Source organism: Lissotriton vulgaris, chromosome 6 (assembly GCF_964263255.1).
Source record: "Lissotriton vulgaris chromosome 6, aLisVul1.2, whole genome shotgun sequence".
In the NCBI taxonomy this organism is placed as follows: Eukaryota; Metazoa; Chordata; class Amphibia; order Caudata; family Salamandridae; genus Lissotriton; species Lissotriton vulgaris.
In genome coordinates, this window is record NC_141694.1 from 1,261,523,018 (window position 1) to 1,261,811,375 (window position 288,358).

The 288,358-nt window shown below is 46.5% G+C and overlaps 1 protein-coding gene and 1 pseudogene across 3 annotated transcripts; one reads left to right on the forward strand and one right to left on the reverse strand.

Annotated features, from left to right (window-relative positions):
- The first annotated feature begins 99,113 nt into the window (after positions 1-99,113).
- On the forward strand, positions 99,114-100,322 carry LOC147708733 (cytochrome c oxidase subunit 7A2, mitochondrial pseudogene; annotated as a pseudogene). Its single transcript, XR_015296655.1, has one exon. The product of XR_015296655.1 is annotated as a cytochrome c oxidase subunit 7A2, mitochondrial pseudogene (transcript).
- A 5,112-nt stretch (positions 100,323-105,434) lies between these two features.
- Positions 105,435-220,342, reverse strand: AMD1 (adenosylmethionine decarboxylase 1). 2 transcript variants are annotated; one of them, XM_086927378.1, is made up of 9 exons: positions 219,934-220,342; positions 191,342-191,428; positions 166,073-166,199; positions 159,208-159,310; positions 145,097-145,139; positions 132,141-132,285; positions 119,103-119,195; positions 118,861-119,016; positions 105,435-107,294 (listed from the first exon to the last, which is right to left on the reverse strand). In XM_086927378.1, exons 1-9 carry the CDS (start codon positions 220,041-220,043, stop codon positions 107,160-107,162), a joined length of 999 nt encoding a protein of 332 aa, XP_086783504.1. In that variant the 5' UTR covers positions 220,044-220,342; the 3' UTR covers positions 105,435-107,159. The 2 variants fall into 2 exon arrangements, with proteins under 2 accessions (XP_086783504.1, XP_086783505.1); XM_086927379.1 differs by lacking the exons at positions 191,342-191,428; positions 219,934-220,342 and adding an exon at positions 172,282-172,390.
- Between the last annotated feature and the right edge of the window lie 68,016 nt (positions 220,343-288,358).

Sequence of the window (288,358 nt, forward strand, 5' to 3'; positions counted from 1 at the left end):
GTGGCTCTCCATTCCGGAGGCGGCGGCGCTCTTCGTCATGGCACAGGGTGGGCCCAACCACGGAGCGGCGGCGGCCGGATTCGGCGACTAGTGAGCAGGAGAGAGGGGCTGCAGTGGCTTCGGTGGCCTCCGCCACCATGACAGACTCCCAGACGAGCTCTGGAGCAGCGTGACCCCATACTTATGGAATGGCGTCGGAGGGGCTCTTGGCTTGAGGTCCCCGGGGTACAATGGTACTTTTGGAGAAGACGCCCCGGACTTTGGACCTGGGGGTCCCCAGGCGGACCCCCCCGCCCCGACCCCAGTCCAGTGGGAGACTTCTGAACCGTGACCTACTGGAACTGAAGACTGCGAGGTTCAGGTTCAGTGCCTTGAGTTGCACTTTCAGTGCCCTGTATTGCATTTTGTTCTTTCTTTTTTCTTGTTTTTGGGGGGGATGGGGGGGGAGAATGGGGGTGGGGGGGGATGTTGGGGGGAGTGCGACTTATGGGGGGCATGGGGGACCAGTGGTGGCGGCTCTGTGTGGTATGTCTGGATTGCCGCGAGGGGGGAGGGATGTGTGTTTTACTGCTTATTCTTGATTTTCTGATATTGGGGATCCGCTTTGACCTCCAGTCCACGAGGGAGAATGACCTGGTGGGAGGAAGAAGGGTGTGTGGGGAGGTTAAGCTCTTGTTGATAGTCTCACCTGTGCTTCATATGTTGCTCTGTAGACTGCAGTGTATGCAGGTACAGTACAAGGCGTGCGGCTGTCTGGATGTATGCATGGCGTGGAGTTATTACTTTCCCTTATGCCTGTCAGCGTAGGAACTTGGAATGCAAAGGGTCTTAACTCCCCGCAGAAGCGGCAGAAACTCTGGAAGTACATTGTAGATCACCACTTAGATGTGGTTGCCCTCCAGGAGACCCACCTGGCTAGAAGGGATGAGCTGAGGCTTCGTCATAGGCAGTTCCCTCTTATTTACAGGGCGTCTGCGACCACGAAGCATAGAGGGGTGGCCCTCCTTTTTCGGGCTTCCCTGCATTTTCAACCCACGGGGATGTCTGCGGATAAAGAAGGCCGGTGGCTCATGGTGAAGGGACTGTTGCATGGTCGTCTGTGTACTTTTGTTGTACTATATGCTCCTAATGCGGGTCAGAATGCCTTCCTGCAGGGTCTGCTGGACAGGATGGGGAACTTCGTGGAGGGTCACCTGCTCTTGCTGGGGGATTTCAATATGGTGTGGGACATGGGTTTGGATAGCTCTGGGGGCCACAGGGCGGGCGCTGGCGTCTTCTCAGACGAAACTCTACGTCAATTAGGTGACATGGGATTGATTGACGGTTGGCGCTTTCTTCATGCTCAGACCAGGGATTACACCTTTTTTTCCAGCGTTCACCACTCATACTCCCGCATAGACTACATCTTGACTAGCCAGGCTCTCCAGGGGGACATACAATTAGCTGACATCTTTCCACTCTCACTCTCGGACCATAGCCTCGTGGTTCTGAGTTTACATTGGGCCACTGGGGGGGACGGTTGGCGGAAGTGGTATTTCCCGGCTGCATTAGTGCGAGATGAGGTATCCTGTAAGGCTTTACGCAAGGCTATTAGCGAATTTTTTCTCCTCAATCCACCTACGGACACATCGGTGTATACCACTTGGGACGCGTGCAAGGCCTCTTTAAGGGGCACGTGCCTCGCTCTTAACGCGAACCTGAACAGACTGAGGCGAGAGGAGAGGGAGGCTCTTGAATCCGAGCTGGCCTCTCTAGAACAGGCTCACAAGGCGATCCCCTCTAGGGTGACTCTGCGCCCCCTGACGGCGGTACGTGGGAAACTGAGGGCCCATTATAATAACAGGGCGGAGTTTACTCTCCTGCGTCTTCGGCGCACCTCCTACTCCCAGGGCAATAAAATCGGGCGCCATCTTGCCCGGCAACTTCGGGACAAACTCGAGAAAGATTATATCGGAGGCATTCGCGACCATGCGGGCTCCGTTCAGCATAGAGATGCAGACAAGGCTACCATATTCGGGCGCTTCTATGCTACGCTTTATTCGAGTGATTCGCTTGATCCGGAGGCCCAATCCAGATTCCTTGAGGGCCTGCCCCTCCCGAAAGTCTCTAACGAATGGAACAAACTATTGTCCTCCCCCGTCACCCGGGAGGAGGTCTTGGATGCCATTAAAGCCCTGAAGCCGCACAAGGCCCCTGGGCCTGACGGTTACACAGCCCTCTTCTACAAAACATTCGCCTCTGACATCTGCGACCATTTAGTCTCCCTTTTCAACGCAATGGCGAGTGATGGTAGGACCACAGATTCTATGGCCGAAGCTTTAATCACTGTTATCCCCAAGCCAGGGAAGGATCCTACTTCTTGTGCCTCCTATCGCCCGATAGCACTTCTCAATTTGGACGCCAAGCTGTACTCCTCCATTCTGGCGGGAAGACTGCAGGACCTGATGCCTGCCTTGATCCATCCTGATCAATCGGGGTTTATTAAGGGCAGGCAGACTCACGATAACCTGCGTCGCGTCGTCCATCTCATTGAAAAGGCAGAACGGTTTCGTATACCTGCGGTGCTGGTTGGGCTCGATGCGGAGAAGGCTTTCGACCGCGTCGACTGGGGCTTTTTGCACCAGATGTTGGTGGCCTTCGGATTCTCGGCCTCTTTCATTAGAATGATCGAGGCCAACTATAGTGGCCCTGCCTCTCGGGTGTTAATCAACGGCCACAGATCAGCGAGTTTTCGCCATTCCCGCGGAACGCGCAAGGGATGTCCCCTTTCACCCCTGCTTTTTGCCCTTAGTATAGAGCCATTAGCGTTGGCAGTGCGGGAGGACGAGCGGATTCTTGGACTTCCCTTTACAGGCGAGCAGCATAAGATCTCGCTTTTTGCTGACGACGTCCTGCTGTCCATCAAGGACCCGGCGCTATCATTGCCCCATGTCCACTCGGTGCTCTCTACCTACGAGGAGGTGGCGGGCTTCAAAGTTAATTTCGACAAATCCTACATCCTAAATTTAACCCTATCGGCAGGGGAGGTGCAGCGAACCCGGCTGCTTACTCCACTCGCTTGGGCGTCGACGTCCTTGCTTTATCTGGGCATACGGTTGACCGCCACAGTGGGTGCTCTGTTCCACGCTAACTTCCCCTCGATGTTAACCTCCATTAAAACGGAACTGGAACGTTGGAAACCTAAATTCATCTCGTGGCTAGGCAGGATACACGCCCTTAAAATGGTGCTCCTTCCTAAATTGTTGTACTTGTTTCAGGCCCTGCCTATTCCGATAGGGCTAGACTACTTCCGCCGATTGAAGACCGTGATGTTGCGATATGTCGGGTAGGGTGGCCGGGCACGGCTTCCGTTTTCGGTTCTGCGACGTCCACGGCTAGAGGGGGGAGTTGGCTTTCCGGACATGCATTTGTACTACAAGGCCGCCCAACTGAGGGTCATCGTGGAGTGGTCTCAGCAGATGTCGGAGAAACATTGGCTCCATATGGATCGGAGCGTAGCAGGCCGCTCCATCTGGGATCTGGCCTGGTTACCTAAAACAGATCGACCCAGAAATGCATACATCAGCACTCCCACGAGCACAGGGTTAAAGGTCTGGGATACGGTGAGCAGCGACGACCGCCGGACCACGTTCCCGTCCCCGTTTACCCCGATTCACTACAACCCGGCCTTTCCCCCGGCTCTGAAGGAAGGTCCCTTTAGGGCCTGGAAGGAAGGCGGCTGCAGAGCCCTTACCCACTTGTTCCATGGCGCCGAACCCCTTACTTTCCACAACTGTATGAGGGATTATGGCGTTCTCCCGACGGAACGCTTCAGACATCTTCAACTCCTACATTGGGCGACGTCACCGGCGGTGGTGGACGCTGCTACTAGACCCTTATCGAAATTTGAATCTTTCCTTCTTCACACCTCTGCCATGAAGGGAGCAATCTCGTTCCTATACAAATTGCTGTTGGACTCTACTGTGGCGCCGCAGCCACGATATCAAGATCATTGGGAGTCCACCCTGGGGAGGGACATCTCTACTGGTGAGTGGCTGGGCTTATGGAGGGACGTGACGGCGCATAATCACTCTACTGACCTCAGGGAGGCACATATGAAACTCGTCTTTGATTGGTACCTATATCCCTCTAAATTACACCACATATTCCCCACTACTTCAGATAGGTGTTGGAGGGGCTGTGGGCTGTTGGGAAACTTTAGCCATATATGGTGGGAATGCCCTACCATTCATCCATTCTGGAATGAGATCTTATCCCACATTAAGGACATTTTGGGTTACCCGATCCCGGACACCATGGCTTTTGTCTTATTAGGGCTTAGGGACCCGCTGCTTGAGCACCAGACTAGGGCAGATAAGCGTATTATGTGGTTATGCCTAGGGGCGGCTAAGATGACACTTGCAGCCGCTTGGAAGTCCCCGTCTGCTCCCGCTATTTCCTTGTGGCATGCCCGACTGTGGCGTCTGTTGAGCTTGGAATTTTATGTACAACTGGGGCCCGCTTGTGAGGTTCCTGTCCCGAGGCCTGCCTTCGGCAGTTTGTCCATCGGCGGTGCGGTCCCTACATCTCTTCCAGATTTGAATTCCTGAAGGCCTAATTTGCTTTGTGTGCTTGCTGGTCGCCACCACTGGGGGGGAGGGAGATGTTGGGGAGGGACGAGGGGGGGGGGTTAGTTGGGATTATTTCCTTCTATTTCTTCTCCTGTTGCGACTAGCTCTGCCTAGGGATGACCTGTGGACTCTGGATGTTCTTTTTTAAAAAAAAAAAAATGCATACATAAATAAAACAGTCTCAAATACTCAACTGCTGCTTCTAAAATACGCCTACCCTTAATGTACCTAACCTAGGTCTAGTATCAGGAAGAAGAAAGCATAAGTTTTGTTCTGCCAAGAATTGCCAAAAGTTTCTCTAGGTTCTAATCAGCTCCATACCTTTGGAATGAAAGAGGTTGGTATCTCTGTCTGAAGGACCGGGTTTTAGAACCCAGCGGCGTCAGGGAATATGCCCGATGCCTTCGAGTTCCCCTGCCTTGGCAAACAGAGACACGGGATACTTCTTGATGACGTCAAAGACCAAAGTTTATTGGCTGCAACCAGGAACAGAGGTCTACGAAGCACACACGGGTGGTTCGCTAGAGACTGCACAAATTCAATGAGCGGAGCATGGTCTTTTATGCCAAAAATCAAGCCTCAGGCAATATTCCAAATTAGCATTGGGTTCATATAAACTGACCAATGACAATGTGACAATTTAAAAGTAGCGTATGACGACAATCCCACTTTCTGTTGTCCAGCCCACCAGAAATGACCAAGCACATTCCAATATTCTTGTTCGCTCAGGCCGGAAAAACCCATCATAAAACCCTCAACCCAAATCAGTGATTATGTTGTAAAGGAAGAAACAGATTGGAAGCAAGATAGAAAGGTGGGAGCAGTGTACCATAAACTTTGGCATGTCCTACCCTTTGATCTTTATCTGACCAGCTGCTTAACAAGGAACTGGCTCAGCGAGGTCAGCCTCGAGCAAGGAGTCAGTTCGGCCAGGTCACCCAGAAGTCAGCTAAGGTGTACGTGTCCCAAAGACTCGCTCGGCCGCAGTCATCGGCCTATGTGAGGGCAACCACACAATGGCTACCGTACACAAAATGGAACCCAAAGGTTCAAACGAAATCCTTGAACACATAGTGTTCTCATTGATCGATTCATGCGAAAACACTCGTACACACTACACTCGTGATTTGCGGTCTGCTGACACCAAAATCGTCTATTTCCGACGACCTTTATTGAACGGGTTCGGAACCACCGACCCAGACCCACAAACTTACGGAACTACAGACCCTCCTTTTGCCCTTACATAGGCAACAGACCCAAACCCATGTCAATCTGAATCTGGATCTATATTCATCAGATTATCGATATGTTGCTGTAGCATCATCCTATTACTTAGTACCTCTCTCTGGACAGGTCTCCTTGCACACGAAGTAGCACAGAGGCCACAAATAGCAGGAGCACACTGTACACAGAGACAGAACAGGAAAAGGATTGCTAAGACCATCCCAATGACCATCAAAATCTTCCAACCCCAAGTGGATATCAATCCCCGTAGCCATCCCATCAACGACCAATCTCCTTTGTCCAAATGGACAGAATTGGAGATCTTATGTAGCTTGGAAATGGCCTGGAAAACTGACGGAACGTTGTCTGGAATGAAAACGCAGCAGCTTGATTGAATCAGTTTACATACTCCACCTCGATCTGCTAGTATGACATCAAGGGCAACTCTATTTTGAAGTGTCATAAGTCTATCCGACTGGAGCTTAGCAGTCAAGTTACTAAGGGCACCGGCAGTTTCGACTATGGTGGACTCAACCACTCTCATCAACTGGCGAATATTCCTGCTGTTAGCCATCGGTCCCCAGAATGGCAGAAAACCCTTAAAGAAATCTCCCAACTCTTGCCCTGCAGTGTCTTCTTGACTAAAGACACCTCTAGCAACTCTCGTCTTATGGTAATCTGCCGCAGCTGTAAAAGTGGGAGGCAACAGGAAAGAAACAAAACATGTGCCTGAAAAATCAGGGGGCAACCATGTATACGCTTTGTCATAGCAAACAAAGTAGGTACCCTTAGCAGCTAAAAATGCTGGGGAAGACTGGGACGTGAATACGTAAGTATCAGTACAAACGTTCTTCCCTAACTGAGCTCTCGGATTCTTGCCATTACCCTGCAGACAGTAGCGACCCTGATGGGGCACTATCCAAATCGATGGAGAACTTTTCACTCGCTGGTTAACACTCAGACTAACTCCATACCCAGTAATATCCCAACCACTATATGGTTGCTTCTCATCCATCGAATAGTTTCAACGGCATTAGTCCCTTTGACCATGTCGACTATGCCTCTAGCAACAGCACTATTCTTCGGATTGTCCTTCGGTGAACGTTGGGGATAGACACTATGGGCATAAATAAACATCGTTCTGTAAGCCCAAATCGAACCATTTAAACTAAAAGGCAAAACTAAATACGGAATACCCTTATCAGTCGTATGGGGCATTAGACCACAGATCCAACAGTTTGTCGTGTTCATCACTAACTGGTGTTGGTGCAAAAGTTGAATAAAGGAATTATTGGCAAATTCCAGTTCTCTAACTACCTCATGTTCAGGCAAAGGATGAAAAGAATGAGAAGAAATAGTAGGTGGAGGTGTAGGTTGCACAGTGGGAACAAATGTTACTTTAAAAGAGAATGTCACATACCCAATTATGAATATCATCAAACTCAATAGCAAAAATACACACGGTATTAAAAAACTCTTCTTTGAGATCAATTTGCATATTTTCTTTCTAAAAATCATTGTCCGTGCAGGTCTCTTCAACTCGAAGAAATCCATCCTAAACTAAATATGCTGCTCGCGATGGTAGGGTGTTCTATGCTAAGGAATGCCTCTGTCAACCCAGGGCAACTCCCTTAGGCCAACCAGAACCTTCAACCTAGTGTCTCAGGCTTGCACTCCAAAGACTTAGGCACCGCAACCCTACAGCTGAACCCGGATGGCGGTTCGAAAAACAAAAATGAGTAGATCCTCGGGGGAGAGTTAACCTGCAAACAGAAAAATTATAAAAACTTTATTTATTTTATTTGTCCATGACTCTCGGTCGCAAATTATAGCGGCTTCTTCCAGGCAATTCTTGATCTTTAAACAACAAATCAGGCTCAGTAGTGTTCAATCGATTCAAAGGAGGCACAGCTTCTTGTAAAAGATCGTCACTTTGTCTCTCAGAGTTCGTACCAATCAGACAAGCATCTCTGAATGGCAAAAATTGTGGAACAGTGTCTGTTTCAGAGTCTGGAAGTCCCACTGATCGTATGGTAAAGGCAATGGTGCTCGCTTACAGTGTACGCCGTGGATCCAGTTTTTCTTGCCTTGCACTCGAACTGCAGAACGTGTCGACAATAGCACTTGAAAGGGTCCTGTCCAGCGGGGCTGATCGTTCTTGCTCCGCTGAAAATTCTTAATAAACACCCAGCTTCCAGGTTCAATAGCATGGCCTGGATCCTCAGAAGCTTCTGGTAGGCTGTTATGCACCTGTTGGTGTAAAACACGCAATTTAGTCGTCAGTTCGCGCAAGTAGTCAAGCAACACAGGGTACTCAATCTCACTAAACCTGGTTGGTCTCAGCACACCCCAAATATTCGCTGGGCGGCCAAAGACCACTTCATATGGACTCTGACCCATTCTCGAATGCACAGTCATTCTTGTGGACAAAAGCACTAAAGGCAAAGCACCTGGCCATTCTAGACCAGTGCTCGCTTGGATCTTGGCTAACTTTAATTTCAAAGCGCCATTATAGCACTCGACTAAACCAGCTGATTGGGGGTGATTTGCAGCGTGGAACTTCTGCCGGATTCCTAGTCCCTCACACACTCTCTTCATGACTTGACCAACAAATTCACTCCCATTGTCACTCCAGATAATTCTCGGCATTCCAAATCTAGGGAAAAACTCTTTTGTCAAAACTTTTGCTGTGGACATGGCAGTATTGTCCTTAAGGGGATAAGCTTCTACCCATCTAGAAAAGGAGCAAACAACCACTAAAACATATTTCAGGTTGTTGCATCTCTCCATGTGGATGAAATCTAGCTGCAAAGCCTCGAACGGATACGTAGGAGGAGCAAAATGACCAGCTGGTGTTGGAGTTCCCTTACCAGGATTATACATCAAGCACACCATACAACTCCTAACCAAATTCTCTGCACATTTTGGAATTCCCGCATTTTGCCAAACCGGAGCCAACAACTTGCAAATCCCTTTCACGCTAATATGTGCCATGCCATGAGCCATTGTAACAACTGGAAGCACATACGCGTCAGGCAACAACCATCTCTGATGCTCAGACAAATCAGTCCAACAACCATTCGAATCCAACCTACCCTTACTTTCTCTCCATTCATTCAGCTCTTTCTCTGCAGCTTCAGCTTGAATGGATTTCACACTCTCAATCGTATTTTCACACATACTCTTCTCTGGAACCCATCTCGCCGGACCTGCAACATACATTCGACTCATCACATTCCTCGCAGTTTCTTTCGCAACTTCATCCGTGACTTTCTTATGGGCACTGCATTTGACAATCGCTACTTGCAACGGCAAAGTAAGAGAGTCAAGAAGTTTGTTCTCCAACTGTCCATGCTGGATCTTCGTTCCATGCGAAGTCAAAAACCCACGTTCACGCCACAAACGTCCAAAGCTATGAGCCACGCCAAAGGCATATAGGCTGTCAGTATACACATTCACTCGTTTTCCTTTCACCAACACACATGCTCTCGTTAATGCAATCAACTCTGCTGCTTGTGCTGAATTATGTGGAATACGTGCAGCTTCAACAATCGTATGCAAAGTCGTAACAGCATATGCCGCAGTCGTATCACCATTCGGCAACTTAAAACATGAACCATCAACCCACAAAGTACCATCACACTCTGGAAGAGGAGTGTCTCTAAGGTCTACTCTCCCTTTTGTTTCTTCTTCAGTTCTTAGACAACAATCATGTTGCTCTTCAATATCTGTCTCAACTGCAATTGGCAACAACGTGGCTGGATTCAACGTGTTGCCTCGTTTAATGTGCACATGACTCGCTAACAACGTCAACTCGTAACCCGACAACCGATCACTAGTTAAATGCTGTGTCTTCGTACGGTTCAACAAGGTATCCACTGCATGTGGAACCATTACCACTAACGTGTTGTCCATAACTAAACCAGCAGACTGTTGAATTGAAACAGCTGCTGCTGCCGTAGCTCTCAAGCAACTCGGCAACGCTCTAGCTACCGGATCTAAAGTCGACGAAAAGTACGCACATGGGCGTTGCTTATCGCCAAACTGCTGAGTCAAGACTGGCAATGCACATCCTCTCTCTCGTGGACATACAATGTGAAAGGCTTACTGTAGTCGGGAGTACCCAACACAGGAGCCGAACACAACGCATTGCGTAATTCTGAAAAGCTCTTTTGACATTCATCAGTCCAAGGAATAGGATTTGGAGTATCCTTAACAGTAAGAGATATCAAAGGCTTCGCTAGCAAAGAAAAATTAGGAATCCACTGTCTACAGTACGACGTAATACCCAAAAACGCACGTACTTCTCTCTGTGTCGTAGGCACACTCATTTTCGCAATAGCTTGAATTCTCTCTGGGGTCAATTTCCTTCCCTCCTTCGATAAGAGGTGACCTAAGTAGGTTACTTCTTGTCGACAATATTGCAACTTGGAGAGAGAGACTTTTTGGTGAAAATCAGACAAGTGGCGTAACAATGACAAAGGGGCTTCCCTACAAATCTCCTCAGTATCAGTGGCAACTAGCAAATTATCAACATATTGAATAAGGGCTGCACCATCAGGTAAAACCAACAGATCAAGTTGTGTCTTCAAAGCTTGACTATAGATCGATGGACTCTCGCAATAGCCTTGAGGAGCGCGCTTAAAGCGGAAACTTCGTCCTCCTAAAGAGAATCCAAAGATGTCCCTACTCTCCATGGCAATCGGGATACTGAAGAAAGCATTCTTCAAGTCGATCACCGAAAACCATGTGGCCGTAGCCGTAATCAGAGTCAACAAAGCGGTGATATCAGGCACGACAGGAAATTGTGGAACAACAATCTTGTTCACTTCGCAAAGATCGATGACAAACCTATATACAGGAGGCTGTGAAGAATAAGTTCTCTTCAGAACAGGCAAAACAGGACTATTACACACATTACCTCTCGTTTCCTCAATAACACCCTTTTCGATCAGATCGTAAATGATCGCTAAAAGTGCACGCTCACCATCACTCGAAATACGATACTGTGGAATGCGCTGTAACTTAGCATTTGCTTTCAGCGTCACAATATATGGGGGAATTTCCAGTGGGCCCACATCATTCGGACCAGTAGACCACAATGAATCTGGTAAAGAGGACAATTCAGGTGGAAGTCTGTCTTTCGACAGGTACATCGGAGAGATCACCCTCTCACCCAAGGTAAGATGTACTCCTGACGGAGAACAATACAGTGTTGCATACAATTTCTTCAATAAATCCAATCCCAACAGATTCTCATTACAACCTGTAGTCAAAAGAAGGGGTGCTTCAAACTTACGAGGACCAACAGAAAGAGACAATGGAGCAGAAATCAGATTTGTAACGGGGGCGCCAGAAAACCTACAGAAACATTATCAAAGCTAGACAAAGGTGCGCCAGGGAGTTTAGAGTGCATAATAGAACTCTTTGTAGCACCAGTATCTAGCAGCAAAGGTTCTGACACACCTGATGCAATCACTTCAACATAAGGTCCACTCTGATCTACTGGAACTGAAACAACTCCCTCTCTTTGTCCATGGCTGTCCTAACAATCATTACCATTCGCTTCATCACCTTCAACATAGTAATCATCCATATAGTACTGTGCTATCCTACCAGATGAACCTTGCTGTTGATCAAAACTATTCATCGAGTTCTGTGGAGGCAAAGGACGTACGTTCTGTCCGTGACCTCTACCTCTAGGCACTTGTTGAGCACCTCGACCTCATACACCAGAAGCACCATTCGTACGCTGCAACAAAACCGGACAACTATTCTTGCAATGACCCTCTTCTTTACAATACGCACACTGATTAGGTCCATACAGGAAACGCTGTTGAGAAGACTCGTTCCTTTGCGAGTTTCTCGAATATTGCTGAGGTTGCTGATAATCGCGCTGACTATTAGTACAGGGTGGATAAGCTTGCTGTAGAAGAACTTTAGTCTTCAATTCCTTAGTCTTCTTATCCGCTTTCTCTAACTCATCTTTGCGCCTATTTTCATAGTACTGGGCCGTAGCTATAATCTGCGCTGACGTAGAAACTGCCCAAGCACTCTCGGAATCCTTCAACTTAATACACAACTCGGGAAGCAAATTATGTACAAATTTATCAACGAACAATCTCTGGCCACCCTCGGTAGCCATATCCTGACCACTATGATATACAAAAGTCTCTTCAAACCGCGTGAAAAAGTCAGACACAGTCTCGTCTTTCTTTTGCTTACATGCAGACAACTTGTCCCAATTAACACGCACTTCGGGCATCAAAGTCTTCATGAAGTTAATAATCCTACCAGGGAGTTGAGTAATGATATCTTCAGGCTTAGCACCTCCAACTTGTCTATCATTCGCAGCAACAATATTAACCCAAGTATCACCCAATTCGTTATCATGATCCGTATGTCGAATCACATTCCAGATAGGCTGTGGAACAACATTGCCAAACAACATGTCTATGTCCGCTAAATTCATAATGCACGAACCCACAGTTTGAGTGAGCTCTTTATAATATCCCGCCGGATTTTTGCGCGGATCAGGTAAAGTCTGCTTAAGCGCTAAGACTTCAACACGTTTCCAAGGAACATTTACCCATACTCGCTGGAAGTGCGCAACAACAGGTGGCTAAGCATTAGGATCAAACAAAGCGATACAAAAGGGGATGATGGACGGAGCGTTTGAACAAATCAAACACTCACCCCCAGTCAACTAATTTGGGTTTAATCCATCACCATACTGTTCCCATGAGGGACAGGGTCAGACTGATTTGCATATAGCCATGTCTGAACTGGGGTGGCAGAGTGGTCTAAAAACGGTGATGGATTAAACCCAGATCTTTTGACTGGGTGTGAGTGTTTGATTGATTCAGATGCTCCGTCCATCACCGTATATCACCACCCCCTTTTGTACCGCTTTTGGCCGCCATAAGTGTGGCAGGGTGTGCTCAGATGTGAGTCCCTTGCTCACTTTGCCACTGGATTCAACCAAGCCGGGCTGAAGACGGCTGACATGCCAGAAACCGGTCCTCGGAAGCTTGTTTCCGGTCTAGGGAAGACATGGCTTGGCAGTTCGGGCTGGACTGTTACCATGAGGGACAGGGTCAGACTAATTTGCATATAGCCATGTCTGAACTGGGGTGGCAGAGTGGGCTAAAGAACGGTTATGGATTAAACCCAGATCTTTTGACTGGGTGTGAGTGCTTGATTGATTCAGATGCTCCGTCCATCAGCACCCCCTTTTGTACCGCTTTTGGCCGCCATAAGTGTGGCAGGGTATGCTCAGTCCCTTGCTCACTTTGCCACTGGATTCAAGCAAGCCGGGCTGAAGACGGCTGGAATGCCAAAAAACGGTCCTCGGAAGCTTGTTTCCGGTCCAGTGAAGACATGGCTTGGCAGTTCGGGCTGGACTGTTCCCATGAGGGACAGGGTCAGACTGATTTGCATATAGCCATGTCTGAACTGGGGTGGCAGAGTGGGCTAAAGAACGGTGATGGATTAAACCCAGATCTTTTGACTGGGTGTGAGTGTTTGATTAATTCAGATGCTCCGTCCATCACCACCCCCTTTTGGACCGCTTTTGGCCGCCATAAGTGTGGCAGGGTATGCTCAGACGTGAGTCCCTTGCTCACTTTGCCACCGGATTCACGCAAGCCGGGCTGAAGACGGCTGGAATGCCAGAAACCGGTCCTCGGAAGCTTGTTTCCGGTCCAGGGAAGACATGGCTTGGCAGTTCGGGCTGGACTGTTCCCATGAGGGACAGGGTCAGACTGATTTGCATATAGCCATTTCTGAACTGGGGGTGGCAGAGTGGGCTAAAGAACGGTGATGGATTAAACCCAGATCTTTTGACTGGGTGTGAGTGTTTGATTGATTCAGATGCTCCGTCCATCACCACCCCCTTTTGTACCGCTTTTGGCCGCCATAAGTGTGACAGGGTATGCTCAGACGTAAGTCCTTGCTCACTTTGCCACTGGATTCAAGCAAGCCGGGCTGAAGACGGCTGGAATGCCAGAAACCGGTCCTCGGAAGTTTGTTTCCGGTCCAGGAAAGACATGGCTTGGCAGTTCGGGCCGGACTGTTCCCATGAGGGACAGGGTCAGACCGATTTGCATATAGCCATGTCTGAACTGGGGTGGGAGAGTGGGCTAAAGAACGGTGATGGATTAAACCCAGATCTTTTGACTGGGTGTGAGTGTTTGATTGATTCAGATGCTCCGTCCATCACCACCACCACCCCCTTTTGTACCGCTTTTGGCCGCCATAAGTGTGGCAGGATATGCTCAGACGTGAGTCCCTTGCTCACTTTGCCACTGGATTCAAGCAAGCCGGGCTGAAGACGGCTGGAATGCCAGAAACCGGTCCTCAGAAGCTTGTTTCCGGTCCAGGGAAGACATGGCTTGGCAGTTCGGGCTGGACTGTTCCCAAGAGGGACAGGGTCAGACTGATTTGCATATAGCCATGTCTGAACTGGGGTGGCAGAGTGGGCTAAAGAACGGTGATGGATTAAACCCAGATCTTTTGACTGGGTGTGAGTGTTTGATTGATTCAGATGCTCCGTCCATCACCACCCCCTTTTGTACCGCTTTCGGCCACCATAAGTGTGACAGGGTATGCTCAGACAAGAGTCCCTTGCTCACTTTGCCTCTGGATTCAAGCAAGCCGGGCTGAAGACGGCTGGAATGCCAGAAACCGGTCCTCGGAAGCTTGTTTCCAGTCCAGGGAAGACATGGCTTGGCAGTTCGGGCTGGACTGTTCCCATGAGGGACAGGGTCAGACTGATTTGCATATAGACATGTCTGAACTGGGGTGGCAGAGTGGGCTAAAGAACGGTGATGGATTAAACCCAGATCTTTTGACTGGGTGTGAGTGTTTGATTGATTTAGATGCTCCGTCCATCACCATCCCCTTTTGTACCGCTTTTGGCCGCCATAGGTGTGGCAGGGTATGCTCAGACGTGAGTCCCTTCTTCACTTTGCCACTGGATTCAAGCAAGCCGGGCTGAGGACGCCTGGAATGCCAGAAACCGGTCCTCGGAAGCTTGTTTCCGGTCCAGGGAAGACATGGCTTGGCAGTTCGGGCTGGACTATTCCCATGAGGGACAGGGTGAGACTGATTTGCATATAGCCATGTCTGAACTGGGGTGGCAGAGTGGGCTAAGGAACGGTGATGAATTATACCCAGATCTTTTGACTGGGTGTGCGTGTTTGATTGATTCAGATGCTCCGTCCATCACCACCCCCTTTTGTACCGCTTTTGGCCGCCATAAGTGTGGCAGGGTATGCTCAGACGTGGGTCCCTTGCTCACTTTGCCACTGGATTCAAAGAAGCCGGGCTGAAGACGGCTGGAATGCCAGAAACCGGTCCTCGGAAGCTTGTTTCCCGTCCAGGGAAGACATGGCTTGGCAGTTCGGGCTGCACTGTTCCCATGAGGGACAGGGTCAGACTGATTTGCATATAGCCATGTCTGAACTGGGGTGGCAGAGTTGGCTAAAGAACGGTGATGGATTAAACCCAGATCTTTTGACTGGGTTTGAGGGTTTGATTGATTCAGATGCTCCGTCCATCACCACCCCCTTTTGTACCGCTTTTGGCCGCCATAAGTGTGGCAGGGTATGCTCGGACGTGAGTCCCTTGCTCACTTTGCCACTGGATTCAAGCAAGCAGGGCTGAAGACGGCTGGAATGCCAGAAACCGGTCCTCGGAAGCTTGTTTCCGGTCCAGGGAAGACATGGCTTGGCAGTTCGGGCTGGACTGTTCCCATGAGGGACAGGGTCAGACTGATTTGCATATAGCCATGTCTGAACTGGGGTGGCAGAGTGGGCTAAAGAACGGTGATGTATTAAACCCGGATCTTTTGACTGGGTGTGAGCGTTGGATTGATTCAGATGCTCCGTCCATCACCACCCCCTCTTGTACCGCTTTTGGCCGCCATAATTTTGGCAGGGTATGCTCAGATGTGAGTCCCTTGCTCACTTTGCCACTGGATTTAAGCAAGCCGGGCTGAAGACGGCTGGAATGCCAGAAACCGGTCCTCGGAAGCTTGTTTCCGGTCCAGGGAAGACATGGCTTGGCAGTTCGGGCTGGACTGTTCCCATGAGGGACAGGGTCAGACTGATTTGCATATAGCCATGTCTGAAGTGGGTGGCAGAGTAGGCTAAAGAACGGTGATGGATTAAACCCAGATCTTTTGACTGGGTGTGAGTGTTTGATTGATTTAGATGCTCCCTCCATCACCACCCCCTGTTGTACCGCTTTTGGCCGCCATAAGTGTAGCATGGTATGCTCAGACGTGAGTCCCTTGCTCACTTTGCCAGTGGATTCAAGCAAGCCGGGCTGAAGACGGCTGGAATGCCAGAAACCGGTCCTCGCAAGCTTGTTTCCGGTCCAGGGAAGACATGGCTTGGCAGTTCGGGCTGGACTGTTCCCATGAGGGACAGGGTCAGACTGATTTGCATATAGCCATGTCTGAACTGGGGTAGCAGAGTGGTCTGAAGAACGGTGATGGATTAAACCCAGATCTTTTGACTGGGTGTGAGTGTTTGATTGATTCAGATGCTCCGTCCATCACCACCCCCTTTTGTACCGCTTTTGGCCGCCATAAGTGTGGCAGGGTATGCTCAGACGTGAGTCCCTTGCTCTCTTTGCCACTGGATTCAAGCAAGCCGGGCTGAAGACGGCTGGAATGCCAGAAACCGGTCCTCGGAAGCTTGTTTCCGGTCCAGGGAAGACATGGCTTGGCAGTTCGGGATGGACTGCTCCCATGAGGGACAGGGTCAGACTGATTTGCATATAGCCATGGCTGAACTGGTGTGGCAGAGTGGGCTAAAGAACGGTGATGGATTGAACCCACATCTTTTGACTGGGTGTGAGAGTTTGATTGATTCAGATGCTCCGTCCATCACCACCCCCGATAGTACCGCTTTTGGCCGCCATAAGTGTGGCAGGGTATGCTCAGACGTGAGTCCCTTGCTCACTTTGCCACTGGATTCAAGCAAGCCAGGCTGAAGACGGCTGGAATGCCAAAAACCGGTCCTCAGAAGCTTGTTTCCGGTCCAGGGAAGACATGGCTTGGCAGTTCGGGCTGGACTGTTCCCATGTGGGAAAGGGTCAGAACAATTTGCATATTGCCATGTCTGAACTGGGGTGGCAGAGTGGGCTAAAGAACGGTGATGGATTAAACCCATATCTTTTGACTGGGTGTGAGTGTTTGATTGATTCAGATGCTCCGTCCATCACCACCCCCTTTTGTACCACTTGTGGCCGCCATAAGTGTGGCAGGGTATGCTCAGACGTGAGTCCCTTGCTCACTTTGCCACTGGATTCAAGCAAGCCGGGCTGAAGACGGCTGGAATGCCAGAAACCGGTCCTCGGAAGCTTGTTTCCGGTCCAGGGAAGACATGGCTTGGCAGTTCGGGCTGGACTGTTCCCATGAGGAACAGGGTCAGACTAATTTGCATATAGCCATGTCTGAACTGGGGTGGCAGAGTGGGCTAAAGAACGGTGATGGATTAAACCCAGATCTTTTGACTGGGTGGGAGTGTTTGATTGATTCAGATGCTCCGTCCATCACCACCCCCTTTTGTACCGCTTTTGGCCGCCATAAGTGTGGCAGGGTATGCTCAGACGTGAGTCCCTTGCTCACTTTGCCACTGGATTCAAGCAAGCCGGGCTGAAGACGGCTGGAATGCCAAAAACCAGTCCTCGGAAGCTTGTTTCCGGTCCAGGGAAGACATGGCTTGGCAGTTCGGGCTGGACTGTTCCCATGAGGGACAGGGTCAGACTGATTTGCATATAGCCATGTCTGAACTGGGGTGGCAGAGTGGGCTAAGGAACGGTGATGGATTAAACCCAGATCTTTTGACTGGGTGTGAGTGTTTGATTGATTCAGATGCTCCGTCCATCACCACCCCCTTTTGGACCGCTTTTGGCCGCCATAAGTGTGGCAGGGTATGCTCAGAGGTGAGTCCCTTGCTCACTTTGCCACTGGATTCACGCAAGCCAGGCTGAAGACGGCTGGAATGCCAGAAACCGGTCCTCGGAAGCTTGTTTCCGGTCCAGAGAAGACATGGCTTGGCAGTTCGGGCCGGACTGTTCCCATGAGGGACAGGGTCACACTGATTTGCATATAGCCATGTCTGAACTGGGGTGGCAGAGTGGGCTAAAGAACGGTGATGGATTAAACCCAGATCTTTTGACTGGGTGTGAGTGTTTGATTGATTCAGATGCTCCGTCCATCACCACCCCCTTTTGTACCGCTTTTGGCCGCCATAAGTGTGGCAGGGTATGCTCAGTCGTGAGTCCCTTGCTCACTTTGCCACTGGATTCCAGCAAGCCGGGCTGAAGACGGCTAGAATGCCAGAAACCGGTCCTCGGAAGCTTGTTTCCGGTCCAGGGAAGACATGGCATGGCAATTCGGGCCGGACTGTTCCCATGAGGGGCAGGGTCAGACTGATTTGCATATAGCCATGTCTGTACTGGGGTGGCAGAGTGGGCTAAAGAACGGTGATGGATTAAACCCAGATCTTTTGCCTGGGTGTGAGTGTTTGATTGATTCAGATGCTCCGTCCATCACCACCCCCTTTTGTACCGCTTTTGGCCACCATAAGTATGGCAGGGTATGCTCATACATGAGTCCCCTGCTCACTTTGCCACTGGATTCAAGCAAGCCGGGCTGAAGACGGCTGGAATGCAAAAAAATGGTCCTCGGAAGCTTGTTTCCGGTCCAGGGAAGACATGGCTTGGCAGTTCGGGCTGGACTGTTCCCATGAGGGACAGGGTCAGACTGATTTGCATATAGCCATGTCTGAACTGGGGTGACAGAGTAGGCTAAAGAACGGTGATGGATTAAACCCAGATCTTTTGACTGGGTGTGAGTGTTTGATTGATTCAGATGCTCCGTCCATCACCACCCCCTTTTGTACCGCTTTTGGCCGCCATAAGTGTGGCAGGGTATCCTCAGACGTGAGTCCCTTGCTCACTTTGCCACTGGATTCAAGCAAGCCGGGCTGAAGACGGCTGGAATGCCAGAAACCGGTCCTCGGAAGCTTGTTTCCGGTCCAGGGAAGACATGGCTTGGCAGGTCGAGCTGGACTGTTCCCATGAGGGACAGGGTCAGACTGATTTGCATATAGCCATGTCTGAACTGGGGTGGCAGATTGGGCTAAAGAACGGTGATGGATTAAACCCAGATCTTTTGACTGGGTGTGAGTGTTTGATTTATTCAGATGCTCCGTCCATCAGCACCCCCTTTTGTACCACTTTTGGCCGCCATAAGTGTGGCAGGGTATGCTCAGTCCCTTGCTCACTTTGCCACTGGATTCAAGCAAGCCGGGCTGAAGACGGCTGGAATGCCAAAAAACGGTCCTCGGAAGCTTGTTTCCGGTCCAGGGAAGACATGGCTTGGCAGTTCGGGCCGGACTGTTCCCATGAGGGACAGGGTCAGACTGATTTGCATATAGCCATGTCTGAACTGGGGTGGCAGAGTGGGCTAAAGAACGGTGATGGATTAAACCCAGATCTTTTGACTGGGTGTGAGTGTTTGATTGATTCAGATGCTCCGTCCCTCACCACCCCCTTTTGTACCGCTTTTGGCCGCCATAAGTGTGGCAGGGTATGCTCAGACGTGAGTCCCTTGCTCACTTTGCCACTGGATTCAAGCAAGCCGGGCTGAAGATGGCTGGAATGCCAGAAACCGGTCCTCAGAAGCTTGTTTCCGGTCCAGGGAAGACATGGCTTGGCAGTTCGGGCTGGACTGTTCCCATGAGGGACAGTGTCAGACTGATTTGCATATAGCCATGTCTGAATTGGGGTGGCAGAGTGGGCTAAAGAACGGTGATGGATTAAACCCAGATCTTTTGACTGGGTGTGAGGGTTTGATTGATTCATATGCTCCGTCCATCACCACCCCCTTTTGTACCGCTTTTGGCCGCCATAAGTGTGGCAGGGTATGCTCAGACGTGAGTCCCTTGCTCACTTTGCCACTGGATTCAAGCAAGCCAGGCTGAAGACGGCTGGAATGCCAGAAACCGATCCTCGGAAGCTTGTTTCCTGTCCAGGGAAGACAGGGCTTGGCAGTTCGGGCTGGACTGTTCCAATGAGGGACAGGGTGAGACTGATTTGCATATAGCCATGTCTGAACTGGGGTGGCAAGGTGGGCTAAAGAACGGTGATTGATTAAACCCAGATCTTTTGACTGGGTGTGAGTGTTTGATTGATTCAGATGCTCCGTCCATCACCACCCCCTTTTGTACCGCTTTTGGCCGCCATAAGTGTGGCAGGGTATGCTCAGACGTGAGTCCCTTGCTCACTTTGCCACTGGATTCAAGCAAGCCGGGCTGAAGACGTCTGGAATGTCAGAAACCGGTCCTCGGAAGCTTGTTTCCGGTCCAGGGAAGACATGGCTTGGCAGTTTGGGCTGGACTGTTCCCATGAGGGACAGGGTCAGACTGATTTGCATATAGCCATGTCTGAACTGGGGTGGCAGAGTGGGCTAAAGAACGGTGATGGATTAAACCCAGATCTTTTGCCTGGGTGTGAGTGTTTGATTGATTCAGATGCTCCGTCCAACACCACCCCCTTTTGTACCGCTTTTGGCCGCCATAAGTGTGGCAGGGTATGCTCAGTCCCTTGCTCACTTTGCCACTGGATTCAAGCAAGCCGGGCTGAAGACGGCTGGAATGCCAAAAAACGGTCCTCGGAAGCTTGTTTCCGGTCCAGGGAAGACATGGCTTGGCAGTTCGGGCCGGACTGTTCCCATGAGGGACAGGGTCAGACTGATTTGCATATAGCCATGCCTGAACTGGGGTAGCAGAGTGGGCTAAAGAACCGTGATGGATTAAACCCAGATCTTTTGACTGGGTGTGAGTGTTTGATTGATTCAGATGCTCCGTCCCTCACCACCCCCTTTTGTACCGCTTTTGGCCGCCATAAGTGTGGCAGGGTATGCTCAGACGTGAGTCCCTTGCTCACTTTGCCACTGGATTCAAGCAAGCCGGGCTGAAGATGGCTGGAATGCCAGAAACCGGTCCTCAGAAGCTTGTTTCCGGTCCAGGGAAGACATGGCTTGGCAGTTCGGGCTGGACTGTTCCCATGAGGGACAGGGTCAGACTGATTTGCATATAGCCATGTCTGAATTGGGGTGGCAGAGTGGGCTAAAGAACGGTGATGGATTAAACCCAGATCTTTTGACTGGGTGTGAGTGTTTGATTGATTCAGATGCTCCGTCCATCACCACCCCCTTTTGTACCGCTTTTGGCCGCCATAAGTGTGGCAGGGTATGCTCAGACGTGAGTCCCTTGCTCACTTTGCCACTGGATTCAAGCAAGCCGGGCTGAAGACGGCTGGAATGCCAGAAACCGGTCCTCGGAAGCTTGTTTCCGGTCCAGGGAAGACCTGGATTGGTAGTTCGGGCTGGACTGTTCCCATGAGGGACAGGGTCAGACTGATTTGCATATAGCCATGTCTGAACTGGGGTGGCAGAGTGGGCTAAAGAATGGTGATTGATTAAACCCAGATCTTTTGACTGGGTGTGAGTGTTTGATTGATTCAGATGCTCCGTCCATCACCACCCCCAATAGTACCGCTTTTGGCCGCCATAAGTGTGGCAGGGTATGCTCAGACATGAGTCCCTTGCTCACTTTGCCACTGGATTCAAGCAACCCGGGCTGAAGACGGCTGGAATGCCAGAAACCGGTCCTCGGAAGCTTGTTTCCGGTCCAGGGAAGACATGGCTTGGTAGTTCGGGCTGAAATGTTCCCATGAGGGACAGGGTCAGACTGATTTGCATATAGCCATGTCTGAACTGGGGTGGCAGAGTGGGCTAAAGAACGATGATGGATTAAACCCAGATCTTTTGACTGGGTGTGAGTGTTTGATTGATTCAGATGCTCCGTCCATCACCACCCCCTTTTGTACTGCTTTTGGCCGCCATAAGTGTGGCAGGGTATGCTTAGACATGAGTCCCTTGCTCACTTTGCCACTGGATTCAAGCAAGCTGGGCTGAAGACGGCTGGAATGCCAGAAACCGGTCCTCGGAAGCTTGTTTCCAGTCCAGGGAAGACATGGCTTGGCAGTTCGGGCTGGACTGTTCCCATGAGGGACAGGGTCAGACTGATTTGCATATAGCCATGTCTGAACTGGGGTGGCAGAGTGGGCTAAAGAACGGTGATGGATTAAACCCAGCTCTTTAGACTGGGTGTGAGTGTTTGATTGATTCAGATGCTCCGTCCATCACCACCCCCTTTTGTACCGCTATTGGCCGCCATAAGTGTGGCAGGGTATGCTCAGACATGAGTCCCTTGCTCACTTTGCCACTGGATTCAAGGAAGCCGGGCAGAAGGTGGCTGGAATGCCAGAAACCGGTCCTCGGAAGCTTGTTTCCAGTCCAGGGAAGGCATAGCTTGGCAGTTCGGGCTGGACTGTTCCCATGAGGGACAGGGTCAGACTGATTTGCATATAGCCATGTCTGAACTGGGGTTGCAGAGTGCGCTAAAGAACAGTGATGGATTAAACCCAGATCTTTTGACTGGGTGTGAGTGTTTGATTGATTTAGATGCTCCGTCCATCACCATCCCCTTTTGTACCGCTTTTGGCCGCCATAGGTGTGGCAGGGTATGCTCAGACGTGAGTCCCTTCTTCACTTTGCCACTGGATTCAAGCAAGCCGGGCTGAGGACGCCTGGAATGCCAGAAACCGGTCCTCGGAAGCTTGTTTCCGGTCCAGGGAAGACATGGCTTGGCAGTTCGGGCTGGACTATTCCCATGAGGGACAGGGTGAGACTGATTTGCATATAGCCATGTCTGAACTGGGGTGGCAGAGTGGGCTAAGGAACGGTGATGAATTATACCCAGATCTTTTGACTGGGTGTGCGTGTTTGATTGATTCAGATGCTCCGTCCATCACCACCCCCTTTTGTACCGCTTTTGGCCGCCATAAGTGTGGCAGGGTATGCTCAGACGTGAGTCCCTTGCTCACTTTGCCACTGGATTCAAAGAAGCCGGGCTGAAGATGGCTGGAATGCCAGAAACCGGTCCTCGGAAGCTTGTTTCCCGTCCAGGGAAGACATGGCTTGGCAGTTCGGGCTGCACTGTTCCCATGAGGGACAGGGTCAGACTGATTTGCATATAGCCATGTCTGAACTGGGGTAGCAGAGTTGGCTAAAGAACGGTGATGGATTAAACCCAGATCTTTTGACTGGGTTTGAGGGTTTGATTGATTCAGATGCTCCGTCCATCACCACCCCCTTTTGTACCGCTTTTGGCCGCCATAAGTGTGGCAGGGTATGCTCGGACGTGAGTCCCTTGCTCACTTTGCCACTGGATTCAAGCAAGCAGGGCTGAAGACGGCTGGAATGCCAGAAACCGGTCCTCGGAAGCTTGTTTCCGGTCCAGGGAAGACATGGCTTGGCAGTTCGGGCTGGACTGTTCCCATGAGGGACAGGGTCAGACTGATTTGCATATAGCCATGTCTGAACTGGGGTGGCAGAGTGGGCTAAAGAACGGTGATGTATTAAACCCGGATCTTTTGACTGGGTGTGAGCGTTGGATTGATTCAGATGCTCCGTCCATCACCACCCCCTCTTGTACCGCTTTTGGCCGCCATAATTTTGGCAGGGTATGCTCAGATGTGAGTCCCTTGCTCACTTTGCCACTGGATTTAAGCAAGCCGGGCTGAAGACGGCTGGAATGCCAGAAACCGGTCCTCGGAAGCTTGTTTCCGGTCCAGGGAAGACATGGCTTGGCAGTTCGGGCTGGACTGTTCCCATGAGGGACAGGGTCAGACTGATTTGCATATAGCCATGTCTGAAGTGGGTGGCAGAGTAGGCTAAAGAACGGTGATGGATTAAACCCAGATCTTTTGACTGGGTGTGAGTGTTTGATTGATTTAGATGCTCCCTCCATCACCACCCCCTGTTGTACCGCTTTTGGCCGCCATAAGTGTAGCATGGTATGCTCAGACGTGAGTCCCTTGCTCACTTTGCCAGTGGATTCAAGCAAGCCGGGCTGAAGACGGCTGGAATGCCAGAAACCGGTCCTCGCAAGCTTGTTTCCGGTCCAGGGAAGACATGGCTTGGCAGTTCGGGCTGGACTGTTCCCATGAGGGACAGGGTCAGACTGATTTGCATATAGCCATGTCTGAACTGGGGTAGCAGAGTGGTCTGAAGAACGGTGATGGATTAAACCCAGATCTTTTGACTGGGTGTGAGTGTTTGATTGATTCAGATGCTCCGTCCATCACCACCCCCTTTTGTACCGCTTTTGGCCGCCATAAGTGTGGCAGGGTATGCTCAGACGTGAGTCCCTTGCTCTCTTTGCCACTGGATTCAAGCAAGCCGGGCTGAAGACGGCTGGAATGCCAGAAACCGGTCCTCGGAAGCTTGTTTCCGGTCCAGGGAAGACATGGCTTGGCAGTTCGGGATGGACTGCTCCCATGAGGGACAGGGTCAGACTGATTTGCATATAGCCATGACTGAACTGGTGTGGCAGAGTGGGCTAAAGAACGGTGATGGATTGAACCCACATCTTTTGACTGGGTGTGAGAGTTTGATTGATTCAGATGCTCCGTCCATCACCACCCCCGATAGTACCGCTTTTGGCCGCCATAAGTGTGGCAGGGTATGCTCAGACGTGAGTCCCTTGCTCACTTTGCCACTGGATTCAAGCAAGCCAGGCTGAAGACGGCTGGAATGCCAAAAACCGGTCCTCAGAAGCTTGTTTCCGGTCCAGGGAAGACATGGCTTGGCAGTTCGGGCTGGACTGTTCCCATGTGGGAAAGGGTCAGAATAATTTGCATATTGCCATGTCTGAACTGGGGTGGCAGAGTGGGCTAAAGAACGGTGATGGATTAAACCCATATCTTTTGACTGGGTGTGAGTGTTTGATTGATTCAGATGCTCCGTCCATCACCACCCCCTTTTGTACCACTTGTGGCCGCCATAAGTGTGGCAGGGTATGCTCAGACGTGAGTCCCTTGCTCACTTTGCCACTGGATTCAAGCAAGCCGGGCTGAAGACGGCTGGAATGCCAGAAACCGGTCCTCGGAAGCTTGTTTCCGGTCCAGGGAAGACATGGCTTGGCAGTTCGGGCTGGACTGTTCCCATGAGGAACAGGGTCAGACTAATTTGCATATAGCCATGTCTGAACTGGGGTGGCAGAGTGGGCTAAAGAACGGTGATGGATTAAACCCAGATCTTTTGACTGGGTGGGAGTGTTTGATTGATTCAGATGCTCCGTCCATCACCACCCCCTTTTGTACCGCTTTTGGCCGCCATAAGTGTGGCAGGGTATGCTCAGACGTGAGTCCCTTGCTCACTTTGCCACTGGATTCAAGCAAGCCGGGCTGAAGACGGCTGGAATGCCAAAAACCAGTCCTCGGAAGCTTGTTTCCGGTCCAGGGAAGACATGGCTTGGCAGTTCGGGCTGGACTGTTCCCATGAGGGACAGGGTCAGACTGATTTGCATATAGCCATGTCTGAACTGGGGTGGCAGAGTGGGCTAAGGAACGGTGATGGATTAAACCCAGATCTTTTGACTGGGTGTGAGTGTTTGATTGATTCAGATGCTCCGTCCATCACCACCCCCTTTTGTACCGCTTTTGTCCGCCATAAGTGTGGCAGGGTATGCTCAGAGGTGAGTCCCTTGCTCACTTTGCCACTGGATTCACGCAAGCCGGGCTGAAGACGGCTGGAATGCCAGAAACCGGTCCTCGGAAGCTTGTTTCCGGTCCAGAGAAGACATGGCTTGGCAGTTCGGGCCGGACTGTTCCCATGAGGGACAGGGTCACACTGATTTGCATATAGCCATGTCTGAACTGGGGTGGCAGAGTGGGCTAAAGAACGGTGATGGATTAAACCCAGATCTTTTGACTGGGTGTGAGTGTTTGATTGATTCAGATGCTCCGTCCATCACCACCCCCTTTTGTACCGCTTTTGGCCGCCATAAGTGTGGCAGGGTATGCTCAGTCGTGAGTCCCTTGCTCACTTTGCCACTGGATTCCAGCAAGCCGGGCTGAAGACGGCTAGAATGCCAGAAACCGGTCCTCGGAAGCTTGTTTCCGGTCCAGGGAAGACATGGCATGGCAATTCGGGCCGGACTGTTCCCATGAGGGGCAGGGTCAGACTGATTTGCATATAGCCATGTCTGTACTGGGGTGGCAGAGTGGGCTAAAGAACGGTGATGGATTAAACCCAGATCTTTTGCCTGGGTGTGAGTGTTTGATTGATTCAGATGCTCCGTCCATCACCACCCCCTTTTGTACCGCTTTTGGCCACCATAAGTATGGCAGGGTATGCTCATACATGAGTCCCCTGCTCACTTTGCCACTGGATTCAAGCAAGCCGGGCTGAAGACGGCTGGAATGCAAAAAAATGGTCCTCGGAAGCTTGTTTCCGGTCCAGGGAAGACATGGCTTGGCAGTTCGGGCTGGACTGTTCCCATGAGGGACAGGGTCAGACTGATTTGCATATAGCCATGTCTGAACTGGGGTGACAGAGTAGGCTAAAGAACGGTGATGGATTAAACCCAGATCTTTTGACTGGGTGTGAGTGTTTGATTGATTCAGATGCTCCGTCCATCACCACCCCCTTTTGTACCGCTTTTGGCCGCCATAAGTGTGGCAGGGTATCCTCAGACGTGAGTCCCTTGCTCACTTTGCCACTGGATTCAAGCAAGCCGGGCTGAAGACGGCTGGAATGCCAGAAACCGGTCCTCGGAAGCTTGTTTCCGGTCCAGGGAAGACATGGCTTGGCAGGTCGAGCTGGACTGTTCCCATGAGGGACAAGGTCAGACTGATTTGCATATAGCCATGTCTGAACTGGGGTGGCAGATTGGGCTAAAGAACGGTGATGGATTAAACCCAGATCTTTTGACTGGGTGTGAGTGTTTGATTTATTCAGATGCTCCGTCCATCAGCACCCCCTTTTGTACCACTTTTGGCCGCCATAAGTGTGGCAGGGTATGCTCAGTCCCTTGCTCACTTTGCCACTGGATTCAAGCAAGCCGGGCTGAAGACGGCTGGAATGCCAAAAAACGGTCCTCGGAAGCTTGTTTCCGGTCCAGGGAAGACATGGCTTGGCAGTTCGGGCCGGACTGTTCCCATGAGGGACAGGGTCAGACTGATTTGCATATAGCCATGTCTGAACTGGGGTGGCAGAGTGGGCTAAAGAACGGTGATGGATTAAACCCAGATCTTTTGACTGGGTGTGAGTGTTTGATTGATTCAGATGCTCCGTCCCTCACCACCCCCTTTTGTACCGCTTTTGGCCGCCATAAGTGTGGCAGGGTATGCTCAGACGTGAGTCCCTTGCTCACTTTGCCACTGGATTCAAGCAAGCCGGGCTGAAGATGGCTGGAATGCCAGAAACCGGTCCTCAGAAGCTTGTTTCCGGTCCAGGGAAGACATGGCTTGGCAGTTCGGGCTGGACTGTTCCCATGAGGGACAGTGTCAGACTGATTTGCATATAGCCATGTCTGAATTGGGGTGGCAGAGTGGGCTAAAGAACGGTGATGGATTAAACCCAGATCTTTTGACTGGGTGTGAGGGTTTGATTGATTCATATGCTCCGTCCATCACCACCCCCTTTTGTACCGCTTTTGGCCGCCATAAGTGTGGCAGGGTATGCTCAGACGTGAGTCCCTTGCTCACTTTGCCACTGGATTCAAGCAAGCCAGGCTGAAGACGGCTGGAATGCCAGAAACCGATCCTCGGAAGCTTGTTTCCTGTCCAGGGAAGACAGGGCTTGGCAGTTCGGGCTGGACTGTTCCAATGAGGGACAGGGTGAGACTGATTTGCACATAGCCATGTCTGAACTGGGGTGGCAAGGTGGGCTAAAGAACGGTGATTGATTAAACCCAGATCTTTTGACTGGGTGTGAGTGTTTGATTGATTCAGATGCTCCGTCCATCACCACCCCCTTTTGTACCGCTTTTGGCCGCCATAAGTGTGGCAGGGTATGCTCAGACGTGAGTCCCTTGCTCACTTTGCCACTGGATTCAAGCAAGCCGGGCTGAAGACGTCTGGAATGCCAGAAACCGGTCCTCGGAAGCTTGTTTCCGGTCCAGGGAAGACATGGCTTGGCAGTTTGGGCTGGACTGTTCCCATGAGGGACAGGGTCAGACTGATTTGCATATAGCCATGTCTGAACTGGGGTGGCAGAGTGGGCTAAAGAACGGTGATGGATTAAACCCAGATCTTTTGCCTGGGTGTGAGTGTTTGATTGATTCAGATGCTCCGTCCAACACCACCCCCTTTTGTACCGCTTTTGGCCGCCATAAGTGTGGCAGGGTATGCTCAGTCCCTTGCTCACTTTGCCACTGGATTCAAGCAAGCCGGGCTGAAGACGGCTGGAATGCCAAAAAACGGTCCTCGGAAGCTTGTTTCCGGTCCAGGGAAGACATGGCTTGGCAGTTCGGGCCGGACTGTTCCCATGAGGGACAGGGTCAGACTGATTTGCATATAGCCATGCCTGAACTGGGGTAGCAGAGTGGGCTAAAGAACCGTGATGGATTAAACCCAGATCTTTTGACTGGGTGTGAGTGTTTGATTGATTCAGATGCTCCGTCCCTCACCACCCCCTTTTGTACCGCTTTTGGCCGCCATAAGTGTGGCAGGGTATGCTCAGACGTGAGTCCCTTGCTCACTTTGCCACTGGATTCAAGCAAGCCGGGCTGAAGATGGCTGGAATGCCAGAAACCGGTCCTCAGAAGCTTGTTTCCGGTCCAGGGAAGACATGGCTTGGCAGTTCGGGCTGGACTGTTCCCATGAGGGACAGGGTCAGACTGATTTGCATATAGCCATGTCTGAATTGGGGTGGCAGAGTGGGCTAAAGAACGGTGATGGATTAAACCCAGATCTTTTGACTGGGTGTGAGTGTTTGATTGATTCAGATGCTCCGTCCATCACCACCCCCTTTTGTACCGCTTTTGGCCGCCATAAGTGTGGCAGGGTATGCTCAGACGTGAGTCCCTTGCTCACTTTGCCACTGGATTCAAGCAAGCCGGGCTGAAGACGGCTGGAATGCCAGAAACCGGTCCTCGGAAGCTTGTTTCCGGTCCAGGGAAGACCTGGCTTGGTAGTTCGGGCTGGACTGTTCCCATGAGGGACAGGGTCAGACTGATTTGCATATAGCCATGTCTGAACTGGGGTGGCAGAGTGGGCTAAAGAATGGTGATTGATTAAACCCAGATCTTTTGACTGGGTGTGAGTGTTTGATTGATTCAGATGCTCCGTCCATCACCACCCCCAATAGTACCGCTTTTGGCCGCCATAAGTGTGGCAGGGTATGCTCAGACATGAGTCCCTTGCTCACTTTGCCACTGGATTCAAGCAACCCGGGCTGAAGACGGCTGGAATGCCAGAAACCGGTCCTCGGAAGCTTGTTTCCGGTCCAGGGAAGACATGGCTTGGTAGTTCGGGCTGAAATGTTCCCATGAGGGACAGGGTCAGACTGATTTGCATATAGCCATGTCTGAACTGGGGTGGCAGAGTGGGCTAAAGAACGATGATGGATTAAACCCAGATCTTTTGACTGGGTGTGAGTGTTTGATTGATTCAGATGCTCCGTCCATCACCACCCCCTTTTGTACTGCTTTTGGCCGCCATAAGTGTGGCAGGGTATGCTTAGACATGAGTCCCTTGCTCACTTTGCCACTGGATTCAAGCAAGCTGGGCTGAAGACGGCTGGAATGCCAGAAACCGGTCCTCGGAAGCTTGTTTCCAGTCCAGGGAAGACATGGCTTGGCAGTTCGGGCTGGACTGTTCCCATGAGGGACAGGGTCAGACTGATTTGCATATAGCCATGTCTGAACTGGGGTGGCAGAGTGGGCTAAAGAACGGTGATGGATTAAACCCAGCTCTTTAGACTGGGTTTGAGTGTTTGATTGATTCAGATGCTCCGTCCATCACCACCCCCTTTTGTACCGCTATTGGCCGCCATAAGTGTGGCAGGGTATGCTCAGACATGAGTCCCTTGCTCACTTTGCCACTGGATTCAAGGAAGCCGGGCAGAAGGTGGCTGGAATGCCAGAAACCGGTCCTCGGAAGCTTGTTTCCAGTCCAGGGAAGGCATAGCTTGGCAGTTCGGGCTGGACTGTTCCCATGAGGGACAGGGTCAGACTGATTTGCATATAGCCATGTCTGAACTGGGGTTGCAGAGTGCGCTAAAGAACAGTGATGGATTAAACCCAGATCTTTTGACTGGGTGTGAGTGTTTGATTGATTCAGATGCTCCGTCCATCACCACCCCCTTTTGTACCGCTTTTGGCCGCCATAAGTGTGGCAGGGTATGCTAAGACGTGAGTCCCTTGCTCACTTTGCCACTGGATTCAAGCAAGCCGGGCTGAAGACGGCTGGAATGGCAGAAACCGGTCCTCGGAAGCTTGTTTCCGGTCCAGGGAAGACATGGCTTGGCAGTTCGGGCTGGACTGTTCCCATGAGGGACAGGGTCAGACTGATTTGCATATAGCCATGTCTGAACTGGGGTGGCAGAGTGGGCTAAAGAACGGTGATGGATTAAACCCAGATCTTTTGACTGGGTATGAGTGTTTGATTGATTCAGATGCTCCGTCCATCACCACCCCCTTTTGTACCGCTTTTGGCCACCATAAGTGTGGCAGGGTATGCTCAGACGTGAGTCCCATGCTCACTTTGCCACTGGATTCAAGCAAGCCGGGCTGAAGATGGCTGGAATGCCAGAAACCGGTCCTCGGAAGCTTGTTTCCGGTCCAGGGAAGACATGGCTTGGCAGTTCGGGCTGGACTGTTCCCATGAGGGACAGGGTCAGACTGATTTGCATATAGCCATGTCTGAACTGGGGTGGCAGAGTGGGCTAAAGAACGGTGATTGATTAAACCCAGATCTTTTGACTGGGTGTGAGTGTTTGATTGATTCAGATGCTCCGTCCATCACCACCCCCTTTTGTACCGCTTTTGGCCGCCATAAGTGTGGCAGGGTATGCTCAGACGTGAGTCCCTTGCTCACTTTGCCACTGGATTCAAGCAAGCCGGGCTGAAGACGGCTGGAATGCCAGAAACCGGTCCTCGGAAGCTTGTTTCCGGTCCAGGGAAGACATGGCTTGGCAGTTTGGGCTGGATTGTTCCCATGAGGGACAGGGTCAGACTGATTTGCATATAGCCATGTCTGAACTGGGGTGGCAGAGTGGGCTAAAGAACGGTGATGGATTAAACCCAGATCTTTTGACTGGGTGTGAGTGTTTGATTGATTCAGATGCTCCGTCCATCACCACCCCCTTTTGTACCGCTTTTGGCCGCCATAAGTGTGGCAGGGTATGCTCCGACGTGAGTCCCTTGCTCACTTTGCCACTGGATTCAAGCAAGCCAGGCTGAAGACGGCTGGAATGCCAGAAACCGGTCCTCGGAAGCTTGTTTCCGGTCCAGGGAAGACATGGCTTGGCAGTTCGGGCTGGACTGTTCCCATGAGGGACAGGGTCAGACTGATTTGCATATAGCCATGTCTGAACTGGGGTGGCAGAGTGGGCTAAAGAACGGTGATGGATTAAACCCAGATCTTTTGACTGGGTGTGAGTGTTTGATTGATTCAGATGCTCCGTCCATCACCACCCCCTTTTGTACCGCTTTTGGGCGCTATAGGTGTGGCAGGGTATGCTCAGACGTGAGTCCCTTGCTCACTTTGCCACTGGATTCAAGCAAGCCGGGCTGAAGAGGGCTGGAATGCCAGAAACCGGTCCTCGGAAGTTTGTTTCCGGTCCAGGGAAGACATGGCTTGGCAGCTCGGGCTGGACTGTTCCCATGATGGACAGGGTCAGACTGATTTGCATATAGCCATGTCTGAACTGGGGTGGCAGAGTGGGCTAAGGAACGGTGATGGATTAAACCCAGATCTTTTGACTGGGTGTGAGTGTTTGATTGATTCAGATGCTCCGTCCATCACCACCCCCTTTTGTAAAGCATTAGGATCAGCAGGTCTCCAAACTGGAGGGACCTCATGCATCGGATATTGACGAGCTTTTCTCCTAACTGACGAATCAGGCTCAAACAATCGCTCAGAAGGAGCATTATTACGAAACGACCACAACGTCGCAATTGCTCTCTCAATGTCGAAAAGACTCACAATGGTCCCTTTCGCAAACTCGGAACGCACTCGATACAACTCTTCAGGAGCTTTATCTACTTCGTCAATCCATTGTTCATGGAGGAAGGAACACACACATCATTTCAAAGCTGTACCATTGCTTTGGTGCTTTCCATTGCCGGAAAACATCCATAATACCCTCAAGATCATACTGGGAGGTATACGTAACCCATCTACGTGCCATGTTGTCCAAAACTGTACGCTCATCTGTATCAGGCAATTGACTACGTGATTGTCTATGCTCATTCACAGGAGACATACCCAATTGTCCCAACAAAGGAGAAAAGAAACCAGAAACAGCAGCAGTAATTCGCTGTCTAGTAGAAGGAGAAGATGGAAAAATAAGGGAAGACGGAACAATAGTAGAAGAATACAAAGTCGGAACAGAAGGAGTATTATAGAAAGGCGTAGGAGTAGCAGACAAAGGGGGAGGCAAAGTTGGCGGCCCCTGAGGAGGCTGCGCCAAAGGAACAGTAGCCAACGGAAGAGAAGCTGGCTGTGGAAGAATCGCAGGTGGCACAAGAACTGGATGTTGCACAGCCACAACTGGTGGCGGTGGTTTCGTAGCACTCTGTGCATAAGGGGGTGGCGAACTCAATAGATGCGACATTGAAGGATCTTTCGCAAGATCTTTCTTCTCTTACTGCTCTTTAGGCGGCAAAACAGGGTAGCATCTATCTACCGCTAACTTCTTCACCCTAAGCATTTGCTCGCTCTCTTGCTCTTCCTCATTATCCCTATACTCAATAGCAGCTTGTACCATTGACATACCTCGTTCTCGTTTATTCTTCTTCGCTAATTTAATTTCTTTCTGTTTGGCTTCTTTGCGCCATATGCGGAAAGAGTCAAACATTGCCGGCCGGGCTTTCTTCTTGAACAATTTCACTTCGAGATTGTCTAAAATCTCAGTTTCAAAACTACCGTAACGGAGCCACTGTAGGACACCGTCTTTCCTCGTATACTTTACCCAGATCTCATTATAACTAATGGGGCCCACACCATGTTTCACGTATAATTCATATGTAGGAGTTCCAATCGGAGGAACCGGACACGAATCCTCTAACCGGGAATCCTTGGAACAACCACAACCAAATATCTTTCCAAGTCTGCTAAGACCAGGCATCTTGCTCACTAGTCTAGCTTCAAACTACATGGGAAATCTCAGAACGATAATCTCGTGAATACACGAGTCCCTTGGCTTTGGGGCCTGCAGGTACCAAATCAAAGCGATCCACTAAAGGAATACCAAAACAAACTAAGGACTAGGAGACGCTCCACTCATACTTAACTGAAATGTCGATGGTGTCACCAGAAGACCCGTCAATCGTCTCGCTCTACAAACGTCTAAGGCTCCAAGACAAGGCGACAGTCAGGGCAGCAGTCCTTCGTAGCCGTCGGAAGGCGGGGAACCTCGCAGCAAAGACTTTCGGACCACGACGACATACAGGGGTCGATGAAGTGGTTGGCCTTCCTCCAGAATTTTCACACGAAGCTCCTCACGATCTTCGGGCTTGGACCGGTACCGCTGAAGTCGCCCCGCGTTAGGCGCCAACTGAAGGACCGGGTTTTAGAACCCAGCGGCGTCAGGGAAAACGCCTCATGCCTTCGAGTTCCCCTGTCTTGGCAAACAGAGACACGGGATACTTCTTGATGACGTCAAAGACCAAAGTTTATTGGCTGCAACCAGGAACAGAGGTCTACAAAGCACACACGGGTGGTTCGCTAGAGACTGCACAAATTCAATGAGCGGAGCATGGTCTTTTATGCCAAAAATCAAGCCTCAGGCAACATTCCAAATTAGCATTGGGTTCATATAAACTGACCAATGACAATGTGACAATTCAAAAGTAGCGTATGACGACAATCCCACTTTCCGTTGTCAAGCCCACCAGAAATGACCAAGCACATTCCAATATTCTTGTTCGCTCAGGCCGGACAAACCCATCATAAAACCCTCAACCCAAATCAGTGAATATGTCGTAAAGGAAGGAACAGAAACAGATTGGAAGCAAGATAGAAAGGTGGGAGCAGTGTACCATAAACTTCGGCATGTCCTACCCTTTGATCTTTATCTGACCAGCTGCTTAACAAGGAACTGGCTCAGCGAGGTCAGCCTCGAGCAAGGAGTCAGTTCGGCCAGGCCACCCAGAAGTCAGCTAAGGTGTACGTGTCCCAAAGACTCGCTCGGCCGCAGTCATCGGCCTATGTGAGGGCAACCACACAAAATGGCTGCCGTACACAAAATGGAACCCGAAGGTTCAAACGAAATCCTTGAACACATAGTGTTCACATTGATCGATTCATGTGAAAATACTCGTACACACTACACTCGTGATTTGAGGTCTGCTGACACCAATATCGTCTATTTCCGACGACCTTTATTGAACGGGTTCGGAACCACCGAACCAGACCCACAACCTCACGGAACTACATGTCTCGGGACTCGATTTCCCAACACCCCGCAAGGGGAGTCAGAAACACAGGAGCTGGATTCTCGGCAGGAGGATGTCAGCTTCTTTGTCAGTGCATCAGCTGGAGAGTCGGCTTCCTTCGCCACTTGCTGTAGCAAGCTGCGTCTGGCAAGTAGGTTGTCGAACTGCACCAAACAACACCGTCCTTAGCCATAGCAAGTGAAGGTATATTTATAACTTGCAGGTGTTTAGGAATGCCAGCTTTGTCGTAAAGTCGGGCATTTGAACGTCATGGATGAACCCCTAAGGAATAGTTGTTCATGCATAATAATGAGTTTCTTGGAGAAATCAATATCCAGGCTAGGGGAAGTCCCTTACAGCTTAAGAGTCTGGTTTTCCAAGAAATCGTTGTGACGTAGATGAACGGATGGAAGTAGCCATGCCTGTATTTGGGTAGCATGGGCTATGCCTAAATAAGGGTTTGATTTCCATGCCTATATAAGGGCAACGCGAATTGTACCTATATAAGGGCATGAATCTGGAAAATTCATTCCGAATCTAAAACGCCATACAACAACGGTGTCCAGGAGTTCCGGTCCCACGTCACTCCTGAAGGCCGCGGGTCTCAGCTTTGCTGGAATCTCGTGTCGGCCTCTGAGAAGTCTCCAAGTCCGTGTCCTGAGTCGCAAATACTTTGGAGTCCGGCGGGAGCTTCGAAAATGCATATCAGCAAGATGCTTCTTTGGTGCCTGTTTGAACAGGAGAGTCACTCCTTGACCCCAAGGGAGATTCTTCCGTCTTCTAGTCGTGTAGAATGTCGAAGTTCCAGGATTCAGTGTCAAAGTTTCGTCCAGGTATAATCTAAAGTCCTGTTGCCAGGAGTCCCTTACTTATACTGAAGAAAGGGGTTGGACATACTCTGGGGACACACCTATGGAAGGATCTAGGGAGAGGGGTGGCTACACCCCTTTCCTTTGTCCAGTTTCATGCCAGAGCATGGGCTGAGCGCCCCTGCAACCAGTTTGAACTGGGGTATGCACAGGGACATCAATTGTGTCCCCAGCAATGTCTGAAAAGCACTCTCAGAGTGCCCCCACCCAGCCCCAATACACTAAAGCCGGTCTGGGAGGTGGTTATACCTCCCTGTGACAGGAAATCTATTATCCAGGCCTCCCCTGCCGGAGTTTCGTCCAGCAGCAGGAGGTCAGACCTGTGTCTGCAGCATCCATTTTGTGATGCTAGGGTTCTTTTAAACAATTACTGGTTAGGTCAGTGTGTACATGTCTCTCTCTCTAGAAGGGTGGAATTCTACCCCCGCCGCCAGGACTGGCGGGGGGGGGGAGAATTCCAAAGTATTTGACACCAAACACAACATGTTTTGATGCAGCCATTTCAAAGTTAGCATTAACCACAAGGTTACAATGCACTTAAGAGTATATGGTCTGGCTGCATCACAGAACAGCCTCAGAGAATAGGCTCCGAAAGTTGCAGAGGGGCCCAGCTCATGTATGGGCACTCTCTCACATAAAACCAAGCACTCTGCCTTCAGGATTGATAAGGCCTGCGATAGGAGTGACTGATAGGTTTATATGTGTCAGTGATTAAAGGTAGATATAGGTAACCTATATCTTAGTAAAGGGTGCATGCACCACCTTACCCAGGCTGCAGTAGCAGACCTGTGGTGCCATTTTGGAAGGCTTCCTAGGGGTGGCATAATACATGCTTCAGCCCCTGGTAGGCCTCTGGGGTACCTATGCCCTTAGTACCTAAAGTACCACATACTAGGGACTAACAAGGGCAACCCAGTAACCAATCTGGAGTGTACCTAATGTACATGCAATCAATTTAGAGAGGAAGCAGCTAGGCTGGAGTCCTGGTTAGCAGTGCCCCAGCCAGAATAAGTCGAGAAACAGTGAAACACCAGCAAAAAGTGGGGGTAACAGCTATCATAACCATACTGTAGGAGCAGATCCTACTGGATGGGGTACAAACTACTAACTGAAAGATTGCTCTTGAAATATTAGAACCTCACTAAGTAAGGTACTGATTGCATTTGCAAGTGCCACAATAGGTAAGTAAAAAAGAACAAGGTGCAATCAGTACATTTAGCGGTAAGGCATGCTAAATAGGTGCTAACCGCTGTGCCTAACCAATGTCCCGCTTGAGTCAAAGATTACTCCCAAGTACTTGTACTCTGTCACTGATTCCAAGGGTGAACCTTCTAGATGCAACGTTAGTGGTTGGCTTCGTCTTGTGGTGACTAACAACATTTTAGTTTTATTAAGATTCACTTGGACCCCATGCTTTGCCGCATATGTTGCTGTGGCATTAATTAGCCTTTGCAGGGTAACCTTCATGTAGCTGATCAGAACTACATGGTCGGCATACAGCATGTTGAAGCATTAAACCTGGTCATTACAGGTGCATGTGAGTTAAATTTGTTGAGAATTGTTGTCATCTCGGTCAAGTACAGGTTGAACAGGAATAGGGTAAGGACACATCCTTGCTTCACACTGTTGCTCGTGTACATTTACCTTGAGACGGTTGCCCCTGTGCCCAGTCTCACCCATGTTCATGTATTGCAGAGGTCTTCAAACTTTTGGATGCTGAGACCCCCCTGTCAACATTTTCAAGCGTAAGGACCCCCTCCTGACAAAAATTTCTAAACCTCTAGGTTATGAGGAAGGTGAGGACCAAATTATGCGACAGGCTTGACTAAATTGTGTGAGTAGAAAATGTAAATAATGTTCTGTGTTGCTGCGTATTTTGGGGTAGCATTGCTTTATTATTTAAAAAATTTTTAAACACAGAAATACTGAGGAAAGATTTCACCCCATCAGTACCAGTTTATAACCAAAATACAGCAATTAACATCAGAAAGATGTCTAGTCAACCTCTGTGAAGGGCCTCCCAATCCGCAGGAATACGCGCTGCCACATTAGAAGCTCACCTGGCCATGGCCGGGAGCAGCAAGGGTGAGTGCATGGTGATCGGTGTGAGGGCATGGTGATCGGTGTGAGTGCATGGTGATTGGTGTGAGTGCATGGTGATTGGTGTGAGTGCATGGTGATTGGTGTGAGTGCATGGTGATTGGTGTGAGTGCATGGTGATTGGTGTGAGTGCATGGTGATTGGTGTGAGTGCATGGTGATCGGTGTGAGTGCATGGTGATCGGTGTGAGTGCATGGTGATCAGTGTGAGTGCATGGTGATCAGTGTGAGTGCATGGTGATCAGTGTGAGTGCATGGTGATCAGTGTGAGTGCATGGTGATCAGTGTGAGTGCATGGTGATCAGTGTGAGTGCATGGTGATCAGTGTGAGTGCAGGGTGAGCGGGTGAATAGTGTGAGTGCAGGGTGAGCGGGTGAATAGTGTGAGTGCAGGGTGAGCGGGTGAATAGTGTGAGTGCAGGGTGAGCCGGTGAATAGTGCGAGTGCAGGGTGATTGCTGTGAGTGCATGGTGATTGCTGTGAGTGCGTGTGATTGCTGTGAGTGCATGGTGATTGCTGTGAGTGCATGGTGATTGCTGTGAGTGGCTGGTGATTGCTGTGAGTGCATGGTGATCAGTGTGAGTGCATGGTGATCAGTGTGAGTGCAGGGTGAGCGGGTGAATAGTGTGAGTGCAGGGTGAGCGGGTGAATAGTGTGAGTGCATGGTGATTGCTGTGAGTGCATGGTGATTGCTGTGAGTGCATGGTGATTGCTGTGAGTGCATGGTGATTGCTGTGAGTGCATGGTGATCAGTATGAGTGCATGGTGATCAGTATGAGTGCATGGTGATCAGTATGAGTGCATGGTGATCAGTATGAGTGCATGGTGATCAGTATGAGTGCATGGTGATCAGTATGAGTGCATGGTGATCAGTGTGAGTGCATTGTGATCAGTGTGAGTGCATTGTGATCAGCGTGAGTGCATTGTGATCAGCGTGAGTGCATTGTGATCGCTGGCAGTGCAGGGTGAACGTGAAAGTGAAGGCGAGAATGAGAAGTGAGTAGTCTGAATGGAGGGTGCATTCCCAAAAACTTGAAGTGTAGGGTTTCAGATATAAGTTAAATTATTGCTATAATGGCATTAATCAGGGTTCAAGGATGGAGGAAATAAATAATGTGCTGATCCTGCAACAAACTTCCAGTCTAATGATTAGGGTTACCAGCTCATTATTTTGATGGCCCAGAAAGAAGCAGTCACCTACAGCTGTATTTTTTGCACTTATCTGTGAATACTTAGAACAGCAAATATAAATAGAAAGCACTTTTAATTGTGTTCTAGGGATGCCTTAATGATCCATGACTAATGATTAAAGAGAATAAAGACAGAAAAATCACCTACCTAATTAATACATACTTTTTTATTTATAACTCAATTTAGTGTCAAGAGCAGGCCTCTGCAGGATCTTTAAACAACACATAGCAGGCATGTTTCTTTTGGCAACCCAACTTTATATTTCTTTACATTAAATGCATTCTCACACTACAGCAGTAAGTGTAAAAATACAAATGTGAGAAATAGGCAGGGTGGGGGCCCAGGGGGTACTGGAACCATAAAAAAACGAATCTTTGGTAATTTGTTAACAAAGGCATGTAAATATGCTAATGGTCTTTAAAGACCTGTGAAAACTCGGGCGTGTGGAGATAAGACTCCAGACACTGCCCAGCCGAGCCCCCAGCAGCGCGAGCTGCACTGCAACAGCCCGGGCTGAGACACAGGATGGGGGAGGAGGGGGGCTGAAGCCCTGGAGGCAGAAGTGACACTGTGAAGGCGCGACCCCCTTTGCATCGTTCCACGGCCCCCCTGGGGGTCGCGCCCCACAGTTTGAAGACCCCTGATGTATTGGTATATAGCAATAGGACAGCTCTGAGGAGTATTCGAGAGATATCCCAGCCCGTGAGCTTGTGCCAAAGGATGTTGTGCTGGACAGGGCTTGAGTCGGGGTACCACGCGGGTGGAAGGCGCCCCCCCCACTTATTTTACCTGTTTTTTACCGGGTGGACGCCGTCCCCCCTGCCTCACTGTTCTTTTCTGGAAGAAGAGATGGATGCCTGAGGCTCCAGAGCTCTTCCGGGACAACCCGTGAGATGGAGAGACACCAACAAATGCGACCATGCCACAGATGGTGAGATCGCGACCTGTAATTATATAAGAGTTATAAGGATGCGCGTGCTAATTGTGGTTTAAAAGCCTCAGGAATTTTGAACCCATAAGATAGAGCAGAGAGGTGCCTGTCGCTGTTGAAATGCGTGAAGCTAAGAAGTCATAAAGGGCAGCCGGGCTGGCTCAGTGTGACAGAGGGTCAAAGTGAAGGACCCTCTGTAATGAGAGAGGACTACCTTTCGTGACGTAACTTCCTGTCGTGACATCACTTCCCGTGACCACCTAACTTGGAGCGTCCCCCCACTTCTTTCTTTTGGACTTGATAATGGCCAGGGTAGTCCGTTGGGGCCAGGGGCTCCATCACGCTGCCCAGATGTGATTACTTTTATTATGTCCTCTGACAGAATGTGATTGTGTGGTTTGTGGCCATCACGTTTGTTTGAGCTCTTTCTGATGTGCCAGGGCATCAGTAGACCAAAATACAAATTCTAAAATGGGCCAACATATGTGCAGCTGTAGATGTGTGGGCATATCTGAATGCAAAGGTGAGCACAGTCATATGCATTTTCTTTAAGTACCATAGTGTAATCTGTGTAAAATACCTATGCATGTTGCATTATCCGCATAATGTGTCTGCATAATGCAAAACGCATCTTCAGAATGTGCAGTACAAAAAGCAGGTCACACGTTCAACACATTTCAGGTAGAACTTTTCAATGCTATTGTCTACTGAATTGAACTGTGCATCTGTTCACATACTCAACATATTATATAGAAAATGGTAGACTAGTATATTATTACAGTTACCAACTTAATTTAGGATGGTATTCTGGGAACTCGTGTTCTAGAGATACACCTAGAACTGTTCTCCTTCACTCAAAGGCATTTGGGTTGAGTGGCAAGAACAGTCACCTGACAAAACATTGTCACAGGGGCAGTGGCGTAGCTGGGGAAGAATGGACAGGGGGCGGACTCTTCGACTGGCAGCCTCCCCCGCTCTTACCTACCACCTGGGGGTGGTAATAGCACCCCCCCCTGCTCCTTAATGCGTTTGCTGCGGGTGGCAAACTGAGAATTCTCTTGCCAGAACACCCCCCTCTCTTCACTGCGGCCGCCCCAGGGCAGCAAACGCAGGGACCGCCATGGGCAGCCAGGGGGCTAGCTACGCCACTGAACAGAGGTGTTAAACCTGCAACCGGCAGCATAAAATACCTAGGACACAAAGAAAAACGAAAATGCAAGCCGAGAAAGCATTGGACACGGGACCACCACCAGAGGAACCCAAGTGAGACCAATATCAGCTGGCCACATTGTAGGTGAAGCCACTTGAAAAGGCATACCAATGGGTCTAAACATTCCTCAACATATTACTACAGCAGGTTGCCACAGAAGGTGTGTGCAGAAAGTTATGCACAATTAATTTAATCAGCATGTATATGTCATGGTATCACCATCTGGAATGTGTGGCATCTTAGTATTCATGCACTGTGAGTGTTTGCAGCTACACTTGCCCAAAGCTATCTGGAATGTGTGTTGGCATATGGGTCATGGGCTTGAGGCCTTCTTTAAGGCATAGCTTTGAAATATACATGGCATGTAGCAGGTCATTTGACGCAAGTTGTTGTGCAAAACATCAAGTCAAGTCAATTAGTTGTGTAAAACATGTTCAGGTAAAGTGGTGTAAATTTGTGGGAAGAGTGAGTGCCAATGACAGTGAGTGACTGAGTGTGGATTTCAGAATGGAACATTGCCAGTGGATTGGCCTTCTGAGCTTTAGTGGATTTAAGGAACACAACAATTGCGTATCTTGAATGCGAGTGTGTTTTAGGGAGTGAGGAAGCAATCCAAAGACACTAGGTGATGGTTAGAAGTGATTTAAAATATCCCTGAAATGCATTTGCTTGTGTTTTAGTACCATGTGTGATGCTCTATTGTGCTGGAGAGTCAATTCATAAACTTTTATTCGATTATAAAATTTGCATAATCATAAAAAGTACAACATTATTTAAAAACCATCAGTGTTAAGCTAGAGTTCACATGAAACGTTTTATAAAACAATGTCCTGTCGTATTTTCATTACTTTTTTTAAAAAAGTCACTGTCATTTTGGCTTCATGAGGGTTTAACGGCGACTGGAGGTAGGCAAGCGCTGGATATGTGTTTCTAAGACCGCTTGAGCGTAAGAGGGGGAGAATCCATTTTTTCCTAGCCGCACTGTAATATTTGCAGAACAATGTGACATGGACCGTTGTTTGCTTGGAGGCCCCGTCACATGGACAACAAATCAAATTCCGTGACCAGTTATTCTGTTCTGGGAATGAGACCAGGCGAAAGAAAAGGTCAAACCGGAATCTTGTCAGTAAAAACTTTTCATAGTTCGATAGAAAGAACGTGAGGTAAGGCTGTATCAATTTCCCTATTTGCAATTGGGAGATTTTTTCATTTTGCGTTTTCACTATCTCCGCCTGGTTGCGAAGTTCTCTCAGGTGGCCTAAGCATAGATCTTTCAGCCGTTTCTTGGATATGTCTTCAATTGAGGGTGGATCAAAAAAGTATTGTTCACAGTTAAGGTCTTTAAAAAATTTGAAGACATAGTTAAGCCAGGGAATTTTTCTCCAATGTGCTAGGCTCAGGCAGTCTGTGATGAGGGAGCGTGTTACGTGACTTTCAGGATTGCACCAAATGCGATGCCATAGAATGAGAGGCTGGCAGCGTATGGTGTCTGTCACGAATTCCATCCCTAGCTCTCGATGTGATGCTAAGATCGGGGAGCTTTGGGGAAGGGCCAGGACATACTTAATGAAGGCGTTCTCGGTTGCCTGTATTTGTTTGATGTTTCCGTGACCCCAGATGCCTGCTCCGTAACTCGCCACACTATGGCATTTTGCATAATATAGTGTTAGTAGTTCCGACGGAGCTGGTTTTCCTAGTTTCCTGGAGAAAGCGCAAAGCGCTGATGTTGCTCGGCGAAAGTTTAGATTTCTGGCTTCGATGGCTTTTCGCCAGGTCATTGAGTCGTCCACGAGTATACCCAGATACAGGTAAGCTGACGTTTTTTCCAACTTAGTGTTGTTTATATGTATGGATTTTGATTTTCCAGATTTGGGGCCTAAGGACATTGTGAATGTTTTCTTTGCGTTTACTTTTAATCCTAGGGAGTCCATGAACGTCACATATTTATTCAGTTGCCGTTGGAGTTGGTTGGCTGTTCGGGCCAGGATGACCGAGTCATCGGCGTAGAGTAGAATGGGTATAGGCCGCCGATCAATTTGCGGGAGGTCCTGGCTTCCTGCCAACATTGCTTTTTCAATCCCGTTGGTATATAGATTGAATAGGAAGGGAGCCAATACGCACCCTTGCCTTACTCCTCGCGTGATTTTAAAAGGACGTGACAGGTCGCCGCCAATGCCATAGCGCACTCGGCCTTCTGCGTTGGTGTATAGGCCCCTGAGAAAAGCCAGTATCGCCGGATCTACTCCAAGATTCGACATGATTTCCCACAGCTTTGCGTGCTGAACGCAGTCGAAAGCTGCGCTCAAATCAATGTAGACCAGGTGAATTATCCCATCTTTTGCGTGGACATATTTGTCGGTCAAGAGGGTCAAATTTAGGGCTTGCTCCACTGTACCGAGCCCCTTCTGGAAGCCATATTGCAGGTCTGTAAAGATGTTGTTTTCCTGGGCCCAAGATTGTAATCGGTCCAGGAGTAGTCGACCTGCAATTTTTCCCGTGGCATCCAGAAGGGAGATCGGCCGGTAGCACGCTGGGTCGTTTCGGTCCCCCTTCTTGAATATTGGCAAGAGTGTAGATGATGACCATGATGGAAGGAGACCGATCTCGACAACTGCGGACATTACCCGGGTTATTATTAGCGACCAATAGTCACTGTTGTGTAGGAACATGTCCATGGGCACCCCGTCTGGGCCGGGAGCCTTGCCAGTTTTTGATGCTGCGATTGCTTTTCTAACCTCAGTTACTGTGAAGCGTAGATTAATGGGTAAGTTGATAGGGCGAAGGTGGTTCTCCGCTTCGGCCTCATGTTCTGGTCGAGACGTGGCAGGTAGTTGGTCAAAAATTTTCGAAAAGTGGCGAACCCATTCGCACTCAGTTACTGCTACGTCGAGTGGATTCGGGTCGGTATCTTTGTCAAAAAAGGGTGATCTAATGGTCTGCCAAAAAGTTATGCTGTCCTTTTTTAGTGCGCTCTCGTGTAATTGGCACCAAAGATCTCTCTTTATCTGGGACCTGCGGTTTTTCCTGGCTTCGTTGTACGCTTTCCTCCGGGATGAGATTAGTTGGACGTCTCTTGGCTCCTGCCGGAGGGCTTCTTTTAGCAACGAGAGGGCCTTTCTGCAGTCTGAGTTAAACCATCTTTTAGTTTGGGATATTGGTTTGTTTGACCTTTGTTTAACTAGCTCATCTCTTATTGTCCCTTGAATATTATGGAAGGAAGTAATAATTAATTCAGGCGAAGCCTCTGCGGAGAGACAGTCCCTTAACCAGGGGTACGTTTTTTCGAATATTCTTTGCGAGGTCACCTCAGGATCAACTTTGGCCCATTTGATTGCGAACCCATTTCTTTTCCTCAGTGATATTGTTTGTTGGTCAAGAGGACTGATTTTTGTTATAAAAGGACCTGGTTTCTCCAAAATAATCTCCACACTTAGGGGATAGTGATCACTGATCGGGCAAGACCCTACTTTATAGTTAATTAGCGAGTTCTTACTGGTGATGGAGGCTAGGATAAAGTCAATAGTGGATGTGCTACCTCGCCCATGGAAAGTGGGTCGGAATTCCTGGGCTGGGTGCACTAGCTCGTTTACAAAGTCAAGGTCCAGACTGAATACTATTTCGTTCAGCTTATTTCCACTTTGGGTATGAGCGAAATGGGGAATCGGGTTGCCAGTTTCGGATTGTAGGCCACAGGTCCCGTTTTTGTGATTTGGACATATATGATGGTTAAAGTCACCACCCCAAATATATTTTATTGACTCGCTCAAATTCGAGTTTTGGAGTGTTGATATGTGGGCTGCCATTTCGTCCAAGTTTGTACAACAATCCTGTGTGCCTATGTTGTTGTAATAATTTATGAGGATGTAAACGTTCTTTGATGCGGTGTTATGGTGCGTGATCTGAATGACTTGAAAGGTTGGTGTTTCTTTCGTGGTTTTTACCTTAACTGCTAAGGTGTTGGAAATATAAATCAAGAGGCCGCCTTTTGGTCTCCCCATTGTGCTTGGCGTTGCTTGGGTAAAGAAGGTTTTGTATCCCGCTAGATGGAGGGGGGATAGGAGCCAAGTCTCTTGTAAGCACAAGATTTGGTGGCTTCGTGCGATTTCCAACCATTGAGGGCATGTTATTTTTCCGGTCAGGCCTGCAACGTTCCAGAAAACTATGCCTATGGTCGTGGCCTTATTGACTGTCGAGGTTACACGTGCTGTTTTACTGTTGTTCGAGATTTCAGTGGTTGGGGTTTGTACTGTGAGTGATCCTTTGTTCGCGGCCAGATTCATTGGAGCCGGAAGGATAGGCAGATTGTTATGTTGGATCATTCGGGTCTCTGATACTTCAGGCTGTTTGAAAGGAGTTATCTGGTGTGTGTCAGGAACTAACGATTGTAAGACGTCGGCTGGATGTGAGGAGGCAGCTTTGGGTTGTTTAAGGTTGATGGTGGATGGTCAATCGACCATGTCGAGACACTCGTAACGGTTTTGGGTCGGAAAACCCTGCCACCCCTCATATGTTGGGTAAGATCTGTCCTGCCAGTATGGAATTTGGCTATCGACATACCTTTCTCTTGACCCCCCCCTATCAAGGTATTCGGGTGGGAAATCCCTCCGGGTCCATGGTGTTTGGCGCCATGGGTCCTGGTTCCGTGGGCCTTTGTGATGATGATGCCATTCCCATGGTGGGGGGTTGTGTTGATGTTTCATTGGGGGATAAAAGAAGGAGAGGTGACGAGTGTCTATTCCCCCTTTTTTCTCGAGTTGTGGCCAGGCACATATATAGTCAACCGTTGCGGGATCTTTGCAAGTTACTATAATGCAGTCACCGCGTGTTGTTTTCCTGGTTTTGCCTATCCAGGCTACCCTACGTGCTGACGTAATTCCTCCTGATAGATGGGATTCAAGAGGTCTATTTATGCTAAGCCACTGCATGGCCTTGTTTTTAAGTGACCAAGCAGTTTCTGGGGTGTCATCTACTAACTCGGGTACTCCTGTTAGAACTATTGTATATGGAGTAGCTTCGGGGGGCAAATGGGCAGGGCGTCTCACTGCTGGGTATTTTTTTTGGGCTGTTTCCGTTACGTTCTTGAGTGTTTTTTGAGGGGGTGGGGAGTTCATGGGCTGGGAATCAGGATTCTCCTGGGGGACCCTACTAGGGTCTGAGGCTTGTGCTGGACATGGGGTTCGTACCGTGGCCTTCCCTTTATTATCTGCCTGCTGCACTTTTTGTGTTGTCTTCTGTTGCGGTGGTTTGTCTTGCTGGGGGTGAGATGTATATTCTGTTGGTTTGGGTATAACAGACAGTGAGTTGGGGTTCTTTTGTATTATAGCTGTTGCATTTGTAGGATTTGCTGCTTTCTGAGTATGTTTTTGGGTTTGCTTTTTTGGTGGGTGTATGGTATTTCGCTGGCCCTTTACGTCTATCCTGGTGTTTGTATCTAAAAGAGTAGCTGATATTATTGTTAGTTGGGCCTCGAGGTTTCTTACGCTCAACTGGATAGGTTTAAGGTATTGGTAAAGTAAGTCTTTTGTAGTGGTTAGCACTTGTGACGTAATTTTGCAGGTCTTGCATTGCTCGGCTGCGTTGCTGTTGCTGGATATTGGCTTGTGCGGGAGGGTGCAGTCGGGAATGTGCAATATGCTGTTGGAGCATGGAGAATTTGGATTGGTCGTTGGTGCACTTTGTGTTTCACCTCTGAATGAAAGTCGGGTTTCCGATGTTTCCTTTTCTTTCTCACCATATTGGGATAGAGTGTTGGAAATTTGGGTGCCTTCTTGCGTGTGACAACCAACTAGCTCTGGGGTTGCTTCCAAGTCATCTGATGACAATGAGGGATCCGACTCAGAGTGCGTAACTGACAGATCTACTACTGATGGTACGGTGTTAAGTTCAGTGGTTGGAAGGAGCACTAGAAGTGAACTGTTTTGGGAGGTTGGATTAATTGGGGATGCAGCGTTCGCTATGGCGCCGAGAGATGAGCGCTTGGCTTTTGCGCTCATGAGGTCCATAGAGACTCTCTTTTCCATCAAGGCTATGCTTTGGTCTATTGTTTCATGTACCCGCGATATGAATAGGTCGATGGGGCCTGTTACCTGAGCTACCTCCTGCGCGTGTTTGGATTTCGGTTTGGGTTTGGAGGTGCTTCTGGTTTTTGGCGGCATGTTGTTTATTGCCGGTTCGTTGATGTAAGACAGATGGCCCGGTCCGGTCTCTATCGGGCACTAACGGGCAACAACGGGCCCGCCCTTGGCCCGGGCTTCGCCCCGGGCTGCGTCCCGCGCAGCGGGTGCCGCGAGAAGTTATTGCGCTTCGCTGGGGGCGGGGCACTGGAAGGGGGCGCGGCTCTCACAGGAAGAGGACCAGCTGGAGATGGTGAATGCTGGTCCTCGCAGTCCTGGGGCCGGCGCCTCGTCCTCCTCTGCGGCCCCCTTCTCCCAGTCGCGCTGCGGGCTTCTGAAGGTGTGAAACGCTACTCCTGTAGCAGGAAACGGGAGCTGGATCAAACAGTAAGTCCTCAGACAGTCGGGCTGATTCCACGAGTGGCACCCGCGCAGCGGGTGCCGCGAGAAGTTATTGCGCTTCGCTGGGGGCGGGGCACTGGAAGGGGGCGCGGCTCTCACAGGAAGAGGACCAGCTGGAGATGGTGAATGCTGGTCCTCGCAGTCCTGGGGCCGGCGCCTCGTCCTCCTCTGCGGCCCCCTTCTCCCAGTCGCGCTGCGGGCTTCTGAAGGTGTGAAACGCTACTCCTGTAGCAGGAAACGGGAGCTGGATCAAACAGTAAGTCCTCAGACAGTCGGGCTGATTCCACGAGTGGCACCCGCGCAGCGGGTGCCGCGAGAAGTTATTGCGCTTCGCTGGGGGCGGGGCACTGGAAGGGGGCGCGGCTCTCACAGGAAGAGGACCAGCTGGAGATGGTGAATGCTGGTCCTCGCAGTCCTGGGGCCGGCGCCTCGTCCTCCTCTGCGGCCCCCTTCTCCCAGTCGCGCTGCGGGCTTCTGAAGGTGTGAAACGCTACTCCTGTAGCAGGAAACGGGAGCTGGATCAAACAGTAAGTCCTCAGACAGTCGGGCTGATTCCACGAGTGGCACCCGCGCAGCGGGTGCCGCGAGAAGTTATTGCGCTTCGCTGGGGGCGGGGCACTGGAAGGGGGCGCGGCTCTCACAGGAAGAGGACCAGCTGGAGATGGTGAATGCTGGTCCTCGCAGTCCTGGGGCCGGCGCCTCGTCCTCCTCTGCGGCCCCCTTCTCCCAGTCGCGCTGCGGGCTTCTGAAGGTGTGAAACGCTACTCCTGTAGCAGGAAACGGGAGCTGGATCAAACAGTAAGTCCTCAGACAGTCGGGCTGATTCCACGAGTGGCGAGCTGGAGAGTCAAAAAACACCCTCCTTATGGCGTTTTTTCTTGAGATGTATGTATTATAATTCAAATGTGTTTGATTAATTCTCACCAGGTTGGATATGACACGGATCTCGTTACATTACAGGGATTCAAAATATGGCAGCACTTTAGGTTGTCAATTTTAATCTATTACTGCTTCACCCTACCCCACTTCTCACTAGCGCTTCCTATCCCCAAATCTCCCTTACTTTGTGTCTCAGACTCCTCGTGGCCACTCCTCCTTGTCTTTCAGGAACGTAGGGCTATAGTTTTGAGAGTTCCCCAGGTCACAATGGGCATGCCGCATGCGCACCGCCAGGGTCAAATACACTCATGCACAGAGACGTTTTAAGGCATGGGCAAGTGACCTCTGGCCCAGGGCCTAAGCCTTTCAGGACCAGCTCTGTTCTGCAGAGAGCCTTGCCCTGATGACCTTGAAAAATGTGTAAACATATTGTTTTAAATACCATTTACCTTTATTTCTTTTTAATGTGGGTTATGTGACAGTCTATTATAGACATTTTGCAGAGAAATGCTGTTTTTTTTCTTGCAAAATCCATAAAAAAAAGTTTATTTTATATAAAAAAAAGAACCTCACATATGAGAAGTGAGAGGGCGTCACAGAGACTATTTGCTGTAATATTAGTGAGCTGCTACTGTGTTACAATATTTAAAACACACATCTCTATCCCTGAATATTAGATGTAAATACATTTAGAATTTTAACGAGTGCGCCTGTGCACTGTCAGTGACCTGGCCAAAGGGGGCACGAAAGAGCTGAAACTGGATCATAAATTCAAAGCTGTTCCGAACAGGAACCCCCAACATTCGCTTGCACAGGCCCCCTAAAATCATAAGACGTCCCTCCTTGTGGAGTGGATGGTGCTGGTGCACATTTTGCTCCAGTGTGGTCCCTCCCCTATTTAACCCGGTATGTTTGGATTCGGCGCTGCTTAACTGATGGTGCCGGTGCTATTCTTGGATGCCTCCTGATAATTGCTGTAGCATTCTGATGAGCGGATGTTTTTTAACCTTTTAGGCTGCATGACTACGATGTGGCACTGAACATTATTAAAGCTGCTAAACTGCCATCTTTTTAAATCGGGCTTACTGTGATTTCCACTGTTAGTTTTTAAATACTTTAACTGTGCCTTATACCTTCTTGCCAGCGCCCCGTTCCACCGCGGGATCTCCCGTTTGTTGTGGAGGGCGCCGGCGAATAGCTTGTCTCCTGCCTGATTGGCTGCTAGGGTCACGAGGGCTTCGCCTTTCAGTCCCTCCCCTATTTAACCCGGTATGTCTCCCTCCGCGATCAGCGGACGCGATCAGCCTGCGCGCACCGAAGTCGCGCCTAAGTCCAGCCCGTCTGCGCCCGTCCGCGACAGGATGGGACCAGGGGCCATGGGCCCGACATCTATGCCTAACACTCCTGCAAGGACCCCTCACATCAGGTATACGGCACAAACACTGTTACACCTCAGACCAACCCCTCTCACAGGATGCTCCAGAGACTCCTGGCCGTGCCCCGAGAGCCCTTTCTCTTGCATTTACTACAAGTTTCAAGCCTCACACACCAACCCCTGTACTGAGATGTCCCATAAAAGGAAACAAACTTCACCCAAATGGACAAAAGAGACAAAGTGCCTCCTCTTAAATGTCCGCTCCCTACCTAAACACCAACTAGAAGTATGGGACCTAGCACATACAATGCAACCCGACTATTGCTTCCTAACGAAAACTTGGTTGAAACCTCATACGGTCCCTGCTATAGCCGTGGGGGTTCCTCTAGGCTATAAGTTTGTCCATTTTGACCGTCCAGAGAAAACAGGTGGTGGCCTAGCCATCATGTATAAAGAACACCTGAAGATTACAATACTAGAACAAAAGTACTGCCCGCTCTTTGATATAATAATTTTTAAAATGCATTATGCCACAAACAGATTCTGGAAAGGAGCCTTAGTCTATCGCCCCCCGGGACCCACTACAGGCTTCTCCCTTGCACTACTGGAACTCCTGGTCCCACATTTTAAAGCAAAGGAAGACTTTCTCCTTCTCGGCGACTTTAATATTCACGCTGATAATTCTGCACATCCGGAAACAATTTCTCTGGTTTCTGATTTATCTTCCCTCGGTCTGAATCTGCAAAACCACAAACCCACCCATATAGGAGGTCACCTCCTAGATCTGCTATTTACTAATTTCCTCCAAAGTATAATGTCTTCCCCCTGCTCAAATAATCTGGTCCGACCACTTCAACGTGGAATTTTCAATATCCAAGGCGGATAAGCCCTCTCATAAAAACTCCCTCCCACCTCTCTGGCGTCGACAGTGGCACAAAGTCACTGTAGAGGAATTGCAAAAGGAATGGAAGCAGCCCATCCCCACAGAGACTGATAGTGTAGAGATCGCACTGACCAAATTTAACAACTCTCTTACAGAAGCAATTGACAAAATAGCACCTCTAAAGCTACACAAACAATACCCTGCTACCAAACAGGAAATATGGTACACTGAGGAGCTTAGAACAGAGAAACAAAAATGGAGGAGGATAGAAAAGAAATGGAGAAAAACACGAACTGAAGAAAACAAGAAAGCACATCATGAGGCCCAGACTAAATATTATAAAAATATCAAACTTGCTCGGAGGAATAGCCTCTCTCAACAACTTGCAGAAGCGGGTAACTGATCTAAGGAATTATTTAAAATTCTTCAGGAGTTTGTAAAACCTACCGCATGCAAAAGCCCTGATGACTTCTCCCAAAAATTATGCGACAAAATCTCTTTGTTCTTCGAAAATAAAAGCAACTTGATTTATGAAAAAATCTTACAGGCCTCCAATCAAAAAAGTAACAACTCTCTCTCTCTCCTCCTACTCTGCCCACAAGGAGAATAACCACACTTACGAAATTTCCAGCAGTCAATGACTCAGATCTCACCTCCCTCATGAGCAACATAAAATCTGGATCTCCAGATGACTTTCTATCAGCCAAAATAACTGCCTCCCTGCAAAATCTGCTTGGGCCCCATATCTAAACACTGATCAACCATTCTCTCAGGGAAGGATCTGGGCCCACAGAATGGAAAAAAACAGTGGTGAACCCAATCCGAAAGAACGCAGCAATTCCATGGACCGACCTCTCCAACCTCCGACCCATCTCCCTCCTACCTCTTCTCAGCAAGATGACCGAGAGACACGTAAACACTCACTTGTCCAAATACATCGAGGCAGCGGAGGGCCTAGATTTTTCTCAATCTGGATTTAGGCCCAATCACAGCACAGAATCTGCCCTCCTCTCAGTGACCGATAACATCAAGATGTCACTGGATGGAGGAGACTCCATGATTCTAGTGCTGTTAGACTTATCCGCTGCCTTCGACACTGTGTCTCATGAGATACTTCTCGATCGTCTGAGGGAGATGGGAATAGAAGGTGTGGCTCTCTCCTGGTTGGAAAGCTTTCTTTCGGATCGACAACAAGAGGTCAGATTGGGCTCCCATCATTCCATCTCAAGGGAGCTCACCAAGGGAGTGCCACAGGGCTCATGCCTAAGCCCCACACTTTTTAACGTGTATGTGGCCCCCTTGGCGGACGTAAGATCTTATGGGTTCACCCCTGTGTCGTACGCTGACGACACTCAGCTTTTGTTCCCCTTTAAAACCCTAACGCCCGCAATACAAAAATCTTTTGCGGACGGAATGAGGGCAATATCTGACTGGATGGCCACAAATCGCCTCCAGTGCAATGTAGGCAAGACTGAGGTAATGCTGTTTGGGGAGGCCACACTTTTGTGGTCCCCGGAATGGTGGCCCCCGGATTTAGGACCAACACCAAGCCCCAAACAGATCGTTAAAAACCTCGGTGTGCGGCTAGACAAAACACTTCTGCTTAAAGAGCACACAAATCAAGTAGCAGGATCCTGCTTCCGGGTCATTGGACTGCTACGACGAGTCTTCCCATTCCTATCAGACTCTTACAGGAAGACTCTCGTCCAGGACTTGGTAATCAGTAGACTGGACTACTGTAATGGCCTGCTGATCTCGGCCAATGAGGAACAACTACAGAGACTACAGGTGGTCCAGAACACCGCTGCGAGACTAGTTCTCAACGCCCAGCCAAGGTCTGCCTCACTCCCCCTCTTGACAAAACTTCACTGGTTGCCAATTAGACAGCGTGTAAAATTTTAAATCTGCTGCACTATTCACAGGTGTCTGTTTGGCAATGGACCTAAATATTTAAAAGAAAAATTCACACCCTACAAACCCAGTCGCAACCTGCGCTCCAGCAGTCAGCAACAACTCCAGGTTCCAAGGATAAAAAAAGCTAGGCAGGGAGGGCATGCCCTGTCCTACAAAGGCCCCATCCTATGGAACTCACTGCCCTCTGCCCTCAAAAATACTACCAATTTCCAATCCTTCAAGAAGTCCCTGAAAACTTTTCTATTTGTTGCCTGCTAGGAATCTCTCCCCATCTTTTTCACAGCTCAGAACTAGGTCCTGGCCCCTTGGTAAAGCGTAAGCGCGGAGATACCCTTCCGGGAGTCGAATTCTGGCGCTATACAAGAATATAAATAAAATAAATATAAAAATAAAGCTGAATTCCCACATACGCACGGATGCATGCATTTTTAATGTAATGTGGCACACTGTCCCTGTCTGCGACGAGAATCCCCAATCAAGGGAGCACCAAGTACAGACAGGCATAGTGCATAGTTTTGGATAATATAGTCCCTGGGGTGCGTGTTCCTCAGTCCAACTGTACATATTCCCCTGTATATCTCCTGCATAAATGTAAGGTTTCCCAAATGATCAACTATGTAGGCGCCCCCTCCTCCCTCAGTGTTAGGACCATAAACTCAATTTAAAGCTGTTAATTCGAAGCTTTACAAGTGAGGTGATCTGCTCATTACATAACACTTGTCAAAAAAATTCATATCGATTGATCTTGTTCCAGTTCTTTTATTCCTCGAGGGTATACAGTTTTTATGTTAACAAATTGTATATCATTAAGGAATTGCAGCCCTGGAACACGATCGATTCTATATGAGCTCACTTTAATGACAAGCGCTATGTTAAGTTCAGATCAACTCCCAGATGTTATCTCTAACCTATTGTGGGCCATAGGATTCAACCCAAAGGCCACACTCAGCACCTCCTGCAAAGAAGTTACAAAATGTCAGTTATACAGAGTAGTACTGTTCTCCAAGAGATACAACCAAAACACCCTTACAGTGCACAACTGCTTGTATCATAAGAGGCACACCCATAAAACAACATGCAATGGCATAACTTTACTACAGAAGGCCATCTCAGACCTAGGCGGCAACCCTAAACACAACTACATCACGGCTTGAAAGGGGGATCTAGAGCAAGAAATCCCAAATGACACCTGGGAAAAGATTTGAAGAAGAGCGTCTAAATCTTCCATCTGCACTTCCCACAGGGAGAATGCATATAAATTGTTCACACAATGGTATATTTCCCCCAACATGCCTACACGGTAAGGGGCATATTTACAATGAAGTGTCGGAGCGCTGAGTATGCCTTCTTGGCTTAACGCCGCGCTTCGCCACTTCTGAAATGCAAGACTGCACTGTATTTACAACAATACCGTGCAGCCCTGCGTTTCGCCCTGCGCTGGTGCTAGATTTAGCTGCCTTGCGCCAACGCAGGCACTCTTGCACCATTGTGCAGGGGGGCCTGTGTTGCAGGGTAAGATTGGGTATGTGCAGGAAGGTGTCCCTTCCTGCACATAAACAATCAGAATATGCCTCTTCACTTCGCATACCATTATCCCGCAAGCTGTAACAACGACCGAGCTGTGACAACGCATACCATTACCCTGCAAGTCGTTATAACGACTTGCGGAGAAGGGGCGCTGAATGTTGGAATAGTAAAATGTACTATTCCAACTCCAGTCTGTGCGGACTGTAGGGAAGGTGTTGGATTTTAAATCCAACACCTTCTCCCCCCTCCGCAAGCCATTGTAACGGCATGCGTTGTCGCAACGCGTTCGTTGTTACGATCGCGTTGTGACAGAATGCAGGGTCACGGATGCGGGGGGAAGGTAGTCTACCAAACAATCATTAATGGCGTTTTGTAACTTCTATGTGTGCTGTGGCATGCAGAACACATAGCAGTTGCAACTCGTCATTTTTTAAAATAATTGTTTATGTGCAGGGAGGAACACCTTCCTCCACATAAACAATCAATCACGTTTTGATGTTTCAATGTATGCTGCAAAAATGAGGAGAAATAATGCATTTCTCCTCGTTTCGTCAGGGTAAGACCAGGTTTTCCCTGGTTTTAATTTTGGCTCTGCCCCATATTTACACCACCCTTGTAAATATGGGGAAGCCTCAAAATCAAGGGGTGTTGTGGCAGAACGCCCACCTCCGCACCCATTGCCCACCCCTTTCATTCTAAGTATTGCATGAAAGGGGGCCTCATTTACAAGGCAACGTTAAGCCACATTATGTGGCTTAACACTGCCTTGTAAATATGGCGAAGCCAGTATCACCACCACAACGTCAAAAAAGTAACGGTATGGTGGCAATAGGGGCTTGTAAATACCCTATGTTTGGTAGCCAAAACGTCTTCTAGAGGGGTTCTGGGGAGAAGGGGAAATGTTTCCATATGGGGTGGTCTTGCAGCTTGGTTCAGAATTACTGTAAGGAGATTTTATCACACACCAGATTGATTGTAGGCAAAACACTACCTATGGACCCGCTGATGGTTCTGTTAGTAGATCCTGGCATAAGCCATGTATATCCTTTAACAACCCCATCGGGTAAACTCATCACACCTCGTGACTGCAGCATGCCTGGTAGTCACCCTATTCTGGATTCAGCCATCCACCCCCCTGCATGTTTGGTGGAGGAACACTTGGACTACGTACGCTTTGGAGTGTTAACAACCTTGGTGCATGATTGAATGGACACATTTGAAACCATACGGCTTCCCTTTATTAAACCTACACGAAGTGTGATCAATACCCTTCAGCAATTATGGCAGGCTTCCCAGACTTAGGGGGATATTACCAACAACTATCGATTATTATCACTATGTTGGCTTAGCGCCAATATTATTTTCGCCGAGCTCCGCCAATTTTTATTTCAGATAAACCTTGCTATTATCAAGGTTTATCTCAAAAGCGATAAAAATTGGCCGAAATGTATGAATATCGCTGAAACGTCCGCGATAATCATGCATTATCGAGCTAATGCTCTAAGCCATGTTATCTACCTACCATTGAATAACATGGCTGAGAAATGCTCTGGGCAGGCGTTTGCTTTTGGAGATATTCGCGCTTAGCACGAATATTTCCAAAAGTAGGTAATAGGAGATAGCGATGTTAGTGACTGTCTCCAGTCGCTAACATCTTGGCACGCCCACTTTGCATGTCATTACCGATAAATATCGCGGACATGCAAAGTGGGCCCCAAGATGATCGCTATCTCCTACTAGCTGTCGCTAACTGGTGTTAGCGACACCTAGGTAATAGGGCAATAAAATTATTGTCGCTTTAGCTGGATAAATTCCCGCTAAAGCAGCGAAAAGGCCCTTGGTAATATGCCCCATAGTTCGTCAAGCGGATCTCCATGTGATGGTTTCCTCTCAACACAATTCCTCTGATATAAATACTTCGGGCTAAGCATACCATCTCCTACACACAATATTGAGTTGATCTATGTGTATATTGTTATATTATGTACAATTTTTTCTGAGGTCTGTAATACTGTTTAATTCTATCTGCGTCTGTGATGCTATAGGGAAACAAAAAATTAAAAAGGAAGTGTTTAAAAAATAAAAGGCACATCCACAATCAATGCACATATACACAACAGCAGAACATGAGCCAATTTGTGTTTAAGAGACGGCTAAGATCCTTAGATGGCATGAAAATAGGAAAGGTCTAGATGTAAGAGTCACTGAAACAGATTCCACAGCAATTTGGAAAGAGAAAGTAGCATCAACAGGTTAAGCCCAGGCAAACCAGTGGCATGGAAATTCTGGTTGCATTACTGAATATTGAGCCCAAGAATATCGCCATGCAAGAATATTTTGGACAAAATATTGAAAGGTAAGTGTATAGATTTACTATCCTTAAAGCCACATCTACTTATTTTAAAGATATATAGCTCATCAAGGTCTTCATATATGTGGAGTTAGGTATAGAAAATCTATGCTTACTACATTTCGATATTTTAGATTCAATAGTTTGCCCTCAATATTTGCATGCCCCTATATTCTTGTTTCTGTATTCAGGGTGCACACGGAAATTCCCGGGAATCACTCTTCAAGAAAGCCTTCAGAGCTTAGTGTCAACAATATGTACCTTGATTAAACTCATATAGATGCCAACCATGTGTCCTTCAGATACATGTCTGAAAAATGCAGGAGCCCATGTATAGTGTGCCTAGGTCCGGCTTTGTGTAGAATGTATCACTGAGGGTTACGTGATGTTATGTATCTAGCTGTGGTGGCCTCAGTAGCTGCTCAGCCAGTATCAGTGCCTCTAACGGTCCAATAAAAAGTCGTTCTCTTGTTTTGTCAACTAAAAGCAGTCACCACAATATCCACGTTCTTGAGGGGAGTCATTGGTGAGTGATGGCTTGTTCCTCTGGAACTATGCACTAAAGTGGTGTCATGATAGGGAGGATTGCCACACTCTCCCTCTCACCATAAAACAAGAGATCGTATCTTTAAGGGAGGTGAACCTGCACCCTCTGAAGTAGATAAAGGGAAAAGAAAAGATAGACTTTGCAAGGCCAAGCAGGAACCATCAGGATGGAACAGTCTTCCACTTTTCAGAAGGAAGGAGAATAAGAAAGTCCCCATCCAGCGGGCCATTCAATACAGGTCTGAGAAATGTGCTCATGCAGGGGGTGAACTGACTGGCACCTATGCACTCATTTGATCACCAAATGCAGTCATTGAATTGTCCAAGGCCTCTATGATAGGGGGGTCAAGAACTTCCTGGATAAGTTCTACCTTGTGTGAAGAGCAGGGATACCTCTTCAGGCGGCTGTCTGGTCTGGTGTTATTGAACTCCATAATGGGGAAGACCAAAAAGAACAAGCCATTCTGTAATGCCCATTCTTGCATCTTTCCTGCAGCAGAACTGGGGAGATTGGCTGTAACTTTGCTTCCTCATATAGAAAAGGGCTGTGGTATTGTCCACATACACCATGAATAATGGATTAAACCACCAGAATTAATTTGAGCGGTTAAGTTTAGCTCCAATACACTTGTGTGGAGTGGCAGATATTTCTGTGAGCTACGAACAGGGCATCCAAAATGGTAGAGTGGGGTGAACCCAACACCACAAGACTGGGACTTGGATTGCAAAGAATACAATATTGTTGGAGTGGTTGCCCAGCACCTGGTTCCAATGCTCTACCTGGTGTATTTGCAGGATAACCATGTGGCGCTTGGCAAGGGGCTACTATTCCTGTACTGGATGAGTGTGGTCACTAAAGCCTGCAGAAACACATGACTGGCACAGTCTTGCTGCTTATGAAACGATTCACCATTCGACTAATGGTTGTTACAGTATGGAGAAAGGATGGATTCTAGGATTGCTCCAAGGAACTGAACGCTCTTGGATGCCAATGATGGCAATAATAAGATTTTGGGAAAGTTCACTGAGGATCAACAGAATATCTTGAAGAACCAAAATCGTGCTGGGTCATGAGGCCCAAGGACACACTCGCCATTTTCTTCTCACCTAGCTTTGACTGAGTCTTCCATTTATAGATAACAGCAGGCCTTACGCTAGCGCAGAAAGAAGTTATGCTGGTCAGGGTCTTAGTGAAGATCCAGAGAGCATCACTGAGATCAAAGGGCAATGTCCTGTATCGCAAGCAATGACGCCCCATAATAAAATGCAGGCACTTTGTGTATCTGTCTGATGGGTGTGCCGGAGCTAGTGTCAGATTAAATTAAGTGCAATGGTTTACAATAATAATTCAGACTGTCCCTCGCTCGGTCAGGCCGATGGACCTTGGCTGTCGAAGAGAGAAGAGAAAACTAAACACTGATCACTTTAACAATTTCATCAGTAATCAATATTAGGTATCAGTCAAAGAAGAGAGATTTTATAAGTTTTAAAGAGTTATTATCTATACTAATATAATAGAGAGAGAGCCCCAACCTTTGAGGCGGGTAATCTCAGGAACCACAGCACCAATCACAACACCCAATACAGCATTGGAAAGGGCAGTTGCAGCAGAAGGACATAGGCTATGCAGACGCCCACCATATACATTTAAAAGGTAAAAGAACCGTTCCAGCAAAGTAGTCCCTTGTGGGCGTGTCTGCGTTGTGCTGTGGGCGTGTAATGGGGGCGTGACAAACGCTGGGGGCGTGTGGTACGTTCCGCCCATCATGCCATGTCTCATATCGTGTGCTGTGGGCGTGTGCTGGGGGCGTGGCCGTGTGCAGGGCGCGGGATTACGGAAAAAAAGCGAGCGTTGTGCCCAATATTTCATTGTTTTTTCTTCCCGGGTTCTGTACATTCCAGCTCCGGGTGTGCTTGCCCGGCGCTCCCAGTGACGTGCACCTGCTTTACTGTATGGAGGTCAGGCATGGCGCTATTCCCAAGGGCCGGAAGGAGCTCAAATAGAGGCCATTGTGCAGGAATTGTAATCACGCCTTAACTTCCGGTGACGCCTGAAGCGAGCACTGGAGATTTTTCACTTCTGTTGCACACAGGCCTCGCGCCACGCACATCCGGACACAAGGCCCGCCTCCATAGAAATAGCAAGAAAGGGACTATCCCTCCCCCAGGAATATGTGATGATATTCCGCAAACCAACATCCCGCATACCATAACTCTGCAATTTTTAAAACGCGGGACTATTACTCCGCAAAGATATCATTTCTAAAACTTTTACAACGCCTATGACTTCATCACGCATGCCATGTACATTATTAAAACATCAAATATATGTTTGTATATATGTGTGTATATATATATATATATATATATATACACACACTAAAATGTATTCTTTTAAATTACATTATTTATATTATTTGTATTTATTATTTTATTTTATTACCCTTTACACCCTAAAAGCAAATCCCACCCTGCTCCCTTTAAATACCCCTGCACCCCATAATCATAACCCACCCTTACTCCTTAAAATACCCCAACACCCTTAAACACTAACCCATCTTAACCCTATAAATATACCCTGTACCCCAAAACCCAAACCTATCCCTAAACCCTAAAAATACCCCTGTACCCCAAAACCCAAACCTAGCCCTGAACCCTATAAATCCCCCTGTACCTCAAAAGCCAAACCTACCCCTGAACCCTAAAAGTACAGCTTTACCCCAAAACCCAAACCTAGCCCTGAACCCTAAAAATACCCCTGTACCCCAAACCTACCCCTGTACCCCAAAACCCAAACCTAGCCCTGAACCCTTAAAATACCCCTCTACCCCAAAACCCAAACCTAGCCCTGAACCCTAAAAATACCCCTGTACCCCAAAACCCAAACCTACCTCTGAACCCTAAAATACCCCTGTACCCCAAAACCCAAACCTAGCCGTGAACCCTAAAAATACCCCTGTACCCCAAAACCAAAACCTAGCCCTCAACCCTTAAAATACCACTGTACCCCAAAACCCAAACCTACCCCTGAACCCTAAAAATACCCTTATACCCCAAAACCCAATCCTAGCCCTGAACCCTAAAACCCATACCTATCCCTAAACCCTAAAACAACCCCTGTACCCCATAACCCAAAACTATATCTGAACCCCTAAAATACCCAAACATCCCAAAACATATACCTTAGTACCCCAAAACATATCCCCTATACCCATACTTACCTTATCCAAACATTAAAAAAAAACATGCTTTTACCATTCATGCATTTACAACAGGCCTCCAGAAAGGATACCAGGTGCTTTCAAGTTGGGCGTTTGTAAAGAGACTCAGCCTGTGAAGAAGTGCTCAGGAGTAGCACGAAACGCGTCGTTTTTTTTATTTCAATGGTGAGAAGCCCAAGCAAATTTGCTGTAGCCTGTGCTAATAAATGCGAAGTTTCCCTACCTGTGCGAGGATTCCTTGAGGGGACAACTCTCTTTGTGTTTTGGATATAATACGGCCAGTCCTGCCGTGAGGAATCCCCGCCACAAAGCAGCGGCCCGAAAACGGATCTCACTCCGAGGTCTGCAGGACAGGAGGAGCGTAGTGCAGGTCATTATGGGCAGCCAGGAACATGCAGGACACTTGACAACCCACAGGGGTTTTGATTTGAAACATACTGTGCATCGCACCACCTACTCACTTGAGATTGAACTATAAAGCACCACAGAGACAAGCAGGCAGTGCGCCTACCACGCCCACTGGGGCAGGCCTCCAGAAAGGATACCAGGTGCTTTCAAGTTGGGCGTTTGTAAAGAGACTCAGCCTGTGAAGAAGTGCTCAGGAGTAGCACGAAATGAGTCGGCTTTTTTATTTCAATGGTGAGAAGCCCAAGCAACCTTGCTGTAGCCTGTGCTAATAAACGCGAAGTTTACCTACCTGTGTGAGGATTCCTTGAGGGGACAACTCTCTTTGTGTTTTGGAGATATATGGATATATATATATATATATATATACACACACACATTTTTTTTATTTAATTAACATTTATTCTTTTAAATTGCATTATTTATATTATTTTTATTTATTATTTTATTTTATTACCCTTTACACCCTAAAAGCAAATCCCACCCTGCTCCCTTTAAATACCCCTGCACCCCATAATCATAACCCACCCGTACTCCTTAAAATACCCCAACACCCTTAAACACTAACCCATCTTAACCCTATAAATATACCCTGTACCCCAAAACCCAAACCTATCCCTAAACCCTAAAAATACCCCTGTACCCAAAAACCCAAACCTAGCCCTGAACCCTATAAATCCCCCTGTACCGCAAAAGCCAAACCTACCCCTGAACCCTAAAAATACCCCTGTATCCCAAAACCCAAACCTAAACCCTAAAAATACCCCTGTACCCCAAACCTAGCCCTGAACCCTATAAATCCCCCTGTACCTCAAAACCCAAACCTACCCCTGAACCCTAAAAATACCCCTGTACCCCAAAACCCATACCTAGCCCTAAACCCTAAAACTACCCCTCTACCCCATAACCCAAAACTATATCTGAACCCCTAAAATACCCAAACATCCCAAAACATATACCTTAGTACCCCAAAACATATCCCCTATACCCATACTTACCTTATCCAAACATTTTTTAAAAAAACATGCTTTTACCATTCATGCATTTACAACGAATTTCGTTGTAAATGTATCCGTGGTAAAAGCATATAAAATGTAATGCCATGCGTTATAATGGCATTACGGAGTCATGGTACTTTCGTAATGAAAGTATGCGGAGTGATGGTATGTGGAAAGAAAGTTGCGGAATAATGGGTGTTTACCCTCCCCCGGTAAGTACATTGGTGGCACGGCAGCCCACATCTCCAGCAACATACTCATATTTTTTAACCACCCATTTGAAAAATGCACAGGTCTCTCTCATTGATGGCCAGCACCGACATACACTTTTAGACACACCTCCCGCCACAAGTTCTAGAATTGCGAACTTTAGAGCTGGGGAGCTACGTTTGGATCTCGGCATCAGCTCAACATCCTGTGATTCCAGGCAAATCGATTTGTCTCCCAGTGCCTACCACAAATGAATGTGTTCTTCTGTAATGTATATTGTGCTCATGCCATGTTGTCGAGTACGCGCTATATAATATTGCAAGGAAAAATAAAGTAGGGAAACTCGAGTTCACACAATACTGAATGCGCACACTTAAGTACATCAGCAGTGCACTGTGAATCGGAGCGTTTCGCAGGCCTGTCACAGATAAGAAATGCTATCAAAACGAAACGAAAATCCTACAAAACAATATACTACTGACCGGCAGCAATTCATACCCAGACAACATCGGGACGGGCTGCTAGTTTCAAATATTTTAGTAGCTCAGTTCAAATTGCTTGATTTCTGCCGCCGGGGCCATAAAAGTGCAAACAGTGTAAAGCAGGGAAAGCTCCTCCGCTAAGGCGGAGGAGCATTGCACCACTGCTTTCAAAGCAGAAAAATATAAAATAAAAATGATAGGTTTACCCGGTTAGACTACATTTTCACACAACAAGCGCATGCGCAAGGCATCGAAGACCATTCCCCAGTGGAGGTCCTGCTCCGGTCCACCACAGGGACTACACTTTGCCTCCTAGGATAGATCCCTGGCACATTAAAGAAGGTACATTTCAAGATCAGTTGAGGGGTCAAACAGATCTATACTTTTAGGAGACTCGGACTGTCCTCTAGGAGGCCTTAAGACAGTCCTGAGGGGCCATGCCCAGGCCCTGATAGGGAGTACAACGAAACAGCTGGTTCCACACCAGCCACAAGATCTTCCTCTAAATACCAATCCCCATCAGGAAAACAGTCACCCAAGACCTCATCTCCAGCCGCCTAGACTATGGCAATACACTCTACCACCAAACAAGTACTCAATTGTCTCCAGACCATCCAGAGCACAGCAGCAAGACTCATCCACAACCTCTCCAGGAGAAACAGCAGCACCCTCCACCTCCGAGCCCTCCACTGGTTCCCTGCATAGAAAAGATGCCTCTTCAAGCTCCTGACTCAGGCCTTCAAGGCCCTCCACAACTCCAGGCCCACCTACAACAACCACTGACTGACCTTTCATCGACCTAACATGGTCACTTGGCTCCACCTCCCTCGCCCTGGCAATCCACCAGAATCGCTGTGGAGGTCGCTTATCCTCCTATCTATCAACCAAGTCCTGGAACGCTCCCCCTTTCACCTTCGCACCTGTCTTTCAATTGAAAACTTCAGGAAGAAGCTCAAGTAATGGCTCTTCAACCAGAGACGTCAGGACCTAGCGCTTGGGGTGACAAGTCGAGCTTTACAAGAACTCTGATTGATGGCTGTCTTACTAGCAAAGGAGGTATTATCCTGGTTACCCTTAGGGACTAGATCAATCTTGCTGAGCATGGAACATGGTCCAAGAAACTTTGAGTAAGTATTGCCCATGCCCTTTAGTGTATTTATTTATTTTACACAAAGGGGCAGGCAATCTGCCTTGGGCCTAGGAGTGGTGGCACGGTGGAAGGGGCAGAGGAGTAGGTATTGTTGTGCTGCTGGGGCAGTGGCATTCAGGCCCAGGGATGTGAACGGCAAAAGAGCAGAGTGCACCCTTGCTGTCTGTGCCAGAGTTGCTTTGGGCCTCAGACCAATGAGACTGGAAAAATTGAAGCAGGGATGCACCTGAGTTTAGGTTCAAAGATGGCAGAGGGGTCTGGCAAGATGGAGGCTCATCTTTTTAATACAGGGCAGTGGAGGCGGCCCACTTCGCAGGGCAGTAGCTCTCATTAGTTTAGCCAGCACAATGGGCACAGGGTCATGGATGCGAGGGGCCACTGCATGACAATTAACTGTCTTACTTTACAAAAGAGGCACAGGTGTCATTTTCCTTGCAAGCATTAAGGCAGAGGTGATCCTTGCTGCAAATACGAATGCAACAAGTGGGGGCTAATATTTTTCTGAAAGTGGCAGTGTTTCAAGATTGGAGTGATGGTCAGGTATGGTGGGGAAGTGGCGAAAGATGGAGAGGAAACACCCTGTTACTCAAGCCACAGCTCGCATTGGTGGCGTTGCATTGGGGCCCTGGAGCGTAAGGGGCTCACAACACACCCAAGTATTTTTTGTCAATTTATGATGAACTTGCTCTTTTGTATGTCTCACATTTAGTGTGGATTATGAGCTACAGAAAAAGTACAGCTAAAAGGATTCCATAAGTCCCACTCCAAGTCTTGCTCATAAAGTTTGGGAGAGGATCAAACTTCAAAACATTTGGTTAGGGGTACTCAGAGCAAAAATGACTGACGTTAAAGTGTAGGCCACTGTTGGTGTTCCTGGTTGCCAGAGATGTACACCTTGCCCATGCAGGAACCACAATCCTACTCAGGGTAGGTCACCACACAATGTAAATTATTCTGTGTTCACCCTCCGATAGCTTGGCACAGAGCAGTCAGGCTTAATTTAAGAGGCAATGTGTTAAGTATTTGTGCAACAGTGAGGCTTTGAGGGGCTTGTCATCGCTGTGCATCAATCCCAGTGGACTGTCAGCTGGTCAGCAAAGCCTTGCTGGGCTTCACGCCACCCGGGGTCAATTCTGATAAAGCTGGCAGCTGTGCAGCGAGGCTTTGTAGGGCTACCCATTGCTTTTCACCGGTTCTGATGAGGCCCACAGAAGGTAGAGCACCTTTGGTCCAAACCCAAATGGTCCAGGCCTGGGGAGGCACCACTTGGAAGGGCAGACTCACAGCTTGCAGAGTCCAAGTGCTGATGCAGGTGATTCAAGTATTTGATACCTCTGAGACTTGGAAACAGGGGGGCAAACCAGCAAATCCTTGCAGTTACTCTGGGTTCGAGTGAGACAGGTCCAGACCTTCTCCCCAAGCAGGAGAATAGCAAGGCAGCTAAGCAGGGCAGCTCAGCAAGGCAAGAGCACAGCACGGCAGAGTTCAGAAAAGCAGAAGTACAGTAGCTCTACTTCCTGACACAGTAGTCACAGGTCTAGAAGTGTACTGTCTTGCTAGGGTCAGAGACCCAGTACTTATAACCAAATATACTTTGAAGTGCACACATAGCCCTTTCAAACCAGTCCTGCCTGCTAGGCTATCTGGGGGGAGGGGTACAATACAATTGTCAAATGTCCAATTCAAGGGATCATAGGATATCTGTCCGCTTTAATTCGATCCACAAATTCTAATCACAGGAAAATGTTTCTGTACAACAAATCTATACAGCGATGATGCACTATAAACAGTCAGCCAACACTTGTTTCGTCATTGGGCAGAACAAAAGCCCAAACCACGTTTTTGAACTGTGTACATTTCAGCGGTCAAAAGAAAGTCAGTCAAATTAATCAAATTAACTTCCTGACCCATATCACTATGTGATTCCTTGACTAATACATAGTGCAAAGATGTAACCTGTTTGAAGTAAAGATAAATAAATATAAATTTGTACGACTATGGAACATGAAAACATTCTATACTGTGCACCCTCAAAGGGATAAGCCTGCAACACAGATGCCTGTATCGAATACTCTAACAATACAAGATATATGTGACACCACTACTCTTCTTTCCCTGACTGTGAGGACGACCGCCTTACTGTTAGCAGACTATTAACGGACTTAGAACTTAATCAAGATGGAGACATTAACTGACTTCTGGTATTGACTTGTTTTACAAAGCGGTCAACTTTGATTTGGGCAAGTGGATTGATAACTCACGACCTGATAAATTGTTGTTTTGGAACAAAACTAGATCTGAACGGCTTGCTTTGAGGTAATTGCAGAGCAATAAAGACCTTATTGTATGAGAGGCTGACAAGGGAAGGAACATCATTCTAATGAACAAAATTGATTATGACAGCAAAGTGTATTACCAACTTGGGATGACACCTACTATACAAGACTTGACACAAATCCTGTACCGGACGTTATCAAAAAGATTAATGAAAAAGTCAAAGATTGGCAAAGTCATGGATAAGGACTATTTGTATCTGCTAATTGATTGCCCACATTACCCGTGTCTTTTCACCCATCAGAAGGTCCGTAAGAAACTACAATTCCCACCGGGAAGACCCATAGTAGCTGGAATAAGGTCACTGACTGAAAGACTGTCATAATATCTGGATGTATTTTCAAGTCCTTTCGTCATGAACCTCCCATCACATATCCAGGATACCAAGCATATCCTTTATTTATTGAGCTACGTGACTTGGGAACCTGGGATGATGTGATTCTGGTAACCTTGGATGTGGTTTCATTATATACTAACATCTCACATGGCATTGGGACCAATGTTTCAAGACATTTCTATAACACTTGAACACACGGAGATGCTACTGGAAAGGCCTAATTTTATTCTTAAGAACAATGTTTTCTTATTTAGTGGTACAGGATACTGTTACGCAGAACTGTGATGGGCTCCAGGTTCACTGTCTTTTGCTAACCTATTTATGGTCTGGTCTGAGGCAGTGCGTATCGGGTGCAAGATGGATAGACTACATACACCACTGGGGAAGGTATATAGAGGATTGCCTAATGATCAGGACAGGAAATCTTGAGCTCTTGACAGAACTTTTTGCTTACCTGAATACTAACAATTGTAACAGGTCTTTTACATACGAGTACAGCCGGGAATGGATTGTTTTCTTGGATGTAGAATTATATATACAGGGCATCGGTATTTGTAGTAAATTGTACAGAAAAAGGGCATTGTGTAACTCAATTTTACATGCCTTACACAAATCAATTCCATCACTTAAGGCAAAATATTAATGGCATGTAGAAACTGCAGTGAGGTTGATGAATTTGTCAGATCTCTACAAGACACTGAACATATTCATCTATAGAGGGTACAAACAAATACGGATTTTAGGTTATCATGTGGTCATAACCGCTAAGCTGAGATCACGTTGCCCGACTCGCAAGACCACATTAAGTCCTAAATAGAAGGTTATTGGGGTTGCCTTACACAAGCTACGATTAGTTAACAGTTTTCACCCAGACTCAGGGAAACTTAAAATTCTCAAGAAACACTGGCATCTGTTGACTTCTGGTAAGTCACTACAACCTTATTTGACACCCAAACCTGTTGTTACTTTTAGGAGAGGTCTAGTTATTCTCCATCAGCCACATATAGGAATTAACCAACTGAACATAATGAAAAAGTTACTTACTTTCGGTAACGTTTTTTCTGGTGGATACAGCATCTGCCTGTTGATTCCTCACCTTATGAATATCCCCTGCACCAGCATTCTGCGGAAATTTTTCCTAGCTCCCCGCGCCGACGAGGTCGTCATAGCGTCATGACTCCGCATGACGTCACCGGAGCCTTAAGAGGACCACGTCGGCGTGATGACTTCGGTTCCACCCATAGAGACAATGCCTACATAGTATTCACACAAATACACTCAGTGTATATTGAAATAAGAACACTTACATTTCAAATAAGTCAACAATAAAACAAATAGCTGTAATAAAGTCTTGAGTACACAAAAACATCAAATAACAAATACCTCATCTTTTACGGTATAAAAGGGTGAACAACGGGGAGGAAGGTGGGTCAGTGAGGAATCCACAGGCAGATACTGTATACACCAGAAAAAGCGTTACAGAAGGTAAGTAACTTGTTCTTCTGATGGATACATCTGCCTGTGGATTCCTCACCTTATGAATAGAATTCCACAGCAGTCCTACTCCCAGAGGAATGTGTCCATCCCTCTATACCATAATGTCTTGTAAAACAGAGTGCGCAAAATGGCCACCCCTCCTCACCTCGGAATCTAAGCAGCAATACTTCGCGAAATTGTGGAGGGAGACTCTACTCCTCCCTGCTTGTTGATGTACCACATCAGGGCAGAGTTGTCCGTCAGGACTTGAACCGACTGACCGTGAATGGAAGGGAGAAAGGCCTTGAGCTCCGAATGTATCACCCGCAATTCCAGAAGGTTGATGTGAAGCAACCTTTCCTCTGGAGTCTAAAGACCCTTGATCTCCAGATCCCCCAGATGAGCACCCTACCCTAGGGTGGAGGCATCCATTATCACTGTGGCCATCAATGGAGGAGGATGGAAGGGCTTTCCTTGAGACAGATTGCCCTCCACGCTCCACCAAGACAGATCCACTGCAGCTTTTCTGGAGATCCTTACAAACTCCCTGAGATCTCTCAGCTGTGCGGATACCACTGCCTGCGGAGGCACAACTGGAGCGCCCTCATGTGCCTGCATGCATGGTTGACCAACAGGATGCAGGAAGCAAACAGACCGAGCAGGCGAAGGACCTCCAGAACTGGAACAAGCGCTCCCTTGTAAAACAGAGAAATCATTTCCTGTAGTTCGCGAATCCTTTGAGGAGGCGGGAAAGCTCGACATACAGTGGTATCCAGTACCGCCCCTATGAACAGGTTGGGCTGTGAAGGCACCAGGTGAGACTTGGGTACATTTATCGAAAAACCCAATTTGTACAACAGCTGGGTTGTAACCGGCAGATGACGCACCATCTCTGCTGACTCTGCTTTCAATAGCCAATCGTCCAGGTAAGGGAAAACCGGAATCCCCGACCTCCTGAGATGGGCAGCCACCAATGCAATCACCTTGGTGCGGTAGTAAGACCAAACGGAAGGACCACAAATTGGTAATGTTGTGACCCAACCGTAAAACGGAGATATTTCCTGATCCACTTCAAGATTGGGATGTGAAAATATGCATCCTGTAAGTCGATGCACACCATCCTGTCCTCTTGTTGAAGCGCCCTTAGAACCTGCACTAGGGTGAGCATCTTCAACCTCTCCTACTTGAGAAACAGATTCAAGATTCTTAGGTCCAGGATAGGACGTAACCTGCAATCCTTCTTGGGAATCAGTAAATACCGGGAGTAGCATCCCTGACCCCTTTCCTGCTCTGGAACCACCTCTATCGCACCTTTCTGTAATAGGTAAGAACCTCCTTCTGAAGGAGTAGCAAATGATCCTCCGTGCAAAACCCCTGGCAGGGAGGGTAAGGAGGAGGGAATTCCATGAAGGGAAGGGTGTACCCATTCCCTACAAGATCTAAAACCCAAAGGTCCAGAGTGATTAACTTCCAATCTTGTAGAAAATGGGTAAGCCGGCCTCCCACGTGAACCATATGATCCGGGATGGCGGACCTAGGGCTGCTTTCCTGCATTACCAGGAGGGGTTTGGGGAGGTAGAGGAGGAAGAGGGTTGACGCCCGGCTGCAAGAAGGCCTTTACTCCTGTAGCTCTTATACAATGGATTTTGCTGCTGTTGCTGAGGGCGTCTGGACCCACAAAAGACTTCCCAAAGCCACAGTATCTTTTATATCCATAGCTTCTTGATTGTGACTGGAGAACCAAAGACCTTACCGTTGCCTTACTATCTTTAAATCTCGGCAGGGCAGAGTCCGCTTTTTCACCAAAAAGCTTAGAACCATCAAATGGCAAAACAATAAGAGCAGCCTGCACAACAGGAGAGAACCCCGAAGATTTCAACCATGCGTGCCTCCTTGTAGCAACAGACGAGCCCATGACTCTGGCCCCAGAATCTGCGGTATCCAGACCAGACTGGATAACCTGGTGAGCAGCCGCTTGAGCATCCACCAACACCTCACTCAAATTCCCTTTGTCCTCCTCAGATAACTTAAGGAGAAGCAGAGTCCATTAAAGCATGAATGCACCTGCCCAAGACTCAAGTGGCATTGGTAGACTTTAATGCCATACTGGCCGAAGAAAAGACCTTTCTTGCAGACTGCTCCAACTTTTTAGAATCCCTGTCTGCCGTAGCCTGCAAAAACGCCCCTGATGACTGCTTCGAGCAAGAAGCCTGCACAACCAGACTTTCGGGAGACAGGTGAGAAGAAAGGAAAACCGGATCTCCAGGAGCAGTTCTTGAGACGGACCTCGAAACTGCAGGAGCCAAAACAGAATTGCGCCACACAGCAAGTATTGGCTCAGTAAGAGCATCATTAAATGGCAAAAGTGTCTCAACCACCGAAGGAGAATGAAGCACTTCAGTGAGAAGATTAGGCTTATACTCCGCCACAGGAAGATGCAAGTCCAAAAGTTCTGCAGCCTTCCTAATAACTGTAAGATATGGCGCAACATCCTTAGAGGGAGAAGCCTTTCGACAAACAATGTTCTACTCTGGAGAAGTGTCAAGCCCACTTGCTTCACACAAGTGTTCGAACACATCTTCTGTGTCGTACACCTCCTTTTCCCCCAATCATCTCAGCCCCTCTCCTCGAAGGCATCTTCGGTTGAGGCATCGGCAGCACCACACGTGGCGTCGACGGCTCCAGGAGCAGCGAAGGTGGCTCCATAACCAACGCCGTTCGAATCCAAGAAGCTTCACGGGATGGAGCTGGAGACTGCCCATACGGCGTTGACATCCTCGGAGCCGGAAAAGACCAGAACGACGTCGCTGGCATGAACTACATAAAGGTGCCTGAGGATACTGGTGTGGCGCATCCAAATTATATGCCAAAGGACCCATGGGTCCCGAAGGTGCTCCAGAGGCCCTGGTGAAAACACCATACAGCGCATGATCAGAACCCGGCGTCTGAAACGGAGGGTAAGAAGCCGGTTCTTGATCCAATCGAGGTACCTCTGGAGTCGGAGCCGCTGGAGCCACAGGTGGAACAGCTGGAGCCAAAGGAACCTAATCAGCCGGATTCTACAGAGAGAATCTCAACGACATTGCTTGCTCTGGAGTCCCCTTATAGGAAGGAGAATGAGCCAGAGTCACCTGAGGAGACACTGAAGGTGAAACAAAGACATTTACTTGACGTCGAGGAGTAGAAGAAGGCAACCTCGACACCACAGACTTAGAAGATCGGCGTCGAGAAGCATGTCTCCTCTTATGCTTCTTCTTGGATTCGTGCGACGTCGAAGAACTAGTCTTTGACCTTTTTTTTACTCCTTTTTTCTTTTCTTGCTTTAGCCATGTAAACCTTTGCTTCTTGCCTCTTTAACGCCTTTGGATTAATCTTTCTGTACGAAGAGCATCCCTCGACGTCATGGTCTGAAGATAAACACCAAAGACATTCCTCATGCGGGTCAGTAATTGACATATATTTATCGCATTCCCTGTAAGGTTTAAACCCGGACTTCCTCAGGGCTGACAAAAAAGGAAGAGATACAATCAAAAATACAAAGTATCCAAACAAAGTATGGAGAGTTCCAGAAAAGTGAACGGACGTCATCAAGCCGACGTGGTCCTCTTATGGCTCCGGTGACATCATGCGGCAACGTGATGCGGAGCCATGACACTATGACTACCTCATTGGCGTAGGGCGCTAGGAACATTTTCCACGGAATGCTGGCGCAGGGGATATTCATAAGGTGAGTAATTCACAGGCAGATGTATCCTTTAGAAAAAGGTTTCTACAAATGTGGCCGCTGTAGTGTGTGCAGATCACACAAGACAAAATGTTATGCTTTAACTGCAACACAGGAGAGTTTACAATTCCATTGGATAGACCATGTAAAAAGTCATGTTCAGGGCAGCAATAGTGAACTTAAACTGAGACGCTGTGAGGCAACATTGGATAAAGAAACCTACATTTGAAGAACAAGGGTTGAATATTGATAATTAACTATAACAAGAGTATGCATCACCTTCTAAGAGAGGGGGAGGGGTCAGCTAGACAGTAGGGGAGCCGCTCTTTTAGGAAAAGGAGCCCCCACACACACTGCAGTGTTGGGTAGGTTGTCAGGTGGAATCCACATATAGACTTTCACGCTAAATTAGCTTTTCCACTGCCTGCACTCGGGGTGACAAAATTGCTGCCCTAATTGGGCCAAGGTATCAAATACCTCTAGGTAATTTGTGATTGGTTATCATTTGATGCACAAGTTACTACTTGTCTAACGATATATCTGTAAGAGACATTAGTTAGTGATAGATTCCTTACCTTAGAATATCCCCAGGCGTCAGACTGGATCCGGAAGGTTTTTCCCTAGCAGTACCCCTGCGCGTCAGTAGGTGGTGTCATGCGGCTCCGCATCTGTCACTGGCCTCGTATGCGCCGATATGACGTCACAGTGACTACTTAGGCACCACCCATACCCGCTGACATCAGTTTTGTACACGACTTTCCGCGCTAGGAACACAGAGCCATGCAAGATACTAACCATTTGGTGCATAAAACAAGGGCCCTAAAAGGGATGACCTTAACCCTAGAAATCAGGTCACAGAATGGGGAGGATGGATGGGCGGTAAGGAATCTATCACTAACTAATGTCTCTTACAGAAATATTGTTACACAAGTAGTAACTTGAGCATCTGCAAGAGATACGTTAGTGATAGATTCCTTATCTTAGGATAGATATCCCAGCAATACCAACCCCAATGGTGGGTCTGCGAACAAGATTACACCAGAAAGTCACGAAGAACAGAACAGCCAAAGAAGCAGTCTCGCCAGACTTGGCTGTCAAGGCAGTAATGCTTGGTAAAGGTATGCGGTACAAAAGGGGGTGGTGATGGACGGACCATCTGAACCAATCAATCACTCACACCCAGTCAACAGATCTGGGTTTAATCCATCCCCGTTCTTTAGCCCACTCTGCCACCCCAGTTCAGACATGGCCATATGCAAATCAGTCTGACCCTGTGCCTCATGGGAACAGTCAGCCTGAACTCCCAAGCCATGTCTTCCCTGGACCGGAATCAAGCTTCCCAGGACCGGTTTCTGGCATTACAGCCGTCTTCAGCCAGGCTTGTTTGAATCCAGTGGCAAAGTGAGCAAGGGACTTACGTCTGAGCATACCCTGCCAACTAGTGGCGACCAAAGCGGTACAAAAGGGGGTGATGATGGACGGAGCATCTGAACCAATCACACACTCACACCCAGTCAACAGATCTGGGTTTAATCCATAACCGTTCTTTAGCCCACTCTGCCTCTCTGGTATGCAGCGGGGACCACGTAGCTGCCTGACAGATATCCTGCAAAGGGACTCCCTGTCCCAGAGCAGTAGTGGCTGCTGTCTCCCGGGTAGAATGGGCACGTAGCCTCACAGGAGGCTCCTTCTTAGCCAAGGAGTAACAGGCTTTAATACACCGAGAAATGGTTTGTTTGTGCACAGCCTGACCTTTCTTCGCGCCCACGTAGCCAACCAAGAGCTGATCATCTACCCGGAACTGCTGTGTGCGCTTCAGTTAGAACGAGAGCGCATGTTTTGGGTCCAGACGGTGGAGCCTCTCTCTTTTGAAGGATGCAGAGGCGAAAAGAAGGTGGGCAAAGTGATGGTCTGCCCGATGTGGAAGGGCGTGATAACCTTTGGCAACACAGGTCCTTAAAACCACCTTGTCTGGATGAACAGAAATGAGGTTTAGAAGAAAGAGCCTGGAGCTCACTCACTCTTCTGACAGAGGTGATAGCAACCAGGAAAGTAGTCTTTAAGGTGAGAAGACGTAAAAGACAGTTGTGAAGCAGCTCAAAGGGAGCACACATCAAATAAGTCAACACAAGATTCAAATCCCACTGAGGCACTATAAAAGGGACCGGAGGGAACATGTGTGTGTATGCCCTTCAAGAAACGACCAACAGGGGATTTGAAAAGAGAAAGCTGATCTGGAAGCCGTAAAAAGGTGGAAATGGCCAGGAGATAGCCCTTGATAGCGCCAAAAGCAGACCCCTGCTGGTCCAGAGAAAGGAGGAACAGAAGAACTTCTGAAAGAGGGGCAGAAAGGAAATCCACAGCCTTCGCTGTGCACAATGCCACAAATTTGTTCCACCTGCAGGCGTATACAGTTTTTGAGGAAGGATGCCTGGCTGCCAGAATGACATCACATACTTCAGGAGGAAGATCAAAAGCTGTCAACTGTTGCTGCTCAATCTCCACGCTTGAAGGTGGAGGCTGGCCAGGTTCGGATGGAGGACAGTCCCCTGCTGCTGCGACAGACGATTCTCCTGAAGAGGCAGTCGGATCGGGGTATCGATCACCAGTATCTTGGTGCCTAATCCAGAGCCACCAGAATAACTTGGGCCCAGTCGCGCCGAATCTTCAGCACTCTGGGCAGAAGTGGTATAGGCGGAATGGCTTATAACAGACCGCAACCAAAAGTGCCGTCAAGCGAGTGCCTCCTTGGAAATTCCAACGCGCAGAACTGATGACATTCCGCTTTCTCTTCGGTGGGGAATAGATATAACCAAGAATCTCCCCACTTCTCAAAGACCTTGGGCCACATCCAAGTTCAGACGCCTTTTCGTGATCCATCAAGCACTTGCGGCTGAGTTTGTCCGCCCTGGCATTCAGGGAAACTGCCAGGTGTTGAACCACCAAGGTAATGCCTTGACGTTCCAGCCATGTCCAGAGGCGCAGAGCCTCCTGACATAGGATCCACGACCCCACCCCGCCCTGTTTGTGCAGTACCACATGGGGGTGGTGTTATCCGTGAACACCTGCACTAAATTTCCCGGACAGAGGGAAGGAATGCCTTCAGTGCAAGTCAGATCACCTGAAGCTCCAACAAGTTGATATGGAGCCGGGACACTGCCGTAGACCAGCGGCCTCTGATCTCTGCCTCTCCCAAGTGGCCTCCCCATCCCAGGAGGGACGCATCCGTCACCACTGTGTGCTCCGGTTGGGGAATAGAGAGGGATCTGCCACTGACCCAATCGTGATTCGTGAGTCACCACTGGAATTGTCGTGCAGTGCCCTCCGAGATCCGGACATGATCGGACAGGATGCCCTGATTCTGTGCCCACTGGAACTTCAGGTCCCACTGCAGAGCACGCATATGCCATCTGGCATGTTGAACTAGCAGGATGCAGGAGGCCATCAGACCAAGGAGCCAGAGGGTCATCCTGACAAACCCGGGATAGGGGCTGAAAGATCAGAATCATAGCCTGAATATCCCAGACTCGCTCCTCGGGAGGATAGACACGAAACCGCCTCAAATCCAGAACTGCTCTGTTGAAGGGGAGCTTCTGAGAGGGACTCCGGTGCGACTTTGGCACGTTGATGGAAAACCACAGCAAATGCAGGAGGTCGGCCGTAGTCTGAAGGTGGGAGAAGACTGCTTGGGCAAGCCCACCTTCACCAACCAGTCGTAGAGGTAGGGGAAGACTAAGACCCCTGACCTGCGCAGATGACTTGAGACCACCGCAATCACTTTCGAGAACTACCAAGGGGTGCTGGTAAGGCATGGCAAACTGAAAATGCTCCTGGCCTCCCGTGAACCACAGGTAAAGCCGGTGGGCCGGCAGGACTGGGATGTGAAAATATGAGTCCAGCAAGTCCAACGCTACCATCCAGTCTTCTGGGCCAGAGTCAGCATCTTCAACTTCTCCTTCCGGAGGAAGCGATTAACGTTTCGGAGGTCCAAGATGGGATGCCGACCCCCTTTGTCCTTCTTGGGGACCAGAAAGTAGTGGGAACAACAACCACATCATACTTATGGCCCAGGAACGTGCTTGATGGCCCCCTTGGCCAGGAGGGCTGTAAATTCCTGCTGAAGAAGTGCAAAATGATCCCCGACATGCGGTGGAACTGAGGTGGTAAGGCTGGGGGAGGGGGGGTAGACTCGAAGAGAAGGGAGTAACCCCTTCAGACAATTTGCAGCACCCACCTGTCCGAAGTGACAGAACACCAGTGGGGGAGGTGATGTTGAATCCTTCCGCTCACCAGCGTGGGTTACACCTCAAAGCTCAGACTAGGAAGGCTTTGAGGCGAATGCTGGAGGAGCGAGGGTGGACTGACCCGCACGCTGGCCCCCTGTGCCGCCACAGTGGCCACCACACCCACGGCTGCGCTGGGGTTGTCTGCGCAGGCTTCTGGCTGAATGAATGTGGAGGGGCCACGAAAGGAAGACTTGGACGGACGTGTGGTGGGAGACCCAAGGACTTGGCTGTAGCCAGAGAGTCTTTGAAATGCTCTAGTGCACAGTTTGCCTTATTGCCAAACAGACTGGTACCGTCAAAAGGCATTTCCATGAGGGAACTCTGGACATTCCCCAAAAACCCAGTGGACCGGAGCCAGGCATGGCAACGCAGGACCCCTGTCGAGGAGATTGCTCTCCCTAAAGAGTCTGCGGTGGCCAGCCCACACCGAATGGCAAACTTAGCGGCATCCTTACCCTCAGCAGCAACCTGGGACAGCACAGTTTGTAGCTCTTCAGGACACTGAGGCAAAACCTGTGCAACCGTATCCCACACTGCGTGGGAATAGCGGTTCAAAGGGGCATGCAGTGTTCACCGACCGCAGTCCCAAGCAGGCCGAAGAGAACAATTGCTTGCCAAACCGCTCCAGCTTCTTAGAGTCCTTATACCGTGGAGCCGTAGGAAAGGCACTCTGGGACGTCGATGCTTGGATTACCAGGCTCTCGGGCGTAGGATGAGTGGTCAGAAAGGCAGGGTCACTGGGCGCCGGGCGATGACACCTGGCGACGTTCTTATCCACAGAGGCCCCTGTGGCTGGCTGCGACCAAGTGCCGAGTAAGAAGTCAGTGAGGGCGTCATTAAATGACAGCAGGCGCTCCGACGAAGTGAACGCCGTATGGAGCACCTCAGTGAGGAGATTAGTTTTGGGAGCCACCGTAGGAGATCAAGGTTGAGGACCTCAGCTGCCCGACGGAGCACCATCATGTAAGAGGTGCCCTCCTCCATGGTAGGCGGGGGAAGGCAAACTCCGGGTCAGAGGAGACGTCAAGGTCACCGGAATCCTCCAAGTCATCTGCCCAGTCCTGCTCAGAGTCACACTGACAAGCAAGAGGGTCCTCGGACACCTCCCAGATGTCCTCCACCTCTGCCGCATGTGGTATAGACAGCAGCGGCAGGGAAGGAACAAACAGCGCCTAAAACGGCGACGGTCGGGGTGTCCCAGTGCAGATCCCAGGTAGGAGCAAAATTGTCATGGAACCTGAGCAAGGGCGGGGCAAATGGCACCCACTGCGGTTCCGGAGGCAGAGCCGAGGGTGGCGGTGGCGCTGGAGCCGGAAGCGTTGGACCTTGGGGCGCTGTGGCCGGAGCCAACGGCGCAGGACCCTGCGGCGCCGAAGCTGGATCCGCCAACGGCCCGACAGGATCCAGACACGGGACCACAGGACCGCAGGCCCGAGGACGTGCCAGCGGGAGCTCGAGGCCTAACAGGCAGTCCATGGTAGCAAGAAATTCTTGCACCTGTGCGGGAGTCGCCGACAGACCCAAGAAAGGTGGGTAGGTTGCAGGACTCCCGAGCTCCAAAGGAGCCGCACGGGCAAAACCCTGCTTCCCTCGTCCGCATCCAGGAAATGACGGGGAGAGGGGAGGTGGGGGGGGACGTCGGAAAGCGACAAGGCTTCTTTGACTTCTTTTTCTGTCGTCTCTTACCCGAATCAGAGGATGAAGACTGAGCCAAGAAACGATGGCCGTGGTCCCATGAGCATTCCCTGGACCGGGAACAGCACTGGGACGAGTGTCAGACCTCCAGCAGCTTCCGGGTCCTCTCCCTCAAGGCCTTCGGGCCACGGCCGACAGTCCAGACAGGACCGGGAGTCATGGTTGGTCTCCAGGCAGTAGAGACCGACATGTTGGGGGTCCACCACCGACATATTGCAACGGCAGGCCCCAGAAGACTTAAATCCAGGCATCCCTACGTGTACCAGAGTGAACCAAAACTTACAGGAGACAAAAAGTCTCACAAAGTTAGTCAAAAAGTGACTAAGGTACGTGCTCTAACCGGATCGGCTCTTACTGGCGCGGAAAAAGAAAGAACTGACGTCAGCGTTATGGGTGGCTCCTAAGTAGTCTGTGACGTCATCTCTGCGCATACACCAGCGACGGACGTGGAGCCGCATGACGGCACAGAGGTACTGCTAGTGAAAACTTTCTGGATCCAGTCTGATGCCTGGGGATATTCTAAGGTAAGGAATCTATCACTAACGTGTCTCTTTCAGATATAACCAGATTCCAACCACTGTGTAGATTAAGAAAACGTTTGTCCTGTTGAATTGCCAACTGATCATCATTGACTATCCAGTGGCAAGAAATATGTTGACCTTTTACTGAAAGCTATTATAGATCATGGTATCTGGTGGCCACCACATTTTTCAACAAAGTAGACTCACCTATTAAATATCCAGTGTCAGGACTACTTAGTCTATTTAACATGCACTTTCCTTTACATATTCACTTTCACACATTAATCTACACAGAAGAGCCCTACACCCACAATTCACAAATGGCTTTTGGAAAAAAAAAATCTCTAACAAAGCCTCCGTGCATATGCTCATCAGGAATTGCAGCGCTGGCCCAAAGAAAAGCATGACCAGTCATGAAGCATGACCCATCTTCGTGTGTGTGAGGGCTCCTCTCCCAAGGGACTAAGGGATCGCCCCCTCTCCCACTCCCCTAGTGTCTGGCCAACTTTTTCCCCCTCTCTTGAAAGGAACTGCATACTCTTATGATAGAATTGATCTCATAGGCACACGTATACTGGACCTATAAGCGATCCTGCTCCCCCTCCCTTTTCTTGTGAGATATTGATAATAAACTACAATATTTCTTATGAGGCAAATTTTATGTCAACCCTTTTCCTCTTTTTCCAATTTTTGTGCGAGTTACCAATTAGGTGAATTCATACTGATAGTTGCACCGATACATTGTTATATTCTATTGACAACATAATACATACACTCAGGAGAGCAATCTGTTACTGTATCATTAGAGATTGTGTAGCTCTTTTAATTATTGTGTTTGCGACCCCTTTGCGCCGGTAATCTTGAGAGTGAAACTCACTATTTCCACTTTTGAGTTTGGAAATTTATCGAAAAAGTCCACATCCACTTTTTTTTTTCTTATTTTAGGCTCACTGTTTTTCTTATCCCAACTTTTACTGTTCCTAGATGCTCGCAGCTCTCCCCCCCCCCCCTCGATATCGCACTGAAACACCTCTTAATTTTTACCGATTGTGGTAGATTAGGAGATACCCTAAACCACTTGGGATACATTTTTGGAAATAGTGTTTACTTGTTGAAGTGAAGTATGGCTATGCCACTCCTACCCTTTGTTATAGTCTCTCCAGGATAGTCTCACTTTAGGATTTTTTTTGTTGTGGAGACTCCACCACCCTTGTATGCGCTATGTTACAACGTGCATATCAACTAATGCCTGCATTACTTCAGATAATATTTAGTCTTCTTTACCTGACACCTTGCTATTTTTCAAATCACACCCTTTATACGTTAATTAGAAGTACTTAGAGTACACTGCGAAGACCAGAATTCCATTTAATTTCTTGTACTGTTTTTTGTTGTTTACTTACCGAGAAACACCTTTCTTTACTATGATGAAGACTGATGCGGAGAGTAAGCACAGCGCCACTTGTGTTAGACTTTTCTACCAACACAGATTGGACTTTTCTGGAGAGAAAGTGGGAATGCTTTTAAGCTCATTTTAATTGTGATTTCTTTGATGTTTAAAAAATAATATATTCCGCACTATGCCTGCTTGTTGGATCAACTCTGATCCATCGCCGTGTTTTTCCCGTTTGATGCAGTGAGTTGGTTCGTTTGGATCTGGTTTGATCCACTTCCGGCTGATCGCCATTCTTAGTGAGGTGACAGTCTAGCCTATCGGGGCTCTGCAGGCCATTATAAAATCTGGGGGGAAACCCAGGCACGCAGGGGACGCGACGCACGCACGTGCCAAAGGCAAGCCTATCTGCCCCCACCTTGCTCGGAATGCACTCAGCACCGGCCATGCGGAAGGCTTTTGCCCAGATATCTGCTTGAAGCCTACAATACAGTTGAGAAACTTTAATGGAGCTACAATGGGCAGGTAAGACATGTTCTGGAACATGTCTTGACCCTCCCCTAGCGCAGTGCTTGACCAGCACATCTCACTAGCTACCCAAACCCACATTACCACAAAGGCAAATCCCAGAAAGGTATTATATGTACTCATTAATGTGGGTTTGTTAATTAAGAATGCTATTGCATTTCGAGAGTTTTTAGAATAAAATCGGAAAGAGATAGCATTTATTAGAGACTTGGGGTGATGCCTCCTCATACCCGGATCTACTTTTGGCCATACCTGCAGGGTTTAAAATTCATAAAGTATATCGGGTAGGGAAAAAAGGTGGGGGCATTGCCCTTATTCTCAAATCCAGCTTTAAATCCCGTAGTAAAGTGAACATGGATAATCAGGACTGTAAAGCATTTGATTTTAAAACTGAACTGTATGATCAACAGAATTTGACTATCGACCCAAGTCCATGGTCACTTTTTTAGATAACGTAGTCTCCTTTTGAGCTCGCAAAGCTGAACACTCCAATTTCACAGTGCTATATCCAGATACAAACGCACTTCTAGATCAGATGGAAAGCGCAGGGATGTATCAACATGTTATGGGTTCGACTCAAAGCGCTGGACACTGCTTAGATGGGATTTTTTCAGATAATTCCCTTCTAAGTTTCCAAGTTAGACGGGAGCTCTTCCTATGATCCTGTCAGATCATAAGGCAGTCTTATTTGATATATTGTTGCCACAAAAGAAAATGCTTTAAAGTTCCTAGAGAATCTTATGTCAGTGGCCCCTGGAAAAAAGTAGAGGCTAGATCTTTAAATCCTCTTCTCTTAGAAACTCTACCTCTTTTGTCTGACTGATCAAGCCACACCCCAATACCATTCCTGGCTTGATTCAGCTATGACAATTAGCCCCTGCCCATCCCCCCCAAACAGTGTCAATGTTCTAGGACACCTTCAGAACCATGGTTTCACAGCACGTTGAAAGCTCAGAAGCAACTATGTCGTAAACTAGAGAGGAAATTGCGACTTGCAGATAATGCAAGTACTCAAATGGAATATAAATGGTCTCTTCAAATCTATAAGAAACTTATCCTCAGGGAAAAGGCTCTATTCTTCTGAGAAAATTATAGCAGCCGACAGATGTCCTAAAGCTTTGTATACTACGGTCAAGAAAATGGCAAAGCTGCCAACTGCATCTGATAAAGGCATCAGTCAAGAATTCTGCAACTCGTTAGCAGAATCCTTCCAGCACAAGGCTAAGTCTGTGTTTGACACTTTTGTGTTGCAGGATAACTGTCTGGCTCAGACATCAGACAAACTCCAGATTCAATCTATATTTCATAAGATAAAAGATACTTGAATCAGCTACCCAGATCCGATCCTCTTTTACTAGGATGACAAGTGAACAAACTTCTAAACTAATTGGTGTAATTAAATCTTGCTCCCCATCAGATCCTTGCCCTCCAAAAATTCTGCATATTGCTCTTAAAATTATAGCTATTCCATTAACTGTGCTTTTTAATACAATATTCATAAAAGGGTATTTCCCAATGGAATGGAAGAAAGCCTCCATACTTCCATTATTAAAGAATCCCAACTTGGTCGCTAAGAATACTCAATTATAGACCAATATCAAGACTCACGTTCCCTGCTAAAGTGATCGAGAAGACAATAAATATTGAACCATCCTCATTCATCAATGTTAACGCTATTCTCGAGCTCTCTCAATTTGGATTTCGTGCTTACCATAACACAGAGTTGGCTCTTATCACTGCCACAGGGGAGGTCAGGCAGATTTTAGCCGGGGGGGGGGGGGGGGCAGCTCTGATCCTCCTGAATCGATAAGCTGCCTTCGATACAGGCAATCAGGGACTGCTGCGGGACTGGTTAGTTTCCATCGGGATCGGGAGAAGGCGCTGTCCCTACTGGGCTCTTTCATGTCTGAGCGGTCTCAAGTAGTGGCATTGGGGAACTTTTTTTCACCCACTTCACGCTGCCCTGCGGAGTACCCCTTGGTTCTTCCCTGAGCCCAACTTTTTTTTAACCTCTAACCCCTTGCCACACTAGTAAAAAGTTATGGAGTTGCCCTTGTGTAATACACGGACAACACTCAGATTGTTGTCTCTGTGAGCAGTCCTTCCAGCCAGTCAGCAATTCATTTTCATGACTGTATGAGCCACATAGCTAATTGGATGACAGACAATTGTCTGAAGTTAAACTCATCCAAGACTGGGGTGTTGGTGGTGGGGAAAAAAATAATTACTTACCTGTACACTATGGTTCTCCAGTAAATATATCTTTCATAGATTCACATGCTTGTATCTTCCCAGTCATCAAGGTGAGAGTCTCACGGTAAATGAATAACAATAGCAGTAAAAGAAAAAACTGCATAGAAAACCCAAACAGTTGCCATTTTTTTTCGAAAAGATTTGTTTTGTTGATATAGAATTATAGGCATCTTTTTTTTTTTTTTAATTTTTGAAAACCTTTATTCAAAACAGAGCACACAGCTATTTAGCCTGACATCCCGGAGGCAAGGCAGCATGGGTAATAGGAGAGAAATAGTGCAAAAAGATCTAGACATAATCATCGAAGGTTATTTTTATATTAAGATGAAGAATTCAACAAAGGGCGCCCGAGGGCGCGAAACATGGCAATAGAGTCAATGTGAAGCAGGGCGTCAGGGACGGATAGGGAAGGAAGGCAGGGAAGTGAACATCAAGGAGAGGATGTCAGGATAGAAGAAAGGGGGGGGGGGGGGAACCAGGATAATGCAGCACATCAGAGCTCAGTTGGCGTTACAGGTCAGGGCGACACATGATCGTGAAAGTCGAGTGGTTCAGGTGGCAAGCACACGTCTCCCCTGTATTCATTCCAAGCGCCCCAAATTTTATTCCAAGTTTGAGGTCTCCCTCTTGCCACATAGACTGTCTTCTCCCGGAACATGCACCAGTCCATGTTGGCTTTCCACTGTACCACCAGGGGGGCGGTGGACGCACCCCACTTCTGAGCAATGTCCCTTTTGGCCACCATGTTCCCAAGGGTCACCCACCTAGTCTGCGCAGCGCTGTGGTCAGAAGGCTCCCATACGTTCAGAAGGCATCTACGAGCTTCCGCGTGGGCAACCACACCAGTAACTTCCTCCATGATTCGGTGCACCCTCCTCCAGTAGGAGGCTATTACGGGGCATTCCCAAAGGATGTGCAGGAAAGTGGGGAGGGCTCCGCAGCCTCTGCGGCAGAGACCGTCAGGCGAAAATCCCATGCGCATCAACCGGGGCCCCGTCATATACACCCGGTGCAAGATCTTGAATTGCACGAGGCGAAGACGGGAGGAAATTGCAACCTCCTTAGGGGAGGAAATCGCGCTTTGCCAATCTTCATCATCGAGTTCAAGGCCATCCGCCACCCACTGGTCCCGCAAGCTAAGGAGGAGATCTGTGCGCACGTTGATCAATTTCTTATATGATAGGGAAATCGCGCTGTCCGGCATGTGCCCATCCAGTACCCTGTCCTCCAGGGGGGAACTCTCAGGAATATCGCCGTCCGGCGGTGAGGCCGAGAGCAGCGCGTGTCTCAGTTGGGCGTAACGGAAAAACTCCGTCGCACCCAGCTGGTATTCGGTTTGCAACTGGGGGAAGGTCTTAATCGAGCCCCTGGAAAGCATGTCTTCAACTCTGCTGATCCCGATGAGGTCCCATTTATCAAACCCCTTGGTGTGCCACAGTCTACCCAGGATGTCCGAATCAAAGAGGGGAGTGAACCTAGTGAGTCTGCCTTGCCAACCTTGCGCCTTAGTGACCGCCCGCCAAGTGTGGACCGCCGTCCGTGTAGGGCCCATCAATCGTCGGTCGAAGGACTTCGAGTATAGGGCCCGATAATAGTTGCCGTCGCCCAACAGCCATCTATCCATGGCATAGCCGGGACTACCCCCAGGGCCATAGAATCCATGGTTGAGGGCGGCAAGTTGAGAGGACCAGTAGTAGCGGCGCACGTCCGGGAGGGCGATGCCACCGTCGTACCATGGAAGCGTGAGTTTATGGATGGCAACACGAGGTCGACCATCCCAAAGAAGGGTCCGCAGGAGGCCTTCAAGGTCTCGGAAGTAAAGCGCCGGGACCGGGTCTCGGGCGTTCTGCAGGGCGTACAAGAACCTGGGCAGGGACATCATTTTAAACAGCGCGGCACGGCCAAGGAGAGAGAGTGGGAGCTTACGCCAGCTGTCCACATCTCGCTGCAGACGCTGGAGAGGAGGGAGTAAGTTGAGGTCGTACCGCAGCTTGGGGTTGCCGGAGATGTAAATTCCCAAGTACTTGAAGCCACGTGCGGCAATCTGAATGCTGCAGCCCCTGGGAAGTCGTGGAGTATCCCCTTTGAGGACATATAGGAACGACTTGGCCCAGTTTATAATCAGACCAGAGTACCGTCCGAAGAGTCTGAGTACGTCACAGGCCACGATGAGGGACTTGCAGGGGGAAGTCAAATAAAGCAAGATGTCGTCGGCATACAAGGATACCCTGTCTTCAAAACCAGGGGCCCAAGTAATACCGTGCAAGTCAGGATGCATACGCAGTAGGGCTGCGAGCGGTTCAAGGGCCAGGGCGAACAACAGGGGCGACAGGGGGCAACCCTGTCTGGTACCCCGATGCAAGGGGAATGGCGTCGACAGGCGGCCGTTGACCGTGACATTGGCCATCGGTTCAGCGTACAGTAGCTTCACCCAGTTCACAAAGATCGTCCCAAATCCGAGTTTAGACAGCACTGCCCAGAGGTATGGCCACTCGAGAGAATCGAAAGCCATCGTGGCATCAAGGGACGCGAGAACAGCTGGCTCTCCGAGGGTGTGGGCTCTAGCCATGACACCGTGAAGGCGGCGTAGGTTGAGGGCGGTGTTCCGATGGGGAATGAATCCCGACTGGTCAGGGTGCACGAGGTCGCCAATGACACCAATCAGCCGGTTGGCGAGCAACTTGGCGAGGACCTTGGGTTCCACGTTAAGGAGAGAGATAGGACGGTACGATCGGCAGACGTCACGTGGTTTACCCTCCTTGTGGATGACCACAATGGTAGCCAACCGCTGGTCCAGGGGGAGACAGCCCCTCTCAAAGGATTCCAGGAACATTTTCCGCAGGTGCGGAGACACCGCGTCCGGACGGATTTTATACAGTTCGACCGGGATGCCGTTAGGCCCAGAGGCCTTACCGGTACGTAAGGAACGGATCGCCAAAGCAATCTCGTCAGCGGTGATCTCCCTATCCAAGTCCGCTCTCTCGTCCTCGGAAAGGCAGGGAAGTTCAATATCCGAAAGGAAAGCCGACGAGTCCGCCTCAGAAAAGTCCGAAGCAGACTCATAGACTCCCCGAAAATAAGCAGCGAATGAGTCGACAATGGCACTCGGGTCCGTAAGGACCACTCCGTCGTCCCCCAAGAGTTCCGGCACCACGCGACTGGCCATCTCCCTTCTGTCCAACCAGGCCAGCAACTTCCCAGCCTTGTCGCCTACATCATACACCCGGCCCTGCTGTTCTCTAGCCAGAGTGAGTGCGGCAATCGTGGCCAAGTCGTGGTACACCGCCTGCTTCAGCGAGAGGGTGTGCAGGATCGAGGGGTCTGGCTCGGGCCCCAGCTGGGACTCGAGACTCAGGACCTCCTGCTCAACATTCAGCAAGTCGGAATCCCTGGTACGGCGGGCCTCCGCAATGAGCGCCTGGGCCTCACCCCAGAGCACCGTCTTAAAGGCCTCCCACAACGTAACGGCCGACCCAACCGAGCCCACGTTTTCAGAAAAATAAAGGTCAATGGCTTTGGCCAGGAGGGAGCGGGTCTTGATGTTACGGAAATACCACGGATTGATCGTGGCCGGTCGCTCCGACAAGACCACACCAAAGTCAAAGGAGATCCACAACGGGGAATGATCAGAAATGCCCCGCGCCAAGAAGCGGGCTTCGGAAACGGCCGATGCGTACGAAGCCAGTGTGAGGACATAATCGATGCGGGAAAGACTCCCATGTGCACCCGAAAGGAAGGAAAATTGACGGAGCGTAGGATGTAGAAGACGCCAGCCGTCCACCAGGCCCATAGACTCAAGAAAGGAGGACAGCCACATCTGTGGGTTACGTAGGTCCCGGGGCGGTTGGCGATCAAGCAGACCAGAGCATATCGAGTTAAAGTCACCCCCCACTATTAACAGGCCAGCCGGCATAGACAAGATGGCACCACCAAGGTCCTGAAAGGTACTGGATTGAAGCCCCGGGGGGACGTATACAGAAAACAACGTGAGGGAACGCCCTTCCCATCTACCAGCCACGGCAGCGTAACGCCCTCTGTCGTCAATCAAGGTGACATCTATCTCTAGGGGAAGGGACGCGCGCATGAGGATACCCGCCCCCCGGGAACCGGAAGAGAACCCCGAATGTGCCACCATTTTATAGCCTTTGCGGTTCAAAGCTTTGCACGTATTTCCCACCAAGTGTGTCTCTTGAAGGAGGACAATATCAGGCATGTGACGTTTGATCAGTTGTATCACCACCCCTCTTTTAACCCGGTCACCCAACCCGTTAACATTCCAACTGAGAATTCGTAACTTCCTACCCCCCATCACCCCGCAGCCCGCCCCACCCAGTCCCACAAGACACCAGTGTCAAATACAGTTCAGGAGCATAAAGGACCCATTGCCACACAGAGAAAAGAAAGGAAAAACTAGCAAACAAGATAACTCTTCCCAACATACCCCCCCACCCTGCACCCCTGCATCAGACTAAAAAGCCCCCCCCAACCAGCAGTGTGCCTGTCGCCCCATTAACTAATCTACGAAAGACCCAGAGGAGTAGGGAATCTCCATGAATACGTCCCGCCACCCACCATGTAAGCGAAGGAGAGTCAGTTCTGTAACGAGTACCAGCTCCGGCAGTCATTCGAGGCAGGGGTGACACCAGCCCCTTACTCAGTCTCACTGTTCCGCTCCGCCAGAGGCGCCCCCAACTTCATCCTCCTGTTCATCCCGACGTGGCGAGACTGTGTCCAACCATTCACTGACGTTTTCAGGGAAGTCAAAGAAAAGGGCACGTCCCTTATGTTCAACACGAAGTTTCGCGGGGAACATCATTGAGTATTTGAGACCCAAGTCCCTGAGGCGCCTCTTCACTCCCGCGTAGCTCAGGCGTTGGCGCTGTACCAACCTGGTGAAGTCTGGATAGAAGTGCACCTCCGCATTCTGGTATTGGAGTGGCCCATGCGATCTGGAAGCTTGCAGGATCGCGTCCCGATCCCTGAAGTTGAGGAGGCGCGCCACAATCTGCCGCGGCGCCGCCCCTGTCTTCGGCGGGCCACCCGGTACCCGGTGGGCGCGTTCCACCGAGAAAAAGTTGCTAAGTCCAGAGGGTGCCAGATAAGTTTTGACCAAGTCCTCCACAAACAGGTCCGTCGCAGCATTTTCGGACCCCTCCGGTACACCAACAATGCGGACGTTCTGCCGCCTGGCTCGCCCCTCAAAGTCCTCCAGCCGCCTCGAGAATAGATCAGTGGTCATCCGCAGGTTGCGGACCTCAGTTTGTAACTCGGAAACATCAGAGGTTAGGCTGGAGGTCTTGATATCAAGCGCCTTCACACGCTCGTTGGTCTTGCCCAAATCGGCCCTTATAAGGGTAATGTCAACGGCCATAGAGTCTACCTTGTGGTTTAGGGTTTCGTGCTGCTGTTGCATGTCGGCCCGGAGACTCGTGATGGCACCCATGATGTCTACGAGGGTAGGGTCCGATCCATCTGGCGGGCTCGTCAATGGGGGCCCCTTAGACACGGCCCCCGATGTAGGCGGTGACTTGAGGTTCACATAGCGCGCAATACGATTCTGCTGCGTTTGCGACTTGCCCCGGCCACCTTTGTTCGATGCCCTGTCCGGGTCGCCTCTGCCCGCCATGATGGGTACGAGAGAACAAAGGTGAGGCGTCCACAAGTCCGGGTCACAGCCGAAAGGCAGGTAGGGCCGGGGAGGCAAGACCAGGGTGTAGAAGGCACAAGCAGGGACACAATCACTCCACCACTGAGGGCAGCAGGCGGTCACTACGCAGTCCGATCGTGCGAAGTGGCGAAGTCCGGAGGGACAATGGCACAGTCACGGAGCGGAGTTCAGCTCGACGCAACTCTGCACAGGAACCACCGATTTGGAAGCAGAGTGCGGTCCCCGCCTCAGCAGACCACCAGCAATACAATTCCACCAACGTGGATCAGGATTTCAGGCAGGATATTTGCGGTGGGTCGGACGGTCCACGGAGCTCCGAGCTTACGCGGCCATCTTGGTTGCCCGCGAAGCTCCTCCCCTGTAGGCATCTTTTAATGTCCAGTGTATGCAGAGACTTTTCCGCTGCAGAAGAGAGATTCTTAAAGTATGTAGACAACACAACAGGTTAACTGAGAGGAAAAACAGAGGGGACTTTGGGAATAAACTTAGGATTTGTCCTGAGAATGGCCTCAACTGGTTTGAATTGAAGAAATGGTTCTGCGATAGAGAAAGCCTGGATCTCACTGATCCTCCTGGCTGAAGTGAAGGCTAGTAGCATGGCCGCTTTCCAAGAAACAAACTGTAATTCAGCTTTGTGAACAGGTTCGAACAGAGGCTTCACGAGTTGTGTCAGGACTGTGTTAAGCTGCCTTGTGACTGACAGATACTTAATTGGAGGAAACACTCTAGAGCCCTTTCAGAAATTCCTTTATCACCCTCTGAGACCAAAGAGATGGGCGACTTGGTGTTCTGTGATATCTTGAGATAGCCGCAAGATGAACTTTGACTGATGCATGGGAGAGTCCTGCTTTTGCTAGATGTAAAAGGTAAGGAAGAATTTGCTCTGGAGACAAATGAAAAGGATGCAGAGCTTGAGTGGAACACCACTGACAAACTCTCTTCCATTTTGCTGTATAAGTTTTATTTGTTGAAACTGCCCGAGCTTGAGAGAGGATAGATTGGCTTCTTGGGAGATATTTAAGGAATGAAATTCGTGCTCATGAGGTTCCAGGCTGACAAGTTTAGTGATTTCAACAGTGGATGAAGAACTTGTCCTTCGTTCATTGAGATTAGGTCTTGAATCAGAGGAAACTGTACTCTGGGGGCCACTGACAACTGGAGGAGCTCCGAAAACCAGAAAGGTCTCAGCCATGCCGGGGCTATCAGGATCAAGCGGCACGGTTCCGACCTCATTTTCCATATTACTCTCGGTATAAGAGGGAATGGAGGAAATACGTACTCAAACATTCCTGACCAGCGGAGATGTAGAGCATTTCCCCAAGATCCCACTTGAGGAAATCTGCTTGCAAAATGTTTGCATTTCTTGTTATATTGGTTTGCAAACAGATCCAGATATGGAGTGCCCCATAGGCGAAATATTCTCAGGAGTTGATCTTGAACTAATTCCCACTCGTGGGAAACACTGGCTGATCTGCTTAGGATGTCTGCCCTTGTGTTGTGAACTCCCGGAACCTGTTGAACTTGAGGAGAGATGTTGTGCAGCAGGAGCCAGTTCGAAATCTCTCGAGCGTGTGCTGAGGAGGGCTTTGATCTTGTACCCCCTTGCTTTAGCAGATAAAACATTGTCGTTGTACTGGCTGTCCTGAGCAGTACCGGCGAATCATTGATTCTGGGGAGGAAAGCCTGTAGGGCTCAAGAACACTGCTTTTAGCTCGAACAAGTTGATATGTAGCTGGGCTTCATGAATGGTCCAATGGCCTTTTATTTCTAGGTCTTGAAAGAGTGCCCCCAACCTTGTAGTGCTGAGTCTATCATGACATAACTGGAAAATTGAGGTTTGAAGAGTAGACCTTTTGATAAATTCTTGCTGATCCTCCACCATGACAGTGCTGCCTGTATTTGAGGATTGATGGTGACTTGATCCTCGAAGGAACCTTGGGATTGCACCCATTGTATGTAGAGTAGCTCTTGATGAGGCCGCATGTGTAACCAGCAATTGGGAACTAAGGGGAGGCAGGAAGACATCATACCAAACAATGATTTGAAGATTCTCACAGAAGTGGAATGAAAGGAGATTTTTCCATACTGATCCATTGGCCTAGGCCTCGGAAGCGATCCATGCAACATTGAAGGGAGTGCAGGGAGTCTTGGTATGATATCTGGTGACCTTGTTGTCTCAATTGCCCTGCGACTGGCTCCATGCATTTTGTGAAAACCCTTGGCGTGGATCTGAGATAGACGGGTAACACTTTGAACTGGTAGTGGCGCCCTGCCACCGCAATCCGTAGATACTGTCTGTGTTTAATGTGAATCAGGATATGAAAATAGGCATCTAAGATCTAGGGATGCCATGTAATCTCTCCTGCGCAGCATCAGGAGGATTTCCGGAAGAGACAGCATACGAAGCGATATTTTTCTGATGAATTTGTTAGAGCCTCTCAGGTCCATTACCTGCCTCCATTTGGAAGACTGATTTTTTCTTATCAAGAAAAAATGTGAGTAAAATCCTTTCCCTCGCTGTTGAGGCGGAACTTCCTCTATTGCCCCTTTCACAATGAGACATCATTTCTGCTTGAGGGCTGAGAGGTGTTTCCTGTGAACAGGAGGTTGATTCAGTGTTTTAGTATGAATTCTTGGGTATGGCCCTGATGGATCACGTCCAGTACCCATCTGTCTGCTGTTATTGACAGCCCTTGACAATAAAAAGAGGTAATGGTCCGGTTTGAGGTATGACGAGGTGGTCGGCGCCTTGGTATCGTCACTGCCTCCAATTGGAGTCCTGTGATTTTACCCTCACAGCAGTCTTCCTTCTGGACTGCTGCTGGTAGGACAGGTTTGATGAACAAAACTTTTGGTTGCTGGAAAATTGACTGTACCCCTGTTGATTGTAAGGCTAGTAGTACCTGTTGGACTGGTAAGAAGATCTGATTATACTGGCCTCTAGATCCTCTTCTTCAGAAGGACTAGAACCTATTTTGTTGCAGAGAACTTAGCACTCTTGCTGTGTCCGATTTGATTCCTTGCAAAGCATCATCGACATGTTTGCCGAAGAGATTCTCCTCATCAAAAGGCATAAACAATTTTTACCTTGACTTCCGGGTCTGCATCCAGTAGCCTTTAGCAAGCCTGGTCTGCGGAGCACCACTGCTGCAGCGATCTGTCTGAGGGCCACCAATATGTCCATGGCTATATCTAGGGATTCAGATGGCTGCCCTAGCCCAGTCCCGTAAAACGGTGGTCGCTTCTTCCTTTTTGTCTGGCAGATGAGATAATAGTGGTGCAATGTCCGACCACATCTGCCTATTGTACCAGCTAATAAGATCCAGTGCATTTGAAGCTCTAATTAAAGCTGCTGTCATCACTGCAAAGCGCTTCCCTGCACCATCCATCCTTCTTCCTTCCTTGTCAGGGGGAGCTGAAGTAGCAGAGACCGGGTTTTTGGAATGTCTCTGCGCCGCATGCATTGCCACCGATTCCGGGCGAGGATGCCCTATTCGGCTCGCTGGGGAGCTCGATATTTTTTCACAATTCTGGGTACCAAGCCTGCAACTGAGGCTGGGTTCTTCATGATCTTTAAACCCTCATCCCAGATATGACTGATCATTGGAATGGATGATTCTTTGAAGTCATAGAGGAAACAGTCAGTTTCCTGGACTGGCAGAGGAAGATCAAACCTCTTGGAGGCCCTTTCCATGATGTCGTGGAATCCTCCAATGTCCTCCGGCAGGGAGTTTGCTGGGGATGGCGACGGAGACAGAGTGGCAGGTAAGATATATTGATCCCATTCATCGCCAACTGGATCCTCCTGAAGGTCCCCTCCGTTTGGCTATTCTTCCCCATCACTCTCTGCTAAGTCATCTCTGATTGTAATTATTGGAGGGGTGCACATTTTCTGCACCGAAGGTGGAAGCTGAACTACCGAAGCCTGGGCCGTAGGTTGTGATCCGCCGGTGGAGTCTGTGGCAGGGGCGTTAGCATCCGGGAAGCGACGATAATAGTCATTGATCATGTGTCGTAAGTCTGACACTAGCAAAAGAGGCATATACATGGACTCTTCCTCACATTAGGATGAGTCTTCTTCCTCCTCAATCCTACGATTGTTGGAAAGACTCATCTTTTGGAGCCGGATAATGGGCATTCGTCTCATCTGTATCCTGGCATTTAATCTGCAATTGTGAGAGGCGATAGGCCACTCCATATGGTCCTTCATCTTCAGTCTCCTGCATATTCAGCAGACTTGAGGGAGGAAGCTGTGAGATTGTCGTCCACAAGATAAATTTTGCGCTCTTCTTAGCGGAAACCTCTTGATAGAGATAGTCGTCGGCGATCTTGCCATCTCAGACTTGAAAGACGTCGTCGACTGAGCTCACGCCAACGGAGAATCCAGAATGGTGCGGTCGACGATCCGGTCTTCGACAGCGTCGTCTTGGTAGATGCAGTCAACAACGCTGTAGTCTTCGTGATCGTAGTCGTTGACGATGTGGTCGTCAAAGTCCTCGTAGTTACAAGTGCCGGAGATGCTCCGGTCTTCGTCAATAGGGCTGAAGACACCGCTCTCGTCTGAGGGCTTCTTTAGGGGTGTATGCGGCAGAGAAGAGGACTCCTCTTTTATCTTCTGCCTTTTTTAATCCAATTTCTCCTCAGAAGGTTCTGTCTTCTTCTTTTTAGAGGAGTGTGCCTTAGAATCATCCTCTGAATCAATCTCTGAGGTGGCCTTTTTTTAAAGCCACAACAGTAAACGAGCCTCTCTGTCCTTAAGAGATTTGACAGAGTAGGTTCTACAATACTTGCACTCCTTAGGCACATGCTTGGGATGATGGCAATATAAACCATCTTTGTGGGGGTCTTCAGAATATAATCTGGCCTTCCCACAAAAACTGCAAGGTCTGAAAAGCCGCTTTATAGAGCCTTCAGACATTGTGACAAGAGAGTAAAAACAATACCTCAAATCCAGTTGAAAAGACTAGCTAGAGAGTTCAAAGGTTCACCAAGGAACAAACTGAGCAAGGCTCAGGGAGGCTCCTCAAGAAGGCAGTTAAAAATCTGAGGTATGATGGCTCTGCTGGGGAGTGTGATCTCAGGACTGGCAGCGGATTGCCTGACATTTGGACCACATACTAAGAATAGGTTACCAAACACTATACTTCCTATGGGTTTTCTATGCAGTTTTTAGGTCGAGCCTAGAGCAGCGCATGTGCTGCTTGCTAGACTTAGTAACGGGCTTCAAAAAGCTCACCACACGCTCGTGTGCTTTTATTTTTCTCCCTGGCTATTAGGCTTTGCATGTGTCTAAGAAAGACAGCATGCAATTGGGCACATGTGGGTGCATGTCCCATCTTTTCTCCGCCCACAGCCTATTGCTTGCAGATACCGACACAGGCCACATTGTTTTTTAATTATCGTCCCCAGACACAGGCGCAATAATTGAAAACAGATCGCTCGCAGTGGCGCACGCGCACCACTCGCATGCTTGTTTTAGAGCAATAGACTGTTCTTATAAGCTACGTTTGGATTGTCAGATAACTCCTGCAAGGTCCGATAGCTTTTATTTCATTTTGAAGATGACCATGACCCCACACACAATAACCAGGGTAACCAGTAATCCATTTAAAGGAAAGCCCAGCTGCGTAGCGCTGCCAGAAATCAAACTTCGGCCCAGCAACGCAGATTTCTCGTTTCACTTTGCACTTCATCACAAGGACAAAGCTCCCTTTCCAGCCGCAAACCTATGTATGCTGCGCTAAAACCAAATCAATGCTATTATGCCTCCCCCCTACCCCTAAACTGTCCCCCCGGGGCGCCCACCTGTAGAATAAAAACAGAGCCTTTGTTTTCCTCGCCATTTTCCCCCTTTGTCGCTTTGCCTCGGGTTAACCTTGAGCGCTCGGCATTGGCTCCCAGACTCGTTCACCAAATTTCCAGTCAGTGGGCCTTCAGAACCGGTAGCACGGGTCCTGCCATAAAAGAGGTCCTCGCACCGCACATGCCAGCACCCCCAACAAGACTGCATCTCGCCTCACGATGAAGGCTTTGCTATAGGTGCAACGGCATCCATTGCAAAGACAAGCACGCAGACTTCTACCTTGTGAAACTGCACACGTGCAGCAATACGAGAGAGTAACTATCCGTGGTGCCGCAGTGGCACAGGGGCTCGGATTGCCACTGCATCCAGATTATAGCTAGTTCTACTACCGAACAGGGGAAGGATGGTCCATTTTCCTAATTTGAACTTGGGTCCAGGTCACCCTTGCTATGCCATTGCAACACACTGTACATTTTATTGGATAATATTTGTGTTAAATACAGCGATACAACTGGGGTAGGTGGGTCCCTCTCAGAACAAGTGCTGTTCATATGTGTAGAGAGGGATAGTAGTGGCACTTGCAGTGTGCATCTGTGATAGTCCAGGAAGGTTTCTCACGCCAAGCACTTCCAACCTGGGTCACTGGGTAAAACAAGTATGACAGACAACCAAATTGAGCTTTGATGAGGTGCGAGTCTGAGACAATCAATGGAAAGTAAGATTTACCCTAACTGGCGTTTGAAACGGTTTAAGTGTCAGGAATGCGCCTGATTAATTCCTCTTTTATTTATTTTTGTAAGGTCCAGTGAAAAAGAAAAACTATTGAACAGGGTGCAGCTCAACATTTCCAATTTTGGTTTTCCTAGGATTTCCAGCCCATAGATTTAAAGTAAAGAGGCAGAGTTACAAGCATTTTATTACAATAAGCACAGGATCACTTGGACCTTATCACTACAATTCTAAAACAAGCATTGGCATAGCCAATAGGTCTCGCCTTTGGGACCTTATAAGTGTTTAGCCATGCAATACTTGATGTTGTTGCACCAAGGAAATTGTGCTGGATAACTAAACACTTATAAGGTCCCAAAGGCGAGACCTATTGGCTATGTCAATGCTGTTTCTTTTACTGCTATTGTTATTCATTTACCGTATGAGACGCCCACCATGACGGGGAAGATACAAGCATGTGAATCTATGGAAGATTCAATACTGGAGAACAATGCATCACTTTGGACAGATACTGGTGGCCTGTCCAACTTGGTCCCTTATCTAACCAGCACTCAAAGCCAAAATTGGAGGCATTATTTTTTACACCAAGCTGTCCTTTGAAGTACTAATCAATTGTTGAGGAAAATCTTTCCGTCAATACCTATGAACTTGAGGAAAACTATCGGTGCTGATATCCTCAAGACAGGACTATTGTAACACCCTCTTTTCCAGTGCTCCTAATCGTAGGATTAAAAAAAACTACAGACTGCTCAGAATGCAGCAGCAAGAGTACTGCTAGGTATTTCTAAATTTGACTCAGTTTCCACAGCCTTAGTTCGTCTTCACTGGCTACCTGTAGTCAAGAGGATCCAATTTAAATCACTATGCATTGCCTTTAAATCTCTTAACAACTTGGGGACAATGCAGCTGACAAACTTTTTAAAGCCATTTACTCCTGTAAGAATCCTTAGATCTGCCAAATATGGAAACTCAATTGTTCTTAGAGCCAGCAGGGCTAGGAGGGGCAGTAAGAGTTTCACAGCTACAACAGCCAGCCTTTGAAACTCCTTACCAACCTCACACACAAACAAGCATTTGCAATGCAATAGGTTTCGCATTAGGAAAGTTTGAGCTATTGGTATTGTAAATGACATTTTTTATTTATGTGTTGGTTTTGAAAATAGCAAAATTAATAGCTGTCCTTTACAATGCCAATAGTTTTAACTTTAGCAAATGCAATGCAATACGTGTTGTATTTACGAGACGTAGATTTATTGATATTACAAATAACAAGGGCTTTTATTTGTTAATTAATACTTAAATAAAAGCTATTGTAATTTATATTGGCAATAGCTTAAACTTTTGTAAATAACTTGTGAAGATTATGTTCAGTGTATCTTATTGTGACGAAAATCTAAGAACAGAAGTGAAATATTAACATCTTTTCGTGACATTAGTAATAAAGCTTGAAACATTGAGAGAACATATTTGAACCAGTTGTTGAATGGTTGCACAGATTGATGCTGTGGTGGCGACGAGTGATGCTGTGGTGGCGACTAGTGATGCTGTGGTGGCGACGAGTGATGCTGTGGTAGCCCTGAGTGATGCTGCGGTGGTGGTAGACATGGTGGTGGTTGATGTGGTGGTGGTGGACGTCGTGGTGGTGGACATCGTGGTGGAGGTGTGGTGGTAATCCTGCAGGAGTCTGCCAGCGATAGATATATAGAGTGAGGGCGACAGGTAGAGTGAGGTGGCATCGTGGTGGTGTTGGACGAGGTAGACATAGTGGTGGTGGACATGGACTACACGACCAATAACCAATTAAAAGGTGTTTATCTTTTATAAACACATGGGCACTTTTGAGGTACAGCTTTGTAGGCGTATCTAAAGCACGTTTCATGACATTATTCGCCATGAAGCTTTGTAATTGTGAACTATAATGAGGGCAGATAATGTTAAGAAATGTTTTATCTTGGTACATATTCCATCAGTTCACCTCTATACACAATGCACATCTTTAGACTCACTTTGAAGTGATATGGAGAAAGTTCAATTTGATTACACATTGAATTGTTATTGGTGAAAACGTTGTTTAAACCAGCAACACTTCCATTTGTTTTGCTTCATATACAGTATATAATGCAATGTCCTAAGATGCCCGCGCTGCATCGGAGCTCAGCAGAAATAATTCAGATATGGAGAACTGGAATTTTTCAGCAAAGGTCCTTGCTCATGTCCTGAGGAATGGGTCTTATTTATTGGGCACTGTGTTGTCAGGTTTTTTTTTATAATCAAATCTATTCAAATATAGTTATCGTTCGTTAAGCTCTTGTATCGGTCTGAGTGTTCAATCGTGTATTTTATTGGTACTTACTGACAGGGCCATAAGCAATGCATCTAACTTGACTTGTGGTATATATACATATCACGTGGGGAGGACAACCCCCTCGCACCCTCACACATGTGGTGGACTCGGAAAGCGCTCAATGTGGCATGTTGGTTACTGCAATCTGTTGTTCTGTAGGTGTGTACCCCCCTCACCATGACGGCCAGAGTTTTGCTTCTCTTGTAGCCACAGCGGCAGAGATAAGTCGGCGCGGAATGGGCATAAATATCTCCTCGGATGCCCAACTTGCCAGTAGAAGCAGTTTCCCCATCATAATTGGCTGCCACTTATCCACCGTTGGTTGCTTTTTAGCGCTAACTCAGTCTGCACCACTAAAGTCGCGGGCCAGTGCGTTCCACCGCTCTGCAGGTCAGGACAGTCAGTGTCTCCCTTTAATGAGGTGCCCAGGCGGGCAGCAGGTTAGAGCCAACCGTGCCACAGTCGCCAGGGGCCTATCATCCCGAAGTAGATATCAGGGCTCCAGAGGGACTGCCCCCACACGTTCCACAAGGTGGCCATGAGTCCACGACAGCGCTGCGGTGCTCTCAGACAGTGGTGAGGATAATGGTCTGCAGAATCCCACCCTGGCAGTCCACTGCAGGAGCTTCGGGATCCCTGGGGAACAGGATCCACCAGGTGCACAATGGTCCCCCGCCTGACCCCGCGCTCTATCCAGGGGCAGCCTATCCCAATAGGAGAGTGCACTAGTGCCTCACTACCCAAGCAAGCTGACTCAGACCACTGGGGGCCTCAGTGCTAGGACCGATCCAGCCCCTCACTCAATGCTTCTCAGCCCCCCCACTGTCCACCCGCCCTCACCGCAGTACAGCAGCTATCACAGGGGGTCTCCAAGCGAGGCTCCAGGAAAAGTGCTGCAGGCTCCGGCCATCTGCCTCCATTCCACCGACAGCAGTGCCACCCCCAGCGATTGCAGTCAGATGAAAACGGCCAGGCTGCAAGGCTCCCATCAGAGACTGAGCAGGAGAGCGTCGACTCCTCCCCCACTGTGCCACCAGGGCAGCCTCCGCAGGTCACAGGCTCCGGCCTGCATAGCTCGCAGAGTTGATCCGGTCAATGCCGCCCCAAGCCTCCAGACAGGTCCTGGGTTCACAGATAGAGCTGCAGTAATGTCCTCAGCCAAGGACACTCTAGCAGGTGGTTGCACTGGCTGCGGAAGTCTCGCGATAATGCGGCTCCGAGCTTTGCCGCCATCTTGTCTCAAACTTTCACTTCCTGACTGCATGGAGAAAGCCTGACCCTGCCTCACAGAGGTCCTAGGTGCTCCATTAAGTCAAGGAATAACAAGTCCCGGGTCCCAGGAGAGGGCCCGGGTGAAGACCAGTGAATAGCAGGGATTCCCATGCCCAATGGGAGAGCCCCGCGTCATGCTGCACGAGTACAGAGAAAAACAAGCAGCACGACGTGAGCGGTCTACGGTAGAAGCTCACACGCGTGACCAAATCCCACAGCGTGCGTCGACACGCGCGACCCAATCCCAAGGCGTGCGTCCAACTCTGCCATGCTCCTCAATGTGCACGTGGCCAGCTCTGGTCTCCCCTCGTTGTGGGGGCCAGCCTACCAAAATGTAGAAAGGGCCTTAAAACGTGGTTGTTTAAGGCATAATATTTACATCCTAGTGCGCCCTGATCTGGATACATTAAAGGCAGCGCCTACACACACCAGGGAATTTGTTGAGCATTATAAATTCTAAATCATATTGTCTGCAATCTACACCCATATCTTACCTGACTCTTTGAAATACACATAGGTCTGCTTATTGCAGTGGGGTCATGTGTTTTGGTCCTAGGATACTGTTCATTTTGGATCACATTGCTATGAGGATGATGTAGCTGTACTACCCTAGATAGTAGTCCCAAGCACTAGAAACCTCAACCACAACTAGCAGAGACTGGAACCCCTAAAGTTTGGTACCGGTTGGGACATCTTTGTTGTGGCTCCCCTATTTGAAAATACTGAAAGCTGAGAATAATCCGGTCCTTAACTGCTCTCTAAGCTAAACTGTCCTGACCATACACAGATTACTGGGCCTGGCTGTTTTCATCCCTCGGTGACTGCAGACTGGACCCAGGCCTGGAGGGGGCGTGTGCTCCTCTGCGTTTCCAGCGGCCCATAACTGGGATCATGCTGCGGGTTCTATACAAGGCGCAGCCGGCCCTGGCTTTAGGTGGCTGGCACAGCCTACAGGGGTCCTGTGACTACATGATTGAGGGCACTCAAAGGAGAGGGCCAGGCTGGCACCAGGGACTGCATCGGTCTAGGATTGTATACACCAATGGAGGAAATGTGTCCCCTACAGCTTGGGGGGGCCACCCCGTACATTTTTACACTGGAGGCACTGTGGGCCAAAAACACTTTGAACAGACTGGAGAACTTGACCCATCACCGCAACTGGTCTCTGGTCCCACCCACTGGGTGTTGCCTGGCCCTGGTGCACTCTGCCCTGGATTTGGGGTCCTGCTCAGGCTGGACTTTGCTTCTGGGGGTGCTGTATTTCACACTGTCCAAGTTCTCAATCTGCTGTGAAGGGGGGGGGGGGGAAGTCCTCAACCTGGCTACTGTTGAACCCCGAGACTGCTCATGCCCCTATTACCCCACATTGTTCTGGCTCTAGGTGTGGCACGTCTCGGATGACTGACCTCGTTGGCTCTTTGTGGACCCTTCCCCATCTCTCTTCGGAATACCTGGGACCCCATCTCTTCCGGAACACCTTAACGACACAAGGCCTTGGGAGGCTTTTAGGAGGTCAACATTCCGCTACCTGGGGATTGGGAGGGAGGTCTTAACAAAGATGGTGGTACACTGCACCTTCTTTATTATTTTGTTCACTTTCCCCTTTTCATTCTGTTCTTTTTTTCAGCAACCCAATTCCTCTGCTGACTTTGCTGTTGGCAGCCGCTGTGTTGCACTTACCACGTTGAGACTGCCAGTGGAGGTCAGGGGGCTTGCACGTCTGGATTTTAAATGTTATTTGGTGGCTGAGCTGCAATGCAATGAATGGTCCGATAGCTGGCAGCTCTCGCCAGGAGACAGGGTTTTCTAATGGGCACTCCAGGAATGGCCTGTTGCATTATGCTCTTCAACCTTGTGCACAAGCTATTTTTCCTCCAATGGGCTTGTTTCGAATGACTAAGGGGTGTTTAACTGGGGCGGGTAAGCTGACAGCCGGACACATTTTTGCTCGGACTAGCCCTTTGGTAGGCCTTTCAATCGCCATGGGTCAATTAAAGCTCAGTCACAGACTTTGCACGAGGCAAGCATCTCCATGGTTGGGGACCTCTTCCAGAACACGGAGCTGATTACTTTTGGTGCCTTAAGAGTCGATGTGGCTTCAAGCCTGGGCAATTCATGACATATGAATGTCATGAGTTCTTTACAGTACTTTTGCATCCAGGATGTGGTGGTGCCGCGTCGTTTTCTGAACCCTCCACACAGCCGAAACATGTGGCTAGCTTATTCTATGGCTCTACAGAGCCTTCCTGCAACAGTGAGACCAGGCACATGTGGTGCTCCAGACAGCCTGGGAGAGGGAACTCATCTGTCTTCCACAACTCAAATTGGAGCAAGATACTGGCCTGCCCCCGCAGGGTGTTCATTGGGGCCCTTGCTAGGAGGACTGTGGGAGTAGGTTTTCCTTCATTGAAGTCTGCTTAAGCGAGAGCCAAGATGTTGCGGAACCTTATGGCGCTGCGTCAGGTTTCTCGGAGAATGATTACCACAACTTCAAGGAAAAGGCTTGAAAACAAAGTTCTAGAGAAACAGAAGCTTTTCCAGGAGGATAATGGCAGGCCAGTGTATCTAAAGGGAGGATTAAGTGATGCATTACTCTACAGACTCACAATGGTTCTCTCACTTGGAGGAACAGGGTATGCTTTATTTGAACTCTTCAGCGCTGCTATGCCCAAAAAACGGAATGGATTCCAGTTTACAGTTTGTCAACTTAACGTTTGCCAGTACCTGTTTGCCCATCTGAGTGCAAATCTTCAGGGACCGACTCCTCCTAAAAGCTGGATTCTCTTTCGGGATCAATATTTATTGAAATGTATTACACAGACTGACAAATAAAACAGTTCAATATATACAGTTGAATATCCTCATTAGGGCCAATCTTACATTGGCTAGGCAAGATTATCCCAAACTCAGGGAAGACTAGTCGCCTTTGTGCATTGCTCAGGGACCTCCATCATATGCTATGGGCTTGCCCCTCTGACACAGTACTGGGCCCAGACTCCATATTCTAACAACCACAACTGGCTTTTGTCATTCTAGACTCCCCGAACTTGCTTCTTTGCATTTTGCCTCATCCATCTCTTGACCAGCCTGCTACTAGGTTCCTGGACCTAGCCCTCCATTTAGCTAAGCACGTGGTCACTGAGATGGCAACAGTCCTACGCCCCTCCAATGCTGCTTGGGCTGTGTCATTGATTCTATAGGGCCACACAAAAATACTGTTGCATAAAGAGCAGCAGACAGGTCGACAAAATATCATAGCACAAGCCTGGGATACATCATTGGAACAGTCCTTTCCTGGTCTTCAGGTCCAATTGAGTTCTGAGCAGAGTACTGGTAATTTCACATTTTTATCTGGTACCAGCTTGTAGGTTCAGGTGACTAGTCCCTAACCAATGGTATAAAAATTCCCACTGGTTCTACCAATCCATTTATGTAGCACTTACTATGAGCTCTATGGTAAACCATTTCACTGTACCGATCTTTGCCTAAATCTAAAATAGTGCAACCCTTCTCCCCTTCAGCAGAGCCTTTGTGCCCACCCTAGAGGTGTGGCCAGGGAAATAAGCAACTACTTCTTTGTGTTCACTTCAAACCAGTTCTGGGGTAGTTCCCTCCCCACTGGAATTACAGCCTGCCTGACTATAGGAACAAAGGTGCCTGTTGGGGTGTCACCTGGCCTCCGCCTGTGACAGGAAAGGGCCCTTTGAAGTTAAATAGATTCCTGGGCACCGCGCCTTAAAAATATTTTGGGTGAAACCCACCCATCACAAGGGCTCTTCAAGGATTGTATTACTCATAATTTTCCGAATGGGTTTTGGGTGGGTTCAGTTGTATATGAAACACCTAGGCTGGGCTTCGAAATGTTGATGGTGTGGCTGTCCCAGAGCTTTGTGGGAGTCTAGTATGGTGTGACCAGTTTCTTATGCAGGGCAGATTGTGCTACAGGGTAGGGTTGGGGTCAGGGTGAGACAGGAGACCAGTACCCAGAATGTGTAGGTGCTTACTAAAAGTCCACTTCGGAAACGACATGGCTGAACCTTTGTACCATCTTTTTCTCATGCTATACTGTTTATGGTACTCCATACAATGTAGAACACTTGCACCTGTACATCAATAAAAATTTGTTAAAAAAATGAAAAGCGGTGTCATACTTCACTCAAAATTCTTTGACTTGGAGGGTTTTGGTTTTTGACCAACAGTTTGACATTTACTTGAAATAGCAAGGAGTGAAACCTATACGTTTTTGAACCCGCATCCAGAGACACTGAAATATAACTACAAAGTAAACTCTGGTACTTCAATGCCCTTCTCTCCCTACTTGGTACAGTTCACAAAACACAAGTCCTTAAGACTTGTGAAAATAGCCAAACTCTGCCCTATAATACAACACGTTCCTTGGGGCTCAGTGTTAAGGAAAAATCAAGGGACAGCTAAGCCGCAGTTTGGTTTGAGGTCAAAACACCAGCTTAACACTGCATTAGTGTGTGATTTTCTGTCCAGCATCTAGAGTTTGCAGCCCCCTACCAGTCAGATGTTTATGAGTTAAAATTCACCAATGACAAGCTGTGTGCTATGTGGAAAAAAGTTACAATACCGGTACGACCAAACTAAGTATTCCAACCTTTTGAGGTCAATAAAAAGATCAGCATTAAATTGGGTCACAGTAACACCAGTTTGCCAAGCCTAAAAAAGTCAGCTATAGAACAGGTATTCATAACCACATTGTACAGTAAGCACTAACTGCTCCTCTAATTCCAGAGTACAAGAATGTTAATGATCCAACACCAATAATTGGACATCCACAAGAGTGCGAAAGCACTGGTTACTCTGGCTCTCAAGTGATAATCAAATTAAGATACTTCACAGCAACCAATGACTGCCTCAGGACAAAAGGAAACGGCATTACACAATCTTACATAGGATTCTTTTTAGATCTCACCGGAGACTGCACATGTGCCAGTTTATTTTATCAACAAAAAACAGTCTTAAAAGGGGCTTTTAGCCTAACCATTACTATTTGTTGGTTTCACTATCCAACGTATTTTCTTCCTTTTCCTTGCTGAGTGCATCTACTTCACATTGTGTTTTTATTAATCTCTTCCCTGGAGCATGGACCAAGTACAGAATGGTTTTATGATTAGTGTTTACGCACTACTTGTGCTCGGATTGTGGTATTTGTATGTTTTTTGGGTTGCAAGAAAACTAGAAACCACAACAGTTTAAGATCACGGTTCCCAATGTATTTTCAAGAGCTAAACAAACTAGCAACAAAATTTCGTGGCATGCGACCAATTTCCTCAAGATACATTTTGTCCACTTTTATTGATTAAGCTGTAAATATACTCCATTCCCTTAAGACTGCTGCCATACAGTGTGTATTTGTGAATTAATGTTGGTCATAGTGTCACATTAACTTACCTATATCTTGGTTACCTCTTATAGTTGTATAGGTTGCTTTACTCCAATGCAATTATTCTTGCTTCTTACATTACCTCCCACTACCCACCCTGAACCTAACAGTAACGCTCACAACCCATTACCTATACCCACTCAGAGTTCAGTCACCCTCAATTCTACCTTTTCCTATCAGAGCTCTCGGGTCACCCTCCTTTACACACCAGAGGCCTCAATTACCCCATACCTCCCTTTTCCATCTACCCACCCCATTACCTTTAATTTTCCCTCACCGCAACCCAGCCCACAACTCGTCGCACTCACCAACTTTTTTTCTACCAAACCCTATGCCCTCAATCATCCTCCCCTTTTGCCACTTCCCACCCAGTCATCAAGTCACCTTCACCTCCCTCTACCTACCCCAGAGGTCTAAAGTTTCCCTCAACTCCCATCTACCAAAGCCCTCCAGTCACTCAACCTCATTAACCTCTACCCAACTGAACCCTAACTTCACTCATCTCTACCTAATCCTAAAATCACTTTCACCTCCATTTACCCTGAAGTTCTCCTTACGCCTACCCATCCCTAAACACTAAAATCACTCAAAATAAGAATGCGTTATTAAAAAAAATACATGGTAAAGGTACAAATTACCTGTGTGGTAAAAGGTACGTGTTAACAGCTTCCCCTCAGGCAGGACACATTCCCAACCCTTCCTTAAACCAGCCTTCCCCCTAGCACCCCTAAATGTTTTGGGGGCACCGTACGTTCTTTCATGCAGTTGAGTATATTTGGTGGGTACCTTCGCTGCTGAAACAGCCCCCGTCACCCTCTACTAAGTCACCTGAGAGCGCATGCGCCATCACTTTCAAGGCATTTGTTTACTAACAGGGGGCTAATAGCTCACCAGTTGCTTACCATTGGGTTGGCTTCGTGGTCACTCATTTACTTGCTGCTCTTTGGTCAGCAAAGTCCGGCTTAACTTCCTTTTCATGCGTTTGTCCATGCCCTGGAGCATTGCCCTAGTTTTGCTAACCCTTTCCTAGAGTCCCTTCCACTGCTTTTGAATGTACTTCCCCCCCCCCCCCCCCCCCCCCCCGATTACTTGCACTCCCTCCCTTTCCCATTTTGGCTGTCCTGTGCCACACCATCTCCTGCATTGCTGCTTGTCCAGTCCCATCCCTTCTTTGCTTGCCCCGACAACCCCCGAGATTTATTGCTTGCCACCTCCAATCCCACCAAAATCAGTGCTAAAACTTCACACAAATGGTTAAAAGATGCTACAAAAAGGCAGACTGTGCTGCAGTCCCTGCTCTGCGTGTCCTTTTTAGCGATGTCAAGTGAGGCCAACACAGCAAACTTTAGTTTGGGTGCAGGATAATTAAACTTTTTGCGAAAACAGAACAATCTCATTAAGAAAACGGATCATTGCTCCTCAGTCAGTGCTGGCGGCATCAAATCACTTTTGTCCATCTCAACCATGTTGCATTGCAGCCAAGCTTCCATGCAACATGCCTAAAAGAAATTGACGAAGCCAATAGCGCTTCCGTAGGCAAGTCCAATTGCCTTTGCCAATGCTGGTTTCTCTTGCTATAGAAAATTGTTCTCTATATGGCTTTTTGGAGTATGCAGCTTAGCCAAACAACTTTGAAGCTAAGGCAGGCAAGGTTGGTGTTCAGGGGTTTAATTTGTTGGTCAATGGTTGAGTCTGAAATTGTAGGCTGCAGCACCGGAGATATATATTAAACGTCCACTCCGAATTCATGGCTCCATCAGCATTGTAGGATTTCAAATGCACATTGAACAAAGTTTGGCAAACATTTTAAAGTCACTCAAGATAAATTTGGAAGAAGTGCTAACGCCTTCCTATTAACAATGTAATTAATGTTTCCACATGGCTAACAATGGGTAGATAACTGCCAACTCAAAGCAAGGTGTGGTTCTCAAGTTGAGTTCCCCTTGCCTTCACATTTTTAACAGGAGTTGGTCTCTGGAATTTCTCTACATGCTCTGAAGGAGGCTAAAAATGGTCCTGGCCAACAAATAAACGCCCAGCCCTCTTTCCCAATGATTTATATACTTCATTGCCCAAAAGTGAGTGAATACAATTATCAACATCAAATGGTGATCAGACCATGGGACACCTAAAGTAGACATGTTTCTTCCAGTTTTTAAACAATGTAGTACCATGAAGATCTAAAAGTTTTACAAAACCAGAAAGACAAGCATATGCAGTACAATTATCAAAACGAGCGGTTCCTACTCTACAGACAAAAGACCAAGGATGAGGGCCACTGTTCTCTGGATGGAGCAGGAAAGTTTGGGTGCTACAGGGCTAGCAGCCTTTATGTGGCAGCACATTATCCCTGAGCAGGTTAATGCCAATTGACGTTAAAATGTAAAGTCGGTTTTGTTTTTTATCTTAAAACAGCTTGTGCAAAGTTTCTATTTTTAAAGGATGTTTAGAAGTCTGTGGTCCAAACAGTTATAAGACTATCATCCCATGACCGAAAAATAGACCAGATGCCTTGGGAAATTAAGATAAACGTGCACCAAACAGATTTAAGCAAACCTTTATTGAAGCAATAGGCTTGTGGTACATATTTTCAGTACATTTTGCTTTAACCGATCAAAGTTTACATTCTAGAGAGAAAATTATGACACCAAAGCTTCCCTCTTCCAAACCTAGAGAAACTAACATTGTGTAGCTTTCATCCTCCACAGAGGCAGGCAACGTGCAATGTTTAATTCTGTAGTTATGGATCTTCTCTCAGTTATTTTGGATTCCGCAAATAAAAAAATGACATGTTATAAGAATTTTAAATATTGGTCCTCAAAATAGTAAAGCACCACAAGTACAACATTGGTGCCCCATGTTACGGGCTAGATAAATGGATCAAGTTGGTAAGGAACTTCATCAATGAAGCTCTGAGCTCCACATGCATCAAGTCACTGTTCCAACTGCTTGATGAATAATCAAGCTAATGCATTCATAGCTTCCTAAGCACACAAAAGCCATTCAAACAGATGGAACAAACTGCTGCATTAATGACGAAAGGAGAGCACCTTGGGACGGGGAATTCTCAATTAGAGAAATGCTCAACGCTGGTGTGAGCTTGAATCATCCCAGCAAATTTACTAACCGTGTAAAGTAATACAAATTTAAAACTGCAGCTAAGCCCATACTCAGTCAATGAGTACATTTCACTTGCAACCTTGTATTCTTAAAGACCAGTCAAGATGTCCTAGAAAATTGCAGTCATTCTTTATGCCACCCAATCACGGTAAAATAATTCCAGCAGATGAGGTTACAACATTGTTAAATACAGCATAGCAGTCACATGCACAACAATGTCACAGGACTGTTTTAGTCAAAAGACACAAAGACTGATTCTGCTTGGAATAAAATGAAGTGACAGTTGGACAGGTTTACGGCACATTGTTTACCACTCACAAATGGTAGCTAATGTAGAAATTACAAGGAGAATGATCTAGGTGGATTCCAGTATATCTAGAACTGTGCATTGCTTTTCTATTCATCACCAGGCTATTACATTATGTTCAACACCTGCCTTAGCTTATTTTCTCCTGCACAAAACATGTAAACCTAAAAAGGGTTGAAAAGAGTATGTGAAAAAATGCCACAGCACGATCTCAACAAAAATGAACAAAATAAACCGCCCGCTGAAGCAAATGATTTACCTAAAACTGTTATACAAAACTGAACATCTAACCTTAAGTGCAAACCAGTGATTTAACAGTCAATTCTATTGGAAACTGAAATTCAGTTTTGAGAAGAAATCACAAAACAATTAAGATTATGGTCCAGAAAGTTACATTTCTACACAATAGACAATTTCAGAAGCTTTCATAAACAGTCTCGGTTACTATAAGTCAACTAATGAGGCCGAAATCCTTGTCTGTGAGGAACTTTGGACGACATTTGGAGAAAAACTACACAGCGAATTATTGTAGTTGAACTGTTTTTACATATGTTAAATCGCATCCAGAATATTTTTAATTTCTCTACATGCACTTCAATTTCACTGCAAGAGTGGCACAGAATACCTAAACACAGAAGAGCACAATCATGCAAGATACCTAGCTCCTCGATATAATGGATACAATCCAAACTCGTTATTACACTATGGTTACATTTAGGGTTTTCTGAAGCTACAAGGTGACAGATGTGGCAAGCGTGGCCCTGTGCATCATTAACTAAAAAGCAACCACCACCTTCTACACTGGTTTTCTTTTTACGTTTTTTCTTCATTTTTGTTAATCAACTCTGCTGCGGATTTTTGACAAAACTGGTAAAAACAAAATTGTAATTGTTGAATTGAGCAAACTGGCGGTCAACACGTTTAAAACCTTCAATCTTCTGGGCTGAAGTAAACATTGTACGACATTTGGAGCTCTGAAAAACAAAGACGACATGGTTTACACATTTGTACTGTTCACATTTGACACAAGTTTAGGTACTAGCCATCGTTCTGCATTTCAATAAACCACCCGTTTACATATTCTGGAAGTTATAGCTAACCATTTCACGCAGATAGAAATGCTGCAATATTGGCATCCAGTGGAATTAACCCAGTAGAAATTGCCACATTAAAGACGCATATAAACATAAAAGTCGCATTTAGGTAGACTGATTATGGCACAAAATACAGCATCATGAGGCAAGACCGTAACAGCTCAGAAGGAAGTTGTATCGCATTATAAAGGGTAACTACAAAAAAGTAGTTTACCAAGTACCATTTATGGTGCAATGAATAATTCTAGAAAGGAAAAAACACTGAAGATATCACAGTTCACATGCTGCGTCGCAAGCGTTTTGTCATAACATCTGATCATAATCCAACGACTCAGTCAGATTCGTCAGACTAAAGTAAAATGACAAGTGATGCAGAGCACTAAGTGCCAGACACATTTTTTGTTTGGGTGTGTGCCTGTTAATGTGCGTGTTCCAAAGTTTAATAAATGAATCTGCATAGCCTCTAGCAGAGAATGGGTGGGATGGCTCAATGCAAATTTAAGCTGCAAAACTATCGTTATGATATAAATTGAGAGTTCAGGTAAAGAGTGATCCATAATGGTTAACTAGTTATGCAACCCTCCCCCCTTCCCAGGACTTAGACTTTTGATAGTTGTCACCACGACATCAGTGAGATAACACATCTCAAACACCAATCCTTCTCGTTGCAGAAACAGATTGCGCCGAGCCCAAGATCTAGTTCAAACGGGATTTCTTTAGTATATGACAAACAAATTACACATATATACATACATACATATCTATATATACACACTAGGAAGGGATGCTTTTGCTCCAACATTTGGCCTATATAAATATGGTTGGAACTCCGCCCCATGTCAATATTCTACCCTTTCGATATTGGAAAAGCCATGTTACTCTATGATTTAGAGAACTTTTGTTTCCCTCATAAATGGGTGTTCTTGACAACCTGCCCTTAATGTATACACGATGGGCTACTGTTTAGGCAACTGATACTCATTTTGTAGTTAAACGAGCCATACATGTGGCTCTAGTGACTTTTTCAAACTCCATGACAGATATTTGAATTAACTACAATTACCATCAATTTGTAGTTCCACAACAAGCAACACACTTGGCCAGTAAACAAGGCAAGGCTTCTTCCCTGACGAGCTCTGCGCGACAATCGGGGAAAATGAGATAACCAATTCTGCACTGTACCACAATTCACTACCTTATGTGGCGCCAACCTAGTCGCCCAACAGAGCTAAACAGGTATGTGGGAGCACAGGGGGCTTTATAAACCTACAGAGCAGCCCCATAGACTACACGACATGGGGGCGGTAAGTAATCCAATTTGTCACATTTTGAGAGAAGGAATTAATAGTTTTACCGGTCGGGGTAGTTTTGCAGCTTGAAGATCTTTCTGGATTCACTATGCTGTGATTTATTTAGTGGTTGGGTCCGGAATCCTAGTCTTTTCTCTTTTGTAACCCAGGTGGGCATAGACTCCCCACCTTTTGGTGTACTCCCTGTGACGTTGGCATACTTCCTGCTGAAGATCCCACCATTGGGCGCCATCTTCGGATTCTTTTTTCTTGTTTTTGTGTCAGGTTCGTGAATCCTTTTTAAATGTTTTCAAGTTCTTCCTTAAGTAAATGAATTTCCACCTGGTCTCCTAAGGTGTCTGTATATTGTTCTTGTATTTCCGCCTTCTACTGTCTCATCTTTCAGGCGGAGGTGGGTGGGTTCGCTAGTGAATCCAGAAAGATCTTCAAGCTGCAAAACTACACCGACAGGTAAGAAACCATTAGTTTTGCAGCATGAATCTTTCTGGATTCACTATGCAGTGCATAGACTTTGTAGCGGTTTGTTATGTTTGTGGCGGCTGGATGGCAGATGAGCGTTGGTTGTTGAATATATGTTTTATGATTCAGAAAAGGGGGTGGTGATGAACAGAGTGTCTGAATTAAGCAGACCACTCTTACCCAGTCCAAGGATCAGGGCTTGATCCATCACCGTTTTTTAGCTCACTGCACCATCCCAGCCCAGAACTTGGCTATATGCAAATTAGTCGGACCCTGGCCCAGTGCATCATGGGAACAGGGCAGACCAAACTACCAAGCCAATTCTTATACTGGGAAGGATTCAAGCAAGCCGGGCCCCGGTAGCTTGTCTCCTTTCTGGTGAAGAATTGGCTTGGTAGTTTAGTCTGCCCTGTTCCCATGATGCACTGGGCCGGGGACAGACTGATTTGCATATAGCCAGGTTCTGAGCTGGGATGGTGCAGTGAGATAAATAACGGTGATGGATCAAGCCCTGATCTTTGGACTGGGTAAGAGTGGTCTGCTTATTTCAGACATTCTGTTCATCACCACCCCCTTTTCTGAATCGAATATATGTTTTAAGCACTCTGTCCTACTTGTGCTTCCTTGTTCATTTGTATATTCACGCAGTAGTGCTTAGTGAACGTGTGTACTGAAGCCCATGTTGCCGCCAGGCATATGTCTTGAATAGGTGTGTTAGACAGGAAGGCTATTGTTGCTCCCTTTTTCCTGGTAGAGTGGGCTTGTGCCCCCTTGGTTAGTTCTTGCCCTGTCTGTGGCAGAATTGTATAGTTTGTGCAATCCATCGTGCGATGGTGTCTTTTGTTACTGGTCTACCCAGGAAACTGGTGCAAAAGACACGAAGAACTGCTTTGTTCTCCTGTGCTCTTTCATTCTTTCCATGTAATGTATTACTGCCTTTCTAGCGTCCAGAGTGTGCAGTGCCCTCTCCGCGCTTGTGAATTGTTTCTGAAAGAAGCTCTGTATTTGTATTGTTTGGTTCATGTGAAACCTTGACACCACCTTTGGCATAAAGTTCTCATTACCACCCTGTCATTGTGTATTTGGATGTGGGGTTCTTGTAGCGTCAGCACTTGCAGCCCGCTTACCCTGCGCAGCGAGGCGATGGCCACCAGAAAGGCGGTCTTCATTGTGAGCATTTGTAGTGAGGCCTTATGAATGTGTTCCAAGGGCGCTTTCATAAGCTCTGTTAGGTGTACTCTTAGCGAGGATGAACTTAGGTTTTCCCTTCAGCAGGTGTGTTAGATATGTTCGCACCGTTGATTCCCTGGTCATCTTCTTGTGTAGCTTTTCCTTGCTGCACCATTGTGTGAAGCTTTTCCATTTTGCCACATAGCACCTTCGTGTGGCAGGTCTCCTTGCCTCCTGTAGCACCCGCAGAGTACTCTCCTGTAGTCTTAGGTGTGCAAACGGTCTTCAGGAGCCATGCAGCTATGCCGAGGCTCTGGCTCTGGGTGTAGTACTTAATTTTGCATGGAGACTACGTTTTTTCTTTTCCCGAACTTGTGGGGTGGTCCCTGTGCCATTTCCATTATTTGTGAGTACCAGGTCTGCCATGCCCACTGTGGTGCCAACAGGATCAGTGTCATGTAGCTGGTTCTGCACTTGCTGAGTACCCTGTGTATCAGTGGTATCGGGGGGAACGCTTAGGCAAATGTTTTTGACCAGCTTACCCATAGGGAATTCCCCTGGGATTGTTCCTCTGGTTGCCTGGATGCGAAGTATCAGGATTTCGCATTCTGGTTTGTTGCAAATAGGTCTATTGTTGGTGTTCCCCATCTCCTGAATAGCCTTTGTGTTTCCTGCGCATTGAGCTCCCACTCGTGGGATGCTGATGTCTGTCGAGCCTGTCTGCTTTCACATTGTCCTTTCCTGGTAGGTGTATAGCTAGTAGGTCTATTTTGAGTGGGATGGCCCATCTCCATATTTTCTGAGCTAGGTTGGATATCGCGACTGATTGTGTTCCTCCCTGTTTCTTGATGTATCAACACTCTGGTTGTACAGTTGTTTCTGGAAGGCCTTCAGGGCAAGGAGCACGGTCTTTAGTTCCAGATAGTTGATGTGTCTGATCGCATCTGCTGGAGTCCACTGACCCCTCACCTTGAGCTTGTTCATATGTGCTCCCCATCCCATCAGGGATGCATCTGTGGTGATGGTCACCGTTGGGGTTGGTGGTGTTAAAGGCTTCCCCTTTGTTATGTTCTCCTTGTTCCACCACAGTATCTCCTCCTGCACTGCGTGCGTTACAACCACTAGATCTTCCCAACTTCCTGTACCTTGTGACCATTGTTGCAGCCATTCCTGGAATGGTCTCATGTGGAGCCGTATATTGGGGACCAGGTGTATGCCGGACGCCATCATCCCCATGATCTTGCACACTGTCCTCCCGGTCAGAGCTCGCCCTTTCTGGAAGTGGCATGTCTCCTTCAGCAGGGCAAGTGTTCTCTTGTTGCAGGGGAACACCTTGCTCTGTATGGTGTTGATCTGTGCACTTAGGAAGATCTTCACTTGCTCCAATTTCATTGAGGATTTCCCCTAGTGTATGGAGAATCCCAGGTCTGTCAGCATTTGTGACCCGCTGTGGGTGTTCCTTGCATGTCCAGTGTGAACTTGCTTTTATTAGCCAGTCGTCGAGGTAAGAGTATACATTAATCCCTTCCCTCCGTAGGTGCGCTGCCACGGCAGCGAGACATTTGGTGAAGACCCTTGGTGCGGATTTTAGTCCGAAGGCTAGGGTTTGTGCTGCTTGTTCATGGGAATGTGTAGGTAGGCACCTTTGAGGTTTATGGTGGGCATGAAGTCTCCGTCCCTTATCTGAGGAATGACCTCTTGTAGGCATGCCATTTTTAATTTTTGTGTCTTTATGTATTGGTTTAGGAACCTTAGATCCAGGATGAGTCTTCGAGTTTCGTCTACTTTTGGTACTAGGAAATAGTTTTAGAGTACACTCCCTTGTTCCTTTCTCAGAATGGTACTGGTTCGATGGCCTCCTTTTGGAGGACTTCTTGTGCTTCCTCTAGGAGTAGCGCTAGTTCTTTTGCTGAGTGCGCCTTTCTTTTTGGTTTTCTGTTTGGTGGCTTCTTTTCCAGTTCTATGTAGTATCCGAACTGTATGATGTGGAGTATCCATTTGTCTGCAGTTCTTTTCTTCCATTCCTGGAAGAAATGTTTTAGCCTGCCTCCTACTGGTGTTACATGTTCGTTGATGCTTAGTCCGTGTAACCCCCTTCTGTTGACCTTGTTGTGCCCTATCTTTAGAGTTGTCGTGTGGGTGGGCATGCTTGGTGGGACAGTCACTTTAAGTGGGTTGCTGGCCCCCTCTTGTTTGCCCTCGTCCATTCGCCCTACCGCGAAAGGACTGGCCCCAAGGCTGGTACTGCCAGGTTTGTTTTTGCTGGACCTGCTGAGCTTGATTGTCGCCCTGGAAGGTCTGATGTGACGTTCCCAGCTTTTTTACCCCTCTTCAGTTTTGTCTCCGTGTCGGGGTACCCCTTTTCATTCCTCTGAATTGCAAGGCCCCCATGATCCTTGCAGTCTCATTTTCTTTTTTGAGCTGGGTGAGTTTGTCATCCACCGGTGCCCCGAACAGGGTTTCTCCATTGAAGGGGGTGTTCAGAATGTTGTTTTGTACTTCCGGCTTGAAGCCGGAGATCTTCAGCCAGGCATGCCTTCTTTTTGACCCCGATCATCATGAGCCTGCTGGATGTGCCAGCCCATCCAAGGCTGATTTTAGGCATGCATTTGCTATATTCTTGCCTTTCTCCACCAGGTGTGACGCTCTTTGTCTCAGGGAGGTGTTTGAGCAGCTGTCTGACTTTATCCCAGTGTTGGTATGAGTGTCTGTTCAGTAGGGCATTAGAGTTTGCAATGCACCAGTGTACTGCTGCATTCCTCTACACCTTCCTTCCAGTGAGGTTCATCCTCCTACTTTGTCTGGTGGTGGGCCTGAGGTTGTTGGAACGTTTGCCCTTTTCCTGGATGTTATCGCAAAAATGGAGTCAGCCGTGACTGATCCCTGGATGTAGGGGGATCTTTAGAGGAGTGTTTGTATTTCTGTTCTAGGTGTGACAGACCTGCAGGTCACTTGGTCTTTGAATGCCTCCCTCCCCTGGTCGAGGACACTTTGAAGCATAAGAAGGAATTGACTCCTTGTTTGAGTGGGGAGCAGGGTCTCTAAGAGGAAGCAGGCCTTTGGTTTTTCTTCCTCCAGTTTCACTCCATAAGCCGTTACCGCATTCTTGACGACCATGTTTTAGACCCCAATGTCATCTGGCGGCGAAGGCCTCGACGGGTACAATTCCACAGCCTCTTCTGGGCTTTCGGCGTCGAGGTCCTGGCAATCCAGGTCCTGTGATATAGAGTATGCAGAGCCAAAACTAGTCTGCTGTCTTCCTCTCCTTCCTCATGGTAGTATAGGCCCTCTTCCTTTTGGTGTTCCTGCGGCTTGGGAGTTTTCAGCAGCCCTTCGGCGTCGAACACCTCTTCTTCGATTTAGACGATCGTAGTCTGTGGTTTAGACTGAATCGTGAACCTTTTCATCGAACTCTTTTCCTTTGCAGGATGTTATCCATTTCAGCCTCGAGCCTTCTTTTTCCTCTCCATTTCGGCGCCCTATTCGGCGTAGAGTGTTTTGGCCGATCTCTTCAATGTAGTCTTCGACGTCAAAGTAGCCTTCGGGTCCTTTTCCTTCGGAGGCGAGCGGTCCTTTTCGGGGACGTGCTTAGACGACCTTGGCTTTACGCCTGTTTTCACCATCTGGGAGTCCTTTTCGAAGGATCCGCTGTGCTGTAAGTCCCTGGATTCAGCTGCAGCAGTCGAGATTTTCGGCGCCAGTGCTCCTTTCGTGGACCTAGACTGTTTTTTTCGCGAATCTGACTCAGGCTTTCGAGAGTGTTGAGGGTTTAGAGGTCGACGCGTCTCCTACCTCTTTAGATGTTTTCTTATCGGTCTCTACGACTGTGTAGTCATCTGGTCCCTCAGCGATGTTGTCCTCTTCGTTGCTGGACGCCCAGGTCCCGAAGCGACAGAGGTTGGCCTTTGCCTTGCATGTTGTAGTTTGCTCTTCTCGGTCTCTCTAACCCGGAGTCTTTGGGGTTAAGACGGAACAGGTTTTGCAATCCTTGCTCTCGTGGTCGGTAGGCTGAGGTTGCAAACCGGGTGCTGGTCCTTCTGCTCTTATTTGTGGTGGCAGTTACGGCAGAATTTAAAGAGTGTTTGGTCCATTACTGCGCTCAGGGGGCCACCTGTGTGCACATTGTCCGTCAGACGTCGAAGTTCTCCTTAGACGTCCCGGCTCAGTGATCTTGTTTCTCGAGGTCTTCTCCAATCTTTTTTGTGTACAAATCGGTCTTTTCCATCTTCTTTCCGCCAAAAACTCTGGAGCCTCTGATGATCCAGACCCAAAGGCGGAAAAAAGATTCTGAAGCTGGCGCCCAAAGGTGGGAGCTTCCGCAGGAAGCATGCAGACGTCACAGGAAGTACAAAGGATGGGACGTAGACGCCCACCAATTTTTTTTTAAAAAAAGACTACGAATCCGGACCCAACCACTGGACCGTGGAATAATGCACAGCATAGTGAATCCAGAAAGATTCACGCTGCAAAACCATGGGTCGTTTAGTCAGACTCCACACCCAGGGTTGCAGCTTCACAGCCAGGGCTACAATTCAACATGCATCGGTGCACTGCAACTGGGTCCTTCGGTCTCCACAATGTGGACGCCGAGCAGACTGCTTCTGCAGTCACTCACACTCCTGTACATCTGAGAATGGGCACGAATTAGGGGCACATATACACTGTCTTTTGTGGGCCTATGAGATACACATGATTAACTGTCCCCATTTTCTGTCGGGATTATGATAGAACTGTTATATCGTCATGTCAAAGGCCACAATATTCAAAGCACTATTCCACACTCAATATATGATGCACAGATCTTCCTCATGACTTCTGGTACTTCACCACGAGTACCAATTCATTAATCTTTTATAAACTTAGGGTATCACTTGCTATGTTAACATTCATCATTTCATGCTTTCTACTGTCCCAGAGTATTTGTGTCTTTCTACACTTTTTGCAAACATGTAATAAACTACATGGTATGTGGTTTGCAAATGTGTGGTTTCTCGAGTATCTGATTTGCACTTGCCCGCTTGATTTTGTAGGACTTCATGCCAAATTGAGTTTTGTGCCAAAGTTAAGTTGGGGTAGGTTGTCTGGCTTGCAGGCAAGCTAATACATCCCACTTAATTACACTTAGCTTTTTGGAGTGTTGGTCCCCTACAAGAGATTCTAATTCTCAAGGTTTCCAGGATTTTCCTGAGAACCAGATCCATTTGGAATAAATGCTCACATAACTTGGATTTGATTTTTGAAACTGGTCTCAAGCAAATCCCACCAGTGGATATTAGATTGAGTGGTGACCCACTCCAACCACTGGTTCTCTAGTTCAACATTTTTGTTGTTTTTTCGAGTCACATTTTCGTTACACACGTTGCAATATACCATGTCCTGAAGAAGGCCGCCACACCTCTTATGATTATACTAGGCTGAAACATGCCGACCTATGACCTATATTTCACTTAGACAGGTCTGATCCCCTCCTGTAACCGCTTTATTCTAATCCTGGTCTGGGGATGACCGAATAAAATCTATTGCGTATGTACACCTGAACTAGTTCAACTCCCATTTATTTTTGTTTTGTGTTCCTCACCATTTAGATTCACTTAAGGTATTAAGTATAACTCTTTCAGTCAAATATAACATCCCCGAGCGCCTCCCTCAGAGAGGGTGTTGTGGCCCAAAATAGGACTAGGTTCATAGTGCGACTAGGCTACCCTATGAAGCATGCCACCTTTGGGTGGGTGAGAAACCATCTTTTAAAAGGGACACTATTGCCATTAGTCAAACTCTCCAGACTCAGGGTTCCTTTTGTGTTTTTGGTTCCTAACAGGGGAATTAACCCCTGGTGGTCTATAAAACTTCTCTGGCTCTGTTTTGTTGGTTATTAAGATCTCCACATCTGACAAGTACCGACAGATACTATGACAAAGGCAGCTAAAATCAACATGCAAAAAGGAAGCTCCACCCTCAACTTTAAAGTGGTTGCAGAAACTATGGGACACTAGCATTGGAGCAGGTCACTCATTAGAAGATGGACATGTTACACACCCTTAACAATTGAGGTTATTATAGAGTCACTGTACATTTTGCCATTTAGCAGTAGAGTCCAGAAACTCATTTTCAAAACGTTTTACATTTGGTCATTTAACACTCAGTCATTATGACTTAATGAAGAACGCAAGCCCACAAGGCCACAGAGAATGACAATCCATAGGATTACGCCAGTCTCTGAAACAGATTAAGCGGTCTCAGCGGGTCATACTCAAAAATCACCCTGACTCTTGTAACTAGTTCAGGTGCATACAGATATCCTTAGGTAGGATACGGGAATATGATGAGGGAGGCATATGGCAGATGGCATTCAGTATAAACCAGCATGGCTTACCCAATAAATTGTGTTCATGAGAAATGAAAAGCAAGGTATATGAAAATGTAATGTATTCAGCAAAACAACCAAACTCTAAAGCAAAGCACAGACACCAAAGCCATTCTCGGACTCCGGTATGGAGTACAAATAACTGTACATTCTTATGTCATCATTGCATAAAAAAGGTTTAGATGGAAGTGCACAAACAAGCACTGACAAAGCCAATAGGTTTGACCTTGACAAGCACAACAAAAAGAATCTGGAAAATGCATAAAAAAAATAGAGTGATCCAGATACACCAGTAATGCCCCTAAAACTGCATTCCTTTTGATGAATCTGTGCACATGTTCAGGCAAAATGGCATTACTCTAGGACTAGGGACCCACAAAAATATGTAAACAGCCCTTTGTCCCACGCTGAATGCTGTGGTTTACCCAAGTAGATTGTTAAAGGACACTATCTGCACAATGGATAAAGAGGGCTGGCTAAGAATATATCCATATCCATAGCTATAGCTATATCCATATCCATAGCTATATATTTTTTTATTATGATAGTTTTGGAAAAAATGAGGTTGCCAAGCCAACTAAAGTAGGCTGCCAAGCCAACTAAAGTAGTCTGGAGGCCAGACCTAAAAAAAGTGCATGAAGTGAAAAAATGTAAATAACTTTTAGGGTTATTTTTTAACAGATGATGGCTAGATCATACATTCCAGTCTCGCTGATTAGGTCCCGTAGTAAGGCATCGTAAGCCTTATGCATAGCTGAATTAAGTTGTGAATAGTTTTATTGTATAAATCTTGGGGCAAGGAGTTGTTAGTGAACAAACTCAGTGGTGGAGAGCACAATATACAACTAGTGCCCCACAGTCTCAAGTACATAAAGTACTATGCAAAGCATAAAGCACTTTGGATTGCCAAGCAGCTACTCAACATTAAAAGACTTACCTGTAACTAGAGTTCTCCAACATCGGTATCATATTCACAAGTTTAATTTATTCCCTGTCGTGAGTGGGAAAGATTTAAGCATGTGAAGATATAAAAGATCCAATGTTGGATAAGTATAATTTATAACAGCAAAACACAAGATGATGGACGGAATGTTGCACAATGGCAAAACATTCACCCCCAGTCACAGATCTGGGTTTAATCCATCGTTATTTTGCTCACCACACCACCGCAGTTCAGACATGGCCATATGAAAATCAGCCTTGACCCTGCACCTCATGGGAACAGTCCAGCCCGAACTGCCAAGCCATGTCTTTCCTATGTGGGAAGGGTATGCCCAGACGTGGGTCTCGTGCTCACTACGCTCCTGGAGGCAAGCTATCCTGGCAGAAGACGGCTGATAGCCAGAAACCAGTCCTAGGATTCTCGGTTCCGGGGAACAGTCCAGCCCTGGACTGTTCCCATGAGGCACCTGGTCAAGACTGATTTGCATATGGCCATGTCTGAACTGGGGTGGCTTGGTGAGCAAAATAACGATGGATTAAACCCAGATCCGAGACTGGGGGTGAATGTTTTGCCATTGTGCAACATTCCGTCCATCAAAGTGTGTTTTGAAGTATGATTTATGAAGCAACACAGTCCTCCTCACAATCTCACAAAACACTGATAATTTCAATGAGTTCTTGAAGACCTAAAGGTGCATTATTGAATGAGGAAGGGTTCTAGATTGGCATATGGGAGTAAAGGAGTTCTGTGCATATATTTTGATAGCTAGGTACAAGTGTTGTGTAAAGCTTCGAGAGCACAAAAGCAAGTGCATTAAGCATATGCCACATGCAAATACTAGCCATTTAAACTTTTATATAGAGGACACCGTTGATGGCACTTCCTGTTGGATCACATTAGGCCATGCACAGTTGTAAAAAAATGTTTAGTACCAACCCATCTAGTAGGTGCTGTGGGTTTATCCAACCAGGCACTGGACTGCTAAAATACTCCTTCATGAAATTAGATTTTTTACAGGTAGTAAACCATGTAGTGAAGATTTACTCCAGGAGTGACAAACTCTTCTATAGCATGACCGTTTAAGTCACATTCAATTTCCAGAATTGTGACACCCAAGAGTACAATAGAAAACATCACAGCCTGCCCATCCGTACATCTCAATGCACCTACAATTGCTAATTTATAAGGGGAAAAACTCACCTTATTGACAAAGAGGGTGGTCACAAATTTTCTTGGCTTGAATACATCTACAACATTACTAATCAGATCGTCATAGGAGTTTAGAGCTACGTTAGTTTCAAAACTAACGTAAGAGAATTCTGGCTCTGGCGTGATGTGAATAGTCCAGTAAGTTCCCTAAGGAAAAATTGTGGATTATTCAAAATTTTGCAAAACAAAAATGGATGAGCATGAGAAAACATTAAACAAAACCATTGACTTACATCAGATTTCATCCCATTCATTGAATAACCGCAAGGACTGAACATTGTGGCATCAATGACAGAACCTGGTATCAGGTCACGAATTCCACTCACCTACAACAAAAAAACAGTTAAATAACTGAATCTGAACAGTGCACACCAGTTAAGCATTGCAACAATTCAAACTTCTAAAGTATTGAAATTAAATTTCCTCTGCTCCACTGCCCTTCCAATGTACGACAAAACACAGGGAGACCAAAATAAATTAACTGAAAATTAATCTAAATGATACAAAGTGCTTGCTATTCAGGTTATCAAGCTTAGTCTCCCCTAAAATTTAGACTAGACTGCCGTAAAGGGGCTTAGAAAGAAAATAAGTTACTTATCTGGAACTAATTCTGCAGTATTGGAATCTTTCATAGTTACACACATGAATATAATCCCATAGTCGAGATGGGAGTCCCCGGGTACCTTATAAAAGTAATGTCACAATAGACATAGAACATAGAGGCCTAAGGTACCTTTTGTTTAGCAGCATATCCGTGTCCTTAATAAAAAGGACCAAACTTAAAAGTCCAACAATAAGATGACACCACCCTCTAGAACCTTCCTGAGAGAAGCTGCAGTGCCTCAGATGTTCATAGCACTACTGCATACGTATGTACAATACAGATGGCGAGTTTCCCTGGGGAGGTGGGTAGGTCGCATGTGAATCTATGAAAGATTCCAATACTGGAGAAGGATTAGGTTACCTACCTAGTATCTGTTCTTGGCATGTAGAGCTGTAGATTCACATGCTTAGCATACTCCTGTTGTATGTTGGGTCTGGATGTTTGCAAGGTGTTTTTACTTCGAAAAAAATTCTTTCCCAGTCACGAGGTAAGGAGACTCATCCTTTATGTGATACAAGTCCATTGTTCGATTGTTTTCCCGCAAGAGGGTGGGAATGGAGTAAGTGAGTGCAAGTACAGAGATGTCCATAAAAATGTAATTTAAATAATGAAAACTGCAATTACAGGTGACTGGGGAGGTGGGAGGGCGCATGGCAATCTACAGCTTTACATGCGAAGAACTGATACTTAATGGGTAAGTAACAATCCATTTGAAGCTTGTGTGCTGTAGATACACATGCTTCGCATTAACTATATAGCAGTATTCTGCCAAAGCATTGGCTAATCAGTAGATGTCAAAGCGGTTTGAAAAAGGGTCTTTAGCACTGCTTGACCTACATTGGCTTGTTGATATGCTAAAAACATCCACACAATAGTGTTTGATACATGTGTGTTGTGGACCATGTTGTTGCCTGACAAATGTCAGCTATAGGGCGGTTACCTAAAAAGGCCATAGACGCTCCTATTTATGAGTGGAATGTGCTCTAGGAGGTATAACGTTTTAATCTTTAGCATAGCAGGTTTGAATGCATTAAACAAGCCATCTTTCAATACCAGATTGAGATAGGATTACCTTTGAGGTGTAGCAAATGCAACAAACAGTTCAGTCCTACGAAAAACATTTGTCCTTTTAATAGAATACAATAACGCTCTTCTGACATCGAGAGTATGAAGAGCTCTTCCGGCTACTGAGTCAGGTTGAGGAAAGAACACATGCAACTCCACACTGAGTGGAGAAGTGTGGCTCAATGGTTAGAGCGGCAGACCCTGATGCAGAGGTCTAGCCCGGGACCAGGGTTCAATTCCCCGCCTCGGCAGGTCTTGGGCTCAAAAATTCCACAGACCTGATAATTCTCGCCTCGGTGCCTATTCCAATCATGGAGTCCCACTCTGCAACTCTGGGCAATAGCTTGCTTAATCTCCACAACGGCCTCCACAAAGCTAAGGATGCCTGGCCTCCACCTTGGGGGTGCCCAGGAGTGGACGCCTCACAGGGAAAGCCAGGATGGGTTCCACAGCGGTATTAGTACAAGCGCCTTGAGACCCGTGCGGGTGAGTAGTGCGCTATACAAGTATCAATTTACAATTTATTTACAACTCAACTGGTTGGTTGATATGAAAAGTAGAAACCACTATGGGAAGGAATCTTGGGTTGGTGCGAAGAACTACTCTTTATGAAGTTGAAAGAAGGGTTCTTCTAAGGTCAATGCTGACAGCTCATCAACTCTCCTCAACAAAAGTGATCGCAATGAAGGCAACATTCCATGAAAAATTGTAACGGGCAGTTGTGTAATGGCTCTATAGGTGGGCCCATGAGCTTTGCAAGCACAAGTTCACATTCCAAGCTGGTGCAGAAGGTACCCTGGGTGATATTACACTTTTAAGGCCCTCCATAAAAGCTTTAATTACTGGAACTTTGAACAAAAGATAGATGTTGCCTGTTTTGCAAATATGCAGCTGCTACTACACAATGCAATCAAATGGAAGTGTAGGCTAGACCAGCATGCTGTAGATGCAAAAGTAACAAATATTTTGAATAGAGGCATCTAGTGGATCAATATTGATGCTAATACAATATATAACAAACATTTTCCATTTTGCTGCATTACATGCTCTGGTAGAAGGCTTTCTTGCTTACTTAATAGTCACCCTGGTGGCAAGTTTAGATCACCAAACTGACTTCAGGAGGCAAATTGCTAGATTGAGCTCCTTGGGGTTCGGGTGTCTAATTTCTCCATGGTTCTGTGTGAGAAGGTTGGAACTGAGATGCAGCTTTTGATGAGGAACCATTGATAGTTCCAAGAGTGTTGTGAACCATGGTGGACAGGCTTAAGTGGGAGCCACTAGAATCAGTGTGAGGGTTGTTTGCCTGAACCAGGAATGGAAGGAGAGGGGAAGACAAAAGCATAGGCAAATATCCCTGACCAATTCATTATAGGGCATTGCCTTTGGATAGAGGGTGTAGGAACCAGCAGGCAAAGCTTGGGCATTTTGAGTGGTCCACTGTGGCAAACACATCCATTTGTTGGAATCCCCATTGTTGTAAGTATGGAAGGAGAAATTAGGGCGTGTATTTGTTGCTGCTTTCTGCTGAGGTTGGCAATTTGATTGTATTTGTGAAGATGGGCACCCCAACCTGTGAGATGAGTCTAGTTAGCACAATCTGAGGAACCAAGGAAATGAAGGGACGCCCTTTTGATAAGTTTTGTGTTCCAATATTGCAGAGAGCGATGGGTGCGGCTGTCTACCAACACTAGATCTGTTAATTGACCCAAAGACTGATTCCACTAACCTGATAAACACACTTGTAGAGGATCAATGCCATCATTCCTAACAGTTGCAATAAAGTCCTGAGTATTACGTATTGATTGGTCTGAAACTGTAGTAGCAGTGTGAGTATTTCAAATTCTGGCTGCATTGGGAGAGGCTAGAGCTGTGCAAGTGTTTCGAGTCGCTCCCAGATAGGACTGCATTTGTAAAGATAGGACTGCATTTATAAAGACTGAAGAGACTTCTGTGCATGGACTATGAAACCCAATTGGTGGAGTAGGTCTAATGTAGTTGGAGTGTTGTAAACATTTGGTGTGTGGTGGCTTTGATGAGCCGGTATGGGTAGACCTGAATCTGTTGTGTTCCGGGATGTTCTGCCACTACTGCTAGACATTTCGTGAATAATCTGGGAGCAGTAATTACTCTGAATGGGAGTACTTTGAACTGATAGAGTTTTCCTGCTATCCCAAATCTGAGCTATTTGAGATGTGCTAGGTAAACTGGAGTGTGAAAGTATGCGTCTTAAATCCAGGGTGGACATAACCTTTCCTTGCTGTAGAAGTGGAAGTACTTGTTGGAGCATGACCATGTAGAAATGTTCTGATAGTATGTACAGATTTAACGTCCTTCGATCCAAAATTGGTATTAAGGAGCCACCCTTTTAAGGATCAGAAAGTACAGAGTAAACCTCTGAACCTTGGTACTGTAACAGAACTGGTTCTAAGCTAAAATAGCATGTACCGCTTGTTTGAGGAGCTGCAGGTTAGAGGTGGAACATTGGGAGGATTGCTGTTGAGCTCCAGGCAATAACCATGTCGGATAATGTCTAGCACCCATTTTCTGATGTTGAGGATTTTCAAATGGGGAAAAATTGTTGAAGTCTTCCGACAGGTGTTAAATGATCGGGGCAGTGTAGGCAAGACCGTATTAGGGGAAGGAGAGTTGCACGCTGGCGTTCTCTTACCGCCACTTTTGAAATAGTTTACTCTGTACCCTTCTCTGTAGAAGTCTCTAGAAGAGGGTTGTGTGTTGGACTTCTACGAGGAAGTGTTTGGGTCTGAGGAAGCGTTTGGGTCTGAGGATGTAGTTTTGGACCCTCCCCTATAAACTGAGCAGTGAAAGGGGCTGCTGCTTGATGGAGACAAACGATCCCATGGATTTTATAACGTCAGTGTCTTTTTTTTTCATCTTTTCTAAAGCCTCATCAACTCTAGTTCCGAAAAGATTTTGCTTGTCAAAGGGGGTATTTAAAATGCATTGCTGGTCTTTTGGTTTAAAACATGAAATCCTAAGTCAGGCATGTTGACGTTAAAGAAAGCTGGTGTTAACTTCTCTTGCTAATGTCAGCAGCATCTAGAGCATATGTAATAGAAAAATTATATACACTCTTCTTGGACTAGCTCTTGTGCTCTTCTGGGAGGTTTTGAAGTAGGCATTCCATCTCGTTCCAATGCGCCCTGTCATACCTAGCTAGTAGGTCCTGCATGTTGACAGTGCTCCAGTGGTTAGCGGCTTGAGCAGCCACTCTTACCAGATGCGTCAATTTAGACTCTTTATCTGGGGAGGTGCATCCCGGGGTCTGAGTTTGCTCTTTTACGAGCATTAGAAACTACCAGTGAGTTTAAGGGTAGCTGTCCTTTAACCCTTTCGATGCTGATGACGAGCTCAGCTCGTCATCACCCACGGGTGTTGTGTGCTGATGATGAGCTGAGCTCGTCATGGTGCCACTAAAATGGCATTTTCCAGCACAGGGGGGGGGGGGGAAACGCCCAGCAGCCATGTGGTTAATAAAAACAGGATGAGTGATTTTTATTTCTCATCAACCCTGGGTGACAAAATAAGGCACAAACAGGGTCCTTAAAAATCTCATCTGCAGGTCTCATGACTTAACAAGGGGACTGACTAGTCCTATGTGAAGACTCTTGTCTCAAATAAAAAGTAGTCATTCAAAGCCTCTTTATGCAGTGTAATTCCACGATAAGCTGCTGCCCTTGAAATCAGCTCTTGATAAGATACATAATTGTCTGGAGGTGATGGGTTTGGCAGGGTATAAATCTTGATTATCCATGGGTGGATCGATATTCTAATCAGCCCATGGATCTGTTGGTAAAGTAACAAGGTCATCAACATCTAAATCAAGCTAGCTGTATATGAGGAGACACCTGTGGTGGTGTGTAGTGTATCCGAGGCTGGCAGTTGTGGTAATGGTGAAGATGGAGGGGATGGCAAAGTAGCGGGAGATAGGACTTGTAGCAATGTCCTTAACCCCTTCGATGCTGATGACGAGCTCAGCTCGTCATCAGCCACGGGGGGCGTGTGCGGATGACGAGCTGAGCTCGTCATCTTACGCAGCTTTTAGAAAAAAGCCGCGTAGGGGAAACATAACCGCCGCAGCGATGCGGTTAAGAGGAATTTATACCCAGTGTCATCTGAAATAACTTGCCTTTTTGAAGGAGTTTTGGCTAAAATGTGTCTAGTATCTGGGTGCCTGTATAGCTTTTTCAGTTTCAGGTCTAAGCTGTCCTTCATGACATTTAAAAATCGGTTCCGGGGGATCGGGGAGAACTTTTGATTTCTGAACTGGGCTTGTCCCTTTTATTACTTTGAAGCTGAAGTTTTCGGCTCCGAACCAGTTTGTCTTTCGCAGTGGATTGTTTTGGAACCAAAGATTATCGATCTCCACTCGATCCAGAGCCGTATGGCTTTACTATTTGTTTTGGTGACAGGCCCGAGGGCGGGGCATCAGACACATCGTCTCGGTGCAGACAAAGGCCCGGAGGCAGAGGTGGTGTTGAAGCCTTATGTTTAATGGAAGAGTGTTTATGGGGTAGGTAGGAGGAGCTATAGCACTCATGGCACCCTGTCCCGCTGGTATGTCCTCAGACTCCAATTCGATTTCTAAGTCTGAATCCTATTCTGGGACCAAGAAGGCTCCATCTTCTGCAGCTGCCGCTTCTTCCTATTCGGATTCTTCTCCAAAGATATTGCTGCATTTCTCTTTGTCAAAACAGACTATCAGGAAGAGTCTTTCAATCGGAACGAACAAGTCTCTCAATATTCCTCCTTGTGCTCCGGTGAGAGGCACAAGCTGCAGACTTTATGTAGGTCTGTGCAAGGGTACTTGGAGTGGCACCCAGGACAGAATTGAAACGGAGTCTGTTTCATCGGTAGAAGGCTGGACAGATGCCGCCAAGCCCGAAGGCCACCCACCGAACCAGATGGCAGAAAGAAAACAATCTAACAAAGTAGTCAATGCACATGCACACTTTCACCAAAAGGAGGAGTCACCTTATATTGTGACTGGGAAAGATTTCGAAGAAAAACTTGAAAACATCTGGACCCAATACTAGATGGCAGGAGTATGCAAAGCCTGTGCATCTACAGCACACATGCCTCAAACCTAGTTACAGGGAACTTATATTCTTCCTCCATTATTCGAACTTTCATAAATTCCCATGCTTGAATAAGACAAGCAAGCAGTAAGCACATTTTGTAAAGGTATTACATCCATCTATCTATACACATACATACACACACAACTATTCATATTTACAACTATATTCAAATTTATGAGGCTGAAATACTCTAGATCACTCAGCAATATACAGCAGGGACAAATGTGGGTAAACAGGTTTTGAAGTAACTGGTGGGAAGACTAAGATAGCTCATTTTTATTGAAACAGATGTCAGAACCGCTTGTCCCACTCCTGCGTCTGAATCCCGACAATGCTGCGGAGGTATGTGCAATTTTTAAGGTTGATGCTAGACCGATATCTGGCAACGATACCCCTGCAAACAATGCCATGGAAATTGCTCTTGTGAAATGAGCCAGTACTATAGAGTTCAAAGGCCGTCCTGCCTTTTGAGGACAGAAAATAGTTTGATATCCATCTGGATAAGCTCTGCTTGGTAAGAGAAGACCTTTCCTTGGTGCACTGAAGGACACTGGTTTGTTTTTCAAGACTGATTTAGTTCTGTCCAAATAAAATTTCAAACATTGTTGTGCAGTGAGTGAATTGCTCGCCCAGCCGCTGTCTGATTTGAAAAGGATGATTGGAGTATCACAGGCTCATTAAGGTAAAAGTTCAAAGGGACTGTAGGAATATATTTTGGGTTAGTTCGAAGGATAAACTTATCTTCTCGGACCTGAAGAAATGGCTCTTGGGTGGTAAAAACCTGAATTTCACTTACTCGACTTGCATTGGTGAGACAGGAGTGCTACCTTCCATGAGAGGTATTTAATGTCTGCTTTCTGTATTGGTTCAAAAGGAGGCTTCAATAATTGTCCCGCCACTGTATGAAGATGCTACTCCGGAGGTGGTGGCCTACACTAAACTCCCCTCTACAATCCTTTAAGGATCTGTTGGAGTCTTTCAGACCACAGAGATGGCTTATTGGACGATCTTAGGAAACAAGACATGGCAGCGAGATGCACTTTAGTAGAGGTGCAAGCTAGGCCAGATTGTGCGAAGTGCAAAAGGTATGGTAAGATCTCTTCCGGAGAAGATGTGAAGGGGTGAAGGTCAGCAGTTAAACACCAAATACAGAATCCCTTCCATTTTAAGGAATAGGTTTTATTTGTACTGTCCACCCTTACTTTAGTAAGTATTCTTCTGCAGTCTGTGGGAATATTCAGATTGTCAGCTTGGCTCCTGAGTTCCAAGAACGCGGCAATTTAAGTTATCTGGATGGAGAACTTGTCCCTGGCTCATTGTCAGTAGTGAGGGAATTGATTGGAGTCAAATGAAAGGTCGCACCTCAAGTAGGAAGTTGTGTTCCAGTACTGGCATGGCCAAGCAGTGGATATCAGTATGACCTGACCGGGCTCGGCCTTCATCTTTCTGAGAATCTTCAGTAGGAGGGGAATTGGCAGAAAGGTGTAGGCAAATATGCCATACCATGCAATTGGAAAGGCATTCCCACAGTTATGGTGTTGCCAACTTGCAAGGAAAGGACATTTGGCATTGAGGGTGGTTGTGAAGAGATTGAGCTTTGGTTTGCCCCATTGGAGAAAGATGAAATTCAGCACGCAATGGTCTAATTGTCTATTGTGGCAGGCAGTTTGAGGCTGCTTGAGGTGTCCACTAAGGTGTTTAGCCTCCCTGGTACATACTCTGCTGTTGATTGTACCTTGCGTTTAGTGCACCATTCCCAGATCAGCTGTGCCTCCTGGGACAGTAGACGAGATCTGGTGCCTTCCTGTTTATGTAGTGCATCATTGGTATTGTCCATGCGTAAGAGCACCGAATCTCCGTGGCGCAGATTTGAGTCCGAAAGGCAGGACTTTGAATTAAAAGTAGCTCTTGGCTACTGTGAAGTGTAAAAACCTCCTGTGGGCCGGGTGGATAGGAACATGGAAGTATGCGTCCTCGAGATCCAGAAAGGCCATATCGCGTGGATTTAGAAGCCGCAAAATGTCCTGAAGGGATACTATCTGAAACGAGAGTTTGACATAGGTGTTGAGCTCCCTCAGGTCTACAATTGGATGACATTTTTTGCGAACGAGGAAGAATCAGGAACAGAATCCTTTGCCTCGTTGGGACAGAGGTACTGGTTCACTCGCTCCTTTGAGAAGCAGTGGTGAGCTTCTAGACGTAGGTGGTGTCGCTGGTTGGATTCGGTGGCACGAGGGGCTCTGGATGGTGTAAAGTGTTGAAACTCTAGCCTGTGGCCAAACCAGATGATATTGAGGACCCACCAATCTGATATGATCATTTCCCAGCTGTGGAGGAATTGTGATATCCTGCCCCCCCACTGGTGTTACAGGAACAGTAGACAGAGCCGGGAAGCCACTATCGGCGCTTAAAGGAATGTCTCTCCTGATGCCCGTGTTGTCCTCTTGAAGGCTGGCGAGAGAGAAAGTGATTGGCCATGGCATTGAGAGTACTGGGATCTGTATGATTGTGATTGCTGCGAATAGGAGTAGCGCTGTTGTTGGTATCCTCCTCTGTATGTAGAAAAACCTTTCCCTCTTGCTCCATGGAAAGGTACTTTGCGGTATTGCAAAGTCCCAAGGGACCTTGCCTTTTCGGTGTCCTTAATATAGTACAACGCGTCGTCCACATGCTTTCCAAAAAGCATTTCCCCATCAAATGGCAGATCCAAGATTTTATTTTGAACTTCCGGGCAAAATCAGGTGGCCTGAAGCAAACCTTGTTTTCTAAAGAAAGCAGCACCCGCCAAGGATCAGAAAGCAGTGGCGGCAATGTCCATTGCGCAATCTATCTCTGAAGACCGCCCCCCTTCCTCCAGGATCTTCTTTGCGTCAGCCTTAGAACCATCTGGTAGCTGGTCCATATACAGAGCTAACTCGCACCACGATTGGCGATCATATCGTCCCAAAATTGCTAATGCATTTGGCAGCCCTTACAAGGAGGCTGGACATAGAGGAAAAGCTTTTTCCCACATTATCTAGAAGCCTACCCTCCTTATCGGGTGGTGTGGTAAGGGGTGCCGATTGATTTTTTGCCTTCCTTTGGGCTGCCTGAGAGATGACAGTCTGGCTTCGGTGGACCAACCAGGCAAGCGGGACCATCCTCTGGAGCCTTTTATTTCTTCTCCAGTTGCGGGAGAACATTAATGACGGTAGCTGGAGACTGCATTACCTTTATCCCCTCACGCTATATATGTTCCACAATCGAGATTGATTAGACAGACTTTCTGTAAGGCTCCTTAAAATCATAAAGGAAACATTCCGATTGTACAGTTGGAATGGGAAGATCAAACCGTTTGGAAGCCCTTTCCATCAGATTATGGAAACCTCCAATGTCCGCTGAAGGAGAATCTATAGGATCCAGTGATGGTGAAGCAGGATCCAGGATAACGTAGTCGTCCCATTACTTATCTTGATTTGGGACCTATTCGATGCTCTGGCCATCTGATGAATCCTCGTGCACTGACAACATTTTGATGATGTTCGAATGGCTCCGGAGGGTGAGGTAGTTGAGGAGCTACCATGTCAGAAGAATAAGTTGGAGGTAACAGAGGAGGTACCTGTATTGATTGTTGTTCAGAGGACTGATGGAAATCTCTTATAATCGAACAACATGACTTTAAGATCACTAAGTGAAGAATGCATGGCAACCATAACCTGCTACAACGGTTGAGGTCTAGTTTGTGGCAGGTATTGCTGCTGTCAATATAATAGTCGTCAGAGTCCTGGTATTTTACTTGTAGTTGGGATGCACTATATGCATCCCCATAAGGACAATCCTCATCTGAAAATTCCTCATCCAAAATAAGTGCCAGAGGTAATGGTGTCACTCTCTGAGGAGATGTAATTTCTGGTGTAATTTGGTGTCTTTTTATTGAAATTTGCACTTTCTGAATAGTCGACGAGATAGTCGACTAGGTCGTCATGGAGGAATCAATGAAGTGAATCATCGATGACGATGGAATGATAGTCAACGGTACAGTCGACGAGCTAGTCAGTACCAGTGTGGATGTTGAGGTCGACATAGTCGTCGACACTGCCGTAGTCATCATAGTAGACTACATTGTAACTGGTACCTGAAGTGTCGATGTCGTTGAAGCTAGTCGGCGCGCCCATCGACTGAGCTGAAATTGAAGGCAGGTGAATCTTCTAAGCTGCCGTAGACGTACCGGATGTCGCCGACGAACAGATTTCCTGGGTAGATTTTCCTTCCTGAGGTACAGAAGCTTTTTTTGTTATAACAGCTTTGGCTTGTCAGATGGTGGAGGCGAACAGGACCATGGCTCGCCTTCTGAGTAGAAAGTAACACAGGAACTAGTCCCTCCCTCTCCTTTACACCTCCGTGAGGAGATTTTTTGGGACTGGGCCAGTCAGACCTATCAGAGGTCTTTTGTAAGGCCTTAGCAGGGGGGTCAGCTGAAGTTGAAGGGGAAGACCTACCCCTCTTACTAGCCCTCCATGAAGATGTTGCTGAGGCATTGTCACTGTCACTGGATATTAGTAATCTTCCTTTCGTGACTTCAGCTTCTGCAACCAGGTCAGTAAACGTCCCTCGCGGTCTCTCGGTCTTGGAAGAGAAGGTCCGACAGATCTTACAGTCAGTGGCCTTGTGGTCAGGGTACAAGCAATAAATGCAGTCCTTATGCTGGTCCTCGACAAAGCCTCTTAGAACAAACGGCATAGGCTTTAAACAAAGCTTTCTTCTTGTCTGACATTCTGAAGAGAACTGTAGAGAAAAACAGAGTAAATCCAAAGTTGAAGAGAAATCTGAGTAGATCTCAGTGGAGACTCCCTTAGCACAACGTGCAGTAGAAAATCTGAGGCGCTCAGGAAGGTTCCAAGGGGTGAGGCTAATCTGATTGGTTGTTGCATTAGTTAGGCTCTTTTACAAAGAGGTGGATATGCTACAAAATGAGATGAAACTGGCTTTTTCTTTCTCCTTTGTACCTACTGCTATGTTACTTTTTATTAACAGAGACTCCCATTCTGATGACAGGGAATGATACAAGCTATGGGAATCTATGAAAATTCCAATACTGGAGTAACGAGGTATACTACTATTAGTACGAGCAGACTGATTTGCAGGCTGTGATGCGAAGAATGCCATCTGCCTTGGAACTTGAGGTCCTGGATTAAATTCCCCATCAAGCGAGATATCTGTTCTAATCACCAATGGAGATGGCTGGGGAAGAAACAAGAAACCTGTAGAAAGATTTGCAGGTTGGGTACACAAGTGGAGCAACTTGAGCCCGATAGGTGTGACCTGAATAACGTCTTAGAACGCTCCTGTCTCCTGAGCCCATTGAGCATCCAGGGCTTCCTGAAGCGAACGCATATGAAGGCAGTGCGGTACAAGGACGACGTAAGAGTACATCATACCTAGAGGAGACTTGCAGAGGCGAACTGAAACTTTTCGGTATAGAGCCAGAGAGCAACTTTTGTTGCCTCGACAGCTCGATATGCCTTGCTGACATCTGTGTCCAGTATAGCCCCTAGGAATATTATTCACCATTCAGGTTGATGGATGGATTTGTCAGGGTTGAGTGAGTCAGAGGTCGCTGAATAGGCGTAGGCAGTGTCTTTTTATTAAGGATAAAGATATGTTGCTAAACAGGGGGCCTTAGGCCTCTATGTTCTATGTCTATTGTGACATTACTTTTATAAGGTACGAGGGGCTCCCATCTCTGCGAGGAATGAATCAAGCATGTGAATCCATGAAAGTTCCAATGCTGGAGTAAACAGGATAAACGGATTAACTTCCAGTGTGAAAAAAAAGTCTTTAAAAAGTCTGTGTACACAATATACTGGCTGGTCATTAAGACAGCAACCACTGGATTATGAATAGTGTTCAAAATAGGTTTGCAGGATCGAGCTGAGATCGCATGCTTTTATTTGAAAGTAGACCAAACTGTTTCACTTCCTGACTGGTTGGGAGACCAGAATCGCCTCATACAAAAACAGCAATATCTAAAGGACAATGACAGGCCAGGTACACATTGCATCCACTGGGCAGCAGAGCTTGGAGCGGTTTTTCTTATGCAAGCTTTTTAAGAAACTGCTCTCATTTCATATAAGAAAACCACCAAGTGGCTAAAATTGCACACATTACATTTGCACAACTATCGGCACATTAGTTCAGTCACCGATGACTTGTGCTTGCGTTTTGAGCATGTGTTGAGCACAATTGTTACTTGAAGTTGTGACAGCCAAAACAGACGTTTTGCAATTCACATTTTTATGCATTTACAATTTAGGATAGTTTAGCAGTGCCTCTGCAATGTCCTAGAGGCTATCCTTATCTCTAAGGACAGCAAATAAGCAGACAACCAGAGGAAACCTGCCATGCAATTTAGTCTGCCATCTAGTCTAGTAAACAAACAAGATGGTAAGCATAAAGCGGGAATTGTACTGAAGCATTTTTATCCGAAAGGCAATGTATGTAAACGAGAAAAATGGATTCCTTACACGAGTGACATCATTTGCGGTAACACCGTCTTTCATGTAGAACTGGTCCATAATTTCAGGGTCAAGCTCACTCATCAGAATTTCCAGCGTCTGATCTGGCTGACTGAATACCAGACTCTCACAGTTGTCCAGAGTGTACAAGTACCTGTTAATGAAAGTTTTAGAGTATAAGGAAGAGTAAAACCGCAACAAACAAAATGAGCTGAACTTGGGAGTTTGCATGATCTCACTTTGGACAATGCTTTGACAAATATTTTGCTCAAAAGGAGCAGCCAGGTTTACGCGATAAATACTGACATCGGCTGCATAAACCATATAACTTAATAGAAACAGCACCTAATTTTCTTGGTAATAGTTAGGTAAAGGCCCCCATTCCAAACATTCCTGGGGTATGACAACTTGTTTAGATCATTTATACATTAAAATTGAACAATGAATTTTTCAGACCCCAAATTTTAGATACTCATGTTCGCCCTAAAAAGAATTACATTGATTGTAATTGTATTGCAATTTTATTTCTATGGCGAGGTTCTGTAGCGCTTTTCAGCGAGTAGCAAGTTACTCTGGAACTCAAAGTCTGTAAGCATCCCTGAAAAATATTTGATGCTGCCTTTTCTATGGCGGCTGCAATGCAAGAAGCAGGAAATAAAATTGATGGCTTTGCAGATATCGACGGTCTTTGCTGAATACAGGAACATTCCTTGGCTAAGGTGGAATTCCATTAAAATCGGATGAAAGGGGACTTCCTGGAAAAGTACATTTTCTTTGATATACAATAAAGCCTTTCTTAACTTTGTTAATCGATCAGGTAGAGGCGACTGCAACCAGAAAGTCATGCAAATCAATCTGGAAACCAATGTATAATGAAGACGGGTTAAAAAAGCCAGAGCCAAAGGGAGGCTACAAGATATAAGTACCACAGTGGAGTTTGATAGCTAATGGGATATAAAATGGCAATGAAATATTACCACGTTTCATTTTTTTTTAAAGAAAATGTGTCCATTGAGACTGTAGGCAGCTATGACAAAGAAAGAATAACATTCCTATTATTCCTTCTTTGTACAGTTAAACAGTTTCACATCTATAAAGCGTTTGAGAGCTCTATAGGTGCAGGACTATTTCGGTGATTATGAATATCAATGAAGATCAAACTTTGCAAAACTATTTTTAGCAAAAGTGGATGGAAAAGCAAAGCTTGGTGTTCGAAAAAACCTTACACATCGATGATTGTGTGCACTATTAATGCAGATACTATTCTGTACTATTCTGTATAATTATCAGCGTAGTCACAGTTGTATTCTGTCACCATTAGCTTCTGAAACAAAATTAGGCTCCAGAAAAATCAGAATTCATACTAGAGGTATTTATGTGGAGAGTTCCAAAATTTGAACCATTTAATTTTGTATCATATGTGCACAAATTAATTATGAATTGGACAATCTGGCATCAGAAATGAATGGATGTACTGAAATCAAAAATGAACAAGCATTGGAAATGCAATAGGTCTCGCATTAGAAAAGTTGGAGCTATTGGTCTTGTAATAACAATTTTATTTATGTGTTGGTTTTTAAAATAGCTAAATTGATAGCTTTGTCATTTACAATGCCAATAGTTATAACTTTCGCGAATGTGACACCTATAGCATTTGTAATGCAACATGTTTTGTATTTACGTGACTTAGATGTATTGATATTACGAATAACAATGGCTTTTAATTTTTTCAAATAATTAATACTTAAATAAAAGTGATTGTAATTTATAATGGCAATAGCTTAAACTTTTGAAAATAACGTGTGTATTTTATTGTGATGAAAATTCAAGAACAGAAGTGAAATATTAACATTTTTTTGTGACATTTGTAATAAAGCTTGAAACATTGAGAGAACATATTTGAATGAGTGATGCTGTGGTGGTGCTGAATGATGCTGTATGCTATGCTAGGTTTTGTTTTGCTACCCTATGCTTTGATTTGTTAGGCTATGCTGTGTTTTATTAGGCTATGCTGTGTTTTGCTAGGCGATGGTTTGTTATGCGATACTATGTTTTGTTACGCTGTGCTATATTTAGTTGTGTTTTATTATGCTATGCTGTGCTATGCTATGTTTCGTTCTGGTTTGCTATGTTTTGTTGTGGTTTGCTAGGTTTTGTTATGTTTTGCTATACTAGGTTTAGTTTTGCCATCCTATGCTTTGTTTTGTTATGCTATGCTTTGTTTTGTTATGCTATGCTATGCTATGTTTTGTTATGCTATGTTTTGTTATGCTATGCTGGTGAGGGGGTGCGAGTGAGGGGGTGCGAGTGAGGGGGTGCGAGTGAGGGGGTGCGAGGGTTGTGAGGGTGACAGCACAAATCTGCAGTATTTTTGTGGCGGGCACATTTTTTGCCCACCTCAAAAATAGTGTATTTAGAGGTTTTCGGCTGCAAATGTTGCTTTTTTGAGTTGTGGGATTTGCCACCCAAAGTCGCAAAATACTGGGGGGGGGGTCGGATTACATTAAACAGATGACAAAAATGCAATTAATTTAGATAGATATATATACATACACATACACACACTGACATTCGTTTTTAGTCAGTAGCAAAATACACACAGCGCAAGTAACTTTGTATTTGAATATTCCACACGTTATATTTAGAAGATTATATTAGTATGGGAATGTATTTTATCAGCAATGTGCTCATTTACCTTAACTTTGCGCAACAATTATTTACTGATCAAGAACAGCCTTATCCAGTCACCTCTAGTTTAAGTCAGGGGTGTGAAGTAGTTCCCTTGGGGTTTCTCTCTGCAGATTGCCCAGCTCTCGTCACTTGTCATGTCCTGCTTCAAAGCTTTTCCGCAAACAGGCAAGAGATTAGGAAGTGGTTCCTGGCCTTTGTTCAACCTGCCATGTAGGTGTGAATTGCCAGTTAGTACCTTCGCATTCTCACCCAGGATGGCCACTACACATTGGCTCTCAATGCTAGAAGCCCTGCTGTGGGATTTTTTTATTTTACTTACTTATTTTGCAGTTGTATACAGCGCGATCTCCACAAGAAGGTGCTCGAATCCTTTAAATGAGCACCAGTCACATATCACGACGCATTGAGTTTTTCCTGTTTTTTAGGCACAGGGAATACTAGCTGGCAAAGGTGTTCCACATTAAATATCAAATAAATAGGTGAAAATTGGAGGATTTCACCCTCTCCCATCCTTAAAGCGACGTCCTCGCTTAGTAACAAGATTGTGAGCACTCGGCGCGGAGAAGCACATGAGAGGCTACATGTTGGCGCTGCGTACAAGCATACTGGAATGAAATATACCTAGAACATATGCAGGCAGCGTATCGAGCATTCACGGAGTGTGTCCGCAGTCTGGGTGCAGTGCAAACTCACATGGAGCACACAGCACATGTGGATGCGCAGTTACGGAAACATGGCTGCATGAACATGCAAACCCTGATCTCCATATCGCTTTTCCCCCACAATACTCCATACTAAGACGAGACAGAATAGGAGGAAAAGGTGGGGGCGTACTCATAGCTGCCACAAAGAACATAAATGTTCAAATCATAGACAGCTTAGTGGTAAGAGACACAGAAATCCTAATTTTTAAAATTAATGACCTAGAAAAGGAAGACATCTGGAAAGGGGCTTTATTATACCGCCCTCCTCGAAACAAAGGAGATTTCGCCAACACCCTACTTGAAACTATCGCCCCTCATGTACTATCAGACAATTTCCTATTAGGCGACTTTAACCATCATGTGGACGATCAATCCGAATCGGACACAGAAAAACTGATTTCCACAATGAACACCCTAAACCTGATACAAATGGTCACTGGCCCCACTCACTTAGCGGGCCATACTCTTGATCTTTTATTTACAAATTCACCTAATGTCACATTAAAGACCCCCACCCCATTATTATGGACCGACCACTTTCTGGTAAAATTCTCCATAAGTGGCCATAGAGCTAAAACTACAATAAACAAAAAGCTAAAAGCATGCAGGAACATGAAGAATATCACCCAGGTTTCTTTCTCAGAAAATTTCGAAATAGACCACATTAATTTTAAAGAAAACGTACACCTTGGAGCTATGCATCTGGAGTCCACCATCCATAAAACACTAGATAAAATAGCCCCCCTACGAAAGGTACACTGTAGGGAAAAAACCTCACCATGGTTTACCGACCAATTAAAACATCTTAAAACTCAAACAAGAAATGCTGAAAAAACCTGGCGTAAAACAAAAAACCCCAATGATCGCAAAATTTATCAAACCCTGCATACTGAATACATGAGGAAAATAAAAGCGGCAAAAAAAACCCATATAGCTGAACGCATAAGTAAAGCTAAAAACTCGTCCAAAGAGCTCCATCACATACTAAAAGAACTTACGTCCGTTAAAAGTTCACAAGAGGCCCCAAAAACCCAAGAGTGGACGGAAGACCTTTCAATGTTCTTAGACGACAAAATCACAAAAATATGTCAACCATTCAATATAGAAAACACCTCTCTTCAACATCTTGAAAAAGAGCTACACATGAACCAAGTCGTCTCTTCCACAAATTGGTCCACTTTTGAATTGTTAAATGATGAAAAAATCTTACGCCTAGGGCATAAAATCAAATCCGGATCTCCTTGCGACCATCTAACATCCAAACTATTTTCAACCCTTGCCCCAGTGTTGGCCCATCCCCTCTCTTGCCTTCTAAACACATCCCTGATAGAAGCGGAATTCCCTCAAATCTGGAAAGCGGCTAGAGTCAGACCACTACTAAAAAAGCCCGGTGCGGATGCAAACACCTTTTCAAACTATCGCCCTATTTCCTTGCTACCCTTTCCAGGGAAAGTGTTGGAGGCATTCGTAAATGAGCAGCTGATAAGCTATCTTGAGAGGAACAATCTACTCGACACCTCACAGTCAGGCTTCCGCGCTGCTCACAGCACGGAGACAGCCCTGATTGAGGTGACCGACAACATCAGAGGTGCCCTTGACAAACATCAGTCATGCATTCTGGTACTTTTAGACTTATCGGCTGCCTTTGACACCATCTCCCATCACATCTTAGTCAGACGACTGTGGGAGTATGGTGTCAAGGGGCAGGTTCTAAGGTGGTTCATCAGTTATCTGTCCGATCGAACTACCACACTACAAACTGATGAAACTTTGGCCAGTACACGGCCAGTTACCAGGGGTGTGCCTCAAGGCTCAATCCTCAGTCCCTCGCTTTTTAATGTTTATATGGCCCCTCTGGCCAAACTCATTAGGGCACATGGATTTGACGTGTTATCATATGCAGATGACACGCAAATACTTGTTACCCTTGACCATGATATCAATGATACAAAAGAACGTTTTAAAGAGTGTCTGATCAAGGTTAAAAACTGGATGAGTCTGAACCACTTACAACTAAATGGTGCAAAATCTGAAATAATGACCTTTGGTCAAGCGAGTGCACATTTGACTCAAGACTGGTGGCCCCCGGAATTGGGGGAATGTCCGGTCCCAAAAGAATCCGTTCGCAACCTCGGAATCCACATGGATAATAAATTATCCATGAAGGACCATGTGAACCACACTGTCGGGACCTGTTTTGGAATCATGCGAAGCCTCCGCAGAGCTTTCAAATGGATACCAAAAGAAGCTCGCAAAGTTCTAGTGCAGGGCCTCATAATAAATAGGTTAGACTACTGTAATTCCATCCTGCTTGCCATAAAGGAGTGCCATATAAAGAGGCTACAAGTTGTTCAAAACACTGCTGCCCGTCTGATTCTTGGACTCCCAAAACGATCCCCTTCCTCTCCAAGCCTAAAGAACCTACACTGGCTCACAATAAAAAAAGAGTCATTTTTAAAATCATGTGTCTAGTTCATAAACATATGCATGGCACTGGACCCAAATACTGGAACCAAAAATTGACCTGGTACCAGCCCGGACGAGAACTGAGATCCAGCTCCAAGTTCCTACTCACTCCATCTAGAGTACAAACAGTCAGAAATGGGGGACGTGCTTTTTCCCATATGGCACCCCTCCTATGGAACAAACTTCCGCTGAACATCCGTGCAACGACCGAGCACATGAGGTTCCGAAAATTGCTGAAAACATGGTTTTTCAGCTAGGTCTTGCCTTTTTTAGGATCTCTCCTCTTTTTCTCTGGGACTGTCCGCATGCGCCATGAGACTCCCTCACGGGATGTGATATGTTCTGCGCAATACAAATTTCCAGACTAGACTAGACTAGGGGACTGTGTACGAATAGGCACGGTGTGCATAGAGATAGATCACACCGATTATAGAGACAGCACGCACGGAGGGTGTAAACAACACAGTAAGATCACCCTATATACTACTCGGGACATACATGCTGTATGTCTGCGGATAACTCACAGTACAAAACATCAGGCTTGTAGTATGCAGACAGCAGACGGCGCAAACACACAGGAGGCTGCACGTACGGCAATCGCAGAAGGCTCACGCACACAGCGTGCATAAGGTATACCTACATAGCAGATGACGAAGTGAATGTACACACAAACTGTGCCTACAACAGTAAATGCATTCCTTTAGAGAACACACACTTAGAGTATACAAAACATGACGTACGCCTGCGGGCATAGTTATAAATAGGCACCCATACAGTCTGCGAGTACAGCAGACGCATGCACACAGCAGAAGGCAGCCTGCATAGAAAGACACGAGTGAAGCGCACACGCAGGGACATTCACAGCGTCCACATGCACAGAGCGGGGTCACAGCTGACGCAGCGCTCGTGCAGGATACAACACACATGATTGAAGTGAGAGACAACTTGGAGGAATGCTTGTAGGTGTGAGTGTAGACGATGAGGGTGTGAAGCAGCAGGAATTTAATCTCCTATTTTTTATATGAAATGTTGAGTTGCCCATAAAACCGTGTCTTGTTAAAAGGGTTATAAAAATAGTTATGATTAAAATCTGTGACTCGCTCAGTTTTCTGATTGACATTGTATCAGCTGGGATAGATAGTCTTGAGTGTGATTACAAGCTAATAGGAGGATGTGTTAGCAGATTCTAGGATTCCTTACTACAGTTTGCGAATTAAATATAGCTTGTTCTTATGCTATTGGTTGCACTTAAGAATGAGTTATTGGCAATACTTTATTTTTTTTAGTGCTGCCTACTTAAGGCCACTTTTTAGCTTGGGCGAGTACACAGAGAAATGTCAGGCGATAGTAATCGCTGGGAATGGCAGTGGCGTCATGAGATGAGCAGTGCAGGATTGATGAAGGTTTTGATGATGAAACGTTTGAGAGCGTTGTGAAAACTAAATCTGACTGCTGTGTTGTGTAAGGTGTCCGATGTTGCGGTTCATGGTTTTTAATGCACTCCGGGGCGATCGAGGAAGGGAATTGCATGTGTTAGCAGCTTTTTAGTCCTTGTTGCTGTATTGCGGGGTAGTTCTTCCGCTATAATCGCTGAGGCGAGTATAATGTATTGATTTAAGCAATGCAGAGGATAATGTTACCAGGGAAAGCAGCTCGGTAGCAGTACATAATTCTAAGGGCCTCGAGGTGGAAGCACTTGGCAGTCATAAATATTTTGGCTTTTGGAACGGAATCTCGGGTGGAAACCCTAGAGGGCAGTATTTATCAGACTGATACAGAACTGCAGCTCTTGGCATCTCGGAGCATAAACTACATTCGGATCTGGTCCCAGGGCGGGAGAAAAGCCCTTTTCCAGTTCGTTTCTTATCAAATCAAAGCTGTCTAGTAGAAACTTCCAGTAAATTAGTATCGGGAGAGGCGGCATAACATAATTATTCGCTCTGCATAGGAGCTCTTTAGATGATGCAGTCTAATAAAAAAAATAGAGGTTTGCCAATGACATTTTGCGCCAAATTCAAAGCTACAGCTAACTGCCGATTTACCTTAATCAGTGACACAGTGAAGCATGAACGCATGCGGTAATGACGGAGATGCAGTTCTTGACCAGAGTTACAGTTTCACGTTTCTTACTGGGGGTTGTTTTGCAACTTTACAGATTGGAATAATAATAATCCACTTTGCTAAATATAACATGTGAATTCACCACGAACCTATTGCAACTCGGTGTAAAAAGATAAAATCCCAAATCAAGACACAAGTATTGTTGCAAAAGGTGGTGTGAAGCAGCAGGAAAAGACAGCACCAACCCTAACGAAAACGAGTCAAAAGAAACACGAGAGACGGCGGAGGGCATTGCTGTGGGGAGGGGGGAGGAGAAATGCGCCACGGCAGGCAGGGGAGGGGGCGGAGCGGGTAAAAAAAAAAACAAGACGGAGGGAAGGCAGAGAAGGGGAGGGGGGAGGAGAAATGCGACACGGCGGGCAGGGGAGGGGGCGGAGCGGGGAGAGGGTGTGAAAGCAGCAGGGGCCTGGAGGTAACAGACTGCGATTTGGTGATGTGCACGCGCATTTTAGGTCAATGTGCTTGCGCATTGACCTAAAAGCCACGGGCACAGCACCAAATCGCCTAGTTAGTTAAAGTTTGTTTAAAGCCCTATAGTCTCGCTTCTCTATCAATGCGCATGCGCATTGATAGGTCACGAGACCTAAAAATGTCCCATATGGATTTGAAATTATAATTTTTTATTGTCCATAAAGATGTAATAACTTTGACCCACTAGCAGGTATTAACTGTAAAGTTTATGATTTTACCTTTTAAAGGTATATGGTATTATGTACTAGTACAGGAATTAAAAGAAATTACATAATCGATCTTATTACATCAATAGAGAAATCATACCAAGTTTTTCTATTAACTGGATCGTTATAAAGCTCTGAACACAAATTGCACAGTTGGCACCAACACTACATTTCTCATGTCTAGCAGTAATGAACGGAAATGAATATGCATAATGCACTTAGGCGCCGGAGCCGATGATCACATACCTGTTAATAAGGTCACTCTGCAAGTCCGAAATGCGTTGGGACATCACAATGCTTTAGTTTCGAACTAACCATAACATTCTAATAAAGGAATCGTAAGCCACCTGTGAGTGCGACCCAATTCTTTACAAAAGTAAAGTTTAAGGAAAGGCTCTACTGTTTTACGGAGCACCACCGCCATAGAGCGCTGACACATCCAGCACAACAGAGCCAAGCAGAATATATATATATATATTACCTACTGGCGGTCGCCAGTAGGTAGTTATAGTTAGGATAATTTTCAATGTTAAATCTCAACATTCTATTTTGAATAACTTTGGCGCCGGTTGACGAATCTGCCTGAAATTTTCAGGAAAATGGTCTCATGGCGGTCCGGTCCTTCCCTGAAAGTTTGGGGGGGATTCGTCAAGCGGGGGCCGAGATAAAAGGGGGGTCCCAAAACGCGTTTTCCCCATGTTAATTTCCATAGGGCGGTCGATTTCACTTTTAGCCCGAACGGCTGAATGGATTTCCACCAAACTTGGCAAAATTGTAGGGACTGGTAGCCCGATGTGCCTTTGCTATGTCTCAAGATATGTGCTCCAGTGGATTTTGAGTAATTAAGGTTCAAAAAAATATATATATCTATAGCAGCGCTCCGGTAAGCGCACCGGTACGCGCACCGGGCGCGTCACGCGACTTGCGCAGAGAAAGCTGATTGGCTCTGGGGGGTCTGTAAACATTCTAAACAGTCCGGAGCGGCCGCCATCTTGTGTCTCGGTAGGATCGAGACACAAGAGGTGGCCAAAACAAAGGGGGAAATGACCATAAGGGGGCAGACCCCCCTTGACCCCCTAGGTTTGATGTGGGGGCCATAAAAGGGCCCCACGGGGCAAAAAAAAAAAAAAAAATTTTTTTGATTTTCGCGGGGTGAGCGCCCGGTACGCGCACCGGTAAGCGTACCGGGGAGTGTACCATGGGGAAAAAGAATGACAGTTTTAAAAGTAGCTGATTAGAAAAAAAAATGTTTAGTTGTTTTTTTTATATATACACATACATATATATAAATGCATATGCACATATATATATGCATATATGTCTATATGTGTGCGTGTAGAGAGAGGTAGAGAGGTAGAGGTGTAGAGGTAGAGAGGTAGAGAGGTAGAGAGTAGAGAGTGAGTAATAGAGAGTAGAGAGTGAGTAGTAGAGAGTAGTAGAGAGCAGTAGAGAGAGTAGCAGAGTGAGTAGTAGAGAGTAGTAGAGTGAATAGTAGAGTGAGTAGTAGAGAGTAGTAGAGAGTGAGTAGTAGAGAGTGAGTAGTAGAGAGTAGTAGAGAGTAAGTAGTAGAGTGAGTAGTAGAGAGCAGTAGAGAGTGAGTAGTAGAGAGTGGGAGAGAGTAAGTAGTAGAGAGTAGTGGAGAATATTCCAAAGTTTGGCACAGCACCACTTTCACAATGAGTCCAATCAAATCATATCACTTCGAGTACTTATTGAAGCGCTGAATCTTGGTGTATATTCAAATGCTTTTATTTTCCTTAAGTTTATGTACCACAGCCAGCCGAAACGTTTCGTTCTGTACAACAGAACTTCTTCAGGGCGTTCTTATTTCCTTCAAGTTATGTCGGTATCCCGTTGTCATATAACTAGATATTTCTTCCAAATGTTAGACGAGACATAAGTATATTCTTATTAAAAGTGACTAGGTATCAATTTTACCCACACAATTCGGGCAGACTTGAGTAATTTATAGCATCCTCAAAGTCAGTCTTTCAAAAATTCCAAAGTATAGGACATGATAATCCAAATCCAAATGTTTCTCAAGAAAAGTCATTTACAATAGTTCGGAATATCGGTGTTTGGGCAGATATGATCCAGGGACCCCCAGTATGCAAGGGGAATTAGTCCCCCCTCTGCAAAGGCGCCAGTGGCCTGCATTGCAGAGAGGTGTAACAAGGGTGTGGCCTCATTACACTTCTCTGCAATGCAGCTCCCTCGTGCATACTGGAGGCTCCTGGTGGACTAGTTGACCCCAGGGACCCCCAGTATGCAAGGGGAATTAGTTCCCCCTCTGCAAACGCGGCAGTGGGCTGCGTTGCAGAGAGGTGTAACAAGGGGCATAGTCTCATTACACCTCTGCAATGCAGCCCCAGGCGCATACTGGAGGTTCCAGGTGGGCTAATAGGCCCCCAGGGGCCCCCAGTATGCAAGGGGAATTAGTTTCCCCTCTTCAAACATGCACGGGGGCTGCGTTGCAGAGAGGTGTAAAAAGGGTTGTGGCTTCATTACACCTCTCTGCAATGCAGTCCCCTGGCGCATACTGGAGATTCCTGGTGGGCTTTCAGGTCTTATATAGTTAGGAATTAGCATTAAAAAAACCTTTGAAATTCACTGAAAAAACCACAGGTTTCACACCAGTTATAGTTAGGAATTAGCATTTAAAAAACCTTTGAAATTCACTGAAAAAACCATAGGTTTCACACCAGTTATAGTTAGGAATTAGCATTTAAAAAACCTATTAAATTCACTGACAAAACCAGTTATAGTTAGCTGGAAATTTTACTGATATAAAACCAATGAAATTCCACGTTATAGTTAGTTGGACTCACTATAACTTGCGCGTGCAATGCACTGCTGATGACGTCACATATTACATCACTCATGACATGGTCAGTGACATCACTCATGACATCACTGATGACACCATCCTTGTGACATAGTGACAGACCTCCTTTCACTGTAATGTAACCCTTGAAACACATATTCAAAAATAGAAACTGAAATTTAAAAAAAAATGGAGATACCCATATCAGTTACAACAAGCAATTCAGTAATTCCACCATCTATATGCACATCCAGTCATTCACCAACAGTTCTATATAGTCACTCATACATATACTCACTTATCATATGAAGTGATACACCTATACATCCTGTTACACACCGACAGTCATCCAAAAGTTACTCACACACATACTCACACGTGCAAATAAACTATTGAACATCCATTTATTTGAATATAGAGTTATACACACACTTCCACCTTACTTGTATTGAAAATTACACATATTTATTCTCTTAAACAATCACTTATAGAAACACATACTTATTTAAACAGGAACTCTTACAATCTTACTCTCACATATACTCACTTATATACATCAATATTCACATATACTAGATTAAAACATATGTAGTTACTGATAAAGACACTAGTGAGACAGTCATTCACTCACTAACAAACACATATACACACTCATCCATCCATACAGTCCTGCACATATGCTGTCTTCAAAACACATACAAACAGCGAGTCAGTCACTCATGCATCTATGTGCTAAGTAATACCCCCACCAAACCATATAGACACTCATACTGATACTAAGAGAAACATCTAATAACCCATATACATACGCATGTAGCTACTTACCAACACATGTAGCCACTTATAAACAAAGTGAAACAATAATATATATATTTAAATATTTAAACATTACTCACTAATATTTATTTTTCAGAAAGACACATATTCACTGGATGGTGTCATCAGTGATGTCATGAGTGATGTCACTGACCATGTCATGAGTGATGTAATATGTGACGTCATCAGCAGTGCATTGCACGCGCAAGTTATAGTGAGTCCAACTAACTATAACGTGGAATTTCATTGGTTTTATATCAGTAAAATTTCCAGCTAACTATAACTGGTTTTGTCAGTGAATTTAATAGGTTTTTTAAATGCTAATTCCTAACTATAACTGGTGTGAAACCTATGGTTTTTTCAGTGAATATATATATATATATATATATATATATATATATATATATATATATATATATATATATATATATATATATATATATATATTTAACAATGTTACAGAAATGTAATATTTCCTACACATTTTAAGTTAGCTTCCAGTCTTAGTCTTTTGTGAGAATCAGAAATATTAGGTTTGGTCGATCAATATAACAGTGTAAAAGTTGGTGGTAAAACCATAAATAATTGACTGCTAACAAATTTAAGAAATTGGGTTATGATCATACGGAAGAAATCAATACTGAATCAGGATTAACAAAAACTTACCAGCAATCAGAATTCATGCGTCCCATGCAATACGCAGCTCCATCTGTGGAAAAAGATCAGATTACAAACCGCACTTTTAAAGTGATGTGATTAAAGGGATTTTTATGTACACCAATTTGAAGAGAAGTAATCTTTCCAAGAAGGTTAATTGTGACTGTGCATACACTGATATAGCTACAAGCTACCAAAGGTACCTTTACAACCTAAACTTCTGATGTATCTACTAAATAAGAATCACATGAAGATTTAACTGAGATCCCACTAAGTTGATAATTCTAAAGTGTAATATTTGCAGTGTCTTGTTCCACCAAGGGCAATGGAAATATTTGTTACCTACCTTTAACTGCAGTTCAGCCTTGGGGGTTCTTCTACAGATTTGTACATGCTCAAATCATTCTTTATTAGGCTAGGAATCGCAAAAATGTTAATAAAGTTCAACCAATTAGGTGAATGTATTCTACGGCCCCTTAAGCTCACAAGAGTGAGCAGAGGAATTTAATGCTGCAAACTTTAGACTGGGAGTTAGCGAAGAGTCACGAGTCAATATATGAAAGAACTGCTGGAAAACAATAGTTTCTTACCCGTCGTAGTTTTGCAGCTTAAAGATATTTCTGGATTCACTATGCTGTGCATTATTCTGCGGTCTAGTGGTTGGGTCCGGAATCAGTCTTTTTTTCGCCGCCCAGCTGGGCGTCTACGTCCCACCTTTTGGTGTACTTCCTGTGATGTCAGCACGCTTCCTGCGGAAGCTCCCACCTTTGGGCGCCATCTTCGGATTCTTTTTTCAGGTTTTGTGTTCTTGTTTGCGAATCCTTTGGCAATGTTCAGTATTTCTTTTCAAGAGATTTATCCGCTTTGTCCTTCAAGGTGTCTGTTTCTGTATTGTCTTTGTATTCCACCTGTTTCTCCAGCCTTATCATTCTGGCGGAGGTGGGTTCGCTACTTAATCCAGAAAGATCTTCAAGCTGCAAAACTACACCAACAGGTAAGAAACTTAGTTTTACAGTGAATCTTTCTGGATTCACTATGCGGTGCATAGACTTTGTAGCGGTTTGTTATGTTTGTGGCGGCTGGGTGGAAGAGGAGCATTGGTTGTTTTATATATGTTGAAGCACTTTCTGTCCTACTTGTGCTTCCTTGTTCATTTGTAGATCCACACTGTAGTGCTTATGTGCACTGAAGCCCATGTTGCCGCCAGGCATATGTCTTGAATGGGTGTGTTAGCCAGGAAGGCTATCATTGGCCCTTTTTTTTCCTGGTAGAGTGGGCCCGTGGCCCCTCTGCTAGTTCTTGGTCTGCCTGTCTGTGGCAGAATTGTATAGTTTGTGCGATCCATCGTGCGATGGTTCCCTTTGTTACTGGTCTACCCTTGAAACTGCTTGCAAAGGACACAAAGAACTGTTTTGTCTTCCAGTGTTCCTTGGTTTTTTATATGTAGTGCATTACTGCCCTTCAAGCGTCCAGAGTGTGCAGTGCCCTCACTGCGCTTGTGGTCTGTTTCTGAAAGAAACTTGGTATTTGTACTGTCTGGTTGATGTGGAACCTTGAAACCACCTTTGGCAAAAATGGTGGGTCAGTTCTCATTACCAACCTATCATTATGTATTTGGATGTAGGGTTCTTGCAGCGTTAGCACCTGTAGTTTGCTCACCCTGCGCAGCGAGGTGATTGCCACCAAGTAGGCGGTTTTCATGGTTAGCATTTGTAGGGTGGACTTCTGAATGAGTTCAAAGGGCGCTTTCATGATCTCTCAAGACTAAATTGAGGTTCCATGCCGGTGGTGGAATCCTCTTTGGTGGTGCGATACTCTTTGCCCCTTCCAGGAATCTTTTTACTATCTGTGAAGTAAAGAAGCTCTTCCCTGTTTCTCCTCTTGTGTAAGCTACTATTGCAGCTAGGTGTACTCTTAGCCAGGATGAACTTCGTTTTGTTTTCAGTAGGTGCATGAGATCCCTTATCTTGTGTAGCTTTTTCTTGTTACACCATTGTGTAAACCTCTTCCATTTTGCCACATATCACCTTCGTGTGCTAGGTGTCCTTGCCTCTTGTAGTACCCGCAGGTTGATTTCAGGTAACTTCAGGTGTGCAAACTAGGTCTTCAGGAGCCATGCTGCTAGGCGGAGGCTCTCTGGCTCTGGGTGCAGTACTTCTTTTTGCATGGAGTGTAAGTCTTTCCTTTTCCCGAACTTGTGGGGTGCACCCTGTGCCATTTCCATCATCTGTGAGTATCAGGTTTGCTTGGCCCACTGGGGTGCCACCAGGATCAGTCATGTTGCTGGTTCTGCACTTGAGTACTCTGTATCAGGGGTATCGGGGGGGAAAATCGTAAGCAATTGTTTTGGACTAGCTTATACATAGGGCATTCCCCAGGGACTTCACCTGGTTGCGAAGTTTCGGCATTCTGCATTGTTGCAAATGGGTCTATTGTCTGTGTTCCCAACTTTAATAGCCTTTGCGTTTCCTGTGTATTGAGCTCCCACTCTTGGGAGGCCGATGTCTGTCTGCTGAGCCAGTCTGCTTCCACATTGTCCTTCCCTGGTAGGTGTATGGCTAGCATGTCTATTTTTAGTGGGATGGCCCATCTCCATATCTCCTGGGCTAGGTTCGATAGAGGGGCGGATTGTGTTCCTCCCGGTTTGTTGATGTATAACATCGTTGTTGTGTTGTCTGTCTGGAACACTCGCTGGTTGTGCAGTTTTGTCTGGAAGGCCTTCAGGGTGAGGAACACTGTCTTTAGTTCCAGGTAGTTGAAGTGTTTGACCGCATCCGCTGGAGTCCACAGACCCCTCACCCTGAGCTTGCTCATGTGAGCTCCCCACCCCTTCTGGGATGCGTCTGTGGTGATTGACTAGCCGACTGGACTATGGAAACACCCTCTATGCCGGAACCACAGCCAAATTACAGAAAAAACTCCAACGCATCCAAAACGCATCAGCCAGACTCATTGGACATCCCTCGCCAAGCTCACATTACCAGTCACCTGAAAGACCTCCACTGGCTTCCCGTCAACAAGAGAATAACGTTCCGCCTCCTCACCCACGCACACAAGGCCCTCTACAACCTAGGACCCGAATGCCTCAACACACGACTCCTTCTACACCCACCCATCAACTACGATCCTCCAACCAAGCCCTCACCGCAATTCCGCGCTTTCACAGATCCACTATGGGAGGAAGATCCTTCTCCTACTTAGCGGCCAAAACATGGAATTCTCTCCCCACTCATCTCCGCCTTACACAGAAGCACATTTCCTTTAGAAAGCAACTTAAAACCTGGCTATTCGATAATACACACCCTCCCCCAAGCGCCTTGAGAACCTCTGGGTGAGTAGTGCTCTATACAAGTTCATGAACTTGAACTTATTGTCACGTTGGGGTCGGTGGTGTTAAAGGCTTCCCTTCCGTTATGTTCTCCTTGTTCCACCACACCACCACCTGCACTGCGTGCGTTACAACCACTAGATCATCCCAACTTCCTTTAGCTAGTGACCATTTTTCTTGCAGCCGTTCCTGGAATGGTCTCATGTGGAGCCGTACATTTGGGACCAGATGTATGCAAGAGGCCATCATGCCCATGATTTTGCTCGCTGTCCTCCCTGTCAGAGCTCGCCCCTTCTGGTAGAGGTGCGTCTCCTTCAGCAGGGCTTTTGTTCTCTTGCCGCTGGGGAACACCCTGCTCTGTATGGTGTCTATCTGTGCTCCTAGGAAGATTTTTACTTGCTCTGGTTCCAGTGAAGTAGTGTGGCTCACTGGTTAGAGGCGGCAGACCCGAGAGCAGAGGACGGCCCGGGACCAGGGTTCGATTCCCGGCGCGGCAGGTTTCTGGACCAGGGTCAGCGGACTCGATAATTCTCTCGCCTCGGTGCCCACTCTGATCAGCGATCACACTCGGCAACTCTGGGCATTAGCTTGCCTCATCTTCACTAACGTCCCCACCAGAATGCCGGGGATGCCTGGTCTCACCCTGGAGATACCCATTAAGGGACCATCTCTCAGGGAAGCCAGGAAGGGTTTCGCAGCGGTCGAAGCGCCTTGGGACCCTACGGGTAAGTAGTGCGCTATATAAATGCCTATACATACATACATATACATACATACATTGAGGATTTCACCCAGTGAATGGAGAATCCCAGGTCCACCAGTGTACTTGTCACGCGCTGTGCATGTTCTTTGCATGTCCTGTGTGAACTTGCCTTTATTAGCCAGTCGTCCAGGTAAGGGTATACATGTATCCCTTCCCTCCTTAGGTGCGCTGCCACTGCTGCGAGACACTTTGTGAAGACCCTTGGAGTGGATTTTAGTCCAAATGCTAGGGCTGTGAACTGGTAGTGATCTTTGTTGATGGTAAATCTCAAAAGCTGCTTGTGCTGCCTGTTCACTGGGATGTGCAGGTAAACATCTTTGAGGTCTATGGTGGTCATGCAGTCTCAGTCTCTTATCTGAGGAATGACCTCTTGTAGTGACGTCATCTTGAACTTGTGTCTATGTACTTTAGGAACCTTAGGTCCAGGATGGGTCTGTGTTTCATCCACCTTTGGTACCAGGAAGTAGGTTGAGTACACTTTTGTTCCTTTCTCTTAATGGTACTGGTTCGATGGCCTTTTGGATGAGTTCCTTCGCTTCCTTTTGAAGTAGCTCTAGCTCATTTCCTGACAGAGCCTTTTTTGGTTTTCTGTTTGGCGTGTCTTTTCCATGCTTAACATACAGTTCACTGCAGTGTTTTCATATAATTTACTTGATTAGACTCTTATGGGTCTGTTTTATCTATCAAAATGGAAATATGATCTTAATGTATAAGTGCTTCACTATTGAAATATTCTGAATTTCTAGCTATCCATACTTTCACATATGTATAGACCTTTATGCAATACAATGTATCCATTATTCTTTATACATATATAAACCCTTTCTATATAGTTATGCAGCAATATATTTTATTACTTTACTACTACTGTAGAAAGAGCAAAACTTAACTCCTTTCAATGCACTACTGTGATTCTATACCTATATATCCTCCACTCTGATACATACCAAATCTTATTCTAGTATGATCTCCCATATAACCCATTCTAGATTCGTCCATCTAGCCCTCCTCGACTCAACACTCACTTTACTGTAATCTCCAAAATACATCCTAGACTCTTCCTTCCTGTATCCCTCTGGACATCCCAGACCTTTTTTTACGACTGATCTTCCTAATAACAATTTTAAGGCTCTCCCCTCCATCAGTTTTTTTACTCCAAACCTCATCTAACTAATAAGATCTCCCAAATACCACTATCTTGACTCTTCTTTCTCCATCTTCCTTTATTCCATTCAATCAAGCTAACAGATTCACATGCCCACGGCTGAAATCAACTTATTTTTCCCTATACTAATGCACAACTAGTCCTTTGGGTCCCGGCATACCGTGCTACTTGGCGAAAAGCACCTAAACGTCTTGTTAGCTATATAAATAAAATTACAATAGATTCTCTGTGCTGTCTGTACACTGACACCGTGCAGATGCATCTTGTCCCCTGGATACCATGGGACTGTTCACTTCAATGGCACATACACATTTTAAGACTGAACTGAGTACTTGATCCAGGAGTCACTAGACTTCCTGTTACTGGTTACGTTAAAGATCTGGTCTTTTTTCCTCAAACTGATTTTCTTTGAGCTGCATATAGGGTACATATTCACACATTTAAATCTCTAAGAACAGTATTAAAGACATCTCTAGAAAGTATCCATTAAAAATAAATGCTGTGGGCGTGCCTTTTTAACATTCATTTAATGAGTAGCATCATGGTTGTCCTTTTCCAATGCTTTATTTCAATAAGAACTTGTCTCTTGAACACACCACCCACGTGGCACATGACACCTTACTTTGTCCCTGTCGTGGTCCTGAATAGTATGACTGAAACACTGACTTCACCTACAAAGAGGCCCAGGTTGATAAATATTTTATCTATATTGGACGTCCCTATGAGGAACACTGGAGTATTTATGTTTATTTGGTCCTGCGTTTGTTATTTATAAATGTTCTGTTACATGTTGTACAAACACAGGTGGGGTCTCTGGTGCTCGCATATTATTGTACAAGTAGTTACAATAAAAAACATTACTAAAACTGATCATGCCTCCTTTTTTCTCTGAAGTTTTGAAAAGATTGACTAACTTGTTATATGAGCTTTGGTTAAAAATGTTATCTAGTTTTTGATTGAACTTCGCCTAAGAAACAATTTTCCTTCGTTAAACCAGAGTATCAAGTATTATTTACAGTAATGTATTTGCTACTCCCTTGATTTAATAGTGCTTCGAATGGGTTGCTCGTTTAATGCTAAATGGACGTAATCTACCCTAGTGGACCAAAGCAGAGCAAAACCAGGTTCGACATTAGATGCAGTACACTATCACATGTGACTATCAATTCTCGCGGTCTTCACCTCAACAAACTTATGTGCAACGACGATAGCTGCACCATGCCTACAATACATAATGTCAATCCTCATCCAACAAGTCCCATATAGTCCAAACTACAAAAACCCTTTAAACCATGCTCTACAGAGTGCCCAAGTATCATACAAATCACAGTTTGTCAACCTCGCCAGAGGATTGAAGTGCTAAACAAAGTAATTGGATGACCAAGAAAGCACGTAAGGCCCCTGAAGCAGAATGCCCTTGTAATACATAAGCAGGTTCAGGTTACAGAGAAAGGCTTGGCCATTCAAAGAATCTGAATGGAAACATCGAGACTGTGCAGGGTTCATTCAGCTGGAATGTTGATTGAGAAAGAATGAACAAGCAGTACTAGTTTGTTGAGATGGAAATCTGAAAGGGAATTTGGTATGAATTTACGATTAATCCACACTGCTTGGTAAAGTGGACTAAGTTTACAAATAAACTCAAATTTGGCATTCACATCTTGTGGCTGGCAAGGCTAGGAGAACCATCTTATAGCAGAGGTACAACTAATTGATTGGCTCAAATGGGGATGGCAGTTGGCTCAGCAGCTTGCTATACTCCCATGATACAGGTGAATGGAATACTTGTGGGAATGTCCTCAATGGAGACTTTAAGGGACTGAGTATGCGTAGCCAGTATATAAAAAGGAACGGTGAAGTCTTAAGGAATGGATATTGAGGCCTTTTGATAGCTGCAGTAGAAGTCCGGATTTGGCAAGTCTGCCACTAGTGTCTACAAGCTCATTCCTGGACACCAAACAAGAATTTCCACCTGCCAATATCAGTCTTTATGGTGAACCAAGTGAACATCTGTGCTAAGATTTGCCTGCCGTATGGAAGAACAAGTGAATGCCTGAACTTTGTTATCAGCCATGGTGGTAGATCTAGGGACTAGAGATCGTGGAAGGTTTCCCTTTGCTGCTTTCAAACAATTTATTAATCTTGAAAGACTGGCAGATGAGACTGCTGCATCAGATCAGCCTGCATGTCTCCCCCTTGCGCAGGCCTCTTCTGGGCAGAACCTTTTAGGCCCAAGGCTTCCATCCATTCTCCTACCAACACCCCCCCCCCCCCCTTTGCTAAGTACTTACCTTCCTGTATGACTGTTTTGCCGTTTTCCTGTAATAGTCTAGGAGGTGTCGCATTACGTCCTAAATCCCCTCATTGTTGGTGGCAAAATAAAGAAGCATCTGCCTAAATGTTATGCCATCCCAGTGTCAAAGGTAGAGCATAAAGGTATGGTAGGAATGGTATGGGTGGAAAGAATTCCACTTCAATTACATGCAGCACTGCAAGACATTTTTAGATGCAAAATCTAGGCCCTGGCTTGCATGCAGGTGGAAGGCAGTGCGATTTGAGGCGATTCTGATCAGTCTCCTGGTGGACGAGATGCCTGCAAAAAGGGGTCTCGCAATGATCGGGGCGGGATGCAAATTCGGCTGGTAATTCAAGCACTGTCCAACCAGGTTTTGCCGAGTTGGAGATACTCTGCCTTTGGTAGTAAGGGGGAGAAGCAAATCCTGCTCAAAACTCGTCCACTGGGAGTAGGCTAAATCTGCCTCTTCGCAAAATCTGCATATGCTCCTCTTATTTGTTTATTGATTTTTTGAATTTTAAACTGTTTACCATTGACAATAGAATGCATGTTGTCAGTGATAGAAAAATTTACAAAGCAAGTGTTCTCATACAAACATTATATAGTCAGTTTTTTGTTTATGCGCAGTGTTTGAGCTTCAAATATAAAAGGATACTGTTATTTTCAAATAAAACATGAGTAGCGCCCCCTTGAGTCAACACATTAGACCAGCACATGCCAACTGCACTGTAACGCTGCCCAATTCAAGGCACCCCGCTCCACAACTACACATTGGTCCAAAATTCCATATTGTAAGACACCCACCACTACTGTTTGAATGTTCATATTTTAACTTTGATATGTACATGAGATGCACAGTGCTTGGGGTCTTGCAGGCTTCCAGGGCTTTAATCCCTATCAAGCTCGGCCTTGTGAGCTTGCTCAGGCAACTCATCTATCCCTCAGGGGGTCTCCTGCGTTCCCGAATTCTCCTGCCAAGAGCTGCTGAAGTGTTAGTATCTCATCCCATACTGCTGCCAACAGCAACACACTTAGTCCTATAGTGTCTTTGCAGCAGAGCGCCACACTTTCTGCCTGGGCCTAGCATAGTAAGGATTGGAACCAGACCTTTGTGGCTGGGGGTTCAGGGGATTTCCAGCGCTTGGTGATTAGTCGCTTGGCTAAGATGAGCCCTAGGTCTATGAAATGGGTAGTAACTATTTTTCAAGTCCTTGATAGACTCAAAAGGCATACCTCTCAGGTCCACTCTACCATGCGACCAGTACACTGGGCTAAAAGGTTTGTGAGTGTTTCCCAATAAGAGTAATGCAGTGCATGCCCATAGCATATGTAGATCACCTCCCACCAGTCCAAATCTGGGGCATTGGGCGGCATCACGGCTAAAGTATTGGTTAATTTTAGCTGGGGTCATGTAGGCATTTTGTGTTATGAAGTACTGAATAAGATGGACTATGGCATTCCGGGGGATGTGTGGGTCCTTCCAGGATAGCCTCACCCTCTCGTTCGGTGCTTGGCCACTGTAGATCTGTGTCTAGCGGGTCCTAAGTGATTTAAGTGGGAGCGCTGCATGTTTGCAGTGATTCTGCTATACATCTTGTGAGGTGTCGCCATAGCCCAGTACATGTAAATATTGAATAGTCAAGTGTACCATTGGTTCTTGCGGTATGTCACCCCATAATGTCTGTGGTGTTCGTATCCATGTTGCGTGAAGTAATTGGACTTGCTACACTATTCTTCGGCGAGCATATCAAACGGAAGTAGCTGCTTATTGTGATACAGGTCCCTTAGGGTTTGGATTCTCGCCTCATACCAAAGGCAGAGCTCTGTCACAGTGATTGCTCAATGCTGTCCGGGCGTGCCGAGCAGGGAGGGTGCGTACGGGGTGATGGGTATTGTCATTCTTAGGCTATTACGGAAACCGGTATAGGTCAATCTTGCCAACAATTGAGTAGGTGCCGCCCCTCCCTTCCAGGGTGGAATAGTGTTATGATCTGGGGGTGGGTATAGCATGCTTGCCGCGTAGAATATCTTTGGGTTGAGATCACCAACCCATTGGCTACCCACTGCAGCTGCACAGCCAAGTAGTAAAGCTTCATATTCGGTACAGCTAGTTGGTAGGTACAGTTTGGCCAGCGCTACCCTGCTGCATGTGTCATACCATGTGATCTGCCTCATCACGTTCGAACATGCAAAAAATCACTGGCTTGATATACAGGGGCAAGTTGGTGAAGTGGTAAAGTAGTCTTGGGAGCACTACCATTTTCAGGAGAGCAATTCGGCCCATAATGGTCAATGGTAGGGTGCACCAGAATGTCACCTGCAACCTGACATGGCACGTATGAGGTTTTCCTCCAGGAGGTCCTCCAGGTCTCTGTAGATTTGAATTCTGGAATACGGCTACCCACTGCAGCATGCTGTGTGTCATGCCATACGATCTGCCTCAAATCACGTTCAAACACAGAAAATCGCTGGCTTGACATACAGGGGCAAGTTGGTGAAGTGGTAAAGTAGTCTTGGGAGCACTACCATTTTCAGGAGAGCAATTCGGCCCATAATGGTCAATGGAAGGGTGCACCAGAATTTCATCTGCAAGCGGACAGCTGACATGGCACGTATGAGGTTTCACTCCAGGAGGTCCTCCGGGTCTCTGTAGATTCGAATTCTGGAATACCAGAATGCTGCCTGTGTAAATTAGCATCACCGGGTCAGGGGGTGATTCAGTGAAGGAGTACAGGCATGACTTCCCCCAGGTTACTGACAGCACACTATTGTTTTGCATGGTTTCCTAATATCCAGGAGATATATTGCCAGGTCATCCGCGTATAGGGAGACCTCATTTATGCAGTCTCCCAGGGGGATACCCCAGTCTGCCAGCAAGAACAGCGGGGAGAGCAGGCAGCCATGTCGCATGCTGCACTTTATTGGGATGGGCTGATGTATATATATATGTATATGGGCCTGTCTTGACTGGCAGTAGGCTGAGTATATAGCAGTTTCACCAGACTTAGGAAGTTGGCACCTAGGTCATTTGTGTAATGCAGCAAATTGGAATTCCCACTCCAGCTTGACCTGGCCTTCTCGAGGTCAAGCACTAGACAGCCAGTGTGTCCAGCACTCCCTTGAGTAATGAGCTACTCTAAAAAAGCGTCTCAAGTTCAGTGACGTACTACGGGCTGGTACAAAACCGTTTTGATCTGTATGCACTAGGTGCAGCACTATTGGGGCCAGCTGGCTTGCCAGTATTTTGGCTAGTATGTTGTAGCCCGTATTTAATAATGCTAACGGATAGTACAAGCGTATCAGTTCTGTGTTCCTATCTGGCTTAAGCAGAGAGACGCGCAAGGATTCCCAAAGCGTCTCCAGAAACATGGATGCTTCCTGCGAGCTGCGGTACAATGAGAGCAGCTACGGAGCTAATGTTGGCAGATACGCCTTGTAGTATGCAGCTGGAGGCCCGTCGGGACGGGGTGCTTTACCCGTGGCTTGCATATGCTCATTATGCTCTTATCTGACAGTTCCGTTGCCACTGTCGTGATCATTTGGCATTAGTCAATTTAGCTTTTCAAGGTTGTTACTCATGTGAATGACTACCCTTTTTTAGGAGAAAAAGCAAGAAATTGGTTTACTCTTACAGCTTGGATTGTGCTGTATTGCCAAGCAGGAGACAAGCAAACACCTTTCTCACTATGAAATTATCCCCAAAACTAGACAAGCATGTTATGTTAGGATGTATTTATAAGGCACAACGTACATCCAAAGGTTTTTTGGCACTATAGTAACAAAAGAAAACATGAGCTTAAAGAGCCATGTCGTTAACACCTTTCCAACTAGGAACAGTTCAGAAAAAAATGAATTTACTTGGAGGCCATTCCATTCTTTAGGAGTAGGTACTGTGAAACTCCCTCGTCCCATTCTGATTTTCTTGCATCTTAGAATCACCAAGTGCTTAATAGAGGGTGAATTGAGAATTCAGCCTGGACAGTACCTAAATATACGATCTCTTAAGCTTGGGGCTGTTCCCTTCAGTACCAAAAAAGTTAGGCAGCAAGTTTGAGATATAATACAACTTTTAATTGGTAGTCAATGTAAGCTCTTTAGGTAAGCTGCAATACGCGTTCTGAGGGATTCTGAAAATCAGCCTGGCAGTAGCATTCTGAACTGTAGTCTAGTTCATACTCAGAAAAGGCCAAGACATATGCTGCTAGCATAATCCAGTCTGCAGCCAATAGTCACCATGACAGTATTCATGGCTTTCAATTTCATAAAGGTTGACTTTTCTTAATGGTTCAGAATAAATACACCTTTCGAAACCACCACACTTGTGTGTCTTAAAAGATATACTAATCACTGGTAACTCCCAAACTTTTCGCTACTGGTTTTGGAGAAGGTAACACCCATTTTGGACAGGCAGAAGGAGCTAGTCTGATACCATAAACAAATTCACACTAGGCAAGGGTGCACGCAAGTACAGAGCCATGCTGAGGGGACACAGATGTTGCTACACACGTGACAGACCCATATGTTAGGAAACATCCAAGACAACTCAGATCACTGAAAACATCCAACACACCGTCAGCATTTCATATAGATGGTTATCACTGAATTCCGAACACTAACCGTAAGTCAACAATCAAAACCCATAACAGAAAACACTATTCAGAACACGCACATTTAACTGAGCTCAATGGTACTATATGGTTGGATAATGTATCACTCCATGACAACATACCACTAAAATGATCCAAGCAAATAGCCCACAGCTCGTCTGATTTAAAGTGATACTGTGAAATGATGGTCCTCCTCAAGTTCACACTTATTTTCTAATATTCTAATTCCACAAATAAACCCTTAAGAAATAAAACCCTTTTGACAAAGCTCATCTTGGCTAGCAAACACAAAAATACGTTTATACAAACACTCCATTATGACAGAGGCCGATATTAAGTGCCAGACTTGGAGAAATATTTTGACGGCAAGGCCTATTACGCCATGTACTTCATCACCCAGATAGGTCGTTCATCTCATGCCAGAAAAGGAACAGACAGGAACACACTTAGGTCCCTTCTGAAGCAAAAACTCCCCAGGTCTAGAGGATACGGTCGCATCTACTGGTTTAGCATGGAAAAAGCCCATGTGCCCAATCCGGTCTTAATTACGTATACACACCTGTGATGCCCATACTCAATCTTCTGCTTCACTGCACAGCAGAATCTTGGGCTATCAGTGCCTTAAATGGAGCGGTGATAACTTTTGCAACATTTATATATGAATGATAAGTTTCTTACCTTGGAGTCATTTAAAGAGGGCTGCAACCAACCTCTGGATGCATTTACACCTTTACAATTAAAGACACTGTACGTGAATGCATGCCCGGTTTCCAGAGGAACCATTTAGCTTCAAGCCATTAGTCCAAATATACACTATGCCATCGTACAGCAAAGAGACTGCACTGATACGGAGAGCGTGGGAGTAAGGCATGGAGGAAGGGCCTGACCGACGACAAATGGGGGTTCTGCTGTAGGCAAAGATGGTCTATGAATTATAAGCAAAATGTTGCATTTTAATTATTTGCATAGGATAATACATTACGTTTGAAAGGCAACAGAATAGACTGCACCTGTTCAGATTTCCTTATTGTGAAGGCCTTCATGCCGATTTCTTGTATCTCGCATAAGTCGGTCAGTGGAATTACTATTCCGGGGAAGGGGCACAATTGCCGTAAGAGGACGGGAACCCACATTAAACTTGACCCGACAATGTACCTGTTAGGATATGTTAAAACGCATCCCTGCAACATCAGACGGTTTACTAGAATGTTGCTATTGCTGGCAGAAGGGATAGCTGCCATGAATGGAGTGAATCATTGAACCATGGACCGATTAATATGGTGATGTGTAATGATATACTGGGCACATCCACTGATGGTGCTGCAAATGTAGACCCAAGGATATATGTGCCTGTCAAGGACATTAAAAGACATGGGACATGTAGGGGTGAGCGTAGTGATCGTCCATCCATTAGTGATGTGTCCTGGACTAAAAAACTATGGAACGATAAAGCCTTAAGTAATAGGGAACAAAGTGTTTTGGGCTTTCTAAATTGTGCGCACAATGCACTGCTACAACTGTATGACAAGATCATTGTTTATTTATGTTTTCTTATTTCATTTTGTGAAATAAAAGTTTTACGGGAACAATTAAATAAAGTGATACTTTCGCCCCCAACATGACACCATACTCCCATCACTGATGTTTTAAGACTTACCCATCATCTACAATGGCATGCATCCAAATCAGTAATAACCTCGAACTACATATACCAAAAAACCATTACAGCACAGGAAGTTAAAGGGAAGCATATTAGACACCCACAAAGCGACTGCGTTAAGGTACCCAAATGCAAACACAGTAAAGTCACACCAATGGCAGCAGAATACTACTAAAGCCCATAAACCTGAATCAACTGCTATTTCAACTTACCAAAACAAATATGAACAATAAATTTGTGGAGCATTCAAGTATTACCAAAGTAAAACAGAATATATTAGGACAAAACATTTTTAACTTACTTGGAAAAATTTCATTAAGGAATTCTATTTCCTCCTGGAAATTTCTGTGTGGGTACTCTTGATGTGATGGCTTCATGAAATTCTTACGGGAATAAAAGAAGTTCTAAAAAAAAAAAACTTCATGAAACAAAAACTACAATAGCATATGCTAAAGAATTTATATATACGCCTACCACCACAGATTTAATTCAATATATATACACCAGTTTAATTACACCATTCCTATACTGAGCAACCAAGGGAACAATCTTCAGATACCTTTATCAAAGCAGTTTCTCAGCTGGCAGCGAATGGAAATCTGTGAATGTGCGACAGTCATTCCTGCAAAGCGTTATTTGTCCTTGTGGGAGGTAGGTCCTTCCGGATTCTGGCTGCTCAGAATTGGAATAAACTCTCTAAGCCTCTGGATGGAATCATCCGAGTTGAAGTTTAGGAAGGATCTTAAAACTCATCTGTTTTCATGTTTCTAACGTCTTATTGACTTAGGCCGAGGTTCCTCTGCTCTGCTTCCTCCACTCACTCTAGCGCGGGGACACGCCGGTTTGGCGTAACCAGGCGCTTTATAAACTTATTATTATTATTATACTCCATAATACTGAACATGCTATTTGAGAAGAACAGGTTAGAATAAAAGTCTGCTACCTGATTTATACAGACACTCAGTTTTTGAACTATGAATGCTTACTATCATCTCGATGTAAAAATGATTATAAGCCTATATTTTACCCTAGCAGACGTAGCCGCAATAAATGTCAACTTTCCTGTAAACTATATTCGCAGATTGTTGCATCAATCTAAACTGAGGACAAAATGAAAATCACCCACGTCCTTTACAAAAATGCAGGCTTCCTGACCTGGATTTCGCATTTAAGGAAGGCTGAGCCAAAAAAGTTACCAAATGTAAGGGTTCCAATTGTAAATGGTAATAGCTGCACCTCACTATGTGGTATTTATTCTAAATACAGCAAATGCAACATTTTAAACTCGATTTGAAGCATCTTCTTAACGTTCTTTTAACTTAATATGCCCAGATTGCAGTGCCAGATAATGGCCACTTACATCCTACACAACGATGGCAGATTGAGGAAGTAGAACTTGCATTGGAACTTCAGAAACGAGGTAATGTCTGCACACAAGCCTCCAAGATAATTGTCTTACGCTAAATGGGTTTTTAAAATTGCATCAAGATGGAGTTCTTTTGGAGATAACTATAGGTAAAACATGACCGTATAGTCGGAAACCTAGGTTCTGGAAACTAGTAAATGAAGCCGAAGTAACTTGTTTCCCAATGTGGCTAATAGACAGCCCCAAAACTCCATGTCCTTACCCTATTCAACATTTTATTCGCCACCCTGTTTAGAAGGTCTGCTTTGTAATGTTATACAGGCAGATGGATTGTTGACAGCTTCTTGTCCAGCTCTCAGTGGAACAATGGAGGTTCCAAAAACACATCCCAGTCGCTGACTGCACCATGCTTGGATGCAATATACTTCCTTTGTATGGTCTATATAGACCAACTAGCATAAACAACGAGAAAAAAAAGTGGGTACGTCCTCTTCCCAAAAAACAATACAAAACAAGAGACAGACCCGGAGGGGGAATCCAAATTCACTGCATAGGCTTCCTTCAGGACCAGGAAGTGGTTTGAGTAAAAAAAAAAGGCCACGCAAGATCAGTACACACGTTAAGGTGTACTGTGAACGTGGGGATGATCCCATACTTTCACTTATGCGCTACATATCAGCGCAACTGCTCATTAGCAGCATGGATCCTAGAAGGAGCTGGACCTGTAGTCACATGCATCAAGGTTGGCAGCCCGCATGGGTACCTATTGTGGTCCTGCGACGCGGGATCCCGGAGATCAAACCAAGTCCTGAAGAAAACCCATCAACTTATGGTGCTAGGGCTGAAACGTGTAGACCGCCACAAGGATATAATTCAGTCCTAATAATATCTTCCTCTTTTCTCTTCTAATCTTGTCCCAGGAACTCAACAATATACTTCAGGCTTGAAGGAGGCTCCTAGAAACAATTTTAAACACACTGAATTCACATATATCACAAAAAAACAGCAGCTCTGCTGTATTAAAGCGTCAAAGCACACCTGGGATGCACTCTGCACCCTAGGTTGGAACCAAATGATGAAGCATGCCACCAACTAGGTTGGTGGGTGAGGGTTCTTTAAAAACCCAATGGGTTTCCCATATTCCCTAGCTTTGATGCAGTGAATTTGGATTCCCCTCAGGGTCCGTCCCTATTCTATACAGACCAACACCAATATTACTGAATCAACCATGACTGATTTCAGAGCACGAGATCAGAGAATTGAAGAATATCTTATCAGTCCATAAGAATCTGAAATGGCGCCAGAGCCAAAACCCTAGTGGGACAGACTACTTCACACAATCCATTCTTTAGCTTTCTTGGTTGGTCCAGATACTTTGTTTAGTGGCAGATACACCAGCATGTGAGATCCTTCAAAAGGTGGTACCACTCATGGGCCTTTGAAATTCCAGCCTGGAGCCTCAGATAGGATCTTGGATCCAAGAATACCTGCACAAATCTTCAAAGCCTAGCACCTAAGAAAAAGCAGCCAAGAGAAGCTATGAGCTTCAAAATCTCAAAGATAACTAAAGGTAACTTGCAGAACAGGGTAGTGGACTACTTCATCGTTTGTTTCTTCAAAGGAATTTACGTCACGAGAGACAGCTGCTTTGGAGGTTTTTCTACAATCCCACAAGATAACCTTCCACTCAGATTTCGAAAATGTGCCTAACCCGTTTGATATGGGACTACCAGGCAATACCAGGCAATACAGTTCTGCAGTATGCAGAGTTGAAGTATGGCTAATGTAGGGCAGACGTTTTCTTTTTAAGAGTCTATATAGAACTTTTGATGGAATATAACCCAGGTGTGCAACAGAAAGTCAGAACCCTACTAGACGTGTGAGGCATTCATTCTCATTTCCTTTGGCGATTGTGTGGCTTAATGGGAAAATGTAGGCTACAGACTGGGCATTCAGATTCCAAATATCCGCTTGACTGAAACCGGACAACAGTGATATCAAAGCATAATGTCTGAGGGCCCTTCTGTGCCAAAGGAACACTTTGCAGTATAACACTGCAAAAGCAAATCAAGGCAGCCTGTGCAAAGAGTAAATATTGTGCACTAATTAAGGCCGCACATTCAAGCTAACATATACAACAATGCAAAAAGGGGGGGGGTCCCTGGCGCAGACAAAAATGGCAGCTTAAGTGAGGAGCTCTGCCAGGGCCGCAGCTAAAGCCCCTTAATATCACCTAAAATCAGTCAGTCGAGGCTACTGGCGCGGCAATCTGCGGAACACCTCTTCTAGTGGCGGTGTGACTTCCAGGGCCGAAGCCCTGCTCTGTCATGGCTCACTCGGAGAAACATCCTGCGGCAGTGCCCAGGCTTACCTGCGCGCTTTGCCGATCGAGAGAATAGTCGCTGTGTTAGGACTGTACCCCTCCTGGCAGTTGAGACAAATCCCTGGCACGCTCTGCACCCCAGGCCAGCTGCCACAGAGAGCTGGCATTAGGAGGCGCACTGGCGGCATCAACTAGTGGCATTTCAGCGGAATCGGGACACTGAGACCTGCTCTTTATCTGCCACCAGCTTCCTCCTGTTCGGCTGGGATTGGAGCGGGGGCCCGACGCTTAGGTGCAGACCTGCGGCTGAGATCGGGATAAGAAAGTGCCGCCCCCTCCTCTTCCAATAACCGCCTAGACTCGCTCCTGCAGCCCGCTCACCACCCGCGAACCTGTGCTGTATTAGGGAAACGCACTCCCAGCGCGACTGCAGTGCCGCATAATAAACGCCCGGGCTGCATGCCGCTTTGACTGCATGCTTTTGCGAGATCCACTACAGCTGCCGATTTGCTCCTCCCCGGGACCTATAGAAGCGCTGGCCGATCTGTACCCACAAGAAGGGGCTGAACTGTTCTGCCTGTTGCCTCTCCCTGGAAAGGGTTGCTGGGGGTAGCGACTCTTCCTGAATGAGCGGATGGTGTGATCTGGCCCTGAGGTTCTCTTGTGATATTGCTGCCAATGGCCGCTGATTTTGAGGCCCTTGCCTTCCTTGCTGTGAAACGTGTTCCCTGGCTCTCTACACACCAGAACTACTTGGTTTTGAGGCAGCTTCGCCCAGAACCTACCAAAGAGCTACGCAGTGTATGTACATTTTGCCTGGCGCCAAATGCCCAAAATGTACGCCTCCCACGAAACGGCGCAACAGAATTGCAGCCACTAGACGCCAATAGGCCCGTGAGCTGTATGTGCCTGACGTTTGACCAGACGCGAGACGCAGCTAGCATCCGAAGAGTCCTCCTCAACTACTGGGCCTAGGTGCACCTGAAGGGCCACAAATGGCCCAAGTGACTACAGTGCGCAGGGGGGGGTCGGGCATACGGTGAAGACATACTAGTTACTTAGCTTCGGTAACAATGTTTCTAGTAGACTATTCTAGCTGTAGATTCCTGAACGTAGAATTATCCCCAGGCATGAGACTGGATCTGGAAAATCTTTTCCCAACAGCTCTTACAGCACAGGAGAGGGATAAGGGCGACTATGACGGCTGGTTTGAAAACCTTCTGCAGAAGCTGATCAAGGTGACCAAGCCGACCTGGACATGTGAGCCGAGAGAAGTTTTATTCGGCGCTCCCGCCGCTACTTCAACCGTTGGCACGCCTCCCAGTCAGTGGAGCCGTGATCTTCCCATAAACACCACATGCAAATGAGATGAAGGTTCGTTGCAGACATCAGGCATCCACAAAACGAACACGTTTTAAAGCCAGAAGGCATCAGCACACTGTCCCCACTAATCACTACGCAAACACAGGCCCAGAGCACAAACCCAATCCACGTTTCATGCGGAAAAGGGAAAACAAAAACTGATGTCAGTGCGCCAGGGTGGGGCTTAAGTGATCTCTGATGTCACGCCCGCGGACGTCTGGGCGGAGTCATACAGTACCACCCCCGGCACGCAGAGATGCTGGGAAACGAAAGATTTTCCGGATCCAGTATCACGCCTGGGGTTAATTCTACGTTAAGGAATCTGCGGCTAGTAGTCTATCAGATTACACTATCATACGGTGCGGATACCGATAGTCATCCTGCGCTCCTGATCGAGGTGTAGCTGCAACTCAAAGAATTCGAAAAGGAGATGGAACAAACTGTAAACTACCACGTTTAGAAGCTGCTGAAGAAAGTCCAGAATGAAAACTTTCTGCGTCTGACAGGGCTGAATCCTTGTCTTTCAGACGTTGAAGCCAAAGGAGAAGGCGGCCTTCCCTGTCCTTCAGAGTCTTAGTAGAAAAAGTTCTACAGAACTTGCAGCTGCTGGCTTCATGATCAGGGTATAAACAATATATACACTTCTGATGGGGGTCCCTTTCCGCAGCTTCCCACAAGAAGAGCATGGTCTAAATAAAGACTTCTTACTTGACAGGTTGTGAAAAACACTGGAAATAGATGAGTAGAGTTGAAAAAACTAAGCAGAGCTCAGGGAGACTCCCTTCACACGACGTCCGGTAGAATATCTAAGGGCTTGAGCTTCTGAGGAGAAGGTTCTAGAGGGTGCTGACGCCTGATTGGCTGTAATTTGGACTAAGATAATGACACTGTGTTACAGTATTTTTTTCTCTTTACCATGCATTCCTATGTAGGAATGTTTTTTTTTAGATTCCTATTATGTTTTCTACTTTAATGTATTATACGTGTATATATATATATATTATATATATTATATATATTATTATATTTAGCATTATTGCCATTTTATTTACCGTGGGACTCCCACTTAGACGGGGAATATTCAAGCATGTGAATCTATGAAAGACACCCCAAATACTGGAGAACGAGGTGTAGCTGCAACGCAAAGAACACGAGTTGACAAGTGGAGATGGGCGCCCAGGCGCGGCCCCCTTCCGCCAATATGAAACCTAAGGTCAGTACATACAGGCATACTGGCGTAATATTCATGCAATACTAAGGGAATTGCTCTGTAACTACCATAAACAGTGGGTCACACTGGCACTTATGCTGGCAAAGAAACATTGCGCAACCGGGGGGGGGGGGGCTTGGAAGGAAACCTTGACTGGTGTATGTATAGGAAAAGACAGTTTGCACTGCCCGTGGATGCCCCAGGAAGTGGTCTAAAATATGGGACCCATGGACTCCTACTGGGGACGTATCTTCAGCCCTCAGTTTAACATTGACATAGACAACCGCTCTACCCCATAGTCCGTACTCATGACGCTCTGGCACAAAAGTGTCAACTGTTTTTTGCTTTTGCCTCGTAATATGACGCAAGTGATTCCTCCGTATTATATGTCAGATGTCGATAAATGTTTAATAAAAAGATTCAAAAAATGCACCAACATTCTTAAAGACTTACTTTGATATACACTTTCAACTAATTTTGAGCATGGCCACTGCAGAGAGCCTTGAGAATCACCAACTAATGCTAATCTTTGAAGGTCGCGATAGAAAGTATCAAAAATGTGCTAAAAAAGAATCATGGCAATTAATTGTTTTGCCAATTCTTTGGCACTTTTGCATTATTTCATGCAAAAAAAGAAACATTTTAGCAATTTTCAGTTTATAATACAAATTTTTATTGATATTTGTGGTGCATTGCGGCTGGAAAGGCCGATTAAATATATTCAAGTTAGAATGTGTTACAAAATAGTACCGGTATATCAGATCAACAGAAGCATGAAGGAAACAAATACAACACTGATTTTTCAGCTTTTGTTCAGGTACAGCAATAGAAAAAGGGCAATGCACTTAAGACTTCCGCCAATAATTAATGAGATTAAAAGGTGCACATTCATGTGCATAACCTACCTGTATGCCATCGAAACCACAGTACTCCCTAGCGAGCTCTAACAAAGGGACCAGTGCTTGCAGTAAGAGGGTGGTACCACATGTCTTCAAAATGAAACGTCTCTTGGAGACAAACATGCTACTCTCACTGCAAACAAAACAAACAGGTGAATATTAAAATACAAAACAGAATATGCTCAAAACAAATGCATACGTTCAGCAACTTAACGTTAAAGTATTGCAGTGTGTAATTGTACAATTTGATGAATGTCTTCATTGTGTTCAACACCGATTGAACGCAGAAATTGATACATAGAAGTAAACCCCGATGTTTACCCCGATAAGCCCTTTGGGTACTTAATCTCCGTTCTAAATTAACACATCAGGCAGTCACCTCAACAGCTCCCCCCATTTTCTTGCCCAGCTAACATGGCCACATGACTTGAATATTGCTCACTTATTGAAGGATATCTGAAAATAGTTTTCCAGCAATTTGCCAGAGGTAACTTCCACACAGAAGATTCTTGGATTGTTGAAGGTGAGTACCAAGGATTGGGGCAGATGAGCGTGAAGAGTAGCCCTAAATCAGCCATATTCAAAAGCTAGGGGTTGGCTACCTGTGACCCAAAGTCTTTATTTGCTTTTTTCAGAATATGTCCCAGGATGGGCCATGAGAGAACTTGGCTAGTGGCCAGATATTGCACAACCGATTGCTGGAGCATAGCCTATCGTTATCCACAGGAGATGAAGGTGAAAACCAAAGGGCAGCTATGAAGATGCACCATGTGGTAGTATTTTTTCCAGAGGCACTCGTTCATATGCATGGTCTAGTCACAGAACCACCCAGTTGAACCTTCGAATTTAAGGCACAGTAACTGGCCTTTCTCCCCTTGAATGCATGAAAAGAATTCTAGGGCACACCAGCTCAATCTTTAGGACATTAGTTCTATCAATAAAACATGATCAATGGCGTCAAAAGATTGACCAGTATAAAACCACTAAAACTGATGCTTCCCTTTGATAGCATCGAAGTCATGAGGTAGGACTGCTGCTTATGTGGGGAATCAATGAGGGAATTGAGGCACTCGAAAAGGCACATGCAGCATTAGGAGCAGAAGATAAAGGCTTGAGTGGCGGGAAGGGTTATCAGGTTCAACCTTAAAGAAGTCAATAAAGTACGTTTGCGCACCATTAATCCTCATTATGTAGCCTTAGGCAATCAACTAGCAGAGAACAAAATGCACTCGTCAAAAAATGTTGCAACCCACGCAAGTTCAATATCTGCAAATGTTTTCATTGGAATAGAGTATACTTGGCAAAATGTTGATTGCACATTTCCACAAAAGTTCTTACAGGCTCAATTCAGTTACCCCAAAAACTGTACGGAAAAAAGTCTAATACCTTGCGGTAGAGAAGTGGAAAACTCCACCTTTAATGCAAGTGAGCACAGAAAAAAAGAAACTAAAAACCCAGAAATATTAAAGCATAGTTATGTAACAGTCTTGGTTTCAAATGTAGTCTCATGAGGTTTAAGGGAAAACTATGCCCAGGTGGATACCACATCAACATTTGGTGACTGCTCGAGTACTTTGGACTCAAAGGTGATACAATTAGGAAGCCATATAAAATACCGTAATCAGAATTTCTTTACCGGTATTTATTTGCGGGTTTATATCGCGCTAGGATCATCTCCCGGAGGAGTATCTCCACGCCTTTGAGAACCTTTTCAGCTTGTAACAATAGGCAGGCAGATGGCAGTAATTACTTAGGAAATATGAAGGTTTTTAACTGTTTCCTAAATAAGAGATACTCCTGACAGTCTCAAAGAAAGAGGAAGGCTGTTCCACAATCTTGGTCCTTATCTTATCTTGGTATGACCTTATCTAATCACACAGTGAGAGAAGTTGGACGTGTTGGTTGCTTTGGCTTTGAAATTTCTTGTCTAATTCCCGTCAAAATGGGTGGGAATTGCTTTCATTACATAGGGAGACAAACATTCAAACCAAATAACTTTCATGCAGTCGTCATCTAAAGAAAGCATGATTATGAATAGTAGGTCTCTATACAGTAGACATAACTATAGGGTGCCAGCTGAAAGCCAACTATGGTACCTTTGGCAATAGTAACCCAGCTCTCAGTGGCAGGAGCAAATCGCTACCTATTTCAAATCCTTACTGACAGCTGAGCCACTAACACATTTATTGGTTCAAATGACTGATGTGCTAAAACAGTATTTAAAATTCCGTGTTACAGGTCATGCCCTATGTCTTCCAAGACTTACATGGGCACAGACAAGTGTTTAATTGTCTTTTATTAGGCTGCCAATGCTATGCTTACCAGTTAACTTGTGTGCAAGCAATTAGATTATTAATTGTGGTAAGCGATTACCCACCTCAAGGAATAATCACAACCCATGTCAGGATGAACCTGCTAAGTCACTACCTGAGCTCTACAACCAGCAGCAATAGGACCAAGCAGAAACTTACAGTAATGTGTAAAGTATTTATGCAGTAGAAAATGGGAGTAAGTAAATGAAAAAAAAATCCTTAACTAGATTAGAGAACAGTAAACTTTCATAGCAAAATGACTCCAAAATGCCAATACTACAATAAGGGGAACCAGGAATATGATTTTTTAAGTTCTACGTAGAAAAAAAGCCAAAAGCGCAACTGGTAGCAGATTATGCTAAACAGCCTTCTGACAGTTCAGACAGTAAAGGGTAACTATATAAGCTATGTTCCTTAATAGTTATTAAAAATCGGACCACCATTAAATGGGATTATTTATCATTTATTTTTCTAGATTCCAGAAGATGAGTTAGGATTTTAATCGGTACTCTATTTTTTTTTAACAAACAGCTATGCTTGCCGGATACAAAAAAACTGTACAAAAGGGGGTGGGGATGGACGGAGCATCTGAATCAATCACTCACACCCAGTCAAAAGATCTGGGTTTAATCCATCACTGTTCTTTAGACCACTCTGCCACCCCAGTTCAGACATGGCTATATGCAAATCAGTCTGACCCTGTGCCTCAAGGGAACAGTCCAGTCCGAACTGCCAAGCCATGTCTTCCCTGGACCGGTTTCTGGCATTCCAGCCGTCTTCAGCCCGGCTTGCTTGAGTCCAGTGGCAAAGTGAGCAAGGGACTCACGTCTGAGCATACCCTGCCACACTTATGGCGGCCAAAAGCGGTACAAAAGGGGGTGGGATGGACGGAGCATCTGAATCAAACACTCACACCCAGTCAAATGATCTGGGTTTAATCCATCACCGTTCTTTAGCCCACTCTGCCACCCCAGTTCAGACATGGCTATATGCAAATCAGTCTGACCCTGTGCCTCAAGGGAACAGTCCAGCCCAAACTGCCAAGCCATGTCTTCCCTGGACCGGAAACAAGCTTCAGAGGACCGGTTTCTGGCATTCCAGCCGTCTTCAGCCCGGCTTGCTTGAATCCAGTGGCAAAGTGAGCAAGGGACTCACTTCTGAGCATACTCTGCCACTGTTCACATGTACACTGGGAATCATATTCAATGTTTATTCAGTGGGGCTACGAGTATCCACCTTTGTGTTTTTACGGTCTAGCCTACGCAGCGTGCAAGCGCTGCTTTGGAGTGACCGCTTGGAACCACTCCTGCTTTTTTTGAAAATCGTGCATGTTCTGCACGGTTTCCAATCAGCACTCGTGCATGTATGCCACTTACCTTGCGGGAGCGAGCAGCGGGGCCATCTGTTTGCAATTATAGCAATTGCACTTTGTAAATAGATGGAGCCAATGCTCGCTCCCACAAGGTTAACACTGTACAATGTACCCAAAAGTCCAGAGTGCGCGCTGCCTTAATTGTTTGTGCCATACGTTCAACTCTTGACGTATATATATTTGCATTTATATAAATGTGTCTGGACTTTTCTGTCATGTGTGTATGTAGGGTGTGTGATCATGTCTGAGCATGAGTATTTACTATGCATCTCTGCCCCCCCCACCACCACCACTGTGCGGATGCAAGGGGGTCTTGGGAGCCTGGCCTGGGGCTTCATCAGAGCAGAAGAAACACTCACAGGTGTCTGACCACCCTTAGAAGTCACCTAGGCCTATGGCAGGCTTTGGGGCGCTACTTGTACACTGGAACTGCAGCAGGTGCCAAGTACCCAGGTGCTCCGAAGGGGCTCATCCGTGCATCCCTGGCAGGCCTGGAGCAGTGCGTGAGCGCGGATGAAGGCTCGAGCTCAAGGTGCTAGAAAAACACTGGGAGAAGGCACGGGTATTTCAGTACGAGACCGAATAGGCGACCCTAGGAGTGAGTCCTCTGGCCAGGGTTGGAGCAGGGAGTTGACAACCACTCCTCCAGGTTGGGCCACCCTGTACCCAGGCTATAAACAGCGCCCAGAGGCCCCTGAACAAGAGCAGCGCCGGCAGGTGCCTCTAGGGTCCCCATGCCAGCCCTGGGGGTGCCAGCTAGAGCGTGGGGCCTGGCAGTGCGTGGCCAGCCGTCCTGGCATCAGGGATTGTCCCACTGGCGGAATGGAGCAGCTTTCACAACTGGAGAAGCACAACAAATGGGATTTCTGCTCGCTGACCGGTGTCTCCAAGAGGCCTGGTGGTCACACTCGTGCACCAGCGCACATCACATTCCGGTGCAGACTGTGTGATTCCACACAGGCCCAGTCACTTACTTCCTGCTTTAAAGTTTCGCTACAGAGGGGAAAGATACGTTTCTCAAGTACACAACTTCCCTGTTTAGGGATCAGCAAGGGCAGTGCCTGCCTCCAGGGGTGCATTAGTGCAGTGCTACCTCACAGCGCCTGCCTGATTTATGTAGCACTGCGAGGAGGAAGGTGCACGTAGAGCACTAGCCCCTGTCCTTCACTCTTCCGGGTCTCTCCCTCCTTAGAGGTGCTTCACTCTACCTACATTGCACAGTTTTAGGTGGGGCGGGTCCTGCCAGGTCTCAGCCCAGGACTCGTTAAGCTTGGCCTTTGAACAGCTCAGTGACCCTGCAGGAACCAGTGCAGTGGCACAGTCCCTGCAGGACCTTGGAGTGACTCTTTTTCCGGATGTTGAGTCTCTGTAGTGCTTTCATCAGGTGCATCCCCCCTGTACAGGGGTAGGGCACCATGAAGTGATCACCTCTGTGTTAATAAGGGCCACGATTGGGCGCTCTGGAGCATGGCTGCGGGTCATAAGAGTCTAGGATACATGCCCATCCAATCCCTGGCCTCGCTGAAGAGAGCTCGGAGCGATGGATACCGATGTGCTAATGTGTAAAGGGGTGCACAGAGCTGAAGGAGGTTACAATGGTGTTAGAGGGGGTGAAGGGGTGAAATGCCGGCAGGAGGACAGCGTGAAAGACGGTAAAGACAAGTCAATGACGTGCGAGATGGAAGATTCTGGAAGGGTGTGGGGGAAAGGGCACAAGATTGCTTCCTCTACAGCCTCTCATCCTGCCAGGTGCTATGTGAAGATTAGGGTGGAGTCACTGGAAAACTCAGAAGACCACTGTCCATTGACCTTTTGTAATGCTTAAGTCGCAGTCTCAGATTTGCAGAATGATTGTTACTCTTTTATCCGTTACTAATAACAAGCACTGGCAAAGCCAATGGGTCTAGATTCTTTTAAGGCACATATTCGCTATTCTGTGATGTGGGTGTAATCAGGCTTGGATTGGGATTAAAAATCCGCCTGGGAACGCTAAAAAAGTGGCCCACATTTGCAAATTGCCTTTTCACAAAACAATGCTTCAGCGACATTTTATAAACAAGCATTGGCATAGCCAATAGGTCTCGCCTTTGGGACCTTATAAGTGTTTAGTTATCCAGCACAAACTCCTTGGTGGAACCACATCAATTGTTGCATAGCTAAACACTTATAAGGTCCAAAAGGCGAGACCTATTGGCTATGCAGATGCTGGTTTATTATTATCTTTCAACATACTTATTCAGTGCCAAAAAGGCTTCTCTTGATCTTGAAGCAGTCTGGCTAAGGGTTGATATAGTTTGAAATTACACCTTCCTCTGCAGGGAACTCGGCACTGGTGGCCTCTGCAGAATCAAACTTTGAACTCTTATGTGAGTTCTTGTGTTCTGTGTCTATACTAGAGAGAATATCCATAATGCTGCAGCAAAATAGATGTAGAATAATGCTGATAACGCAGCAATGCTTAGTGAGCAATAGTTACAGGTAAGGGCCAGGCATCTTGAATTCTGCGTGGGCCATTAAGTAGAAAAGCTTACACTATATTACTGCTTGGTTTCTGTGGTCCACACTATGCAGTATCACATCTACAGTACAGGAGAGCATCGGTTGAGCCTTATTTTTCCAACTGGCTCCAGGAATCTCCAGCTTGAACAGAAAAAAAACAAGTGAATATTTCTAACACCCACTCCTGGACACATGAGGTGTCAAACTAATCTAAGATCAGCAATGGTTCCTTTACTGCATGCATTAGGAATGGTAAAGAGAACTACCTCAACACAATCCCCCCTTCAGTCTTTTTACCTCTGAGGAAGGGAGAACAAACTGCCATTTCTCATCTAAATGTTACATAAACCTTCTTCCACCCGACCCCTGTAGTTTAATACGGAGTTCCTTAGTAACACCAAAATACGTATTTGTAATCAGTCAACATGGCAAAGCAACTATGGAAGTGTACACGTGTTCAGACTTAACATTTCAATATGTAAATTGCTCTCATACGGAAAAAAACTGCATAACCACCACTCATGGAAAATTAACAAATTTAATCAGCCAATAAAAATCGGGACTGAGAATTAACAGGGCATCAAAAGCTTGCAAGTAAAGAAATGCGAGATGACAGATAACAGATCACCTTCCAACTGCCCTTAGGTTTCATTAATATCCCCCTCTAAAAGTGCGTTTTGCTATTGTGCGCTCAGCCATTAAAAACTTCTTCCAACCCAAACTTTTGTGATTTGTAAACTGAGCAGCATAGAACTTACAATATAGGATTAAACTTCTCACCAGGGTTTACACTATTTCCATGCCTCGACCTAAATTTGTACTCTTAACTATACTTTATATGATTGTGTTACAGCTGAGGTCATTTGGTCATAACTGATGTAACATATCATGGCAAGATGTTATAGGAGGTTATAAGCAATGCTTGGCAGAGGGGGAAGTTCTAGTTAGGTCAGTAAATTATAGCAGGTGAACTTGAGGGGTTTTGTTTTTTAAACACTAGTTTTTACCTTATTTCAACACATAACTATAATGTCACTAAGTGAGGGAGGGGGGGTTAGGGGGGCGACTGCACAGTGGAATGGCCGCTTTCTGAGCGCACTCCACCAGCCGCGATTCAATCCTCAATAAATCCTGCACTTCGGGCGGGTGCCGAACTGCCCAAACCCACTCTATGCAGAGATAAGACTGTGGGGGCTCTGATGGAAGAACTACGGTGATCTGCAGGAGCGCCGATGCAAAGTCACGGAGTGAAGATCAGGAGCCGGTGAACCACGCGCTCGTGGGGGAGCTGCTAGAGGGGCGTGCCTAAAATCGAGCCCGCTGCGGCTGCTGGAGCGTGGGCCCAGTGCCGATGTGAGGGGTTCCGTCTGGCCTACATCAGCTGGATCTGAGAGGTGATGCCCAGGAGCCAGGACGTGGAGATTTGCTGAGAGCCCGTGTGCTTATGCAGTGAGAGGGGAGCTGTGCTGGAGAAATTCACACGGGCCGTCTGCTGCCCAGGTGGAACTGGAAATCGAGCCTGCGGCTCTTTGCGGGCCTCGGGCCACTGCCGGTTGCTGTGCAGATGTGAGCCTACTTGCCGCTTGTACCCGACCCTGGGCTAAAAAAAACTGATTAGATGAAGGCCGAGCGCTGCCCACACGCCCCAGCTTTGTGAGGAGAGACTCAGTGGCTGGCTGAGGCCCTGCGCGTGGGTCCCCGGCCGCAATCATGGGGCTAACTCACGCAACACTACTAGCCACTGCTTGGGCAGGAAACTGATACCCAGGCTGATAGTCGTGGGGTGGCTCTAGTTGCGACCGGAGGGGATCTGTGGTATATTTCAGACACGAGCACCGTGGTCTTTATACAAATTGCCACACTGAATCCATGCTTCTACATTTGCGCCCTTGGACGCTATGGCGCCGGCCGCGGCTAGTGGACCTGACTGAGTGGGAGCACCCGAGGATATTGGAGGTCAGAGTGGCCCGGTTGTGAGTTACAGGCGACGCCATGTGTGTTCAATCACGCAGCTCTTTCAGACACGAGTGCTACAATCCTTTCCCGAGTGGTGTGGTGACCTTGCACAACGCGGAGGATGGTGTGGAGACCATGGGAGGTGGTGTGACAACGGGGCAGTAGCGTGCACTGGTGACACAGGAGAAGAGACACCGCAGCTTCCTATTGTGTGGTCGAGTGAGTCCTGATCTGGGTTCCATTGTCGCGTCTCTGGGGCCTCCCCAGCCATGGGCAAACAAGACGTCAAACCACCAAACTGACTTTTGAAAACAAGTGCTCCACCCGCCATGCGGGGTTAGCACATGACGCGCTGGCAGAGGGTCAACAAGTCACACATGCTGAAGACCAAGGGGAGCATCCGAGATCGCTTATGCTGGAGATGCGATCTAGCCCCCAGAACATAGACACTAAACTGGACACCCTGACTGCACAACTGGACTAAGTCAGGTCACAGGCGTGCCTTGATGTCTTGGAAAACAGTCATACAGAGTATCACGAGTTCCAGGTGGAGACAAAGGAGCAGCTGCTCCACATGGACAAGCTGCTGGGGATCATCAGAGCTAAGAACGAGGACTTCGAAGCTAGATTGAGACGCAACAATCTCTGCATCACTGGGATTTCTGAGACAGCCATTTCTAAAACTGAGACCTACATAACGGAGCTGCTGCATGAGCTATTTGACCCTAATCTTTCCCCGTTTTTTGTGGTAGAGAGGGCCCATAGATCATTGGAACAAAGGCCTCCTGTCGGTGCACCGCCTAGGCCTATCTTAGCGAAGCTCCTCAACTATCAAGATAGAGACCTTGTTCTCTGGATGGCCAGTGAGAAAGGCAAGATCACGCACAAAGGGAACACCATCTCCTATCCTGATTTCACCCCAGCGGTACAGGCGGTACAACGAGAATTTCTCCAGGCAAAACTAATCTTATTGCAGGCGCAGATCCCGTACTCCCTGTTGTGCCAAGCTAAAGGTCTCCTTTGACAAAACCTCACTTCTTTACTGACAAGAAATCAGCTCTAAAATTTGCTAAGCATGTGGGAGGGAAGTAGTCTAAGGGAAACCGGGAGGTTGCGGGGATACCAGGAGACCATCTAAGTGACTGACTAATCTGGGTATCGCATGGTCCATATGCTGGTTGCTTGCACTATTGAGATGTGGGACTTGTGCTTTGTCGATTGAGTCTTTCCCAGATGTCTTGTTGCTCTATATTACGTTATTTGTTATGGATTTGTTAAGATTGTGGTTTGGGGCGTAACCACCACCACCAGGCTATAATGTAATACGGTGTTCGTGGCAATAACCACCGAGCACCTATAATAGGGTGCTTTTATTCCGTACGGCGGTTACGCCTACACATTTGGCCCTTCCCGGAGAACGAAGTCACGAGGAATATAGGGATATTCCCCACGGGAACCACTAGACCTCCCGTGGAGCTATAATTCAACTGTACAAATCATCTGATCGTATACTTGACACCAGTAAACCGTGGCGAACTTGGAAGACAACTTTAGGATTTCAACTGGACCTATCTCACCTAGTGAGGACACCGTCTCTACAGGTCATAAGACTTTGACCCACAATTGGTAGCTGCTTGTTTGATCCTCATATTTCTGTCCAATATTGGTGACCGCACTGAATTATACTCTTTTGCCCTGACGAAGTTCCTTAAAGGCAAATGGAACGAAACGCGTTGGCTGTGCCTATGTCCAATGAATACTACTAAATAAAGTAGAAGATATTTAATACAATTCTGCCTTTTTTACTAATTGTGTGTGTAGGAGAGTAGGGTCTGCAATCCTATGATCACCCAGATTTTTTGCTTTTGTTTCACTGGTTTACGACTTTCTCTGGCTGTGGGCCTGCCAATCAGACCCACAGCCTGGCTGTTCTCTTTCTAAATTACGATATGTACCCTAGGTGCATTTACCAATTGGTACTGGGCCACCTTATCAGACCCCGTAACGCAGGGCATAGGTGTACCCAGGGCCGCCAGGGGCTGCAGCATGTATTATGCCACCCCTGGCTGGCCTCCTAAATTTGACACAACTGGCTGCATGACAGCTGGGGCAAAGTCGTGTAATCACCCTTTGCTTTAGGTATAGTAGCTCTATATCTAACCATACAATGGACACCCGAGCTCCTATCAGTCACTCCTATGGCAGGCCTTGACAATCCTGAAGGCAGAGTGCGTGGGCTCGTGTGAACTAGGTTCTGGCCCGAGCCGAGCCCGGTTGCAGCTTGCGGAAACAAGACCCAATGGCTGTTCCATGATAACGCGTACCACATCGGTAACTTCGGTGTCGCGTTATCCAGGCATGTCGAGTAAGGTGTCATACGAATCGGGATGCTGCCCTCTCACCAATTCTGGCGACGAGGTTAGCATTCCGCCCTTCTAGAGGGACACGACATGTACGTAACTGTGAACCCCGGTTAAAGTTAACTAAAGCCTCAGCTCCACAAAATGGATGCTGCCACCACAGACACGAGTCTGACCTCCTGCTGCTGGGAGTCCTTCCAGCGAGGAGCACTTGGACAAAGGGTTTCCTGTCGAGGGCGGTGTTCGCACCGTCCCAGACAGGGTTTGTGTATTCTGGGTAGGTAGGGCTTTTGCGAGAAGGTGACTGCGGAGTGGCACCCCGGTGCTCACTACGCATCTGCCGGTCAGAACCAGTTCCAGGGGCGCCAGCCCTGGCCTGGGGAAAGTCCGGCAGGGGAGAGGGGTGTAACTACCCCCCTTCCTGGTCCCACCCTTAGAGCAGGACCTAGTCATGTACCCACCCCTTTCTTTAGAATAAAGGCCGGAGCGGGGACCCTTCCAAATTAGATCATCTTTGAATCAAGAACTACTTTCTACGAAAGGACATTCGAGACTCTTCTCAAGATTTCTCCCTTGTGACTAAGGAGTAGTCACCCTGCATCAGCGGGCACCATCTAAGAACTCTGCGGTTTGCTGTAAGTCCTTCCTCAAGGAATCCGACGGCCCAGCTCGACGAGAACCGGCTTCCCTGGCACCTCTGACCTCTACCCACGTCATCAGCTCAGCTGTGATCTGTGGGTGCGACGAGACCTCGAGGGACCGGCCATCATCAGAACCTGCACGCTCTTAACAAGCACGACCATCGAAGCAATTCTCTGGTGAGTGCTCTGGGGTCTGAGAAGCCCCGACCCTGAGCCGCTCCAGCACCGAAGTGCAGTCTCCCAGCATCTCCACGATCTGCGTGGGGCCCTTCTGCTCGCTGCTCAGCACGTTGTCTGGTCACTAGCCGCTGGCTTGTGCCCTTCCTTGACGACGACCGACAAACAACTCTGCTGGTCTGGTTGCTCCAGATCGGCCCTTGCTCCCTGTTCCGAGAGGAGCACCCCGGACCCTCCTGGTCCATTCAAGACGCCATCTTAGGCCTACCACGTGGCCCTGAGATCTGCCAAGGCTTGTTGCCCCAATCCTGGGCCCAGCGACGCCGACAGCATCATCCTTCGTGGGACAGCTCGCACCTCCATCCTGGTCGCCGACAACGCCTCCTGGTCCGTGAGACTGCAGAGCCTAGCGTCGCCCACTCACCTGGTCGAGGTGACGGCCAACCGGTGCCCTCCTGGTACCCTCTGACTACTGGCTAGTAGTACGAACTTGGTCCCCTCTGCTTTCAGGTATCAACGATCTCTGATCCAGGCTTGGATCTCTACGAACTATTCATCACTGGTCGCCGGCCAGCAACTCCTTTTCTTCCGGCTCCTGGCTCGTCAGCGAAGACCCCCGACGCCTGTACGACTTGTGCAGCCGCAGCCCTCGTGGCTAGGTAACTTCGGCATTTCGGTGCCTGCATAGCCTCCTTACTCTAGGGTCCTGAGTCCCTCGCTTCCGACTTGCCTTATCGGGTCCGCCCGAGACCACTAAACTTTCCGTGTCTCCGGACACTTGTTTTAATTGTGCACTTGAAGTATTTTCCTAAGAGATTTGGTTTGTGCTTAGTACCCTGTCCTCATAAAGAGTGCAGGGCTGTTGTGATTCTTAATAAATATACTGTTTATTTTCATAACACTTGTGTGGTGTCCTTTCACTTGGTGTTCAAGGGGTATGTGATGGTATAACAGCTGGCTTAACACGCCCTCTCGAGTCTTTAGCCTTAGACTGCTCGTATCCACGCTACTAGGATAGCTGGTCTATAGGTTGACTTACAACCAAACACCATAAGGGTCGTTTGGAACGATACATAGCGGTCGCTAGAATAGCGAACGCTGCATATCGGGCCAACTTCTCACATTGGTGAGCAGCGGTTGGGATTTGAGCTTGCTGTTGTTTTACCACACGTATCCTAAGAATATCTTGTTGAAAGATCACATAAGTACTGTTAGTACATATAACTAAACTTAGAATACTCTGAGTTCTACTGAACCAGCTGTTGCAGCTCCTCAAGGCCTAGCACACCTTGGCTGCAACTCTTAGCAAGGGATCGGTAGGTAAACACATAGTGTAGGTAGGTGCATCACTTACACCACACTAGAAACAGTATGTCGGACAAAGGAGGAAACTCTGAGTCTCCCCTTGTGTCAGTTGACCCTCCACAGGTCATCCCTTCAAGATATACTGTGCTGAGCTTCAAGGAGTTAAGACAAGTGTGTCACTCCAGAAAGATCAAGCAGGGGTCTAACCCCACAACGTCCTTTCTGATTGGTCTCTTGGAGACTTATGATGCCAGAAAAGCTGAGATCCTTCCCAGCTCTTCTAATCCAGAAGGAGACATGCCTCCCCTCGAGGGAACCAGAGACGATCCTGACCTCATCCACCTCGCAACTGAGAACGAAGATGTGGAGGATGATGAGGATGAGGATCCCTCTGGGGATGAGGCAGATAAGGGACAGGTAGAAGTCGTTAGACTAGGCAGGTCCAACTTAAGCAAACATGACAGTGGTACTGGGGGACCCCTGGGGCCGCTATCAGGTCAGCTTAACATTGGGAATGGACGAGCCCGATCTCTGTCAAGAGACTCTGGCAGATCCCTTCAAACCAATGGCTCTCACAACTCTTCTCAAAGAGGGATGACGGCCCCTCAGAGGAGAGTGTACGAAGCTAAAGAAAGGGCAGCTAATCTGAGGATTGAAAGGGAAGAACTTGCCCTGGCCAAAGAAAGGCTTGCCTTTGCTAGAGAGCAACAGTTAAGTGGGGCAGTCCCCACTGGTGGCAGCATTATACCTAGCAATAGGGAAAGGAGTTTTGATACGAAACACCTTGGTAAGATAGTGCCCCCCTTTAAACAAGGGGACGACATCCACAAATGGATTACTGCTTTGGAGAGGGCCTGCACTGTGCAAGGTGTTCCCCAGGGTCAGTGGGCAGCTATCTTGTGGCTCTCCTTTGAAGGTAAAGGAAGAGAAGCTCCTCACCACAAGGGTGGAGGATGCTAACAATTACCACGTCTTGAAGAATACACTCGAAGGGTTTGGCCTAACCACGGAGCAGTACAGGGTGCTGTTCCGGGATACCCAGAAAACGCAGTCTCAAGATTGGTCTGACTTTGTCGATTGTGTCACTAAGGCTTTTGAAGGCTGGTTGCTGGGCAGTAAGGTTACTGATTACGAAGGATTGTATAATTTGATGATGAGAGAGCAAATTTTAAGCAATTGTCAGAACCAGTTGTTGCATCAGCATCTTGTCGACTCGGATCTGACCTCTCCCCAAGAATTGGGAAAGAAGGCAGACAGATGGGTTCGTACAAGAGTTAAACAGAACCAGGGCCAGAATCAAGGTGGTCAGAAGAAAGCAGACCAGAAGGGTAAAGATTCTAAGGGGGAACAAAATGACCAGAAGTCTTCGACAGGTCCCCAACAACCCAAAGAGGGTGGGGGTCAGGCTCCCCAAAAGAAGAAAGAAGGCCAATCCAAAAGATGGTGCCAGTACTGCAAAAGTAAATCTCACTGGTTTAGTGAGTGCACCAAGAAAGGAGGAGGGCAGACTCCTGCCACTGCAGCCCCTAAGGCACCTGTGCCCCCTAGTACAGCCAGCAGTGGTAGTGCACCTCCCAAGGGTTTAGTAGGGTTAACCCTGGGTTCTGAGGGGCGTGACAACTTAGTTGGCACACTCACTCAGGCTGTCCTTGTCAGTACAGGGGATGTGGATATGTCCCCTGACGTAAGTCCCAATACTTTGGGCAAATACAGACAGACGCCTTTCATAAACGGAAAAATGGCTCAGGCCTATAGGGACACTTGTGCCAGTGTCACCATGGTGACACCTAACTTTGTGGACCCTGGACAGATCATGCCAGGTACAGAATTCCTGGTGACCAATGCAAGCAATGTCACTACCAATCACAGTATGGCAATTGTAGCTTTCTCCTGGGGAGGGGTAACTGGCCAAAAGAAGGTTGTAGTTAGTTCAGACCTCCCAGTGGATTGTTTGTTGGGCAATGATTTGGAGTCATCACAATGGTCAGAAGTGGAGCACCGGACTCACATGGAAATGTTAGGCTTGCCAGCACATGTGTTCGCTGTGACCAGGTCACAGGTCAGGAAATGCCCCACTGAACAGGTGCTGGATCCTGGAACAACGGACCGGACACCTCCCAAGAAAAAGAGCGGTAGGGTTAAGGCTGCGCCTTCCCCCTTGCCCCAGGTCGTGGATCAAGTCTCAGAGGAGGCTGACCTACAGGAATTGAGGGAAACTGAGCCTAGGGAGTTCGAACTTGATCAAGTTGAATTCTTGGGTTCAGGGGGACCCTCAAGGGAAGACCTGGGGAAGGACCAGTTAGACTGCCCTTCTCTTGAACCCCTCAGACAGCAGGCTGCTGCTGAGGCTGCTGGGAACGCCACAGGTACCCACAAGGTATACTGGGAAGATGGACTCCTGTACACTGAGTCAAGAGACCCCAAGCCTGGCATGACCAGGAGGCTGGTTGTACCCTTGTCTCAGCGTGGTTTCCTACTTACCTTGGCCCACGAGATTCCCTTAGCAGGTCACTTAGGCCAGACGAAAACGTGGGACAGGCTTGTCTCACACTTTCACTGGCCTCATATGAACGAAGATACCAAGGAGTTTTGCCGCTCCTGTGTCACTTGCCAAGCCAGTGGTAAGTCAGGTGGCACGACAAAGGCCCCCCTTATACCAATGCCTGTGGTGGGGGTGCCCTTTGAACGGGTGGGGATCGACATCGTCGGTCCCATGGAACCACCAACAGCATCAGGGCACAAGTTTATACTGGTGGTAGTGGATCATGCCACCAGGTATCCTGAAGCTATTCCCCTTAGGACCACTACAGCACCTGTTGTGGCAAGAGCCCTAGTTGGAGTATTCTCCAGAGTGGGCTTCCCTAAGGAGGTCGTCTCCGACAGAGGTGCAAACTTTATGTCGAGCTACTTAACTGCTATGTGGAAGGAATGTGGTGTCAACTACAAGTTCACCACACCCTATCATCCACAATGCAATGGGCTTGTTGAGAGATTCAACAGGACCCTCAAAGGGATGATTCATGGACTACCTGAAAAGCTTCGGCGTAGATGGGACGTCCTGATCCCCTGCCTTTTATTCGCTTACAGAGAAGTCCCACAGAAGGGGGTTGGCTACAGCCCTTTTGAACTTTTGTACGGGCATCCTGTGAGAGGACCCCTATGTTTGGTGAAGGAAGGATGGGAGAGACCTCTCAAAAAGCCTGCTGCCAACATAGTGGACTATGTGCTTGGCCTCCGCTCGCGGATGGCTGAATACATGGAGAAGGCATCTGAAAACCTTAAGGCCAGCCAAGAACTCCAAAAAGCTTGGCATGACCAAAAGGCTGTCTTGACTGTTTACCAGCCCGGACAGAAGGTGTGGGTGTTGGAGCCAGTGGCCCCAGCAGCACTCAAGGACAAATGGTCCGTGCCCTACACCATCCTGGAGAAAAAGGGAGAGGTCACCTACCTGGTCGACCTGGGAACTCCCCGGAGCCCCCACAGGGTGCTTCATGTCAACAGGCTCAAGGCATATGTCGACAGGAAGGACATGAGTTTGCTCATGGCCCTAGATGAGGGACAGGAAGAGGAGAGTGACCCTCTCCCCGACCTGCTCACTCAGAATCCTGACGATGGATCGGTCGATGGTGTTGTCTTTTGTGGCAGCCTCTCCGAACATCAACAGAAAGACTGTAAACAGGTTCTTCAGTCTTTCAGACATATGTTCTCTCTAACACCCAGTCAGACCGATTGGTGCACCCATGAGGTTGACACTGGTGACAGCTTGCCCGTCAAGAGTAAAATCTACCGGCAGCCTGATCACGTTAGAGACTGCATCAAGAGTGAAGTGCAGAAAATGTTGGAGCTGGGAGTCATTGAACCCTCGGATAGCCCTTGGGCTAGTCCCGTAGTTCTAGTGCCGAAACCTCACACCCAGGGCGGTAAGAAAGAGATGAGGTTCTGCGTAGACTACAGGGGTCTCAATGCAGTCACTAAGACTGACGCCCACCCAATACCAAGGGCAGACGAGCTTATCGATAGATTGGCTTCGGCCAACTACCTAAGTACGTTTGACCTGACAGCTGGGTATTGGCAAATCAGGTTAGCTGAGGACGCCAAGCCTAAGACCGCATTTTCTACCCCTGGTGGGCATTATCAGTTCGTGGTGATGCCCTTTGGTCTGAAAAATGCACCTGCCACCTTCCAAAGGTTGATGAATCATGTCCTTACTGGGCTGGATGACTTCTGTGCGGCGTATCTAGACGATATTGCTGTCTTTAGCTCCACCTGGGAGGATCACCTGGTCCACCTGAGGAAAGTGTTAGAGGCTCTGCAAGCAGCAGGCCTCACTATCAAGGCCACCAAGTGCCAGATAGGGCAGACACAGGTTGTATACCTGGGCCACCTTGTAGGTGGAGGCCAGGTTCAGCCACTGGAGAGCAAAATACAGTCAATCAGGGACTGGGCTCCTCCAACCACCCAGACTCAGGTTCGAGCTTTCTTGGGCCTGACTGGATACTACCGGAAGTTTGTCAGGAACTATGGTTCCATCGTGACACCATTAAACGAACTGACAAGCAAGAAAATGCCAAAAAAGGTTCAGTGGACAGCGAGCTGTCAAAAAGCATTCGATGACCTAAAGCAGGCCATGTGCACGGCGCCTATCCTTAAGAGTCCAGACTACTCCAAACCATTCATTGTCCAAACAGACGCTTCTGAGTTGGGTGTGGGAGCTGTTCTTTCTCAACTGAATTTTGATGGTCAAGACCAGCCCATTGCTTTTATAAGCAGAAGGCTGACCCCTAGAGAGAAGAATTGGTCAGCTATTGAGAGGGAGGCCTTTGCTGTGGTTTGGGCCCTGAAGAAGCTGAGGCCATACTTGTTTGGCACTCACTTCAAGATTCAGACCGACCATAAGCCCCTCTTGTGGCTAAATCAGATGAAGGGTGAAAACCCCAAACTGCTTAGGTGGTCCATTTCCCTACAGGGGATGGACTTTACAGTGGAACATAGACCTGGTACTGATCATGGCAATGCCGATGGGCTCTCCAGATATTTCCACTTAGAACAAGAAGACTCACCTGGTCAAGGTTAGCTTATTGTTCCGACGTTTGGGGGGGGGGGGGGGGGGGGGGGGGTCATGTAGGAGAGTAGGGTCTGCAATCCTATGATCACCCAGATTTTTTGCTTTTGTTTCACTGGTTTACGACTTTCTCTGGCTGTGGGCCTGCCAATCAGACCCACAGCCTGGCTGTTCTCTTTCTAAATTACGATATGTACCTTAGGTGCATTTACCAATTGGTACTGGGCCACCTTATCAGACCCCGTAACGCAGGGCATAGGTGTACCCAGGGCCGCCAGGGGCTGCAGCATGTATTATGCCACCCCTGGCTGGCCTCCTAAATTTGACACAACTGGCTGCATGACAGCTGGGGCAAAGTCGTGTAATCACCCTTTGCTTTAGGTATAGTAGCTCTATATCTAACCATACATTGGACACCCGAGCTCCTATCAGTCACTCCTATGGCAGGCCTTGACAATCCTGAAGGCAGAGTGCGTGGGCTCGTGTGAACTAGGTTCTGGCCCGAGCCGAGCCCGGTTGCAGCTTGCGGAAACAAGACCCAATGGCTGTTCCATGATAACGCGTACCACATCGGTAACTTCGGTGTCGCGTTATCCAGGCATGTCGAGTAAGGTGTCATACGAATCGGGATGCTGCCCTCTCACCAATTCTGGCGACGAGGTTAGCATTCCGCCCTTCTAGAGGGACACGACATGTACGTAACTGTGAACCCCGGTTAAAGTTAACTAAAGCCTCAGCTCCACAAAATGGATGCTGCCACCACAGACACGAGTCTGACCTCCTGCTGCTGGGAGTCCTTCCAGCGAGGAGCACTTGGACAAAGGGTTTCCTGTCGAGGGCGGTGTTCGCACCGTCCCAGACAGGGTTTGTGTATTCTGGGTAGGTAGGGCTTTTGCGAGAAGGTGACTGCGGAGTGGCACCCCGGTGCTCACTACGCATCTGCCGGTCAGAACCAGTTCCAGGGGCGCCAGCCCTGGCCTGGGGAAAGTCCGGCAGGGGAGAGGGGTGTAACTACCCCCCTTCCTGGTCCCACCCTTAGGGCAGGACCTAGTCATGTACCCACCCCTTTCTTTAGAATAAAGGCCGGAGCGGGGACCCTTCCAAATTAGATCATCTTTGAATCAAGAACTACTTTCTACGAAAGGACATTCGAGACTCTTCTCAAGATTTCTCCCTTGTGACTAAGGAGTAGTCACCCTGCATCAGCGGGCACCATCTAAGAACTCTGCGGTTTGCTGTAAGTCCTTCCTCAAGGAATCCGACGGCCCAGCTCGACGAGAACCGGCTTCCCTGGCACCTCTGACCTCTACCCACGTCATCAGCTCAGCTGTGATCTGTGGGTGCGACGAGACCTCGAGGGACCGGCCATCATCAGAACCTGCACGCTCTTAACAAGCACGACCATCGAAGCAATTCTCTGGTGAGTGCTCTGGGGTCCGAGAAGCCCCGACCCTGAGCCGCTCCAGCACCGAAGTGCAGTCTCCCAGCATCTCCACGATCTGCGTGGGGCCCTTCTGCTCGCTGCTCAGCACGTTGTCTGGTCACTAGCCGCTGGCTTGTGCCCTTCCTTGACGACGACCGACAAACAACTCTGCTGGTCTGGTTGCTCCAGATCGGCCCTTGCTCCCTGTTCCGAGAGGAGCACCCCGGACCCTCCTGGTCCATTCAAGACGCCATCTTAGGCCTACCACGTGGCCCTGAGATCTGCCAAGGCTTGTTGCCCCAATCCTGGGCCCAGCGACGCCGACAGCATCATCCTTCGTGGGACAGCTCGCACCTCCATCCTGGTCGCCGACAACGCCTCCTGGTCCGTGAGACTGCAGAGCCTAGCGTCGCCCACTCACCTGGTCGAGGTGACGGCCAACCGGTGCCCTCCTGGTACCCTCTGACTACTGGCTAGTAGTACGAACTTGGTCCCCTCTGCTTTCAGGTATCAACGATCTCTGATCCAGGCTTGGATCTCTACGAACTATTCATCACTGGTCGCCGGCCAGCAACTCCTTTTCTTCCGGCTCCTGGCTCGTCAGCGAAGACCCCCGACGCCTGTAAGACTTGTGCAGCCGCAGCCCTCGTGGCTAGGTCATTTCGGTGCCTGCATAGCCTCCTTACTCTAGGGTCCTGAGTCCCTCGCTTCCGACTTGCCTTATCGGGTCCGCCCGAGACCACTAAACTTTCCGTGTCTCCGGACACTTGTTTTAATTGTGCACTTGAAGTATTTTCCTAAGAGATTTGGTTTGTGCTTGGTACCCTGTCCTCATAAAGAGTGCAGGGCTGTTGTGATTCTTAATAAATATACTGTTTATTTTCATAACACTTGTGTGGTGTCCTTTCACTTGGTGTTCAAGGGGTATGTGATGGTATAACAGCTGGCTTAACACGCCCTCTCGAGTCTTTAGCCTTAGACTGCTCGTATCCACGCTACTAGGATAGCTGGTCTATAGGTTGACTTACAACCAAACACCATAAGGGTCGTTTGGAACGATACATAGCGGTCGCTAGAATAGCGAACGCTGCATTCGGGCCAACTTCTCACAGTGTGCACCTTCCATTTTATGTTTGCTTGTCTCCATAGAGGCTAGTATAAGGGCACTGGAGGAGCAATTATACAAAACTGGTGGACTGGAAACCACTGGCTTGCTGAAGGCCAAGCTGCTGGATTATAATGAGGAAGCGCAGCGTGAGGTTACATTTCTGGGTCAACACGCAGAAGCGAGGAGATACGGGGAGGGAGACAGACCAGGCTGCAAGCTGGCTAGTATGATAAAGCCACCCAGATCCACAACATACATTCATGAAATACACACCACATTAGACATCACGGTGAGGGGGCAGGAGGAAATTTTGGCTGCATTCTCCTTTTTTTACTCCCATCTTTACACTGCAATGCAAAAGACCTGCCCAGAGGGATTGCAGTCCTTTATGGACTCGATTGCATTAGCTTACCTTAGTTTAATAAAACCCACAGAAAATATATGGAACACTCATTTACTGTCGAGGTTATAAAACCTATGTGGAAGAATTGGTGCCCGACTGCTGTAGGTGTATGCGGAAGCCTTGGAGGAGGGAATACTGCCCAATACAATGAGGGAAGCTGTAATTATCACTTTGTTGAAGCCCGGAAAGTCAGAGATGGAGATGGACTCTTACAGACCCCTCTCCCTGAGGAATGTTGATGTTAAAATACTAGCAAAACTGATTGTCAATAGGCTACAGCCTCTGATACCTATGGTTGCACTCCCTGACCAGTTAGGGTTCATCCCAGGGAGAACAACATCACATAACTTACGTACCATCTTTTCAGTTTTACATTATCTACACCCAGAGGTTCATGCTGCTGTGGTTTTTAGACGCTACGAAAGCGTTCAATACACTAGAGTGGCTCTATCTATTTGCCATTTTGGGTCGTATGGGGTTTAGCCTGCTTTTCATTAATAGAATACGGTTGCTCTATACTTCCCTCAGCGCCTGGATAAGGGCGAACGGGCTGCTGCTCTGATCACTTTCCTATATCACGAGGCACAAGGCAGGGATGTCCCTCTACCAGTTATTGTTAGTTATAGCAATGGAACCACTGGCTGCCCGCATCCGACAGCAACACATGACCCGAGGCATAGGCTTCAGCTCAAGGAGCCTCATGATATCCCTATATACAGATGACGTGACCCTTTACCTTGTCAAGCCGGAAGATAATGTGGACCCAGTTTTGCGGGAATGCATTCGCTTTGGGGGGTTTGGCTGGTATCTCGGAATTGGTCAAAATCTGTGATATTCCCCTTGACTGAGAGTATGTCGAGGGTTAATTCCAAATAGCCCCTGAAGTGGGAAGCAGAAGCGGTCAAATACCTGGGCATATGGATCAGCTGGGATATACAGGAAATATGGAATCTGAACTATGGAAGAGCTGTTGTGTGGCTAGAGGAGAAGGTCAAAATATGGACAAGCTTGCCACTGTCCCCAACTGGCAAGCTAGCCCTAGCTAAAATGGTAATTCTGCCCAAGTTTTTATATTTGTTTGCTAATATCCCGATTCCCCTTACGTCGCAGCTTTTTAACACTATTAAGTCGCACCTCAGTACTTTGGCATGGGCGGGTGGACAGGCCAGGGTATCTTGAGATATGTTGACACCTACTGCGTCAAGGAGACATGGGCGCCCCGGACATGCGTTTGTACGCGCTCTGCGCTCAGGCCCAATATTTGCATTTCTGGGTGCATCCGACGCCCTTTCAATCTCACGTAGCAGTGGAACAGGATGCTGTTGCACCTGTTCCTCTAAAGGTGGCTGTCGACCGGCACATCGCCCCATGGAGGACAGACACCGAGGGTACATTGAGATGGGCATGGGAGGAGCTGCGTAAAAGGGCGGGAGTCACGATATTATACGCCCCTTCGATATCACTGGCACAAAACCCGCTGTTGCCCTTTATTGCTGATGGGATTAGCATATCCCTAGTACAAAAATTACATCTTCATACCTTTGCTGATCTGTTTCCAGATAATGAGTTTAGGCCTCCATCTGCAGACAATGGACAGACTGCCCTTCGCTGAGCTTTTTTTGTATCACAAACTCCGAATGGCGTGTAGGGCTCTAAGCAGCAGTTTCCCGTCGGCTCCCGCAGTGCTGCCCGCATTGGATAACTTGGTAGGTTACCCATACCCCCCGCAAGTTGGTCACAAGACTACAAATTCAGAACTCTGCACCATTGGTTAATCCCAAGTCAATGCAATACTAGAACGACTTGCCAGCCACACTAACTGAAGCACAATGGGAATTCTGTTGTGGGCAGCTCACTGAACTTTCTCCAAACTATAGGTTGAGGCTGATCTATTTCAAATATCTACACAGATTCTATAGAACACCCATTAGTTTACAAAGGAGGAGGCTCAGAGAAAATGAGGGCTGTGGCGCTGCGGATTTTCCCCTGCCACGTTTTTACATGTGGCATGGGCCTGTCTGGCACTCGCTGACTACTGGTCTAAAATCTTTACCTCAGTGAATCAAATTGTGGGGCAGTCTGACATCCCATATTAGGCTTATTGAGATATGTTAAAGACACTCCGCCAAAAACACGCAAACTGCACGCGCTGCTTTTAATATTTGCCAAGAGACAGGTGGCGGTGTGTTGGGTAGGAGGAGGGCGCCATTGGTCGGGGTTGGCTGGCCGCTGTAACATATGGACACAACTGACTACATTCTGGGAGCTCATGCCACCCACCTCCAGGCCCGCGACATCTGGAAGCCTTTCCTACAATGGGCACAGATTCAGAAGGCTGCTGCAGAGTTGGAGACGGAGGCACACCCTTCAACCTTGTGATAGATGGTGGGTTTACTGGGCACTAAATGACCTGCGACAGTCCTTTATGTATTAATAGGTGGTGAATTTTGATGTATATTTATGACGGCTTGGACTATGTCTTCTGAGGTAACAACGGAACGTCTTGATTTCAGACACTTGTGTATATATCCTAAATTGTCAACAGCTCCTGAAGTCACTTACCTAATGTAAGCTATATTGTTGTATGCACAAGGGATCCAACTAATGCGTAATGTAATACTGTATGTTTTATGATTGCACCAAAATTAAGGATTGACGTATCATACTGGCGGGTTATGCTGTTGGAATGATGAATTTTAACAAAATGCTAATTTAAAAAAACTTCAGTGAAAAAACTTATTTTTAAATGATGGCATATTGGAGACTGAGTAAGGTAGGCTAGGCAAAGATATGGTAAGGGGACACTGTAGGTATGCACATTTCTCTCAAATATTTAGCCCTTTAATACATTATGCCATGAATGCCTAAAAACCCTTAACTCATTTCAACCCTCCCATTTCATGCCTGCATTAACATCTCTATGGTTATTTACTTTAGCCTGTTCTTCAGGGAAAGCTTTAAATTCAACTGCTCCTATTGCAACAAAAAATTTGTTCATGAATGCTTTACTTTAGTTTCAATACAAAATATTCATGTTCTACTAGTTCATTAGACCTCAGCAGTGACCATGCAGTTGCTTACTAAGGAGTTAACAAAATGCTGCTGATTTTGGATGTTAGTTTGAGCCTGCATATTATACTGTTTACTGGAATAGAGAATGATATTTGAGAACTCAGAAAATGTGACCTCGCCGTAGCTTTTTAGAGCATTAGTTAATTTCTGTAACAAAGACACCTCAGTATTACTGCTGTATACTCTGCAGGAAATTATTTCAGTTTTACAGCTCTGATTTCACCAAGGCGTTCATGTGTGCTAGATACACTCAAATATAGAACACTAGTTATGAAGGCTTCAGATATGCCACACTTGTCAAATACATAATGTTAGCGCCATAGGTGTTCATTAGCACACTGTGGGAAGCTACAGTAGCACACTAGTGAATCAACCGAGTGCTGATAGCAGACTTTATTCTCAAAGCTGAGAGAAATAGTGTAAACTTATGGAAAATGTGTTCTCATTTCGGCTTCTTGAGTACTTTCCATAACCTCTGAGAAAATCAGGAAGAAAAAAGCCTCCAACATGGTTCATCAAATATCAGCTAAGGATAAGCATTTTTTCAAAGGGTAAAAACCACCATCAAGCACATACTAAAAGAAGTATGGTACCATCAACAAATTATATATTTTGGCTAAAATCTGTTATCACTGGTAGTATGTGCTCATTGTGTAACCCCCAAAAGCAGGCTCTCTACCACGCATTTCAATGATACCATTGTCCCCAAATCCAGTCATGGCAGCCACAACTTGATTGTGCTTGTTTCGGAGATTGGGTCGATGAACTTTGTTTTTAAAAAGTTGAGAAGATTAACCTGTGCAAGTTATTAATGAAGCAAACAAAAAAAGCTCTTGTAGAAACTCTACTGCACAGTGGTGATGGCCACTGTGTAATACATATATTTAGGCGAAAAGATGTAGACAGCACACGACCCCTGAGAGTAGAGCGTTCCCGGGTGTGGACCCCCCAGTAACATTTAAAGCGCCAATTTCCAGTTAGCTGTACAAGGAAAGCACGCACATTCCCAGCACTAAATTTGCAGTTTATTGAGCAGAACATTCTCTACACACGTTGACACCAGAGTGTCTTGTTCGAGAGAGCGTGTTTTTTCCTAGGACAACAAACTGGAAATTGGTGCTTTATATATACACACAAAATATATATACACACAGAACCCAGAGGCGCTAACCTGCTTGAGGTTAGTTAACATCTATGCAAGCGTAAAAAATAATCTCAGTAATGCTGTGCATATGTGCCCGTGGCACTTGGGAGGATAAAACTCGATACAGTAAGGCTCAACCATACCCCACAGCAAGTAAAAGACAGGCGAGTTATAATGTATACTCTGCTCTTTGGTGATATTTAGATTGTAGCGTGCTCTGAAAGGGTGAAAGTAATTAAGCTTGTACCTACAAGTAGCATGGTTAACATTTGTATCAACATTTCTCCGAAATCAGAACGCTATTCAGTAATTAGTGATTCACACAATTTTAGAAAATATGCTGAGGGTCGAATTAGCAGTCCAATTCAATAAAACCATTAATGTGAAATACTATGCTAGATGACTTGTAAATAATGCTACGTGACAAATTGCATAGCTTACCTGAGTACATAAGCTTCCTGCTTGTCAGTTTTTGTCACACTTATGATCAAACAATGCACATTCTCCAAAAGTTTGTCCCACTCAAACCTAGAAAAGACAAGACACAGTTTAGGCCAGACTTGCAATCACTAACCTTTTGCTGTAAAAAACAAAACGCATTTGATACCAACTCATTCAGTAATTGTGAACTCGTGCAATCCAGCAGCCAATGATGAATAATAAAATGCCAAAAAAGTCAGCAACGGCGTCTTGGAAAGGCTTGACACGTATGACAGTGAAAGGTGTAGAATATGCAAATAACTGAAATGTGTGAATTTAGTAGTGGTTTGAGAGCCACCAACTTTAAATAAAAGGCAAGCAAGCAGACATGTAACTTAATGTCTAGATCAGTGGCTGATAGTTTCCTTTAACTTGACCTGTAAGCAAACGCGAAGAATGCTTAACTGGAAATCCGTGCAAGATGCCTGATATGGATGACACTAAACTAAGCAATTAATGTCTGGAAAATAACACCTGTGGAAACAACTGCTTTAATTAAAGTTCTAATGTAAACTAAACAAACGAGTCATTTTCAGTAACTGAAAATGTGGCATCTATATTTTGTACTTCTTTCAGCAGCTTTCTAAAGTACTTGTGACTATTCGTGCATTGTTTTTTATTATAAATTTGTCTTTCGAAAAATACATGGGATAAGTACTATGCTTCTTCAACCTTATGTAGTATGTATCAGTGTCTCTCTTCGGGTTGGCACAGAGCACATCTGTCAAACCTGTTTAACTGCCCTACGCAGGAAAGCTTAAAGTGCTCAAAGAATCGCAGGGCTCCAATCGGTAAGTCACGTGTGCAGAGGGTGGGTAGCCATTTCATGACAGCTGCCCAGCTCTGCTGTTTTCACCATGGATCGGATGGGTTTCAATGTATTGGTATACTGCTGTCGTACGGGACATGCAGCTAGGAGACTAATCCTAGTCATTCTTAGTGAGATTTGCTTGTTTTTAACCCCTTTGCTGCAAGCCTCAAACATCTGCACGCAGATCACCTGAAACTAACAGACCGCACCACTGCCTTGGAATCTACGCTCGCTAATATCAAACCGCAGGTGATACAATCGTATGAGTCTGTTGGGCTGCTGCAGTCACACGATTACTTGATGCATTGTGGGGATTGTCATTAATTAAGATAGATACGTGGAATGTGAGGGGTCTGTATTCGCTGTCGCATAGCTATCACATCTATTCATACCTCAAGCTACATCATATACAAAGTGCCTTGCTGCAAGAGACCCACGTGGCCAAATCAGAGATACAATGCTTACGCTGGCGCAGCCAGTTATTCGTCACAGGGTACTCCGCATTTGCGCGAGGTACACTAATACGGGTGAGGGTGGGTGTACCATTCACAATCACACTGTCTCTAGTGGATGCGGAGGGGAGATGTGTAATAGTTAGAGGAGCTCTGGACGGCCGACAAATAGTGCTAGCATCGATATATGCTCCTAACACAGAACAGGCTGCATTCTTTGACAGGGTATCACACATACTTGCACCTTGGCTAAACATCCCCATGCTTTTAGGGGGAGACAATAACAGCATCCTTGATATGTCACTAGACCGTTCCTTCCCACCCCTTCCAGGTACAAGTAAGCACCACGCTATGAAGGCACTGACCAATTGGGCTGCACATTGGCATCTGAAGGGGATATTCTTATTCAGGAGCCCATGATCTGCACGTACGACTGAACCGCTACATGCTCTCGGAAGACCTGCTCCCCCAGGTATTGGCGGTTTATTATTTCGGCTGGACCGCACTGCCCATAAGCTGCATGTTTTGGAGGAGTCAGGTTTAAGGTTTAGTCATTAAGGTTAGGAGAAAAGCCTTCATCACAGGACATCGCAATTTTGGAATCCCCATCAGCTTACCCGTAGCAGGTCTCCCCGACTGTTGCCTTGTTCTGCCGGTACGGGTTACATTTTTTCCCATTAAGTTTCCTCTTCTGCAACACTACTTTAAGTGCAACCGCTATAAAAATCTCAAACCTAGTTGGCAGCCTTGATTGTTTCAGGTCTCAGCCTGGCACAAGCTTTGCACAGGAGGCTATATCAGCAAGCAACATTCAGGGTTCCAATACACCAAATAACTATATATTAGACTTGACAGAGGGATGACCTTTAAATTAAACTATTCTAACCCACTGGCAAATGTAAAGTAAATGTATGCTTCCTTTGCCACCATCCCATCCAAGTTGGCAATTAGAAAATTTGCAATTTCTTTAGATCTTCTAAACCCCTACCCATCACGAGATGGAATTTAAGGTGCAGTCTAATACAGAAAAGTCAATGTTGGAAAGGCCATATTGAAAGCAGACAATGTAGTTCTAATACATTAAATAGGACACTGAAGTCTAGCACCACAGTGATCCTCACTTTAAAGTCACTACTTGCACACAAAGGTGAGGGGATTAATGCTTGCAATAAATCTAACCACTAGCAATTGCTTGGCGTATCATTCAAAACCATCATTCGGTTGCCCGTCATGACACCTCAGTTAGGCCAAGTCATACAAATCAGCCTTGACCCGTCTCGGACAGGACCAGTTCAGCCTGAACTGCCAAGCCAGGTCCTCTCTGTACCATAAGACTAGCAATCCAATATTACTTCGTCAGGCAGGTTGCACTAGTCCGGTTGCAGCAGGGTCCGGGCTAATTAGCATATGAGTGGGTGTAATCTGAGGTGGCATGGTGGGGAAAAGATGAGTTGGAATGCTACCCTGAGCGATTGCCAGTGGTCAAATTGCAAGCATTCTTCACATCACCTTGTGCTGGACTTAACACTTGTGTCTCTGCTGTCTAATTTCATCTGCACTCGTTCGACTCCACAAACTAATTCCTGAACCTGTGTTCCAATCGAGTTTGTAACTGATTTTGTGCAATGTATTTGAATTCTTTAGGTCCAAATCTTCCATTATGTTTTTATGAAATATAAAAAGTAAAAAGCAATACAGAGAGCAGAGAAGGAATATATAATTTACATAAATCAGAGGCCCAAACAAGCGTCAAAATGCCAAATAAATTAAGTCAACATTCAAAGTATATGAGGGCTTCATCAGAAATCTATTGCTTAAAGCAGCAAGAGCAATAGAGATCAATCGCAATCTAAGCATAAGTGCCATCCTTACATATATTGATGAAAATGGTACAACGGTTTAATGGCAACTGTAGGACCTGGATACAAGGAAACAGGCATATCGGAGGGAAATGTGAACAGGTCAGTAGGCCAACAGTCAGCTCTGCATAAAAAAAAGCAGAAAGAAAATAACTAAAATAAAGTCAGTGGGGGAGCAGATGAAAAAAAAAAGTAGAGATGCCACTATAGTGGGAAGTTTTAGTCCAGCTTAAGCATGGTGTCGTCTGATTGGGGGATAAGGGCCACTATGTTTGTAACAGCTTTGGGAACAAATGGGGTTTGAATCTCCATTATTTAATCTGGAACTGTAAAGGGTGCTTCAGACCGGTGAATCACTCGAACCTTTGTGATGACAAAGTTGTTTTTTTGAGTGGCAGTGTAAAGAGTAAACAACTGGGCTGTGAAGTGTTTGCTTTTAATCATATTTTATAAATATGGTGCATTCCTGCCTTCCACATTGGCGCAGGACAGCAAGTGGACTTGCAGTGCTGCCAGACCCCAATGCCCCCATGCTCCCTGACCTTTGGTTTGCCAAAACACGGTTTAATATTTCCCCAACGTGGGGGAGGAGCAACTCAACGATTCAAGATGGCCGCGTAAGCTCCCGGCTCCGTCGACCTTCACCGGCGGTCGATATATCCTGCTGTCCATCCTGTTCCACCACCGGGCGCCTGGGTGTATGAAGTCTGCCTGACTCCATTGGTGCAAACCCGGTCTTTCTAGCTGCTTGGGTGACAAAGTTCTGTCGTGTTTCCTCCTGGGCCTATTTCGGGGCTGCCGCCGGGACCTCGATTTCCTGTCCTCCCGGATTGCCATTGATCAACAGCGGCAGTGAGTCCGGGGTCCGGTCCTGCGACTTTGGATTTTGAGACTTTGCATCGCAATCCAGTCTTTAATAGGCGACGAAGATATATTATCGTGACGGACGGCGATCACCCCGAGCCGCGGTCTGGGGACGCTGCCCGGAGACCTTGCTGGGGGGACGAGGTCGAAGGGCTATCCCCCGCGGCTGAAGAAGGTGCAGTGTCTGCCGGTGATGAGAGCGCCCGCAGTCTACGTCTGCTTTATGTGTGCCTAGAGCCTTGGTAGTGATCCCGGGGCTCGAGTCCCGCTTTGTCCCTGTGGCCCGGGGGATGGAGCGGACAGAGGGCGCACCATTGTTGAGGTCCATCATGGCCGCCATTGGGGCGCTCCGTACCCAGTTCACCGTCACGTATGGCCGGCTCGCGAAAAAGCTGGAAAACATTCGCCTAGGACCGGACGACGACCCTGCGACAAGTGATCAACATCTCTTGATATCGTTGGAGGACTTGACCCATCGCTTTGAGGTTCCCGACTGGCGCCCTGCCTTGGCTCATCCGGATTCTTTTCCCCTGCGTTACTTTGCACCCGTTATTATCAATGGTGTTTTCTATGTGCTCCCTGTCCGGCGGACCCTCGCTGCAAATGAGCCCTTCCTGGACTCTTGGAGAAGTCGGTCCTTCCTTTCCATCTTGTCCTGCTGGTTCTGTGGGCTCCGCCATTTTGTGCCTGGTCCTTGTTTGGATATAGCTACCCCGCACCTCCGCGGATATTTTGACTGTTTCCTGCCTATTGTGCTTCGGAGGACATGGGGCTTTGCGCGGAGTCGCACTGGCCAAGGCTGACTTCATCTGGTATCCGGCTTTAACACGTCACCATTGCTCCGACTGGACTGCTGTATTCTTTCTCTCGAACTTATTGTCACTTGGTCGCCATGTGTCTTAATGCGGATTTGATCTCGCCTGGGGCTCCTTCCGGGTGGTGGTTGGACTTGGTTGATGTCCTCCCCAGCTGAACGCGTGCTTTCCACTTTTAATGGTTGAATGATATGCTTTGGGGAGATCGCCAATGGTGGGGGGTAAGGGAGTCCGGGAGTGTGTTTGTCGCTCTCCTCTTTATATTTTTCCCTTCTGTGGGGCAGTTCCTGGTCGACAGGCACGCTGTTAGAGGGGTTGGCCGTAGCCATTACAGGTGTGCAGGGTGGTGGGTGCGGGGGGGGGTTGTTTTAGTTTATTTTGTTCTATGGTCCCTTTCTCTCTCTTTTCTGTCTGTTCTTGGGAGGGTACTCTATCTCTCCAGTAGGGTTGGCGGTTTCTTCTACTTCTTCTTCTTTTTCTATCCGGCGTTTCCACTTGCCTATGCCTTTCTGTCCTTAGAGGGTGGGTTCATGGGATGGTGCTCTGCTAAACTACTTACTGCTAGTATTGCCTGTAGCTCTGTCGCTGCCTCGGTGACCGTATTGTTGCATAACTGTGTGAGTTTTCACCTGATATTGATTGCTTTGCGGGGTCCGTCCCCCCTCATCTCCTGTTCTTAAAGTGGATGGTGTGACGCCTTTGAGATAGCCGCCGCTACTTCATCATAACTAAAAAACGAAAACCTGATTTATCCTTTTGCTCTGAGGTGCCTATGACCATGTGTGGTAGTCGTACAGTTTCTCCTTTACTTAATTGTTGTTCGACTTCTGGTTTCTCTGCTTCCTTTGCGGCCGGCCCCTGTGGTTGTGGGCCTGCGCATGTAATAACTTGCATTTCTCGATAAAGGTTTTAAAAAAAAAAAAAATCATTTCCCCACCGTAAACATTATTTTGTGTGGGAATTGGCGGCGTTTACGGTTGTCGATGAGGAGTACCAGGTTATAGAAATTTTTATCAGGAGGGGGTCCTTATTTCTAAAAAAGTTTGACAAGTGGGTCAAAAAGTTTGAAGATCTCCGACTTAAACAGTCACAAGAAGTGTAGTCTATGTAACTAAGGGCACAACCTTTACATGTGAAATAGAATAATAACGATTGGCAAATTCAGAGTTTTACTGTGAGAATAATTACCAAAATCAGCCAGGAACAACTGCTTTAGTACATTTTGTCAAACCGGAAACGAAAGTGTTGCAAACTTAACAGAAGGGGTGAGGGAGGGGCGCCCAGAAGACAAGTGGCTGACTTACCAATTGCTCTTTGGGGGAAAAAACGGAACGAGAGCAGTCGGAGGGCATTCTACCTGCTGAGCAGACGCTCGCTCAGTTGCTCCTGGGTCCCTAACGCTGTGGTCTCGCCGCTACCGCACTCCACCTCGCGGCTTGAGACTACAGCTCCCAGGGAGCCTTGCGGCCACTTTCTGCTTCCAGCCACAGCGCGCCCAGAGGCGCTACTCGAACAGGACGCTCCCTCCGCGTCGCGGGCGGGCGCTGGGCTAAGCCCAGGCAAAGGGCGGGCCCTCTTAGGCCCTCAGAGGCCAGAAGAGGCTGGGCTGGGCCACCCCCCTAAGCTACTGTATTAGGTGAGTGATCGAGCAACCTCCGAAATGGGGAAAAGAAATACTGCTAATGTGGTACCAGCTACCGAAGGGTCTTTTGTGACCCAAAGTTCCATAGAAAGCATGCTGGAGAATGCCTTTAACATGGTAACTAATGAGATTGCCAACACTGAGAGGAGGATGTCAATGTGCTTAGCAACTACACTGAGACATCTCTGCAAAATGCAAATTATGCCCCCACACTTTCTCCCACGATTACCATCTCGAAACAACCACTACCAGCTAGCATTCCAGAACCATTGTTAGGTGGGAGCTCAACAACGGAATCCCCACTAGACTCAGCCCCCACTATGTCCTCAACTAATAAACTGGGAGGTGAAAAAAGGAAAAGAGGGGTCCCCAAACCAATGGGAAATAAGAGGAAGCAACCCCCTCGCAACAAGAGCCAGCCAACACCTCAGAGTATGTGGTCCAAAGGGAACAAAGAATCTTCAAGGGGTGGCACTGACAAGCGAGTCTATACCGCCTGATGACGTGATTCTAGTTGTATCGCCAACATCTCTCGTAAATGAAGATCATACCTCTGTCTGCCCGCAGACAGAGTCACTACTTGATAGCATCAGCCAACCAAAAACCAATGGGAACTTGATTGAAACCATTGTAGACACTATTTTTAAACAGATGGAAAGTCAAATGATAAAGCAATTTAATACTATTTTTAAACGTTTAGATAGGCTGGAAAACCTTGTAAAGAAAGATGACGTAAAAAGGAAGGGACAAATTAGCCTTGATCTACTGAGGGGAGATAGTCTATTGAAAGAGTCCATTTGTAAGGTCAATTTGGGTAAAGGGCCAAACACTGTCAGCAGTAGCACACTTACACCAACATCTGCACCCACTGCCACTTCAAAAAACAATATCACTGCTAAAACTCCATCTACCAAGAAACCACAGCAAACCATAATCACAACAGCTGTACCCCTTAGCTCCACCTGCGTCACTAGCACGGCTAGCGGACCCCCGAAGGATATTCCCACCCCTGTGGTCCCTAAACCAGGGGCTATAACCACTACTGCCCCTGATAAAGGGCCCGCTGCCACACCAAGGCTTGTGAAGACTATGGGACCCACCCTGCATTTACCACCAGATGCATGCCCATATGTCTTAGTCCTAGCCGGCGTTCCACCACTCAAAGAAGGGTAAGGCGAGTCATGGGTCCAGCTAAACAATAAATGTATAGACTGGTTGCGTAAACACAAAGGGGTGGATCATGACATTTCAAATGAAATCTTGTCAGCCCGCCGGGTAAGTTGGGTTGGTCCCTTATTTAAGAACATCAATGGCGACTGTATTGTGCTCAATTTTCACCATCCTGGGACAGCAAAATACATCCTGAATAATAATAATATTTACCCAGGTCCATCAACTGTCATAAACCTTACTCCCATTAGGCTATTTGTATAGGCCCCCCAGAGATCATTTAACCAAGCACCATCACCTTACCCCTTGTTCAACAGATTTAGTGTCCTATCGGACATGAGTAGCTTTGAATGACCACCTACACCCACTTTGGAAACATCATAAATTGACCAACCACTCATACCCGTTTCCACTGTCAAAATACCATGTCGTACCAAACCATTGGCGCCCAACGAACCAGAAACATCGGCCCTACCAATCACACCCTTAACATCTTCCCAGGGCACGCACACTCTACCACCCACTGACAACCTGACCATCCTGAGCTGGAACATTGCTGGTCTCCACGCCAAAACACAAATTAAAGAGTGGATAGAGTGGGTCACTAATTTTGATGTCTTGATGTTGCAAGAGACGTGGTGTACAAGCCCCCTATTCCTGGAAGGGTACAGTTGTTACAATCAGAATGCATTCCCTTCAGCTATGGGCCGACCAAGCGGGGGACTTACTATCTGGGCTAAAATCACAGCAGGAGTTAGAACTGAACTATTACCTGTTAATGATAAGAGCTTTCAGGCGTTGGCATATACTAGTAAGATAAAGTTATGTATAATCAATTTTTATAACAATGATTTTGTAACTCATCCTAATCCGAATTTCACAAGATTTGATTTTATAGATGAAATTGTGGAAGGACATAAATATGACAACTTTGATGGTATCTGTATAGGGGGCGATTTAAATGCCCACATCCACTCAAGAACCTCTAGCTGTAAAAGAGGCATGGAACTACTTGACCACATAACCTTTCGCGACCTAGTTAACGTTATGGATGAGGTGAAAAGCAAAGGGACTGAAGAACCAAAGGCCACCTATGTAGGGCGAGGGTGCTTAACCACCATAGATTATGTATTTCTATCCTCGATCTTAGGAGAGCTCCTACTAAAGGCCAAGGTGGTTGACGTCCCATACAGTGATTACCCGATACTAATAAGCTTAAAATCTATCAAAAAACAGGGGATGATGAGAGAAATTGGCACACAAAATTTTGCAGTCTCCACAGACAGACTTAGGGTGGTCTGGAGGGGGGTTGATAATAAGGGAGTTTTGGCACGTATTATTAGGACATACCCCCAACTAGTGTCAGTCTGTCTTTCCACCGACAGAACTGAACACACGATTATAGAGGCCTTTATGGACCTCTGTAAGGCCATTAAAAATGAGATCGCGAAACCAACTCGAACCACCGATAATAAACAATGGTGGTTCGATTCCCAATGCTCCAAAGCCAATCGCGATCTCAGGGTAGCTCTTACAACGGTCCCACGTGACCAGTCTGCTGTGAGGAGACTCAGGGCTAGTTATAAAACTGTACTTAAAAGAAGAACAGAGGAGCTACTTCAAGAACACTGATTCCCTTGCGCGCTTTGCGACATTGAGGGATGTAACTGGATTCTGGAGTGAGGTTAAGAGCTTAAGATCACTGGGAACCAACATCACCCCGATAAATTGTAATATACCAGGGGATGAGTGGGTGAAACATTTTTCGAAAATATATGAGGCACCATTAAACATCACGGGCCCCGTCCCTCACTTAACCCCTAACATCACTCTAATGGAGGTAGAAGATGCCATCTCAGCTAGCGCAGGGAACAAAGCTCCTGGCCCTGATGGTCTATCCATCGACCAAATTAAATCGGAACCAGAATTTTGGGCGCCACTACTCTATCTTCAATCATCTGTCCCATACCCCGCCGCCAGTAACTTGGTCAAATAGCACCATCGTGCCCATCTTCAAAAAGGGCAATAGATTGGATCCTGCCTGTTATCGGCCAATATCCTTGATCGATAACTCTGAAGATCTTAGGCAGGGTCCTTTTTAGCAGGATTAGTATTTGGGCAGAAGAAAATTCCATTTTACATCCATGCCAGCTAGGTTTTAGAAGCCACGTGGGCACCGTGGAACAATGCCTAAATTTAAATTTAGTAACGGCAAAGTATACAATTGCAAAAAAATCCCCCCTTTATTTAGGTTTTATGGATTAAAGTTCTGCATTTGATTTTGTTAACCGTTCCAGTTTATGGACAGTTCTGTTGAATTATGGTTTAGATGAATCTTTAGTTCACTTCCTGGCTCATTTGCATAGTGACCCGAGAGCCGGCGTCCGTTTGAACACCCTAGGCGAGGTATCCAGTGATATTTTTATTGGCAGGGGGTCAGACAGGGGTGTGTCTTGGCCCCCCTGCTTTTTATCTTGTACATAAATGAATTAAGTAACTGTGTAAATTGACATCTGATGTGCCGCAAGTGAATGGCAGACCACTTGCAGCTCTCCTCTACGCGGATGACTCTGTACTTATGGCCCGCACATCCAATGCACTGCGAATTTTAATTTCAGGATTTGTTGCCTATATGGCAGATCTAGGGCTCTGTACAAATTTTAACAAATCATTCATAATGTGTTGTGGTCCAAAAAAGCATAAGATCGATTGTATTTCAATAGGGGACAATGTTTTTAAAATGCACTAACACTTTTCCTTACCTAGGCTTGTTTGCTGACTGGCTCATGGCAACCGCATGTAGCACAAGGTAGAAATAAACTGAGCAAAGCCATAAACTCGGTTACCTCTCTCCGCCAACCACAAAGCGCGGAGGTCATTGCATCAATGTTACATATTTACAAGACCCAATGCTTACCCACAGGAACTTATGGCGCTGAGGTATGGGGCTATACAAATTGTACCAACATACAAACCGAGGAGAACCGGTTTTGCAGGAAGATCGGGGGCGGGGGGGGGGGGGGGGGGGGGTTAATCTCCGCCCCAACTTACGTGTGCCACCAAGAACTGCGCATTAAATACACGGAGGACTTTAAAAGCCAGACCTGCTCTGTTTTGGCTGAAAATATGGAGAAATCAAGCTGCGTCCCTGACCCGTGACATCATTAAGGACTGCTTGAAATGTGACTGGGCCACCCAGATAGTGTGGCTCGCGGGGTGGAAAAAAGCCTACTGAGTGTGGAGCAGGGACACTTATTTACATCTCCCCACATAATAGACTGCTCACATAAGAACCTAGTAAAAAGGGCCTTGTATAGCCATTACAACTGTGAGAGAAAAGAAAGACCTTACAAAACCGGCCGTCATAAGGTATCTCATTTTTTACACCAAGTGACAGCCCTCCTAATTTACCCGAAAGCTACCTGTGCAGAAAGATGAGTAGATGGAACAGGAGCTTGCTGTTCCGGTTCAGGGATGGGAGCCTTAAAAATCTATTATGCTTCCCAATAGGATTTAATAGGAATTTGGAGCATCTAAATTGTCCCTGTAGCCATGGTGGCAAACAAAGCGTTTTGCACTTTACACTTTTTTGTGGTTTTTATGTCCAATATACCAAACATTTTTTAATGCCATACTTTCGTAATACTGACCAATTTGACTTTGAATTAGCTTTTGAAGATTTATTACGGTTAAGCTGTGACGAAGTAATTTTTAGAGTCAGTTGCTTTCTTAAATCTGCAGTCCGCTCAAGAGTCATTGAACTTGCCTTGAAAAGTTTTGGACTGTGAATTGCTGATTTTGCACATTGCCTTATTTTGCACAAATAATTGCATTTTGCACACATTATAGAATTACCTTTTGTAGAGTCGCCAATCGTAGCTCTTTTTAATATGAACTTAAAACTCGATATTTCTATTTTTGAAGTTACTTGTACATATACACTACGATGAATTTGCTGATTTTATTACGTGATTTTAAATGTAAGTGCATTGGACTTGGTTTCTTGTATTATATTCCATGATGTTGAGATTTTATGTACTTTTATGGATGTTGAATCCGAATAAAGATCTTTTCACTGACTGAATTGCTCTCTAACTGGACAAATGCTCTTTACAGAAAAAGCAAATGTCAAAGTCAATAGATTTGGCCTACGCAAGCTATGCATTTTTCTTATTCCAAAGCATATGCCACACATTTAAAAAGTAAAAAAAGATAATATGCTTTCACCACTTAACAGGACTGTCTTGTGCTTAAAACATCCCCTGATGGAGCAAACAAGCCTTTCACTTCCGACTTGAATTTAATTTTTTGAGTCAAGAAAAAAACCACAACTAATCAAATCACAAGTAGTTACCATGTCACTTAACAATTAAAACTAAAATGCACTCTTGAACCAGCTGAGCTACTGAAGAGAAACTTTCAGCAAAAATAAACGTGCACAGGCTTAGTGCAGTCTGTAGGAGAGTAGGGTCTGCAATCCTATGATCACCCAGACCTTTTGCTTTTGTTTCACTGGTTTACGACTTTCTCGGGCTGTGGGCCTGCCAATCAGACCCACAGCCTAGCTGTTCTCTCACTAAATTGATGTGTGTACCTTAGGTGCATTACCCAATCGGAACTGGGCCACCCTGTCAGACCCTGTAACTCAGGGCATCGGTGTACCCAGGGCCTACCAGGGGCTGAAGCATATATTATGCCACCCCTGGATGGCCATCTAAATTTGACACAACTGGCTGCACGACAGCTGGGGCAACGTGGCGTACTCGCCCGTTGCTGTAGGTATAGTATCCCTATATCTAACCCTAAAATGGACACCCGAGTTCCTATCAGTCACTCCTATGGCAGGCCTTGACAATCCTGAAGGCAGAGTGCGTGGAATCGTGTGAATTGGGCTCTGGCGCGAGCCGAGCCCGGTTGCAGCTTGCAGAACCAAGACCCAATGGCTGTTCCATGATAACGTGTACCATATCGGTAACTTCGGTATAGCGTTATCAAGACATGTCGAGTAAGGTGTCATACGAATCGGGATGCTGCCCCCTCACCAATGCTGGCGACGAGGTTAGCATTCCGCCCTTCTAGAGGGACACGACATGAACGTAACTGTGAACCCCGGTTAAAGTTAACTAAAGCCTCAGCTCCACAAAATGGACGCTGCCACCACAGACACGAGTCTGACCTCCTGCTGCTGGGAGTCCTTCCAGTGAGGAGAGCTTAGACAAAGGGTTTCCTGTCCGGGGCGGTGTTCGCACCATCCCAGACAGGGTTTTGTGTATCCTGGGTAGGCAGGGCTTTACAGGAAGGTGACTGCGGAGTGGCACCCCGGTGCTCACTACGCATCTGCCAGCTAAAACCAGTTCCAGGGGCGTGCAGCCCGACCTGGGGAAAGTCCGGCAGGGGAGAGGGGTGTAACTACCCCCCTTCCTGGTCCCACCCCTAGGGCAGGACCTAGTCACGTACCCACCCCTTTCTTTAGGATAAAGGCCGGAGCGGGGACCCTTCCAAATTAGATCATCTTTGAATCAAGAATACTTTCTACAAAAGGACTTCGAGACTCTTCTTAAGATTTCTCCCTTGTGGCTAAGGAGTAGTCACCCTGCATCCGCAGGCACCATCTAAGAACTCTGCGGTTTGCTGCAAGTCCTTCCTCAGGAATCCGACGACCCAGCTCGACGAGAACCGGCTTCCCTGGCACCTCTGACCTCTACCCACATCGTCAGCTCAGCTGAGATCTGTGGGTGCGACGAGACCTCGAGGGACCGGCCATCAAAACCTGCACGCTTTCTTAACCAGCACGACCACCGAAGGAATCCTCTGGTGAGTGCTCTGGGGTCCGAAAAGCCCCGACCCTGAGCAGCTCCAGCACCGAAGTGCAGCCTCCCAGCATCTCCACGATCTGCGTGGGACCCTTCTGCTTTGCTGTTCAGCACGTTGTCCGATCACTAGCCGCTGGCTGGTGACTCTTTGACGACGAACGACAATCAACGTTGCTAGTCTGGTTGCTCCAGACTGGCCTTTGCTCCCTTCTGCGAGAGGAGCACCCCGGACCCTCCTGGTCCACTCAAGACACCATTTTAGGCCCACCACGTGGCCCTGAAATCTGCCAAGGCTTGTTGCCCCAATCCTGGGCCCAGCGACGCCGACAGCATCAACCTTCGTGGGACAGCTCGCACCTCCATCCTGGTCGCCGACAACGCCTCCTGGTCCGTGAGACTGCAGAGCCTAGCGTCACCCACTCACCCAGTCAAGGTGACGACCATCCGGTGCCCTCCTGGTACCCTCTGACTACTGGCTAGTAGTACGAACTTGGTCCTCTCTGCTTTCAGGTATCATCGATCTCTGATCCAGGCTTGGATCTCTACGAACTTTTCTCCACTGGTCGCCGGCCAGCAACTCCTTCCTTCCGGCTCCTGGCTCGTCAGCGAAGACCCCCGACGCCTGTAAGACTTGTGCAGCCGCAGCCCTTGTGGCTAGGTAACTTCGGCATTTCGGTGCCCGCATAGCCTCCTTACTTAAGGGTCCCGAGTCCCTCGCTTCCGACTTGCCTTATCGGGTCCGCCCGAGACCACTAAACTTTCCGTGCCCTCGGGCACTTGTATTAATTGTGCACTTGAAGTATTTTCCTAAGAGTTTTGTTCTGTGCTTAGTACCCTGTCCTCAATAAGAGTCCAGGGCTGTTGTGATTCTAATAAATACACTGTTTATTTTCATAACACTTGTGTGGTGTCCTTTCACTTGGTGTTCAAGAGGTATGTGATGGTATAACAGCTGGCTTAACACGCCCTCTAGAGTTTAGCCCGAAGACTGCTCGTATCCACGCTACTAGGATAGCTGATCTAAGGTTGACTTACAACCAATCACCATAAGGGTCGTTTGGACCGATGCATAGTGGTCACTAGAATAGTGAACACTGCATATCGGGCCAACTTCTCACACAGTCAAAGTGAAGGAACCCAATTGGCAAAATGCACTGATCCACTGTTCCATGCTGTGGTCGGTTGTGGTAAAATGTGAATGATAACTTGAAGCCCGCTAACTACCAGCCTCTGTGTGAATGTGAATTATGTATGGGAGGAAAAAATACTCAGGCGATTTAGAGAGTGGACAAGGACCACACAAAAACAATCATGGTCAATAGCAATACAACTAGCTTGCATTTTGAGTTCACAGCCAACACAACTAAACTTCTATGGGCCGGTCCAAGATAAAATCAACGCTGCCCTACAACGCTGTTCAAGTCCGACCCGGATCAGAGAACCACCTCGTGAATTCAAACAGACAGATTAAGCATTCTTTTTAGGTTGAGCATTCAAGACCTCTTGTATATACTTTAGTATAAACTTATATTAGTATATACTTATATGTATGTACTTTGTGGGTTCTGGATATCAGCCATGGGATTTTTCCTTTTTAACTGACTATTCAACTGTCTGGATAGAAAATGACCAGTAGGGGTCAGTAAAATACCAGAAGTGCTTTCTGCTAATTCAACTGCCTCTATTTAACTGTCTTGATAGAACACAACTAGTAGAGGTCCGCAAAATATCAGAATTGCTTTCTGCTTATGGACTTTTTTTATTTTTATGGCAACTGCCTATTTAACTTTGATAAAAAAACGACCAGCAGGTGGTCAGTAAAATACCAGAATCACTAGCATTCTCTAGATTCAAGTCCATAGAAATGGTCTTCCATAAGCACCCGTAGAATTCTTTTTTTTTCAAATCTTGTATTTTCAGTGATGTGACCAACGAAGGCCCTGATTTTATATTATAAACAGAGCTTTGGACTATACCATTTCCTGCTGAAAGGAGATTTCTCTCCATTTGTTCCCATACCTGGCGTGTCACGCATTTGGTGCTTACTTTCCCTAAATGTTAAACAGTAGGCGTTTCAGCACCCAGGCTAATGTGCTGCATAGCTAAATACATATAAGTTCCCAAAGGCAAGACCAATTGCATTGCAAACGATTGTTTCTTAAGTTATCCACATCATTGCCAATTACTTCTGAATGCACTTTATTTTTCCTAAAAAACCTTGGGTGCTGCCATACCTGGTCCTGAGGCATAGTCATGCAAAGGGGTTTAAACTTCAATGGTTTAGAATATTCTTGGACGTTAAAGAGTGTCTAGCTATATGTAGGGTACACTATGCAGTCTATTTTCCTCTGCCCAGCCATTTTGACTGTCAATACACTGTCTTTTCTATAAACAGTTTCACTTGTGATGCTTATTATTTGTCACAGGTCACTCGCTAGTTTGTTCACTTTGAGGACGTCTGTACAAACGTATTATTTGAATTATTAAAGATCGAAAACAATAAATGATACACTTTTGTTGTCTGTGCAATCACTTTACTGTGGACCTATTCCAAACATTTAATGGTTGTTCACTTTTTGTATTCACTCAGAGTCCAACTTCTCAGCTTGAGATACACGAGTGACCCTCACGGGCCCTCCACAAAGTAAAGTTTAGATATGGTTTAATATTTGCTTCAACTGACAATACGAGTTTTTCAAAAAACATGCTCAGCGGGCTTCACCCATTGGTCTAGCAATAAAAACAAAAAACTAGGCAATGGACCAAGCCAAATTTGGGAGACTACACAGCCTGCACACAATGTTCGCATTTACCTAAAACAGTTCCTTTATCTACAGAGATGAACCTTGTTTTAAGTGTGCATTTTATCATTCATATTAACTTTAACCCCTTCGCTGCGGATGACAAAGCCAGCTCGTCATGGGCGTTACCTGCGCTGCGCGGATGACGAGCTGGCTGTCACGAACCGCGCGATTTTCAAATGTCAGCGCAGAGGGAAAACCCGTAGCGCGCATGCGGTTAAATATTGGCCAATTATTTTGCCAGTAGCTCTGGAGCCTATCTATATGGCATTTTCTCTATTGCTTCTGTATATTTGCTGTTCGTGTTAAAGTGACATTGTAAAATGGTAGTTCCATCTAGCATAAGTGGTCATCTATTCAAGCTTGAAGAGCATCCCAACCTTCAAGTGTCCATAAAAATGCAAAAGTTCAAACATTTGACTAAAGCACGGTGGACAATTAAAAAGGGAACATTCCCAGACTCGGTGGAAGGTCAAGCCACTATAAGACAGCCTAAAGTAGACATAACTACACCCTTTACAGCAATAGGAGTGTGTCTGGAAACTGAGAATACAAATACAAACTGCTAGCATGGTCAGATTGACGAGTAGTTAAAGTTTGCTGTGGCACCTACTTTAACACTGTCAGAACTACCATTTTAGATCCTGAACCAGTGATTGGCCTACCCTTTCTCCTGATCAGAGGAATATAGCAACAAAAGGCCTGCAAGATGAGATAAGAAATGTGTATAAAGAAAACAAAAAGCAGTATTGTTTCCCTCCCCCATGAAGGTGCTGTCATTAACCTAACCAGCGAATAGAAGGTACGGCCCCTCAACAGTAAGGCTAGGCCCATTAAACAAAACCACTAGAATTGCCAATAATGTTCACTCTTTCCTTATTCTCTAATTGAGACGCATCCCTGACTCAATATGACACCAAAAGTTTTACTTCATATTCTTTTTCAAATTGCTCTTAAAAATGACATCAATTGTAATAAAACAAGCAGATAAAGGCGTATCTATAGTGGTTTGGAGCACTCAGGATTACATCGCTGAGGTGAAAAGGCAATTAGATGTGAAAGAATGCTACTGAAAAATTGATAATGATCCAACATAAGACATTCAGAATGAGTCGACGTTAATATTGAAGAATGGTCATGAAAAAGGATTTCTACGACAGAAGGAATTTGAATTTCTGAATAAAAACATCCTAGAATTCCATTATTATATATCCTACATAATGTTCATAAAAACACAACTCATCCACCCGGGAGACAGTTTCAGGGTGTGAATCCGTTCTAGAACCAATTTCAAAATATGTGGACCTTTTACTGAAACAGTTCATGGAACAAATACCATCCTACATTCAGGATATGGCAGATTTTACCAATAAAATTGAAAACGTCAAATTTACACCGGAGCGTCAAATTTTGGTGACACTTGACATAGTATCGCTTTATACCCAGATCCCACAAGAAGATGGATTAGAAGCTATACAATATTTCCTGGAAACAAGACCAAAACCAAACAGAGTGCCAACTGATTTTATAATGGGGCTTGCAAGTTTTTCTTTACGAAAAAACTATTTCAGATTTGAAACAGATTTCTATTTCCAGATAAAGGGCTGTGCCATGGGATGTACTTTTGCCCCAGAGCTGGCAATCCATTACATGGCTAAATTTGAAGAAAAGATTGTGCATAACAACCCATTCTTCCAATATATTTCAAACTGCGTCCGTTACATAAACGATATTTTGATATGGACCGGAAATGAGGAGACTGCTTCAATTTTTTGGATGGCTAAACAATAGGTCGTCAGACATTAAGTTTAGCATTAATCATGCATCAAAAAGAATGACATTTTTGGATGTGGAAGTCTACGCTTCTGAAGGATGTTTGGTGACAACACTGTACAGAAAAACGGATAGAAATAAATCCTTACATTACAACAGGCACCACCCGAGAAGTTTAAGGGATAATCTCACTTGTGGACAGTTTAAGGATAAAAAGAAATTGCACTTTTAAAGATGAATATTTTTTCCATGCAAACCAACTAGTGGACAGATTAAAAGATCGAAACTATCAAAAACTGTAGAAACATGCAATGAAACGGGCATGGTGGGCCCCTAAGGAAGTGTTACAAAGGAAAGAAAAAGTGAAGATGGGTCGCATGGTATGTGTTACCACATTCTGCCTGAGCAAAAACTTTAAAAAAAACATCTGCCAGAACTGGCATCTAGTACTGAAATTGGATAACACATTGAATCAATGTCCATTATTCGCACTTAAAAACGAAAACAGCATTGGCAATCAGGTGATCCGTGCTGCTCTTCCACGAGTGGGATCAAGACAAACACTGCGGGAACAACTTTGTTTACCCCCCCCCCCGATTAAGAGTCACCATAAATGTTGTACAGGTCTTTGTTGTAACCAGGCAATAGAAGGCTTGGTTTTCTCACCCAAAAATGAGTTGGAAACAGGACACCTTTACAAATTGTAAATCCAGGAATGTCATTTATGGAATCCTGTGTCCATGTCAGAAACTTTATGTAACAAACAAAAGAAAGTGCCGGACAGTCTGAATAAATACAAACAAATGCACACCTAGTATAATTAATTGCTAGGCTGACAAACCATTTGTGATTAATCACTTATGTTTTATGAAAAAGTTTTTTGAAACGTTTTTTGGCATCAAGGGATACACACCACACTTACAGAAGTTCACAAGTGCATTGAAACCAAAAACAATACATTAAATTACAATATACACATATAACAATTGTGATTACAAAAAACAACTGTGCTATGCCTCAAGTAATTACGTTTTGCTGAGGCACCAATCCTGGATGAAAAATGAACTAGCCTACTTGTTTCCACCACCATTAGATACGTATTACTTTTGACATATGGTGCAACAGAATAGGAACACACAAAACTAAGCAGAAGTGTAGAGTTTGTGCAAATTATATTCCTATTGTGCCCTGGTGTTTGCAGTATCTGGGTGGAGCAGGACGCCGACGCGTTTCGAACCCGTTGAATAAGTTAAGGGTTCTCCTCAGGACAAGGATTGGGGGGTCGTTGCTGTGAATTTAAAAAAATTGGTATCAATAGAATGCTGACTACCACCTCACTAGAACTGAAACACTGTACATAAACATGCGAGTACCTTGTACTTGAAATGTCAGGATACTCCCTGTGGGTAAGATAATATAAACCCTAGTTAGTCACTAGGACATATACGACATGTGAGCCTCCAAATGATCAAGGAAAGGTAGGCACGTGGGCCTACCCACGTGCCCAGTCATGGGTCACCGCAAATGTGAGACATGCTCAGTGTGTAACCTGACGACAGAAGGAACCCTCTTCACGGATGGTCAAAAATTCTGGCGCCATAATAACTTCACGAACTGCAAGACCAAGTACGCAGTATATGCTATAACTTGCCCCTGTGGAAAGGTCTACATTGGCAAAACAACCCAGGAGGTGCGCCAACGCATCATCCAGCACAGATCTAGGATAAACAATAAAGTTTTGACGGCGCCCCTGGTATCCCACTTTTTGCGAAAGGAACACTCATCTAATGATCTGAAGTGGACAATCTTAGCAAACATCAAGAACACTCCGGGAGCTGGAGGGGACCCAGATGTCCGCCTTGCTCATAAAGAGGCCTACCTCATCCTGAGGTTCAACACCGCCATGGTGGGACTGAATGATCTTAATGAACTGAGCAATCTCTAGATAGCTTGCCTGTAGCTATTGTCTGCTTTCGCTGCTTGCCGCTCATGTGTCTAAAAATACCCTCACTTCTAAACGTACTGATGTACCCGTCACCCCCGCCTCCCCTAATATGATCATACAAGGACCAGATTGCCACAAGTATATGACATCACGAGGTGACACTCTATTTCACATATACCTCTTCAGCTGCCCCCTTTCCGAATCACTTCCCTCAGAGCTTTGCAATTGCCTTTGTGGGCGCTCGGGTTTTAGCGGACTACATGTCCCATCAGACCACTGCTAACGCATTACGCGTTAAAAAGACTGGGACACGCCCCCAACTCACTCGCGTTGCCAGTTTCTCGCCGCTTGTGTGTCCGACGTGCAGACCGATTGAATAGTCTCAAATGTAAGTCCCGCTTTAACATGGTTTTTCATAATAAAGAGCAAGTGAACGCTTTCCCGGTCTTTTTCTGATCACTGCTTCCCTTTGATCCCACAGTTGCCGAACTGCAGCGGCGGCTGCCGCTCGAGTTCGTGCACAGTCACGAACTTCTGCCAAACAAGGTAGGAGCCAATTTCACCTTTGTGGTAGTGATAAGCTACATGTGCAAAATCAAACCAGGGCGCTAGGAGTTTGGTTGTTGACACGCAGTGTTGTTTATTTTCCCAGGCACAATCTTCACAACCATTGATTTTATGCGCATCGGCACCCAATACACTTTTTAGTGTTGTATACATCAAGGTACGTGCCTACCTTTCCTTGATCATTTGGAGGCTCACATGTCGTATATGTCCTAGTGACTAACTAGGGTTTATATTATCTTACCCACAGGGAGTATCCTGACATTTCAAGTACAAGGTACTCGCATGTTTATGTACAGTGTTTCAGTTCTAGTGAGGTGGTAGTCAGCATTCTATTGATACCAATTTTTTTTAAATTCACAGCAACAACGACCCCCCAATCTTTGTCCTGAGGAGAACCCTTAACTTATTCAACGGGTTCGAAACGCGTCGGCGTCCTGCTCCACCCAGATACTGCAAACACCAGGGCACAATAGGAATATAATTTGCACAAACTCTACACTTCTGCTTAGTTTTGTGTGTTCCTATTCTGTTGCACCATATGTCAAAAGTAATACGTATCTAGTGGTGGTGGAAACAAGTAGGCTAGTGTCTTATTTTTTTGTCCACTTGTTCATTTTTCATCCAGGATTGGTGCCTCAGCAAAACGTAATTACTTGAGGCATAGCACAGTTGTTTTTTGTAATCACAATTGTTATATGTGTATATTGTAATTTAATGTATTGTTTTTGGTTTCAATGCACTTGTGAACTTCTGTAAGTGTGGTGTGTATCCCTTGATGGCAAAAAACGTTTCAAAAAACTTTTTCATAAAACATAAGTGATTAATCACAAATGGTTTGTCAGCCTAGCAATTAATTATACTAGGTGTGCATTTGTTTGTATTTATTCAGACTGTCCGGCACTTTCTTTTGTTTGTTTCATAAGGGTGGTCCAAGCCGGTCAGAGACAGGACCCAGCCTTTCCCTCTTCTCAGAAACTTTATGTAGGCAAGACAAACCAGGAAGTACGACAAAGAATAACTCTGCATGAATCTAGCATTCTGAAAAAAAGTACTGCCCGCACCGTTAGTCCACCATTGGATCAATCACAACCATGCAGAACAAGACTTGCGCTGGACGGTGATTTCTAAACTGGAACCAGATCCGCGAGGAGGTGATTTGGAAAGAAGATTGATACAGAGAAACATTACTAGTTAAATTCGATACTGCCATTGGCCTCAATGAATTATCTGAAATCTACAATCTCTAGAACTAATCTTTTCATTAATATACCTATGGGTATAATATAAACCTTGATTTCACAGGCTTCACCATGTGGTTATGACCTTGATACATGATTGGATTGAGGACCTTCAGCAGAGATTGGCAACGTGCATAAAAATCATCAAATACTTATGAAGTTCTTTCAATTAATCACTTTGCAAAATCCTCATGGAAGAATTTGCCTATCAGGAACAATTTTTAGGCGAGAAACATAAGAACTACAATTCCCATCATTCCAGGCTTGCACGTGACAAACAGGAAGTACTGGGACAGGTAAATGGATCCGGAAAGGCTGGAAACTTACTTGTCCGCATGAGCGAGGGAAAGAGCCATCAGCCGTGCTACAAACCGAAAGAATAAGTGCTTATTTGTCAGACTAAGAATACATTTTTGCTACTGTGAAAGGCAAATGTAGAAGCCTGAACGCCATGTTGATAAAGTGACTCGCAGCCGTGGCGCAACAAATGAGTGCATCCATCACCCGGTTAGATCTGGTGCAGCGCACTAAGTGTAAAGCGAGGAACCAAAACTAAATACAAAGCTCACGCTTACGGTTTCAGAAGTGGCGTTTTTGCCTGAGAAACCTCAACTGCCTGAGAAACCCCAACTGGACGTCCTCTCTCCTTTTCAAAAACGTTATTAAGCAGACAAACATTGACGTAGGAACATCGCGATCGAGTAAGAAATACTGGCGCACTACTGCGCACGGCCTTACCACTTTTTTGGTTTTCCAGTAGGTCATTAAAACTCTCCATTCCGGCATACAAGGCTGATCACAAAGACAAAGTTAGGCAAAATGCATGAGCAGAGTGGTGTGTAATCGCTGAGATGAAAGGTAAAATACATTGCTGTCTTCATTCATCTTTGAGAAAGCAGCAAAACACGGCAAGGATGGCTGCCGATGCCCCCCCCATAGAAAGATACAAGTGCACGACAGTGCATCTTGATTAACAGAGGCTGAGGTTTTCGGAAAAAATCCGACTGTCCGCTTCTTTCTCTCTTTTTTGTCCCCCCCCTGTGCACTTTCCCTTTTCTGTTGCAGAAATGAGTATTGGAGACACTAAATAGTTGGAGAAAAAGAATGGCTGATATAGAAAGGGGAACGTGGAGGTGTTAAAGAAAGTTTTGGAGAATTGATATTAGTATCACATTTTGTGTTTTCAGCTATTGGTCCTGATGAGAACCCTTTACTAATGATTGGGTTTGAAACGCGACCATGTATTGTTGCACAAAACGGGCAGCAAAAACAAAAATCCCCGCGTCTCAGTGTTTGGATAAACATATCTAATAAGGAGATTAAGTTCCACGAGCAGAGGGTCGTTTGATAACAGACTGTTGATTTCAAGAACATTTAGTGAATTGAAAACAAGCAATTTTTCAATGTAAACATTTGTCATGTATGTGTTTGACTGTTCTGTACAAAGAATGTTCTCGTTTTCATATTGTACCTAGGTAATGTCAAACAATGTATTTGTGTTTTGTACAAATGTAAAAAGGTGGGTGTGAGTTGTATATATGAGGTGTGCAGATTATATGATCTAAGTTTTATACAAAAGAAAAAGGTATAACAAGGTAATGAACAATTAGAAAAATAAAAAGAATTAAATTAAAAGTTTTGGTGTCACATTGAGTCAGGGACGTGTCCCAATTAGAGAATAAGGAAAGAAAGAGTGAACAGTATTGGCAATTAACCTAAACGGTCACACTTACAATTTTTTAGGACTTCAACAAAGCATAAATGAACGGCTCCAGATGCTGCAAATGAATACACCAAAATAAAAGTCACTTGCGCCTCATTTAATGGCAAGGCACTAGGAATGTGAAAGCAGCACAGTAATTGTACTTTATCACTACAATAAGGGCTCACAAAACACTAGCATGCTACATTACCACAATAGGTGCCTTTGGGCTACTGAAATAAGAGTGAGCTTAGCTTTCCAGTAAATCTACGAAGTGCCCAAAAAAAAGACTGTAGTGTTGTGATCTTGGCGACAGCTGCTAAAGAGTAAAATGCAATGACAAGTATACTACAGGCAATAACGCCCATGTGAGACAGCATGATAGACTATCAATTGGCCAGGATTGTAAAGCGTGGCAAATTACCCGTGAGGGACTCGATACTGAGATTGCTAGCTGCTTTGTGGTAATGTGTTCATTCGAACAGCCATGCCACCAGTCTTTTCCTGAACTGCCAGAGCTTCAAGTCCGCCCTGAGGATCAGGGGAAGGTTATTCCAGGCTATGGCTGCCAGATGTGAGGAGCAATGTCTGTTGGCCCTGCAGATTCAGGGGTGTCTGGTTGGTCATGCGTTTTTTTGTGATGCATGTTGGTCACTCGTTGTACAGGGTCCAGTATGCATGGGCCACCATCTTAAACTGACACCTTCTGGATTGGGAGACAGTCCAGCTTCTTGAAGTGGAGTGTGATGTGGTGTCTGGGGAGGTCGAGGGGGAGCCTTGCTACTGAGTTTTGTATTGTCTCTTCAGGAGGCATGCAGAGATTACTACTTAGTGAGTTTCCATAGACCAGCCTCCTGGTGAAGATGGCCTGCAAAACTAACCTTCTGGTGTTGACTAGGAGCCACCTAAAGATCTTTTGGAGCATGCATAGGGCATGGAAGCAGATGGTGGAGTCTACATTATCTGTGTCTTCATGGATAGCTACCTATCCAGGATGAGGCTGTGGGCGTGTAAGGGCAGGGGGCAAGGCAGAGTTCAGCAGACCAGGAGTCGTTCTATGGAGAGGTGTCAAAAGATTAGTACTTCAGTCTTGTCTGTGTTGAGTTTGAGTGGTCGTTCATCCACTCATACCTCTGTGGAAGTTGCAGCAAACGACAAGGCTAATTGAAGAGATCGACCAGCTGTGGCGCCTGCTGTGTGTCACGGAGGTAGCAGATAAAACTATGCGATCCTTGCTTATGTGCTTTCAAAGCACCAAGAAGATATTAAGCAGCGCAAGGCTAGAAAACTCAAGCGGGACGAAATAGACTACAGGGAGGGAAGGGTATTTACCTTCGCCCACAATTACGATGAGTTAGCCAAAGGAGATAAGAACGCCAATTCACTTTCAACCAGCTCTACATCGATCAGCGCCCCCTTATCTAGTGATGGGGAAGCAGACAGTGGAGCAAGCACCAGCCATCCAACCATGGCAGATAACTCGTTCTCAAAAGAGATGCAGAGTTATAAAAGGCAATAGAATACAGCCTAAAGCAGTAGTACAAACGGCAAAAAAGTTAGGAGGGCTGGGCGTTGCAAATAAAATCTGAACTGAAGATCACAACAATCAAGATCATATCAACGTTTGGACTTTGTGTTATATTATGCATGATTTGACTGTCAATACTGTACAGTGTAATTGACGTGTGCACAGATCCCATGTTGTATTACCTCTGTGGAAGTTGGCTCTAGTGGTAGAAGGGTCTGAGTGAGGATGAGCTGGGTGTTGTCAGCGTAGGAAGAGTGCATACTTGCAGCAAAGATTCAACTCTAAGCTCCAGATGACAGGGCTTCACCTGAATTTTGGGCTTCACCGGAGCAACTAAGTAATGGAATGCTCACAACTGACTCAAGGAAAAAATCTCCTTATGTGCTTATCTATTAACACCCATTACCGCCACGTATCTTCTGTAACATTTGTTCCAGGAGTGGAGTGATGGATATTACTTTCAATTAACTATTGATAATCTAAAATAATCAGGCCTGATGAAGTCGTGATTGCGACAAAACAGGGCGACTGCTTTGAAATCATAAAAATTTGTTTACAAATATTGAAGAAACTACACTCGAAGACTACATCATTACAACTATTCCATATGCTTTTACATGTGCCAGATGACTGTAGATTGACAGCATACGCATTTAGTCTGCAATTGGCTTACTCCTGAGATTAAGATGTGGTGGGACAGAGGTCTGTGGGTTCTACTAAGTGTACGGAGTTCATGATGGAGACAGTGTTACACTTCTGAGACTATTTGAAATTTAAACTTTATTGTTTAGTTAATTAAAACCATAACAATTTGATGAATGTCACACACAATTATAAAAATGTTAAATTTGTCGCTACGCAGCAGCAAAAACTGCTCTCATTAAAGTGTAGCCCACCCTGCACGTGCGTCAGAGGAATGGGTTGACAGGAAAATTCACAAAATGTTGAACATGAAGCAACACCTTCTCCAAAAAGTGAGGTGTGGCTAAGCTATGCAAACCAGAATGCACAGGAGGAAAGTGCATAATTAGAGGGGTGGTGTGGAGTGCAAAAAAACGATTGATTTAGGCCCAGATTTCTGTACTGGGGTGAATGTATGACATTGTTCTGCATTCTGGCCAACTGTTTTTGCATAAAAGAGGTCTGTCACAATCCAACATGTCAAATTTCGGTTAAGTAGCCTACAACATAGGATCAAAATCGAGACAATATGTAATGTTACATTAGGTAATGCAGAACACTTGTCTGGCTAGATCCATGTTAAGAGCTTTGACATTAATAAACTACATTTCTAACTGAACAGAGGCGCACGCAAGCTGTTTATAAATGGGATAATTGTAATAAACCCACTGTTTGGTACATGTGTGGAAGAGGGTACAATTTAAAGTTACGGGCCATTCAGAGATGTGAGTCACATGGCTGGTGTATGTAGAGAAGTAGGCACTAGTGTGAATGTCAATTGGAGTTGTACTTTGGTGGGAGTGTGGAACTATGTCAGCATGGTGTAACAATTAGCCAGGGGGTTTATATGCACACCCCATGCATGTAAAACAGGCCTAGGTCAAAGGGAATACCTTCTTTTAATGGGGCTTGTAGGATGTCATTGGCACCTATTTGCAATGGCTGATGCCATCGTATGGTTTACATTCAGATTACAAGGTAAATATATTTGCTCATTAAACAGGGTGTGGTGATGGACAGAGTTTCTGAATTAAGCAGAATACTCTCACCCAGTCAAGAGATCAGGGCTTAATCCAACACAGTTTTTTAGATCACTGCACCATCCCAGCTCGGAACCTGTCTATATGCAAATTAGTCTGTCCCTGGCCCAGTGTATCATGGGAACAGGGCAAACCAAACTACCAAGCCAATTCTTTCACTGGGAAGGAAACAAGCTACCGGGACCGGTTTCTGGCATTTCAGCTGTCTTCGGCCTGGCTTGCTTGAATCCTGATGGTGCAATGAGCAAGGGACTCACGTCTGAGTATACCCTTCCATGCTTATGGTGGACAAAATAATTTAACAGGGCGTGGTGATGAACAGTTTCTGAATTAAGCAGAATACTCTCACCCAGTCAAGAGATCAGGGCTTAATCAAACACCGATTTTTAGCTCACTGCACCATCCCAGCTCAGAACCTGGCTATATGCAAATTAGTCTGTCCCTGGCCCAGAATACTCTGCCAGAAACCGGTCCCCGGTAGCTTGTTTCCTTCCCAGTGAAAGAATTGGCTTGGTAGTTTGGTTTGCCCTGTTCCCATGATACACTGGGCCAGGGACAGACTCATTTGCATATAGCCAGGTTCTGAGCTGGGGTGGTGCAGTGAGCTAAAAAACGGTGTTGGGTTAAGCCCTGCTCTCTTGACTGGGTGAGAGTACTCTGCTTAATTCAGAAACTCTGTCCACCAACCCTGTTTAAATATATTTGCTCCCCTGAAATACCCAGTACATACGATCTATGCATTATATTGACGCGTATGGGGAGGGTTTGGGGTAAATGACCCAATGCACAAAACGGGTTTGTGTAAATATTTATATAGCGCTTAACGAAGCAAAAGTGATACTGTACGTCTAGTCGGTAGCATACTGCAATTCAACTTTCAAACGGGACCATGGTGACTCCTGAGCAGGGAACGTCTGTGCCTTACTAGAATATGGAAAAAAGTATTCCGCCCGGGCATGCAGTCAATGAGCTGGAAAGCACGTGGTGAGGTGCAGCTAGAGGCGCGCATGGCCGATTGCAGGCTGCTGAGCCGCCGGGGTCACTGAGGCGTCCAGAACAGCAACGCACGCGGTCGGTCGACACAGCACCAGAGCAATGCGGGGCGTTCAACGCAGGCATCCAGTCACCAAGACCCCACGCTGAGCAGAATAGTACGTGCCATGAGCCACGCTTAGGCTGTGCGGGAGGTCATGCAGCGACCCCTGCTATTTTCCCATGGGAGCAGTGGATGTAGTTCTGCAAAGACCCGAAGCACCCTAGCTTCAGCGACGACAGGCGTGGAACCTGCGATCCTGCCTGCTGCAGAGTCATCAATCAGCCACCGGACCACCTTCTCCCGAGGGGGCGGGGAATAGGAATGCAGCCAGTCCGCTCTGTAAGGAGGCAGGCAGGACAGCGAGTGGCGCCATTCGCAGGGCTATGCCGAGCCCGCCATAGGCACAACCCACTGATCGGACCGCTCAGACCACATGGACACCAATAATGCGCCACAGATCAATTGTAGAGGTGCGGGAATGACTGGGCAGCCATACATTCTGCACCACCCTGTGAAGCCAGAATCCACCAACGGGGCCGCGCCCTGGCAAAGAGCCGGCCCTCGCACCCATATTTAAGAGATTCTCACCACCAATAAAGGCCACCAGGAGACGCGCTATACCAACAATCGACAGGTTTCAGCAGAGGACATTTTGTATCCAACGTGCAGTCTCCACTACATACACCACCAGGGTCTGACAGCGCGAGCTGCGCACGTATGGCCATTTTGTATTGGTGCCCCCCGTCAAACTAACCAATAAAACCACCCGCAACCATTCACAGCTTACAAACACCCAATGCGCATCTCCTTTCTGACCTCGGGATGGTACGGAGGTCCCCGGATCCCTGACTGGGCCCTCGCTGGCAAAACCAGAGCTCCAGCAGCTTCTCGGTGCCCTCGAAGAAGTGTGCGCCGTTCTCTTCCATCCTCCTGCGCCGCCGACAGCCACCAACAACCGCAGAATCAATTAAAGCAACAGAAACCAGTAAGGCCGAAGCCCGCTGCGACTCTGGCTTCACCAAGCTTCCCCCTTTGTTTCTTGTATGATGATGATGGGCGTGTGTTTCTTGTGCCGCCGCTGATGGTACTGTCGGGCTGCAGCTGGTTCCCGTCTCTTGTTGCGTGCTCTCCTCCCGGTACAGAGAAGGACGTGGAGCGAGCGCTAGCTAATATCGCCGGCCATACTGTGTAAAGCGCTGGTCCCGCCGCTCTCGCCTTTTTTTATAGACTCTGGGCGGGACCCCAACGTCACAGGGTAGGAGAGGCGTGCCTTTCGGTGATAGGTCAGTACAGCCGCCCGTCAGCAAGCTGTCGAATGTTCCGACAGAGGGGTGGAGAAGAGGCTTGGGCTTGGATGGTTCACTCCGTTGCGGCGGTTGCAGTGGGAAAAGGAAGGGGGCGCTCGTGCTTGCGGGCGGAGGTGACCGACTCTCTTGAACCAATATTCCCACACCGCTGCACGAGGATGCCAAATAGGGAAATGCGCAGCATTCATGAGTCCACATTTTATAGAACACAGACTTATCGGGTTTGCGCAACGCCTGATAATGAAAGAGCTTCAACTAAATTTAAACACCCAGGTAACTTGCGAAAACATAAAGTAAGAATAATATGAGTGTGTGGTTTGTAGTATTTTCATGATACCTCCAACATTCTGAGGCTGTGCACGAACTCATGGGCTTCCCAGAAGGCCTTACACCCGCCGCCTAGTCACAGGACAGCTGATAGTATCGTAGTTGTTTTGTTTCTCTTAAAGGTAAACATGAATTAATATCAAGCCTGCAGTACAACTCTGTGGTCAGACTTCAAGGTAGAAGGCGCGACTCTCTTCTACACGGGTAGGCTTAACGCTGCATAACAGTTGAGCAACAGAGTCTGTCAAACGATGTGGAGCAAAAACCATATTGCCCCTTTTATTTATTGTCTCAGCCACATGCAGCCAAGACCCCTCTCTTAGGCACAGGGTCGGATTGGGATCACAATTCGGCCCGGGCACTGACGAAAAAAGTGGCCCACATTCAAGAGGCGTGGCCCATATTTAAGGGGCGTGGCCCACATTCAAGGGGCGTGCCCTTTCATGAAACACAATTTGCACAGACAAGGAATGAAAGTGGGAGAATATTGTTCTTGCACACGACACAGGGCCAAGGTGACAATGGCCTACATGCTCAGCAACTAAAAAAAATAGCAAGGCCCCTTTTTGTCACAAAATTATTCCAGCCCTCCAGCACAGGAGCACCTGAAAAGCAGCAAAGCCCCTGCTATTACTAACCTACTCAGCCCTCCCCAGACCTTCAGCTCAGTAGCACATGAACAGAGGTAAGGCCCCTGCAATTAGTAAATTAATCAACCATCCAGGCCTTGGGAAAATGTCCTGGCAGGGGAGCAAAAAACACAGCTTTCTGGGTCATCCAAGGTAGCCAGGTAGCCAGGGGGGCGGCTGAAGTGAAGCTGGTGCATGGGAAGTGCCTTCCCAGTGTGTTCTGGCAGTTTGAGTATTTACCATTTACTGTAGTATTTATTACCCTTGTATCTGTGGATGGTACCCTTTTGTAACTTACACAAGTCACTTTTCTCTTGTAACACACGGTTTGCTACCTCTCACTTTTGTTTGCTTTAGATACTTGCACAAGTGCCACCATTGCCTACGTAACGTTTGTTCTTGTGCTGGAGTGTCTGCCATTAATTGCAGTATTATACCTCTACTTGTACTTTGTACGCTTTTGTAACCTGCACACATATCTCTTTTTCCTCCTGTCATGTATTGTTTGCTCCTCTTGTATTTTGGTTGCTCACTATTGTCACTTTTGATTCATGTAACTTAACGTTTGCTTTTGTAATTTGTCCACTTATAATTTTCTCCTCATGTATTATTGCTGTTCCTAGTGTGAAGCGCTCTGACACCTTCGGGTAAAGTCCGCGCTATATAAAATCGCATAAATAAATAAATAAAACAAAAAAATTCCAAACATCACCAGGCCCCCACAGCAAGACCCATTCTTCCTCGCCCACTATGCCCTGAATGTGAAGGACTGTGGGCGAGGTGCTAAGACTAACACCGTTTCTGGGCTGCATGGGCGCCAGGGGGCCGAGGTGAAAATGGCTCAAAGGCCTCAGAAACACCTGGCCCCCAGGGAGGCTGATTATTGCAAACAATCACCCGTCCCCAGCCCAGCCTCAGCTTGATTGCAGGGTAGGGGTGAAGGAGAGGCCACAGCTGACAATCGCTGTCTGGCCGCACAGCGAGGCTGCTTTCATGTTCTCAGTCTCTGTCTCCGTGCACTCTGTGGGCCGTTTTTTTTCTCCCCTTTCCTAGTCCACTCTCTGTGGACTGGGACAGGGGAGAAAAAAAACGGCCCACAGAGGGCACTGAGGCACCGGCCCTTCGGCCCATTCCCGAATGCCCGCCTTGCCAATCCGACCCTGCTTAGGCATGCAACATAGTCTTCTACAGACTCTCCTTCTTGCTGTTTCCTTTGAGCAAACTTATGCCTGGCAACCATAATATTGTTCTCCTCATCAAACTGCCTCTCCAACCTTTTCAAAGCTTCCTGGTACTCATTCATACGAATAAATGTTCCTGGTGGACTTTCGTATTCGGGTAGGCTGTCAAAGATGTCCTGTCCCGCTTTGCCTAACAGCCCAAACAATAAAGAACACTTCCTTTCAGCATCGAAAGCTTTTCCATCTATGGAAACGATGTAATTTTCGAAAGCCCTTACCCACTTTTTCCACTTCATGGTGGGTTTGCCGGGCTCATCCAAAAAACGTGAAGGAGCACATATATTGTTACACTCTGCCATGTCAAAACTATTTGTTTCCCTTCACAGCCGATTATTTCACAGAAGTACTTATTTTAAATTATCACTCCTCTCTTCCGATTTTATTTATTGAGGCTTACTTGTGTTATTTCTCCACAGTTCCTCTCCGTGTATGTTTATATCAGAGCGACCTTTCTTTCATGTGCATAAAGTGGTTTGCACTCGTACGATCATTGTTTACTGCAACACCAAAGATGGCTGCACGCTGATCACGTTGATGACGTATGAGCCAATCAGAGCGCTCCCGGCATGCTTCACGCGACTCAGCTGAGGTAACTGACCGACGCCTCAGCTGAGCGCTGTCACCGAAGCGCGCCAATTACTCTACGATTATGACTTCAACAACGCCGCAGCCTGACAGGTTCTCCTGATGCATTTAAACGCTGCTTCTCTTCTGCGCACGTCCTCAAACACATCCAAGCCTCTTAAATTCCAATTTACGCGCTGCCGATGCACTACGCTACTTCAAAGTAAGCTACTTCAGTCAGCGCTTTCTTTTCTTTTCCGCTTCTTACTCACTTCGAGTTGTTTATTCTTCAGTTCTCTTCCCGCAATATTATTTCATGGATAGGATCGAGGTCATCAATCACCTGCCGATCCTCCGGTTACTTCCGCTGGCCCTTGTTGTATCCCATCCTCGTCGCCAATTGTAGCATATAACACAGGGAGAATAATCAGTGTTGTGGTATGAGATTTATTGTAACAACAAAGGCCCGCAGTAGCGGGATGAACAACAGGCAATATCGGAGTCAGCTGTCATCTGTCACCGAACTACAGGTGACGTCACCTAAATACACTGTCAACATTCCATAGTGATGCGGTGTGTGACGCTGCATAATAGAACTAGAAGACATACTGCCTATGACATTGTGTAATAACCAGTATAACGTGTACAACACTCCTCAGCCGTAACTAGGGTTGCCACCTGACTGGTCGTATACAGGCATGAATGGGGTGTTAATGCCCCAAGAGGTACATCAATCAGAAAAATCACCCAAAGCCAGTATTTTTCTCCTTATCAGTACATACTTGGTAAATGTAAGAAAAATACACATTCAAATGTGTTCTAAAGCTGCCTCCAAATTCATGACTAAGACATAAACGGCATGTTAAAATGAATAAAGACAATAAATATCATATACCATTCCACTTAAGAATCAGGGCCAGGCCTTTACTGAACCCTAAAACGTGAACAGATGGCCAGTATTTTTGTCTGGGAAAGGTGGCAACCCTAACCGGACCAGCTCTTTTTGTGCGTATGATATGAAGGTTACAAACATAACACATGAGTGGCTCATTACATACCTTCCCACGTTAGAATGTACAAATGCTTTCAGTAAAGCCATTAGCTTGACAAAAGTCATTTAACACATATAATCTTGAAGTCTCAGGTTAGGCCTTGGGTTTGCCCTGATACTGAGTTCATGTAACTGTATTAAATGGAAGATACTGAATACAGTAGTTTTTTTCTGTTGTATCTTTATTCCCAAGTTTGTTGTATTTTAATAATACACGTCTCCTGAAACAAACTGAGATTGTTTTTCCTACAGTGTCAGGTTTGTACACTCTGACCTAATCTCTGACCTGGAAATATTGGGCTATGGCATTGTGCGAGTGATCATAGTGACATTTGCTCTTCTTTTGAACTTTCTTCACCTTATCACAAGCACCCTGCATTTCACCACATTTTTAATTTCCACACTAATCTTGCATAAGACATGGAACATATTTGGAAACAGGATCTTGAAGCCTAAGAACCTGATAAGGATGTAATGTAATAATTCCCAAACCTGTCTCTGAAAGCAAATTTAACATCCATTTTTATGTTTTGTTTTGAACTGTTTGAATATGTGTAGCTTTGAATATTACATAGCTTTTAGTTGAGTCCTTTGCATCTACTCCTTTGCTCAGCTTCTCAGAAACACACTTTATTCCAACAGTAAAAAAACTATATATATATAGACCATGGTAAGCATTACCACATAGGCAGGTGCTGTAGCTAACCAAAAGTAAATCTGTTGTTGGGAAGAAAAGGTCCTCAGTCTGGTAATGATTGTGCAACACGGCACTGAGTGCCCCAACTATACTCATGTCTGGATCCCCAGTGCTGAGTTATGTTGTCGTAGGCAAGCATGGATCATGTGTGTGCGCCATGACATAGGCCTGTCTCACAGATTGCAGTCTTATTGGAAAGGATGGGGCACCCAAAGCGCTATCGTCATGGTGGTGACAGGCTACTGCCCTTACCAGCAGTTAACCAGCACGGAGGTGGCAGCATGCCATGTAGTGACCAGTAGGAGTGAACAGTTCCTTGTTCACCAGTATCACTGAAGTGAGTCCTACAGGCTCAATCATTCAAAGTTCTGCTGCTGTGTGCTTAGCTCACCCCTTGGATGTCAGTTTGTGGTGAAGTGCTGCACAGAGCAGGAGTCTTATATCTGTGCTTGGTGCATATGTGCCTGGAAAGGTTATATTACAAAGATAATGTAGAACTGTGCAATGGTAGATACATGTGCTGGGTGTATGTGTTCCTGTGAGTGGTACAATATATGAAGGATGTAGTGCTATGCAGGGTGGGCATGGTTACTGCACATGTTGGTTATATGTGCGCCTGTGGATTGTCATGACCCTGGCCTCCTTGTGTTCTCACTCCTCCTGTTCCGTTTGTGGAGGGCTTGGGGGATCGAGCACAGAACAACAGGTGAATGAGAGTTAGTTGCGCTGGGAAGAAATATTAGTGGTGTAACACAAAATCTGGTTAGCTCTAAGGATAAGGTCTTGGTCACCCACCCAGAACCAAACAATGTGACAAGATGACAGGTCACAAATGTAAACTTGAAAGAATGAACATATATCCTGAGCTATAAATTCATCAGTATCAGAGTCCAAGTATAAAATCCAAAAATTCACAATATCTTCGTTTTATCTTCATTTATTATCCATTCTTAGGTAAATCCAATCTTCACCAAGAAAGCATACAATAGCCGCTGCCAACACGTGTTTCGTCTTGGTCTAGTGACCAAACGACTTTGTCAGGGCTGTAAATATTATAATAAATGTAGTCACTATTCCATTAGACTTCAAACCTAACATTTCATAACATATACAAAAAAGTCCATGTCAAAACAAAGTGGTCTTAAAACAATTTTCAACACTATTAGACATTCATATAGAGGTATACAAGAGAGACCGATAGTAGAGGTCCCCTAGGATTCCGATAAAGTTATTTTATCAGAGAATAACATGGTTTAAAAATTGCAAATAGTACATCAATTATTATATATATATATAGTGTCCTTCAAAAGTTAAGGACAACGTACTATATAATACAAAAAAGGGGAAAAGAAAAGGAAGATAACGTGCTCTATATGAATGTCTAATAGTGTTGAAAATTGTTTTAAGACCACTTTGTTTTGACATGGACTTTTTTGTATATGTTGTGAAATGTTAGGTTTGAAGTTTAATGGAATAGTGACTACATTTATTATAATATTTACAGCCCTGACGAAGTCATTTGGTCACCAGACCAAGACGAAACACGTGTTGGCAGCGGCTATTGTATGCTTTCTTGGTGAAGATTGGATTTACCTAAGAATGGATAATAAATGAAGATAAAATGAAGATATTGTGAATTTTTGGATTTTATACTTGGACTCTGATACTGATGAATTTATAGCTCAGGATATATGTTCATTCTTTCTTGGGGGATCGAGCACCCGTCCCAATGACTCCCTGGCTGTTCATGGGACTCATTGCCCCATATGCTTGACAATGTTTTTGGCATGGTATTATCCCCCAGGTTCCTCAGCCACCCAGTTATGTAACACCAAAGTACAAACAGTAACTCATAGAGCTGACTCATAGGCACATGACTATGGGGATATTTGGGCTGACTCATCAGGATTTGGGAACAGTATTTATACCACACTCAAACCATGAGGCAGTGCTTGGCTTACCCACTGGTTGAAGAGAACAGATTCTCTTCAGCGGTCCAGCTCACCTGAAAGTCTTCTCGACCTAGCCGAGATTCTTCTGCATTGCGGCACTACTGCAAATCTCCAACGCTGCAGACATTTTCCATCTGCAAATCCAGCGAAGCAGCGAATTCCATCCCTGCAATGCCGCACAGACCAGCTGCGAATCTCCATCACTGCCGAAATCTTTTCTCTTAGAAAAGACATACATACAACTCCAAGAAGATGGTGGCTGAGCTCGAAGGCACTCAAGCCTCTCTGTTTGTCATTTTGTCCCAAACCCCCATTCCCTTCTGGGGCGTCATTTGATTCACAGTTACAATTTCCTGATCAGACACCACCCTAGGAGAGTTAGGAGGTTCAGCATCGTCTCTGTGGACAATAGCTAGGTGAGTGGCATGACATAGATGATACAATAGATGAAGAGTATACCGCTGTGCAGTGCATGCATGGTAAATGTATGTGCTGGGTGTATGTGTGCCTGTTATTTGTACAGTACCGGAAGGATACCGTGCAGTGTGTGTGTGTGTGTATTAAATGTATATACTGGGTGTATGTGTGCCTGTGAATGGCACAGTACATGGTAGACTATGGGTTCCATTTCTTGGAGACCCAGGCCTGCATGGTGAAACATGAGGAGATAGATGAACCCCCCCCCTCCCCACTCCAGACGGATTTATGTTTTTCTGCATTCGTTTAAGCTAGGGGATGGTAGAGCCAGAATTCCCCTGAACACTTCAAGGGGTGCTGTTTGATTCAGGGAGAGGTAACAAGATAGGGGTCTGGGCACATCTCAGGAAGGAGACAGGCAGATACGGAAGTCATAATGAGCACGGCCAGGGCCCTGAGCTAAACTTTTAATACACATATCACTGTGGGCGAGATACGGGTGTGAACTCTAGTCCACCCTATGGCCTTACCCCATACTTGTGGGACTGTCAGCTTTGGAAACACTCCTGCTGTGGCAGACTGCTTTTCAAGAGGAGAGAGCAAAGGAAGGAGTGGGAACTTCAACAAAAGTAGAACCCACAACATAAAACTTCAAAGACTCAGACCCTAAATCACATTTGATGTCTGGAAATGGACTACAAGAAGGGGAGCCTTAGACACCAAAAGCTGTCTTTTGTCAAGCAGTCAGTCAGTCTGTGCGAGGAGGAGAAGCTCTTCAAGACTTCTCCCTGCTGGATGATGTGGCATCAGCCACCTGTCCTGGAGCACCAGCGCCTGCCTGCTTGCAACACGGGACCAGCATCAGGAACTTCACTTCACTGTCTCTCCATCGAGGGGCGGACTGAAAGACTTACCCTGCTAGGAGGAGCCACAAAGAACCTCTCTCTGGGTGCAGCAGGTGCGCTACCACATGTGAATAACTCGTTGAACACAGAGCGCAGCCCACCTGGGCTGCTTACATCAAACTCACCTGAACGAACCGCTGCTGCTCCCGCTCCTGCAGAGCGTGCACGCTCATTAACTCCAGACGCACTCCTCCTGCAGGTGCAGATAAGACTGGATTCAGTTAAGTTGATCCAGGGAGAGTTTTTGCTTGGTAGATAGCGCTTTGGAGCTGGAACACTTTTGATTTCACCATAGAGTCAAAGTGGACTCTTGAGACTTGGACTACTACTGGAGCTTACCCTGGATGTTGTGTAAAGTAAATGCGGAGTAATCACAATCGCTTGAGCAAGGAGGGAGTGGAATATAGGGAACTGCCTACCAAAACCTGGAGCCCTGACCTCAGTGCCACTATGTAGTTGAGCATGAATGTCGTATTTACCTTTGTGTTGAAAGCGGTAAAATAAAATATTTCTATTTTTTCATAAAAGTGAGTATTTGACTTGATGATCATTTTTTACCATTGCTGTGCATATTTTCAGTTGTGAGCCCGTGTTCACTCCCTTTATTTAAACCCCACCCCCATGGGAGGCTTCTTGGACTGCTTGGGCACGCTGCTACTGAGAGTCAAGTGCTGAAGGAGTACTTGGCCCAGTTTCCCAGAATACATAGTAGGTTGTGCCCTGGGACATCAAAAGTGAAAGGCCTCAACACCCACATTTGGCCCCAGTACCTCCTGCTTGCCCCGTTGCTCTCTGAAAGGGGTTCTGACAATTGGTGGCAGTGCTGGAATGCCTAACGTTTATGACCCAAGATACAGGAGTGCCATTGGCCATTTCCAATGTACACTAGGAGTACAGTAATTAATTTTTTTGTGCATAAATGTGACCCGCATAGACAGTGGAAAAACAGGGTGGGTAATAGACCTCAGCACCATGTCCATAGATTAGATGATGAATTTATGTAGGGACTGAAGGTGGAGGATTCCCAGGAGTATGGACAGAGAGGTCCTTGCTAATTTAATTAGGGACCGGTTTGAGTCGCAGGATGAAAGGGTTGAGGCTGTAGTTGACTCTGGGGAGGGAACAATGGTTACAAGTAAAAAAAATAATCAATAGAACATAAAGTTTGCAAGAAATTATAGCAACACCTGTAGATATTGGTACCTGGGAAGGGTGAGAAAGGGAAATAGCACAAGGACATACCACATGAATTATATTTACCTAGAATGGTGTGAGGACCAACCCTGGCCACGGACTGGGTCAAAGAAAGGCTCCCGTCTAATCAGGCGCCAACAGGACACAGGTGCAGATCAAGACAGGTGACCTCTGCTAAGTGCAACACCAGCCTTACACCCCTCTCTACGGCAATTTGATACCCCGACTGGGTAATTGAAACTTCTCCCTCAGCAAACCCCGATTCTTCTGAAAGAGTGCTCCGCCAGCACTTCTATTCTCGATTCTCCTTCAGCATACGTTGGGTCAGTGACAGGTTTGTGACAAGTCAGACAAATTAAGTAACTAAGCCTACCTTAGTTATACCATTTTCTGGGCAATGTACCACCCCTAAATGTTGCAAATTCTATGTGTTCCCTTCATTTGATTTTTCAGAAAGACGATGAGAGGTCATCACACCATACTAAGATGAGGTAATTTTCATTGACTTATATTGATCAAGTTCCCGCCCATAATTTACTTTCCCATGTATTTTATTCCACCCAGCAATATTATTTCATTTTAATATACAAAGTTTAATAAAGTTGCGATTTGTCTTCCTTTCCCAGGTTATGGGTTGTGGTTCCCAGGCCCGTTGCCGGAAAGACAGTCACTGGCATCAGTTCAATGTCATTGCTCGAGGTCTCTCAAAGTTCCTCACGCTTGCGCAGAATGGATTCCATATGGCTGTTCATGTCACCCGTAGGCCCAAATACAAGCTATTAATAAATTCAAAGAGAGACACATTAGAATACAAATATAAATGAATGCACTGTATACCACTTATTTCTACTCTAACCACATTACTTTATTTTAACTATAGCATTTAGTGGTTAAGCTAAACACGCAAGTGTTAATACAAGCAGAAGCATGTGCATTAGTATGTGAAAGCATGAAGCGGCCATCTTGGCACTAGTGCGCAGATGCAAGAAATTCCCACCAGAAACGAAAGACGTCACACCACGTAGGTGTGGCGGACGCATGCGCAGAAAGTTGCACGCGTTTTGGCGGGCATTTTAGGACACTCAGGTTACTGTTAGTAAAAGCACATAGTCATGTTTCCCCCATCTTACTAGAAATGTTGTGTAATGTAATTTTTAGTAAAACAAAAATTGTTGATTAATTAGTTACATGTTATTTCGAGAGGACTGAGTCAAAGCAAGTTCCTGTTCGTATGAAACCTTGCTCCATCAATCCCCTCTTTGATGGTATTTTATACCATCACTGATTAAGTCCTTCTTCCAAATGTGTAATATTTCTGACATACCTTCCATTTTCAACACTTTTATCAGGTATGTATGTGCAACAATGTTGCGCCTTCAGCATTCGAGGATTGAAAAAAACAAGAACCCCCTGAACAGTGGTGTAAAACAAACTTCTAGGACAGGGATAACAATGTGTGAATAAAAATTCCTAGACAGTTCAAACATTGAAAAACAAGTGACTTAAAATGACAACAAAGAAAGGTAAGACCAAAATCATATAAAAACAATCACAGTTTTAATGAACATAGTTAAAAATCATATAGAATACTAGACAACAGAAACTATATGATGACAGTACAATAATAAAACATCTTAACATTCATTCACAGTGTTAATCCTAACACATGGACACCCTCAAAAAGAAATTTTGTATAATTATTGTAGATGTCCTGGAGCAGTGGCAAATAAACTCGACGCGCGTTTCGGCGTAGAAAAAACGCCTTCTTCAGGAGCTACACATTCAAATCTGAAACCTATGATTTAAAAACATTTTTTGTTACAATACATAATTAGGAAACAGTTACATAATAGGGAATTGTTACATAATAAGGAATTTATACATCTAGTTACATAATCTAAAAATACACACCCTTCTTGCTGTCAAATTAATGTTATCTACATCATGTTTCCAAAGCTTATAAAGTCAAGCATTATTAGGTAGACCGTGGGAGTACTCATGTGGGTGGACACAAAGGAAAAGGAACACTAGATAAACATGTCCATGCAAGAAAAAAATGCATTTTTAACATTGTTAATATTTCTAGATGGTCGTTCTCTAATAGAATCGTTAGCTAAAAATAGTCTTTCAGGTGAATAATAATCACAACAATGTTGAACGCTATATGTACAATCAATGATCATCAATTGAGGATATTATTTCAATGATATACATGTCATCCATAAATTATCAACATTGCAACTCGCTGTTTGTGGATGATCAATCGATGTATGTCGATGTGCGCTGATTCAGCAAATTGATAATAGTAACAGCACAACAATTAAGAAGAAATGAGTCTGAAATGATATACATAACATAATGATTAATTATATGGTCTAAACACAGCCTTCAATAACACTAAAGAAGCTACTACAGTCGTTTGAACATGAGGATGATTCATGAATGATAGACGGGGCGTGACAAGCACTCTGCGAAACTTCCATTTGTAAGCTGTCAAACCCTGCTTTAAACTTAGCAAGACCGATCATCAACATGTATCTTAAGCCAAGCTCAAAAAGTTTAAATATTACTTTTACTAAATCAACGAGCTCCATGTAGGTCCATTAATCACCATTCGCATTGATACATTCAACATGGCATTATTGAAGATATATTTAAGGCTTACAACAGGGAGAAAAGAAATGGTACAACGTTTCACTGAAAATCCCCTAATCCTATCTCAGATATAGTGGCAGGGAAACTGTATCTTTCTCTCTGTATAGTGACTTGCAACAAAATGTAGCAAAGAAATAGGGCCATGCTAGATCTCTACCTGGGATAAAATGCGTTCACCACGTAGTCCTTCTTTTATTGTTGGTCGTGGAATGGAAACAAATTCATCTAGGGGTTAGACAGAGATACAAAAACAGAATATTGGTGTCCAAGATCGACAAATCCTACTCACAATATTGACTGTGGGCCAGCTAGTGGGCCTTATTGACCCACAGGTTACTCCAGAATCGAAAATGTATCTACCTTAGGAATCCTAGGGATCCTAGAAAGATAGTTTTGTCTTCAAGTACATAGGGTGTTGGCGATTAAATATTCATGGTCACAGTGGTGTTTGGTTGTCTTTATCTGAGCAGGTACGTTCATCCTGTCGTTAAAATGCAAACTTATATGGGGTACATAAAAAACCGAATGAATAGAGCTACTTCTCATATGTTAACAAAAACGAGGGCTCAATACATATGCGACGTACCTTCAAGTTTGGCAGGATTATTTCATTAATAGGAAATTAGGCTACAGATCACAGTGGATATTCTGAATTGTAGCGATGAATAAAAGGTCGGTCGTATGTGGACCGTCAGGCCTCTGAAAATAAACATACACAAGCACTTGATAAGGAGCTAGGGCAAATGAACGTGTACTATACCCTTACAAAACCAACTCTATGGGTCTCGGGGTTTAGAATAACGCATGGATAAGCCTGCGTCCCACAGACCAAAATAGTAGGGGATACGGCAAGAGCCCGTTTACCTTAACACGTGTATCAGCAGGATAATGCAGAGCGACACAGCGTCTGTTTGATGGTACAAGGAGTAATCAATATTCTCGTAGTACTTCAGGGTTTTAAATATCCCGCCAAATGACACGGAGGACGCCAACCAGGGCGGTCGCATCAAAATAAAAGATTGGGGGGGGCGTGGCCAAGATGGCGACGGAGTAAGACGTGCCTACGAGCTCCTCCGGCACCCCGAGCCCTTCATAGCTTTGTTTAGCGGTATCGGGGCGATTAAAGCCCTAGCTTTGATTCTCCTGGGTCTCCTGAGGCGCCCTGCATTGGTTTGTCCCTTCTCCCGTCGAGCTACGACACGGGACGGCGGACTTAGCCGAGGTGTTACTTTGGTGACGCACTTGCTCCGGAGCGGCCTACGGGGCTTTGTCTGGGCGGCTTCGACCCTTTGCGAGAGGGGACTCGAGACTTTGGCTGGCGACCGAGTGAAGCTCTTCTGTGCGTGTCCCCTACATTGGCGCTGTGACGAGCCCGCCTGTGGTTCCAGTGGCCCAGCTGGCGATTATCGCCGTACAGAGGTGACAAGGAGGCGCCGTCCTGTCTGGGGCCTTGCTGGACAGCGTCATCGGCGAACGATCGGAGAAGTGGTGCCATCTTGCCTCCTATCTTCGGCATTGGGACGTCGCACCATGTCGACGAGGAATCGCCTGAATAAACCGGGGAAGGAAGGTCCCGGGAAGGGGGCGTCTGGTTCGCCCCCAGGCCCTAGCAAGTCGCCGACCAAAGACGACGCTGACGGCCCGGTCACGAAGGCCTTCCTGATCGAGCTTTTTTCCTCCATCAAGGAGGATATCACGGAACTGAAAGCGCAACTGGCCTCCGACCTCCGTGAAGTCCGTCGTGATGTAGACGGCATTGGCGAGCGTGTAGCTACCCTGGAGGACCATGACTTGGGCCTCAGTGGGGATGTCCATCAGCTACAGCAGGACCTGCTCCAGCTTCGTGAGCAGAATCGGGATCTCCAGACCCACTGCGAGGATCTGGAAAACAGGTCCCGTCGCAATAACATTCGAATTAGAGCGGTGCCCTCAGATGGAGACAGTGGAAATCTGCGGGAATATGTGGAGGCTCTCTTTCTACACATCTTGGCGGAGGACGATCGCGATGAAGTCAAGCTGGACAGGGTACATCGGGTGGGCCTGCCGCGTGGCGCGCGCTCGCCGCCCCGACATCTTGGTTTGTGTCCACGACTTTCAGCTGAAAGAGATGATCCTGCGGAAGGCGAGGGACACTAACAATTTGCTTTTTCGCGGACACAGCCCCCAACTTTTTCAGGACCTGGCGGCCACCACCCTGCAGAAGCGACAGAACTTTCGCCCAGTCACGGCTTTCCTGAGGGAACACGGGGTGTCCTACTCCTGGGGTCACCCCTTTCGGCTAATCTTCCGATGGCAAAATAGATTGGTGCAAGTGCGGACTGTGGCGGCCGCCAGGGACTTGCTGGGAATGGAGGAAACATCTGCTTCGGCGGACGCTACTGCCTCACCGAGAAGACGTCGCCGCTCCCGATCCCCGCCTTGGCAGAGAGCGGGCCGACAGCGCACAACGGAGGGGCCTTCCCCGTCAGCGAGCCAGACTGAGAGGGGAGATGCTTTGGCCTCGGTGGCCCAGGTGACTGAATCGAGCCGAGTGGACAGCTCCTCGGCGGCTTAGGCCCCATCATCAGCGGCCAGTGGGAGCCGGAGGGCTCTACCACCTCAGGTACTCTGTGGGACTTTTCTCCAATGGAGGGTCACCCCGGCCCTGGAATCGGGGGGCGCATCACCTGGGTCTTCTACCCCCGAACCTTACGGTCATGTCTGACTTTCATTGTTCTTTCTCTACTTTTCGTTTTCCTCTTTTTATGGTTTGTTTTTGAGACTCCTGAGGGCTCCGGTGGGCTTGTTGGGGATGGACCCCAGTGGTGGTGGATTGGGACATGGTGTGGCTGTGGTGTGTCTGGTGTGTCTTTAGAGTTGGGTTGCATTAATGGAAGCGCTGGGTGTGGAGGTTGGTCTCGATGTTGCCTGTTACGATAGGCTCTTGGAACGTTAAAGGCCTTAACTCGCCTCAGAAGCGTCAAAAGATTTGGAAATATATTCTAGATCATCAACTGGATGTGGTGGGCCTGCAGGAGACTCATTTGGCTCGCAAAGATGAATCCAGGCTCAAGCACAGGCAGTATCCCCTGATTTATAAATCATCTGCCACTACTAAGCACCGTGGGGTGGCACTTTTGTTCCGATCTGCCCTTCAGTTTCAACCTGTGGGGGTGCGGGGGGACAAAGAAGGGAGGTGGTTGATGGTGAAGGGGGTGCTCATGGGTAAACTTTGCACATGGGTGGTGGTCTATGCTCCAAATACGGGGCAGCATGGGTTTCTTGAGTCTCTCTTGAATGTGATTGGGGACTTTGGGGAGGGAGCGTTGATTGTGCTGGGGGATTTCAACTTAGTTTGGGATAAAGATTTTGATTGTTCGCATCAACAGAGAACTGAGACGGGTCTCTTTTCCCCGGAGCTGCGTGATACTTTGTTAAGTCTGGGCCTTATTGATAGCTGGCGCTCCCTCCACCCCCGCACTAGGGACTACACGTTCTATTCACATGTTCACCACACATACTCCCGTCTCAACCATATCTTTGTGCATCAATCTTTACAGGGTGACCTGCATGATAGCAAAATTTTTCCACTTTCAGTGCCGGATCATAGCCTTTTGGCGACATGCTTGAACTGGGCCCCTGATTCGTCCCCTCATCGCAAATGGTATTTCCCGGCATCCCTCACGCGAGATGAGGAATCCTGCAAGAAGCTTTGGGCGGCCATTAGGGAGTTCTTTGAGCTGAATAAGACTGGCGACACCTCGATCTTTACCCAATGGGACGCCTTCAAGGCGTCGACACGTGGTACATGCATTGCTCTGAACTCCGCCCTGAATAGGCTTCGGCGGGAAGAGAGGGAGGCGTTGGAGGCGGAACTGACCACGTTGGAAACTGCACATAAGCAGAATCCTTCTAGAAGGGCGCTTCGCCCTCTAGCGGCGGTACGAGGGAAGCTCAGGGCGCATTATAATAACCGAGCAGAATATACTCTACTACGCTTACGGCGCCTCTCCTACGCTCAGGGCAACAAAGTGGGGAAGCACTTAGCACGGCAGCTCCGTGATAAACGTGAAAGAGAATATGTGGGTGGTATTCGCAACCCCTTCGGGGTAGTGGAACACAAGGACGCGGATAAGGCAGCGCTCTTTGGTGACTTCTATGCTGCTCTGTACTCGGCGGATCGCTTGGTGCCGTCCGCTCAACGAGCATATCTGGAGAACCTAGCGCTACCGCAGGTCTCCAAAGAGTGGAATGACCTTCTGGAGGCCCCGATTACTAGGGAGGAGGTACTCTCTGCCATTCGGTCTCTCAAGCCGCATAAAGCACCGGGCCCGGACGGCTATACAGCCTCCTTTTATCAGACGTTCGCGTCCGAGTTGGGGGACCGTTTGGTGCTCCTCTTCAACACCATGAGGGATGAGGGCCACACCTCTGGTTCTATGGCGGAGGCTATGATTTCGATAATTCCCAAGACGGGGAAAGACCCCTCCAGGTGTGAATCCTATCGACCCATTGCCCTCCTGAATATTGATGCTAAGTTGTATTCTTCTATCTTGGCCACTCGCCTTAAGGACCTTATGCCCGCTCTCATTCATCCGGATCAATCGGGCTTTATAAAGGGTCGCCAGACCCACGATAACACTAGACGCCTAGTTCACCTGATTGAGAAGGCCGAACGCTTTCGGATCCCAGCTGTCTTGCTCGGCCTTGACGCCGAAAAGGCATTTGACCGGGTGGACTGGAACTTTCTCTTTAGCACTCTACAGGCATTTGGCTTTTCCACCACGTTTATAACTATGCTTCGGGCCAACTATCACGACCCGCGCTCGAGGGTCATGGTGAACGGCCATGTCTCTCCATTTTTTGCTCATTCTCGAGGCACGAGGCAGGGCTGCCCCCTATCCCCCTTACTTTTTGCACTTAGCATAGAGCCTCTTGCTATTAGGGTTCGTGAGGATCCGGATATTGTGGGCCTCCCCTTTTCCGGGGAACAGCATAAAATCTCTTTGTTTGCTGACGATGTCCTTCTGTCGCTAACTGACCCCGGGACCTCCCTCCCGCGGGTACAGGACGTGCTGTCCCAATTCGAAGCGGTGGCGGGGTTTCGTGTGAACCCCGGCAAATCATACATACTTAATCTCACGCTTCCGCCCTCTGAAGTAGAGCGCATCCGACCGCTCACTCCCCAGGCCTGGGCGGGCTCCTCCATTCAATATCTTGGGGTCCAGCTGACCTCTTCCGTCGCCACCCTATATGCAGCTAACTTCCCTCCTCTGCTGTCTCAGATACAGGCGGAGCTGACTCGCTGGAAGCCTATGTTTTTTTCTTGGCTTGGGCGTGTAAATGCCGTCAAGATGACGCTGCTCCCCAAGCTTCTGTACTTGTTCCAAGCCCTCCCCATTCCCTTGGACGGGGGTTTCTTTCGGCGACTGAAAACTATGATTCTGCGTTACGTCTGGCAAGGGGGCCGAGCCAGACTTTCCTTTCTTATGCTTCGCCGACCTCAGAGGAAGGGTGGGGCTGGCCTGCCGGACTTGCTCCTTTACTATAAAGTGGCACAACTCCGGGTGTTGGCTGAATGGACTCAAATGGAGTCGGAGAAGCATTGGTTGCACATGGACAGGAGTGTGGCGGGGCGCTCTATTTGGGACCTGGTTTGGAAGGCGAAAGGGGATCGGCCTCGCAACGCATACATTAGCACCCCTACTAGCACCACTCTGAAGGTTTGGGACTCGGTCTCTCATGACGAACGGTGGACTTCCTTTCCTTCCCCCTTCACACCTATTCACTTTAATCCTGCATTCCCGCCGGCGCTAGTTGAGGGGCCCTTTGATAGATGGAAGGCGGGAGGTTGCCATGCACTTACACACTTGTTTCATGGCTATGAGCCGCTCACCTTCCACAACTGCATGCGCGATTATGGTGTGCCACCTACTGAACGCTACCGACATGCCCAGCTGCTGCATTGGGCACTGTCTCCTGAGGTGAGGGACGCTGCGACGAGGCCTCCCACAGCTTTTGAGTCCTACATTACTCGCACATCCTCCATGAAGGGGGTGATTTCCTTTCTCTACGATTTGCTGTTAACCACGGCTGTTTCACCTCGCCCTAGATACATGGGGTTGTGGGAAGGGCACCTGGGGAGAGACATCTCCGACGCAGAATGGTCGCATCTTTGGTGCGACCTACACACATTTAATCATTCGATCGATCTTAGGGAAGCACATATGAAAACCATGTTAGATTGGTATCTATATCCGACCCGATTGAAAAGGATTTTTCCTTCAGCTTCTGACAGATGTTGGCGGGGCTGTGGACTTTTGGGGGACTTCCGCCATATCTGGTGGGACTGCCCCATCATTCACCCCTACTGGGAGGAGATACTGTCTCATATTAGGGAGATCCTGGGCTACCTGGTCCCAGATTCCATTGGCTTTGTGCTCCTTAGCCTTCGGGACCCGCTTCTGGAGCACCAGACCAGGGCCGACAAGCACATCCTTTGGCTCTGCCTGGGAGCGGCCAAACTCACTCTGGCCGCCTCATGGAAAAAGAAGGAGGCCCTGGCTCTTTCCCTTTGGTTTGCTAGACTTTGGAGGCTGCTGAGTGTGGAACGGATGGCAGATATCTTTAGGAACAACTTTAAGAATTTTGCTTTCAGATGGGGCCCACTGGTCCGCTTTCTTTCTCGTGGGTTGCCGTCCGCGGTATGCCCGCCCACTATACGTGCCTTACATCTGTTTCAAGTGTGATCCGTGCCTGTGTGAACGGTTGTTGTCTGGCCGCCACCATCGGGGGGGTGGGCCACTGGGGAGGTTGGAGTCTCTTGGGAGGGGGGGGGTTCTTTTTTCTGGGTTTGCTTTTCTTTTCTGCCAGGGGATGTGGACGATTTGCTTTTAGGGTATTGCACAGTATGCTGATTTTCTTGAGGCCGCACTGCGGGGAGGCGTGCACGGACCTGGTTGACCTAGCCTCTGGATTGCATTGACTTGCCCGATGCCATGCAGGCTTTCCCCTCCGGACTTCTCAGGGGGCTTGACACTCTCCCGAGCTGCGTTTTTGGAACTCTTTCTTTTTTGCACTATTGCGTCCTGCCCTGTATGTTGACACTGTTCAGCCCTTCATGAACGTTTCCTGCTGCCTGGCCTCTTTGTATTGACCCCTGCGTGGGTACGTCTCTGATTTGCAATTCATGTGTCTTCATCCCCCCTTTCCTTTTTATTGTTTTTGTTTTTCTGTTCCCTTAATAAAATATCTTTAAAAAAAAAAAATAAATAAATAAAAGATTGGTATTGGTATTGGTATTGGTATTTATAAAGCGCGACTGTCGCTCCGGAAGAAGCATCCTGGCGCTAACTGGAAAGTATGCATGAGGTTGAGGGAGGGCGGGATTAGATGGCGTCCAGCACGTACTCGTCAGAAAGGCTGAAGATCCAGGTTTTTAGTTGTTTCCTAAAATGGATTTCCTTGGTTAGGGACCTCAGGTGCTGGGGCATGGAATTCCAAGCTCTAGAAGATAAGTGGGTGAGGGTTTTACCCCCTTTGGTTTTTAGATTGAAGTTGGATGGTTTTAGTAGGTTGTTATTGGAGGATCTCAGAGTCCTCTGGGGATTGTAATGGGGGTAGCGCCTAATTAGATATTTGGGGCCAATGTGGTTAAATGCCCGGAATGCCACGATTAGGATTTTGAAAAGAATCCTTTTGTGCAAAGGTAGCCTGTGGAGGGTTCTCAGAGCAGTGGAAGCTGAAGACCTCCTGTGGAGTTTAAGCACCATTCTGGCAGCAGAATGCTGGACGCTTTGCAGTTTTTTGAGTGTGACTTTTTTCACACCTGCCATTAGGCCGTTGCAGTAATCCAGGCGCGATAGGATTAGCGCCACGGCTACCGCTTTTCTAGCATTAGTTGGTAGGAAGTCAAATTTTTTTTTGAGGGATTTAATGATTCCGAAGCAACTTCCTGCCACCTTCCTTACGTGATGATCGAAGGATAGGTCAGTATCGAAGGTGACTCAAGGTTTCTTGCTGTTGTGACGGTCTGGGGAGGGGCAGTGGAATCCTCTGGCCACCAGAGATGAGGACAGAAGTTGACACTTTTCCCCATGGGGAGGGTTTCTGTCTTACTAGTGTTGCACTTGAGGTGATTTGTTTCCATCCACAGAAAGACGTTTTTCAGGCAGTTTTTTAGATTTTGTTCGGCTGATGTAGAATTCTCCTCTAGCGGGACTATGAGTTGGGTATCGTCGGCGTATGATGTAACAGTTATGCCAAATGATTCGATCAAGGAGAGGAGGGGAATAAGGTAGACGTTAAAAAGCAGGGGGCTTAAGTTGGAACCTTGTGGGACTCCTGATCGAATCTTTTTCTCTGCAGAACTGAAAGGTCCTAGTGTGATGGATTGGGATCTTTCTGTTAGGAAAGATGTTATCCAGTTCAATGCCCGGTCAGAGATACCAATGTCCCTGAGTCTGTCCAGTAGTATGGGATGGGAGATGGTGTCGAACGCTGCTGTGAGGTCCAACAGGATCAATACTGCGTTCTTTCTTTGGTCATGTAATATTTTTATTGAGTCAGTCAATTCGATCAAGGCAGTTTCCGCCGAGTGCTGGGGGCGGAAACCTGATTGTTGAGGGTGGAGGATATTATTCACTTCGAGGTGGTTTTTGAGTTCCCTGTAGACTAATTGTTCCGTGATTTTTCCCAGAACTGGGAGAAGTGAGATTGGACGGAGATTGGTCAGGTCGGAAGGGGATTTGTTCAATTTTTTCATTAAGGGCTTAACAATGGCTTGTTTCCATGCCCTGGGGACGATGCCAGTGCTGAGGGAGGTATTTACTATTTTGTTTATGATGGGATTGACAGTGTCAAGTTGGTGAAGGATTCTAGGAGGGCAGGAGTTAGAGGGGGCTCCTGACTTGCATGCTAGGATGACTTCCTTGGTTTGGGCTAGGGTGACCTGTGAGAACGTTTTTAGGTTTCCAGTTAGTTTACCTGCTTGTCCCAGAGGGATGGGGGACTGGGGGCTATGGTAAGGGGGGAAGTCTTTCTGAATGAGATTGATTTTCTCTTCAAAGAAGTCTGCTATTTGGTCGCAGAGATCTTGAGAGGGAGGTATTTCGAGCTGTAGGGCTTTTGGATGGGTGAAAGATTTAACTATTGCAAACAGGTTTTTTTGTTTTTGCTTGGCCTCATTAATGGCTTTGATGTAGAACTCTTTTTTTGCGCTTTTTATAATGGAGTGGTAACTTTTCCTTAGTTGGACATAGGAGTTTCTGTCCGAACTATCGTATGTATTTCTCCATTTGCGTTCGCCTTTTTTACAGAGCATATGAGCCTTGGCTACTTCTGGCGTGAACCATGGGGCGTTGGTTTTGCCTTTACTATCAGATTTCCTAGTGCGTTTGGGTGGAGCACGTTCTCTAATTTCGCATAGTATCCAATTGTGGAAGGATTGGGAGTCTTGTTCCACGTTGCCAGTCAGGCTGGGGTTTTGAGTCTCAAAGGTAGGCTGGAGTTTAAAGGTGTCTTCTACCTTTTTCCAGTTGACGTAGTTCTCTGGGGGTGAACAGGGCTTTTTTGAGTTTTTAGGCTGCGGGGTTCTAATGAGGAATGGGATCAGGTTATGATCTGTCCAGATTTGTGGAACTGGGGTATGGGTTTCTAGAGGGGGAAAGTTGGTGCAGACCCCGTCTAGAGTGTGTCCAGCTAGGTGAGTGGGTTGCTTAACCCTTTGCTGAAGGTTGAAGATTTCTAGAGTTTGGTGAAAGTTTAGTGTCTGAGCGTCCTCTGTGGAGTCGAGGTGCAAATTGAAGTCGCCCAGAAGGGTGACATGTGGGTATCTGGTTAGGAGCTGACCAAGGGTATCACTGAGGGTATCTAGGAATTTGGTAGCGGTGCCTGGGGGACGGTAGACTAGTCCTCCTGAAAAGGAGGCGGACTCATTGAGTTTAATGGAGAATCCGAGGGATTTGGCTCCTTTTAATGAGTCAAGGGTGAAGGTATGGCATTTGAAGGTGTTGCGCAGCAGCAGGGCTACTCCTCCACCTCTCCCCTTCAGTCTGTCTTGCCTAAAAATGGAGTAGCCTTGTGGAAGAGCAGTAGCTAGGTCAGGATTACTGTTGTCTGTGAGCCAGGTCTCCGTTATGAGAAGACAGTCAAGGTTTAATTCCTGGATGAGGTCTTTGATATCTTGGTTGTGGCAGCCCATGGAGCGTGCATTAATCAACCCTCCTTTAAAGAGTGGATTGTTGTCCATAGGGTCAGTTCGAGGGGCTGTGGTATTGACAGGGGAGGAGGTCCATCTGCATAGCCTGCAGCTGAAAGGCCCCTTGATGGTATTAATGTCAATTTTGCATGCGCACATTTTGCCGCTGCGTAGGTTTAATAGACAGTTGGACTGGTAACTCATAATAGGGAGGCCGGGTACAGAGTTTCCTGCGCCTGTGGCGGTCTAGGCGCGGACGGCCTTGCCTTAGGCGCGCCTTCGGCGCGCAAACGGCGCTTCCGCTGCGCTCGTCCGCTGCGCTTGCGTGGAAGGCACATTTGTAGTGGGCGTGGCCTGTCAGGGGGCGTGGCCTCGCGTCAAATGCGATGGCGGCCGTGAAGGAACGCTATCACTAAACAGCGCTAGTATCCGCTGATAGTGATGTGCCTGCTTGGCGCTTTCAGCAGAAATGAGCTCAGGTGCAGGTTAAAGTTTTAAAAATGCATCAAACACAGAGTATACAATTTTTTAAAAAACGGCAAGTGCTTCCTCCGGCTTCCGCCTCAGAGGTAGATTCCAGTAGGTGCGCTTGTAGTCAGCGCTGGCTTTTAAAGGCGGGAGTGGGAGTGGGCGTGGCCTGTCAGGGGGCGTGGCCTCGCGTCAAATGCGATGGCGGCCGTGAAGGAACGCTATCACTAAACAGCGCTAGTATCCACTGATAGTGATGTGCCTGCTTGGCACTTTCAGCAGAAATGAGCTCAGGTGCAGGTTAAAGTTTTAAAAATGCATCAAACACAGAGTATACAATTTTTTAAAAAACGGCGAGTGCTTCCTCCGGCTTCCGCCTCAGAGGTAGATTACAGTAGGTGCGCTTGTAGTCAGCGCTGGCTTTTAAAGGCAGGAGTGGGAGTTGGCGTGGCCTGTCAGGGGGCGTGGCCTCGCGTCAAATGCGATGGCGGCCGTGAAGGAACGCTATCACTAAACAGCGCTAGTATCCGCTGATAGTGATGTGCCTGCTTGGCGCTTTCAGCAGAAATGAGCTCAGGTGCAGGTTAAAGTTTTAAAAATGCATCAAACACAGAGTATACAATTTTTTAAAAAACGGCGAGTGCTTCCTCCGGCTTCCGCCTCAGAGGTAGATTCCAGTAGGTGCGCTTGTAGTCAGCGCTGGCTTTTAAAGGCGGGAGTGGGAGTGGGCGTGGCCTGTCAGGGGGCGTGGCCTCGCGTCAAATGCGATGGCGGCCGTGAAGGAACGCTATCACTAAACAGTGCTAGTATCCGTTGATAGTGATGTGCCTGCTTGGCGCCTTCAGCAGAAATGAGCTCAGGTGCAGGTTAAAGTCTTAAAAATGCATCAAACACAGAGTATACAATTTTTTAAAAAACGGCGAGTGCTTCCTCCGGCTTCCGCCTCGGAGGTAGATTCCAGTAGGTGCGCTTGTAGTCAGCGCTGGCTTTTAAAGGCGGGAGTGGGAGTGGGCGTGGCCTGTCAGGGGGCGTGGCCTTGCGTCAAATGCGATGGCGGCCGTGAAGGAACGCTATCACTAAACAGCGCTAGTATGCGCTGATAGTGATATGCCTGCTTGGCGCTTTCAGCAGAAATGAGCTCAGGTGCAGGTTAAAGTTTGATGGACTAGTCTATTCATGGTAGTAGACATAGAAAGGGGGAGGGGGCGGGGCTCGCAAAGCTGGTGTGCGAAAAAATGTCCTCCATTATGAAGAGGGAACGATAGAGGCAAAATTCATTAAGGTGCCAAGGTTAGCTCTAAAAGGGTAGAGCGTCGCTTCAAGGGAATGAGACGACCGGATCAAATATCAAAATTGAAGCAAATCTCAGCATTCTACAACTGCATTAATAAAAATGGAAAAGTGGGGGGGGGGGGCGCCGATGCTCGCAAAGCTGGTGTGCGAGAAAATTGTCCTCCATTTTGAATAGGGAACAAATGAGGCACTAGTCATTGAGGTGACAAAGATGGCTCGGTGGAAGTAGAGCGTCGCTTCAAGAAAAAGAAATGACTGAATCAAAATCAAGATTAAAACACATCTTAGAGTTTTTTAACGGCATTGAAAAAAGAGAAAAATATCTCTTAGAGATAGCAGGGTGGAGGGACAGAAGGGAAACCAACCTCAAAGGCCGAATATGCAAATACATATTTTAGTAAATAAGGTGTAAGGTACATGAAACCAAATTAATGATCTAAATGTTAAACGAAAAGTACTAAGTCATGACTGAAAGCAACTTCGTGACAACTAATTTATATCCTATAAACAAGAAAAATTCATGTATGGCCACCACAGGAAAAAATAGCATTGGTCTAAAAAGAGGGCCAAGAAAAAAAGTACATATTAGTAACTCAGAAAAATTCACAATAAAAGCAATTTCTCATCCATAAGGTACAGACGAGAAGGAGTTGCAAGGGCACTTATATGATTGCGTTTTCCCACGGGATGTCGCTATTCAGCCCGTGTTTAAAAGTACCCAAACTAAAAATCCAAAAAACTTCTCTTTTCTTACGCACTTTACAGCCACCTTTACCTTCAGGTAATCTAATCTTTTCTATGATGCGCCATTTAAAATCCTCTGGTTTATGCTGTTTTTCCTGAAAATGTTTAACAAGAGGAGCTACCATTTTGTTGGTACGTATGGCTGAACGATGTTCGGTTAGTCTTGTTTGAATGGGTCTAGATGTTTCGCCAACGTAACCCAACTGGCAAGGACATAGGATAAAGTAGATACAATTGGCAATTTTGCAGTTCCACATATCAGTGGCATTCATGACACATCCATTATGTTCAAAGGATTCACCTCCCAAAATCGTGTCACAGGACTTACAGGAGGAACATTTGACTGTGCCCCTAACTGGGAAGTTGTCTGACAAGGATCTTTGGACAAATTCAGACTGTACTTTATTGTTAGTAAAACAGGAATGTATTAAGTCTTTGAGATTCTCGTTTCTCTTATGGGCATATAAAGGTTTGGCTAACTTTCCACCTGAGGTGGGGTTGGAATTCAAAATATGCCAGTTAGCATTGATAATTTGCCTTACGGTAGTGTCCAGAGTAGAATGTTTGGTAATACATACTAATTGGGTATTCTCTTTTGGTGGTTTGGTCCTCAGTAAATGGTCGCGATCATAGAACCTAGCTCTTTTGTATGAGTCCCTTACTAATCTATGGGGATATCCTCTGTTGAGAAATTTTTGTCTCATTGCAACTGCCTGCAGATCATAGTCTGCTAGGTTAGTGAAATTCCTCCTTACTCGCAAGAACTGAGAGAAAGGAATACTTTGCCGTTGGCTGCGGGGATGATAGCTGTTAAAATGGAGCAAGGTATTGCGTGCAGAGGGTTTCACAAAAAGGTCAACTATCAGTTTGTTATCCTGATGCTTAATCAAAAGGTCCAAAAATTCAACCTCACTGTCATCATAATGAGCAGTAAAGTTAAGATTGATGTCTGTCAAGTTAATCCATTCCAGAAATTCCAAAAGGAGATCCTTCCCACTGGTCCAAATAAAGAAAATGTCATTTATATATCTGGACCAGTGGGAAATGGATTAAAAAAACGGTGCCATCTCGTTATGGATAAATTTGGTCTCAAAAGCCGCCATGTAAATATTGGCTATGGACGGTGCCACTGACGCGCCCATACTAACCCCCTTGATCTGGCGATAGAGGGTATTGCCAAATTCAAATATATTTTCAGAGAGAACAATTGTCAAAAGTTCCAAGATAAAATCCTTGGGACATATAATCCCAAACTCATCAATGAACCAACTAGTAGCCAGGACAGCTTGCTTCTGAGGGACATTGCTGTACAACGCCTCGATGTCCATAGTTACTAGGATATCAATCCTTGGGTCAAAAGGTAGATTTTCCACTTTATTGATCATAGCGCCTGTATCCTTAATGTAGGATGTGATTCTTGATATGTGTGGGCGTAAATAAAAATCAATAAACTTAGACAAAGGCTCTGTATTTGTGACAATTGTAGACACAATTGGTCTGTAGGGGGGATTTGTAAGATTTTTATGGATTTTAGGCAAGCCATTAAAACATGCTGTCTTGCCTTGGTTGAAATTCAAATAATCAAAATCCTTTTGGTCTATATCACCTGAGGTGAGAGCCCGCCTAGTTAACTGCTGTATTCTTTTAGGTACCTAGTGTGAGGGATTGGACCTAATCTTCAGGTATGTGGTACTGTCTGACAACATTGTAATCATGTTGTGTTCGTATTTTTCTGAATCTATAAGGAAAATACCCCCAATCTTATCACAACTCTTGACAACTAAGTTGTCATCTTTCCTTAGAGTTTTTAGAACTTCTGACTCTTCCCTTGTTAAATTATATATAGGTTTAGGTATAAAACGTAGTGCTCTTTCTAACTTTTGGAGCACCACCAGTTCAAAAGCTGCCACTTCCGGGCCCACTTGATCCAAAGATGGGCTGAAAGTAGAGGGAAGGGCCAACCGTCTAGGAATCTGAGGTATTTCATTTGTGTCTGTGTTGGTATCAAAGAACTTTTTTTAAACGAATCCTTGTTGTAACTCGAAGACATTGACATGGGCATGTGGAACATAAGTAAGACACATTGTGGATCAAGTTCCCTGGATGACCGATTAAATATGGGGATTACATCCCCTGTCTCCAATATTGCCGGTTCCTTGTTTCTCGTACAAACTGGGGTTCCTGTTGTTGATGTTGATGGTGCGTTTGTTGAAAATTCCCCCTGTTCTGGTTCTGAAAATGCACTCTTGGACGGCCCCGCCTTGGGCCCCGGTTGGATAAAAAAGGCTGTTTAGGGCGAGCTCCATTATATTGATTAAATTTGCCTTCCGGTTCATAATAAGTATTGGTGCCCTCATTTTTAGAGTCAGAAGAGTCAGTAAAATTATTGACTCTTTGTGGCACTGGTCTGGTTTCATCCACATAATGATTCTGTTTATAAAAATCTTGACTTAAGTAAGGGTAGGTGTTCTCTAATGTGCAATATCGTTTATCTTTGGTCAATTTATCATTTTTTCGTTTGTTTAGATATATACTAAAAGATTCTAACTCTTTGTTGCCATCTTCTATTTTTTTCATAGCGTCATCAACTCCACCCAATAGTTTGTTTTTTTCCTCCAATTGGTCAATTTCTGTTTTGATTGCTGCGGCCAGCTCTTTAGCAGTCTCAATGATCAAAATCATCAGGTCACAGGAGCATCTATTTGCTATATGGCTCCATTTCTCTACAAATGGTCTATGATGCACAAACAAACCTGGGATGTTTCGAACCCAGATGCCCATTGGGATAATATTTTTATCCTGAATGGAAAAGCACCGCTATATAGGTTGGTCTCATCCAGTTACCAGAGACTATTCAACTTTTCAATTGTCCTCATATATAGAAGCTGAGTCGTGATGTACAAATTGCAATATTCTTTTAATGATCCACTTAAAGACAAAACACCAGCCAGCACGTTTCGTTCTGAAACCAGAACTTCTTCAGGGCTGTGAATTTAAAAAGTCATACAAAAATAACCATATAAGTGCCACACAAGACAACACATACATGTTTAAAAGTTATGACATTACAGTGCCCTCATTAAAAAAACATTTGATTCCATATTGAGAAATTCAAGAGATCTCATAGTGTATAAAAATTTCATATAAGCAATATATCTGAGTTGTCATCAAGTTTTGTCAAAAACATTCTGGTATAGCATATATTCTGATTGAATTAATTCAGTAATTAAACTAATTTTGACCATTTTTGAACAGATCACACTCATTAACGTCTTTTTGTACAATAGGTTCAGTGCGAGCCGTGGGGAACATCCTACACGTCATTCATCATCATTACATAAAGTAAAACATTTTATCCGAATCGTTAATGTCACCACTCCAACTAAGTGGAGGTATTCTGTGAGGGACGTGATGCCAAATTCATTTCCGATCAGTTGCCAACTGCACAATTTCTCATTATCACATTTTTGTGTTTCTACACAGTAACATCACCATTCCAACTAAGTGAAAGCATTCTGTAAAAGACATGATACCAAGTTCTTTTCTGGTCAATCATCAAATATCACCATCGCTGCTAGTGATATTTTCCTCCTGTGCTGGGATTCTCATAAGTCCATTATTCATGACAAGCTGGGCTCGTCATCAGCCTGGCAGGAGGCTACTTCATGACGAGCCCAGCTCGTCATGAGCCTGGAAGGGGATATACACTCCCCTATTATCACATTTTTATATTTCTACACAACTGGTCCATAGGTAATGTCAAAAACCACTAGCACCAATATGCATGTGCCTATAGTTGTTAACATATACATCAAATACATCAAACACATCCAAGTTTCCCGACATTAGATACAAAAGGATCCCTCTCCATCCAACACCTGATTCTTAATGTATTTGTTAAAAAAACATTTGCCACTAATTGTTTACATTGAAGGTATTTCATATATATCACAAGCATTTACAATGCAATGGTTTTGCCTTTGTTAAAGTTAGAGCTATTGGCATTGCTCTTGACATTATTTTTATTTATGTTTTTTTAACATAAATAAATGGCATTGTCATTTACAATGCCACTAGCTTTATCTCTCGCAAATGACACACACAAACACACACAGAGCCCCCCCCCACACACACACAGAGCTCCCCCACACACACCCACACAGAGCCCCCCACACACACAGCCACACAGAGCCCCCCACACACACAGCCACACAGAGCCCCCACACACACACAGCCTCACAAAGCCCCCCACACACAGCCACACAGCGCCCTCCACACACCCACACAGAGCCTTCCACACACACCCACACAGCACAAGCAGGCAATAGGGGCACACGGAGGCACAAGCAGGCAACAGGGGCACACGGAGGCACAAGCAGGCAACAGGGGCACACGGAGGCACAAGCAGGCAACAGGGGCACACGGAGGCACAAGCAGGCAACAGGGGCACACGGAGGCACAAGCAGGCAACAGGGGCACGAAAACGGAGGCACAAGCAGGCAACAGGGGCACACAGAGGCACAAGCAGGCAACAGGGGCACACGGAGGCACAAGCAGGCGACAGGGGCACACGGAAACACAAGCAGGCGACAGGGGCACACGGAGGCACAAGCAGGCGACAGGGGCACGAAAACTGAGGCACAAGCAGGCGACAGGGGCACGAAAACAGAGGCACAAGCAGGCAACAGGGGCACACGGAGGTACAAGCAGGCAACAGGGGCACACGGAGGCACAAGCAGGCAACAGGGTCACGAAAACAAGCACAAGCAGGCAAAAGGGTCACAAGCAGGAATTGTAATTTAGACGGGGGTGAAGTGGAGAACGGTCAGTAGGGAAGTAGTGCGGCTGGTGCAGTGGTACCAGGCCGAAAGGTGAGAGGGGCTGTCTGCACCCCAGTTTGGACAGTTTCCACTACCTAACAGGGATTGGTGGGAGGGGGGCGTACTTCTTGCTTGCTTCAGGGCTGTTACTTCGGGGACGCAGTGCACGCTCTTGCCTGCTGCCTGCTGCCGCCGGGACACGACAACAGGCAGGGAGAGGGCAGGCTGGAAGAGGGCAGGGAGGGGACAGGCTGGGAGAGGGCAGGTTGGGAGAGGGCAGCCTGGAAGTGGACAAGCTGGGAGAGGACAGGCTGGGAAAGGTCATGGAGGGGACAGGCTGGGAGAGGGCAGGCTGGAAGTGGACAGGCTGGAAGAGGACAGGCTGGGAAAGGGCAGGGAGGGGACAGGCTGGGAGTGGGCAGGCCGGGAGAGGGCAGGCTGGGAGAGGACAGGCTGGGAAAGGGCAGGGAGGGGACAGGCTGGGAGAGGGCAGGCTGGGGGAGGGCAGGCTAGGAGAGGGCAGGCTGCGAGAGGACAGGCTGCGAGAGGGCAGGCTGGGAGTGGGCAGGCTGGGAGTGGGCAGGCTGGGAGTGGGCAGGCTGGGAGTGGGCAGGCAGGTAGAGGGAAGGCTGGGAGAGGGCAGGCTGGGAGAGGGCAGGCTGGGAGAGGGCAGGCTGGGAGAGGGCAGGCTGGGAGAGGGCAGGCTGGGAGTGGGCAGGCTGGGAGTGGGCAGGCTGCGAGAGGACAGGCTGCGAGAGGACAGGCTGCGAGAGGACAGGCTGCGAGAGGACAGGCTGCGAGAGGACAGGCTGTGAGAAGACAGGCTGGGAGAAGACAGGCTGGGAGAGGACAGGCTGGGGGAGGACAGGCTGCGAGAGGACAGGCTGCGAGAGGACAGGCTGCGAGAGGGCTGGCTGGGAGAGGGCAGGCTGGGTGACGACAGGCTGGGAGAGGACAGGCTGGGAAGCAGAGAGGGTCTTAACTGAGAAGTCTGCCAGCGCGGAGCTCTCCGGGGCGCAGAGCAGCAGCAGGGGCTCGCAGAGGTGTCTCCTGGGGCAGCCGCCCAGGTCCACCATGGTGCAGCTCCGAGCCCCAAGCTCACATGGTGCCAGCGCTGCCCGCTGCCGAGCAGCGCAGAGTCTACGGGGCGCAGAGTAGCAGCAGGGCCCAGCAGGGCGGGGGGCGGCAGGGGCTCGCAGAGGTGTCTCCTGGGGCAGCCGCCCAGGTCCACCATGGTGCGGCTCCGAGCCCCAAGCCTCTGGTGGTGGTGCTGCTGCGCTCGGTAGGCCATTTAACTTACCGGGCACTCTGGCGGGGGCTCCTTGCGACGGCGGCAATCTCTTGGGCACTTCTCCGGTCTCCCTCTTCGGCATGGGAGACCTGCAACGTCCTCCGCTTCTCCCGGGGCTCTCTCCAGGCCACGGGAGCCCCGCGTGGGCCACCATACTTCTTCTCCTGGGCCGCCGTCCTGGCGGGGGCTCCTTGCGACGGCGGCAATCTCTTGGGCACTTCTCCGGTCTCCCTCTTCAGCATGGGAGACCGGCAACGTCCTCCGCTTCTCCCGGGGCTCCCTCCAGGCCCCGGGAGCCCCGCGTGGGCCGCCATACTTCTTCTCCTGGGCCGCCGTCTTCCTTCTTCCCCCGGGCTGGCCGCGCTAGGATTGGCCAGCCGGCTAGTCACTTCCGGGTCGCCGCGGGCAGCGCGGCGGCCCTTCTCTAGCTCAGGCAGGCGGGCGGCGAAGTTTCCCGAGGAGTGGGCTCCCTCAGCTCACGGGAGCCCGGCAGAGCGCCCGCCATGGTAGTGCTGGTGGCCGAGGCTGCTGCAGGGCCCCGCTGCGGCGGGACGGACGGAGGCGGCCGGACGCAGGAAGAGGTGGCCTGAGCTGCAGCCTAGGACTCGTGGAAGGGGCGCTGAGTGCCGTCAATGCTGGAACAGATTCGGGGGCGTTCCCGAGGGCTTTTGGCTGACGTAGCGTGACGTCGCCAAAAGCCAAAAATTCTCGGGAACGCCCCCGAATCTGGTCTGGCATTGACGGACAGGCCCGTCTTCCAATGGCTAGCCTCCATTTATGGAGCTAGCCAATGGAAGACGGGGGCCGTTCCTGTCTCCCCTACTATAGTCATTAGGTTTTCGCCTGCACGAAAAAGCTGCGCAGAGCGCAGCTTTCGCCAGGCAAAACCTAAAAAAGGAGTTCAGATTGTTCCCTACCGCAAATGGTATGTTGAGGCGTATTGGTTTCCAATTTCGATATTTAATACTATCGCTTGAATACATTTTCCGCTTCTCCAAATTTAGAGTGAGCCAGGGAACCGGGATTATCAGTTTTCCCACAAATTTTGTTTTATATTTTTATCATTTTTATCAAGGCTCGACCTACAATAATGGAAAAAAGTCAGTATAGAGAGGAGGAAAGAGGGTACGTGTACCGGTATATACATACAAATACTTAATGAGTCAACTGATTATCTATATGCATTAGAGTCATATTTCAGACAAAAAACGTCGATATACTTGAAGAACGAGTCCTATAAAAGACGCCTACCTTAAATAAAGGAAGTTCGTCCTACAGAGTCGATGTATTCCGTCTCCTATTCATTCGAAAAATCCGACAAATATCTCCTTATGGTAGTTGCCTAAAAAAGTATATGTTTCAATGATTAGAGACCCGATAAGTGTTTCTCACATATGAATATTTTAAAAGCGCTACATAATTATTTTTCATTTGGTTTCCTTATTTTAAACAACTATGGATATGGGCGCTCTATGAAAGATAACCTTAATGTTATCATTGACTCGTTTGTATCTCTAAGTCAACAGCCCATGTTCCCAAACGAGTGCGTAATAAGCCCACGTTCGTCGACTCCCGTTACATTGTTTCTAGCCGATTCGAAAAGTACAAAATCTCACAAGAACCAATTTGTATTCAAAGCCAAAGGACAAGAGACCCGTGTAATATCAGGTTGCACTACGCGATAAGAAGCATGCAGGCGTAACAGGAACTGAAATGCATTTGCCGGACTGTAGTGAAATAATAACAGGCGTCCATGGCGTATTGCTAATGGCCCTGGGAAATTACCTGATATGTTGATCCCAATGTGTCAACCTCGGCGTCCTGTTATCCTAGCACGCCGTCATCTCCATTGCGTAAAGCGAGTGCCGCCATAGTTGAGGTTTATCAGGTAGCCTCGCAGGTCACGTGTTTAGGTCTTTACCCCACCTGTGTGCTACAACTACATTCCGAGGCAACGGTGCCGCCATCTTAACATTATGATTTCGTATCGTAAAAGTGCATATGTATAGGTTTACGTACCCTAATGTACTGGTAAAACATATTCTTGTCTTATGTTCATACATATTGCAACATTACGTTAGAATTGCAAAGTGTTTGATCATGTTTTGTTCCCGGAATCGGAGATCTTTTTCTGTGCTAGTTTCATGATTACCGAAACACCGCTATTTAGAATCTCATGATATTTTAACATAGAGGTCACTTTGTCCCTTCGTGTTCCTTCCAATTCCTGTGGAAGAAGAACCAACTTGTCCTAAACATCCCATTTACTTCTATGCAACAACATGTATTCCAGTTGATATCATAGTGTATTGCCGGGAAGAGCGGAATCAAGATATTTTTGTGTACTCGGTATGGCAAGTTTAAAAAGGGGGCGGAATGTGATGATTTTCAAGTTTCAATTTATATGTCAGCCAAAACCCACGAAGTGTGATAATTTCTGATTTTAATCGACCAGGCATAATGACCATATAAGCACCTGACAACAGTTGGAACTAGATAGTTGAAACGGAGGGGATACCCGTAGAGGACTGTGGGGATAAACAATAAAACCAAGATGTATTCGTATATATCAAACTGTACATGGTCTAATATGATAATACATAGTCTAATGTGATAGTACAAGTCAATCACCCCTACCTAGGATAGTGGGTTGAAGGTACTTGGAAAGAAAAGGCACTGTAAAGAAAGATGGTACCACTATGTTTGAGAATAACAGTATAATACCATATACATAAGGGGCTATTGGAGATGGTAATGCATCTCATCTTCTGTATTGTGTCCCTTCTCGAGGCATCTCAACCGGCATATCCAAGATGCCTCCCTCTTACGTAAAGTAAGTTCACGATCTCCCCCCCCTAGGATGTGGGGGTACATGATCGATACCCTGAAACCATATTGTTTTGTTGTCATTATGATGTTCACGCATGTGGTACGTCATGGGATATTTCAGGTCGTAATTCTTCATTGCCCGTACATGTTCCTGGATTCTCAATTTTAACGGTCGTACCGTGCTGCCTACATAAAATTTTTCACATCCCCATCCAATTATATAAATTACAAAGCTCGTATTGCAATTAATATAGTGCCTTATTTCGGTCGGTGTTGTGCTGGAATTTCTTGGTTCTATTTTTACCCAGGGGGCAGATGTTACAGCCCCCGCATGTGAAGAAGCCTGTTGGCTTTGTAGGTATCCACGTCGTGGTTCTCGTGGTTGCAGGGTAGCTTGGGCATAGCACGTTGCGTAAAGTTTTGCCTCTTCTAAAAGTGACTCTAGGGATGTTACTAATGACATTTCTCAGATTGGGTACCTCAGTGAGTAAACCCCAATGTCTTCTCAAAACCTTGAAAATGTCAGTGCTGTTCTGTGTATACTGTGTGATGAAAGCAACATTAGATTTTCTGATGTTCTTGTTGTCTTTACCTTTCTTTACCAAGGTGCTTTTTCGAGTTACCCTTTGTATTCTTTTTTCAGCTTTCTCTAGGATTTTTTCATTATATCCCCTGTTTACAAACCTTGTCTTGGCCTCCTTTATTTGCTCTTTAAAGTTGTCGTCCGTACTGCAATTGCGTCGAATGCGCACCATTTCTCCAAACTGAATGTTGTTAATGGTGGAGCTAGGGTGTGCACTCGACGCGTGCAGTGTGCTATTGCAAGAGGTGCTCTTGCGATACAGGTTGCTCTGTATCATATCATCTTTCACATAGAAAAGTATGTCCAGAAACTCGATCTGAGTGTTACTGGACTTAATAGTCAATCGAACATTATAAGGATTGTCATTCAGGTAGGTGTAGTAATCTGCCAGTTGAGTTTCGTTTCCCTTCCAGAGCATAATGATGTCATCAATATACCTCCCCCACAATACGATCAGATCCATCCAGGGGGAGGCATATTTGCCCAAGCGTGTTCTTTTTCCCACCACCCCAGAAAGAGCCCTGCATACGACGGAGCAAATTTGCTCCCCATCGCAGTACCCCTAATTTGGTGATACCAGGTACCACAATGTAGGAAAAAGTTTCTCTAGAGTATTAACCCGGTCATTTCAATTAGCATTTCAATATGTTCGACATGATCAGCGGTTCTCAGTGCCAAAAATGAGGAAAGAGCTCTTATCCCAAAATGTTGGGGTATACACGTGTATAGTCCTGTCACATCCAATGTGACAAATAAGAGATCTGAAGACCATGGCAAACCATCAAATTTGTTCAAAATATCGCCTGAATCTTGAATGTATGCCGATAAATTTCCCACCAGTGGTTGTAAAAACCCATCGACATACTGTGAAAGCCGTTCAGTTGATCCCCGATATAATGGGGCGTCCTGGGGGAAAAGGACCCTCCTTGTGTATTTTTGGGAGGATATAAATACATGGCGCCATTGGGTTCACTACTTTGAGGTATCGACACTCCTCCTCAGAGAGTAGACCAATTTCACCCCAATCATGTATTCTCGTATTGATGTGTGCGACAAGGGAGGGAATGGGATTGTCATTAAGAACCTTATAGCAAGTTGAATCCGCTAGTTATCTCCTGATCTCTTTATCATAATCAACAGTGTTCATCACAACAACATTCCCCCCCTTGTCGGCTTCTTTAATGGTGATGTTTTTGTCCTTAGCCAGCCCATCAAGGGCCAGTCTCTCCTTCTTTGTCACATTTTGTTGTTTATTAGTGTATTTATTGGGAGAATCGATCATTCTATATAGGTCCTTCGAGACTCGCTCCCTAAACAGATCAATGTTTTTGTGGGTATTAGCCGGGATGTACTTGGAGCGAGGTCTTAGGCCACTCGTGATTGTTATATCCTCCTCAATGTTAAGGTCCGCTCTTATTTCCTGCAAAGAAAGGTCATCACCAGCTTCAATAGACAATAATAGTTGTGCATTCTGTAGGTCGGAAACAGTGGTGATACATGAAGACACATTAGCAAAATTATCATTTCAGACAACGGGATTGTCTTGGAAGTGATCTTTTAATTTCAAAAGTCGTACAAACTTAAAGAGGTCTACCATCAAAGCAGTTGAATCCCCAACTTGTGATGGGCAAAAACTTAAGCCTTTTTGTAAGATATCAATTTCTGTTTCAGTGAGAATGCGGTCTGATAAGTTTACAATTGTCAGGGCGTTATCAACAACTATTTCAGGGTCAGTATTTATATTTTCTGGAAGTGCAGTGTTTTCTAAGTTTTCTTGGACCTGGTGTCCATTTGATGTACTGTTCCTCCTCTTGTTGGTCCTATTATTCCACCCTTTGCCCCCCCTCCTAGTTTTGGGTCTTGGTTTATATTTGTTGTCTTTTTCCCTTGCCTGATTCTTTCCATCTCCAATAAAAAATTCCGTTTCGGAGAGATGGCCTGACATGCCCCACCATCCTTGGAGGATGAACTGTCCAGAGAGGAGATTGAACTACTGCTGGCACTGATAGATTCTTCTCTGGCTCCTTTACCTTCTCCCCCTGGTTTTATGTTGTCAAATTTGTGGGCAAAGGTATATATACGCCCTGTTTTGTAATCATTATCGTCACGCTTGATTTTTCTAAGTTTTTTATCACGTAAGTAGATTTGGTATCTTCCTATCACCTCATCAAAGATTTCATAGTTCTTTTTTATACTGTCCTTAAGACTTGATTCGTCTATTTCGTGTTCCTTTTCCTTTGTGTCCACCCACATGAGTACTCCCACGGTCTACCTAATAATGCTTGACTTTATAAGCTTTGGAAACATGATGTAGATAACATTAATTTGACAGCAAGAAGGGTGTGTATTTTTAGATTATGTAACTAGATGTATAAATTCCTTATTATGTAATAATTCCTTATTATGGAACTGTTTTCTAATTATGTATTGTAACAAAAACATTTTTTTAAATCATAGGTTTCAGATTTGAATGTGTGGCTCCTGAAGAAGGCGTTTTTTCTACGCCGAAACGCGCGTCGAGTTTATTTGCCACTGCTCCAGGACATCTACGATAATTGTACAAAATTTCTTTTTGAGGGTGTCCATGTGTTAGGATTAACACTGTGAATGAATTTTAAGATTTTTTATTATTGTACTGTCATCATATAGTTTCTGTTGTCTAGTATTCTATATGATTTTTAACTATGTTCATTAAAACTGTGATTGTTTTTATATGATTTTGGTCTTAACTTTCTTTGCTGTCATTTTAAGTCACTTGTTTTTCAATATTTGAACTGTCTAGGAATTGTTATTCACACAGCGCCTTCAACATTCTACAGACTCCGCCCTCTTTTGCCAATAATATATCAAGAGCAAGTTGATTTTGTAAAACCATTGATCTGATCGCAACTAATTCAGTATTGATCAATAAGAATCCTCCAGCAGTGTCAGTCGATAAGCGATCCACCACTGCAGACAATTTACAAATTCTTTGAGTGTTCAGAATTACTCCCACTGAAGGTATCAATGCATTAAAGATATCACCTACAATTTCTGAAAAACTAGCTATTTTATGTTGTGTTAGTTCATTATCGTTTTCATTGCTTCCAGTGATTCTTTTTACAACATAAAACCTTTGGGAATACTATTCCGAAATAGCAAGTTCCATACCAATGATCAGGCAGCTTAAAATAAGCTTTGCTCCTACAAATATAATAGACTCCAGGAAATACTGGATCAGTTCCCCCTTTTAGTCCCCAACCACCAATTATTAGGAAATTGTGTTCACATTCACTGGAACCAATGAATACATTGTTATACTCAGTCTTCAACCTATAGAGACAGATGTTCCCCTTCTTTTCAACGTCCAGAGACATAGAAGCATGAGTCTTGCCAGTTGCCATAAATTCTTCCCTTTCAGCCCATTTGGGTTTCTGAGGTTTCGGTTCAGTGGCCTTTCTGTGGAAATCCTTTAGCCTTTTCTCTACTAAATTCAGAAATCTTTTCTCTTCTTCATGTAATCCACAAGTTAAATTGTCTTTGTGTGCTTCAGCTATAGCTATTGTTTTCATTGTCAGAAAGTATTCACCCATGAACTGTGAATCTCTACTGCTAAGGACAGGTTTCATTTTTCTATGTATAGGAATTTCAGAAAAAATGATATCTAAATTAGAATAATAATACTGTAACTTTCCAGTTCTATAAAACAAACTAGTTAAAATACTACATGAATGGTAAATGATGGTACGTAACCCCTTCTGCTACTAATGCCGGTAATTTCATACAGACCTAGCAATCACTATCTTGCATTGTCTCTACATAGTGCACTAATAGATTAGGAAATACATTCATACCCGTCTCATTTCTATTTCTACTATGGTGTAATTCTATCTCATCTGGTACTTCTAAATCTACTCTGTCTTTTTTAAGGTTAGGTACCTTTCCATGTATACTAGTGTCATTATTTTTATTAGCAGCCATCAGGTAAGGTATTGCTATTGTCAGTCCTAGCCATACTATAAGCACTATCAATGCACTACATGTGCATATTCTACAGCATGTCTTTATACAATTTATTTTTAATTTCCCGTAACTCTAGCATCAGCCATTTTGACTAAGGAGACTTAGCCCCTCTTTGTAAACTTTACCCAGAATATAATTGTGAATTTATCTCAAGTTGGCCTCACTTCTTCGCTAGACTGATCAGCAATCAATTCTTCATCACTTTCATCACTGATTTCCAGATTCTCAAATTCCTCGAGAATTACATAAGTCCATTCAGGACCCTTGAATTTATTGTTCAGTCTTTTCAAGCGTGGACTTCTTCTTCTTTGATTTCTTGTCGATGGTTCAGTTTGACTTGTTACTTCATCCACTTGATCAGTTTCTTCATTTATTGTGACTAGGCGATATTTCAATCTTTTGACAAAACCATGCCAAGTATCACCTTTTCTGAGTCTTTTAGCTGGCACTGTGCTTTCAGATTCTTTAAATGTTCTCTTGTTTTCCTTGAGTTGTGGCACAATTTAATTTTCGTCGTCTTCAGGTATCTTCTCTATCTGACCTTGTCCAGGGCTTATTACTGTTGACGTTTCTGCTGGATGGGTTCTTCTATACTAGTCTGACCTTGTTCAGGATTCTGCTTTGTTGGGTCTGGAGTTTTCTCTTCTTCCCGAACATGTTTTTCTATACCTGCCTGGTACTGCTCAGGTCTTGTAATTTCTTGATTGTCTTCTGCCTCTGCGTTTTCTCTAGTACCTATCTGTCCCTCCTCAGACACAGGAGTTCTGATGGGTGTTTCGTTGGTTTGAGTATGTTGCTTTCTCCTTATCTGGTCCTCCTCAAGATTACCATTAGCTTTGATTTTTGTAATCTGAGTGTGTTCTTCTATTCCTGTCTCATCATCACTATCACTCTGACTATCTAGATACGTTTGGCTTCTTGTTCTTACTCTTACTTCAGGTATATCGACCACTGGAATCCATTCATCTTGGCTGGTGCTCAGTTGTTCTACGACAGCTACTTCAGGATCAACTTCTTGAGACCCTTCAGCTGCACAACCTTCAGCCTCTACTTCGTCAGGTTCTGTTACTCTTTTGGTATGACTGGCATGGATCCAATTTGGAATTCCCTTGCACTTTACAGCTGTGATGGTAACCAATATCACTTGGCGTGGTTGCCAACACCTTGGTGCTAGGCAAGATTTCCGGGTGTGATCTTTTATCACTACCCTATCTCCAGGATTCAAGTCATGTGCTGGAGTTGATTGTCCCCAACCTGGTGAGAGATAGAACACACTTGGTCAGCCAACTCTGCAGTACTCCAACACTAAATCATCAGATATAGTTAACAGCTTGTGTCCTGGCACACATGCTTGCCTCATTGCCCTTCCCAGGAGTATTTCATGGGGACTCAAGTCTGTTTTCTTGTCTGGAATGCTTCTGAGTCCCATCAGGACAAGAGGCAAAGCAGTAGGCCATTCCAATTGGGTAGATTTGTAGTGTAGTTCCCATTTTCCCAATAGGCTCTGCGCATTGGAATAACATAAACAGCAGTGTAGACGTAGGACTGAGGTCATCTAGGTCTCTACTGACTATGTTAGACTTAATTTAGGTTTGCGCCAGCTAGCTCAGAGGTCACTGGAAACTTTCTTGACTGAATAGGAAGGGATCAGCTTCCCTGGCTCAGACAAGAAGGGATTCAGCTTCCAACAACCGCATAAACATGACAACTTTGCTCCCTCAGAATAAGAGTCAATCTCTAGAGTCATGTGAAACAATAGACAGTTATTTCACTCAGTCAGATGTGCATACTTAGTTTCACCAGAGTGCAGAGAATAGAGTGACGGGCGTTTTCACTAAAAGGTATTATTTATTGAGCAGTCTTCCTTCTCATGCAAGAGAAATGAATTGCCACAATTGCAATACTTAATGTAAAGTAAAGTACGTACAGTAAAAGGAGTATTATGAAATAATACTGTAAAAGCATTGATATGGTTTCTTAGCTTTAAGACACTTTAAAATGGATAAAATATATATACATATATACATAGGCTAACATGCTCAACTGGTGCTTCTAAAATACGCCTACCCCGGTGTACCTGACCTGAATCCTAATAAGTGGGAAGGAGTAATTAAGTAGCAGTTGGAGTTAAGTAAGTTTTGCCAAGAATCTGACTCAAGAATTCTCTCTAAGGGTTTAGTCAGCACTGTACCTTGGGAATAGAATGTAGGAGGTCTGGTATCTCTCTCTCAGGACTCGATATCCCAGTCACCCGCAAGGGTAGGCTGGAAACGCCGGAGCTGGATTTTCTCGGCAGGAGAAAGACAGCGTCTTTCTCAGCGCGTCAAAGAGGAGGGGCAGCGTCCATGGGCCCTCTGCGTCTGCTGGGCTCTCGGCAAGTAGATTAGCTGCTCTGCTCCAGAACCACCACCGTGTGTTTGCTTAAGGCAGCTTTGGTATATTTATACCTGAAAGGTGCCGAGTTTGACGTAAGGTTTGGACATAAGACGTCAATAAAGATGTCACTAAGAACTGGCCGTTCTTGCAGTGCTCGCAGGAGTTCTATTACAAATCAAAACAAAGCAAGCAGGGATTTCCCAGGTTGCTGGAGGTTTGGTGTGTTGAAAGAACTCGTTGTGCTTTCTAGGAATCTAAGGAAGTAGCTTTTGCCATGCCTTGGGCTGCAAGGGCGATTTACTGAAATATGGATCTGTTTCTTATGCCATTATAGGGGTATTTATTGATTATAGCCGTGTAAGGGCATACAATGGTACTATTGAATCAGGTTCCTAGATAAAACACTACACCCACTCCACGATTTTATGTCCATCAATTACTAAAAACTAAGCAATAAAGATGCATGTGTATTCCAACCCACCCCAAAATACATTTTGCATTCGAAATGGTGTATGCGAAATACACGGAACATTATAGGTACTGTACGTTTTTAAGCAGTGTAATCATTCAAAAATTGCAAATATCTTTAGCTGAACGATTTGCGAAAATTACACATGAAATGTCTCTTAATTACAGAAAAGAAGGTCAAGACTATTTCATCACATATAAATGAAATTGCTTGTGAGTGTGCTAGAGGCTGTGGTAACATATTGTCTCTAGATTTGCTAAAAATAGAAGCTCTGTTCTTTACGAATAGTTCTACTGTAAGCAGAGTACATGTGCCAAAAAAAAGGGGTAAATATTTTGGAATTTAGAAAAAATAATTTCGTTTTCGGGGGAAAAAATAGTTCCAAATGTTTTCAGTAGCTTTTGTTTTTCAAAGCTGAAGGCCGAATTCAGAGTTCATGGGAACGCTGTGTGCCAGTTTGCTTAAAAGTTATTCTTTTGGTTCAGGAGAGAACATTACTTCAGATAGATGTGCAAAAAACAGTCTACAGCTTCAGGTGAAAGTTCGACCAAGGATGATAATGATGTAACTGGGCAGTCGTGAGAATGATTGCTATCATCCGTGTCGGGATCAGCAATGCTCACAGAAGGTCGTACCTGGGTGATGTTGCTCTCATTTCTTGCTTCACTGCCACCACCTAATCGTAGTGGAGAAGTCTCAACGAATGCCGTCATCAGGATTGGTAACCGCTGGGGACAACACAATGCATGAGCCGTTACAGGACTTAGCAAAGTATCGATATCCATTGGTACTGCTGATTGTAGTGTAAGACAGGTGTCCAACACGCATTCTTCTCCGCATAGCATACATCGAAGCACAGGTAAGATGCAGTTCTGCCATATAGGTCTGAATGAAAGAAACCAGGTCATATTCAGATCTCTTAGCCGGGCTAATCCAAGGACTTTAGTTATGCGGTCCCGGTAGCATATTGCTAGGTTCGTTTCTTCCATTGTTGCTGGAGTCATGTCTGTGTTTTGGCTTGCCATATCGGAGCAGAAGGGTCAAAAATAAAATTCCTGCCACGAGTCCCAAAAGTAGTGGTAGGCCGCCAAAGACCGAATGGACAAAATTGGGAAAGATGCCCAGGACTGCTTCGAAGGGTGTTAACAGTCCTGAAAAAATTCTCTTAAATACATGTGCGATACCACTGGCATCTGACATATTTAGGATTTGCCTTAGCATTTCTTCGAAATGCACCGGGCAATTAGTTGGTAAAAGTGTATGTATCTCTGCCGTTGTCCTTGCAACTTGAAGATAATTCTATCCCCACAATGCAGGACAACAGCAACCAAGTGAATAGAGATAAGATGGTGGAATATGCTAGAACCCCTTCTCCAAACGCCATCTTAGAAAACTTTGAGATCCCTTCAGAACAAGAATTTTTAATAATAGCCCTTAACATGTCATCAGGATCCCCTCTAGACCCTCTATCCCATAGAATAGTTAAGGAATTCGGTGATGATATCTTCCCAGCTCTGCATCAGCTATGTAACCAATCTCTTTACACAGGCTCCGTACCAAAAAACTGGAAATTGGCGGTTGTTACCCCGTTATTAAAGAAACCAAATCTGGACCCAAACTGCCAAAAGAACTACAGACCTATATCCCTCCTACCATACCCGATAAAGATAATAGAGCGATGGGTCAGTAGATCCCTAGCCCTCTTCCTAGAAACCAACAACATCCTGGAAGAGGAGCAATTTGGGTTCAGACCAGCTCATGGAACTGAGTCAGCCTTGCTGACAGTCATGGATGACCTACGAATGAGGGCGGACAGGGGGGAATCAGCAATCCTGATCTTGCTGGACCTGTCCGCCGCATTCGATACGGTGAACCACGACATCCTGATAAAAAGACTAAAGAACATTGGAGTCGGAGGAGTCGCGCTTGACTGGTTCCGCTCCTACTTGACGGATAGATGGCAGGCAGTAGCTATCCCTCCATATCAATCAGAGTTCGTCAAAGTTCCGCATGGGGTTCCACAGGAGTCTGCAATCAGCCCCATACTTTTCAATATGTATATGCAACCCTTGATGAGGATTATCAAAAGCCATGGCACCAGCGTGACAAATTACGCAGATGACACTCAGCTAATGATCTCTCTTGATGGAGCTCATGCAAACTCACTGGAAACCTTCCACACTTGCATGATGGAAATGTCACTCTGGTTAAACCAGAATTCATTACAATTCAACAGTGACAAAACTGAAATACTGCACTGTCTGGTAGGAAGAATCCCCAAAAGTCTACCTACAGACTTCTGGCCTCAGTTGTTAGGAGACTCGCCTACCCCAGTGAAATCAGTAAGGAATCTTGGAGTCACTATCAACAACAGCCTGAGCCTAGAGACCAACGTCAACAAGCAGGTCAGCAGCTGCCTTGCCTTACTGCGAGGATTGCAAAAGCTGCTACCTCTCCTGCCCCCACAGACCAGAGCTAACATAGTCAGGAGCACCATCCTCAGCCGCCTGGATTACTGCAACGCCCTTCTGCTGGAATCCCCTGCCTATCTCATTTCCAGACTTCAAAGTATCCAGGCGGCTGCAGCCAAACTGGCACTCTCTCGAGAACGAAGATCTTCTACCACTCTTGCCTTGGCCGACCTCCACTGGCTGCCTATACACCAGAGGATCTGTTTCAAATCCCTATGTATCGTCTTCAGGGCAGTTCATGGGCTAGGCCCCCGACCACTCCAAAATAAATTTAACTGGTATGAGCCTACCCGCTCTCTTCGTTCCTCATCGTCAAACCTTATCAGCGTTTCTAGAATCAAAAAAGCCACCTGTGGGGGAAGAGTGTTCAGTATAGCTGCAGCTCATTTATGGAACAACCTCTCTACTGACATCAGAAAAACAAACAAACTGATGGCCTTTCGGAAAAAGGTTAAAACATGGCTCTTCCCAAAAAATCTAACTGATTAGTACCTTGACCACTGTCCTCTTCTGTTCTACAGGATTCTCAGCTATATGAGTACCTAGCGCCAGGATGCCCGTAGGGTTGCAGAGCGCTCTACAAATGCCTTAAATAAATAAATAAATAAGATCATACGTTTCTTTTGATGACGAAATAGGCACTGTTGTCTGTAAAAGCACAGACTTCATTCTGCTTAAAGCATCAATTCGTATAGAAGAGATATTCAACGGAGGCCAAATCGTCGCCTCGGTGCCGTGTGCCGTGCTGGTGGCATGAAAGGTTATTTGAAGTCCCCTCAAAGGCCCCATGTAAATTAATATCTTGGCACAGAAGTATACCCTTAGTGATTGTATACAATAATTACCACTAAGAAATACATTCTGATTTTTGTCACTATAACATGTGTGTGTATAAGGTAATTTCCATGATGACTTAATGTACCCTTTACCCAACCTTTCATACTGGCCTGCTGGTATATACTCTTGGCATTTTTTAAATTGGAAAGTTGTTATCGTAATTGTGATAATTCCGTGTATTATCCATTCAATGACCGGTCTTTCTGACATTGTCAATGGTAATCTCTCAAGTTTTTCAATGCTCAGAATCGTATAGTCTGCTCCTTTTTGTGCCAAACTGATTTGTTTATCAGTAAGGTTAAAGATAGAGAACAATGACGTTGTGTTGATTAAATGCCAAGGCACATAGCCTGAACGCAGATTTTGCAACGTCCAGCCTAGCTGTACAATAGAACGTAAGTGGGACTGACCATGTTGTAACATTAGCAAGTCCTGATCTAATATATCTATTGCAGATGATACAATACTGTCCAGTGAATATATTCTGGAGGACAGAGTCATTAACCCGTTGTCCACAACAGAAAGTGATTTTTCCAAATTAATACGATCAATTTCTCGTATTTTTTCTGCTGTCTCAATTTGAGTCACTTTCCATGCTTCGTTGTATGCAGCGTATATACTGGCCGCTATGAAACGTTTTTGACGCTGTTTGCGTGGTCCCATTATGAAATCGCGCAAGCCAGCACCGTCTTTAAGTAAAGTCAAGTGTTGCTTAATTTCTGCCAGTGTGGATGTCTGTAGCCATTCAAGGCATAATTTCCCTACACTGTAGGTTGTTACTATCCCTGGATGTTGTCTATGGGAGTATCTAGGGTCTGGTCATTTTTAACCCCTGTATTTTGTTCAGGAATCTATCTTGACATTTATTTGTGTCTGTTGGCCAGATTAACCCCTTTTTCCAATCAGGATGTGTTCTATTTTGATGTAAAATTTGGGATACGCCTATCTCAATATCTGTGGTTGAATTATCAGGTATTGGCTTTGGAATAGACGCTTTAAGTCTTTGATTTTGGCTAGTCCAAAACAGGTAGTTTGTTGAATGGTGTCATTCAAGAACATTATTTGTTCTGGGATCATGCAGGCTCGAAATAATGCTTCTAGGCCTTGTACCTGCCATTCTTTTGTACCCCAGATGGTTTTTGTTTCAATGTTGTTTTTCCAAAAATCAAAAACAAATGTAATCATTTTTTCATAAAATGTTTCCGAATAGATCAATTTAGTATTTGTCAGCATGGTTTTTGTCCCTGTTTTATCTAACAGTTTGTAATAAAACGTTTCTGCATCACTTGTGTTAAACCCTGAGAAGTATTGGAATTTCTCATAGAATGTTTTTGAACTGCTTTTAGGTGGAGTTGCACAATGTTCCCATTGATTATATTTAAAAACATTTCTAGGTTGAGCAGATTTATGCAAATAGTGGTCTGCATAGTGGTTATAGCAATCCATCTGTTCATAACTCGATGAACCTTGCAAATAATCATGTTCTGTAAATTTTGCTGACATTACTAAATCTGACATATTATTTATGCTTTCAAAGTCCCAATCATCAGAGAATGTACTTGGTTTTACAAAGTCACTTAATGAAACCTTAAACTGATGAGGATATTTCAAGAGTTCGACCGGTCCATATATTTCGTAATCCGTTTTGTCCCAAACTACCCCTCCGGGTATTGGAATGGCTGTTACATTCACTGATGACAGTTCTCTTTTCTCGATGTGAGATGACTTGTGTGGCTTTAGGACCAAGTTGATGTTCTGAATTGCTGTGTCCATTGTACTGTATTTTCCCTCAATGAATTTTCCCAAAGTACCATGATGAGCCAAAGCAGTAGGAAAAGTACACCTAGCACAATCCAAAATTCTAACCATGGAGAAACTAGATAAGTTTCTTTGAGTTGATGAAAGAGTTCTATTACTTTGTTTTTAAAAGTTTTTGTTGCTGGTGTTACTTCAGGGTCACTTTGATCTTCAGAAAAGTTATCGAAATTGATGAAGTAGCCAGATGCAGTTCTGTCAATTGTCAAGTGCTCTAAAAGTCTATGTGCAAAAAATGGGTCCTTGCAACTCCTTCGTAGTCGTTAGAAAGATGCAAGTAAACCGTCTAGCAGTTTGAGCCCAAACCGCCTTGACCGTGAGAAAGAGTTGAATTATCCAGAACCCAATACTGTTAATTGTTCAACTCCAACATAACAACAAACGGGTAACTAGATTTTCCCTGCATGAGAAGGCAGCTGCACTTCTCCTGCAACAGGGAAACAAACGTTGGTACCACAGAATACAATGCAAATGAGAGAGGGCAAGATAATCACAGCTGCGTGTGTCTCCAGACAGCACCACTCGAGCAAATCCAACACCAAGCCGGGTGAAGCCAGGTGCCTCCAAATCAAGTTTAAACAAGAATGTTCTTTACTCACGATTGTACCGCTGACACTCTCTCTTACCAACCAGTACACCAGCTCGGCAAGAATTATCGGCACCGACAGCAGACGCCACAGAGTTTTAGTTCCTGGTATTGCGTGGCTTGCGTCGCTCCGTTGCGTAGCCGCTTGGCCTGCTGGGAAACGTAGTTCTCTCATGAAGGAGTGCCAAATGCCACGCATTATGCGGACAGCGGCATACTTTGACCATATTTCTGTCAGTACATCCCCCCTCACAAGGGACGCTGTCCAGGAGCGGGCCGGTCAGGATGTAGGGTATGGAACCGAGACACAAGCCTGGGCGCATGCACCGATCCTGCCGGTTCCCAGGAATTCTCCTCCGGGCCATAACCCTTCCATGAAAGCAGGTATTGAAGGCGCCCTCTCACCCTCCTAGAGACAAGAACCCTCAGGACCTCATATTCACAATCGTGCTGTACCCAGACAGGCAAGGGAGCACGATGAACAGGGACAAGAGAGGGTTTTAACAAGGACACATGAAATACAGGATGGATTTTGAAATGCGCAGGCAACCTCAATTTTACAGCTACAGGATTCACTCGCTTAATCACCCGATATGGACCAATGAACCGGGGGTTAAACACACTATATCTCCGAAATCTAATGTGTTTAGTAGACAACCACACTAGGTCGCCCTTCTTGTAGACAGGGCTCGGCCTACGATGTTTGTCCGCCTGCGCCTTGTACTTCCCCTTGGCCTGAACAAGATTCCTACGCGTCGCTAGAAGAATCCTGCGAATGCGCACCAATCTTTTCTTGACATCTGGCAGCCGAATCGTGTCGCTCGGGAGCACCAAGGGATTAACCCTAGGATGATGACCATAGGAACTGTAAAAAGGGGAATAACCTGTAGAAGAATGTTGAGTGCTATTGTAAGCCAGTTCCGCCACCCACAGCCAATCCACCCATGAATCTGTATCTGCCTGAACATAGCAACGGAGATATTGTTTCAGGGATTGATTAAGTCTCTCCGTTTGGCCATCGGACTGAGGGTGGAAACTAGTGGATAAAGAAGAGGATATGTGTAATGCCGAACACCAGACTTTCCAAAAGCGTGCGGTGAATTGGGCCCCTCTATCTGACACGATCACCCTCGGGAGACCGTGTAACCTCACCACGTGCATCAATAGAAGATGGGCTAAACGACCCGCTGTAGGAACCTGATCACAAGCAATAAAGTGTCCCATCTTTGTAAAATAATCCACTACGACCAAAATGGCCGTCTTGCCTTGATCCTTAGGGAGCCCAACGATGAAATCCACAGAAAAGCTCTCCCATGGTGCTTCAGGAGTGGGTAGAGGTTGCAAATAACCATGGGGATGTTGACGGTCTGACTTCATTCTGGCACACTGCACACACTTTTTTCCCCAATGGCCTAGATCAATGCGAATGGAGGGCCACCAGAATTGCCTCAAAGCCTTCTCAAGTGTCTTCACCTGTCCCATATGGCCTGCACTAGGTGTATCGTGGCACCAGTTAAACACAGTTCTTTGCAAGGATTTGGTAGGCACAAGCACTTGCGACCCCTTCATAGCCACTCCCTATTTCATTTTCCACTCGGGATGGTGGCGAAGCCAGGTTCTCCAGGCACAAGACTGTATCCCAGAACGCACTGCTTGCAAAAAGTCTCCTGAATAGGTAACACACACCACCTTAGAGGGATCGATGATGGATCGGCTTGGGGTTATGATATGCATCGCAGGGTTTTCTCGCCGGGTTAATGCGTCCGCCTTCTTGTTAAGGACTCCGGGCCTGTAGGTGATGATGAATCTGTATTCCTCAAAAAACAACATCCAGCGTAACTGTCTGGGGGTGAGATGACGGGCTGCTCTTATGAATTGCAGATTGCGATGGTCGGTATAGACCGTAACCTGATGTGCCGCTCCCAATAACCAATGTCTCCACTCTAAAAACGCATCTCGGATTGCCAGTAACTCTTTTTCCGCTATGGTATAGTTTATATCTGCGGGACTGAGTTTCCGTGACATGAAAGCAATAGGATGTAGGTTTCCGGTGGTTTCGTGCCTTTGAGACAAAACAGCCCCTAATGCCACTTCGGAGGCATCTGCTTCCACCACGAAGGGCAATTCCGGGTTGGCATGAGTCAAAACAGGAGCTCTGGTAAAGGCGTCTTTCAATCCATCAAAAGCACCTTGTGTTTCAGCATCCCAAAGAAACGGAACGTTCTTTCTAGTGAGACGGGTTAAGGGGGTACTAAGGCAGAGAATCCACAAATAAAGCGTCTATAAAAGTTGGCAAACCCCAGTAGACACTGGATGTCTTTGACAGTACATGGACGAGGCCAATCTTTTATAGCTTTAACTTTTCTTTCTGCCATAACCTGACCTGATGGTGTAAGCATCACTCCCAGAAATTCAACTGTGGTCACATGGAATTCACATTTTGTGATTTTACAGTAAAGATGGTGATGCATCAAGGCCTCTAACACCCTGCTCACATGTATTCGATGTTCATCCGTTGAGTCAGAGTACACCAGGATGTCGTCAATGTAAACGACTACAAAATGATCCAGGAATTCTCTTAGTACCTCATTCAAAAAAAATTGGAAGGCGGCTGGGGCGTTACAAAGCCAAAAGGGCATCACCAGGTATTCAAAGAGCCCATACCGCGTCTTGAAGGCCGTCTTCCATTCATCACCCCGTCTTATGCGGACCAGATGGTATGCGCCACGCAGATCGAGCTTAGTGTAGATTTTAGCTGCTCTGACTTGTTCCAATAAGACAGGGATCAATGGCAATGGGTACTGATTTTTTACTGTGATGGAATTTAGTGCACGATAGTCTATGCAACACCTCTTCTCTCCGTTCGCCTTAGGGATAAAAAACAAAGGCGATGACGCAGGTGACCTCGAAGGGCGAATGTACCCGATAGCCAGATATTTATCCAAATAAGCACGAAAATACTCATTTTTGGGCACTGTAAGAGCATAGAGCCTTCCGTTTGGAACTATGGATCCTGGAATAAGGTCAATACGACAATCAAAGGCTCTATGTGGTGGAAGCGCCTCGGCTTGTATATCACTGAACACCTTTTCAAAGGCCGCATAACAGGAAGGTAACACCACTTCTTTCTCTGCTGCAGTGGCGATACTATGTAACAAGGCCAAGGTCCGAGATGGGCACTCTGATACCGCCATGCATTGTTCTTTACAGAAATCAGAAACAAAACTAATCATTTTGGATGTCCAATGTATATATGGTTCGTGTTTTTGGAGCCAGGGAAGCCCTAATATGATGCCACATTGGGGTGCTTGGATAGCGTTAAATGATATCATCTCTTGGTGTATACCATTGTGGATAAGCTTATACTCCGATGTATGATATTTAATGGGACCCGCTATCAATTCACTACCGTCTACTGCGTATACCATTTCAGGTTGTTTCTTGGAGATAAGCTGTATGCCCAGTCTTTCAGCTTCTGCATAATCTATAAAGCATCCAGTCGCCCCAGAGTGCACCATAGCATTGATTTCTTTTTCTCCTGACTCGACCATCAGAGACATGGCCAAAAACATGTGATTCCTTTCCTGATCACAACCAGGCGTAATTGAAGGGATGATATTCCTGCTTGAGGGTTCCCCTCCTTCCACTCTCAAGCACTGGAGTTTTCCGCCTTCTTGTCAGAAGCTCCTGCTGCGACTTGTCCGGTCTTATATCTTCCGGTCTTAGGCTTCACCGGACACTCCCGTAAATAGTGCCCTTTTCACCCACAATATAAACAGAGGCCATTTTTCCGGCGATGTTCCTTTTCACTGGGGGTCAAGGAAGCCCTGACAGCTCCTATCTCCATAGAGTCTTGTGCAGAGGGTTTTTTTTCTCCTCCTCCTCCTCGATCATAAGCCACCACTGTCGGCTCTTTCTTTCTTGGTTCACCTTTTCGCTCCCTCATCCTGTGATCCAGGCGTAGGGCAAGTTCAATAAGAGCAGAACAGGTACGGGGTTGCGGATCGATGTGTGCCAGCACATCCTTCATTTCATCATTCAGGCCTTGATAGAACAACGCTGATTGCTTAGCTTCGGGCCAATCGGTTTCCGCTACCAGGCGACGGAAATTATTCAGATAAGTTACTAAGTCTGAGTTGCCTTGCTTAAGGACCAACAGCTCTCTGTCAGCCGAAAACGTCTCAGCTCTGCGGTCAAATGTTTTTTCAAACTCTACTCTGAATTCATCTCAATCGTAAAGTAGGGGGTCGTCTCTTCTAACCACCGGGACTGCCCACTGTGCAGCTTCCCCCCAATGTAGGAAATGAGAAAAGCCACCCGTGCCTGATTGGTTGAAAACATCTTTGGTTTACACATAAAGTGTAATAGCACCTGGGTCAGGAATACCTTGACTTTTTTGTTGTCCCCATAAAACCGTTCAGGGGGAGCTAGCGGTATTTGTGTGGGCATTTCTACAACTAAGGAGGTGGTAGGCGCAGCGCCAGCCCCAACATCAAAAGGATTCCCCTGCAAGCGATCCATTCTGGCCCTTAACTGCGCGTTCTCAGTTCTGGAAGCCGCCACTTCTTTATTGGAGGCTGCCAGCTCTGTTTGAACCAAGGCCAGGGCTGCCAGAACGTCATCAAGCGTGGCCATTCTCTTTCAACTCAGCCAAGAGGAGAACAGTTTTCTTGGGCCGATAATTCTGTCAGGCACCATCTCAATGCTCCTCGGGGCTGTGTCGAAAGGCCTATACCCACACCCACACAACAATCCCGGAGCCTGAAGTGGTTACACAGACTCACAGAACAGTTCCGTGAGCGCGGGAAAGGAAGGGGACAGCGGGGAGGGAGATCTGAAATGACAAAGACAATTTGTTTAGAACAACACCCCCCCCTTCTATCTCACTTGATTCTTTCTAACAACCAGTTATATACCAAGAACATGTATCTCTGAACCCCTACCTGAAAAGGAAAATAAGGAAGTCTTTGTCCACAGGAGAGATAGGCTTAGGGTACTACCAGAGACTGCAACCAACTAGAAAAGAACAATGAATAGTATAAGGTAATCCGAGGTTCCTTAAAGGTTGTATATACATTAACACCAATACCTTACATACCACTTTAGTTCTGTGTTCTGTTTTTGGGCTGCACTTTTCCCTCTGATTAGATACCCCCCCCTTGTAGTTTCTCTCCTGCACTGAAGAAAAGAATAAAGAAATGTTGTCGACAGAAAAATAAGAATACTGTAGGTTACTTCACCATTATATCTTTCCTTCCCAGAAAACAAAGTGCTCTAAAAGTCTATGTGCAAAAAATGGGTCCTTGCAACTCCTTCGTAGTCGTTAGAAAGATGCAAGTAAACCGTCTAGCAGTTTGAGCCCAGACCGCCTTGACCGTGAGAAAGAGTTGAATTATCCAGAACCCAATACTGTTAATTGTTCAACTCCAACATAACAACAAACTGGTAACTAGGTTTTCCCTGCATGAGAAGGCAGCTGCACTTCTCCTCCAACAGGGAAACAAACGTTGGTACCACAGAATACAATGCAAATGAGAGAGGGCATGTAGCTGGAGATACGCCGGATTTGGATGGCAGATTTGCCCCTGCTTCATTGTCAGGAGATGAGGCAGAGGATGAAGCGGAATTGGATTGCTCTGAGAAAACAGGAGGAGATCCGTGAACCATGGGCGCCGTTGCCACCAGGGTGCTATTAGGATGACATGACAGGGTTGAAGCCTCATCCTGTGTAACAGGCGCGGAACTAGAGGGAGCGGAGGGAAAGCGTAGATGAATTATTTCGACCAATTGATCGAAAATGCATTCCCGCTCGACTCTCTGTGGGGATGACGACTTGCAAAGCGTTGGCATTTCCAGTTGGTGGCAGTCACAAAAAGATCCATCTGTGGCTGGCCCCACTGATGGAAGATGAACTTTAGAGTTGGTTGATTGAGTTCCCACTCGTGATTGTCTGTGAGAGACCTGCTGAGTGAGTCTGCTAGGACATTGGAGACACCCTGCAAATGGATCGCTGAGAGATGGACTTGATGGTGAATCCCCCAGTCCCATATTTCTTGTGCTTGTCTGGAGAGCAGAAGAGACCTCGTGCCGCCCTGTTTGTTGAGGTAGTGCATGCTGGTGGTGTTGTCTGTCCGCACCAGCAGCGATTGGCCCTGCACTACACTCTGGAAAGATTTTAGGGCAAGGAAAATTGCCAGAAGTTCTAGGTGATTTATGTGCCACGTTCATTGGAGCGCAGTCCAATTTCCTTTGACGGACATTCCTTCGAGGTGTGCTCCCCAACCCTCCAATGACGTGTCTGTCGTGAGCATCAGTGTCGGAGTTGTCTCTTGAAAAGGTCGTCCCATGGAGATGTTTGGAGGGTGAGCCCACCACTCCAGTGTAGATTGAATGCAGGGCGTGAGGTGAATCTTGTTGTTGAACGACCCCGAGATCTGTTTCCACTGCTTGTCTAGTTCCTCTTGTACGACTCTCATATGTAGTCTGCAATGTGGAATCAGATGTATGCAAGAGGAAGCCATGCCCAGGAATGATTTTAACATCCGGACAGAAACGTACTGTTTTGACTGCAGGGAAAGTACCATCTTGAGTATGCGGTCCTGTCATTCCTGGGAGACAAACACCTTTGCCAGTTGAGAATCTAGCAAGGCTCCTAGAAAATCTCGCTGCTGTGATGGGCGATAGTGTGACTTTTGGCGATTGATTGAAAGGCCCAAGGTGCGAAAAGCGAGATGCAGACCTGAGTGTGCTGATTTGCCACCTGGTATGACGGAGCCTTTATAACACAGTCGTCTAGGTAAGGGTAAAATTGTATGCCTTGCAGGCGCAGAAAAGCAGCTACCGGAGCCATGATCTTTGTAAAGACCCTCGGTGCTGAGCGAAGGCCGAATGGCAGGACTTTGAACTGGAAGTGCAGGTGTCCGACTGTGAAACGAAGATATCTTCTGTGTTTGTGGTGAATCGGCACATGAAAATATGCGTCCTGGAGGTCGATAGTGGAGAAGAATTCTCCGGGATTGAGGTAATTTAAAATTTGAAGTAGTGTTAACATTTGAAATGTTTTTGCTGTGATGAATTTGTTCAGGGCTCGCATGTCCAAAATAGGGTGCCACTCTCCCGACTTTTTTTTATTAAAAAGAAGCGGGAGTAAAAGCCCTTGCCCTGCTGCCCCTGCGGTACCACTTCGACAGCCCCTCTTTTGATCATCAATTTAACTTGAGCCGATAGTTCTCTGTAATGAGGTGGGAGCGGACCAGTAGGAGGGCGGTTGGGAGGAAATTTTATAAATTATAGAGTATGTCCCTTTGAGATCACATCCAGGACCCAATGATCGGAGGTGATGTTTGACCAATTTAAGATGGACTTGGAGATCCGACCTCCAATTTTCACAGACGGTGTGTACTTTACGCTGGGGTTGTCACTGTTTCTTAGCATTGGAACCACCTCTGTACGTAGTTTTTCTCTGGTATGGTTTTGAATTGGTCTGGCAATTTTGAAACTGGTAGTTATTTCGTTGTCTATTGTCGTTATAGGAACGATATTGGTTGGAGCCACGAAAAGTGGAAGAGCTGCCTCCCCTGCCACGTGCTCCTCGAAACGGCCGTTTCTTATATTGGAGGGTTGCTAAAGCCTGGGCCGTATCCGTATCCTTTTTAATGGATTCGAGAGGGTCATCGACATGTTTGCCGAAGAGCGAATCTTCATCATAGGGTAGATCAAGCACTCGTGCTTGAACCTCTGGACGAAATGCAGTTGACTTTAGCCATCCTTGGCGTCGCAACACGGCGGCCCCAGCCAATTGCCTGAATCCCGTAGATGAGATGTTGATGGCACAGTCGATGATCTCTGAAGAGATCTTCTCTCCCTCCTGTACAATGGCTTGCGCTTCCGCGCGGATGGCATCCGGAAATTGCGGAATTAATGCTGCAATTTCGGACCACATCTGGCGGTCAAACCGTCCAAGAATTGCTAGGGAATTAGCCGCCATAATAGTGGTAAACTTTTTCCCAATGGAATCCAATTTGCGTCCTTCTTGATCAGGGGGAGATGTGAGAGGTGTGGCAGGATTGCGAGACCTTTTCTGAGCTGCCTGTGTGATGACGGAATCCGCCTTCGGCTGAGAAACGAGGCATGCTGGAGAATTTGCAGGCGCTTTATACTTTTTATCAAGTAAAACTAGGTAAAACGGCCGGGATCGAATTAGGCCGCTCCATTAATTTGAGACCTTTCTCCCAAATGTGATCGATGATCGGGATGGTGTGGGCTTGCCTCTGAGGAAGATCCTTGAAATCATATAAAAAACAGTCTGTCTGCTGGACCTCTAAAGCCAGGTGAAACCTTTTGGCAGCACGGACCATCAAGTTGTGAAAGCTGCCAATTTCCATTGGAGGCGAAGCTCTTGGCGATGTTGGTGGAGTAGAAGGTGTTTGAGCCCTGTAGTCTTCCCAATCAGTGAGGACGTTGTCGTCGTCATCTTGATCTGTGTTTTGAGGGTCCTGTTCCTCATTATCAGTATCCTGCTGAAGGCGTACTGGTGATCTGTGTGTTACTGTAGGTATAGAAACTTGTGTTTGTGGAGGAGGTTGCGGAGCTGGAGAAGGAGACCTAGATGGCGGAAACCTGCGATTATAATCATCCAGCATGTGCTGCAAATTAGACACTAAAGACAGTGGTATTTGTGTCATCTGTTCCGTTATGGGTGTTTCAGAGTGCTCTATGGAGAAAAGATCTGCCCCATCTTTGGTTTCCTCTTCCTCCTCCTCGTCATAGTCCTGGCACTTGATCTTAAGTTCAGAGGGGCTAGACACAGGCCGAAAAACATCATCGACATATGAGCCATCATTAGAGTCCTCCTCCGCGGACTGAAACAATTGTTCAGGAAGAGCAGAGCCACTCTTTACAGGACTTAAATGCAGAAGAGGTACCCGTCTTTTAACCATTGAAGCAGTGACCACTGTGAAGGTGGTAGCTGTGGCCAGTTGATGGTGTGAAGTTGACGAGCTCATCAACGAAGCAGCAGAAGATTGAGAAGGAGGCTGAATTGTCAGCGCTGGGTCTGCTGATGAAGAATCCGTAGCCATTGACGGATGTGACTGCCCTTTATTCTTCGTCGACGAAGGGGTTTTCGCCGTCGACGAAGAGGGTAGTGTTGACGCAGATGTCACCGTCGACGAGGATGTCGTCGTCGGAATTTTACTTGTCGAGGAAGGTGGGACCGTCGACGAGGATGCAACCGTCGACGGCGTTGTCACCGTTGACGAAGAGGTTCCCGTCAACCGGCTGGGTCCCGTCGACGATGGTGTTGCTTTTGTCGACGAAGATGGACGCGTCGACGGAAGCTTTTTCGCCGACGATTAGGTTTCCGCAGTCGTCGACCAGATCTTAATGATAGAAGTAATGGGTCTCACCTCATGGGTCGTCGTCAACGAGGTGGACGTCGTCGACATAGTCCTTGAAGACATTGAACATGTCGTCGTCGACGTAGAGACAGCATCAACTGATTTAGCCGTCGTCGATGTAGTCGACGGACGCGTCAACGAGCCCGTCGATGAGCCAGTGCTCGGTTTTGAAGATGATGGCACAGCTTTGGACTGTGACGCCAGAGAACCAGGTCCCGTAGGCGTTGGAGGCAAGTCCTGTGGGGAGACATTCTTAGAGACTTCAGCAAGTCTTCTTTTCTTGACGGCATCTCCGTCTCTGACCCACGCTTCTGAGAGGCCTTGGAATGAAATGAAGAGACACTCTCAACCTCCGAGACCACTGACTCAGATGTCTTCAACTTCTGTAGCCACAGAAGGAGACGAGCCTCTCTGTCTCTTAAAGTTTTAGCAGAAAAAGTACGGCAGTACTTACAGTTCTTGACTTCATGGTCCGGTTAGAGACAGTAAATGCATTTACTGTGTGGATCTTCATGAAACAGTCTCAGTTTGCCACAGGATGAACATTGTCTAAATAAAGATTTCCTTGAGGAAGACATTTGTCAAGTAGAAATGAGCTATGAAAGTAGAAAAACTGAGCAGAGCTCAGGGAGACTCCCTTCACACGACGTGCGGTAGAAAATCTGAGGACTTGAGCTTATGAGGAGAAGGTTCTAGAGGGTGCTGCAGCCTGATTGGCTGGAATGTGGACCATTAAAATGACACTGATATGTTACTAAAGTGAATTCTCCCTTAGGCTGCTATGGGCCTATTCTGTTCTATGGTACTTTCTTAACTTTATGATATCTTTATATCTAATTGCTCTATATGTATATATGTATGATTATGTCATTTTTTCATCTATATATATGCATATATTACTGCTATTTTATGTACCGTGGGACTCCCACTTCGACAACGGGGAATATTCAAGCATCTGAATCTATGAAAGACACCCCTAATACTGGAGAAACTCACACTTCAGCCAGCAAGGGCTACACAAGCAGGATATAGTCAGGGATCTGCAACTAAAATAACACCACAAACGCTACACACAGTTATGGGTAAAATGCCCACTAGCTGTGAGCAAATGCCATTCTGAAAAGCTCAAACAATAACATAGAGGCAGTATTTCCACACACTAGCCCTCACGAAAAACACACAATGTTAACAATCTGCTTGCCGATGGGGATAGCTCCCCTGATAAGAGGATTGTACCACTTTAGGTACAGATTTCGCTGCCACATATACCAGAACTCATGGTATCCCTTCATTAGCAGTAATACCCGATGTATTAAGTCAAATACAGAATGAGTATGGTGCAGAACCTGCTCTGAACTTGGGGATTAAATTGGTAGGAAATTTTGCCCAGGTATCAGCTATTATATTAACAAACATAAATGGGGGGCAACAGCAGTGGCAATACGCCAACGCCTAAGGGATTTCACTGATTAACAACAGGATCGTGAACTTCCTAAAATTATTGAAAACACCTCTGCTGAAATACTTTAGGAGCTAGAGCAACAAAACCTCAACTCATCGGGGGGCCTGAAAAGGATAACACCAAGCAAGTACCCAATTCTTCCAAGAAGAAATGGGATAACAATAAAAAACAAAAGAATAGAGAATACAGATTACAATCCGGGGGTAGGTCTCCTCAACAGGAACCCTCCGAAAGGAGGTACATCTATAGGAATCGTGATAACATTAAAAAAAACTGATAGGTATACACATTCCTCTCGTTCCTTTCAGGGTTCTTCAAAAAACTCTGCGAGGGAAGGACGGTCAGAACACAGACAAGAAGAGCATACAAAGTCCAGAGACATGAAACAAGCTGCAGACTATACCTCCAAAAAAAAAAAGAAAAGCCAAAATGTAAACTTCAATTTTAAAAGAAGAAAGTAGCAGGTTTTAAAGTTATACCTGCCCAGAATTCTGAGGACTCAACTTCTGAACGGGGAATGGGCTCTGACGATGCTAGACAGCGCAGCAGAAGTAACAATAGGTCGTCAGAACCTGATGAATATCTGGTGACAGCAGAGTTGAATGAGCATATCACAGTGGAAACACCTGATACAAGGGTAAGTGTCCCGCGTAGGTTACATTAAATAACACTCCAAATGGAGGGGGACAAACCCAGAAACATTAAAGGTCTCTTTTGGGAGAACTTGACTTACGGCTATGACCTGTTAGCTGAAAAAGATTGGCCGCCTGAAATTGTTATGGATTGCCCAAAGGGAGAAACAGTAGTTTTACCAGCTTTTTCTGACCTCGTTCCAATATATTTTAAACATACATACGTGTAGGAGTGGGCGGTAGCACTCGCTCCACCATTATACCGCAATCATGTTGGGTGGGATGCTAAGTCACCTCACCATACAATCCTCACCTCACCATACAATCACGGTAAAAACTACTTCAACTCCACAGAGGCAATACCCAATAAAACAAGAAGCGAAAAAACAGGTCAGGGAGATCTTGGATCAACTTAATTAATAATCCTTTGGTTCCCTAGTTTTAGACTACAGGCATCTGAACACATGAATTAAAACATTTGCAGTACAAAATGCACCATAGTGCCGCATGAATAACATTATGCGGAAAAAATACAAAACCACATTAGATATCTCAAATGGATTTTTCTGCCAAAATATAGCACCTGAGAGCAGGTATTTGACAGCATTCTCAGCGCTAGGTTCCCAGCTTCAATTTTGTCAACTCCCCCAAGGGTATAAGAATAGCCTTGGGTTGTTCTCTGCTAGGGTAAAAGAGTTACTTCAGAATTTGGATGAAGCAGCATTATCCTATGTAGATGATATTTATCTGATGGATGATGATTTAAGGGATCACTTGACCAGGATGATCAATACTATTTTTCAGGTTTGCCTCTGAGGGTTACAAATTCAACTTAAAAAAATCGAAAATAGCCCACCTCAATGTCCTATTTTTGGGATACAAGTTATCAAGTAAAGGGAAAAGCCTGCCAGCTAACTATTTAGAAAAGTGTGCGCTGCTCCAACCTCCTAAATCGCTGAAAACTTTCAATCCATATTGGGATTCTTGAATTTTGGCACAACATACATTTTGGTTTACGCAGAAAAAGTAAAACCTTTGTACAACCTAATGAGACCTGATTTTTCAGTTAGGCATTGGGCACAAGAACACAAAGAAATCCTTCATTCTCTACAAGCTGACATGAGAGCTTCGAACCACCAACACACATGTGTAAACACCACAAATTTGGTGATCCATGTTATGGCGGGTCAATCTGGGTACACTTACCTAACCTTCAATTAAGGCGAAACAGTACCCATAGCATACAAATCACAATTGTACACAGAGAAACGCATTTTGCTCCAACAGAAAAAATTCTGACAGGAGTACAGACCACTGTAGTGAGAAAAAGAGCACTGGCTCAGGGGAAACTAATAATTGTCGTAACTCCAGGACCAGCCTTAGAGCAAGCGTTTCGAATGCTAAAACTTTCTATCCAAGATGGATACAATGGGCTAATATCTCACTGCAATATATGTAGATTACAAATTTGACTCTACATTTAAAACACAAGCATTTCTGTAATATGAACAAGAAATCCACTCCTGAATGAAATTTGAGGATAGTCTCTGGGGGCCTCTGTAGCGGCAAGACACCGGCGGTGGCCCCGGCTAGAATCTGCCTTCCCCCGCCTGCCTGACCTTAAAATGGCGGCCCGGTGTGACTCCCAGCTAACGATTGGCGCCTTTGCTTGACCATCTGGCCCCAGCGCTTGCTGCCTCTCCCAGGGGCGACCCCGCAGGCTCTCTCTGTGTCTCTTGCGGCTCCCCCTCGCACCACCCTCCTAGCAACTCGCCTGGACCTTGGAAGGCGGCCGCCAGTGACCGCAGAGCGAGGATGGCCACCACTGCTCTTAACATGCCTGGGCAGCGCCCCATGGCCAACGCGGGACCGCACCAACACCTCCACCACCCTGCGCACTCTCGCGCCCACCGAGCCGGATGACCGCAGGCTCTCCAGGATGGCGACGCACCTGCGGCTGGCTTCCAACTTCGTCCCCCACCTGGGCTACCACCTTCTCTCCTGAACTTCTTTCTTCATCTCCCCCCTGGGTTCCCACCTTCCCTCCGGGACTGCTCGACTTGTGTGCTACCTTGAATGACACTTTGCTGCTGTTCTTCGGACAGTTCGCGCTGGACTCTAGCCCTTCCCTCCATACCTTGCATCCCACCCACCATTCCTCTATGCTGTGATTGCATCTTTGACCTATTGCAACAATGCTAAGCTTTGGTACTCGCTGAAGTCCCTACACCATATACCACCCCTATGCGTCTATTAGAGTTTAACCAGTCATATCCCTTCCTTTGTATATTTAGTTGACTCTTATCACCAGTGTGTACCGTGGACCTTTATACTCTCTGCCACTCCTATGTGACCCTTAGAGTATTTCCAGTCATATCCCTCCTGTGTAGATTGAAGATAACTTTAATGACTAGGATCCTATGTGATTTGTAGATTGTATCCAAGTGTATCCCCTCCCTGTGTTTAGAGATATAGCTTTAACGACTAGTTGCCTGTGTGACTGTCGGAGTATAGCCAGGTGTATACCTTCCCTCGTGTGAAGAGATACCCTATTCACTAGAACTATCCAAGTGTATCCCCTCCCTGTGTTTAGAGATATAGCTTTAACGACTAGTTGCCTATGTGACTGTCGGAGTAAAGCCAGGTGTATACCTTCCCTCGTGTGAAGAGATACCCTATTCATTAGAACAAAAAGTAATGTGTTCTTTATGTATTTGTAACTGATTCTATGTAAAATGCTTTGATAACATGTAACGGAACTGGTGCTATGTAAAGCGCTCTGATAACCTAATCGGTTCAAGTTCGCGCTATATAAAACTCTAAAAATAAATAAATAAATAAATAGATCAGTATGAATACATTTGTTACACTGACGGATCTGCTTAGCCGGGCGTAGGAAGTAGACAGCAATATAATTGCACACAATCGTGTGCGATTGTGAAGAGTCATATGCAGGGAGGCAAGTTCCAGCATGGCAATACGAAGACACAATCTCTAGGAGACTGCACAGCACCGCTGGCAGAACTAAAATCCCTGTTACTGGCACTGATAAATACGGATCACGAATTCCCCACACTGATCGTGTGCAATTCTTTTTACTGTGTCCAGTCATACAATGAATATCTTCACTACTGGTGTCAAAATGGATTGAAAGACTCAAAATGTGGCACAATTAGGTATAGATTGCTATGGGAACAAGTAGCTGAGTTGAAAAATGAACTACCAAGAGCTCACATGATACATTTGCTGAGTCATCAACTCAATGGTGTTCGAGTTGACAGGAATTCATTGGCCGATGAAGCCGCAAAAGAGGCAGTATGAACTGCTGCAGTAGCTGCAATCACTTGTTCAAAAATTAGAATAGACTGACAGATAATGGTAGCTGTCATTGCTACACGCAAAAACAGCACAGCCTTGCCGAAAGACTTTCTACTCAAGTACTCATACAAGTTAAATGCAAATAACATTCTGTATGCTCAAATTTTAGCAGTGGGGGATTGAATAATACCAAACATGGATCACGGATTAGGTTTAATTCTAGCTACACACAGAAATCTATGTTCTGCACATGCAGGGATTACCGCAATGGTTTCTTTATTGAAATGCTATTGATGTCCCGAACTAACTAAACAGATGAAGAATTTTGTCTTAATGTGCGACATCTGTCAGCAAATGAAGGGTTTAACCATAGCACATCCAGCGCAGACCCCATTACTTATATCAGACAGACCACTCGCTTCTGTTTATTTGGACCACTGCGGCCCCCTACAATCAGATGGGGCTCACAAGTATATCTTGGTGGCAGTGAATTCATGCTCTAGATTCCTATGGGTATGGCCTCGGTGCTTGGCTGAGGCTCAAACTGTTTTAAAAGATTAGTGAGTCTTCATAGGGACATACAAGATTAGCTCATTACATTCTGACCGTGGACCTACGTTTAGCTCTAGGGCTTACAAGGAAGCCATGGGATGTTTGGGTGTTGCATTGTGGTACACCTCTCTGTACCATCCCGAGGGAAATTTGGTCATGGAGAGAAAAAACCAAGACTTAAAGCAATCTTTAACTGCAAGAGTATTAGGTTTGGGTGGTAGTTGGGTCAATCACTTATACGGGGTCCAAAGAGCCCATAACAATATGCCTAGAAGTTCCCTAGGAGGTGTCATTCCTTACAAGGTCCTATTTGAGACAAGAATAGGGGTACCTGAACTCGACTATGAAAGCACAATGGCGGTTGAAAAACCATTTGTAATCAATAAATGTTTGGCTGTTTTACAGGATCTGAATGAATTCCGGGCACAACAAAGCAACGTGTAAGTAAAATGCACCGCCAATGAGGAAGTCAAATCAGTCACGGCAAGACCTGCCTGGATCCCAAAAGTTGTGGATCTGGTCAGAGAAGAGATTGTGGACAAAAAAGAATTTGCGCCATCATACAAAAAGCCAGTCCCTGTCTTGGCTATCGAAGGAACAAGAACAGTACTTCTTTCGCCTCTTGCCGGCAAAATAGGAAAGAGATTTGTCTCCATCGATCTGATCAAACCACAGTATGTGTCCGATACTGAATAGTAGGACTCGTGGGCTCCTGGGTAGCCGACGCTCTCCGCTTGCTACCATTCAGGAAGTTCAGACAGAAAGACTCAACATTTGAAGAGTCACCAATACCAAGTAATGGAATATCCAACAAAAAATTGACTCGTTCCTGTTGAAACAAAACTTCATAACCAAAATGAAAGACAAATATTAATTCAGCTGAACACCGATGTCTACATAAATATGCCTCTACAAGAGAAGTCTGACAGTTCAACAAAACCTGCTGATCTATCAAAAATAGATCAAACTGCATCTGGCTACTTCATCGATTTTGATACATTCTCTCTTGATCCCAGTGAACCTGAGACAATGCCAGCTCTAGTTTCCCGTAAGCAACAACTTCATGATTTCTACACTTTTCTGAAAAAGACTTACCTAGTATCACCTTGGCTCCAGCTCTAGATAATAACTGGAATTCAGTTTTTTCTGTTCTGGATTGGCCTAGTGACTGTCTATTGCTTGCTCATGAATGGAAACTATCTCCAAGAACGCCTTGCAGTTTCAAACGTGAACTTTGTCCTGAAACCTCATACGTCATCTGTTCGTGAACAGGAGAGACCTGTCCTTCGTGAACATTACAGCTGTTCCAATTTCTGATGGTATAGTTTCGGACAATGTTGATTATGATGTATTTGGTCCCACTGAACTTTTAAAAATACCTCATGTATTTAGAATTTCGCTAAACGATATCATTACCTCCAGTAAATTTTCTGACGATTGGGATTTTGAAACTGTAAATAATATGTTGTCTGATTTAGAACAATGCGCTGCATTTTCAAGCTTTGAAATGTTAGAAGACACATGAGACTATAAGACTACGTACTCTTACCATCATTATGGTCATAATTTTTTACACAAATCTAGTATCCAACGAAATGTTTTTACATACCACCAATGGGAAAATTGCCCCAAACCACCAAAATGTAGTTCGAAAACATTAGTACAGAAATGTTCGCATTTTTCAGGGTTTAACTTCTGACCGGACCTCATATTACCCTAAGGTTGCATCTACGACTGCACAGAAAATATTCTAACTAACACCAAACAGATTTACTCTGCATCCTTTATTTCCCAACTGTCTGAACAGGATTTCGACTTATGGAAGGGCACTATAGACATAAAATCAGTCTGGGGTTCTAAGGAATGGCAAGGTCAGGGTACAGAAGCACTATTTCGAGCGTGCCTCATTCCACAGCAGATATTTCTGAATGAAACTGTGCAACAGACTTCCTGTCTTGAATAGCCAAGAACAACGATTTGAACACTCCTCGGACTCCCACACCATCACACATGAATTTTACATCATGAATTTTACATCACATGGAGAGGATATAATAGATGACATCTGTTAGACGGGGACCCTGAGGGTCGGCCGAGCAAGGGGGAGAGGCCTCCTGGCGAGGCCCTCTCCGTAGATCGTACGGACGAAGGACGTTGGGTAAAATTTGATCGGGGGTCACCAGATGGCAATGGACTGCGGTCACACTGGCCCCCGTGTCGCGAAGGGCTTCGGCCCGGTGTCCATTAATGGTGACCCACTGGCTGTACTTCTGCGTGTTGGCTGGGATGGGGGCCCGCGGGACCATGTCCCTTTCTCCTAGACATACCAGGGACATGGCTGCAGGTTCCCACTCTGTCTGATGTTGTTCGCAATCTTCGGCTTCTTCTTCGCCTTGCTCTTCTCCGAGGGCGACGGCGGTGATCTGGCGGTTCATTGGACCCGGGTTATTGTTGGATTGACTTCTCGGACAGTTGGGGTCATTGGCGTAATGGCCGGGCCGCTGGCATTTGTGGCAGACAATGTTGGAGCGGAACCCCGGTCGCGTCAAAGGACTTCCTCTTCCGGCCGGAGACGGGGGGTTGCTGGTGGGGGGCACCGTGGCGGTGTCCCTGCCCCGACCCTGGCCTCCTCCTCCTCCTCGCGGACGGTGGGACCCCTGGGAGGCTCTGTTTTGTTCGCCCGGCCAATTCCGGGGGACCCGGGTGCTCTCCCATCGATCCGCTTCGATGGCGAGTTTCCGGGGTTCGATCAGCTTGCTGTCGAGGAGATGCTGCCTTAGTTCAACGAAACAATTATTGGAGAGGTGCTCCCACACGATGAGATCGACCAATTGTTCGTAGGTGGTGACCTGGCTGCCTTTGATCCACCCCTCTAAGGCTCGGCTAAAAAAGTTCACATATTCCACCCAGGTGGTACCGGGGATTCGGAATCGCTGCCGGTACATCTCGGGGGTGAGCCCATAGCGAGTGAAAAGGGCGGCTTTCATGTGCTTGTAGGAGGTCATCTCTGCGTCGGGGAGTTGTAGCAGGGCATCTCTCCCTTCGTTGACGGATCTCCCCCACAACCCGGCTCCCCAGTCTTTCCGCGGGATACGGTGGGAGATCATAGCTACCTCGTAGGCCTTGAACCATTGCTGGATGTCGTCGTTCCGGTAGTATTCTCTGACGACGTCTTTGGGAATGTGGACCTTGGTGTCCGTAGGGGGAGTGGAGCTCTGGTTTTCAGGGACGCCGAGGTCCTTGTTTTGTCTTCGAATCTCTAGTTCTTTTAAACTGCGATCGTGTTCGTACGCTAGTTTCTTCTCTTCTAGCTCCCTCTGGCTTTTTTTTTCTTCTTGTTCTTCTCGTAGCCGTAAGTGTTCGAGGGCTATCTTTTTTCCCGCTAGTTTCAGTTCCCCATCTAAGCGGATTCGAGCCAGTTCCAACTCGTGGAGCCGGCTCCTCTCTCGTTCTGGGCCTCCTCGGAAGAGAGGCCCACTCTTCTTTCTTCTTTGGGTGTTGCAATTGTTTCTGTGGTCTCGATGCTTTCGTTTTGGGGTGGGGACGCTCCCGTCTCCACCCAAGACTCCAAGGCGTGCTTGAGGTCATCTTTGGTGCTCAGTCCCGTGGTAGCGATGCCCAAGTCTATGCAGAATTGTTTTAATTCCTTGTGGCTGTATTCTTCTAGCCGTTCTATCTGGAATTTTGCGGTTGTTCCGGTCTCTTTTGTCGTCATTGTTGCTGTGTGCCGTAGGGCGAGTTACTCTCAGTACGATTATGCGTTGGCTCGAATCGCGCCGCTGGCCACCAAGGATGGTTCACGACGAGGATGAGCCGCGGCAGCGCCAGCAGGCCTTCAAGGATGGTTTCACGAAGAGGATGAGCCTCGGCAGCGCCAGCAGGCCTTCAAGGATGGTTCACGAAGAGGATGCCGCGGCAGCGCCAGCAGGCCTTCAAGGATGGTTCCACGAAGAGGAGCCGCGGCAGCGCCAGCAGGTCTCCAGGGATGAGTTCGTCTCGGGTCTCTCGACTCCAGGATACAACTGCCTTCCTGTTCTGGAGCTACCCCAGTTATAGGTCTGGCGCCCTTTGATGTCCGGACCCTCGCACTTGGAGGTCGGGGGGTCCGGGATGAGGGAGTCCAGACACCCAGCAGGGGGGTGGAGCCAGCGCCCAGGGAGGCTGGGGCCGATCGAAACCAGGCGGAGGGGAGCCATCGACACTCCTTCTCCCATTGACTCGCCAAGTGGTCTCGTTACCCCCTGGGTGGATGGTGGTGCCTCGATGTCGGGGCCTGGCTGGGCCTGAGGTGGAGGTCGACCAGAGGCCACGAGGCCTGGCCGTGGAGGGTCTAAAATGGCGGCTGGGCCGGGGACGGTGGTTCGGCAAAGGGCCCGGGCCAGCCGAGAAGGTTGTGGTTACGGGTCCGGGTTCCATCAGGGAAGAGCTGGGGGGTGACCCGGAGGGCTGCAGGTGTGGTTCTCGTCCAGGGAACAAGGGTAGCAGTAGTCCGGGACCCGCCATGCGGGAGGGGTCGGACCACGCCACGAGGCCGGTCCAACAACATCATACCGTATAATTCAATAGACCCCAATTGGAAGGGATGGCTAGTTTGGACCACAGACACAAACAGATATCAATCATGATTCAGGGGTACAACCGAAGGGTTTAGTATACATAGTCCAGACCAACGCTATGTACAAAGAGAACATCCGGGCGTGGTGACATCATACAGTGTTGGGAAGTTCTGCCTCGATTGGCTAAAAACCTCAACACTGTCCCAGGTGAAACAGCACTTATCCTTACTTTCAGATGAGGTGAATCTAAGGGATTATTTAGGTTTCGCGCCTAGAGGTGCAGTGCACAGCACTGCATGCGCATCACGCTGCACTGCTCGCACAGCGCGGAGTACTGCTCATCCAGCGCGAGACATTTAGTAGGTGAAAAACGGGGCTTGAGTAGCTGACCGAGAAATGGCACATGCACAAGTGTGTGCTTTTCCTCTTGTGGCACGCTATTGGGCTTTGCGTGTGTGTTTTTGAAAAAGAGAGCACGCAATAGGCCAAAGGCGGGCGCATTGCTCCGCCCACTGCCTTTTGGTGTCTATTACGCACATGCTGACATGTGCCCAGACACGGCGGGATAATTGAAACTAAATGCTGTGGCGGGCGCACCACTCGCGGGCGTGTTTGTTTACACTGCCGCTTGCTGTACTTTATACAAGCAGCCACACTGATGCTGAAATTTACCTGGTACCATACATTGAATTACAACCCATAAACTCTTGTGGGAAGCACCAGCCACCAAAGACACCTCTGCGACTTAAGTACAGAGATATCACAGACACCTGCACCAAAGTCTGACCAACTGTTGCAGGGATTCTGCTTCTTCACAGAACTGTGCATAGAGACTTGGAACCTCAGTGAATTAGGGTGTGCCAAAACTCACCTTAGTATCCAAAATCCCCTACCAGACTAGTAATCAGTGTCTCATTGGTTCTTACACACCCCCAATGATTAGACAACCCAGAACATGAACCTAGAACACCTCAGGTCACGTGGAACACATGAACACTCTTTCGTTATACTAACATATCAATCCAAAACGAGGAGTAAATGATGACACGTGCAAGTTTGAAATATTTATTTCTAATGCAGTGATCTCAAGCGCAGTATCTTAGCTAATACAAGCAAACATATTATAAGCAACAAGGTTATCAGCATAGTTACTAGTCCATAAAATACAAAGGGTGAAAGCATGTTAAAATGCTAAAGGGAAAAGGTCTAAATAGAACCTCAGTCTTACCCTCCCTTGCTAGTATATTATATTATATTATAGAAGGTCTCTTTGGGTTTTAGCAGGGCGGCCTCATACCTCTGGTCTTCTACACCAACTCTCTGCATGCGGATATTCATCAAGTGCGTGTGCCTGCTCTGCGCAGTGCATTATTAAACGCGCCAAAAGCCAGAGTTGGCCACAGCTGCTTATGTGTTATGTCTAAGACGTGCGCTGATCAGACCGAACAACAACCGCTGTGTTGAAATAACCTTGAAGGCCTCAACACTCACTGTTCAAACATAGCTTACCAAGCAAAGCTGATACTATAGGAAAACATATTATTCTCGTGTGAAGCAAAATATTCTACTAGGCTCAAAGCATTAATAACAATATGTGACATGCGCAAAAGCAGCAGAGAAGTA

What these genes read in the sequence shown, in the direction of transcription:
- AMD1 (XM_086927378.1), bottom strand. Translation starts at nt 220,043, where the DNA reads ATGGAAGAGAACGGCGCACACTTCTTCGAGGGCACCGAGAAGCTGCTG. An exon ending in CGCATGAATTCTGATTGCTG is followed by an intron (nt 132,286 to 145,096) that starts GTAAGTTTTTGT and finishes TTTCATTAACAG; the next exon opens with GTACTTGTACACTCTGGACA. An exon ending in CCACCCTCTTTGTCAATAAG is followed by an intron (nt 107,295 to 118,860) that starts GTGAGTTTTTCC and finishes TTTGTTTTTCAG; the next exon opens with AGCTCCAAATGTCGTACAAT.